The sequence below is a fragment of the Scyliorhinus torazame genome, chromosome 19 (genome assembly GCF_047496885.1).
Source record: "Scyliorhinus torazame isolate Kashiwa2021f chromosome 19, sScyTor2.1, whole genome shotgun sequence".
NCBI classification, from domain to species: domain Eukaryota; kingdom Metazoa; phylum Chordata; class Chondrichthyes; order Carcharhiniformes; family Scyliorhinidae; genus Scyliorhinus; species Scyliorhinus torazame.
The window spans coordinates 32,069,043-32,348,090 of NC_092725.1; the positions used below are offsets into that span (position 1 = coordinate 32,069,043).

The 279,048-nt window shown below is 56.0% G+C and overlaps 1 protein-coding gene across 1 annotated transcript; it reads left to right on the top strand.

Moving 5' to 3' along the window:
- Window positions 1-10,024: 10,024 nt before the first annotated feature.
- On the top strand, window positions 10,025-175,536 carry LOC140396077 (serine protease 33-like). The gene is made up of 6 exons (XM_072484179.1): window positions 10,025-10,490; window positions 38,425-38,451; window positions 45,166-45,328; window positions 78,809-79,077; window positions 172,536-172,699; window positions 174,104-175,536. Exons 1-6 carry the CDS (start codon window positions 10,457-10,459, stop codon window positions 174,401-174,403), a joined length of 957 nt encoding a protein of 318 aa, XP_072340280.1. The 5' UTR covers window positions 10,025-10,456; the 3' UTR covers window positions 174,404-175,536.
- The last annotated feature ends 103,512 nt before the right edge of the window (window positions 175,537-279,048 follow it).

The following is a 279,048-nucleotide window of genomic DNA, read 5'->3' on the forward strand; positions in this document are numbered from 1 at the left end:
TTGAGAGGGGGTTTGAGCGGGGGGGTTTGGGGTGTCGTTTGAGGGGTTGGTTGGGGGGTTGAGGGGGGGTTGAGGGGGGGTTGGGGGTGTTGAGGGGGGGGTGGGGGGGGTTGGGGGGGGGTTGAGGTTGGGGGGGTTGAGGGGGGGTTGAGGCGGGGGGTTGGGGGGGTTGAGGCGGGGGGTTGAGGGGGGGGTTGGGGGGGTTGCGGGGGGGTTGGGGGGGTTTGGGGGGGGTTGGGGGGTTGAGGGGGGGGGTTGGGGGGGGTTGAGGGGGGGGTTGAGGGGGGGTTGGGTGGTTGAGGGGGGGTTGGGGGGGGGTTGGGGGGGTTGAGGGGGGGGGGTTTGAAGGTGGGGTTGAGGGGGGTGAGTGGGGGTTTTGAGGGGGAGGGTTGAGGGGGTTGGGGGTGGAGGGTGGAGGGGGGGTTGAGGGGGGGTTGAGGGGTTGGTTGGGGGGTTGGTTGGGGGGTTGGTTGGGGGGGATGGAGGGGTTGGGGGGGTTGAGGGTTGGGGGGGGTTGAGGGTTGGGGGGGGTTGAGGGTTGGGGGGTTGAGGGGGTTGAGGGTTGGGGGGGTTGAGGGTTGGGGTTGAGTGGGGTGTTGAGTGGGGGGATGAGGGGGGTCTTGAGGGGGGAGGTTGAGGGGGGGCTTGAGGGGGATGGTTGGGGGGGGTTGAGGGGGGGTTGAGGGGGCGGGTTGAGGGGGGTTTGAGGGGTGCGGGTTGAGGGGGGTTTGAGGGGGTCGGGTTGAGAGGGGGGGTTGAGAGGGGGGGTTGAGAGGGGGGGTTGAGAGGGGGGTTTGAGAGGGGGGTTTGAGAGGGGGGGTTGAGAGGGTGGGGTTGAGAGGGGGGGGTTGAGAGGGGGGGGTTGAGAGGGGGGGTTTGAGAGGGGGGGTTGAGAGGGGGGGTTGAGAGGGGGGGTTGAGAGGGGGGTTGAGAGGGGGGTTGGGGGTTTGAGGAGGGAGTTGAGGGGGGTTGTGGGGGGGCTGAGGGGGAGGGCTGAGCAGGGGGTTGAGGGGGGGGGTTGAGGGGGGTTTGAGGAGGGGTTTGAGGAGGGGGTTGGGGGGGGTTGAGGGGAGGGTTGAGCGGAGGTCGAGGGGGGGTTTGAAGTTGAGGGGGGTTGAGGGAGGGTTGAGGAGGGAGGGTTGAGGAGGGGGGGGTTGAGGAGGGGGGGTTGAGGAGGGGGGGGTTGAGGAGGGGGGTTGAGGAGGGGGGGTTGAGGAGGGGGGGGTTGAGGAGGGAGGGTTGAGGAGGAGGGTTGAGGAGGGAGGGTTGAGGAGGGGGGTTGAGGAGGGGGGGTTGAGGAGGGGGGTTGAGGAGGGGGGTTGAGGAGGGGGTTGAGGAGGGGGGTTGAGGGAGGGGGGTTGAGGAGGGGGGTTGAGGAGGGGGGGTGAGGAGGGGGGTTGTGGAGGGGGGGGTTGAGGAGGGGGGGTTGAGGAGGGGGGGTTGAGAAGGGGGGGTTGAGGAGGGGGGGTTGAGGAGAGGGGGGTTGAGGAGGGGGGTGGTGTGAAGGGGGTTGTGAGGGTGGGGGGGAGGGGTGGGTGGGGGGGGGGGTTGGGGGGGGGTTGATGTGGGGTTTGAGGGGGGGTTTGAGGGGGGGGTGAGGTTTGGGGGGGGTTTGAGGGGGGGTGGTGAGGGGTGGTGTGAGGGGGGTGGGTGTGAGGGGGTGGTTGAGGCGGGTGCGTGAGGAGGGGGGGGTTTAGGGGGGGGTTTGTGGGGGGGGTTTGAGGGGGGGGTTGGAGGGGGGGTTGAGGGGGGGTAGGGGGGGTAGGGGGGGGTTTGAGGGGGGTTGTGTGGGGGGGGTGAGGGGGGCGGGGGGGTTGAGGGGGTTTGAGGGGGGGTGGGGGGTGAGGGGGTGGGGGGGGTGGGGTGGGGGGGGTGAGGGGGTGGGGGGAGGGGGCTTTGAGGGGGGGGCTTTGAGGGGGGGTTTGAGGGGGGTGGGGGGGTTTGAGGGGGCGGGTGGGTTTGAGGGGGGTGGGGGGGTTTGAGGGGGGTGGGGGGATTTGGGGGGGTGTGGGGGGGTTTGAGGGGGGTGGGGGGGTTTGAGGGGATGGGGGGGTTTGTGGGGGGGGTTGGGGGGGTTTGAGGGGGGGTTTGAGGGGGGGCTGAGGGGGGGGTTGTGGAGGGGGGGTTGAGGAGGGGGGGTTGAGGAGGGGGGGTTGAGAAGGGGGGGTTGAGGAGGGGGGGTTGAGGAGAGGGGGGTTGAGGAGGGGGGTGGTTGAAGGGGGTTGAGGGTGGGGGGGAGGGGTGGGTGGGGGGGGGTTGGGGGGTTGAGTGGGGTTTGAGGGGGGGGTTTGAGGGGGGGGGTTTGGGGAGGGTTTGAGGGGGGGTTTTGAGGGGGGGTTTGAGGGGGTAGGTTTGAGGGGGTGGGTTTGAGGGGGTGGGTTTGAGGAGGGGGCGTTGAGGAGGGGGGGTTGAGGAGGGGGGTTTGAGGGGGGGTTTGAGGGGGGGTTTGAGGGGGGGTTTGAGGGGGGGTTTAAGGGGGGGTTTAAGGGGGGGTTTGAGGGGGGGGTTTGAGGGGGGGTTTGAGGGGGGCGGGGGGGTTTGAGGGGGGTTTTGATTGGGGGGTTGAGGGGAGGGGGTTTGAGGGGGGGTTGGGGGGGGTTTGAGGGGGAGGGGGGTTTTGGGGAGGTTTGAGGGGGCTTTGAGGGGGGGGCTTTGAGGGGGGGTTTGAGGGGGGTGGGGGGGTTTGAGGGGGCGGGTGGGTTTGAGGGGGGTGGGGGGGTTTGAGGGGGGTGGGGGGATTTGGGGGGGTGTGGGGGGGTTTGAGGGGGGTGGGGGGGTTTGAGGGGATGGGGGGGTTTGTGGGGGGGGTTGGGGGGGTTTGAGGGGGGGTTTGAGGGGGGGCTGAGGGGGGGGTTGAGGGGGGGGTTTGAGGGGGGCTTTGGGGGGGTTTGAGGGGGGGTTTGGGGGGGTGTGAGGGGGGCGTTTGAGGGGGAGGGTTTGAGGGAGGGGGTTTGAGTGGGGGGGTTTGAGCGGGGGGGTTTGAGCGGGGGGGTTTGAGCGGGGGGGTTTGAGCGGGGGGGTTTGAGCGGGGGGGTTTGAGCGGGGGGGTTTGAGCGGGGGGGCTTGAGCGGGGGGGCTTGAGCGGGGGGGCTTGAGCGGGGGGGTTTGAGGGGGGGGTTTGAGGGGGTTGGGGGGGTTGAGGGGGGGGTTGGCGGGGTTGACGGGGGTGTTGGGGGGGTTGAGGGGGGGTGGTTGAGGTTGGGGGGGTTGAGGGGGGGGTTGGGGGGGTTGAGGCGGGGGGTTGAGGCGGGGGGTTGAGGGGGGGGTTGGGGGGGGTTGAGGCGGGGGGTTGAGGGGGGGGTTGGGGGGGTTGAGGGGGGGTTGGGGGGGTTGAGAGGGGGTTGGGGGGGTTGAGGGTGGGGGGGTTGGGGGGGTTGAGGGGGGTTGGGGGGTTGAGGGGAGTTGAAGCGGGGGTTGGGGGGTTGAGGGGGGGTTGGGGGGGTTGAGGGGGGGGTTGGGGGTTGAGGGGGGTGGGTTTGAAGGTGGGGTTGAGGGGGGTGAGTGGGGGTTTTGAGGGGGAGGGTTGAGGGGGGTAGAGGGTGAGGGGGGTTGAGGGGTGGTTGATGGGTTGGTTGGGGGGTTGGTTGGGGGGTTGGTTGGGGGGTTGGTTGGGGGGTTGGTTGGGGGGTTGGTTGGGGGGTTGGTTGGGGGGGGATGGAGGGGTTGGGGGGGGTTGAGGGTTGGGGGGGTTGAGGGTTGGGGGGGTTGAGGGTTGGGGGGGGTTGAGGGTTGGGGGGGTTGAGTGGGGGGATGAGGGGGTCTTGAGGGGGAGGTTGAGGGGGGGCTTGAGGGGGATGGGTTGGGGGGGAGTTGAGGGGGGGGTTGAGGGGGTGGGTTGAGGGGGGTTTGAGGGGGGCGGGTTGAGGGGGGTTTGAAGGGGTCGGGTTGAAGGGTGTTGAGGGGGGTGTTGAGGGGGGTTAAGAGGGGGGGTTAAGGGGGGGTTAAGAGGGGGGGGTTAAGAGGTGGGGTTAAGAGGTGGGGTTAAGAGGTGGGGTTAAGAAGGGGGGGTTAAGAAGGGGGGGTTAAGAGGGGGGGTTAAGAGGGGGGGTTAAGAGGGGGGTAAAAGAGGGGGGGTTAAGAGGGGGGGTAAAAGAGGGGGGGGTTAAGAGGGGGGGTTAAGAGGGGGGGTTAAGAGGGGGGGTTCAGAGGGGGGTTAAGAGGGGGGGTTAAGAGGGGGGGTTAAGAGGGGGGTAAGAGGGGGGGTTAAGAGGGGGGGGTTAAGAGGGGGGGGTTAAGAGGGGGGGTTAAGAGGGTGGGGGGTTGCGAGGCGGGGGGTTGTGAGGCGGGGGGTTGTGAGGCGGGGGGTTGTGAGGCGGGGGGTTGAGAGGGGGGGTTGAGAGGGGGGGTTGAGAAGGGGGTTTGAGAGGGGGGTTTGAGAGGGGGGGGTTGAGAGGGGGGGGTTGAGAGGGGGGGGGTTGAGAGGGGGGGGTTGAGAGGGGGGGGTTGAGAGGGGGGGGTTGAGAGGGGGGGGTTGAGAGGGGGGGGTTGAGAGGGGGGTTGGGGGTTTGAGGAGGGAGTTGAGGGGGGTTGTGGGGGGGCTGAGCTGGAGGGCTGAGCGGGGGGTTGAGGGGGGGGGTTGAGGGGGGTTTGAGGAGGGGTTTGAGGAGGGGGTTGGGGGGGGTTGAGGGGAGGGTTGAGCGGAGGTTGAGGGGGGGTTGAGGGGGGTTGAGGGAGGGTTGAGGAGGGAGGGTTGAGGAGGGAGGGTTGAGGAGGAGGGTTGAGGAGGGGGGTTGAGGAGGGGGGTTGAGGAGGGGGGTTGAGGAGGGGGGTTGAGGAGGGGGGTGTTGAGGAGGGGGGGGTTGAGGAGGGGGGGGTTGAGGGGGGGGGTTGAGGAGGCGGGGGTTGAGGAGGGGGGGGGTTGAGGAGGGGGGGGTTGAGGAGGGGGGTGTTGAGGAGGGGGGGTTGAGGAGGGGGTGTTGAGGAGGGGGGGTTGAGGAGGGGGGGTTGAGGAGGGGGGGTTGAGGAGGGGGGGTTGAGGAGGGGGGTTGAGGAGGGGGGTGTTGAGGAGGGGGGGGTTGAGGAGGGGGGGGAGTTGAGGAGGGGGGGTAGTTGAGGAGGGGGGGTTGAGGAGGGAGGGTTGAGGAGGGAGGGTTGAGGAGGGGGGGTTGAGGAGGGGGGGTTGAGGAGGGGGGGTTGAGGAGGGGGGTTGAGGAGGGGTGTTGAGGAGGGGGGTTGAGGAGGGGGGGTTGAGGAGGGGGGGTTGAGGAGGGGGGGTTGAGGAGGGGGGGTTGAGGAGGGGGGGTTGAGGAGGGGGGGTTGAGGAGGTTGGGTTGAGGAGGGGGGGTTGAGGAGAGGGGGGTTGAGGAGAGGGGGGTTGAGGAGAGGGGGTTGAGGAGGGGGGTGGTTGAAGGGGGTTGAGGGTGGAGGGGAGGGGTGGGTTGGGGGGGTTGAGTGGGGTTTGAGGGGGGGTTTGAGGGGGGGTTTGGGGGGGGTTTGAGGGGGGGGTTTTGAGGGGGATTTGAGGGGGTAGGTTTGAGGGGGTGGGTTTGAGGGGGTGGGTTTGAGGAGGGGGTGTTGAGGAGGGGGGGGTTTGAGGGGGGTTTGAGGGGGGGGGTTTGAGGGGGCGGGGGGTTTGAGGGGGGTTGAGAGGGGGGGTTTGAGGGGGTGGCTTGAGGGGGGTTGAGGGGAGGGGGTTTGAGGGGGGGTTGGGGGGGGTTGAGGGGGGGGTTTGAGGGGGAGGGGGGTTTTGGGGTTTTTTTTAGGGGGGCTTTGAGGGGGGGCTTTGAGGGGGGGTTTGAGGGGGGTGGGGGGGTTTGAGGGGGTGGGGGGGTTTGAGGGGGGTGGGGGGGTTTGGGGGGGTGGGGGGGTTTGAGGGGGGTGGGGGGGTTTGAGGGGGGTGGGGGGGTTTGTGGGGGGGGGTTGAGGGGGGTTGGGGGTGTTCGAGGGGGGCTGAGGGGGGGGTTGAGGGGGGGTTTGAGGGGGGATTTGGGGGGGTTTGAGGGGTGATTTGGGGGGCTTTGAGGGGGGATTTGGGGGGGTTTGAGGGGGGCGTTTGAGGGGGAGGGTTTGAGGGGGGGTTTGGGGGGTTTTGAGGGGGGGGTTGAGGGGGGGTGAGGGGGGGGTGAGGGGGGTTTGAGGGGGGGTTTGAGGGGGGGTTTGAGGGGGGGGTTTGAGGGGGGGTTTGAGGGGGGGGTTTGAGGGGGGGCATTTGAGGGGGGGTTTGAGGGGGCGGTTGAGGGGGGGGGGTTTGAGGGGGGGTTTGAGGGGGGGTTTGATGGGGGGGTTTGAGGGGGGGTTTGAGGGGGGGTTTGAGGGGGCGGGGTTTGAGGGGGCGGGGTTTGAGAGGGGGGGTTTGAGAGGGGGGTTGGGGGTTTGAGGAGGGAGTTGAGGGGGGTTGTGGGGGGGCTGAGCTGGAGGGCTGAGCGGGGGGTTGAGGGGGGGTTGAGGGGGGTTTGAGGAGGGGTTTGAGGAGGGGGTTGGGGGGGTTGAGCGGAGGTTGAGGGGGGTTTGAAGTTGAGGGGGGTTGAGGGAGGGTTGAGGAGGGAGGGTTGAGGAGGGGGGGTTGAGAAGGGGGGTTGAGGAGGGGGGGTTGAGGAGGGGGGGTTGAGGAGGGGGGGGTTGAGGAGGGGGGGTTGAGGAGGGGGGGTTGAGGAGGGGGGGTTGAGGAGGGGGGGTTGAGGAGGGGGGGGTTGAAGAGGGGGGGGTTGAGGAGGGGGGGTTGAGGAGGGGGGGAGTTGAGGAGGGGGGGTTGAGGAGGGAGGGTTGAGGAGGGAAGGTTGAGGAGGGGGGGTTGAGGAGGGGGGGTTGAGGAGGGGGGGGTTGAGGAGGGGGGGGTTGAGGAGGGGGGGTTGAGGAGGGGGGGTTGAGGAGGGGGGGTTGAGGAGGGGGGTTTGAGGAGGGGGGTTGAGGAGGGGGGGTTGAGGAGGGGGGGTTGTGGAGGGGGGGTTGTGGAGGGGGGGTTGAGGAGGGGGGGTTGAGGAGGGGGGGTTGAGGAGGGGGGGTTGAGGAGGGGGGGTTGAGGAGGGGGGGTTGAGGAGGGGGGGTTGTGGAGGGGGGGTTGTGGAGGGGGGGTTGAGGAGAGGGGGGTTGAGGAGGGGGGGGTTGAGGAGGGGGGGTTGTGGAGGGGGGGTTGTGGAGGGGGGGTTGTGGAGGGGGGGTTGAGGAGGGGGGTTGAGGAGGGGGGGTTGTGGAGGGGGGGTTGAGGAGAGGGGGGTTGAGGAGAGGGGGGTTGAGGAGGGGGGGGTTGAGGAGGGGGGGTTGAGGAGGGGGTGGTTGAAGGGGGTTGAGGGTGGGGGGGAGGGGTGAGTTGGGGGGGTTGAGTGGGGTTTGAGGGGGGGGTTTGAGGGTGGGGTTTTGAGGGGGGGTTTGAGGGGGTAGGTTTGAGGGGGTGGGTTTGAGGGGGTGGGTTTGAGGAGGGGGTGTTGAGGAGGGGGGGTTTGAGGGGGGGTTTGAGGGGGGTTTGAGGGGGGGTTTGAGGGGGCGGGGGGGTTTGAGGGGGGTTGAGAGGGGGGGTTTGAGGGGGTGGTTTGAGGGGGGGTTGAGGGGAGGGGGTTTGAGGGGGGGTTGGGGGGTGTTGAGGGGGGGGTTTGAGGGGGAGGGGGGTTTTGGGGGGGGTTTGAGGGGGGCTTTGAGGGGGGGGCTTTGAGGGGGGGTTTGAGGGGGGTGGGGGGGTTTGAGGGGGGTGGGGGGGTTTGAGGGGGGTGGGGGGGTTTGAGGGGGGTAGGGGGGTTTGGGGGGGTGGGGGGGTTTGGGGGGGTGGGGGGGTTTGAGGGGGGTGGGGGGTTTGAGGGGGGTGGGGGGGGGTTTGTGGGGGGGTTGAGGGGGGGTAGGGGGGGGTTTGAGGGGGGGTTTGAGGGGGGCTGAGGGGGGGGTTGAGGGGGGGTTTGAGGGGGGATTTGGGGGGGTTTGAGGGGGGATTTGGGGGGGCTTGGGGGGGTTTGAGGGGGGCGTTTGAGGGGGGCGTTTGAGGGGGAGGGTTTGAGGGGGTTTGAGGGGGGGGTGAGGGGGGGTTGAGGGGGGGGTTTGAGGGGGGGGTTTGAGGGGGGGGTTTGAGGGGGGGGGTTTGAGGGGGCGGTTGAGGGGGGGGTTTGAGGGGGGGTTTGAGGGGGCGGGGTTTGAGGGGGCGGGGTTTGAGGGGGGGTTTGAGGGGGGGGTTGAGGGGGGGTTTGAGGGGGGGTTTGAGGGGGGGTTTGAGGGGGGGTTTGAGGGGGGGGTTTGAGGGGGGGGTTTGAGGGGGGGTTTGAGCGGGGGGGTTTGAGCGGGGGGGTTTGAGCGGGGGGGTTTGAGCGGGGGGGTTTGAGCGGGAGGGTTTGAGCGGGGGGGTTTGAGCGGGGGGGTTTGAGCGGGGGGGTTTGAGCGGGGGGGTTTGAGCGGGGGGGTTTGAGCGGGGAGGTTTGAGCGGGGGGGTTTGAGCGGGGGGGTTTGAGCGGGGGGGTTTGAGCGGGGGGGTTTGGGGGGGTTTGAGGGGGTTGGTTGGGGGGGTTGAGGGGGGGGGTTGGGGGGGGTTGAGGGGGGGGGTTGGGGGGGGGGGGGTTGAGGTTGGGGGGGTTGAGGCGGGGGGTTGAGGGGGTTGAGGCGGGGGGTTGAGGCGGGGGGTTGAGGGGGGTTGGGGGGGTTGAGGGGGGGGTTGGGGGGGTTGAGGGGGGGGTTGGGGGGTTGAGGGGGGGTTGGGGGGTTTGAGGGGGGGTTGGGGGGGTTGAGGGGGGGGTTGGGGGGTTTGAGGGGGGGTTGAGGGGAGGTGTTGAGGGGGGGGTTGAGGGGGGGGGTTGAGGGAGGGGTTGGGGGGTTTGAGGGGGGGGTTGAGGGGGGGGGTTGAGGGGGGGGGTTGGGGGGGGTTGAGGGGGGGGGGGTTGAGGGGGGGGTTGAGGGGGGGGGGTTGAGGGGGGGGGGTTGAGGGGGGGGGTTGAGGGGGGTGGGGTTGGGGGTGTTGAGGGGGGTGGGGTTGAGGGGGGGGTTGAGGGGTTGTTGGTGGGGTTGAGGGGGGGGTTGGTGGGGTTGAGGGGGGGTTGGTGGGGGGGGTTGGTGGGGTTGAGGGGGGGGTTGGGGGGGTTGAGGGGGAGGTTGGGGGGGTTGAGGGGGGGTTGGGGGGGTGTTGAGGGGGTGTTGAGGGGGGGTTGAGGGGGGGTTGAGGGGGGGGTTGGGGGGGGTTGAGGGGGGGTTGGGGGGGGGTTGAGGGGGAGGGTTGGGGGGGGTTGGGGGGGTTGAGGGGGGGGTTGGGGGGGTTGAGGGGGGGTTGAGGGGGGGGTTGAGGGGGGGGGGGTTGAGGGGGGGAGGGGGGGGGTTGAGGGGGGGGGTTGGGGGGGTTGGGGGGGGGTTGGGGGGGTTGGGGGGGGGGTTGGGGGGGTTGAGGGGGGGGTTGGGGGGGTTGAGGGGGGGGGTTGGGGGGGTTGAGGGGGGGGGTTGGGGGGGTTGAGGGGGGGGGGTTGGGGGGGTTGAGGGGGGGGTTGAGGGGGTTTGAGGGGGGGTTCGGGGGGTTGGGGGGGGTTCGGGGGGTTGAGGGGGGGTTCGGGGGGTTGAGGGGTGGGTTCGGGGGGTTGAGGGGGGGGGTTCGGGGGGTTGAGGGGGGGGGTTCGGGGGGTTGAGGGGGGGGGTTCGGGGGGTTGAGGGGGGGGGTTCGGGGGGTTGAGGGTGGGTTCGGGGGGGTTCGGGGGGTTGAGGGGGGGGTTCGGGGGGTTGAGGGGGGGTTCGGGGGGTTGAGGGGGGGTTGGGGGGGGTTGGGGGGGTTGAGGGGGGGGGTTGAGGGGGTTGAGGGGGGGGGTTGAGGGGGTTGAGGGGGGGGTTGGGGGGGTTGAGGGGGGGGTTGGGGGGGTTGAGGGGGGGGGTTGGGGGGGGGGTTGGGGGGGGGGTTGAGGAGGATTGAAGGGAGCTGGAGAAGAATACAGAGATAGGGATGGTTGAAGGGACCTGGAGGAAATTATAGAGGCAGGGAAGGTTGTGGAGGTTACAGAGTGAGTGACGGGTGGGGGACGGGGGTTTGAGGGCTGCAGACAGATTTGGAATCGTGGGCTGGCTGAGAGCGGGGCCTCCGATGAGTTTAACTTCATTGTGGGCGCCAGGTGGAGGTGGGGAAGGGAGACGTAACCCGACACCTGGCTGCGTGGGCGGCTCTGACCCAAGTGCAGGTCGCAGAATTGGCAGTGTGAGGAGAGGGAATTTACTGAGGCGATTCATCGACCATACCCCACCTCACCTGGCATTGTGGCCTCTGAGGAAGTTTGCAAACAGTTGCGAGGAGGAAGTGCTCCCGAGACCTGTGTGTGCCTCATTGTTCTGGAATGCGTTCAGCAATCTCCACACAAACTTCAGTATCGTTCATGTGCTGAGGAAGTGGCACTCCCCCTTCTCCCGGCCCCAACTGCGCCAGGTTGTCGATACCGCAACAGGCTCATCCCGGGCTTCCCCTCTCCTACCTGCCCCTCTCTCCCCGCGTCCACCAGCAACTCCCATTCTCCCACCCCTACCTCCGGCTGTGACTTGGACAGGAGCTTCAGCGGATTAGCACCGCCACCCGGACGGGATGAAGGGGCTGCTGGCGATGTTCCTGGCGAGCTGTGAGTGTTCCCAACTCTTCTTTTGTTTATGTATAAATTTGCCTCCTTCGCCCATCCTCACCTCCCCTAACCCAGGGGTCTTACGTCGCCTGCCATTTTCAAACCTAGCTGCGGGCAAGGGTGGCTGAGAGAGGAAAGGTAGAGAAAGATAAGTGTGTGACTAAGAGAGAGTGATAGAGATGGAATTAGATTGGGAGGGGGGAAAATGATTGTGGAGGAGTGAGAGGGGGAAGGGGGAAATGATTGTGGAGGGGGAAGGGGGAAATTATTGTGGAGGAGTGAGAGGGGGAAGGGGAAATGATTGTGGAGGGGGAAGGGGGAAATGATTGTGGAGGAGTGAGAGGGGGAAGGGGGAAATGACTGAAGGAGTGAGTGGAAGGGGGAAATGATTGTGTGAAGGAGTGAGAGGGAGAAATGATTGTGGAGGAGTGAGAGGGAAAGGGGGAAATGACTGAAGGAGTGAGGGGAAGGGGAAATGATTGTGTGAAGGAGTGAGAGGGAGAAATGATTGTGGAGGAGTGAGAGGGAAAGGGGGAAATGACTGAAGGAGTGGGGGGAAGGGGAAATGATTGTGTGAAGGAGTGAGAGGGGGAAGGGGGAAATGATTGTGGAGGGGGGAAATTATTGTGGAGGAGTGAGAGGGGGAAGGGGGAAATGATTGTGGAGGGGGGAAATGATTGTGGAGGAGTGAGAGGGGGAAGGGGGAAATGATTGTGGAGGAGTGAGAGGGGGAAGGGGGAAATGATTGTGGAGGGGGAAATGATTGTGGAGGAGTGAGAGGGGGAAGGGGGTAATGATTGTGAAGGAGTGATAGGGGGAAGGGGGAAATGATTGTGGAGGGGGGAAGTGGGAAATGATTGTGGAGGAGAGAGGGGGAAGGGGGAAATGATTGTGGAGGAGTGAGGGGAAGGGGGAAATGACTGAAGGAGTGAGGGGAAGGGGAAATGATTGTGTGAAGGAGTGAGAGGGGGAAATGATTGTGGAGGAGTGAGAGGGAAAGGGGGAAATGACTGAAGGAGTGAGGGGAAGGGGAAATGATTGTGTGAAGGAGTGAGAGGGGGAAGGGGGAAATGATTGTGGAGGGGGGAAGGGGGAAATTATTGTGGAGGTGTGAGAGGGGGAAGGGGGAAATGATTGTGGAGGGGGGAAGGGGGAAATGATTGTGGAGGAGTGAGAGGGGGAAGGGGGTAATGATTGTGGAGGAGTGAGAGGGGGAAGGGAGAAATGACTGAAGGAGTGAGGGGAAGGTGAAATGATTGTGTGAGGGAGTGAGAGGGGGAAGGGGGAAATTATTGTGGAGGAGTGAGGGGGAAGGGGGAAATGACTGAAGGAGTGAGGGGAAGGGGAAATGATTGTGTGAAGGAGTGAGAGGGAGAAATGATTGTGGAGGAGTGAGAGGGAAAGGGGGAAATGACTGAAAGAGTGGGGGGAAGGGGAAATGATTGTGTGAAGGAGTGAGAGGGGGAAGGGGGAAATGATTGTGGAGGGGGGAAATTATTGTGGAGGAGTGAGAGGGGGAAGGGGGAAATGATTGTGGAGGAGTGAGAGGGGGAAGGGGGAAATGATTGTGGAGGGGGGAAATGATTGTGGAGGAGTGAGAGGGGGAAGGGGGAAATGATTGTGGAGGAGTGAGAGGGGGAAGGGGGAAATGATTGTGGAGGGGGGAAGGGGGAAATGATTGTGGAGGAGTGAGAGGGGGAAGGGGGTAATGATTGTGGAGGAGTGAGAGGGGGAAGGGAGAAATGACAGAAGGAGTGAGGGGAAGGTGAAATGATTGTGTGAGGGAGTGAGAGGGGGAAGGGGGAAATGATTGTGGAGGAGTGAGGGGGAAGGGGGAAATGACTGAAGGAGTGAGGGGAAGGGGAAATGATTGTGTGAAGGAGTGATAGGGGGAAGGGGGAAATGATTGTGGAGGGGGGAAGTGGGAAATGATTGTGGAGGAGAGAGGGGGAAGGGGGAAATGATTGTGGAGGAGTGAGGGGAAGGGGGAAACGACTGAAGGAGTGAGGGGAAGGGGAAATGATTGTGTGAAGGAGTGAGAGGGGGAAATGATTGTGGAGGAGTGAGAGGGAAAGGGGGAAATGACTGAAGGAGTGAGGGGAATGGGAAATGATTGTGTGAAGGAGTGAGAGGGGGAAGGGGGAAATGATTGTGGAGGGGGGAAGGGGGAAATTATTGTGGAGGTGTGAGAGGGGGAAGGGGGAAATGATTGTGGAGGGGGGAAGGGGGAAATGATTGTGGAGTAGTGAGAGGGGGAAGGGAGAAATGACTGAAGGAGTGAGGGGAAGGTGAAATGATTGTGTGAGGGAGTGAGAGGGGGAAGGGGGAAATGATTGTGGAGGAGTGAGGGGGAAGGGGGAAATGACTGAAGGAGTGAGGGGAAGGGGAAATGATTGTGTGAAGGAGTGATAGGGGGAAGGGGGAAATGATTGTGGAGGGGGGAAGTGGGAAATGATTGTGGAGGAGAGAGGGGGAAGGGGGAAATGATTGTGGAGGAGTGAGGGGAAGGGGGAAATGACTGAAGGAGTGAGGGGAAGGGGAAATGATTGTGTGAAGGAGTGAGAGGGGAAGGGGGAAATGATTGTGGAGGAGTGAGAGGGGGAAGGGGGAAATGATTGTGGAGGAGTGAGGGGGAAGGGGGAAATGACTGAAGGAGTGAGTGGAAGGGGAATGATTGTGTGAAGGAGTGAGGGGAAGGGGAAATGATTGTGTGAAGGAGTGAGAGGGGAAATGATTGTGAAGGAGTGAGGGGGGGATGGTGGCCAAGATTTTGTGAAGGACAGAGAGGAAGAGAAGGGGCGGTGGAAATGATTGGAGAGAGAGAGGGAGGGAAGGTGGAAATGTATAAATCAGAGAAGGGGGGGGGGGGAGGAGGTGGAAATGTATAAAGTATACAGAGAGAAAAAGTTAAACAACAGTTTAAACATAAGGTCGACACGAGATACATGAGGAGATGGGAGGGGCAGATTTGAAACTCGGATAAAGAGGTCAGTTTTATGCAACATCTTAAAAGAATGAGAGAGACAGAGACAGAGATACAGAAACCGAGAGAGGGAGACAGAAACAGAGTCAGAGAGAGAGAGAGACATATATAGAAAATAGAAGCAGAAGGCGGCCATTCAGCCTTTAGAGCCTACCCTGCCATTCATTATGATCATAGCTGATCAAGTTCAATACCTTGATCTCTCCCTCTTCCCGCCCCCCCCCTCCCCCTCCCCCCTCCCCCACCCCCTCCCCCACATATCACTTGATCCCTTTAGCTCCAAGAGCTATATCTCATTCCTTCTTGAAATTATACAACGTTTTGGTCGTGAATTCCACAGATTCATCACTGCCTGGGTGAATAAATTTCTCCTCACCTCAGTCCTAAAAGGTTTACGCCTTATCCTCAAACTATGACCCCTAGTTCTGGACCCACCCCCACCATCTGGAACATTCTGAATCTACCCGGCCGAATGCAGGTAGGGAATATACAGTGAATGGTAGAACCCTCAAGAGTATTGAGAGTCAGAGAGATCTCAATGTACAGGTCCACAGGTCACTGAAAGGGGCAACACAGGTGGAGAAGGTAGTCAAGAAGGCATACGGCATGCTTGCCTTCATTGGCCGGGGCATTCAGTATAAGAATTGGCAAGTCATGTTGTATAGAACCTTAGTTAGGCCACACTTGGAGTCTTGTGTTCAATTCTGGTCGCCACACGACCAGAAGGATGTGGAGGCTTTAGAGAGGGTGCAGAAGAGATTTACCAGAATGTTGCCTGGTATGGAGGGCATTAGCTATGAGGAGCGGTTGAATAAACTCGGTTTGTTCTCACTGGAACGACAGAGGTTGAAGGGCGACCTGATCGAGATTTACAAAATTATGAGGGGCATAGACAGAGTGGATAGTCAGAGGCTTTTCCCCAGGGTAGAGGGGTCAATTACTAGGGGGTTTAAGGTGTGAGGGGCAAGGTTTAGAGGAGATGTACGAGGCAAGTTTTTTTACACCGAGGGTATTGGGTGCCTGGAACTCGCTACCGGAGGAGGTGGTGGAAGCAGGGACGATAGTGAAATTTAAGGGGCATCTTGACAGCTACATGAATAGGATGGGAATAGAGGGATACGGACCCAGGAAGTGTAGAAGAATGTAGTTTAGTCGGGCAGCATGGTCGGCACAGGCTTGGAGAGCCGAAGGGCCTGTTCCTGTGCTGTACATTTCTTTGCTCTAATCCTGTAAGAATTTTATAAGAGATCCCCTCTCACTCTTCTAAACTCCAATGAATATCAACTTAGTGTCTCCTCTTATGACAATCCTGCCATCCTAGAAATCAGCCTAGTAAACCTTCGCTGCACTCTCTCCATAACAAGAACATCCTTCCTCAAACAAGGACACCAAAACTGCACACACTGCTCCAGGTGTGGCCTCACCAATGCCTTAAACAGTTGGAGTCAAAGATCCCTAGTCCTATACTCAAATCCTTTCGCTATGAAGGCCAGCATACCACTGGGGAGATACTTAGGAAATCAGAAGCACAAAGGGACTTGGGCGTCCTTGTTCATGATTCTCTTAAGGTTAAAGTGCAGGTTCAGTCGGCAGTTAGGAAGGCAAATGCAATATTGGCATTCATGTCGAGAGGGCTAGAATACAAGACCAGGGATGTACTTCTGAGGCTACATAAGGCTCTGATCAGACCCCATTTGGAGTATTGTGAGCAGTTTTGGGCCCCATATCTAAGGAAGGATATGCTGGCCTTGGAAAGGGTCCAGAGGAGGTTCACAAGAATGATCCCTTGAATGAAGAGTTTGTGGTCCGAGGAACGGTTGAGGACTTTGGGTCTGTATTCGTTGGAGTTTAGAAGGATGAGGGTGGATCTTATTGAAACTTACAGGACACTGCTAGGCCTGGATAAAGTGGACGTGGAGAGGGTATTTCCACTTGTAGGAAAAACTAGAACCAGAGGACACCATCTCAGACTAAAGGGACGATCTTTTAAAACAGAGAGGAGGAGGAATTTCTTCAGCCAGAGGGTGGTGAATCTGTGGAACTCTTTGCCCATGAAGGCTGTGGAGGCCAAATCACTGAGTGTCTTTTAGAAAGAGATAGATAGGTTCTTGATTAATAAGGGGACCAGAGGTTATGGGGAGAAGGCAGGAGAATGAGGATGAGAAAAATATCAGCCATGATTGAATGGAGGAGCAGACTCGATGGGCCGAGTGACCTAATTCTGCTCTTATGCCCTATCGTCTTATTTGCCTTCTTTACTGTCTGCCTGCGTGCTTACTTTCAGTGACTGATGCACAAGGACACCAAGGTCTCGCTGATGATCCACCTCTCTCAATTTACACCCATTCAGATAATAATCTGCCTTCCTATTTTTGCTACCGAAGCGGATAACCTCACATCTATCCACATTATACTGCATCTGCCATGCATATCTCCACTCACTCAGCCTGTCCAAATCCCATTGAAGCATCTCCGCATCCTCCTCATAGTTCACCCTCTCGCCCAAAATTATGTCATCTGCAATTTAGTTCCCTTGTCCAAATCATTAATATATAATGTGAACAGTTGAGGTTTAGCACAGCTCCCTGTACTAGTGACTGCCTGACAATCAGAAAAACCTATGTGCTTTAACTTTAGATAGTAATCTGCAATGTGAGCCCTTGTTAAAAGCCTTCTGAAGCCTAAACCACATTTACCGGTTCTCCCTGGTCAACTCTACGAGTTACATCTTCAAAGAATTCCAGTAGATTTGTAAAGCATGATTTCCCTTTCAGAGAACAATACAGCACAGGAACAGGCCCTTTGGCCATCCAAGCCTGCACCGGCCACGATACCAACCTTTGCCGAAACCCTCAGCACTTCCTTGTGCCATATCCCTCTGTATACATGTCCTATCCATGTATTTGTCAAGATGCGTTTTGAACGCCGTTAATGTATCTGCTTCCACAACCTCCCCTGGCAACGCATTCCAGGCACTCACCACTGTCTGCGTAAAAAAACCTGCCTCGCACATCTCCTCTAAACTTTGCCTCATCAACCTTATACCTATGCCCCCTGGTGACGGCCCCTCCACCCTGGGAAAGAGTACCTGCCCATCCGCTCTATCCATGCCTCAACCTCCGTCTTTCTAATGAAAACACTCCAAGTCTATTCAGTCTCTCCACATAGCTAACTCCCTCCACACCAGGCAACATCCTTGTAAACCTCCTCTGCACCCTCTCCAAAGCCTCCACATCCTTCTCGTAGTGTGGCGACCAGAATTGTGCGCAATATTCCAAATGCGGCCTTACCAAGGTTCTATACACCTGCAGCATGACTTGCCAGTTTTTATACTCGATGCCCCATCCAATGAAGACAAGCATTCTGTATGCTTTCTTGACTACCTTGTCCACTCGTGTTGCCACTTTCAAAGATCTGTGGACCCGCACGCCCAGATCTCTCTGACTTTCTATATTCCTAAGTATATAAATCATAAATCCATGCTGACTTTTGTACCACTGCTTTCCAAGTACTGTGCTATGAATTCCTTGATAATGTACTCGAACAATTTTCCTCCTACCCGATGCTAGGCTCACTGGTCTATAATTCCCTGTTTTCTCCCTAACTCCCTTTTTGAATAGTGGGGTTACATTCGCTACAATCCAAACTGTAGGAACCATTCCAGAGTCCAAAGAATTTTGGAAAATGACCACCAATGGATCTACTATTTCTCGGGCCATTTCCTTACGTGTTCTAGGATGAAGATTATAAGGCCCTGGAGGTTTGTCCACCTTCAATCAATTTATCTCCCCAAAACTCTCAGCGCCGAGGACCCGGGTTCGTTCCCAGCCTCAGGTCACTGCCCATGTGGAGTTTACACATTCTCCCCATGTCTGCGTGGGTCTCGCCCCCACAACCCAAAAAGATGTGCAGAGTAGGAGAATTGGCCACATTATATTGCCCCTTAATTGGGGAAAAAAAATAATTGGATACTCTAAATTTATATATAAAACAACATTTCCCCACACTATTCTTTTTACAAATACTAATTTCCTTCAGCTCCTCGCTGAAGCTTGTGTTTCTCGGAGCTTCCGGTACATTATTCATGTCTTGGTGAAGACAGAAGCAAAGTATGAATTTAGTTCCTCAGCCATTTCTTTGTCTCCGTTATGAATTTCCCCATTTCGGACTGTAAAGGGCCTACATTTGTTTTTTCCCATCTTTTACTCTTTTCATACATATGGAAACTTTAACAGTCAGTTTTTATGTTACCTGCCAGCTTACTTTTATATTGTATTTTCTTCTTCTTAATCAATCCCTTGGTCCACCTTTGCCGAATTTTAAACTGTTCCCAATCCTCAGATCTGCTGTTTTTTCTTTCTAATTTCAATGCCTCTTCTTTGAATCTAATACTATCTCTAATTTCCCTTGTAAGTCATGGATTGGTCACAATTCCCTTTCTACTCTTGCGCCAAATATGAATAAACAACTTTTGGAGGTCCCCTATTCGTTCCTTGAATTCCTTACATCGCCTGTACATCCTTTAATAATGTTTCCCAGTCCATCACAGCCAGATCATGCCTCATACAATCACAGTTACCTTTGGTGAGGTTCAAGACCCTGGTTTCACAATCAACTACCTCACTATCCACCTTGATAAAGAATTCTATCATATTATGGTCACTCATTCCCCAAGGGTCCTCTCGCAACTAGATTGCCAACGAATCCTTTCTCATTGCACAACACCCAGCCCGAGATGACCTGTTCCCTTGTTGATTCCTCAACGTATTGGTCCAGAAAACCATCCCATATACATCATAAATTCCTCAATTGTACGGAGACTAGTTTGAGTCATCCAATCTAAATGCAGATTAAAGTGAACCATAATCACAGATGTTCTTTTACCACATGCATCTCTGATTTCCTGATGAATGCTTTTCCCAACATTATCACTGCAGTTTATTGGTCTGTAAGCCACCTGTACAAATGTTTTTTGCCCCGTGGTGTTTCTTAACTTGCCCCAGATAAATTCCACATTGTCTGTGCCAATACCTTTCCTCAATATTGTATCAATATCTATTTCAATCAACAATGCAACACCATCACCACCTTTTCCTTTCTGACAGAGATAGACAGAGATAGACAGAGATAGACAGAGATAGACAGAGATAGACAGAGATAGACAGAGATAGACAGAGATAGACAGAGAGATAGAGAGAGAGAGACTGAGGCAGAGCGAGAGTGAAAGAGAAACAGAGAAAGGGACAGAGGGAGACCAACAGAAACAGGGAGAGACACAGAATGAGAGAGAGAGAGGGATTGCGAGAGAGACAGATGGAGTGAGACAGAAACCGAGGTGTAGAGAGAAGGGGATGGAGAGAGACAGACACAGTGACGGATGGATGGAGAGAGACAGAGAGGAGAGAGACAGAAAGAGGGAGCAATTCAGAGAGACAGAAACAGACAGAGAGAGAATGCAGCAGAGGAAGAGAGACCGACCGAGAGAGAGACTCAGAGAGGGAGAGATAGAAAAAGCGAAGGCAAGACAGAGATAGGGACGTGGACGGAATGAGTCAGAGAGAGACAGTGGGAGAGATATAGACAGATGGTGAGAAGCAGAGAAAGACTCAGTGAGCTGGAGACAGAGAGAGTGAGGCTGAGGTTTAGAGAGGCATTTCCAGAGATTCGGTCCTCCCATCTGAGACAGCTGCGGGCACAGCGACCAATTGAGGAACGATGGAAATCGGGGAATGCTCAAGATGCCGGAATAGGAGAGACACAGAAATATCGGAGGGCGGTAAGAGGTTACTGAGATAGGGAGTGTTGTAGGGGCTGGAGGAGGTTACAGAGGTAGGGAGTGTTGTAGGGGCTGGAGGAGGTTACAGAGGTAGGGAGTGTTGTAGGGGCTGGAGGAGGTTTACAGAGATAGGGAGGGTTGTCGGGGCTGGAGGAGGTTACTGAGATGGGGAGTGTTGTAGGGGCTGGAGGAGGTTACAGAGATGAGGAGGGTTGTAGGAACTGGAGGAGGTTACTGAGATGGGGAGGGTTGTAGGGGCTGGAGGAGGTTACTGAGATAGAGAGGGTTGTAGGGGCTGGAGGAGGTTACTGAGATAGGGAGGGTTGTAGGGGCTGGAGGAGGTTACTGAGCTAGGGAGGGTTGTAGGGGCTGGAGGAGGTTACAGAGATGAGGAGCGGATGGAGAAGGCTTTCGAGGGCCTTGAAGACAATGGTGTGAATTTAAAATGGAGGCGTTGCGGAACCGGGAATCAGTGTGGGACGTCGAGCCGGGAGGGTGATGCGTGAATGGGATTCGTGGAGAGCTCTGATGGAGCTCGATATAAATCAGTTGCTTTTACTTCAAAGAATGTCAGGTCACAGTGATCTGGTGCTGAGTGCTCTATAAAACCTGATAAACTGGTCAAACAACTCTCCTAACAAGACAAAAACAATGGGAGGCCTTCGAGAGAGGATTCACTTTAACAACACTGGGAGCACTGTGCACATTTCTGGCCTGGTTGAGCTCAGTTGGCTGAAGAACTGGCTCGTGATGCACAGTGAAGGTCAGCAGTGGGGGTTCAATTCCCCGGCCGGCTGAGGTTACTGATGAAGGCCCTGCCTTATCAACCCTGCCCTGCGCCTGAGGTTTGCAATCCTCAGGCTGTCAGTTAACTCCCTTCCCCCAAAGGTTATGGTTATCTGAGTGTATGCCGACTTTACGACTTTTCCAACTTGAGATTCACAGAATTTACAGTGCAGAAGGAGGCCATTCGGCCCATCAAGTCTGCACCGGCTCTTGGAAAGAGCACCCTACCCAAGCCCACACCTCCACCCTATCCCCATAACCCAGTAACCCCACCCAACACTAAGGGCAATTTTGGACACTAAGGCCAATTTATCATGGCCAATCCACCTAACCTGCACATCTTTGGACTGTGGGAGGAAACCGGAGCACCCGGAGGAAACCCACGCACACACGGGGAAGATGTGCAGACTCCGCACAGACAGTGACCCAAGCCGGAATCGAACCTGGGACCCTGGAGCTGTGAAGCAATTGTGCTATCCACAATGCTACCGTGCTGCCCCAAGTTGGACCAAGAGGTCGGAATAGGAGGGACCCAAAGATATTTGGATTTCATGTACTTAATGACCTGTTCAGCTGCTTGCAGAAAAAACCTTTTCACTGTACCTTGGTACAAGTGACAAACAAAAATCCAAATCCAATGGGTGGGGGTTAATGGGTTACTGGGATAGGGTGGAGGTGTGGGCTCAGGTAGGGTGCTCTTTCCAAGGGCCGGTGCAGACTCGGTGGACTGAATGGCCTCCTTCTGCACTGTAAATGCTATGACTTGATGGAGTCAATGGATGGGAGGTAGGTTCATGTGATGGACTGGACTGCGTTCACGACTCTCTGAAGTTTCTTGCGGTCCTGGGCCGAGCAGTCGCCATACCAGGCTGTGATGCAGCCCGATAGGATACTTTCCATGGTGCATCTGTTTGGGCCGGTTTAGCTCAGTGGGCTAGACAGCTGGTTTGTAATGCAGAACAAGGCCAGCAGCACGGGTTCAATTCCTGTACCGGCCTCCGCGAACTGGCGCCGGAATGTGGCGACGAGGATCTTTTCACAATAACTTCATACTTGTGACAATAAAAGATTATTATTATATTAAACGTTGGTAAGAGTTAATGTGGACATGCCGAATTTCCTTAGTTTCCTGAGGAAGTATAGGCGCTGTTGTGTTTTCCTGGTGGTAGCGTCAACGTGGGTGGACCGGGACAGATCTTTGGAGATGCGCACCCCTCAGAATTTGAAGCTGCTAACCATCTCCACCTCAGCCCCGTTGATGCTGGCAGGGGTGTGTACAGTACTTTGCTTCCTGAAGTCAATTACCAGCTCTTTAGTTTTGCTGGTATTGAGGGAGAGATTGTTGTCGCTGCATCACTCCACTAGATTCTCTATCTCCCTCCTGTATTCTGACTCATCGTTATTCGAGATCCGGCCCACTATGGTCGAATCGTCAGCAAACTTGTAGATGGAGTTGGAACCAAATTTTGCCATCCAGCCATGTGTGTACAGGGGGTATAGTAGGGGCTAAGTACACAGCCTTGCGGGGCCCCGGTATTGAGGATTAGGTTGGGGGAGGTGTTGTTTATTCTTACTGATTGTGGTCTGTGGGTCAGAGAGTCGAGGATCCAGTTGCAGAGTGAGGAGCCAAGTCCTAGGTTTTGGAGCTTTGAAACTAGCTAGGATGGGATTATGGGATTATTGGAGGGTGGTAGGAGGTTACAGAGAGAGGGAGGAAAATAGGGACTACAGAATGTTAAAGAGACAGGGAGGGTTGTAGACTGTGGAGGAAATCACGAGATTGGACCACACTGGGACCACTGTGCACAGCTCTGGTCTCCATATCCCTCAGTTAGACCACACTGGGAGCACTGTGCACAGTTCTGGTCTCCATATCCCTCGGTTAGACCACACTGGGAGCACTGTGCACAGTTCTGGTCTCCATATCCCTCGGTTAGACCACACTGGGAGCACTGGGCACCGTTCTGGTCTCCATATCCCTCGGTTAGACCACACTGGGAGCACTGTGCACAGTTCTGGTCTCCATATCCCTCGGTTAGACCACACTGGGAGCACTGGGCACCGTTCTGGTCTCCATATCCCTCGGTTAGACCACACTGGGAGCACTGTGCACAGTTCTGGTCTCCATATCCCTCGGTTAGACCACACTGGGAGCACTGTGCACAGTTCCTATTGGGACTATGCCCCCAGGCCATTGTAAAGACTGTGGACTTTTCCGCCAGAAAAGCAGCCGTGAAAGGGCCACATATTCCTAGTCCTGCAGGGGCCTAGCAGGGACCCGGCATAAATCTATAAGCTTTTGCTGCAGATACGGGACCCTGCTAACCACTGTGCTGCCTTTGCCACCCTTTTGACAGAGCTTTTGTTGGCATTTCCCTGATATCAGCTAGGGTTGGGGCCGGGAGGGTGGGCGGTTCAATGTTCTGTCAGGTGGCTGGGGGACTTTTCAGTCGGCTAGAGGAAGTACTTAAAGTTTTTGTAGTGGGATTTGTAAGAATGTGGGACTGGCTCCCACGGGGAGTGGTTGAGGTGAACACGATTAAGATATTTAAGCTGGAGAATGAGGAAACACCTTTGAGGAATGGAGCAGATTTGGTTTGGAAGGCCCATCTCCAGCATTTAGATTGAATTAGGTGTGCCTCTACTACTTGGTCACACCCAACAGGCCACAGTATGAAACTTAGATGCCTGGAATTTCATGTGTGGAAACTCTTGTGGGCAGCAGTTGGGCTCCGCAGTGTGGGTCAGAAGGTTCACTACGCAGTCTTCCCATGGAGAATCACAAAATGGTCATCGCACAGAAGGAGGCCATTTTGCCCTTGTCTACACCAGCTCTCGGAATGCTCAACTCAATGAGTGCCACACTTCCCGCCCCCACCCCCGAATTCTCCCGGTTAGCCCTGCGCAATCTTCCTCTTCAGATTACAATCCGATTCCCTTTTGAAAATGCCTCACACAAAGCTGCCTCCACCACTCCCTCGGGCAGAGACTTCCAGATCCTCAGTACTCGCTGTGTGAGAAAGGTTCCTCCTGATGTCTTCCTCGTTTTCTTTAACCAATCGGCTTCTATCTGTGCCCCAGCCCACCCATCGCTCTCCCAACCCCGCCTCTGGTTCCCAATCCCTCCCGCCGATAGGACCAGTTTCTCCCTCTCGAGTCTGTGCGGGGAGTCTCCCGAGTGATTTGGAATCTCCTTCCAAATCCCATCTACATTCCTCGATTTCTTCAACCGCTCCCCGTCAGTGAAGTTCCAACATCCCTGGAATCATTCTCGTTAATCTCTCCCGTTCTCCCGCTCTCTCGTTCTCCCGCTCACTCGCTCTACCGTTCTCTCGCTCTCCCATTCACTCCCGTTCGCCTGCTCTCCCGTTCTCTCGTTCACTCGCTGTCTTGCTCTCCCGCTCTCTCTCTCCCGCTCTCCGGCTCTCCCGTGCACTCCCAGCTCCCTCTGTTCCATCACCCCTGTAAGAATTATCCCTTTCTTTGACATTGCCTCTCCGTTTTCTTCCTATAAAATAAGGGTGAGCAAAATCATTGCCATGAATCCACATTGGATCAGGAAATGGGGTCAAAATGCACGAGGGCCATCCTTAAAAAAAGAGATCAAAACTGGAGTAGGCGAATGTTCTTGAACAACGCTATTTCCAAACTTCTGCCTGAGTTGAGGTAGGGAGACAGGAGTGGAAAACAGAGCAGAGAGATAGTGTATAATAGGCCTTGGTAGGTCGTTGGGTATAATGCTGCATATTATATAATAACACACCGTGCTTCACTGGGTGTAACCCTGTATATAACATATACTAACACACCGTGTGTCACTGTGTATAACGCTGTATATATTATATAATAACACGTGTCACTGGGTATAACGCTGTGTATATTATATAATAACACACCGTGTGTCACTGGGTGTAACCCTGTATATAACATATGCTAACGCACATTTATTATATACAGTAATCAAGACTTAGACATTAATTCTACTTCTAAGCTACTTCCTACAACTAACAGGCCAATACTTAACTTTGGAAATGGCCCACCAGGTCAGGGAAACAAATGGCCTTTCGTATGGGTTCTGAGCCTGCGGGATTCAAAGCTGGGTCAGGTCGATAGTCAAAAGTGCCTATCTCGTAGCGAGCGTTGGAGTAAGACTTACATTCTGGCGGCTGTTGTAGAAGGTCAGCAGAAGGGTCTCGACGAAGGGAAGAAGGGCAGAAGGGTCGATTTGAACTCGGCCCCTATTCTTATAGTCCCCAACGGCTTCCCGCCTCTCGGGGCGGACCTTGTACCTGGTTCCAAGTGATTGTACTTGGTCCCAATCACTTGGTTTGATATTCTCCAATGCTGGAGTGATTCCTTGATCGAGGGGTGGTCATTCACCTCTCTTTGTGTAAGCTCCTGCTGGCGCCGAAAAGTCTGGGTCGGCTTTGTGTTACTAATTTGTAGCATATTGTTCCCGGGATTGCTACTTATTATGCAGATGGCTGGGGTGTTGTTATGTTGATGGCTGCAGGTATCGATTCGGTCTGGCTTCCCCAGAGACGAATACACTGTTTTACTGCAGCTGTCTGTTTGAGTCCTGTTGGCTGATTTTCCCATCAGCCTCTTCCGTTCGCCATTTTAAATCGGGGTTTGGCCATTCTAATCGGGAGTTAGCCATTTTACATGGCTACAAACCCTCCTTGTGATCCTAATGCGAAGCGTGAAGGATCACATCATGATTGTTACTTTCCATTCCCTGACCCGGGGAGGACACCTCCTACATGGCCGCTGCACTGACCATAGCTACGCACAAAAATTTTTAAACTAATAATTCTAAGGGCGCTATGTCAGACTGGGACATGCATTACAAAACAACAAACTTGGAACCTCTAATTTATCCGTAATATACTACACTCGCTAAACATTCCATTATCCTACCTTCCTCAATCATACAACAAAATCACAGCATTTCATACAATCTTTCCTGGCTTGGCAGTCAAGCTCAGGATCATACAATTTTTGCTCATGAAAAAGTTTTTTAACATCTCTTTATTTACAACATCAACAATAACGCAAGTGAATGCACTTCATTATTTTATAATAGATCGCGGGGGTCTGGGGTCTGGTCGTAACTGAACATAGGGGATCTGATCCTATATACCGGGGTTCGAGCGTGGTAGGCTCTCCTTCTCCATTTACGTAGGTGCATAGTCTGCACTACACAGCAGAGTATCGCCAACGCTAATAGTGTTTCGATCACACAGGACAGGGAGTACCAGGTTATGAACCTGGCACACCAAGAACATGTAGTGTTGCTGGTGACTGGGCTCTGGGTACTGCGGGGCAGTGAAACATTAACGGCTGGGGGTGTTTGAAGTCATGGGGTTTGCGTTCACGCGCAACCAAATATCCAAAAACAGTATGTTGATCACGATGAAGGAAGTCCTCATGGCTGTTCTCTTTCCTTCTCTTTCTTCTCTTCTCTTTATTTTCTCCGGTCCTGGAGCTTCTGGAGTTTTATCATAGATTATCATAGAATTTACAGTGCAGAAGGAGGCCATTCGGCCCATCGAGTCTGCAATGGCTCTTGGAAAGAGCACCCTACCCAAGGTCAACACCTCCCCCTATCCCCATAACCCAGTAACCCCACCCAACACTAAGGGCAATTTTGGACACTATGGGCAATTTATCATGGCCAATCCACCTAACCTGCACATCTTTGGACTGTGGGAGGAAACCGGAGTACCCGGAGGAAACCCACGCACACACGGGGAGGATGTGCAGACTCTGCACAGACAGTGACCCAAGCCGGAATCGAACCTGGGACCCTGGAGCTGTGAAGCAATTGTGCTATCCACAATGCTACCGTGCTGCCCTTATTCTGTAGAAACAAGCATAGTGTCTGTAACTATCTTTGTTTAATATCTGGTATGCTAGTGTGTCTGTCCTTTGGTGCCAATTATTCCCTTTATAATTGGTCACTATGTGCGACTCCCTCATTTTTTTTCAAAAACAAATTTTGGGACACGGCACACTTCCCAATGCCGAACCAGTGCTGATTTACCATCCAAATGTTCCAGGATGTAAATAGCAGATGGCCGGCAACCTAAGGGTTACCTAAACAAACAAAACTTGTTGAAATGAAAAATGCCAAATGATGTGCGTATGGGCTGCGACGGGTAAGACTTGGATGGAGTCCCCGGGTACGACGGCTACCAATACCGTATCACCCCTACCCGAGCGTGATTGACCAACGGGGGGGCGGGGTGGGGTCCCCAGGCAGGGCGGGTCTCAAGCCGCTTCTCCACTGCCTGAGCAACCGACAAGAACGGGCAAAAATGTTGTCATCATGGTGGGGCTGCCGTAGTGGTTCTATCCTTCGAACCAGAAGGGCAGTTACGATTGGGTGTCTGATACCCGAACAAGTATCAGCTGAAAAGCTAGTTCCTCTGAACAAGCGTGTGGCAACGGTGGGTCTCTTGACCAGTCTCTGCAGACAAGCTAGTTCCGCTGAACAAGCGTGTGGCAAAGGTGAGTCTCTGAGGGCAAGTTCCCAGGGGTTTCGGGTGAGTGAGCGTGTGGCAGTGAGAAAATTCTCCTGTCGGACATACAACATTTAACAAACGTACAAACAACATAAAACATCCTGCAGGTTCCATCAGGATGGACAACACTTTTCCCAAGCGGTTCCTTTTCAAACATCATCTGGACACCTCAGTTCTCGGTTGCGAACAGGGTCGCAAAGGGGTTGACGGTTTGGGAGTCAGACCCAAGGTCGTCCTCTTCTCCCGGGTGCCAAACTCTGGAGTGGATTAGGGTTGAAAGGGCTGCATGGTGTGAGTTGGGGTTGCTATCGTCGTTGCGGACGAGTCGGTATGAGTTGTCACGGTGCCAATAATTGGTGTCTAGTTGGGTGGGAACAAAATCGGGGTCGTCAGTGTGGTTTGGTGGTCGGTGGTGGGGTTTGTTCAGCAAAGTGATCAGGAAGGGATCACTTGGATCGTAGTCGGATTCGCTGGATGTGGGTCCGGTTGCATGGGGATAGTAGGGAGGCGTGCTGTGGCTACCGTCACAGTCGCTGTCTCTGCTGCTGCAGTCTGTGGGCGTTCCGGGGCGGAGTGTATATTTCGGGGGTGGAGTCGAGGTTGAACCCGTGGCTCGGCTGGACGTGGTGGGGGTTGGTAGGGTTACGTTGGCTGTGGGCGGGGTGTGGTCTGCTGCGTCAAGCTTGACGTGGTGTGAGTGGTTCGACTGTGTTCCATAAACCTTCAGCTGGTTTATATGAAACCACGCAGTCTTACCATTGGGGTACTTTATTTTGTAAACGGATGGGCTTACTTTGTCCGCAATGGAGTACGGACCCGAGTATTTAGATGACAGGAATGTGCTGGGGTTATATACAGACAGCATCACTTGCTGTCCGATATCGCACTCAGTCACATGCACTGTCTTGTCGAAACAGGCCTTGCTCTGTTTCTTTTTGGTGCCCAATTTTACTGCGGCTGCTAACTGAGCCGTTTTTACATTTGCAACTAATTGCTGCACGGCTTTCTCGTGGGTGAGGGCCGTTACTTCGGGGATGGTCAGGTCTAAACCTAACAAGCTTTCTGTGCCTTTCATGGGGCGTCCGGTCATGAGGGTGTGTGGGGTGTAACCTGTGGATGTAGAAATAGTGTTACGCAAAAACATCAGCGCAAAAGGGAGGACTGAGTCCCAAGTGGTGGTGTTCTGCTAGACCATTTTTCTGAGGGTGGTTTTTAGGTTCCGATTCATGCGCTAAAGGATACCACTCGACTGTGGGTGGTACGCAATGTGGAATTTTTGGGTGATGCCAAATATCGTGAGGACGTTCTGCATGACACGTCCCGTAAAATGGGAACCTTGGTCCGATTCAATGCTGCGGGGGAGTCCCCATCTTGTAAAGATGTGGTGGGTTAGAATCTTGGCTGTGGTTTTTGCAGTGTTTGTGCGGTCTCGAAATACGTCCACCCATTTTGTAAATGTGTCTATGACCACAAGTACATATTTATAACCATTCCTGCAAGGGGGCAATGGACCTATAAAATCAATCTGGAGGTTAGTCCAGGGGCCATTAACGGGTCGGGTGTGGCTGAGTTGGGCCTTTTTGGCATATCTGTCGGGGTTATTCTGCGCACAGATAAGACAATTGTCTATGTAATGGCTTACATCTTCCTTTAAATTTGGCCACCAACAAAGCTGTTTGAGATGGGCTGTAGTGGGATCGATTCCCTGATGTCCATGACTGTCATGGAACAAACAAATCAAATGGTTCCTGTCCTGTTCAGGAACCACATAAAGGGTGTCCTTTAACACCACCCCATCATGTGTGGTCAGTGTATTTCTTAACCTCTCGTAGGAGGCGGGATACTTTCCTTTCACAATCTCCTTGAGATTGGTGTCCTGCTTCTGGGCCTCTACTAGATCCTCGATTCTAGTCTGTGTGACCTGAACTGCACTTACTGGCGCGCTTTCGGGGGGTTTCCAAAAATAACCATGTCTGGAACCTGCCTTAGCCAGTGCGTCGGCATTTACATTTCCAGGGGGGGAGGAACGATGGTGACTGTGAACTTTGATGATCCCAAAAGTCCTGTTCTGGGCTTTTTCTAAAATATGACGGAGCAATGGGGCTGAGGGGAGGGGTTTTCCGTCTGCGGAAACAAATCCTCTTGCTTCCCACAGGGGCAGAAAATCCGTGAGGCTGTTACAGACATAGAGGCTGTCCGAGTATATGTCTGCTGGGCTGGGGAAGGAATCTGGGTGTTCAACTATATATGCAATGGCCACAAGCTCTGCTGCCTGCGCGCCTAAGTGTCCGGGTAGTTTCAACGATATTTCCTCGAGGGCGACTCCCTGCGTGTCCCCGACATGTATACCGCAACCTGTTATGCGCTCCCCATCCAAGACTGTGGAAGATCCATCCACATAGGTCTTTATGGGCTCACACGTGTCCGTATGCTGTGGGCTCTGGGTTGAACTATCTATCTTTCTGAGGGGTGTTTTAGCTATAAAGGGACCTGTGTTATGGTGTGGAGAGAGGATCTCACATTCATGGGGGGTTCCGGGGTACTGTAAATTGTCGGCGAAATAGGTGTATGACTTTGTCCTTTTCACAGTGATGTCCCATCCCTGCAAGAGAAGGGTCCATCTGGCTGCTCTTATTTGGCTGACGGTACCGTCGTTGAGTCGTCCGTCCAGTAAAAGTTGGGTGGGGGTGTGTTCGGTCAGAATTGTGATGGGGTTAAGTCCGGTAATATATGAAAAGTACTGGACTGCCCAGAAAACTGCGAGCAGGTGCCTCTCACAGCTGAAAATCCCTGCTCCACAGCATCTAAAAGTCGGGAGGTGTAAGCTACGGGCCTTAACTGGTCGTGCCGTTCCTGGAGGAGCACAGCTGAAAGGGTGCGGTCTGTGGTCGCTACCTCTATGGCGTAGGGGGAAAGCGGGTCTGGAACTTGTAGTGCGGGGGCTGCTATGAGCGCCTGTTTTAAAGAGTCCACAGCATCCGTATGCTGCGGAAGCCATTCCCAGGGGGCTCCTTTCTTTAGGAGGTCTGAGAGGGGTGCTGCCTTGCTGGCGAAACCGTCAATGTGGTTTCGGCAGTAGCCAACCAGTCCTAAAAATGACCGGAGGGCTGAAACGTTCTGGGGAAGGGGCAATTTAGCAATCGAGCCAATCCTTTTATGCGCGATCTCGCGTTTACCGTGCGTGACAATTGTTCCCAAATGTATCTCTTTTTTCTTCCAAAATCTGGGCCTTTTTGGGGTTGACTTTACAACCAATTGAAGGTAATAGTTCCAGGAGTTCGGACAGAAGCTCAATGTGCTCTTCCTTGGTGTCTGTCTGCAGTAGTAGGTCGTCTACATACTGGATCAGACATTAGGGGCGAGAGAATTTTACTAATCCATTTGCCAGCAGTCGGTGGAAAATGGAGGGGGAGTTGTGGAATCCTTGTGGCAGGCATGTCCACGTGTACTGCTGTTCTTTAAAGGTGAAGGCAAATTTGTACTGGCACGCCTTTGCCAATGGAATGGCCCAGAATCCATTACTGATGTCCAAAACCGTGAAGTAGTGGGAATTGAGTTCCTGCTTGAGCATGGTCTCGGGACTTGTTGCTACGGTGGGGGCTGCTGCGGGGGTGAATTTATTGAGTTCCCGATAATCAGTGGTTAGTCGCCATGATCCATCGGGCTTTTTCACTGGCCAAATCGGGGTATTATTAGTTGAGGCTACCGATCTTAGTACGCCCTGCTCTGATAAGCTCTCTATTACTTTTAAGATTTCTCCCTCTGCCTCTTGGGGAACCCGCACTGTTTTGGGGGTCTAGGGTCAGGTCCTGTTACTTGTATGGAGTCAGTCATCCATCCACAGTCGTGCTTGTGGGTCGCGAATGCTGCCCTGTTCTTTTGCAGGACCTACTAACCTGCTTGTCCGTGCAAAGTGTGGATGGATTGAACCAAAACTCGCCTACGGCGCTAATTTTGTTCATATATTTGCCGATGTTGATTGTTGCGGGGGCTGTTGCGGATTTCGCCATCTTCCGGAGACACTGGTTGACTGGATCGAATGATAGGTTGTGGGAATTCATGAAATCAATTCGCAGAATGTGTTCTGCTGTGTGGGGCAGGTCTACTAAAACCACGGGGTGTTTGGTGGTAATGTTACCAATTTGAATGGGTACAGGGGCTGTGATGTGTCCCTGCTGTGAGTGGCCTGTAAGGCCGCTGAGGGTGATAGTGGCTGTAGTGGACCACGTGTCTTTTTGAAATAGGGTGGAGGAATTTATGGTGGTGCGGGACCCTCCTGTGTCCCAGAGAAATTCGACAGGCTGTCCCCGAATTTTCGCTGCAACTATGGGTCGTCCTGATCTATCCCAAAGGGTGTCGCAGTCCCAACTGGGGGAGCCTGTACATCGTTAGTCCGTTCCGGTCAAGTCCGTCTGATCCGAACTGGCGCTAACGCTATGGATGGGCTCTGTCTTTTTCTTACTCAGAGTGCCCTTCTGCTGTGGCTTTTTAGGGGCATTGCACTCTTTTGCGAAGTGTCCCAACTGTCCGCAGTTGTAACACTCCTGTGACTTGGGTGGGGGCTTTTTTTCCCTCATTTACCCATGCGGGGTTCTGGTGTGTTTTTACTGCCTGCAGTAAAGCAGGCTGCGGCCTGCTTTTCCTCGCTATTTTTAACGGTGGGTTTGCTCTGAACAGATTGCTCCCAAATGCGGGACAATCTTTTAACTATTCACTTCTCGTTATGATCCTCCTCTGAGGGATCATAACTAGTACAGGCATTCTGTCCTGCATCTGTGGCATGGGAGATAAGGGTGCGGGTCCATTTGGCCTTGTTGTCTGGGGACAAATGGGCACGGTCTAGGTCTCCAAAGACTGCTGCAAAGTGAATCCACAGGCATCCAGCAAACGCTGTGGCGTGCTCAGATTTCTTCTGCCTACATTTATTGAGGACATCTACAGGGTCACCCCGGTTATACCCGGTCACATCCAGGATCGCGGTATGCATTTCTGCAAGGGTGCCTCCTCCTGCATTCTGTGGGTCGGGAAGAGCTGCTGCTACCGACGGATCTAAACTTAAAACCATGAGCTTTACATGCCGTCTCTCATCCAGGCCGTACATGTTCACCTGATGTCTAACTGTGGCAAAGAAATGGTGGGGGTCTGAGGTGGGGAGGAACGGTGTGATCTTCTCGCACGCGTCCCGTAATTGGGTCACTGTTAAGGGGGTGGAATATAGATATTCCGCATCGTCCGATGTGGCTGTGCGGTGGGTGGTTACTGGGTTCATTGGAGCCTGAACTATCTGCTGTGTGGGGGGTTGGGGTGCTTTTCTCTTTTGGGGCTTTCCCTGTGCACATGTTCCCTGAACATATCTCTGCGCTGTTTCGTGTAACCCTTCCCAATCAGGGCCGTCTTCTGGTCTAACTTTTCCCCAAAGGTTTCCTGAAAGCCTTTCTGAACAGAAAGCAGCGATTGCAGCTCTGCAATCTGCTTCCGGCACTTTGCGTGATCTAAGGTGCTCTGTCTTTGTTCTGTGGTGGCAGCATGGAGTGCTCTTAATGCTGCTTTTAGATCGCTACACTGTCTCTGTAACGCTTCTACCTGCCTTTCTGTTTCTTCACGTACCAGGACTGCACGTTGCGTGTCCTGATAGGCCTTTTCATACGGCAACTGGAAACTGCTTAAATGCGCCAGACAAGACTGGTGACCCTGTTTGGCGTCAGCCACCTCTCCATCCTTTGCTGCCAATTTCATCCTTCATTCTAAATTCTGTTTTTCAACTTCGCTTACATCGACTTTACTCATCCGATGTATGCCCTCAACTTCTTTGAGGAGCGTCCTGACGACCTCCTCTGTGCCTCGCAATTCTACCAAACAGGACACGATTGCCATCGGCTTGCAAGCTTTTCCCAAGCTCTTTTTGTGTATCTCGCTCAGGTTCTCCCACTAAGTATGCCCTATATTTCCGGGACCTGATTCCTCGTTATTACAGAAATCATTCCAAAGGGGCCATCCTTTCCCCTCGAGATATTTCCTGATTTCCTCCTCCCAAATGGGACACTGTCCCACTCTACTGCTGCTGGTCGCTGCGACCGCAAATTCCTCAGGGTTCATGAGGCGCTGCATTGCCTGCATGGCCATCATTCCTATCCGACTGCTTCTTCTAAATTTGGAACAGGGGGCTAAGGCGGTGTTGTAAATGCGGGTACGGCTTTCGCTACTTTCCGAAAATACAGACTTCCGACAGTTTTGTCGCAACAAAAATCTGTCAGTTTTACCTATAGCCCTGTTAGTTACGCATGCATACACACACTTCCGAATTATGACTGTTGATCAGAACTGCTTGAACACTTGTGCTTTTCTGTTTCCAATTGGGTTTCTAATTCAAATTTCTTGGGTTCTGCCGGAGTGGTTTTCCACTTCTAGATCGGTCCCGTCAGGATGTCGCCAAAATGTTGCTCGTTTTAGCCTTAGTTTAATTGCTCTTGTTCTGTCACCTTTGCTCTTGAGTCGCCAGGTATCTTTCTGATACCGCCACGTGGTTCAAGTCCAAGTAATGATCCAACACACTGCTTAGTAAGAGTTAAATCAACGCACATTTATTATATACAGTAATCAAGACTTGTACATTAATTCTACTTCTAAGCTACTTCCTACAACTAACAGGCCAATACTTAACTTTGGAAATGGCCCACCAGGTCAGGGAAACAAATGGCCTTTTGTATGGGTTCTGAGCCTGCGGGATTCAAAGCTGGTACAGGTCGATAGTCAGGAGTGCCTATCTCGTAGCGCGCGTTGGAGTAAGACTTACGTTCTGGCGGCTGTTGTAGAAGGTCAACAGAAGGGTCTCGACGAAGGGCAGAAGGGTCGATTTGAACTAGGCCCCTATTCTTTTGTCCCCAGGGGCTTCCCGCCTCTCGGGGCGTACCTTGTACCTGGTTCCAAGTGATTGGACTTGGTCCCAATCACTTGGTTCGATATTCTTCAATGCTGGAGCGATTCCTTGATCGAGGGGTGGTCATTCACCTCTCTTTGTGTAAGCTCCTGCTGGCGCCGAAAAGTCTGGGTCGGCTTTGTGTTACTAATTTGTAGCATATTGTTCCCGGGATTGCTACTTACTATGCAGATGGCTGGGGTGTTGTGATGTTGTTGACTGCAGGTATCGATTCGGTTTGGGTTCCCCAGAGGCGAATACACTGTTTTACCTGCAGCTGTCTGTTTGAGTCCTGTTGGCTGGTTTTCCCATCAACCTCTTCCGTTCGCCATTTTAAATCGGGGTTTGGCCATTCTAATCGGGAGTTAGCCATTTTACATGGCCACAACACCATGTGTCACTGGGTATAACGCTGTGTATATTATATAATAGCACACCGTGTGTCACTGGGTATAATGCTCCATATGTTATATAATACGAAGTCTTACAACACCAGGTTAAAGTCCAACAGGTTTGTTTCGATGTCACTAGCTTTCGGAGCGCTGCTCCTTCCTCAGGTGAATGAAGAGGTATGTTCCAGAAACACATATATAGCCAGATTCCAAGATGCCAGACAATGCTTGGAATGCGACCATTAGCAGGTGATTAAATCTGTACAGATCCAGAGATGGGGTAACCCCAGGTTAAAGAGGTGTGAATTGTGTCAAGCCAGGACAGTTGGTAGGATTTCGCAGGCCAGATGGTGGGGGATGAATGTAATGCGACATGAATCCCAGGTCCCGGTTGAGGCCGCACTCATGTGTGCGGAGCTTGGTATAAGCTTCTGCTCGGCGATTCTGCATTGTAGCGCGTCCTGAAGGCCGCCTTGGAGAACGCTTACCCGGAGATCAGAGGCTGAATGCCCTTGACTGCTGAAGTGTTCCCCGACTGGAAGGGAACATTCCTGCCTGGTGATTGTTGCGCAATGTCCGTTCATTCGTTGTCGCAGCGCCTGCATGGTCTCGCCAATGTACCACGCTTCGGGATATCCTTTCCTGTATAACGCTGTATATATTATATAATAACTCATCGTGTGTCACTGGGTATAACGCTGTGTATATTATATAATAATACACGCTGTGTCACTGGGTATAAATCTGTAGATATTATATAATAACACACCATGTGTCACTGGGTATAACGCTGTGTACATTATATAATACACCGTGTGTCACTGGGTATAACAATGTGTATATTATATAATAACGCACAGTGCGTCACTGGGTATAACGCTGTGTATATTATATAATAACACAATGTCACTGTGTATATTATATAATAACACGCCGTGTGTCACTGGGTGTAACGCTGTAGATATTATAGAATAACGCATCGTGTGTCACTGGTTATAACGCCGTGTATATGATATAATAACACACCGTGTTTCACTGGGTATAACGCTGTGTGTATTATATAATAACACCGTGTGTCACTGGGTATAACGCTTCGTATATTATATAATAACACACCGTGTGTCACTGGGTATAACGCTGTGTATATTATATAATAACACCGTGTGTCACTGGGTATAACGCTGTATATATTATATAATATCACACTGCGTGTCACTGGGTATAACGCTGTGTATATTATATAATAACACACCGTGTGTCGCTGGGTGTAACACTGTGTATGTTATATAATAACACACCGTGTGTCGCTGGGTGTAACACTGTGTATGTTATATAATAACACAGTGTGTCACTGGGTATAACGCTGTGTATATTATATAATATCACACTGTGTGTCACTGGGTATAACGCTGTGTTTATTATATAATAACACACCGTGTGTCACTGGGTGTAACGCTGTGTATATTATATAATAACACACCGTGTATCACTGGGTATAACGCTGTGTATATTATGTAATAACGCACCGTGTGTCACTGGGTATAACGCTGTGTATATTATATAATAACACACCATGTGTCACTGGGTATAACGCTGTGTATATTATATAATATCACACTGCGTGTCACTGGATATAACGCTGTGTATATTATATAATAACACCGTGTGTCACTGGGTATAACGCTGTATATATTATATAATATCACACTGCGTGTCACTGGATAAAACGCTGTGTATATTATATAATAATACACAGTGCGTCACCTGGTATAATGCTGTGTATATTATATAATAACACACAGTGAGTCACTGGGTATAACGCTGTGTATATTATATAATAACACACAGTGTCACTGGGTATAACGCTGTGTATATTATATAATAACACACCGTGTGTCACTGGGTACAACGCTGTGTATATTATATAATAACACCGTGTGTCACTGGGTATAATGCTGTGTATATTATATAATAACACACCGTGTGTCACTGGGTATAACGCTGTGTATATTATATAATAACACACCGTGTGTCACTGGGTATAACGCTGTGTATATTATATAATAACACACCGTGTGTCACTGGGTATAACGCTGTGTATATTATATAATAACACACCGTGCGTCACTGGGTATAACGCTGTGTATATTATATAATAACACACAGTGTCACTGGGTATAACGCTGTGTATATTATATAATAACACACCGTGTGTCACTGGGTGGGGGTACCGTCTTGGGTGGCTGTCACTTTATGGGCTTGAGCGCACTGCCCATGTGTGTGGTGGGTAACATTGCCCTTGGGTTCGGGGTGTGGGCGAGCCTCCGTCTCCCTGAGATGGTGGGCGGTCTCTGAGGAAACCGGTCTGGCAGTGAATCTAGCTCCCTAGTGATGGAAAAAACAGTAAAGCAAAAGGTGCAGAGAATACTGGAAGTCTGCAGAGGGATTTGGATAGGCTAAGTGAATGGGCTAGGGTTGGCAGATGGAATACAATGTTGACAAATGTGAGGTTATCCATTTTGGTAGGAATAACATCAAAAGGGATTATTATTTAAATGATAAAATATTAAAACATGCTGCTGTGCAGAGAGACCTGGGTGTGCTAGTGCATGAGTTGCAAAAAGTTGGTTTTCAGGTGCAACATGTGATTAAGAAGGCAAATGGAATTTTGTTCTTCATTGCTAGAGGGATGGAGTTTAAGACTAGGGAGTTTATGCTGCAATTGTATAAGGTGTTAGTGAGGCCACACCTGGTGTATTGTGTTCAGTTTTGGTCTCACTTGAGAAAGGACGTACTGGCACTGGAGGGTGTGCAGAGGAGATTCACTAGGTTAATCCCAGAGCTGAAGGGGTTGGATTATGAGGAGAGGTTGAGTAGACTGGGACTGTACTCGTTGGAATTTAGATGGATGTTTTAGAAACATAAAATTATGAAGGGAACAGATAGGATAGATGCGGGCTGGTTGTCTCCACTGGCGGATGAAAGCAGAACTGGGGGGCATCGCCTCAAAATAAGGGGAAATAGATTTAGGACTGAGTTTACGCGGAACTTTTTCACCCAAAGGGTTGTGAATCTATGGAATTCCTTGCCCAGTGAAGCAGTAGAGGCTCCTTCATTAAATGTTTTTAAGATAGATAGTTTTATGAAGAATAAAGGGATTAAGGGTTATGGTGTAAGGGCCGGAAAGTGGAGTTGAGTCCACATAAGATTTTTTAAAAATAAAATAAATTTAGAGTACCCAATTCAATTTTTTCCATTTAAGGGGCAATTTGGACTGGCCAATCCACCTTTGGTTTGTGGGGGCGAAACCGATGCAAACACGGGGAGAATGTGCAAACTCCACACGGACAGTGACCCAGAGCCGGGATCGGACATGGGACCTCAGCGCGTGAAGCAACAGGGCTAACCCACTGTGCCACCGTGGTGCCGAGAGTCCACAAAAGATCAGCCATGATCTCATTGAATGGCGGAGCAGGCTTGAGGAGCCAGATGGCCTACTCCTGCTCCTAGTTCTTATGTTCTTATGAAAAAGTGTGGGCTTCACAGGAGAGATACTCCCCGGGCCGAAAAAATTGACTTTGGATTTGGTTCAACTAAGTGCCATAGCGAGTGAGTTTAGCTGCGTGCTTCCGGAGCTCATAGTTGTATCAGTAGCCTTAACGCCCTACGTGCAGCTGTGGCTGCAAAAAGCCCCGTTTTGTACAGTGGGGAGGTCCGCTAGCCGGAAGGGTCATTTAAAGGTGGTGCCCCGATCACCATGGTGATCCTCCAACCCCCAGCCGAATGCAGTATGGGAGGGTCCCAGGCAACCTCCCACCCCCACACCACTCCTGCCAACACCCACACAGGGCATCTCCGGCCAGATCATGCCCGTGCAGAAAATGCCAGCTTGACACCCTGTCAATGCCAGACTGGCACTCAGATGTCACTGCTCAGGTGCCAGGCTGGCACTGCTAGGGGCCCAGGTGGCACCAGCACTGCCAGCGCACCACCCTGCTCAAAGGGCAAGCAGCTTGGACCTCCGATCGCCTGAGAGACAAACCATGCTGAACGACACTCGGCCAAGGTCTCCAAGGCGAAGAGGATGAATCCCAAAGCCTCGGGTACATCGGGAATCTGTGAGGCTAACTGCCTCGCTCTAATGTGGGCCGGATTCACATCGCAACTTCTCGCCAGATCGTGTTGGACCTCGCGAGGCATTAAGAGGCGGGAAGATGCCAGGAGTGCGGTCTTCCGGCTTTTATCGGCCACTCTGCGCAGCGGCGTGCTGCTTTCCGGATCCAGAGTGGCCATTGGATTGCGGCCAAAGTGTGGTTCGATAGCAGTGGGAATTCGGCAACAGATGGTAGCTCCCAGCAAATCCCGCCTGAAATGACACTTAGAAACTTTTCCATTGTATTGCGCCCAAAATAATAACACTGTGTGTTAGTGTGTATAAAACCCCTTATTGTAATATAATTACAGACAATATGAGTTGTGCAAATATCAATATAAAAGTTGTCAATATTGTCAATCTTGATCTCGGTATTTATTGTATTGTTTTATCTCTTCCAGGTGTTCAGTGGGTCCAATGTCAAGACAGTAAGTAAAATATTTTCGCTGCTCAAAGCTTGTTTCCTCTATCGTCCGAGAATGAACTGTGGACTTTATCAACACACTCTGGGCATATCAAACTTTATTGCATCTGTTAGAAATTTCCCTGTCTCTGTGCTGGCTTCACATTGGAACACATTGTCTAATTAGATATCATAAAACCACAGAGGACTCATTAAAAAACAAAAGGTCACACTGTCACAGGGTCAGTGCTGAGGGAGCGCCGCACTGTCACAGGGTCAGTGCTGAGGGAGCGCCGCACTGTCACAGGGTCAGTGCTGAGGGAGCGCCGCACTGTCACAGGGTCAGTGCTGAGGGAGCGCCGCACTGTCACAGGGTCAGTGCTGAGGGAGCGCCGCACTGTCACAGGGTCAGTGCTGAGGGAGCGCCGCACTGTCACAGGGTCAGTGCTGAGGGAGCGCCGCACTGTCGGAGGGTCTGTGCTGAGGCAGCGTCGCAATGTCGGAGAGTCAGTACTGAGGCAGCGCCGCAATGTCGGAGGGTCAGTACTGAGTGAGCGCCGCACTGTTAGAGGGCCTGTGCTGAGGCAGCGCTGCACTGTCAGAGGGTCTGTGCTGAGGGAGGCAGCACACCAAAGAGAAGGAATTGGTGGATGTTGAGTCTGGAGAAGGGTGTGTAGATAGCCTGGGTCACATTGAGATCCAAAAAGACGAGGTGTTAGGCGTCTTGAAAAATATTAAGGTAGATGTCGCCAGGGCCTGAAGGGATCTACCCCAGAATACTGAAGGAGGCTAGAGAGGAAATTGCTGCGGCCTTGACAGAAATCGTTGGATCCTCACTCTTCAGGTTATGTCCCGGAGGACTGGAGAATAGCCAATGTTGTACCTTTATTTAAGAAGGGTAGCAAAGATAATGCAGGGAACTACAGGCCGGTGAGCCTTACATCGGTGGTAGGGAAATTACTGGAGAGAATTCTTTGAGACAGGATCTACTCCCATTTGGAAGCAAATGGACGTATTAGTGAGAGGCAGCACAGTTTTGCAAAGGGGAGGTCGTGTCTCACTAACTTGATCGAGTTTTTCAAAGAGGCCACAGAAATGATTGATGCAGGTAGGGCAGTGGATGTTGTCTGTATGGACTTCAGTAAGGCCTTTGACAAGGTCCCTCATGGTAGACTGGTACAAAAAGTGAAGTTACACGGGACCAGGGGTGAGCTGGCAAGATGGATACAGAACTGGCTAGGTCATAGAAGGCAGGGAGTAGCAATGGAAGGGTGCTTTTCTAATTGGAGGGCTGTGACTAGTGGTGTTCCGCAGGGATCAGTGATGGGACCTTTGCTGTTCGTAGTTTATATCAATGATTTGGAGAAAAATGTAACTGGTCTGATTAGTAAGTTTGCAGACGACAAAGGTTGGTGGAATTGCGGATAGCGATGAGGACTGTCAGCATACAGCAGGGTTTAGATCGTTTGGAGACTTGGGTGGAGAGATGGGAGATGGAGTTTAATCCAGACAAATGGGAGGTAATGCATTTTGGAAGGTCTAATGCAGGTAGGGAATATACAGTGAATGGTAGAACCCTCAAGAGTATTGAAAGTCAGAGAGATCTAGGTGTGCAGGTCCACAGGTCACTGAAAGGGGCAACACAGGTGGAGAAGGTAGTCAAGAAGGCATACGGCATGCTTGCCTTCATTGGCCGGGGCATTGAGTATAAGAATTGGCAAGTCATTTTGCAGCTGTATAGAACCTTAGTTAGGCCACACTTGGAGTATAGTGTTCAATTCTGCTCGCCACACTACCAGAAGGATGTGGAGCCTTTAGAGGGGTTGCAGAAGAGATTTACCAGGATGTCGCCTGGTATGGAGGGCATTAGCTATGAGGAGCGGTTGAATAAACTCGGTTTGTTCTCACTGGAACGACGGAGGTTGAGGGGCGACCTGATAGAGGTCTACAAAATTATGAGGGGCATAGACAGAGTGGATAGTCAGAGGCTTTTTTCCAGGGTAGAGGAGTCAATTACTAGGGGGCATAGGTTTAAGGTGCAAGGGGCAAGGTTTCGAGGAGATGTACGAGGCAAGTTTTTTTACACCGAGGGTAATGGGTGCCTTGAATTGCTGCCGGAGGAGGTGGTGGGAGCAGGGACGATAGTGACATTTAAGGGGCATCTTGACAAATACATGAATAGGATGGTAATAGAGGGATACGGACCCAGGAAGTGGAGAAGATTTTAGTTTTGATGGGCAGCATGGTCGGCATGGGCCTGGAGGGCCGAAGGCGCTGCACTGTCGGAAGATCAGTACTGAGGGAGTGCCGCACCTTCGGAGGGTCAGTACTGAGGGAGCGCCGCACTGTCGGAGGGTCAGTGCTGAGGGAGTCCCGCACTGTTGGAAGATCAGTACTGAGGGAGTGCCGCCCTGTCGGAGCGTCAGTACTGAGGGAGCACCGCACTGTCGGAGGGTCAGTACTGAGGGAGCGCCACCCTGTCGGAGGGTCAGTACTGAGGGAGCGCCGCCCTGTCGGAGGCTCAGTACTGAGGGAGCGCCACCCTGTCGGAGGGTCAGTACTGAGGGAGCGCCGCCCTGTCGGAGGGTCAGTACTGAGTGAGTGCCGCCCTGTCGGAGGGTCAGTACTGAGGGAGCGCCACCCTGTCGGAGGGTCAGTACTGAGGGAGCGCCGCCCTGTCGGAGGGTCAGTACTGAGTGAGTGCCGCCCTGTCGGAGGGTCAGTACTGAGGGAGCGCCGCACTTTTACAGGGTCAGTACTGAGGGAGCGCTGCACTTGCACAGGGTCAGTACTGAGGGAGTGCTGCACTGTCGGAGGGTCAGTACTGAGGGAGTGCTGCACTTGCACAGGGTCAGTACTGAGGGAGTGCTGCACTGTCGGAGGGTCAGTACTGAGGGAGTGCCGCACTGTCGGAGGGTCAGTAATGAGGGAGTGCCGCACTGTCGGAGGGTCAGTACTGAGGGAGTGCCTAAACAAGCAGCACGGACCATAAGAGAAGGACGTATTGGTGCAGGGCACAGTGTGAGAGTGATAACAACCCCCCCCACCCCCAGCAGAGGGCACAATTCAACCTGAAACAATTCCTTTAAACAAACACCAGCTGTACGGCCACCTCTTTTCACCCCCCTCCCCAAAGGCAGCCGCACATAGGTTTCAAGGTGCCTAACCGAGCGGCCCATACCACTGGAAAAGGACACACCAATACGGGGCACGGTGGAAGAGAGAGAGATAGAACATAGAAAATACAGCACAGAACAGGCCCTTCGGCCCACGATGTTGTGCCGAACCTTTGTCCTAGATTAATCATAGATTATCATTGAATTTACAGTGCAGAAGGAGGCCATTCGGCCCTTTGAGTCTGCACCGGCTCTTGGAAAGAGCACCCTACCCAAACTCAACACCTTCACCCAACACCAAGGGCAATTTGGACATTAAGGGCAATTTATCATTGGCCAATTCACCTAACCTGCACATCTTTGGATTGTGGGAGGAAACCGGAGCACCCGGAGGAAACCCACGCAGACACGGGGAGGACGTGCAGACTCCGCACAGTCAGTGACCCAAGCCGGAATCAAACCTGGGACCCTGGAGCTGTGAAGCAATTGTGCTATCCACAATGCTACCGTGCTGCCCTTGAGAACAAATAAATCTACACTATATCATTTAACCGTAATCCATGTACCTATCCAATAGCTGCTTGAAGGTCCCTAATGTTTCCGACTCAACTACTTCCACAGGCAGTGCATTCCATGCCCCCACTACTCTCTGGGTAAAGAACCTACCTCTGATATCCCTCCTATATCTTCCACCTTTCACCTTAAATTTATGTCCCCTTGTAATGGTTTGTTCCACCCGGGGAAAAAGTCTCTGACTGTCTACTCTATCTATTCCCCTGATCATCTTATAAACCTCTATCAAGTCGCCCCTCATCCTTCTCCGTTCTAATGAGAAAAGGCCTAGCACCCTCAACCTTTCCTCGTAAGACCTACTCTCCATTCCAGGCAACATCCTGGTAAATCTTCTTTGCACCTTTTCCAAAGCTTCCACATCCTTCCTAAAATGAGGCGACCAGAACTGTACACAGTACTCCAAATGTGGCCTTACCAAAGTTTTGTACAGCTGCATCATCACCTCACGGCTCTTAAATTCAATCCCTCTGTTAATGAACGTGAGCACACCATAGGCCTTCTTCACAGCTCTATCCACTTGAGTGGCAACTTTCAAAGATGTATGAACATAGACCCCAAGATCTCTCTGCTCCTCCACATTGCCAAGAACTCTACCGTTAACCCTGTATTCCGCATTCATATTTGTCCTTCCAAAATGGACAACCTCACACTTTTCAGGGTTAAACTCCATCTGCCACTTCTCAGCCCAGCTCTGCATCCTATCTATGTCTCTTTGCAGCCGACAACAGCCCTCCTTACTATCCACAACTCCACCAATCTTCGTATCATCTGCAAATTTACTGACCCACCCTTCAACTCCCTCATCCAAGTCATTAATGAAAATCACAAACAGCAGAGGACCCAGAACTGATCCCTGCGGTACGCCACTGGTAACTGGGATCCAGGCTGAATATTTGCCATCCACCACCACTCTCTGACTTCTATCGGTTAGCCAGTTCGTTATCCAACTGGCCAAATTTCCCACTATCCCATGCCTCCTTACTTTCTGCATAAGCCTACCATGGGGAACTTTATCAAATGCCTTACTAAAATCCATGTACACTACATCCACTGCTTTACCTTCATCCACATGCTTGGTCACCTCCTCAAAGAATTCAATAAGATTTGTAAGGCAAGACCTACCCCTCACAAATCCGTGCTGACTATCCCTAATCAAGCAGTGTCTTTCCAGATGCTCAGAAATCCTATCCTTCAGTACCCTTTCCATTACTTTGCCTACCACCGAAGTAAGACTAACTGGCCTGTAATTCCCAGGGTTATCCCTAGTCCCTTTTTTAAACAGGGGCACGACATTCGCCACTCTCCAATCCCCTGGTACCACCCCTGTTGACAGTGAGGACGAAAAGATCATTGCCAACGGCTCTGCAATTTCATCTCTTGCTTCCCATAGAATCCTTGGATATATCCCGTCAGGCCCGGGGGACTTGTCTATCCTCAAGTTTTTCAAAATGCCCAACACATCTTCCTTCCTAACAAGTATTTCCTCGAGCTTACCAATCTGTTTCACACTGTCCTCTCCAACAATATCGCCCCTCTCATTTGTAAATACAGAAGAAAAGTACTCGTTCAAGACCTCTCCTATCTCTTCAGACTCAATACACAATCTCCCGCTACTGTCCTTGATCGGACCTACCCTCGCTCTAGTCATTCTCATATTTCTCACATATGTGTAAAAGGCCTTGGGGTTTTCCTTGATCCTACCCGCCAAAGATTGTTCATGCCCTCTCTTAGCTCTCCTAATCCCTTTCTTCAGTTCCCTCCTGGCTATCTTGTATCCCAGAGATAAAACGGCCTTTACAAAAAACAAAGCAAGACAGAATACAGAGCATCCAGAAAAAAAACAGCAAACAATTCAGTACAAGACTGAAGCCAGCGCACGCTCCGCACCCTCCCTGCATCCTCCCCCCTGCTCCAGCAACAACCCCATGGAAAAGGACAGGCAGCGCACAGTTGACAAAAGAGAAAACATGAGCACCGAGAGGGACCAACACTCAGTGCACAGAAACAGGAGGCGCCGCAACTGGCGAGCACCCAGCCGCTAGGCACAGAAACCCCCCAGTAATCACCATACAATCCCCCAACAATAAAACCGGAAGAACCAACATCAGTACAAGCAGTACACATGGTCAACAGGGCCACCGCCCTGCTGCTGTCACAGTTCCGGCATCCTGTCTCCGGACACCATCCCAGTCCAAAACTGGAAAAGCAAGTCCGTTCCCCATCTCTGGCACCTAGCCAGCCAAGATCCACCCCGTGCTCCACTCCCAACGATAAGCAGGAAGGCAGTCTCGGGCGTGGCAATGGCAGGTAGGCAAGCTCTATCCTCCCTCTCCCCTGCAACCAATTGGCAGCAGCAACGGGCTCCTCTTGTCCTCCATCCAAACGGTTGTAGCACCATTCTCCCTTGCCCGAGTCCAGGCTTCAAATTCCGGAAAATGCAGCCAGCATGCAGAATAGCACACCAGGTCCGGAAACAGGGCAACAGCCAGAAACATCCGGAGCTCCGATACAGATTCCCCCTCCCACATCTCAGACTATGAGCTGCCCAGGTGATGAGGGGGTGGAGCGTCCTCCCAATTGGAGGAACTCCCCACACGATACAAACCTCGACCTGGAAGCATTCGAGCAAGGTGACCCCGTGGGGAGTGGAGAGGAGTGATTGCTGTATCTAATGTGAAAATAAAGGGAGTTGTTAAACTAGCCTCTTGTAGAGCCTTTGCTCCCATCTACAACATGCACAGTGGTTAGCACTGTTGCTTCACATTGCCAGGGTCCTGAGTTCGATAGCTGGCTTGGGTCACTGTCTGTGCGGAGTTTGCACGTTCTCCCCGTGTCTACGTGGCTTTCCTCCGGGTGCTCCGGTTTCCTCCCACGAATCCCGAAAGATGTGTAGGCAAGGTGAATTGGACATTCTGTATTCTCCCTCTGTGTACCCGAACAGGCGCCGGAATGTGGCGACTAGGGGCTTTGCACAGTAATTTCATTGAAATGTTAATGTGAGTCGACTTGTGACAATAAAGATTATTATTACCATCCTGTTTATCTTGCAGGCTGCGGCCGTCCTGTGATCTCGACCCGCATTGTCGGCGGGCAAGATTCTGAAGATGGGAGGTGGCCCTGGCAAGTTAGCATTCATGAGATATCTATGCACGTTTGCGGTGGGACCCTGATCTCCAATAATTGGGTTTTGACAGCAGCGCACTGCGTTTCCAAGTGAGTAAAGAGCATCGTGGACAATGTTTAATCCCTTGCTTATCATCCTGACCTGACGAGGGAGGCATGGGCCTGTGAACATAACCAATAAATAACATAACCAGGCTTCATTTTGGGCCTAGTTCTAGGTTAGCCGATATTGCATGCAATCTGGGACCGCGACCCCACTCTTAACCCTTCTGCCTGCCAATACTCACAGGTACATCATGCAGTGTTTTGAGAAACGCCTTTGTTATCTAGCTCTCAATCTGGCCTGTCAGACACATGTAACCGCAAAGGCTCTCTTGATGGTAAGCAACGCTTTCGGGCGGCAGATGTTAGATCCAGCACACTGGTCACAGTTTGCAGGATCATGAGACTGAATTTGAGTGGACCAGAGGAAGCCATTGAGATCTTCGAGTTTGCTCTGCTATTTAATAAGATCCTGGCTGATGTCACACACAATAAGCCCACTTTCCTGCCTTCTCTCCGTATACCCAACTGATTAAAAACTTTTGATCTCAGGTTTGTAAATGTTCAAGTACTCTGCCTCCACAGCTGCCAGGTGTAAAGAATTCGAAACATCTCCACTCTTTAAGAGCGGAAATCCTTCCTCCAAGGGCAGGGCCAACCTGTTTAACCTTCCAGCATATGGCGGTTCCTCTATATCCAGGACCATCCTCTGTACGTCCTCCAATAATAATAGACCTTTCCTGAAATAAGGGGGCCAGAACTGTACCCAGTGTTCTAAATGTGGTCTCACTAACGCATTGTACAGTGGCAATAACAGTTATATTTACATTTCTATATTCTAGCCTCTTTGTAATAAAAGCCGGCATTCCATTTGCCTTCCGTATAACCTTCGGCAGCTGTATTCTTGCTTTCTGGGTTTCATGAACAGGATTTTGTAATCCAGCTTACAGCAGTCACTCTCCACTGAGATCATCGCTGTACCTGTCCTGGGAGGGTTTGATGGGGACAGTGTAGAGGGAGCTTTCCTCTGTATCTAACCCCGTGCTGTACCAGTCCTGGGAGTGTTTGATGGGGACAGTGTAGAGGGAGCATTACTCTGTATCTAACCCCGTGCTGTACCTGTCCTGGAGTGTTTGATGGGGACAGTGTAGAGGGACCTTTACTCTTTATCTAACCCCATGCTGTACCTGTCCTGCGAGTGTTTGCAGGAGACAGTGTAGAGGGAGCTTTACTCTGTATCTAACACCGTGCTCTATCTGTCTTGGGAGTGTTTGATGGGGACCGTGTAGAGGGGGCTTTACTCTGTACCTAACCCCGTGCGGTACCAGTCCTGGGAGTGTTTGATGGGGACTGTGTAGAGGGAGTTTACTCTGTTTCTTCCCCCGTGCATTACCTGTCCTGGAAGTTGTTGATGGGGACCGTGTTGAGGGAGCTTTACTCTGTATCTACCCCCGTGCTTTACCTGTCCTGGAAGTTGTTGATGGGGACCGTGTAGAGGGAGCTTTACTCTGTATCTAACCCCATGCTGAACCTGTCCTGGGAGTGTTTGATGGGGGACCATGTAGAGGGAGCTTTACTCTGTATCTAACCCCGTGCTGTACCTGTCCAGGGAGTGTTTGATGGGGACCGTGTAGAGGGAGCTTTACTCTCTATCTAACCCCGTGCTGTACCTTTCCTGGGAGTGTTTGATGGGGACAGTGTAGAGGGAGCTTTACTCTGTATCTTACCCCGTGCTTTACCTGTCCTGGGAGTGTTTGATGGGGACAGTGTAGAGGGAGCTTTACTCTGTATCTTACCCCGTGCTTTACCTGTCCTGGGAGTGTTTGATGGGGACAGTGTAGAGGGAGCTTTACTCTGTATCTAACCCCGTGCTGTACCTGTAGTAGGAGTATTTGATGGGGACAGTATAGAGGGAGCTTTACTCTGTATCTAACCTCGTGCCATACCTGTCTTGGGAGTGTTTGATGGGGACAGGAGAGAGGGAGCTTTACGCTGTATCTAACCTCGTGCTGTAACTGTCCTGGAGTGTTTGATGTGGACAGTTTAGAGGGAGCTTTACTCTGTATCTAACCCCGTGCTGTACCTGTCCTGCGAGTGTTTGCAGGAGACAGTGGAGAGGGAGCTTTACTCTGTATCTAACGCCGTGCTCTATCTGTCTTGGGAGTGTTTGATGGGGACCGTGTAGAGGGAGCTTTACTCTGTACCTAACCCCGTGCTGTACCTCTCCTGGGAGTGTTTGATGGGGACAGTGTAGAGAGAGCTTTACTCGGTATCTAACCCCATGTTGTACCTGCCCCGGGATTGTTTGATGGGGACAGTGTAGGGGGAGCTTTACTCTGTATCTAACCCCATGCTTTACCTGTCCTGGAAATTCTTGATGGGGTCCGTGTAGAGGGAGCTTTACTCTGTATCTAACCCCGTGCCGTACCTGTAATGGCAGTGTTTGATGTGGACAGTGTAGAAGGAGCTTAAATATGTATCTAACCCCGTGCTGTACCTTTCCTGGGAGTGTTTGATGGGGACAGTGAAGAGGGGGCTTTACTCTTTATCTAACCTGATGCTGTACCTGTCCTGGCAGTGTTTGATGGTAACCGTGTAGAGGGAGCTTTACTCTGTACCTAACCCCGTGCTGTACCTGTCGTGGGAGTGTTTGATGGGGACAGTGTAGAGGGAGCTTTACTCTGTATCTAACCCCGTGCTGTACCTGTCCTGGGAGTGTTTGATGGGGACAGTGTAGAGGGAGCTTTACTCTGTATTAACCCCGTGCTGTACCTGTCCTGGGAGTGTTTGATGGGGACTGTGTAGAGGGAGCTTTACTCTGTTTCTAACCCTGTGTTGTACCTGTCTCGGGAGTTTCTGATGGGGACAGTGTAGAGGGAGCTTTACTCTGTATCTACCCCTGTGCTTTAACTGTCCTGGAAGTTCTTGATGGGGACCGTGTAGAGGGAGCTTTACTCTGTATCTAACCCCATGCTGTACCTGTCCTGCGAGTGTTTGCAGGAGACAGTGTAGAGGGAGCTTTACTCTGTATCTAACACCGTGCTCTATCTGTCTTGGGAGTGTTTGATGGGGACCGTGTAGAGGGGGCTTTACTCTGGACCTAACCCCGTGCGGTACCAGTCCTGGGAGTGTTTGATGGGGACTGTGTAGAGGGAGTTTACTCTGTTTCTTCCCCCGTGCATTACCTGTCCTGGAAGTTGTTGATGGGGACCGTGTTGAGGGAGCTTTACTCTGTATCTACCCCCGTGCTTTACCTGTCCTGGAAGTTGTTGATGGGGACCGTGTAGAGGGAGCTTTACTCTGTATCTAACCCCATGCTGAACCTGTCCTGGGAGTGTTTGATGGGGGACCATGTAGAGGGAGCTTTACTCTGTATCTAACCCCGTGCTGTACCTGTCCAGGGAGTGTTTGATGGGGACCGTGTAGAGGGAGCTTTACTCTGTATCTAACCCCGTGCTGTACCTTTCCTGGGAGTGTTTGATGTGGACAGTGTAGAGGGAGCTTTACTCAGTATCTTACCCCGTGCTTTACCTGTCCTGGGAGTGTTTGATGGGGACAGTGTAGAGGGAGCTTTACTCTGTATCTTACCCCGTGCTTTACCTGTCCTGGGAGTGTTTGATGGGGACAGTGTAGAGGGAGCTTTACTCTGTATCTAACCCCGTGCTGTACCTTTAGTAGGAGTATTTGATGGGGACAGTACAGAGGGAGCTTTACTCTGTATCTAACCTCGTGCCATACCTGTCTTGGGAGTGTTTGATGGGGACAGGAGAGAGGGAGCTTTACGCTATATCTAACCCCGTGCTGTACCTGTCCTGCGAGTGTTTGCAGGAGACAGTGGAGAGGGAGCTTTACTCTGTATCTAACGCCGTGCTCTATCTGTCCTGGAGTGTTTGATGTGGACAGTTTAGAGGGAGCTTTACTCTGTATCTAACCCTGTGCTGTACCTGTCCTGGGAGTGTTTGATGGGGACAGTGTAGAGGGAGCTTTACTCTGTATCTAACGCCGTGCTCTATCTGTCTTGGGAGTGTTTGATGGGGACCGTGTAGAGGGAGCTTTACTCTGTACCTAACCCCGTGCTGTACCTCTCCTGGGAGTGTTTGATGGGGACAGTGTAGAGAGAGCTTTACTCGGTATCTAACCCCATGTTGTACCTGCCCCAAGATTGTTTGATGGGGACAGTGTAGGGGGAGCTTTACTCTGTATCTAATCCCATGCTTTACCTGTCCTGGAAATTCTTGATGGGGTCCGTGTAGAGGGAGCTTTACTCTGTATCTAACCCCGTGCCGTACCTGTCCTGGCAGTGTTTGATGTGGACAGTGTTGAAGGAGCTTAAATATGTATCTAACCCCGTGCTGTACCTTTCCTGGGAGTGTTTGATGGGAACAGTGTAGAGGGGGCTTTACTCTTTATCTAACCTGATGCTGTACCTGTCCTGGCAGTGTTTGATGGTAACCGTGTAGAGGGAGCTTTACTCTGTACCTAACCCCGTGCTGTACCAGTCCTGGGAATGTTTGATGGGGACAGTGTAGAGGGAGCTTTACTCTGTATCTAACCCCATGCTGTACCTGTCGTGGGAGTGTTTGATGGGGACAGTGTAGAGGGAGCTTTACTCTGTATCTAACCCCGTGCTGTACCTGTCCTGGGAGTGTTTGATGGGGACAGTGTAGAGTGAGCTTTACTCTGTATTAACCCCGTGCTGTACCTGTCCTGGGAGTGTTTGATGGGGACTGTGTAGAGGGAGCTTTACTCTGTTTCTAACCCTGTGTTGTACCTGTCTCGGGAGTTTCTGATGGGGACAGTGTAGAGGGAGCTTTACTCTGTATCTACCCCTGTGCTTTAACTGTCCTGGAAGTTCTTGATGGGGACCGTGTAGAGGGAGCTTTACTCTGTATCTAACCCCGTGCCGTACCTGTCCTGGCAGTGTTTGATGAGGCCAGTGTAGAGGGAGCTTTACCTTGTATCTAACTCCGTGCTGTACCTGTCCTGGGAGTGTTTGATGGGGACAGTGTAGAGGGAGCTTTACTCTGTATCTAACCACGTGCTGTACCTATCCTGCGAGTGTTTGATGGGGGCAGTGTAGATGGAGCTTTACTCTGTATCTAACCCCGTGCTGTACCTGTCCTGGGAGTGTTGATGGGGACAGTGTAGAGGGAGCTTTACTCTGTATCTAACCCCGTGCTGTACCTATCCTGGGAGTGTTTGATGGGGACAGTGTAGAGGGAGCTTTACTCTGGATCTAACCCCGTGCTGTACCTGTAGTAGGAGTGTTTGATGGGGACCGTGTAGAGGGAGCTTTACTCTGTATCTAACCCCGTGCCGTACCTGTCCTTGGAGTATTTGATGGAGACAGTATAGAGGGAGCTTTACTCTGCGTCTAACCTCGTGCTGTACCTGTCCTGGAGTGTTTGATGGGGAGAGTGTAGGGGGAGCTTTACTCTGTATCTAACCTCGTGCCATACCTGTCTTGGGAGTGTTTGATGGGGACAGGAGAGAGGGAGCTTTACTCTGTATCTAACCTCGTGCTGTAACTGTCCTGGAGTGTTTGATGTGGCAGTTTAGAGGGAGCTTTACTCTGTATCTAACCCCGTGCTGTACCTGTCCTGCGAGTGTTTGCAGGAGACAGTGGAGAGGGAGCTTTACTCTGTATCTAACGCCGTGCTCTATCTGTCTTGGGAGTGTTTGATGGGGACCGTGTAGAGGGAGCTTTACTCTGTACCTAACCCCGTGCGGTACCTGTCCTGGGAGTGTTTGATGGGGACTGTGTAGAGGGAGCTTTACTCTGTATCTAAACCCATGCTGTACCTCTCCTGGGAGTGTTTGAGGGGGACAGTGTAGAGAGAGCTTTACTCGGTATCTAACCCCGTGTTGTACCTGCCCCGGGATTGTTTGATGGGGACAGTGTAGAGGGAGCTTTACTCTGTATCTAACCCCGTGCTGTACCTTTCCTGGGAGTGTTTGATGGGGACAATGTAGAGGGAGCTTTACTCTGTATCTACCCCCGTGCTTTACCTGTCCTGGAAGTTGTTGATGGGGACCGTGTAGAGGGAGCTTTACTCTGTATCTAACCCTGTGCCGTACCTGTCGTGGCAGTGTTTCATGGGGACAGTATAGAGGGAGCTTTACACTGTATCTAACCCCGTGCCGTACCTGTCCTGGCAGTGTTTGATGTGGACAGTGTAGAAGGAGCTTAACTATGTATCTAACCCTGTGCTGTACCTTTCCTGGGAGTGTTTGATGGGGACAGTGTAGAGGGAGCTTTACTCTTTATCTAACCCAATGTTGTACCTGTCCTGGAAGTGGTTGATGGGGACCGTGAAGAGGGAGCTTTACTCTGTAGCTTACCCTGTGCCCTACCTGTCGTGGCAGTGTTTGATGGGAACCGTGTAGAGGGAACTTTACTCTGTACCTAACCCCGTGCCGTACCTGTCCTGGCAGTGTTTGATGTGGACAGTGTAGAAGGAGCTTAACTATGTATCTAACCCTGTGCTGTACCTTTCCTGGGAGTGTTTGATGGGGACAGTGTAGAGGGAGCTTTACTCTTTTCGTAACCCAATGTTGTACCTGTCCTGGAAGTGGTTGATGGGGACCGTGAAGAGGGAGCTTTACTCTGTAGCTTACCCTGTGCCCTACCTATCCTGGCAGTGTTTGATGGGAACCGTGTAGAGGGAACTTTACTCTGTACCTAACCCCGTGCTGTACCAGTCCTGGGAGTGTTTCATGGGGACAGTGTAGAGGGAGCTTTACTCTGTATCTAACCCCATGCTGTACCTGTCGTGGGAGTGTTTGATGGGGACAGTGTAGAGGGAGCTTTACTCTGTATCTAACCCCGTGCCGTACCTGTCCTGGGAGTGTTTGATGGGGACAGTGCAGAGGGAGCTTTACTCTGTATCTAAACACGTGCTGTACCTGTCCTGCGAGTGTTTGATGGGGACAGTGTAGATGGAGCTTTACTCTGTATCTAACCCCGTGCTGTACCTGTCCTGGGAGTGTTGATGGGGACAGTGTAGAGGGAGCTTTACTCTGTATCGAACCCCGTGCTGTACCTATCCTGGGAGTGTTTGATGGGGACAGTGCAGAGGGAGCTTTACTCTGTATCTAACCCCGTGCTGTACCTGTCCTGGGAGTGTTTGATGGGGACAGTGTAGAGGGAGCTTTACCCTGTATCTAACCCCGTGCTGTACCTGTAGTAGGCGTGTTTGATGGGGACCGTGTAGGGGGAGCTTTACTCTGTACCTAACACCGTGCGGTACCTGTCCTGGGAGTGTTTGATGGGGACTGTGTAGAGGGAGCTTTACTCTGTATCTAACCCCATGCTGTACCTCTCCTGGGAGTGTTTGAGGGGGACAGTGCAGAGGGAGCTTTACTCTGTATCTAACCCTGTGCTGTACCTGTCCTGGGAGTGTTTGATGGGGACAGTGTAGAGAGAGCTTTCCTCGCTATCTAACCCCGTGTTGGACCTGCCCCGGGATTGTTTGATGGAGACAGTGTAGGCGGAGCTTTACTCTGTATCTAACCCCGTGCTGTACCTTTCCTGGGAGTGTTTGATGGGGACAGTGTAGTTAGAGCTTTACTCTGTATCTAAACACGTGCTGTACCTGTCCTGCGAGTGTTTGATGGGGACAGTGTAGATGGAGCTTTACTCTGTATCTAACCCCGTGCTGTACCTGTCCTGGGAGTGTTGATGGGGACAGTGTAGAGGGAGCTTTACTCTGTATCGACCCCCGTGCTGTACCTATCCTGGGAGTGTTTGATGGGGACAGTGTAGAGGGAGCTTTACTCTGTATCTAACCCCGTGCTGTACCTGTCCTGGGAGTGTTTGATGGGGACAGTGTAGAGGGAGCTTTACCCTGTATCTAACCCCGTGCTGTACCTGTAGTAGGCGTGTTTGATGGGGACCGTGTAGGGGGAGCTTTACTCTGTACCTAACACCGTGCGGTACCTGTCCTGGGAGTGTTTGATGGGGACTGTGTAGAGGGAGCTTTACTCTGTATCTAACCCCATGCTGTACCTCTCCTGGGAGTGTTTGAGGGGGACAGTGCAGAGGGAGCTTTACTCTGTATCTAACCCTGTGCTGTACCTGTCCTGGGAGTGTTTGATGGGGACAGTGTAGAGAGAGCTTTACTCGCTATCTAACCCCGTGTTGGACCTGCCCCGGGATTGTTTGATGGAGACAGTGTAGGCGGAGCTTTACTCTGTATCTAACCCCGTGCTGTACCTTTCCTGGGAGTGTTTGATGGGGACAGTGTAGTTAGAGCTTTACTCTGTATCTAACCCTGTGTTGTACCTGTCCCGGGAATGTTTGATGGGGACAGTGTAGAGGGAGCTTTACTCTGTATCTAACCCCGTGCTGTACCTTTCCTGGGAGTGTTTGATGGGGACAATGTAGAGGGAGCTTTACTCTTTATCTAACCCCGTGCCGTACCTGTCCTGGGAGTGTTTGATGGGGACTGTGTAGAGGGAGCTTTACTCTGGACCTAGCCCCGTGCTGTAACTGTCCTGGAGTGTTTGATGTGGCAGTTTAGAGGGAGCTTTACTCTGTATCTAACCCCGTGCTGTACCTGTCCTGCGAGTGTTTGCAGGAGACAGTGGAGAGGGAGCTTTACTCTGTATCTAACGCCGTGCTCTATCTGTCTTGGGAGTGTTTGATGGGGACCGTGTAGAGGGAGCTTTACTCTGTACCTAACCCCGTGCGGTACCTGTCCTGGGAGTGTTTGATGGGGACTGTGTAGAGGGAGCTTTACTCTGTATCTAAACCCATGCTGTACCTCTCCTGGGAGTGTTTGAGGGCGACAGTGTAGAGAGAGCTTTACTCGGTATCTAACCCCGTGTTGTACCTGCCCCGGGATTGTTTGATGGGGACAGTGTAGAGGGAGCTTTACTCTGTATCTAACCCCGTGCTGTACCTTTCCTGGGAGTGTTTGATGGGGACAGTGTAGAGGGAACTTTACTCTGTACCTAACCCCGTGCTGTACCAGTCCTGGGAATGTTTGATGGGGACAGTGTAGAGGGAGCTTTACTCTGTATCTAACCCCATGCTGTACCTGTCTTGGGAGTGTTTGATGGGGACAGTGTAGAGGGAGCTTTACTCTGTACCTAACCCCGTGCTGTACCAGTCCTGGGAGTGTTTCATGGGGACAGTGTAGAGGGAGCTTTACTCTGTATCTAACCCCATGCTGTACCTGTCGTGGGAGTGTTTCATGGGGACAGTGTAGAGGGAGCTTTACTCTGTATCTAACCCCGTGCCGTACCTGTCCTGGGAGTGTTTGATGGGGACAGTGCAGAGGGAGCTTTACTCTGTATCTAAACACGTGCTGTACCTGTCCTGCGAGTGTTTGATGGGGACAGTGTAGATGGAGCTTTACTCTGTATCTAACCCCGTGCTGTACCTGTCCTGGGAGTGTTGATGGGGACAGTGTAGAGGGAGCTTTACTCTGTATCGAACCCCGTGCTGTACCTATCCTGGGAGTGTTTGATGGGGACAGTGTAGAGGGAGCTTTACTCTGTATCTAACCCCGTGCTGTACCTGTCCTGGGAGTGTTTGATGGGGACAGTGTAGAGGGAGCTTTACCCTGTATCTAACCCCGTGCTGTACCTGTAGTAGGCGTGTTTGATGGGGACCGTGTAGGGGGAGCTTTACTCTGTACCTAACACCGTGCGGTACCTGTCCTGGGAGTGTTTGATGGGGACAGTGCAGAGGGAGCTTTACTCTGTATCTAACCCTGTGCTGTACCTGTCCTGGGAGTGTTTGATGGGGACAGTGTAGAGAGAGCTTTACTCGGTATCTAACCCCGTGTTGGACCTGCCCCGGGATTGTTTGATGGGGACAGTGTAGGCGGAGCTTTACTCTGTATCTAACCCCGTGCTGTACCTTTCCTGGGAGTGTTTGATGGGGACAGTGTAGTTAGAGCTTTACTCTGTATCTAACCCTGTGTTGTACCTGTCCCGGGAATGTTTGATGGGGACAGTGTAGAGGGAGCTTTACTCTGTATCTAACCCCGTGCTGTACCTTTCCTGGGAGTGTTTGATGGGGACAATGTAGAGGGAGCTTTACTCTTTATCTAACCCCGTGCCGTACCTGTCCTGCCAGTGTTTGATGGGAACCGTGTAGAGGGGGCTTTACTCTGTACCTAACCCCGTGCTCTACCAGTCCTGGGAGTGTTTCATGGGGACAGTGGAGAGGGAGCTTTACTCTGTATCTAACCCCATGCTGTACCTGTCGTGGGAGTGTTTGATGGGGACAGTGGAGAGGGAGCTTTACTCTGTCTCTAACCCCATGCTGTACCTGTCGTGGGAGTGTTTGATGGGGACAGTGTAGAGTGAGCTTTACTCTGTATCTAACCCTGTGTTGTACCTGTCCCGGGAATGTTTGATGGGGACATTGTAGAGGGAGCTTTACTCTGTATCTAACCCCGTGCTGTACCTTTCCTGGGAGTGTTTGATGGGGACAATGTAGAGGGAGCTTTACTCTTTATCTAACCCCGTGCCGTACCTGTCCTGGCAGTGTTTGATGGGAACCGTGTAGAGGGGGCTTTACTCTGTACCTAACCCCGTGCTCTACCAGTCCTGGGAGTGTTTCATGGGGACAGTGTAGAGGGAGCTTTACTCCGTATCTAACCCCATGCTGTACCTGTCGTGGGAGTGTTTGATGGGGACAGTGGAGAGGGAGCTTTACTCTGTCTCTAACCCCATGCTGTACCTGTCGTGGGAGTGTTTGATGGGGACAGTGTAGAGGGAGCTTTACTCTGTATCTAACCCCGTGCCGTACCTGTCCTGGGAGTGTTTGATGGGGACAGTGTAGAGGGAGCTTTACTCTGTATCTAACCACATGCTGTACCTGTCGTGGGAGTGTTTGATGGGCCAGTGTAGAGGGAGCTTTACTCTGTATCTAACCCCGTGCCGTACCTGTCCTGGGAGTGTTTGATGGGGACAGTGTAGAGGGAGCTTTACTCTGTATCTAACCCCGTGCTGTACCTGTCCTAGGAGTGTTGATGGGGACAGTGTAGAGGGAGCTTTACTCTGTATCTAACCCCGTGCTGTACCTATCCTGGGAGTGTTTGATGGGGACAGTGCAGAGGGAGCTTTACTCTGTATCTAACCCCGTGCTGTACCTGTCCTGGGAGTGTTTGATGGGGACAGTGTAGAGGGAGCTTTACTCTGTATCTAACCCCGTGCTGTACCTGTCCTGGGAGTGTTTGATGGGGACAGTGTAGAGGGAGCTTTACTCTGTATCTAACCCCGTGCTGTACCTATCCTGGGAGTGTTTGATGGGGACAGTGTAGAGGGAGCTTTACTCTGTATCTAACCCCGTGCTGTACCTGTCCTGGGAGTGTTTGATGGGGACAGTGTAGAGGGAGCTTTACTCTGTATCTAACCCCATGCTGTACCTGTCCTGGCAGTGTTTGATGGTAACCGTGTAGAGGGAGCTTTACTCTGTACCTAACCCCGTGCTGTACCAGTCCTGGGAATGTTTGATGGGGACAGTGTAGAGGGAGCTTTACTCTGTATCTAACCCCATGCTGTACCTGTCTTGGGAGTGTTTGATGGGGACAGTGTAGAGGGAGCTTTACTCTGTATCTAACCCCGTGCTGTACCTGTCCTGGGAGTGTTTGATGGGGACAGTGTAGAGTGAGCTTTACTCTGTATTAACCCCGTGCTGTACCTGTCCTGGGAGTGTTTGATGGGGACTGTGTAGAGGGAGCTTTACTCTGTTTCTAACCCTGTGTTGTACCTGTCTCGGGAGTTTCTGATGGGGACAGTGTAGAGGGAGCTTTACTCTGTATCTACCCCTGTGCTTTAACTGTCCTGGAAGTTCTTGATGGGGACCGTGTAGGGGGAGCTTTACTCTGTATCTAACCCCGTGCCGTACCTGTCCTGGCAGTGTTTGATGAGGCCAGTGTAGAGGGAGCTTTACCCTGTATCTAACTCCGTGCTGTACCTGTCCTGGGAGTGTTTGATGGGGACAGTGTAGAGGGAGCTTTACTCTGTATCTAACCACGTGCTGTACCTATCCTGCGAGTGTTTGATGGGGGCAGTGTAGATGGAGCTTTACTCTGTATCTAACCCCGTGCTGTACCTGTCCTGGGAGTGTTGATGGGGACAGTGTAGAGGGAGCTTTACTCTGTATCTAACCCCGTGCTGTACCTATCCTGGGAGTGTTTGATGGGGACAGTGTCGAGGGAGCTTTACTCTGGATCTAACCCCGTGCTGTACCTGTAGTAGGAGTGTTTGATGGGGACCGTGTAGAGGGAGCTTTACTCTGTATCTAACCCCGTGCCGTACCTGTCCTTGGAGTATTTGATGGAGACAGTATAGAGGGAGCTTTACTCTGCGTCTAACCTCGTGCTGTACCTGTCCTGGAGTGTTTGATGGGGAGAGTGTAGGGGGAGCTTTACTCTGTATCTAACCTCGTGCCATACCTGTCTTGGGAGTGTTTGATGTGGCAGTTTTGAGGGAGCTTTACTCTGTATCTAACCCCGTGCTGTACCTGTCCTGCGAGTGTTTGCAGGAGACAGTGGAGAGGGAGCTTTACTCTGTATCTAAACCCATGCTGTACCTCTCCTGGGAGTGTTTGATGGTTACAATGTAGAGGGAGCTTTACTCTTTATCTAACCCCATGCTGTACCTGCCCTGGAAGTGGTTGATGGGGACCGTGTAGAGGAAGCTTTACTCTGTATCTACCCCCGTGCTTTACCTGTCCTGGAAGTTGTTGATGGGGACCGTGTAGAGGGAGCTTTACTCTGTATCTAACCCTGTGCCGTACCTGTCGTGGCAGTGTTTGATGGGGACAGTATAGAGGGAGCTTTACACTGTATCTAACCCCGTGCCGTACTGTCCTGGCAGTGTTTGATGTGGACAGTGTAGAAGGAGCTTAACTATGTATCTAACCCTGTGCTGTACCTTTCCTGGGGGTGTTTGATGGGGACAGTGTAGAGGGAGCTTTACTCTTTATCTAACCCAATGTTGTACCTGTCCTGGAAGTGGTTGATGGGGACCGTGAAGAGGGAGCTTTACTCTGTAGCTTACCCTGTGCCCTACCTGTCCTGGCAGTGTTTGATGGGAACCGTGTAGAGGGAACTTTACTCTGTACCTAACCCCGTGCTGTACCAGTCCTGGGAGTGTTTCATGGGGACAGTGTAGAGGGAGCTTTACTCTGTATCTAACCCCATGCTGTACCTGTCGTGGGAGTGTTTGATGGGGACAGTGTAGAGGGAGCTTTACTCTGTATCTAACCCCGTGCCGTACCTGTCCTGGGAGTGTTTGATGGGGACAGTGCAGAGGGAGCTTTACTCTGTATCTAAACACGTGCTGTACCTGTCCTGCGAGTGTTTGATGGGGACAGTGTTGATGGAGCTTTACTCTGTATCTAACCCCATGCTGTACCTGTCCTGCGAGTGTTTGCAGGAGACAGTGTAGAGGGAGCTTTACTCTGTATCTAACACCGTGCTCTATCTGTCTTGGGAGTGTTTGATGGGGACCGTGTAGAGGGGGCTTTAATCTGGACCTAACCCCGTGCGGTACCAGTCCTGGGAGTGTTTGATGGGGACTGTGTAGAGGGAGTTTACTCTGTTTCTTCCCCCGTGCATTACCTGTCCTGGAAGTTGTTGATGGGGACCGTGTTGAGGGAGCTTTACTCTGTATCTACCCCCGTGCTTTACCTGTCCTGGAAGTTGTTGATGGGGACCGTGTAGAGGGAGCTTTACTCTGTATCTAACCCCATGCTGAACCTGTCCTGGGAGTGATTGATGGGGGACCATGTAGAGGGAGCTTTACTCTGTATCTAACCCCGTGCTGTACCTGTCCAGGGAGTGTTTGATGGGGACCGTGTAGAGGGAGCTTTACTCTCTATCGAACCCCGTGCTGTACCTTTCCTGGGAGTGTTTGATGTGGACAGTGTAGAGGGAGCTTTACTCAGTATCTTACCCCGTGCTTTACCTGTCCTGGGAGTGTTTGATGGGGACAGTGTAGAGGGAGCTTTACTCTGTATCTTACCCCGTGCTTTACCTGTCCTGGGAGTGTTTGATGGGGACAGTGTAGAGGGAGCTTTACTCTGTATCTAACCCCGTGCTGTACCTGTAGTAGGAGTATTTGACGGGGACAGTATAGAGGGAGCTTTACTCTGTATCTAACCTCGTGCCACACCTGTCTTGGGAGTGTTTGATGGGGACAGGAGTGAGGGAGCTTTACGCTGTATCTAACCCCGTGCTGTACCTGTCCTGCGAGTGTTTGCAGGAGACAGTGGAGAGGGAGCTTTACTCTGTATCTAACGCCGTGCTGTACCTCTCCTGGGAGTGTTTGATGGGGACAGTGTAGAGAGAGCTTTACTCGATATCTAACCCCATGTTGTACCTGCCCCGGGATTGTTTGATGGGGACAGTGTAGGGGGAGCTTTACTCTGTATCTAACCCCATGCTTTACCTGTCCTGGAAATTCTTGATGGGGTCCGTGTAGAGGGAGCTTTACTCTGTATCTAACCCCGTGCCGTACCTGTCCTGGCAGTGTTTGATGTGGACAGTGTAGAAGGAGCTTAAATATGTATCTAACCCCGTGCTGTACCTTTCCTGGGAGTGTTTGATGGGGACAGTGTAGAGGGGGCTTTACTCTTTATCTAACCTGATGCTATACCTGTCCTGGCAGTGTTTGATGGTAACCGTGTAGAGGGAGCTTTACTCTGTACCTAACCCCGTGCTGTACCAGTCCTGGGAATGTTTGATGGGGACAGTGTAGAGGCAGCTTTACTCTGTATCTAACCCCATGCTGTACCTGTCGTGGGAGTGTTTGATGGGGACAGTGTAGAGGGAGCTTTACTCTGTATCTAACCCCGTGCTGTACCTGTCCTGGGAGTGTTTGATGGGGACAGTGTAGAGTGAGCTTTACTCTGTATTAACCCCGTGCTGTACCTGTCCTGGGAGTGTTTGATGGGGACTGTGTAGAGGGAGCTTTACTCTGTTTCTAACCCTGTGTTGTACCTGTCTCGGGAGTTTCTGATGGGGACAGTGTAGAGGGAGCTTTACTCTGTATCTACCCCTGTGCTTTAACTGTCCTGGAAGTTCTTGATGGGGACCGTGTAGAGGGAGCTTTACTCTGTATCTAAACCCGTGCCGTACCTGTCCTGGCAGTGTTTGATGAGGCCAGTGTAGAGGGAGCTTTACCCTGTATCTAACTCCGTGCTGTACCTGTCCTGGGAGTGTTTGATGGGGACAGTGTAGAGGGAGCTTTACTCTATATCTAACCACGTGCTGTACCTATCCTGCGAGTGTTTGATGGGGGCAGTGTAGATGGAGCTTTACTCTGTATCTAACCCCGTGCTGTACCTGTCCTGGGAGTGTTGATGGGGACAGTGTAGAGGGAGCTTTACTCTGTATCTAACCCCGTGCTGTACCTGTAGTAGGAGTGTTTGATGGGGACCGTGTAGAGGGAGCTTTACTCTGTATCTAACCCCGTGCCGTACCTGTCCTTGGAGTATTTGATGGAGACAGTATAGAGGGAGCTTTACTCTGCGTCTAACCTCGTGCTGTACCTGTCCTGGAGTGTTTGATGGGGAGAGTGTAGGGGGAGCTTTACTCTGTATCTAACCTCGTGCCATACCTGTCTTGGGAGTGTTTGATGGGGACAGGAGAGAGGGAGCTTTACTCTGTATCTAACCTCGTGCTGTAACTGTCCTGGAGTGTTTGATGTGGCAGTTTAGAGGGAGCTTTACTCTGTATCTAACCCCGTGCTGTACCTGTCCTGCGAGTGTTTGCAGGAGACAGTGGAGAGGGAGCTTTACTCTGTATCTAACGCCGTGCTCTATCTGTCCTGGGAGTGTTTGATGGGGACTGTGTCGAGGGAGCTTTACTCTGTATCTAAACCCATGCTGTACCTCTCCTGGGAGTGTTTGAGGGGGACAGTGTAGAGAGAGCTTTACTCGGTATCTAACCCCGTGTTGTACCTGCCCCGGGATTGTTTGATGGGGACAGTGTAGAGGGAGCTTTACTCTTTATCTAACCCCATGCTGTACCTGCCCTGGAAGTGGTTGATGGGGACCGTGTAGAGGAAGCTTTACTCTGTATCTACCCCCGTGCTTTACCTGTCCTGGAAGTTGTTGATGGGGACCGTGTAGAGGGAGCTTTACTCTGTATCTAACCCTGTGCCGTACCTGTCGTGGCAGTGTTTGATGGGGACAGTATAGAGGGAGCTTTACACTGTATCTAACCCCGTGCCGTACCTGTCCTGGCAGTGTTTGATGTGGACAGTGTAGAAGGAGCTTAACTATGTATCTAACCCTGTGCTGTACCTTTCCTGGGAGTGTTTGATGGGGACAGTGTAGAGGGAGTTTTACTCTTTATCTAACCCAATGTTGTACCTGTCCTGGAAGTGGTTGATGGGGACCGTGAAGAGGGAGCTTTACTCTGTAGCTTACCCTGTGCCCTACCTTTCCTGGGAGTGTTTGATGGGGACAATGTAGAGGGAGCTTTACTCTTTATCTAACCCCATGCTGTACCTGCCCTGGAAGTGGTTGATGGGGACCGTGTAGAGGAAGCTTTACTCTGTATCTACCCCCGTGCTTTACCTGTCCTGGAAGTTGTTGATGGGGACCGTGTAGAGGGAGCTTTACTCTGTATCTAACCCTGTGCCGTACCTGTCGTGGCAGTGTTTGATGGGGACAGTATAGAGGGAGCTTTACACTGTATCTAACCCCGTGCCGTACCTGTCCTGGCAGTGTTTGATGTGGACAGTGTAGAAGGAGCTTAACTATGTATCTAACCCTGTGCTGTACCTTTCCTGGGAGTGTTTGATGGGGACAGTGTAGAGGGAGCTTTACTCTTTATCTAACCCAATGTTGTACCTGTCCTGGAAGTGGTTGATGGGGACCGTGAAGAGGGAGCTTTACTCTGTAGCTTACCCTGTGCCCTACCTGTCCTGGCAGTGTTTGATGGGAACCGTGTAGAGGGAACTTTACTCTGTACCTAACCCCGTGCTGTACCAGTCCTGGGAGTGTTTCATGGGGACAGTGTAGAGGGAGCTTTACTCTGTATCGAACCCCATGCTGTACCTGTCGTGGGAGTGTTTGATGGGGACAGTGTAGAGGGAGCTTTACTCTGTATCTAACCCAGTGCCGTACCTGTCCTGGGAGTGTTTGATGGGGACAGTGCAGAGGGAGCTTTACTCTGTATCTAAACACGTGCTGTACCTGTCCTGCGAGTGTTTGATGGGGACAGTGTAGATGGAGCTTTACTCTGTATCTAACCCCGTGCTGTACCTGTCCTGGGAGTGTTGATGGGGACAGTGTAGAGGGAGCTTTACTCTGTATCGAACCCCGTGCTGTACCTATCCTGGGAGTGTTTGATGGGGACAGTGTAGAGGGAGCTTTACTCTGTATCTAACCCCGTGCTGTACCTGTCCTGGGAGTGTTTGATGGGGACAGTGTAGAGGGAGCTTTACCCTGTATCTAACCCCGTGCTGTACCTGTAGTAGGCGTGTTTGATGGGGACCGTGTAGAGGGAGCTTTACTCTGTATCTAACGCCGTGCTCTATCTGTCTTGATAGTGTTTGATGGGGACAGTGTAGAGAGAGCTTTACTCGGTATCTAACCCCGTGTTGGACCTGCCCCGGGATTGTTTGATGGGGACAGTGTAAGCGGAGCTTTACTCTGTATCTAACCCCGTGCTGTACCTTTCCTGGGAGTGTTTGATGGGGACAGTGTAGTTAGAGCTTTACTCTGTATCTAACCCTGTGTTGTACCTGTCCCGGGAATGTTTGATGGGGACAGTGTAGAGGGAGCTTTACTCTGTATCTAACCCCGTGCTGTACCTTTCCTGGGAGTGTTTGATGGGGACAATGTAGAGGGAGCTTTACTCTTTATCTAATCCCATGCTGTACCTGTCCTGGAAGTGGTTGATGGGGAACGTGTAGAGGAAGCTTTACTCTGTATCTACCCCCGTGCTTTACCTGTCCTGGAAGTTATTGATGGGGACCGTGTAGAGGGAGCTTTACTCTGCATCTAACCCCGTGCCGTACCTGTCCTGGCAGTGTTTGATGGGAACCGTGTAGAGGGGGCTTTACTCTGTACCTAACCCCGTGCTCTACCAGTCCTGGGAGTGTTTCATGGGGACAGTGTAGAGGGAGCTTTACTCTGTATCTAACCCCATGCTGTACCTGTCGTGGGAGTGTTTGATGGGGACAGTGGAGAGGGAGCTTTACTCTGTCTCTAACCCCATGCTGTACCTGTCGTGGGAGTGTTTGATGGGGACAGTGTAGAGGGAGCTTTACTCTGTATCTAACCCCGTGCCGTACCTGTCCTGGGAGTGTTTGATGGGGACAGTGTAGGGGGAGCTTTACTCTGTACCTAACCCCGTGCGGTACCTGTCCTGGGAGTGTTTGATGGGGACTGTGTAGAGGGAGCTTTACTCTGTATCTAACCCCATGCTGTACCTCTCCTGGGAGTGTTTGAGGGGGACAGTGCAGAGGGAGCTTTACTCTGTATCTAACCCTGTGCTGTACCTGTCCTGGGAGTGTTTGATGGGGACAGTGTAGAGAGAGCTTTACTCGGTATCTAACCCCGTGTTGGACCTGCCCCGGGATTGTTTGATGGGGACAGTGTAGGCGGAGCTTTACTCTGTATCTAACCCTGTGTTGTACCTGTCCCGGGAATGTTTGATGGGGACAGTGTAGAGGGAGCTTTACTCTGTATCTAACCCCGTACTGTACCTTTCCTGGGAGTGTTTGATGGGGACAATGTAGAGGGAGCTTTACTCTTTATCTAATCCCATGCTGTACCTGTCCTGGAAGTGGTTGATGGGGAACGTGTAGAGGAAGCTTTACTCTGTATCTACCCCCGTGCTTTACCTGTCCTGGAAGTTATTGATGGGGACCGTGTAGAGGGAGCTTTACTCTGCATCTAACCCCGTGCCGTACCTGTCCTGGCAGTGTTTGATGGGAACCGTGTAGAGGGGGCTTTACTCTGTACCTAACCCCGTGCTCTACCAGTCCTGGGAGTGTTTCATGGGGACAGTGTAGAGGGAGCTTTACTCTGTATCTAACCCCATGCTGTACCTGTCGTGGGAGTGTTTGATGGGGACAGTGGAGAGGGAGCTTTACTCAGTCTCTAACCCCATGCTGTACCTGTCGTGGGAGTGTTTGATGGGGACAGTGTAGAGGGAGCTTTACTCTGTATCTAACCCCGTGCCGTAACTGTCCTGGGAGTGTTTGATGGGGACAGTGTAGAGGGAGCTTTACTCTGTATCTAACCCCGTGCTGTACCTGTCCTAGGAGTGTTGATGGGGACAGTGTAGAGGGAGCTTTACTCTGTATCTAACCCCGTGCTGTACCTATCCTGGGAGTGTTTGATGGGGACAGTGCAGAGGGAGCTTTACTCTGTATCTAACCCCGTGCTGTACCTGTCCTGGGAGTGTTTGATGGGGACAGTGTAGAGGGAGCTTTACTCTGTATCTAACCCCGTGCTGTACCTGTCCTGGGAGTGTTTGATGGGGACAGTGCAGAGGGAGCTTTACTCTGTATCTAACCCCGTGCTGTACCTATCCTGGGAGTGTTTGATGGGGACAGTGTAGAGGGAGCTTTACTCTGTATCTAACCCCGTGCTGTACCTGTAGTAGGAGTGTTTGATGGGGACCGTGTAGAGGGAGCTTTACTCTGTATCTAACCCCGTGCCGTACCTGTCCTTGGAGTATTTGATGGAGACAGTATAGAGGGAGCTTTACTCTGCGTCTAACCTCGTGCTGTACCTGTCCTGGAGTGTTTGATGGGGAGAGTGTAGGGGGAGCTTTACTCTGTATCTAACCTCGTGCCATACCTGTCTTGGGAGTGTTTGATGGGGACAGGAGAGAGGGAGCTTTACTCTGTATCTAACCTCGTGCTGTAACTGTCCTGGAGTGTTTGATGTGGCAGTTTAGAGGGAGCTTTACTCTGTATCTAACCCCGTGCTGTACCTGTCCTGCGAGTGTTTGCAGGAGACAGTGGAGAGGGAGCTTTACTCTGTATCTAACGCCGTGCTCTATCTGTCCTGGGAGTGTTTGATGGGGACTGTGTCGAGGGAGCTTTACTCTGTATCTAAACCCATGCTGTACCTCTCCTGGGAGTGTTTGAGGGGGACAGTGTAGAGAGAGCTTTACTCGGTATCTAACCCCGTGTTGTACCTGCCCCGGGATTGTTTGATGGGGACAGTGTAGAGGGAGCTTTACTCTTTATCTAACCCCATGCTGTACCTGCCCTGGAAGTGGTTGATGGGGACCGTGTAGAGGAAGCTTTACTCTGTATCTACCCCCGTGCTTTACCTGTCCTGGAAGTTGTTGATGGGGACCGTGTAGAGGGAGCTTTACTCTGTATCTAACCCTGTGCCGTACCTGTCGTGGCAGTGTTTGATGGGGACAGTATAGAGGGAGCTTTACACTGTATCTAACCCCGTGCCGTACCTGTCCTGGCAGTGTTTGATGTGGACAGTGTAGAAGGAGCTTAACTATGTATCTAACCCTGTGCTGTACCTTTCCTGGGAGTGTTTGATGGGGACAGTGTAGAGGGAGTTTTACTCTTTATCTAACCCAATGTTGTACCTGTCCTGGAAGTGGTTGATGGGGACCGTGAAGAGGGAGCTTTACTCTGTAGCTTACCCTGTGCCCTACCTTTCCTGGGAGTGTTTGATGGGGACAATGTAGAGGGAGCTTTACTCTTTATCTAACCCCATGCTGTACCTGCCCTGGAAGTGGTTGATGGGGACCGTGTAGAGGAAGCTTTACTCTGTATCTACCCCCGTGCTTTACCTGTCCTGGAAGTTGTTGATGGGGACCGTGTAGAGGGAGCTTTACTCTGTATCTAACCCTGTGCCGTACCTGTCGTGGCAGTGTTTGATGGGGACAGTATAGAGGGAGCTTTACACTGTATCTAACCCCGTGCCGTACCTGTCCTGGCAGTGTTTGATGTGGACAGTGTAGAAGGAGCTTAACTATGTATCTAACCCTGTGCTGTACCTTTCCTGGGAGTGTTTGATGGGGACAGTGTAGAGGGAGCTTTACTCTTTATCTAACCCAATGTTGTACCTGTCCTGGAAGTGGTTGATGGGGACCGTGAAGAGGGAGCTTTACTCTGTAGCTTACCCTGTGCCCTACCTGTCCTGGCAGTGTTTGATGGGAACCGTGTAGAGGGAACTTTACTCTGTACCTAACCCCGTGCTGTACCAGTCCTGGGAGTGTTTCATGGGGACAGTGTAGAGGGAGCTTTACTCTGTATCTAACCCCATGCTGTACCTGTCGTGGGAGTGTTTGATGGGGACAGTGTAGAGGGAGCTTTACTCTGTATCTAACCCAGTGCCGTACCTGTCCTGGGAGTGTTTGATGGGGACAGTGCAGAGGGAGCTTTACTCTGTATCTAAACACGTGCTGTACCTGTCCTGCGAGTGTTTGATGGGGACAGTGTAGATGGAGCTTTACTCTGTATCTAACCCCGTGCTGTACCTGTCCTGGGAGTGTTGATGGGGACAGTGTAGAGGGAGCTTTACTCTGTATCGAACCCCGTGCTGTACCTATCCTGGGAGTGTTTGATGGGGACAGTGTAGAGGGAGCTTTACTCTGTATCTAACCCCGTGCTGTACCTGTCCTGGGAGTGTTTGATGGGGACAGTGTAGAGGGAGCTTTACCCTGTATCTAACCCCGTGCTGTACCTGTAGTAGGCGTGTTTGATGGGGACCGTGTAGAGGGAGCTTTACTCTGTATCTAACGCCGTGCTCTATCTGTCTTGATAGTGTTTGATGGGGACAGTGTAGAGAGAGCTTTACTCGGTATCTAACCCCGTGTTGGACCTGCCCCGGGATTGTTTGATGGGGACAGTGTAAGCGGAGCTTTACTCTGTATCTAACCCCGTGCTGTACCTTTCCTGGGAGTGTTTGATGGGGACAGTGTAGTTAGAGCTTTACTCTGTATCTAACCCTGTGTTGTACCTGTCCCGGGAATGTTTGATGGGGACAGTGTAGAGGGAGCTTTACTCTGTATCTAACCCCGTGCTGTACCTTTCCTGGGAGTGTTTGATGGGGACAATGTAGAGGGAGCTTTACTCTTTATCTAATCCCATGCTGTACCTGTCCTGGAAGTGGTTGATGGGGAACGTGTAGAGGAAGCTTTACTCTGTATCTACCCCCGTGCTTTACCTGTCCTGGAAGTTATTGATGGGGACCGTGTAGAGGGAGCTTTACTCTGCATCTAACCCCGTGCCGTACCTGTCCTGGCAGTGTTTGATGGGAACCGTGTAGAGGGGGCTTTACTCTGTACCTAACCCCGTGCTCTACCAGTCCTGGGAGTGTTTCATGGGGACAGTGTAGAGGGAGCTTTACTCTGTATCTAACCCCATGCTGTACCTGTCGTGGGAGTGTTTGATGGGGACAGTGGAGAGGGAGCTTTACTCTGTCTCTAACCCCATGCTGTACCTGTCGTGGGAGTGTTTGATGGGGACAGTGTAGAGGGAGCTTTACTCTGTATCTAACCCCGTGCCGTACCTGTCCTGGGAGTGTTTGATGGGGACAGTGTAGAGGGAGCTTTACTCTGTATCTAACCACATGCTGTACCTGTCGTGGGAGTGTTTGATGGGGACAGTGTAGAGGGAGCTTTACTCTGTATCTAACCCCGTGCCGTACCTGTCCTGGGAGTGTTTGATGGGGACAGTGTAGGGGGAGCTTTACTCTGTACCTAACCCCGTGCGGTACCTGTCCTGGGAGTGTTTGATGGGGACTGTGTAGAGGGAGCTTTACTCTGTATCTAACCCCATGCTGTACCTCTCCTGGGAGTGTTTGAGGGGGACAGTGCAGAGGGAGCTTTACTCTGTATCTAACCCTGTGCTGTACCTGTCCTGGGAGTGTTTGATGGGGACAGTGTAGAGAGAGCTTTACTCGGTATCTAACCCCGTGTTGGACCTGCCCCGGGATTGTTTGATGGGGACAGTGTAGGCGGAGCTTTACTCTGTATGTAACCCCGTGCTGTACCTTTCCTGGGAGTGTTTGATGGGGACAGTGTAGTTAGAGCTTTACTCTGTATCTAACCCTGTGTTGTACCTGTCCCGGGAATGTTTGATGGGGACAGTGTAGAGGGAGCTTTACTCTGTATCTAACCCCGTACTGTACCTTTCCTGGGAGTGTTTGATGGGGACAATGTAGAGGGAGCTTTACTCTTTATCTAATCCCATGCTGTACCTGTCCTGGAAGTGGTTGATGGGGAACGTGTAGAGGAAGCTTTACTCTGTATCTACCCCCGTGCTTTACCTGTCCTGGAAGTTATTGATGGGGACCGTGTAGAGGGAGCTTTACTCTGCATCTAACCCCGTGCCGTACCTGTCCTGGCAGTGTTTGATGGGAACCGTGTAGAGGGGGCTTTACTCTGTACCTAACCCCGTGCTCTACCAGTCCTGGGAGTGTTTCATGGGGACAGTGTAGAGGGAGCTTTACTCTGTATCTAACCCCATGCTGTACCTGTCGTGGGAGTGTTTGATGGGGACAGTGGAGAGGGAGCTTTACTCAGTCTCTAACCCCATGCTGTACCTGTCGTGGGAGTGTTTGATGGGGACAGTGTAGAGGGAGCTTTACTCTGTATCTAACCCCGTGCCGTAACTGTCCTGGGAGTGTTTGATGGGGACAGTGTAGAGGGAGCTTTACTCTGTATCTAACCCCGTGCTGTACCTGTCCTAGGAGTGTTGATGGGGACAGTGTAGAGGGAGCTTTACTCTGTATCTAACCCCGTGCTGTACCTATCCTGGGAGTGTTTGATGGGGACAGTGTAGAGGGAGCTTTACTCTGTATCTAACCCCGTGCTGTACCTGTCCTGGGAGTGTTTGATGGGGACAGTGCAGAGGGAGCTTTACTCTGTATCTAACCCCGTGCTGTACCTATCCTGGGAGTGTTTGATGGGGACAGTGTAGAGGGAGCTTTACTCTGTATCTAACCCCGTGCTGTATCTGTCCTGGGAGTGTTTGATGGGGACAGTGTAGAGGGAGCTTTACTGTGTATCTAACCCCATGCTTTACCTGTCCTGGAAATTCTTGATGGGGTCCGTGTAGAGGGAGCTTTACTCTGTATCTAACCCCGTGCCGTACCTGTCCTGGCAGTGTTTGATGTGGACAGTGTAGAAGGAGCTTAAATATGTATCTAACCCCGTGCTGTACCTTTCCTGGGAGTGTTTGATGGGGACAGTGTAGAGGGGGCTTTACTCTTTATCTAACCTGATGCTGTACCTGTCCTGGCAGTGTTTGATGGTAACCGTGTAGAGGGAGCTTTACTCTGTACCTAACCCCGTGCTGTACCAGTCCTGGGAATGTTTGATGGGGACAGTGTAGAGGGAGCTTTACTCTGTATCTAACCCCTTGCTGTACCTGTCGTGGGAGTGTTTGATGGGGACAGTGTAGAGGGAGCTTTACTCTGTATCTAACCCCGTGCTGTACCTGTCCTGCGAGTGTTTGATGGGGACAGTGTAGAGTGAGCTTTACTCTGTATTAACCCCGTGCTGTACCTGTCCTGGGAGTGTTTGATGGGGACTGTGTAGAGGGAGCTTTACTCTGTATCTAACCCCATGCTGTACCTGTCGTGGGAGTGTTTGATGGGGACAGTGTAGAGGGAGCTTTACTCTGTATCTAACCCCGTGCCGTACCTGTCCTGGGAGTGTTTGATGGGGATAGTGCAGAGGGAGCTTTACTCTGTATCTAAACACGTGCTGTACCTGTCCTGCGAGTGTTTGATGGGGACAGTGTAGATGGAGCTTTACTCTGTATCTAACCCCGTGCTGTACCTGTCCTGGGAGTGTTGATGGGGACAGTGTAGAGGGAGCTTTACTCTGTATCGAACCCCGTGCTGTACCTATCCTGGGAGTGTTTGATGGGGACAGTGTAGAGGGAGCTTTACTCTGTATCTAACCCCGTGCTGTACCTGTCCTGGGAGTGTTTGATGGGGACAGTGTAGAGGGAGCTTTACTCTGTATCTAACCCCGTGCTGTACCTGTCCTAGGAGTGTTGATGGGGACAGTGTAGAGGGAGCTTTACTCTGTATCTAACCCCGTGCTGTACCTATCCTGGGAGTGTTTGATGGGGACAGTGCAGAGGGAGCTTTACTCTGTATCTAACCCCGTGCTGTACCTGTAGTAGGCGTGTTTGATGGGGACCGTGTAGAGGGAGCTTTACTCTGTATCTAACGCCGTGCTCTATCTGTCTTGATAGTGTTTGATGGGGACAGTGTAGAGAGAGCTTTACTCGGTATCTAACCCCGTGTTGGACCTGCCCCGGGATTGTTTGATGGGGACAGTGTAAGCGGAGCTTTACTCTGTATCTAACCCCGTGCTGTACCTTTCCTGGGAGTGTTTGATGGGGACAGTGTAGTTAGAGCTTTACTCTGTATCTAACCCTGTGTTGTACCTGTCCCGGGAATGTTTGATGGGGACAGTGTAGAGGGAGCTTTACTCTGTATCTAACCCCGTGCTGTACCTTTCCTGGGAGTGTTTGATGGGGACAATGTAGAGGGAGCTTTACTCTTTATCTAATCCCATGCTGTACCTGTCCTGGAAGTGGTTGATGGGGAACGTGTAGAGGAAGCTTTACTCTGTATCTACCCCCGTGCTTTACCTGTCCTGGAAGTTATTGATGGGGACCGTGTAGAGGGAGCTTTACTCTGCATCTAACCCCGTGCCGTACCTGTCCTGGCAGTGTTTGATGGGAACCGTGTAGAGGGGGCTTTACTCTGTACCTAACCCCGTGCTCTACCAGTCCTGGGAGTGTTTCATGGGGACAGTGTAGAGGGAGCTTTACTCTGTATCTAACCCCATGCTGTACCTGTCGTGGGAGTGTTTGATGGGGACAGTGGAGAGGGAGCTTTACTCTGTCTCTAACCCCATGCTGTACCTGTCGTGGGAGTGTTTGATGGGGACAGTGTAGAGGGAGCTTTACTCTGTATCTAACCCCGTGCCGTACCTGTCCTGGGAGTGTTTGATGGGGACAGTGTAGAGGGAGCTTTACTCTGTATCTAACCACATGCTGTACCTGTCGTGGGAGTGTTTGATGGGGACAGTGTAGAGGGAGCTTTACTCTGTATCTAACCCCGTGCCGTACCTGTCCTGGGAGTGTTTGATGGGGACAGTGTAGAGGGAGCTTTACTCTGTATCTAACCCCGTGCTGTACCTGTCCTAGGAGTGTTGATGGGGACAGTGTAGAGGGAGCTTTACTCTGTATCTAACCCCGTGCTGTACCTATCCTGGGAGTGTTTGATGGGGACAGTGCAGAGGGAGCTTTACTCTGTATCTAACCCCGTGCTGTACCTGTCCTGGGAGTGTTTGATGGGGACAGTGTAGAGGGAGCTTTACTCTGTATCTAACCCCGTGCTGTACCTGTCCTGGGAGTGTTTGATGGGGACAGTGTAGAGGGAGCTTTACTCTGTATCTAACCCCGTGCTGTACCTATCCTGGGAGTGTTTGATGGGGACAGTGTAGAGGGAGCTTTACTCTGTATCTAACCCCGTGCTGTACCTGTCCTGGGAGTGTTTGATGGGGACAGTGTGGAGGGAGCTTTACTCTGTATCTAACCCCTTGCTGTACCTGTCGTGGGAGTGTTTGATGGGGACAGTGTAGAGGGAGCTTTACTCTGTATCTAACCCCATGCTTTACCTGTCCTGGAAATTCTTGATGGGGTCCGTGTAGAGGGAGCTTTACTCTGTATCTAACCCCGTGCCGTACCTGTCCTGGCAGTGTTTGATGTGGACAGTGTAGAAGGAGCTTAAATATGTATCTAACCCCGTGCTGTACCTTTCCTGGGAGTGTTTGATGGGGACAGTGTAGAGGGGGCTTTACTCTTTATCTAACCTGATGCTGTACCTGTCCTGGCAGTGTTTGATGGTAACCGTGTAGAGGGAGCTTTACTCTGTACCTAACCCCGTGCTGTACCAGTCCTGGGAATGTTTGATGGGGACAGTGTAGAGGGAGCTTTACTCTGTATCTAACCCCTTGCTGTACCTGTCGTGGGAGTGTTTGATGGGGACAGTGTAGAGGGAGCTTTACTCTGTATCTAACCCCGTGCTGTACCTGTCCTGGGAGTGTTTGATGGGGACAGTGTAGAGTGAGCTTTACTCTGTATTAACCCCGTGCTGTACCTGTCCTGGGAGTGTTTGATGGGGACTGTGTAGAGGGAGCTTTTCTCTGTTTCTAACCCTGTGTTGTACCTGTCTCGGGAGTTTCTGATGGGGACAGTGTAGAGGGAGCTTTACTCTGTATCTACCCCTGTGCTTTAACTGTCCTGGAAGTTCTTGATGGGGACCGTGTAGGGGGAGCTTTACTCTGTATCTAACCCCGTGCCGTACCTGTCCTGGCAGTGTTTGATGAGGTCAGTGGAGAGGGAGCTTTACCCTGTATCTAACTCCGTGCTGTACCTGTCCTGGGAGTGTTTGATGGGGACAGTGTAGAGGGAGCTTTACTCTGTATCTAACCACGTGCTGTACCTATCCTGCGAGTGTTTGATGGGGGCAGTGTAGATGGAGCTTTACTCTGTATCTAACCCCGTGCTGTACCTGTCCTGGGAGTGTTGATGGGGACAGTGTAGAGGGAGCTTTACTCTGTATCTAACCCCGTGCTGTACCTATCCTGGGAGTGTTTGATGGGGACAGTGTAGAGGGAGCTTTACTCTGGATCTAACCCCGTGCTGTACCTGTAGTAGGAGTGTTTGATGGGGACCGTGTAGAGGGAGCTTTACTCTGTATCTAACCCCGTGCCGTACCTGTCCTTGGAGTATTTGATGGAGACAGTATAGAGGGAGCTTTACTCTGCGTCTAACCTCGTGCTGTACCTGTCCTGGAGTGTTTGATGGGGAGAGTGTAGGGGGAGCTTTACTCTGTATCTAACCTCGTGCCATACCTGTCTTGGGAGTGTTTGATGGGGACAGGAGAGAGGGAGCTTTACTCTGTATCTAACCCCGTGCTGTACCTGTCCTGCGAGTGTTTGCAGGAGACAGTGGAGAGGGAGCTTTACTCTGTATCTAACGCCGTGCTCTATCTGTCTTGGGAGTGTTTGATGGGGACCGTGTAGAGGGAGCTTTACTCTGTACCTAACCCCGTGCGGTACCTGTCCTGGGAGTGTTTGATGGGGACTGTGTAGAGGGAGCTTTACTCTGTATCTAAACCCATGCTGTACCTCTCCTGGGAGTGTTTGATGGGGACAATGTAGAGGGAGCTTTACTCTTTATCTAACCCCATGCTGTACCTGCCCTGGAAGTGGTTGATGGGGACCGTGTAGAGGAAGCTTTACTCTGTATCTACCCCCGTGCTTTACCTGTCCTGGAAGTTGTTGATGGGGACCGTGTAGAGGGAGCTTTACTCTGTATCTAACCCTGTGCCGTACCTGTCGTGGCAGTGTTTGATGGGGACAGTATAGAGGGAGCTTTACACTGTATCTAACCCCGTGCCGTACCTGTCCTGGCAGTGTTTGATGTGGACAGTGTAGAAGGAGCTTAACTATGTATCTAACCCTGTGCTGTACCTTTCCTGGGAGTGTTTGATGGGGACAGTGTAGACGGAGCTTTACTCTTTATCTAACCCAATGTTGTACCTGTCTTGGAAGTGGTTGATGGGGACCGTGAAGAGGGAGCTTTACTCTGTAGCTTCCCCGGTGCCCTACCTGTCCTGGCAGTGTTTGATGGGAACCGTGTAGAGGGAACTTTACTCTGTACCTAACCCCGTGCTGTACCAGTCCTGGGAGTGTTTCATGGGGACAGTGTAGAGGGAGCTTTACTCTGTATCTAACCCCATGCTGTACCTGTCGTGGGAGTGTTTGATGGGGACAGTGTAGAGGGAGCTTTACTCTGTATCTAACCCCATGCCGTACCTGTCCTGGGAGTGTTTGATGGGGACAGTGCAGAGGGAGCTTTACTCTGTATCTAAACACGTGCAGTACCTGTCCTGCGAGTGTTTGATGGGGACAGTGTAGATGGAGCTTTACTCTGTATCTAACCCCGTGCTGTACCTGTCCTGGGAGTGTTGATGGGGACAGTGTAGAGGGAGCTTTACTCTGTATCGAACCCCGTGCTGTACCTATCCTGGGAGTGTTTGATGGGGACAGTGTAGAGGGAGCTTTACTCTGTATCTAACCCCGTGCTGTACCTGTCCTGGGAGTGTTTGATGGGGACAGTGTAGAGGGAGCTTTACCCTGTATCTAACTCCGTGCTGTACCTGTAGTAGGCGTGTTTGATGGGGACCGTGTAGAGGGAGCTTTACTCTGTATCTAACGCCGTGCTCTATCTGTCTTGATATTGTTTGATGGGGACCGTGTAGGGGGAGCTTTACTCTGTACCTAACCCCGTGCGGTACCTGTCCTGGGAGTGTTTGATGGGGACTGTGTAGAGGGAGCTTTACTCTGTATCTAACCCCATGCTGTACCTCTCCTGGGAGTGTTTGAGGGGGACAGTGCAGAGGGAGCTTTACTCTGTATCTAACCCTGTGCTGTACCTGTCCTGGGAGTGTTTGATGGGGACAGTGTAGAGAGAGCTTTACTCGGTATCTAACCCCGTGTTGGACCTGCCCCGGGATTGTTTGATGGGGACAGTGTAGGCGGAGCTTTACTCTGTAACTAACCCCGTGCTGTACCTTTCCTGGGAGTGTTTGATGGGGACAGTGTAGTTAGAGCTTTACTCTGTATCTAACCCTGTGTTGTACCTGTCCCGGGAATGTTTGATGGGGACAGTGTAGAGGGAACTTTACTCTTTATCTAATCCCATGCTGTACCTGTCCTGGAAGTGGTTGATGGGGAACGTGTAGAGGAAGCTTTACTCTGTATCTACCCCCGTGCTTTACATGTCCTGGAAGTTATTGATGGAGACCGTGTAGAGGGAGCTTTACTCTGCATCTAACCCCGTGCCGTACCTGTCCTGGCAGTGTTTGATGGGAACCGTGTAGAGGGGGCTTTACTCTGTACCTAACCCCGTGCTCTACCAGTCCTGGGAGTGTTTGATGGGGACAGTGTAGAGAGAGCTTTACTCTTTATCTAATCCCATGCTGTACCTGTCCTGGAAGTTATTGATGGGGACCGTGTAGAGGGAGCTTTACTCTGCATCTAACCCCGTGCCGTACCTGTCCTGGCAGTGTTTGATGGGAACCGTGTAGAGGGGGCTTTACTCTGTACCTAACCCCGTGCTCTACCAGTCCTGGGAGTGTTTCATGGGGACAGTGTAGAGGGAGCTTTACTCTGTATCTAACCGCATGCTGTACCTGTCGTGGGAGTGTTTGATGGGGACAGTGGAGAGGGAGCTTTACTCTGTCTCTAACCCCATGCTGTACCTGTCGTGGGAGTGTTTGATGGGGACAGTGTAGAGGGAGCTTTACTCTGTATCTAACCCTGTGCTGTACCTGTCCTGGGAGTGTTTGATGGGGACAGTGTAGAGAGAGCTTTACTCGGTATCTAACCCCGTGTTGGACCTGCCCCGGGATTGTTTGATGGGGACAGTGTAGGCGGAGCTTTACTCTGTATCTAACCCCGTGCTGTACCTTTCCTGGGAGTGTTTGATGGGGACAGTGTAGTTAGAGCTTTACTCTGTATCTAACCCTGTGTTGTACCTGTCCCGGGAATGTTTGATGGGGACAGTGTAGAGGGAGCTTTACTCTGTATCTAATCCCGTGCTGTACCTTTCCTGGGAGTGTTTGATGGGGACAATGTAGAGGGAGCTTTACTCTTTATCTAATCCCATGCTGTACCTGTCCTGGAAGTTATTGATGGGGACCGTGTAGAGGGAGCTTTACTCTGCATCTAACCCCGTGCCGTACCTGTCCTGGCAGTGTTTGATGGGAACCGTGTAGAGGGGGCTTTACTCTGTACCTAACCCCGTGCTCTACCAGTCCTGGGAGTGTTTCATGGGGACAGTGTAGAGGGAGCTTTACTCTGTATCTAACCGCATGCTGTACCTGTCGTGGGAGTGTTTGATGGGGACAGTGGAGAGGGAGCTTTACTCTGTCTCTAACCCCATGCTGTACCTGTCGTGGGAGTGTTTGATGGGGACAGTGTAGAGGGAGCTTTACTCTGTATCTAACCCCGTGCCGTACCTGTCCTGGGAGTGTTTGATGGGGACAGTTTAGAGGGAGCTTTACTCTGTATCTAACCACATGCTGTACCTGTCGTGGGAGTGTTTGATGGGGACAGTGTAGAGGGAGCTTTACTCTGTATCTAACCCCGTGCCGTACCTGTCCTGGGAGTGTTTGATGGGGACAGTGTAGGGGGAGCTTTACTCTGTACCTAACCCCGTGCGGTACCTGTCCTGGGAGTGTTTGATGGGGACTGTGTAGAGGGAGCTTTACTCTGTATCTAACCCCATGCTGTACCTCTCCTGGGAGTGTTTGAGGGGGACAGTGCAGAGGGAGCTTTACTCTGTATCTAACCCTGTGCTGTACCTGTCCTGGGAGTGTTTGATGGGGACAGTGTAGAGAGAGCTTTACTCGGTATCTAACCCCGTGTTGGACCTGCCCCGGGATTGTTTGATGGGGACAGTGTAGGCGGAGCTTTACTCTGTATCTAACCCCGTGCTGTACCTTTCCTGGGAGTGTTTGATGGGGACAGTGTAGTTAGAGCTTTACTCTGTATCTAACCCTGTGTTGTACCTTTCCTGGGTGTGTTTGATGGGGACAATGTAGAGGGAGCTTTACTCTTTATCTAATCCCATGCTGTACCTGTCCTGGAAGTGGTTGATGGGGAACGTGTAGAGGAAGCTTTACTCTGTATCTACCCCCGTGCTTTACCTGTCCTGGAAGTTATTGATGGGGACCGTGTAGAGGGAGCTTTACTCTGCATCTAACCCCGTGCCGTACCTGTCCTGGCAGTGTTTGATGGGAACCGTGTAGAGGGGGCTTTACTCTGTACCTAACCCCGTGCTCTACCAGTCCTGGGAGTGTTTCATGGGGACAGTGTAGAGGGAGCTTTACTCTGTATCTAACCCCATGCTGTACCTGTCGTGGGAGTGTTTGATGGGGACAGTGGAGAGGGAGCTTTACTCTGTCTCTAACCCCATGCTGTACCTGTCGTGGGAGTGTTTGATGGGGACAGTGTAGAGGGAGCTTTACTCTGTATCTAACCCCGTGCCGTACCTGTCCTGGGAGTGTTTGATGGGGACAGTGTAGAGGGAGCTTTACTCTGTATCTAACCACATGCTGTACCTGTCGTGGGAGTGTTTGATGGGGACAGTGTAGAGGGAGCTTTACTCTGTATCTAACCCCGTGCCGTACCTGTCCTGGGAGTGTTTGATGGGGACAGTGTAGAGGGAGCTTTACTCTGTATCTAACCCCGTGCTGCACCTGTCCTAGGAGTGTTGATGGGGACAGTGTAGAGGGAGCTTTACTCTGTATCTAACCCCGTGCTGTACCTATCCCGGGAGTGTTTGATGGGGACAGTGCAGAGGGAGCTTTACTCTGTATCTAACCCCGTGCTGTACCTGTCCTGGGAGTGTTTGATGGGGACAGTGTAGAGGGAGCTTTACTCTGTATCTAACCCCGTGCTGTACCTGTCCTGGGAGTGTTTGATGGGGACAGTGTAGAGGGAGCTTTACTCTGTATCTAACCCCGTGTTGTACCTATCCTGGGAGTGTTTGATGGGGACAGTGTAGAGGGAGCTTTACTCTGTATCTACCCCCGTGCTTTACCTATCCTGGAAGTTCTTGATGGGGACCGTGTAGAGGGAGATTTACTCTGTATCTAACCCCGTGCTGTACTTGTCGTGGCAGTAGTTGATGTGGACCGTGTGGAGGGAACTTTACTCTGTATCTAACCCCGTGCTGTACCTGTCCTGGGAGTGTTTGATGGGGACAGTGTAGAGGGAGCTTTACTCTGTATCGAACCCCGTGCTGTACCAGTCCTCGGAGTGTTTGATGGGGACAGTGTGGAGGGAGCTTTACTCTGTATCTAACCCCGTGCCGTACATGTCCTGTGAGTGTTTGATGGGGACACTGTGGAGGGAGCTTTACTCTGTCCCTAACCCCGTGCTGTACCAGTCCTGGGAGTGTTTCATGGGGACAGTGTAGAGGGAGCTTTACTCTGTATTCACCCCGTGCCGTAGCTGTCCTGGCAGTGTTTGATGTGGACCGTGTAGAGGGAGCTTTACTCTGTATCTAACCCCGTGCCGTACCTGTCCTGGCAGTGTTTGATGTGGACCGTGTAGAGGGAGCTTTACTCTGTATCTAACCCCGTGCTGTACCTGTCCTGGGAGTGTTTGATGGGGATAGTGTAGAGGGAGCTTTACTCTGTATCTAACCCCATACTGTACCTGTCCTGGGAGTGTTTGATGCGGACAGTGTAGAGGGAGCTTTACTCTGTATCTAACCCCGTGCTGTACCTGTCCTGGGAGTGTTTGATGGGGACAGTGTAGAGGGAGCTTTACTCTGTATCTAACCCCGTGCCGTACCTGTCCTGGGAGTGTTTGATGGGGACAGTGTAGAGGGAGCTTTACTCTGTATCTAACCCCGTGCTGTACCTGTCCTGGGAGTGTTTGATGGTGATAGTGTAGAGGGAGCTTTACTCTGTATCAAACCCCGTGCCGTACTGACATGCGCCTCTTACTGCAGAGAGAAGATTCCACTTTACATATTATACTTTGGAAGATATCAGCAGCAATCAGTTAATTCCAATGAACAGCATTCAAAAGTCCTCCAAATTATCCGGCATGAAGATTACGTGAACGAGGAGAATGGGAATGATATTGCCTTGGTCAATTTAATGAGTCCAGTCGTGTCCTCCGATTTCATCCTGCCCATCTGTCTTCCACGCTCCGACCTCGAGATACCCTGCGGAGCGAACTGTTGGATCACTGGCTGGGGTCACATCAATGAGGGAGGTGAGTAATCACGTGGATCTTCTGCAAGATTCATAATTCTGTCTCCATCTCATTGCCACTCTCTGTCTGCCTCTCACTCTCTATATTTCTCACCCTCTTTGTGCCTGTTTTCAACTCTGTGTCTCTTCTCTTTCTGTGTCTGACTCTGTCCTTTGTATTTCTCTCTCTTTGTCTCTCTTTGTCTACAGATCTATCTCTCTTTTCCTCTCTCTCTCTGTCTCTCCCCCTCTTCCGTTCTCTCGCTGCCTCTGTTTCTATGTCTCACTATCTCTTCTCTCTCTGTTTGTTTCCTTCTCTCTCTGTTTTTCTTTCTCTCTTTGTTTCTCTCTCTCTGTTTTTCTCTCTCTTTCTTTCTCTCTCTCTGTTTGTCTCTCTCTCTGTTTGTCTCTCTCTCTGTCTCTCTCGCTGTCTGTCTCTCTCGCTGTCTGTCTCTCTCGCTCTCTGTCTCTCTCGCTCTCTGTCTCTCTCGCTCTCTGTCTCTCTCGCTCTCTGTCTCTCTCGCTCTCTGTCTCGCTGTCTGTCTCTCTCGCTCTCGGTCGCTCTCGGTCACTCTTGCTCTCTGTCCCTCTCGCTCTCTGTCCCTCTCGCTCTCTGTCCCTCTCGCTCCCTGTCCCTCTCGCTCCCTGTCCCTCTCGCTCCCTGTCCCTCTCGCTCCCTGTCCCTCTCGCTCCCTGTCCCTCTCGCTCCCTGTCCCTCTCGCTCTCTGTCTCTCTCGCTCTCTGTCTCTCTCTCTCGCTCTCTCTCTCTCTGTCTCTCTCGCTCTCTGTCTCTCTCGCTCTCGGTCACTCTCGCTCTCTGTCACTCTCGCTCTCTGTCACTCTCGCTCTCTGTCACTCTCGCTCTCTGTCACTCTCGCTCTCTGTCACTCTCGCTCTCGCTCTCTCTCTGTCTCCCTCGCGCGCTCTCTGTCTCCCTCGCACTCTCTCTCTCCCGCGCGCGGTCTCTCTCCCTCGCACGCTCTTTCTCTCCTTCGCGCGCTCTCTCTCCCTCGCGCGCTCTCTCTCTCCCTCGCGCGCTCTCTCTCTCCCTCGCGCGCTCTCTCTCTCCCTCGCGCGCTCTCTCTCTCCCTCGCGCGCTCTCTCTCTCCCTCGCGCGCTCTCTCTCCCTCGCGCGCTCTCTCTCCCTCGCGCGCTCTCTCTCCCCCTCGCGCGCTCTCTCTCCCCCTCGCGCGCTCTCTCTCCCTCGCGCGCTCTCTCTCTCCCTCGCGCGCTCTCTCTCTCCCTCGCGCGCTCTCTCTCTCCCTCGCGCGCGCTCTCTCTCCCTCATGCGCGCTCTCTCTCCCTCATGTGCGCTCTCTCTCCCTCACGCGCGCTCTCTCTCCCTCATGTGCGCTCTCTCTCCCTCACGCGCGCTCTCTCTCCCTCACGCGCGCTCTCTCTCCCTCACGCGCGCTCTCTCTCCCTCAGGCGCGCTCTCTCTCCCTCACGCGCGCTCTCTCTCCCTCACGCGCGCTCTCTCTCCCTCAGGCGCGCTCTCTCTCCCTCACGCGCGCTCTCTCTCCCTCGCGCGCTCTCTCTCCCTCGCGCGCTCTCTCTCCCTCGCGCGCTCACTCCCCCACGCGCGCTCTCTCCCCCTCGCGCGCTCTCTCTCTCCCTCGCGCGCTCTCTCTCTCCCTCGCGCGCTCTCTCTCTCCCTCGCGCGCGCTCTCTCTCCCTCATGCGCGCTCTCTCTCCCTCATGTGCGCTCTCTCTCCCTCACGCGCGCTCTCTCTCCCTCATGTGCGCTCTCTCTCCCTCACGCGCGCTCTCTCTCCCTCACGCGCGCTCTCTCTCCCTCACGCGCGCTCTCTCTCCCTCAGGCGCGCTCTCTCTCCCTCACGCGCGCTCTCTCTCCCTCACGCGCGCTCTCTCTCCCTCAGGCGCGCTCTCTCTCCCTCACGCGCGCTCTCTCTCCCTCGCGCGCTCTCTCTCCCTCGCGCGCTCTCTCTCCCTCGCGCGCTCACTCCCCCACGCGCGCTCTCTCCCCCTCGCGCGCTCTCTCTCTCCCTCGCGCTCTCTCTCTCCCTCGCGCTCTCTCACACTCCCTCGCGCTCTCTCACACTCCCTCGCGCTCTCTCACACTCCCTCGCGCTCTCTCACACTCCCTCGCGCTCTCTCACACTCCCTCGCGCTCTCTCACACTCCCTCGCGCTCTCTCACACTCCCTCCCACTCTCTCACTCTCGCTCTGGCGCTCTCTCTCTCTCGCCCTCGCGCTCTCTCTCGCCCTCGCGCTCTCTCCCTCGCGCGCTCTCTCTCTCCCTCGCGCGCTCTCTCTCTCCCTCGCGCGCTCTCTCTCTCCCTCGCGCGCTCTCTCTCTCCCTCGCGCGCTCTCTCTCTCCCTCGCGCGCGCTCTCTCTCACTCGCACGCTCTCTCTCTCCCTCGCGCGCTCTCTCTCTCCCTCGCGCGCTCTCTCTCTCCCTCGCGCGCTCTCTCTCTCCCTCGCGCGCTCTCTCTCTCCCTCGCGCGCTCTCTCTCTCACTCGCGCGCTCTCTCCCTCGCGCCCTCTCTTTCGCCCTCGCGCTCTCTCTTTCGCCCTCGCGCTCTCTCTCTCGCCCTCGCGCTCTCTCGCCCTCGCGCTCTCTCGCCCTCGCGCTCTCTCGCCCTCGCGCTCTCTCTCTCGCCCTCGCGCTCTCTCTCTCGCCCTCGCGCTCTCTCTCTCTCCCTCGCGCTCTCTCTCCCTCGCGCTCTCTCTCTCTCCCTCGCGCTCTCTCTCTCTCCCTCGCGCTCTCTCTCTCTCCCTCGCGCTCTGTCTCCCTCGCGCTCTCTCTCTCTCTGCCTCGTGCTCTCCCTCGTGTTCTCTCTCCCTCGCATTCTCTCTCCCTCGCGCTCTCTCTCCCTTGCGCTCTCTCTCCCTCGCGCTCTCTCTCCCTCGCGTTCTCTCTCCCTCGCGTTCTCTCTCCCTCGCGCTCTCTCTCCCTCGTGCTCTCGCTCCCTCGCGCTCTCGCACCCTCGCGACTCTCTCCCTCGCGCTCTCTCTCCCTCGCGCTCTCTCTCCCTCGCGCTCTCTATCCCTCGCGCTCTCTATCCCTCGCGCTCTCTCTCCCTCGCGTTCTCTCTCCCTCGCCCTCTCTCTCTCTCTCCCTCGCGCTCTATCTCTCTCTCCCTCGCGCTCTCTCTGTCTCGCGCTCTCTCTCTCTCTGTCTCGCCATCTCTCTCTCTCCCTCGCGCTCCCTCTGTCTCGCGCGCTCTCTCCTGCGCGCGCTCTCTCTCCCTCTCACGCTCTCTCTCTCCCTTGCGCTCTTCTCTCTCCTTTGCGCTCTCTCATCTCTCTCGGCACTCTCTCTCGCCCTCGTGCACTCTCTCTCGCCCTCGTGCACTCTCTCTCGCCCTCGTGCTCTCTCTCTCCCTCGCGCTCTCTCTCTCTCTCCCTCGAGCTCTCTCCCTCGCGCTCTCTCTCTCCCTGGCGCTCTCTCTCCCTCACGCTCACTCTCTCTCCCTCGCGCTCTCTCTCTCTCCCTCGCGCTCTCTCTCCCTCGCGCTCTCTCTCCCTCGCGCTCTCTCTCCCTCGCGCTCTCTCTCCCTCGCGCTCTCTCTCCCTCGCGCTCTCTCTCCCTTGCGCGCTCGCTCCCTCGCGCTCTCTCTCCCTCGTGCTCTTTCTCTCTCCCTCGTGCTCTTTCTCTCTCCCTCGTGCTCTTTCTCTCTCCCTCGTGCTCTCTCTCCCTTGTGCTCTCTCTCCCTCGTGCTCTCTCTCCCACGTGCTCTCTCTCCCACGTGCTCTCTCTCCCACGTGCTCTCTCTCCCACGTGCTCTCTCTCCCTCGCGCTCTCTCTCCCTCGCGCTCTCTCTCCCTCGCGCTCTCTCTCCCTCGCGCTCTCTCTCCCTCGCGCTCTCTCTCCCTTGCGCGCTCTCTCCCTCGCGCTCTCTCTCCCTCGTGCTCTTTCTCTCTCCCTCGTGCTCTTTCTCTCTCCCTCGTGCTCTTTCTCTCTCCCTCGTGCTCTCTCTCCCTCGTGCTCTCTCTCCCACGTGCTCTCTCTCCCACGTGCTCTCTCTCCCACGTGCTCTCTCTCCCACGTGCTCTCTCTCCCACGTGCTCTCTCTCCCTCGCGCTCTCTCTCCCTCGCGCTCTCTCTCCCTCGCGCTCTCTCTCCCTCGCGTGCGCGCTCTCTCCCTCGCGCGCGCTCTCTCTCCCTCGCGCGCGCTCTCTCTCCCTCGCGCGCTCTCTCTCCCTCACGCGCGCTCTCTCTCCCTCACGCGCGCTCTCTCTCCCTCACGCGCGCTCTCTCTCCCTCACGCGCGCTCTCTCTCCCTCACGCGCGCTCTCTCTCCCTCGCGCGCTCTCTCTCCCTCGCGCGCTCTTTTTTCCCCTTGCGCGCTCTCTCTCTCCCTCGCGCTCTCTCTCTCCCTCGCGCTCTCTCACTCTCCCTCGCGCTCTCTCACTCTCCCTCGCGCTCTCTCACTCTCCCTCGCGCTCTCTCACACTCCCTCGCGCTCTCTCACACTCCCTCGCGCTATCTCACACTCCCTCGCGCTCTCTCTCTCGCCCTGGCGCGCTCTCTCTCGCCCTCGCGCTCTCTCTCGCCCTCGCGCTCTCTCTCTCTCCGTCGCGCGCTTTCTCTGTCCCTCGTGCGCTCTCTCTCTCCCTCGCACTCTCTCTCTCTCTCGTGCGCTCTCTCTCTCCCTCGCGCGCTCTCTCTCCCTCGCGCGCTGTCTCTCTCCCTCGCGCGCTCTCTCTCTCCCTCTCGCACTCTCTCTCTCCCTCGCGCGCTCTCTCTCTCCCTCGCGCGCTCTCTCTCTCCCTCGCGCCCTCTCTCTCTCACTCGCGCGCTCTCTCTCTCCCTCGCACCCTCTCTTTCGCCCTCGCGCTCTCTCTCTCGCCCTCGCGCCCTCTCTCTCTCACTCGCGCGCTCTCTCTCCCTCGCACCTCTCTTTCGCCCTCGCGCTCTCTCTCTCGCCCTCGCGCTCTCTCTCTCGCCCTCACGCTCTCTCTCGCCCTCGCGCTCTCTCCCTCGCCCTCGCGCTCTCTCTCTTTCCCTCGCGCTCTCTCTCTCTCCCTCGCGCTCTGTCTCCCTCGCGCTCTGTCTCCCTCGCGCTCTCTCTCTCTCTGCCTCGTGCTCTCCCTCGCGTTCTCTCTCCCTCGCGTTCTCTCTCCCTCGCGCTCTCTCTCCCTCGTGCTCTCTCTCCCTCGCGTTCTCTCTCCCTCGCGTTCTCTCTCCCTCGCGTTCTCTCTCCCTCGCGCTCTCTCTCCCTCGCGCTCTCGCTCCCTCGTGCTCTCGCTCCCGCTCCCTCGTGCTCTCGCTCCCTCGCGCTCTCGCACCCTCGCGCTCTCGCACCCTCGCGCTCTCGCACCCTCGCGCTCTCGCACCCTCGCGCTCTCTCACACTCCCTCGCGCTCTCTCACACTCCCTCGCGCTCTCTCACACTCCCTCCCGCTCTCTCACACTCCCTCCCGCTCTCTCTCGCTCTGGCGCTCTCTCTCTCTCGCCCTCGCGCTCTCTCTCGCCCTCGCGCTCTCTCTCTCTCGCGCGCTCTCTCTCTCCCTCGCGCGCTCTCTCTCTCCCTCGCGCGCTCTCTCTCTCTCCCTCGCGCGCTCTCTCTCTCCCTCGCGCGCTCTCTCTCTCCCTCGCGCGCTCTCTCTCTCCCTCGCGCGCTCTCTCTCTCCCTCGCGCGCGCTCTCTCTCACTCGCACGCTCTCTCTCTCCCTCGCGCGCTCTCTCTCTCCCTCGCGCGCTCTCTCTCTCCCTCGCGCGCTCTCTCTCTCCCTCGCGCGCTCTCTCTCTCCCTCGCGCGCTCTCTCTCTCCCTCGCGCGCTCTCTCTCTCCCTCGCGCGCTCTCTCTCTCCCTCGCGCGCTCTCTCTCTCCCTCGCGCGCTCTCTCTCTCCCTCGCGCGCTCTCTCTCTCCCTCGCGCGCTCTCTCTCTCACTCGCGCGCTCTCTCCCTCGCGCCCTCTCTTTCGCCCTCGCGCTCTCTCTCTCGCCCTCGCGCTCTCTCTCTCGCCCTCGCGCTCTCTCGCCCTCGCGCTCTCTCGCCCTCGCGCTCTCTCGCCCTCGCGCTCTCTCGCCCTCGCGCTCTCTCTCTCGCCCTCGCGCTCTCTCTCTCGCCCTCGCGCTCTCTCTCTCTCCCTCGCGCTCTCTCTCCCTCGCGCTCTCTCTCTCTCCCTCGCGCTCTCTCTCTCTCCCTCGCGCTCTGTCTCCCTCGCGCTCTCTCTCTCTCTGCCTCGTGCTCTCCCTCGTGTTCTCTCTCCCTCGCATTCTCTCTCCCTTGCGCTCTCTCTCCCTCGCGCTCTCTCTCCCTCGCGCTCTCTCTCCCTCGCGCTCTCTCTCCCTCGCGTTCTCTCTCCCTCGCGCTCTCTCTCCCTCGTGCTCTCGCTCCCTCGTGCTCTCGCTCCCTCGCGCTCTCGCACCCTCGCGACTCTCTACCTCGCGACTCTCTCCCTCGCGCTCTCTCTCCCTCGCGCTCTCTCTCCCTCGCGCTCTCTCTGCCTCGCGCTCTCTCTGCCTCGCGCTCTCTCTGCCTCGCGCTCTCTCTGCCTCGCGCTCTCTCTCCCTCGCGCTCTCTATCCCTCGCGCTCTCTCTCCCTCGCGTTCTCTCTCCCTCGCCCTCTCTCTCTCTCCCTCGCGCTCTATCTCTCTCTCCCTCGCGCTCTCTCTGTCTCGCGCTCTCTCTCTCTCTGTCTCGCCATCTCTCTCTCTCCCTCGCGCTCCCTCTGTCTCGCACGCTCTCTCCTGCGCGCGCTCTCTCTCCCTCTCACGCTCTCTCTCTCCCTTGCGCTCTCTCTCTCTCCTTTGCGCTCTCTCATCTCTCTCTCTCGCGCACTCTCTCTCTCGCCCTCGTGCACTCTCTCTCGCCCTCGTGCACTCTCTCTCGCCCTCGTGCTCTCTCTCTCCCTCGCGCTCTCTCTCTCTCTCCCTCGAGCTCTCTCCCTCGCGCTCTCTCTCTCCCTCGCGCTCTCTCTCCCTCACGCTCACTCTCTCTCCCTCGCGCTCTCTCTCTCTCCCTCGCGCTCTCTCTTCCTCGCGCTCTCTCTCCCTCGCGCTCTCTCTCCCTCGCGCTCTCTCTCCCTCGCGCTCTCTCTCCCTCGCGCTCTCTCTCCCTTGCGCGCTCTCTCCCTCGCGCTCTCTCTCCCTCGCGCTCTCTCTCCCTCGTGCTCTTTCTCTCTCCCTCGTGCTCTTTCTCTCTCCCTCGTGCTCTCTCTCCCACGTGCTCTCTCTCCCACGTGCTCTCTCTCCCACGTGCTCTCTCTCCCTCGCGCTCTCTCTCCCTCGCGCTCTCTCTCCCTCGCGCTCTCTCTCCCTCGCGCTCTCTCTCCCTCGCGCGCACGCTCTCTCCCTCGCGCGCCCTCTCTCTCTCTCCCTCGCGCGCGCTCTCTCTCCCTCACGCGCGCTCTCTGTCCCTCGCGCGCGCTCTCTCTCCCTCGCGCGCTCTCTCTCCCTCACGCGCGCTCTCTCTCCCTCACGCGCGCTCTCTCTCCCTCACGCGCGCTCTCTCTCCCTCACGCGCGCTCTCTCTCCCTCACGCACGCTCTCTCCCTCACGCGCGCTCTCTCTCCCTCACGCGCGCTCTCTCTCCCTCACGCGCGCTCTCTCTCCCTCACGCGCGCTCTCTCTCCCTCATGCGTGCTCTCTCTCCCTCACGCGCGCTCTCTCTCACTCGCGCGCTCTCTCTCCCCCTTGCGCGCTCTCTCTCTCCCTCGCGCTCTCTCTCTCCCTCGCGCTCTCTCTCTCCCTCGCGCTCTCTCACTCTCCCTCGCGCTCTCTCACTCTCCCTCGCGCTCTCTCACTCTCCCTCGCGCTCTCTCACACTCCCTCGCGCTCTCTCACACTCCCTCGCGCTCTCTCACACTCCCTCGCGCTCTCTCTCTCGCCCTGGCGCGCTCTCTCTCGCCCTCGCGCTCTCTCTCGCCCTCGTGCTCTCTCTCGCCCTCGCGCTCTCTCTCTCTCCGTCGCGCGCTTTCTCTCTCCCTCACGCGCGCTCTCTCTCCCTCATGCGTGCTCTCTCTCCCTCACGCGCGCTCTCTCTCACTCGCGCGCTCTCTCTCCCCCTTGCGCGCTCTCTCTCTCCCTCGCGCTCTCTTTCTCCCTCGCGCTCTCTCACTCTCCCTCGCGCTCTCTCACTCTCCCTCGCGCTCTCTCACTCTCCCTCGCGCTCTCTCACACTCCCTCGCGCTCTCTCACACTCCCTCGCGCTCTCTCACACTCCCTCGCGCTCTCTCTCTCGCCCTGGCGCGCTCTCTCTCGCCCTCGCGCTCTCTCTCGCCCTCGTGCTCTCTCTCGCCCTCGCGCTCTCTCTCTCTCTGTCGCGCGCTTTCTCTCTCCCTCGTGCGCTCTCTCTCTCGCACTCTCTCTCTCTTGCGCTCTCTCTCTCCCTCGCGCGCTCTCTCTCCCTCGCGCGCTCTCTCTCTCCCTCGCGCGCTCTCTCTTTCCCTCGGGCGCTCTCTCTCTCCCTCGCGCGCTCTCTCTCTCCCTCGCGCCCTCTCTCTCTCACTCGCGCGCTCTCTTTCTCCCTCGCACCCTCTCTTTCGCCCTCGCGCTCTCTCTCTCGCCCTCGCGCTCTCTCTCTCGCCCTCACGCTCTCTCTCGCCCTCACGCTCTCTCTCGCCCTCACGCTCTCTCTCGCCCTCGCGCTCTCTCTCTCGCCCTCGCGCTCTCCTTCTTTCCCTCGCGCTCTCTCTCTCTCCCTCGCGCTCTGTCTCCCTCGCGCTCCATCTCCCTCGCGCTCTCTCTCTCTCTGCCTCGTGCTCTCCCTCGCGTTCTCTCTCCCTCGCGCTCTCTCTCCCTCGTGCTCTCTCTCCCTCGCGTTCTCTCTCCCTCGCGCTCTCTCTCTCTCGCGCCCTCGCTCCCTCGCGCTCTCGCACCCTCGCGCTCTCGCACCCTCGCGCTCTCTCTCCCTCGCTCTCTCTCCCTCGCGCTCTCTCCCTCGCGCTCTCTCTCGCTCGCGCTCTCTCCCCCTCGCGCTCTCTCCCCCTCGCGCTCTCTCTCCCCCTCGCGCTCTCTCTCCCTCACGCTCTCTATCCCTCGCGCTCTCTCTCCCTCGCGTTCTCTCTCTCTCGCCCTCTCTCTCTCTCTCTCCCTCGAGCTCTCTCTCTCTCTCCCTCGTGCTCTCTCTGTCTCGCGCGCTCTCTCCCGCGCGCGCTCTCTCTCCCTCTCACGCTCTCTCTCTCCCTTGCGCTCTCTCTCTCTCCTTTGCACTCTCTCATCTCTCTCCCTCGCGCACTCTCGTCCTCGTGCACTCTCTCTCGCCCTCGTGCACTCTCTCTCGCCCTCGTGCTCTCTCTCTCCCTCGCGCTCTCTCTCTCTCTCCCTCGAGCTCTCTCCCTCGCGCTCTCTCTCTCCCTTGCGCTCTCTCTCTCTCCCTTGCGCTCTCTCTCTCTCCCTCGTGCTCTCTCTCTCTCCCTCGTGCTCTCTCTCCCACGTGCTCTCTCTCCCACGTGCTCTCTCTCCCACGTGCTCTCTCTCCCTCGTGCTCTCTCTCCCTCGTGCTCTCTCTCCCACGTGCTCTCTCTCCCACGTGCTCTCTCTCCCACGTGCTCTCTCTCCCTCGCGCTCTCTCTCCCTCGCGCTCTCTCTCCCTCGCGTGCGCGCTCTCTCCCTCGCGCGCGCTCTCTCTCCCTCGCGCGCGCTCTCTCTCCCTCGCGCGCTCTCTCTCCCTCACGCGCGCTCTCTCTCCCTCACGCGCGCTCTCTCTCCCTCACGCGCGCTCTCTCTCCCTCACGCGCGCTCTCTCTCCCTCACGCGCGCTCTCTCTCCCTCGCGCGCTCTCTCTCCCTCGCGCGCTCTCTCTCCCTCGCGCGCTCTTTTTTCCCCTTGCGCGCTCTCTCTCTCCCTCGCGCTCTCTCTCTCCCTCGCGCTCTCTCACTCTCCCTCGCGCTCTCTCACTCTCCCTCGCGCTCTCTCACTCTCCCTCGCGCTCTCTCACACTCCCTCGCGCTCTCTCACACTCCCTCGCGCTATCTCACACTCCCTCGCGCTCTCTCTCTCGCCCTGGCGCGCTCTCTCTCGCCCTCGCGCTCTCTCTCGCCCTCGCGCTCTCTCTCTCTCCGTCGCGCGCTTTCTCTGTCCCTCGTGCGCTCTCTCTCTCCCTCGCACTCTCTCTCTCTCGTGCGCTCTCTCTCTCCCTCGCGCGCTCTCTCTCCCTCGCGCGCTGTCTCTCTCCCTCGCGCGCTCTCTCTCTCCCTCTCGCACTCTCTCTCTCCCTCGCGCGCTCTCTCTCTCCCTCGCGCGCTCTCTCTCTCCCTCGCGCCCTCTCTCTCTCACTCGCGCGCTCTCTCTCTCCCTCGCACCCTCTCTTTCGCCCTCGCGCTCTCTCTCTTGCCCTCGCGCCCTCTCTCTCTCACTCGCGCGCTCTCTCTCCCTCGCACCTCTCTTTCGCCCTCGCGCTCTCTCTCTCGCCCTCGCGCTCTCTCTCTCGCCCTCACGCTCTCTCTCGCCCTCGCGCTCTCTCCCTCGCCCTCGCGCTCTCTCTCTTTCCCTCGCGCTCTCTCTCTCTCCCTCGCGCTCTGTCTCCCTCGCGCTCTGTCTCCCTCGCGCTCTCTCTCTCTCTGCCTCGTGCTCTCCCTCGCGTTCTCTCTCCCTCGCGTTCTCTCTCCCTCGCGCTCTCTCTCCCTCGCGTTCTCTCTCCCTCGCGTTCTCTCTCCCTCGCGTTCTCTCTCCCTCGCGCTCTCTCTCCCTCGCGCTCTCGCTCCCTCGTGCTCTCGCTCCCGCTCCCTCGTGCTCTCGCTCCCTCGCGCTCTTGCTCCCTCGCGCTCTCGCACCCTCGCGCTCTCGCACCCTCGCGCTCTCGCACCCTCGCGCTCTCGCACCCTCGCGCTCTCTCACACTCCCTCGCACTCTCTCACACTCCCTCGCGCTCTCTCACACTCCCTCCCGCTCTCTCACACTCCCTCCCGCTCTCTCTCTCGCTCTGGCGCTCTCTCTCTCTCGCCCTCGTGCTCTCTCTCGCCCTCGCGCTCTCTCTCTCTCGCGCGCTCTCTCTCTCCCTCGCGCGCTCTCTCTCTCCCTCGCGCGCTCTCTCTCTCTCCCTCGCGCGCTCTCTCTCTCTCCCTCGCGCGCTCTCTCTCTCCCTCGCGCGCTCTCTCTCTCCCTCGCGCGCTCTCTCTCTCCCTCGCGCGCTCTCTCTCTCCCTCGCGCGCGCTCTCTCTCACTCGCACGCTCTCTCTCTCCCTCGCGCGCTCTCTCTCTCCCTCGCGCGCTCTCTCTCTCCCTCGCGCGCTCTCTCTCTCCCTCGCGCGCTCTCTCTCTCCCTCGCGCGCTCTCTCTCTCCCTCGCGCGCTCTCTCTCTCACTCGCGCGCTCTCTCCCTCGCGCCCTCTCTTTCGCCCTCGCGCTCTCTCTCTCGCCCTCGCGCTCTCTCTCTCGCCCTCGCGCTCTCTCGCCCTCGCGCTCTCTCGCCCTCGCGCTCTCTCGCCCTCGCGCTCTCTCTCTCGCCCTCGCGCTCTCTCTCTCGCCCTCGCGCTCTCTCTCTCTCCCTCGCGCTCTCTCTCCCTCGCGCTCTCTCTCTCTCCCTCGCGCTCTCTCTCTCTCCCTCGCGCTCTGTCTCTCTCCCTCGCGCTCTGTCTCCCTCGCGCTCTCTCTCTCTCTGCCTCGTGCTCTCCCTCGTGTTCTCTCTCCCTCGCATTCTCTCTCCCTTGCGCTCTCTCTCCCTCGCGCTCTCTCTCCCTCGCGCTCTCTCTCCCTCGCGCTCTCTCTCCCTCGCGTTCTCTCTCCCTCGCGCTCTCTCTCTCTCTGCCTCGTGCTCTCCCTCGCGTTCTCTCTCCCTCGCGTTCTCTCTCCCTCGCGCTCTCTCTCCCTCGCGTTCTCTCTCCCTCGCGTTCTCTCTCCCTCGCGTTCTCTCTCCCTCGCGCTCTCTCTCCCTCGCGCTCTCGCTCCCTCGTGCTCTCGCTCCCGCTCCCTCGTGCTCTCGCTCCCTCGCGCTCTTGCTCCCTCGCGCTCTCGCACCCTCGCGCTCTCGCACCCTCGCGCTCTCGCACCCTCGCGCTCTCGCACCCTCGCGCTCTCTCACACTCCCTCGCGCTCTCTCACACTCCCTCCCGCTCTCTCACACTCCCTCCCGCTCTCTCACACTCCCTCCCGCTCTCTCTCTCGCTCTGGCGCTCTCTCTCTCTCGCCCTCGCGCTCTCTCTCGCCCTCGCGCTCTCTCTCTCTCGCGCGCTCTCTCTCTCCCTCGCGCGCTCTCTCTCTCCCTCGCGCGCTCTCTCTCTCCCTCGCGCGCTCTCTCTCTCTCCCTCGCGCGCTCTCTCTCTCCCTCGCGCGCTCTCTCTCTCCCTCGCGCGCTCTCTCTCTCCCTCGCGCGCTCTCTCTCTCCCTCGCGCGCGCTCTCTCTCACTCGCACGCTCTCTCTCTCCCTCGCGCGCTCTCTCTCTCCCTCGCGCGCTCTCTCTCTCCCTCGCGCGCTCTCTCTCTCCCTCGCGCGCTCTCTCTCTCCCTCGCGCGCTCTCTCTCTCCCTCGCGCGCTCTCTCTCTCCCTCGCGCGCTCTCTCTCTCCCTCGCGCGCTCTCTCTCTCACTCGCGCGCTCTCTCCCTCGCGCCCTCTCTTTCGCCCTCGCGCTCTCTCTCTCGCCCTCGCGCTCTCTCTCTCGCCCTCGCGCTCTCTCGCCCTCGCGCTCTCTCGCCCTCGCGCTCTCTCGCCCTCGCGCTCTCTCGCCCTCGCGCTCTCTCTCTCGCCCTCGCGCTCTCTCTCTCGCCCTCGCGCTCTCTCTCTCCCTCGCGCTCTCTCTCCCTCGCGCTCTCTCTCTCTCCCTCGCGCTCTCTCTCTCTCCCTCGCGCTCTGTCTCCCTCGCGCTCTCTCTCTCTCTGCCTCGTGCTCTCCCTCGTGTTCTCTCTCCCTCGCATTCTCTCTCCCTTGCGCTCTCTCTCCCTCGCGCTCTCTCTCCCTCGCGCTCTCTCTCCCTCGCGCTCTCTCTCCCTCGCGTTCTCTCTCCCTCGCGCTCTCTCTCCCTCGTGCTCTCGCTCCCTCGTGCTCTCGCTCCCTCGCGCTCTCGCACCCTCGCGACTCTCTACCTCGCGACTCTCTCCCTCGCGCTCTCTCTCCCTCGCGCTCTCTCTCCCTCGCGCTCTCTCTGCCTCGCGCTCTCTCTGCCTCGCGCTCTCTCTGCCTCGCGCTCTCTCTCCCTCGCGCTCTCTATCCCTCGCGCTCTCTCTCCCTCGCGTTCTCTCTCCCTCGCCCTCTCTCTCTCTCCCTCGCGCTCTATCTCTCTCTGTCTCGCGCTCTCTCTGTCTCGCGCTCTCTCTCTCTCTGTCTCGCCATCTCTCTCTCTCCCTCGCGCTCCCTCTGTCTCGCGCGCTCTCTCCTGCGCGCGCTCTCTCTCCCTCTCACGCTCTCTCTCTCCCTTGCGCTCTCTCTCTCTCCTTTGCGCTCTCTCATCTCTCTCTCTCGCGCACTCTCTCTCTCGCCCTCGTGCACTCTCTCTCGCCCTCGTGCACTCTCTCTCGCCCTCGTGCTCTCTCTCTCCCTCGCGCTCTCTCTCTCTCTCCCTCGAGCTCTCTCCCTCGCGCTCTCTCTCTCCCTCGCGCTCTCTCTCCCTCACGCTCACTCTCTCTCCCTCGCGCTCTCTCTCTCTCCCTCGCGCTCTCTCTTCCTCGCGCTCTCTCTCCCTCGCGCTCTCTCTCCCTCGCGCTCTCTCTCCCTCGCGCTCTCTCTCCCTCGCGCTCTCTCTCCCTCGCGCTCTCTCTCCCTTGCGCGCTCTCTCCCTCGCGCTCTCTCTCCCTCGCGCTCTCTCTCCCTCGTGCTCTTTCTCTCTCCCTCGTGCTCTTTCTCTCTCCCTCGTGCTCTCTCTCCCTCGTGCTCTCTCTCCCACGTGCTCTCTCTCCCACGTGCTCTCTCTCCCACGTGCTCTCTCTCCCTCGCGCTCTCTCTCCCTCGCGCTCTCTCTCCCTCGCGCTCTCTCTCCCTCGCGCGCACGCTCTCTCCCTCGCGCGCCCTCTCTCTCTCTCCCTCGCGCGCGCTCTCTCTCCCTCACGCGCGCTCTCTGTCCCTCGCGCGCGCTCTCTCTCCCTCGCGCGCTCTCTCTCCCTCACGCGCGCTCTCTCTCCCTCACGCGCGCTCTCTCTCCCTCACGCGCGCTCTCTCTCCCTCACGCGCGCTCTCTCTCCCTCACGCGCGCTCTCTCTCCCTCACGCGCGCTCTCTCTCCCTCACGCGCGCTCTCTCTCCCTCACGCGCGCTCTCTCTCCCTCATGCGTGCTCTCTCTCCCTCACGCGCGCTCTCTCTCACTCGCGCGCTCTCTCTCCCCCTTGCGCGCTCTCTCTCTCCCTCGCGCTCTCTCTCTCCCTCGCGCTCTCTCTCTCCCTCGCGCTCTCTCACTCTCCCTCGCGCTCTCTCACTCTCCCTCGCGCTCTCTCACTCTCCCTCGCGCTCTCTCACACTCCCTCGCGCTCTCTCACACTCCCTCGCGCTCTCTCACACTCCCTCGCGCTCTCTCTCTCGCCCTGGCGCGCTCTCTCTCGCCCTCGCGCTCTCTCTCGCCCTCGTGCTCTCTCTCGCCCTCGCGCTCTCTCTCTCTCCGTCGCGCGCTTTCTCTCTCCCTCACGCGCGCTCTCTCTCCCTCATGCGTGCTCTCTCTCCCTCACGCGCGCTCTCTCTCACTCGCGCGCTCTCTCTCCCCCTTGCGCGCTCTCTCTCTCCCTCGCGCTCTCTTTCTCCCTCGCGCTCTCTCACTCTCCCTCGCGCTCTCTCACTCTCCCTCGCGCTCTCTCACACTCCCTCGCGCTCTCTCACACTCCCTCGCGCTCTCTCACACTCCCTCGCGCTCTCTCTCTCGCCCTGGCGCGCTCTCTCTCGCCCTCGCGCTCTCTCTCGCCCTCGTGCTCTCTCTCGCCCTCGCGCTCTCTCTCTCTCTGTCGCGCGCTTTCTCTCTCCCTCGTGCGCTCTCTCTCTCGCACTCTCTCTCTCTTGCGCTCTCTCTCTCCCTCGCGCGCTCTCTCTCCCTCGCGCGCTCTCTCTCTCCCTCGCGCGCTCTCTCTTTCCCTCGGGCGCTCTCTCTCTCCCTCGCGCGCTCTCTCTCTCCCTCGCGCCCTCTCTCTCTCACTCGCGCGCTCTCTTTCTCCCTCGCACCCTCTCTTTCGCCCTCGCGCTCTCTCTCTCGCCCTCGCGCTCTCTCTCTCGCCCTCACGCTCTCTCTCGCCCTCACGCTCTCTCTCGCCCTCGCGCTCTCTCTCTCGCCCTCGCGCTCTTCTTCTTTCCCTCGCGCTCTCTCTCTCTCCCTCGCGCTCTGTCTCCCTCGCGCTCCATCTCCCTCGCGCTCTCTCTCTCTCTGCCTCGTGCTCTCCCTCGCGTTCTCTCTCCCTCGCGCTCTCTCTCCCTCGTGCTCTCTCTCCCTCGCGTTCTCTCTCCCTCGCGCTCTCTCTCTCTCGCGCCCTCGCTCCCTCGCGCTCTCGCACCCTCGCGCTCTCGCACCCTCGCGCTCTCTCTCCCTCGCTCTCTCTCCCTCGCGCTCTCTCCCTCGCGCTCTCTCTCGCTCGCGCTCTCTCCCCCTCGCGCTCTCTCCCCCTCGCGCTCTCTCTCCCCCTCGCGCTCTCTCTCCCTCACGCTCTCTATCCCTCGCGCTCTCTCTCCCTCGCGTTCTCTCTCTCTCGCCCTCTCTCTCTCTCTCTCCCTCGAGCTCTCTCTCTCTCTCCCTCGTGCTCTCTCTGTCTCGCGCGCTCTCTCCCGCGCGCGCTCTCTCTCCCTCTCACGCTCTCTCTCTCCCTTGCGCTCTCTCTCTCTCCTTTGCACTCTCTCATCTCTCTCCCTCGCGCACTCTCGTCCTCGTGCACTCTCTCTCGCCCTCGTGCACTCTCTCTCGCCCTCGTGCTCTCTCTCCCTCGCGCTCTATCTCTCTCCCTCGAGCTCTCTCTCTCTCCCTCGCGCTCACTCTCTCTCCCTCGCGCTCTCTCTCTCTCCCTCGCGCTCTCTCTCCCTCGCACTCTCTCGCCCTCGCGCTCTCTCTCCCTCGCGCTCTCTCTCCCTCGCGCGCTCTCTCCCTCGTGCTCTTTCTCTCTCCCTCGTGCTCTTTCTCTCTCCCTCGTGCTCTTACTCTCTCCCTCGTGCTCTCTCTCTCTCCCTCGTGCTCTCTCTCCCACGTGCTCTCTCTCCCACGTGCTCTCTCTCCCACGTGCTCTCTCTCCCACGTGCTCTCTCTCCCATGTGCTCTCTCTCCCACGTGCTCTCTCTCCCTCGCGCTCTCTCTCCCTCGCGCTCTCTCTCCCTCGCGCTCTCTCTCCCTCGCGCTCTCTCTCCCTCGTGCTCTCCCTCCCTTGCGCTCTCTCTCTCTTTCCCTCGCCCTCTCTCTCCCTCGCCCTCTCTCTCCCTCGCGCTCTCTCTCCCTCGCGCTCTCTCTCCCTCGCGCTCTCTCTCCCTCGCCCTCTCTCTCCGTCGCCCTCTCTCTCCGTCGCCCTCTCTCTCCGTCGCCCTCTCTCTCCGTCGCCCTCTCTCTCTGTCGCCCTCTCTCTCCCGCGCCCTCTCTCTCCCGCGCCCTCTCTCTCCCGCGCCCTCTCTCTCCCGCCCCCTCTCTCTCCCGCCCCCTCTCTCTCCCTCGACCTCTCTCTCCCTCGCCCTCTGTCTCCCGCGCTCTCTCCCTCGTATGCTCTCTCCCTCGCGCGCTCTCTCTCTCCCTTGCGCTCTCTCTCTCTCCCTTGCGCTCTCTCTCTCTCCATCGTGCTCTCTCACTCCCGCGCTCTCTCTCCCGCGCTCTCTCTCAGCGCTCTCTCTCCCTCGCGCTCTCCCTCGCGCTCTCTCTCTCTCCCTCGCGCTCTCTCTCTCTCCCTCGCGCTCTCTCTCCCTCGCGCTCTCTCTCCCTCGCGCTCTCTCTCCCTCGCGCTCTCTCTCCCTCGCGCTCTCTCTCCCTCGTGCTCTCTCTCCCTCGCGCTCTCTCTCCCTCGCGCTCTCTCTCCCCCTCGCGCGCTCTCTCCCCCTCGCGCGCTCTATCCCTCGCGCTCTCTCTCTCCCTCGCGCTCTCTCTCTCCCTCGCGCTCTCTCTCTCCCTCGCGCGCTCTCTCCCTCTCGCTCACTCCCTCGCGCTCTATCTCCCTCGCGCTCTCTCCCTCTCGCTCTCTCTCCCTCGCGCTCTCTCTCTCCCTCGCGCTCTCTCTCTCCCTCGCGCTCACTCTCCCTCGCGTTCGCTCTCTCTCTCCCTCGCCCTCTCTCTCCCTCGCCCTCTCTGTCTCGCGCGCTCTCTCCCTCACGAGCTCTCTCTCTCTCCCTCGCTCTCTCTCTCCCTCGCGCTCTCTCTCCCTCGCGCTCTCTCTCCCTCGCGCTCTCTCTCCCTCGCGCTCTCTCTCCCTCGCGCTCTCTCTCCCTCGCGCTCTCTCTCCCTCGCGCTCTCACTCCCTCGCGCTCTCACTCCCTCGCGCTCTCACTCCCTCGCGCTCTCACTCCCTCGCGCTCTCGCTCCCTCGCGCTCTCTCTCCCTCGCGCTCTCTCACCCTCGCGCTGTCTCTCCCTCGCGCTCTCTCTCCCTCGCGCTGTCTCTCCCTCGCGCTGTCTCTCCCTCGCCCTCTCCCTCGCCCACTCTCTCCCTCGCCCTCTCTCTCCCTCGCCCTCTCTCTCCCTCGCCCTCTCTCTCCCTCGCCCTCTCTCTGCCTCGCCCTCTCTCTGCCTCGCCCTCTCTCTTCCTTGCCCTCTCTCTCCCCCTTGCCCTCTCTCTCCCCCTCGCCCTCTCTCTCCCTCGCGCGCTCTCTCTGTCTCACGCGCTTTCTCTCCCTTGTGCGCTCTCTCTCTCCCTCGCTCTCTCTCTCTCACTCCCTCGTGCTCTCTCCCTCACGCGCTCTCTTTCTCTCTCTCCTTCGCGGTCTCTCACCCTCGCCCTCTCTCACCCCCGCCCTCTCTCTGCCTCGCCCTCTCTCTCCCTCGCCCTCTCTCTCCCTCGCCCTCTCTCTCCCTCGCCCTCCCTCTCCCTCGCCCTCTCTCTCCCTCGCCCTCTCTCTCCCTCGCCCTCTCTCTCCCTCGCCCTCTCTCTCCCTCGCGCTCTCTCTGCCTCGCCCTCTCTCTGCCTCGCCCTCTCTCTCCCTTGCCCTCTCTCTACCTTGCCCTCTCTCTCCCCCTCGCCCCCTCTCTCCCTCGCGCGCTCTCTCTGTCTCACGCGCTTTCTCTCCCTTCTGCGCTCTCTCTCTCCCTCGCTCTCTCTCTCACTCCTTCGTGCTCTCTCCCTCACGCGCTCTCTCTCCCTCGCGCTCTCTCTCTCGCCCGCGCTCTCTCTCCCGCGCTCTCTCTCCCGCGCTCTCTCACTCCCTCGTGCTCTCTCTCCCACGCGCTCTCTCTCCCACGCGCTCTCTCTCCCTCGCGCTCTCTCTCCCTCGTGCTCACTCTCCCTCGTGCGCTCTCTCCCTCGCGTGCTCTCTCCCTCGCGTGCTCTCTCCCTCGCGCTCTCTCCCCCTCGCGCTCTCTCTCTCCCTCGCGCTCTCTCTCTCCCTCGCGCTCTCTCTCCCCCTCGCGCTCTCTCTCTCCCTCGCGCTCTCTCTCTCCCTCGCGCTCTCTCGCGCTCTCTCTCTCTCCCTTGGCTCTCTCTCCCTCACGCTCTCTCTCTCCCTCGCGCTCACTCTCCCTCGCGCTCACTCTCCCTCGCGCTCTCTCTCCCTCGCGCGCTCTCTCTCCCTCGCGCTCTGTCTCTCCCTCGCGCTCTCTCTCTCTCCCTCGCGCTCTCTCTCTCCCTCGCGCTCTCTCTCTCCCTCGCGCTCTCTCTCTCCCTCGCGCTCTCTCTCTCCCTCGCGCTCTCTCTCCCTTGCGCGCTCTCTCTCCCTCGCGCGCTGTCTCTCCCTCGCGCGCTCTCTCTCCCTCGCGCTCTCTCTCTCGCCCGCGCTCTCTCTCCCGCGCTCTCTCTCCCGCGATCTCTCTCCCTCGTGCTTTCTCTCCCACGCGCTCTCTCTCCCTCGCGCTCTCTCTCCCTCGCGCTCTCTCTCCCTCGCGCGCTCTCTCCCTCGCGTGCTCTCTCCCTCGCGCTCTCTCTCTCCCTCGCGCTCTCTCTCTCCCTCGCGCTCTCTCTCTCCCTCGCGCTCTCTCTCTCTCTCCCTTGCGCTCTCTCTCCCTCACGCTCTCTCTCTCCCTCACGCTCTCTCTCTCCCTCGCGCTCACTCTCCCTCGCGCTCTCTCTCCCTCGCGCTCTCTCTCCCTCGCGCGCGCTCTCTCCCTCGCGCTCTGTCTCTCCCTCGCGCTCTCTCTCTCCCTCGCGCTCTCTCTCTCCCTCACGCTCTCTCTCTCCCTCGCGCTCTCTCTCTCCCTCGCGCTCTCTCTCTCCCACGCGCTCTCTCTCTCCCTCGCGCGCTCTCTCTCCCTCGCGCGCTCTCTCTCCCTCGCGCGCTGTCTCTCCCTCGCGCGCTGTCTCTCCCTCGCGCGCTGTCTCTCCCTCGCGCGCTGTCTCACCCTCGCGCGCTCTCTCTCCCTCGCGCTCTCTCTCTCGCCCGCGCTCTCTCCCGCGCGCTCTCTCCCGTGCGCTCTCTCCCGCGCGCTCTCTCCCGCGCGCTCTCTCCCACGCTCTCTCCCGCGCGCTCTCTCCCGCGCGCTCTCTCCCGCGCGCTCTCTCCCGCGCTCTCTCTCCCTCGCGCTCTCTCTCCCTCGCGCTCTCTCTCCCTCGCGCTCTCTCTCTCCCTCGCGCTCTCTCTCTCCCTCGCGCTCTCTCTCCCTCGTGCTCTCTCTCCCCGTCGCGCTCTCTCTCTCCCTCGCGTTCGCGCTCTCTCCCTCCCGCTCTCTCTCTCCCTCGCGCTCTCTCTCCATTGGGCTCTCTCTCCCTCGCGCTCTCTCTCCCTCGCGCTCTCTCTCTCCCTCGCGCTCTCTCTCTCCCTCGCGCTCTCTCTCTCCCTCGCGCTCTCTCTCTCCCTCGCGCTCTCTCTCTCCCTCGCGTTCTCTCTCTCCCTCGCGCTCTCTCTCTCCCTCGCGTTCTCTCTCTCCCTCGCGTTCTCTCTCTCCCTCGCGCGCTCTCGCTCCCTCGCACGCTCTCTCTCCCTCGCGCTCTCTCTCTCCCTCGCGTTCTCTCTCTTCCTCGCGCGCTCTCTCTCCCTCGCGCGCTCTCTCTCCCTCGCGCTCTCTCTCCCTCGCGCTCTCTCTCCCTCGCGCTCTCTCTCCCTCGCGCTCTCTCTCCCTCGCTCTCTCTCTCCCTCGCGCTCTCTCTCTCCCTCGCTCTCCCTCGCGCTCTCTCTCTCTCCCTTGCGCTCTCTCTCCCTCACGCTCTCTCTCCCTCGCGCTCACTCTCCCTCGCGTGCTCTCTCCCTCGCGCTCTCTCTCCCTCGCGCTCTCTCTCCCTCGCGCTCTCTCTCTCCCTCGCGCTCTCTCTCTCCCTCGCGCTCTCTCTCTCCCTCGCGCTCTCTCTCTCCCTCGCGCTCTCTCTCTCTCCCTTGCGCTCTCTCTCCCTCACGCTCTCTCTCTCCCTCTCGCTCTCTCTCTCCCTCGCGCTCACTCTCCCTCGCGCTCTCTCTCCCTCGCGCGCGCTCTCTCCCTCGCGTGCTCTCTATCCCTCGCGCTCTCACTCTCCCTCGCTCTCTCTCTCTCCCTCGCGCTCTCTCTCTCCCTCGCGCTCTCTCTCCCTCGCACTCTCTCTCTCCCTCGCGCTCTCTCTCTCCCTCGCGCTCTCTCTCTCCCTCGCGCTCTCTCTCTCCCTCGCGCTCTCTCTCTCCCTCGCGCGCTCTCTCTCCCTCGCGCTCTCTCTCTCCCTCGCGCTCTCTCTCTCCCTCGCGCTCTCTCTCTCCCTCGCGCTCTCTCTCTCCCTCGCGCTCTCTCTCTCCCTCGCACGCTCTCCCTCCCTCGCGCGCTCTCTCTCCATCGCGCGCTCTCTCTCTCCCTCGCGCTCTCTCTCTCCCTCGCGCTCTCTCTCTCGCCCGCGCTCTCTCTCCCGCGCGCTCTCTCTCCCTCACGCTCTCTCTCCCGCGCTCTCTCTCCCGCGCTCTCTCTCCCTCGCGCTCTCTCTCCCTCGCGCTCTCTCTCTCCCTCGCGCTCTCTCTCTCCCTCGCGCTCTCTCTCTCCCTCGCGCTCTCTCTCTCCCTCGCGCTCTCTCGCTCCCTCGCGCTCTCTCTCTCCCTCGCGCTCTCTCTCTCCCTCGCGCTTTCTCTCTCCCTCGCGCTCTCTCTCTCTCTCTCCCTCGCGCTCTCTCTCCCTCGCGCTCTCTCTCCCTCACGCTCTCTCTCTCCCTCACGCTCTCTCTCTACCTCGCGCTCTCTCTCCCTCGCGCTCTCTCTCCCCCTCGCGCTCTGTCTCTCCCTCGTGCTCTGTCTCTCCCTCGTGCTCTGTCTCTCCCTCGCGCTCTCTCTCTCCGTCGCGCTCTCTCTCCGTCGCGCTCTCTCTCTCCGTCGCGCTCTCTCCTCGCGCTCTCTCTCTCCCTCGCGCTCTCTCTCTCCCCCCGCGCTCTCTCTCTCCCTCGCGCTCTCTCTCTCCCTCGCGCTCTCTCTCTCCCTCGCGCTCTCTCTCTCTCCCTCGCGCTCTCTCTCTCTCCCTCGCGCTCTCTCTCTCCCTCACGTTCTCTCTCTCCCTCGCGCGCTCTCTCTCCCTCGCGCGCTCTCTCCCCCTCGCGCTCTCTCTCTCCCTCGCGTTCTCTCTCTCCCTCGCGTTCTCTCTCTCCCTCGCGTTCTCTCTCTCCCTCGCGCGCTCTCTCTCCCTCGCGCGCTCTCTCTCCCTCGCGCGCTCTCTCCCTCGCGCTCTCTCTCTCCCTCGCGCTCTCTCTCTCCCTCGCGTTCTCTCTCTCCCTCGCGTTCTCTCTCTCCCTCGCGCGCTCTCTCTCCCTCGCGCGCTCTCTCTCCCTCGCGCTCTCTCTCTCCGTCGCGTTCTCTCTCTCCCTCGCGTTCTCTCTCTCCCTCGCGTTCTCACTCTCCCTCGCGCGCTCTCTCTCCCTCGCGCGCTCTCTCTCCCTCGCGCTCTCTCTCCCTCGCGCTCTCTCTCCCTCGCGCTCTCTCTCCCTCGCGCTCTCTCTCCCTCGCGCTCTCTCCCTCGCGCTCTCTCTCCCTCGCGCTCTCTCTCCCTCGCTCTCTCTCTCCCTCGCGCTCTCTCTCTCCCTCGCTCTCCCTCGCGCGCTCTCTCTCTCCATCGCGCGCTCTCTCTCCCTCGCGCGCTCTCTCCCTCGCGCTCTCTCTCTCCCTCGCGCTCTCTCTCTCCCTCGCGTTCTCTCTCTCCCTCGCGCGCTCTCTCTCCCTCGCGCGCTCTCTCTCCCTCGCGCGCTCTCTCTCCCTCGCGCGCTCTCTCTCCCTCGCGCTCTCTCTCTCCGTCGCGTTCTCTCTCTCCCTCGCGTTCTCTCTCTCCCTCGCGTTCTCACTCTCCCTCGCGCGCTCTCTCTCCCTCGCGCGCTCTCTCTCCCTCGCGCTCTCTCTCCCTCGCGCTCTCTCTCCCTCGCTCTCTCTCTCCCTCGCGCTCTCTCTCTCCCTCGCTCTCCCTCGCGCTCTCTCTCTCTCCCTCGCCCTCTCTCTCCCTCACGCTCTCTCTCCCTCGCGCTCACTCTCCCTCGCGTGCTCTCTCCCTCGCGCTCTCTCTCCCTCGCGCTCTCTCTCCCTCGCGCTCTCTCTCTCCCTCGCGCTCTCTCTCTCCCTCGCGCTCTCTCTCTCCCTCGCGCTCTCTCTCTCCCTCGCGCTCTCTCTCTCTCCCTTGCGCTCTCTCTCCCTCACGCTCTCTCTCTCCCTCTCGCACTCTCTCTCCCTCGCGCTCTCTCTCTCGCCCGCGCTCTCTCTCCCGCGCGCTCTCTCTCCCTCACGCTCTCTCTCCCGCGCTCTCTCTCCCGCGCTCTCTCTCCCTCGCGCTCTCTCTCCCTCGCGCTCTCTCTCTCCCTCGCGCTCTCTCTCTCCCTCGCGCTCTCTCTCTCCCTCGCGCTCTCTCTCTCCCTCGCGCTCTCTCGCTCCCTCGCGCTCTCTCTCTCCCTCGCGCTCTCTCTCTCCCTCGCGCTTTCTCTCTCCCTCGCGCTCTCTCTCTCTCTCTCCCTCGCGCTCTCTCTCCCTCGCGCTCTCTCTCCCTCACGCTCTCTCTCTCCCTCACGCTCTCTCTCTACATCGCGCTCTCTCTCCCTCGCGCTCTCTCTCTCCCTCGCGCTCTGTCTCTCCCTCGTGCTCTGTCTCTCCCTCGTGCTCTGTCTCTCCCTCGCGCTCTCTCTCTCCGTCGCGCTCTCTCTCCGTCGCGCTCTCTCTCTCCGTCGCGCTCTCTCCTCGCGCTCTCTCTCTCCCTCGCGCTCTCTCTCTCCCTCGCGCTCTCTCTCTCCCTCGCGCTCTCTCTCTCCCTCGCGCTCTCTCTCTCCCTCGCGCTCTCTCTCTCTCCCTCGCGCTCTCTCTCTCTCCCTCGCGCTCTCTCTCTCCCTCACGTTCTCTCTCTCCCTCGCGCGCTCTCTCTCCCTCGCGCGCTCTCTCTCCCTCGCGCGCTCTCTCCCCCTCGCGCTCTCTCTCTCCCTCGCGTTCTCTCTCTCCCTCGCGTTCTCTCTCTCCCTCGCGTTCTCTCTCTCCCTCGCGCGCTCTCTCTCCCTCGCGCGCTCTCTCTCCCTCGCGCGCTCTCTCTCCCTCGCGCGCTCTCTCCCTCGCGCTCTCTCTCTCCCTCGCGCTCTCTCTCTCCCTCGCGTTCTCTCTCTCCCTCGCGCGCTCTCTCTCCCTCGCGCGCTCTCTCTCCCTCGCGCGCTCTCTCTCCCTCGCGCTCTCTCTCTCCGTCGCGTTCTCTCTCTCCCTCGCGTTCTCTCTCTCCCTCGCGTTCTCACTCTCCCTCGCGCGCTCTCTCTCCCTCGCGCGCTCTCTCTCCCTCGCGCTCTCTCTCCCTCGCGCTCTCTCTCCCTCGCGCTCTCTCTCCCTCGCGCTCTCTCTCCCTCGCGCTCTCTCTCCCTCGCGCTCTCTCTCTTCCTCGCGCTCTCTCTCTCCCTCGCGCGCTCTCTCTCCCTCGCGCGCTCTCTCTCCCTCGCGCGCTCTCTCTCCCTCGCGCGCTCTCTCTCCCTCGCGCGCTCTCTCTCCCTCGCGCTCTCTCTCCCTCGCGCTCTCTCTCCCTCGCGCTCTCTCTCCCTCGCTCTCTCTCTCCCTCGCGCTCTCTCTCTCCCTCGCTCTCCCTCGCGCTCTCTCTCTCTCCCTTGCGCTCTCTCTCCCTCACGCTCTCTCTCCCTCGCGCTCACTCTCCCTCGCGTGCTCTCTCCCTCGCGCTCTCTCTCCCTCGCGCTCTCTCTCCCTCGCGCTCTCTCTCTCCCTCGCGCTCTCTCTCTCCCTCGCGCTCTCTCTCTCCCTCGCGCTCTCTCTCTCCCTCGCGCTCTCTCTCTCTCCCTTGCGCTCTCTCTCCCTCACGCTCTCTCTCTCCCTCTCGCTCTCTCTCTCCCTCGCGCTCACTCTCCCTCGCGCTCTCTCTCCCTCGCGCGCGCTCTCTCCCTCGCGTGCTCTCTATCCCTCGCGCTCTCACTCTCCCTCGCTCTCTCTCTCTCCCTCGCGCTCTCTCTCTCCCTCGCGCTCTCTCTCTCCCTCGCACTCTCTCTCTCCCTCGCGCTCTCTCTCTCCCTCGCGCTCTCTCTCTCCCTCGCGCTCTCTCTCTCCCTCGCGCTCTCTCTCTCCCTCGCGCTCTCTCTCTCCCTCGCGCTCTCTCTCTCCCTCGCGCTCTCTCTCTCCCTCGCGCTCTCTCTCTCCCTCGCGCTCTCTCTCTCCCTCGCGCTCTCTCTCTCCCTCGCACGCTCTCCCTCCCTCGCGCGCTCTCTCTCCATCGCGCGCTCTCTCTCTCCCTCGCGCTCTCTCTCTCCCTCGCGCTCTCTCTCTCGCCCGCGCTCTCTCTCCCGCGCGCTCTCTCTCCCTCACGCTCTCTCTCCCGCGCTCTCTCTCCCGCGCTCTCTCTCCCTCGCGCTCTCTCTCCCTCGCGCTCTCTCTCTCCCTCGCGCTCTCTCTCTCCCTCGCGCTCTCTCTCTCCCTCGCGCTCTCTCTCTCCCTCGCGCTCTCTCTCTCCCTCGCGCTCTCTCTCTCCCTCGCGCTTTCTCTCTCCCTCGCGCTCTCTCTCTCTCTCTCCCTCGCGCTCTCTCTCCCCTCGCGCTCTCTCTCCCTCACGCTCTCTCTCTCCCTCACGCTCTCTCTCTACCTCGCGCTCTCTCTCCCTCGCGCTCTCTCTCCCCCTCGCGCTCTGTCTCTCCCTCGTGCTCTGTCTCTCCCTCGTGCTCTGTCTCTCCCTCGCGCTCTCTCTCTCCGTCGCGCTCTCTCTCCGTCGCGCTCTCTCTCTCCGTCGCGCTCTCTCCTCGCGCTCTCTCTCTCCCTCGCGCTCTCTCTCTCCCTCGCGCTCTCTCTCTCCCTCGCGCTCTCTCTCTCCCTCGCGCTCTCTCTCTCCCTCGCGCTCTCTCTCTCTCCCTCGCGCTCTCTCTCTCTCCCTCGCGCTCTCTCTCTCCCTCACGTTCTCTCTCTCCCTCGCGCGCTCTCTCTCCCTCGCGCGCTCTCTCCCCCTCGCGCTCTCTCTCTCCCTCGCGTTCTCTCTCTCCCTCGCGTTCTCTCTCTCCCTCGCGTTCTCTCTCTCCCTCGCGCGCTCTCTCTCCCTCGCGCGCTCTCTCTCCCTCGCGCGCTCTCTCCCTCGCGCTCTCTCTCTCCCTCGCGCTCTCTCTCTCCCTCGCGTTCTCTCTCTCCCTCGCGTTCTCTCTCTCCCTCGCGCGCTCTCTCTCCCTCGCGCGCTCTCTCTCCCTCGCGCGCTCTCTCTCCCTCGCGCTCTCTCTCTCCGTCGCGTTCTCTCTCTCCCTCGCGTTCTCTCTCTCCCTCGCGTTCTCACTCTCCCTCGCGCGCTCTCTCTCCCTCGCGCGCTCTCTCTCCCTCGCGCTCTCTCTCCCTCGCGCTCTCTCTCCCTCGCGCTCTCTCTCCCTCGCGCTCTCTCTCCCTCGCGCTCTCTCCCTCGCGCTCTCTCTCCCTCGCGCTCTCTCTCCCTCGCTCTCTCTCTCCCTCGCGCTCTCTCTCTCCCTCGCTCTCCCTCGCGCGCTCTCTCTCTCCATCGCGCGCTCTCTCTCCCTCGCGCGCTCTCTCCCTCGCGCTCTCTCTCTCCCTCGCGCTCTCTCTCTCCCTCGCGTTCTCTCTCTCCCTCGCGCGCTCTCTCTCCCTCGCGCGCTCTCTCTCCCTCGCGCGCTCTCTCTCCCTCGCGCGCTCTCTCTCCCTCGCGCTCTCTCTCTCCGTCGCGTTCTCTCTCTCCCTCGCGTTCTCTCTCTCCCTCGCGTTCTCACTCTCCCTCGCGCGCTCTCTCTCCCTCGCGCGCTCTCTCTCCCTCGCGCTCTCTCTCCCTCGCGCTCTCTCTCCCTCGCTCTCTCTCTCCCTCGCGCTCTCTCTCTCCCTCGCTCTCCCTCGCGCTCTCTCTCTCTCCCTCGCGCTCTCTCTCCCTCACGCTCTCTCTCCCTCGCGCTCACTCTCCCTCGCGTGCTCTCTCCCTCGCGCTCTCTCTCCCTCGCGCTCTCTCTCCCTCGCGCTCTCTCTCTCCCTCGCGCTCTCTCTCTCCCTCGCGCTCTCTCTCTCCCTCGCGCTCTCTCTCTCCCTCGCGCTCTCTCTCTCTCCCTTGCGCTCTCTCTCCCTCACGCTCTCTCTCTCCCTCTCGCTCTCTCTCTCCCTCGCGCTCTCTCTCTCCCTCGCGCTCTCTCTCTCGCCCGCGCTCTCTCTCCCGCGCGCTCTCTCTCCCTCACGCTCTCTCTCCCGCGCTCTCTCTCCCGCGCTCTCTCTCCCTCGCGCTCTCTCTCCCTCGCGCTCTCTCTCTCCCTCGCGCTCTCTCTCTCCCTCGCGCTCTCTCTCTCCCTCGCGCTCTCTCTCTCCCTCGCGCTCTCTCGCTCCCCTCGCGCTCTCTCTCCCTCGCGCTCTCTCTCTCCCTCGCGCTTTCTCTCTCCCTCGCGCTCTCTCTCTCTCTCTCCCTCGCGCTCTCTCTCCCTCGCGCTCTCTCTCCCTCACGCTCTCTCTCTCCCTCACGCTCTCTCTCTACCTCGCGCTCTCTCTCCCTCGCGCTCTCTCTCTCCCTCGCGCTCTGTCTCTCCCTCGTGCTCTGTCTCTCCCTCGTGCTCTGTCTCTCCCTCGCGCTCTCTCTCTCCGTCGCGCTCTCTCTCCGTCGCGCTCTCTCTCTCCGTCGCGCTCTCTCCTCGCGCTCTCTCTCTCCCTCGCGCTCTCTCTCTCCCTCGCGCTCTCTCTCTCCCTCGCGCTCTCTCTCTCCCTCGCGCTCTCTCTCTCTCCCTCGCGCTCTCTCTCTCTCCCTCGCGCTCTCTCTCTCCCTCACGTTCTCTCTCTCCCTCGCGCGCTCTCTCTCCCTCGCGCGCTCTCTCTCCCTCGCGCGCTCTCTCCCCCTCGCGCTCTCTCTCTCCCTCGCGTTCTCTCTCTCCCTCGCGTTCTCTCTCTCCCTCGCGTTCTCTCTCTCCCTCGCGCGCTCTCTCTCCCTCGCGCGCTCTCTCTCCCTCGCGCGCTCTCTCTCCCTCGCGCGCTCTCTCCCTCGCGCTCTCTCTCTCCCTCGCGCGCTCTCTCTCCCTCGCGTTCTCTCTCTCCCTCGCGCGCTCTCTCTCCCTCGCGCGCTCTCTCTCCCTCGCGCGCTCTCTCTCCCTCGCGCTCTCTCTCTCCGTCGCGTTCTCTCTCTCCCTCGCGTTCTCTCTCTCCCTCGCGTTCTCACTCTCCCTCGCGCGCTCTCCCTCGCGCGCTCTCTCTCCCTCGCGCTCTCTCTCCCTCGCGCTCTCTCTCCCTCGCGCTCTCTCTCCCTCGCGCTCTCTCTCCCTCGCGCTCTCTCTCTTCCTCGCGCTCTCTCTCTCCCTCGCGCGCTCTCTCTCCCTCGCGCGCTCTCTCTCCCTCGCGCGCTCTCTCTCCCTCGCGCGCTCTCTCTCCCTCGCGCGCTCTCTCCCTCGTGCTCTCTCTCTCGCCCGCGCTCTCTCTCCCGCGCTCTCTCTCACGCGCTCTCTCTCCCGCGCTCTCTCTCCCGTGCTCTCTCTCCCTCGTGCTCTCTCTCCCACACGCTCTCTCTCCCTCGCGCTCTCTCTCCCTCGCGCTCTCTCTCCCTCGTGCGTTCCCTCGCGTGCTCTCTCCCTCGCGTGCTCTCTCCCTCGCGCTCTCTCCCCCTCGCGCTCTCTCTCTCCCTCGCGCTCTCTCTCTCCCTCGCGCTCTCTCTCTCCCTCGCGCTCTCTCTCTCTCTCCCTTGCGCTCTCTCTCCCTCACGCTCTCTCTCTCCCTCACGCTCTCTCTCTCCCTCGCGCTCACTCTCCCTCGCGCTCTCTCTCCCTCGCGCGCTCTCTCTCCCTCGCGCTCTCTCTCTCCCTCGCGCTCTCTCTCTCCCTCGCGCTCTCTCTCTCCCTCGCGCTCTATCTCTCCCTCGCGCTCTCTCTCTCCCTCGCGCTCTCTCTCTCCCTCGCGCTCTCTCTCTCCCTCGCGCTGTCTCTCTCCCTCGCGCTCTCTCTCTCCCTCGCGCGCTCTCTCTCCCTCGCGCGCTGTCTCTCCCTCGCGCGCTGTCTCTCCCTCGCGCGCTCTCTCTCCCTCGCGCGCTCTCTCTCCCTCGCGCTCTCTCTCTCGCCCGCGCTCTCTCTCCCGCGCTCTCTCTCCCGCGCTCTCTCTCCCGCGCTCTCTCTCCCTCGTGCTTTCTCTCCCACGCGCTCTCTCTCCCTCGCGCTCTCCCACCCTCGCGCTCTCTCTCCCTCGCGCTCTCTCTCCCTCGCGCGCTCTCTCCCTCGCGTGCTCTCTCCCTCACGCTCTCTCTCCCTCGCGCTCTCTCTCTCCTCGCACTCTCTCCCTCGCGCTCTCTCTCTCCCTAGCGCTCTCTCTCTCTCCCTTGCGCTCTCTCTCCCTCACGTTCTCTCTCTCCCTCACGCTCTCTCTCTCCCTCGCGCTTACTCTCCCTCGCGCTCTCTCTCCCTCGCGCGCTCTCTCTCCCTCGCGCGCTCTCTCTCCCTTGCGCTCTGTCTCTCCATCGCGCTCTCTCACTCCCTCGCGCTCTCTCTCGCGCTCTCTCTCCCTCGCGCTCTCTCTCTTCCTCGCCCTCTCTCTCTCCCTCGCGCGCTCTCTCTCCCTCGCGCGCTCTCTCTCCCTCGCGCGCTCTCTCTCCCTCGCGCTCTCTCTCCCTCGCGCTCTCTCTCTCGCCCGCGCTCTCTCGCCCGCGCTCTCTCGCCCGCGCTCTCTCTCCCGCGCTCTCTCTCCCGCGCTCTCTCTCCCTCGTGCTCTCTCTCCCACGCGCTCTCTCTCCCTCGCGCTCTCTCTCCCTCGCGCTCTCTCTCCCTCGTGCGCTCTCTCCCTCACGTGCTCTCTCCCTCGCGTGCTCTCTCCCTCGCGCTCTCTCCCCCTCGCGCTCTCTCTCTCCCTCGCGCTCTCTCTCCCTCGCGCGCTCTCTCTCTCCCTTGCGCTCTCTCTCCCTCACGCTCTCTCTCTCCCTCACGCTCTCTCTCCCTCGCGCTCACTCTCCCTCGCGCTCTCTCTCCCTCGCGCGCTCTCTCTCCCTCGCGCTCTGTCTCTCCCTCGCGCTCTCTCTCTCCCTCGCGCTCTCTCTCTCCCTCGCGCTCTCTCTCTCCCTCGCGCTCTCTCTCTCCCTCGCGCTCTCACTCTCCCTCGCGCTCTCTCTCTCCCTCGCGCGCTCTCTCTCCCTCGCGCGCTCTCTCTCCCTCGCGCGCTCTGTCTCCCTCGCGCGCTGTCTCTCCCTCGCGCGCTGTCTCTCCCTCGCGCGCTCTCTCTCCCTCGCGCTCTCTCTCTCGCCCGCGCTCTCTCGCCCGCGCTCTCTCCCGCACGCTCTCTCCCGCGCTCTCTCTCCCGCGCTCTCTCTCCTGCGCTCTCTCTCCCTCGCGCTCTCTCTCCCTCGCGCTCTCTCTCTCTCCCTCGCGCTCTCTGTCTCCCTCGCGCTCTCTCTCCCTCGTGCTCTCTCTCCCCCTCGCGCTCTCTCTCCCCCTCGCGCTCTCTCTCTCCCTCGCGCTCGCTCTCTCTCCCTCGCGCTCTCTCCCTCCCGCTTTCTCTCTCCCTCGCGCTCTCTCTCCATCGGGCTCTCTCTCCCTCGCGCTCTCTCTCCCTCGCGCTCTCTCTCTCCCTCGCGCTCTCTCTCTCCCTCGCGCTCTCTCTCTCCCTCGCGTTCTCTCTCTCCCTCGCGCGCTCTCGCTCCCTCGCGCGCTCTCTCTCTCCCTCGCGTTCTCTCTCTCCCTCGCGCGCTCTCTCTCCCTCGCGCGCTCTCTCTCCCTCGCGCTCTCTCTCCCTCGCGCTCTCTCTCCCTCGCGCTCTCTCTCCCTCGCGCTCTCTCTCCCTCGCGCTCTCTCTCCCTCGCGCTCTCGCTCCCTCGCGCTCTCTCTCTCGCCCGCGCTCTCTCGCCCGCGCTCTCTCTCCCGCGCTCTCTCTCCCGCGCTCTCTCTCCCGCGCTCTCTCTCTTCCGCGCTCTCTCTCTTCCGCGCTCTCTCTCTCCCACGCGCTCTCTCTCCCTCGCGCTCTCGCTCCCTCGCGCGCTCTCTCCCTCGCGTGCTCTCTCTCCCTCGCGCTCTCTCTCTCCCTCGCGCGCTCTCTCTCCCTCGCGCTCTCTCTCTCCCTCGCGCTCTCTCTCTCCCTCGCGCTCACTCTCTCCCTCGCGTTCTCTCTCTCCCTCGCGCTCTCTCTCTCTCCCTTGCGCTCTCTCTCCCTCACGCTCTCTCTCTCCCTCACGCTCTCTCTCTCCCTCGCGATCTCTCTCTCCCTCGCGCTCTCTCTCTCCCTCGCGCTCACTCTCCCTCGCGCTCTCTCTCCCTCGCGCGCTTCTCTCTCCCTCGCGCGCTCTCTCTCCCTCGCGCGCTCTCTCTCCCTCGCGCTCTCACTCTCCCTCGCTCTCTCTCTCTCCCTCGCGCTCTCTCTCTCCCTCGCGCACTCTCTCTCCCTCACGCTCTCTCTCTCCCTCGTGCTCTCTCTCTCCCTCGCGCTCTCTCTCTCCCTCGCGCGCTCTCTCTCCCTCGCGCTCTCTCTCTCCCTCGCGCTCTCTCTCTCCCTCGTGCTCTCTCTCTCCCTCGCGCTCTCTCTCTCCCTCGCGCTCTCTCTCGCCCTCGTGCTCTCTCTCGCCCTCGCGCTCTCTCTCTCTCCGTCGCGCGCTTTCTCTCTCCCTCACGCGCGCTCTCTCTCCCTCATGCGTGCTCTCTCTCCCTCACGCGCGCTCTCTCTCACTCGCGCGCTCTCTCTCCCCCTTGCGCGCTCTCTCTCTCCCTCGCGCTCTCTTTCTCCCTCGCGCTCTCTCACTCTCCCTCGCGCTCTCTCACTCTCCCTCGCGCTCTCTCACACTCCCTCGCGCTCTCTCACACTCCCTCGCGCTCTCTCTCTCGCCCTGGCGCGCTCTCTCTCGCCCTCGCGCTCTCTCTCGCCCTCGTGCTCTCTCTCGCCCTCGCGCTCTCTCTCTCTCTGTCGCGCGCTTTCTCTCTCCCTCGTGCGCTCTCTCTCTCGCACTCTCTCTCTCTTGCGCTCTCTCTCTCCCTCGCGCGCTCTCTCTCCCTCGCGCGCTCTCTCTCTCCCTCGCGCGCTCTCTCTTTCCCTCGGGCGCTCTCTCTCTCCCTCGCGCGCTCTCTCTCTCCCTCGCGCCCTCTCTCTCTCACTCGCGCGCTCTCTTTCTCCCTCGCACCCTCTCTTTCGCCCTCGCGCTCTCTCTCTCGCCCTCGCGCTCTCTCTCTCGCCCTCACGCTCTCTCTCGCCCTCACGCTCTCTCTCGCCCTCGCGCTCTCTCTCTCGCCCTCGCGCTCTCCTTCTTTCCCTCGCGCTCTCTCTCTCTCCCTCGCGCTCTGTCTCCCTCGCGCTCCATCTCCCTCGCGCTCTCTCTCTCTCTGCCTCGTGCTCTCCCTCGCGTTCTCTCTCCCTCGCGCTCTCTCTCCCTCGTGCTCTCTCTCCCTCGCGTTCTCTCTCCCTCGCGCTCTCTCTCTCTCGCGCCCTCGCTCCCTCGCGCTCTCGCACCCTCGCGCTCTCGCACCCTCGCGCTCTCTCTCCCTCGCTCTCTCTCCCTCGCGCTCTCTCCCTCGCGCTCTCTCTCGCTCGCGCTCTCTCCCCCTCGCGCTCTCTCCCCCTCGCGCTCTCTCTCCCCCTCGCGCTCTCTCTCCCTCACGCTCTCTATCCCTCGCGCTCTCTCTCCCTCGCGTTCTCTCTCTCTCGCCCTCTCTCTCTCTCTCTCCCTCGAGCTCTCTCTCTCTCTCCCTCGTGCTCTCTCTGTCTCGCGCGCTCTCTCCCGCGCGCGCTCTCTCTCCCTCTCACGCTCTCTCTCTCCCTTGCGCTCTCTCTCTCTCCTTTGCACTCTCTCATCTCTCTCCCTCGCGCACTCTCGTCCTCGTGCACTCTCTCTCGCCCTCGTGCACTCTCTCTCGCCCTCGTGCTCTCTCTCCCTCGCGCTCCATCTCTCTCCCTCGAGCTCTCTCTCTCTCCCTCGCGCTCACTCTCTCTCCCTCGCGCTCTCTCTCTCTCCCTCGCGCTCTCTCTCCCTCGCGCTCTCTCGCCCTCGCGCTCTCTCTCCCTCGCGCTCTCTCTCCCTCGCGCGCTCTCTCCCTCGTGCTCTTTCTCTCTCCCTCGTGCTCTTTCTCTCTCCCTCGTGCTCTTACTCTCTCCCTCGTGCTCTCTCTCCCTCGTGCTCTCTCTCCCACGTGCTCTCTCTCCCACGTGCTCTCTCTCCCACGTGCTCTCTCTCCCACGTGCTCTCTCTCCCATGTGCTCTCTCTCCCACGTGCTCTCTCTCCCTCGCGCTCTCTCTCCCTCGCGCTCTCTCTCCCTCGCGCTCTCTCTCCCTCGTGCTCTCCCTCGCGCTCGCTCTCCCTTGCGCTCTCTCTCTCTTTCCCTCGCCCTCTCTCTCCCTCGCCCTCTCTCTCCCTCGCGCTCTCTCTCCCTCGCGCTCTCTCTCCCTCGCGCTCTCTCTCCCTCGCGCTCTCTCTCCCTCGCGCTCTCTCTCCCTCGCCCTCTCTCTCCGTCGCCCTCTCTCTCCGTCGCCCTCTCTCTCCGTCGCCCTATCTCTCCGTCGCCCTCTCTCTCCGTCGCCCTCTCTCTCCCGCGCCCTCTCTCTCCCGCGCCCTCTCTCTCCCGCGCCCTCTCTCTCCCGCCCCCTCTCTCTCCCGCCCCCTCTCTCTCCCTCGACCTCTCTCTCCCTCGCCCTCTGTCTCCCGTGCTCTCTCCCTCGTATTCTCTCTCCCTCGCGCGCTCTCTCTCTCCCTTGCGCTCTCTCTCTCTCCCTTGCGCTCTCTCTCTCTCCATCGTGCTCTCTCACTCCCGCGCTCTCTCTCCCGCGCTGTCTCTCAGCGCTCTCTCTCCCTCGCGCTCTCCCTCGCGCTCTCTCTCTCTCCCTCGCGCTCTCTCTCTCTCCCTCGCGCTCTCTCTCCCTCGCGCTCTCTCTCCCTCGCGCTCTCTCTCCCTCGCGCTCTCTCTCCCTCGCGCTCTCTCTCCCTCGCGCTCTCTCTCCCTCGTGCTCTCTCTCCCTCGCGCTCTCTCTCCCTCGCGCTCTCTCTCCCCCTCGCGCGCTCTCTCCCCCTCGCGCGCTCTATCCCTCGCGCTCTCTCTCTCCCTCGCGCTCTCTCTCTCCCTCGCGCTCTCTCTCTCCCTCGCGCGCTCTCTCCCTCTCGCTCACTCCCTCGCGCTCTATCTCCCTCGCGCTCTCTCCCTCTCGCTCTCTCTCCCTCGCGCTCTCTCTCTCCCTCGCGCTCTCTCTCTCCCTCGCGCTCTCTCTCTCCCTCGCGCTCACTCTCCCTCGCGTTCGCTCTCTCTCTCCCTCGCCCTCTCTCTCCCTCGCCCTCTCTGTCTCGCGCGCTCTCTCCCTCACGAGCTCTCTCTCTCTCCCTCGCTCTCTCTTTCCCTCGCGCTCTCTCTCCCTCGCGCTCTCTCTCCCTCGCGCTCTCTCTCCCTCGTGCTCTCTCTCCCTCGCGCTCTCTCTCCCTCGCGCTCTCTCTCCCTCGCGCTCTCTCTCCCTCGCGCTCTCACTCCCTCGCGCTCTCACTCCCTCGCGCTCTCACTCCCTCGCGCTCTCACTCCCTCGCGCTCTCGCTCCCTCGCGCTCTCTCTCCCTCGCGCTCTCTCACCCTCGCGCTGTCTCTCCCTCGCGCTCTCTCTCCCTCGCGCTGTCTCTCCCTCGCGCTGTCTCTCCCTCGCCCTCTCCCTCGCCCACTCTCTCCCTCGCCCTCTCTCTCCCTCGCCCTCTCTCTCCCTCGCCCTCTCTCTCCCTCGCCCTCTCTCTGCCTCGCCCTCTCTCTGCCTCGCCCTCTCTCTTCCTTGCCCTCTCTCTCCCCCTTGCCCTCTCTCTCCCCCTCGCCCTCTCTCTCCCTCGCGCGCTCTCTCTGTCTCACGCGCTTTCTCTCCCTTGTGCGCTCTCTCTCTCCCTCGCTCTCTCTCTCTCACTCCCTCGTGCTCTCTCCCTCACGCGCTCTCTTTCTCTCTCTCCTTCGCGGTCTCTCACCCTCGCCCTCTCTCACCCCCGCCCTCTCTCTGCCTCGCCCTCTCTCTCCCTCGCCCTCTCTCTCCCTCGCCCTCTCTCTCCCTCGCCCTCCCTCTCCCTCGCCCTCTCTCTCCCTCGCCCTCTCTCTCCCTCGCCCTCTCTCTCCCTCGCCCTCTCTCTCCCTCGCCCTCTCTCTCGCTCGCGCTCTCTCTGCCTCGCCCTCTCTCTGCCTCGCCCTCTCTCTCCCTTGCCCTCTCTCTACCTTGCCCTCTCTCTCCCCCTCGCCCCCTCTCTCCCTCGCGCGCTCTCTCTGTCTCACGCGCTTTCTCTCCCTTCTGCGCTCTCTCTCTCCCTCGCTCTCTCTCTCTCTCACTCCTTCGTGCTCTCTCCCTCACGCGCTCTCTCCCTCGCGCTCTCTCTCTCGCCCGCGCTCTCTCTCCCGCGCTCTCTCTCCCGCGCTCTCTCACTCCCTCGTGCTCTCTCTCCCACGCGCTCTCTCTCCCACGCGCTCTCTCTCCCTCGCGCTCTCTCTCCCTCGTGCTCACTCTCCCTCGTGCGCTCTCTCCCTCGCGTGCTCTCTCCCTCGCGTGCTCTCTCCCTCGCGCTCTCTCCCCCTCGCGCTCTCTCTCTCCCTCGCGCTCTCTCTCTCCCTCGCGCTCTCTCTCCCCCTCGCGCTCTCTCTCTCCCTCGCGCTCTCTCTCTCCCTCGCGCTCTCTCGCGCTCTCTCTCTCTCCCTTGGCTCTCTCTCCCTCACGCTCTCTCTCTCCCTCGCGCTCACTCTCCCTCGCGCTCACTCTCCCTCGCGCTCACTCTCCCTCGCGCTCTCTCTCCCTCGCGCGCTCTCTCTCCCTCGCGCTCTCTCTCTCTCCCTCGCGCTCTCTCTCTCCCTCGCGCTCTCTCTCTCCCTCGCGCTCTCTCTCTCCCTCGCGCTCTCTCTCTCCCTCGCGCTCTCTCTCTCCCTCGCGCTCTCTCTCCCTCGCGCGCTCTCTCTCCCTCGCGCGCTGTCTCTCCCTCGCGCGCTCTCTCTCCCTCGCGCTCTCTCTCTCGCCCGCGCTCTCTCTCCCGCGCTCTCTCTCCCGCGATCTCTCTCCCTCGTGCTTTCTCTCCCACGCGCTCTCTCTCCCTCGCGCTCTCTCTCCCTCGCGCTCTCTCTCCCTCGCGCGCTCTCTCCCTCGCGTGCTCTCTCCCTCGCGCTCTCTCTCTCCCTCGCGCTCTCTCTCTCCCTCGCGCTCTCTCTCTCCCTCGCGCTCTCTCTCTCTCCCTTGCGCTCTCTCTCCCTCACGCTCTCTCTCTCCCTCACGCTCTCTCTCTCCCTCGCGCTCACTCTCCCTCGCGCTCTCTCTCCCTCGCGCTCTCTCTCCCTCGCGCGCGCTCTCTCCCTCGCGCTCTGTCTCTCCCTCGCGCTCTCTCTCTCCCTCGCGCTCTCTCTCTCCCTCACGCTCTCTCTCTCCCTCGCGCTCTCTCTCTCCCTCGCGCTCTCTCTCTCCCACGCGCTCTCTCTCTCCCTCGCGCGCTCTCTCTCCCTCGCGCGCTCTCTCTCCCTCGCGCGCTGTCTCTCCCTCGCGCGCTGTCTCTCCCTCGCGCGCTGTCTCTCCCTCGCGCGCTGTCTCACCCTCGCGCGCTCTCTCTCCCTCGCGCTCTCTCTCTCGCCCGCGCTCTCTCCCGCGCGCTCTCTCCCGCGCGCTCTCTCCCGCGCGCTCTCTCCCGCGCGCTCTCTCCCACGCTCTCTCCCGCGCGCTCTCTCCCGCGCGCTCTCTCCCGCGCGCTCTCTCCCGCGCTCTCTCTCCCTCGCGCTCTCTCTCCCTCGCGCTCTCTCTCCCTCGCGCTCTCTCTCTCCCTCGCGCTCTCTCTCTCCCTCGCGCTCTCTCTCCCTCGTGCTCTCTCTCCCCGTCGCGCTCTCTCTCTCCCGCTCTCTCTCTCCCTCGCGCTCTCTCTCCATTGGGCTCTCTCTCCCTCGCGCTCTCTCTCCCTCGCGCTCTCTCTCTCCCTCGCGCTCTCTCTCTCCCTCGCGCTCTCTCTCTCCCTCGCGCTCTCTCTCTCCCTCGCGCTCTCTCTCTCCCTCGCGCTCTCTCTCTCCCTCGCGCTCTCTCTCTCCCTCGCGTTCTCTCTCTCCCTCGCGTTCTCTCTCTCCCTCGCGCGCTCTCGCTCCCTCGCACGCTCTCTCTCCCTCGCGCTCTCTCTCTCCCTCGCGCGCTCTCTCTTCCTCGCGCGCTCTCTCTCCCTCGCGCGCTCTCTCTCCCTCGCGCTCTCTCTCCCTCGCGCTCTCTCTCCCTCGCGCTCTCTCTCCCTCGCTCTCTCTCTCCCTCGCGCTCTCTCTCTCCCTCGCTCTCCCTCGCGCTCTCTCTCTCTCCCTTGCGCTCTCTCTCCCTCACGCTCTCTCTCCCTCGCGCTCACTCTCCCTCGCGTGCTCTCTCCCTCGCGCTCTCTCTCCCTCGCGCTCTCTCTCCCTCGCGCTCTCTCTCTCCCTCGCGCTCTCTCTCTCCCTCGCGCTCTCTCTCTCCCTCGCGCTCTCTCTCTCCCTCGCGCTCTCTCTCTCCCTCGCGCTCTCTCTCTCTCCCTTGCGCTCTCTCTCCCTCACGCTCTCTCTCTCCCTCTCGCTCTCTCTCTCCCTCGCGCTCACTCTCCCTCGTGCTCTCTCTCCCTCGCGCGCGCTCTCTCCCTCGCGTGCTCTCTATCCCTCGCGCTCTCACTCTCCCTCGCTCTCTCTCTCTCCCTCGCCCTCTCTCTCTCCCTCGCGCTCTCTCTCTCCCTCGCACTCTCTCTCTCCCTCGCGCTCTCTCTCTCCCTCGCGCTCTCTCTCTCCCTCGCGCTCTCTCTCTCCCTCGCGCTCTCTCTCTCCCTCGCGCTCTCTCTCTCCCTCGCGCTCTCTCTCTCCCTCGCGCTCTCTCTCTCCCTCGCGCTCTCTCTCTCCCTCGCGCTCTCTCTCTCCCTCGCGCTCTCTCTCTCCCTCGCACGCTCTCCCTCCCTCGCGCGCTCTCTCTCCATCGCGCGCTCTCTCTCTCCCTCGCGCTCTCTCTCTCCCTCGCGCTCTCTCTCTCGCCCGCGCTCTCTCTCCCGCGCGCTCTCTCTCCCTCACGCTCTCTCTCCCGCGCTCTCTCTCCCGCGCTCTCTCTCCCTCGCGCTCTCTCTCCCTCGCGCTCTCTCTCTCCCTCGCGCTCTCTCTCTCCCTCGCGCTCTCTCTCTCCCTCGCGCTCTCTCTCTCCCTCGCGCTCTCTCGCTCCCTCGCGCTCTCTCTCTCCCTCGCGCTCTCTCTCTCCCTCGCGCTTTCTCTCTCCCTCGCGCTCTCTCTCTCTCTCTCCCTCGCGCTCTCTCTCCCTCGCGCTCTCTCTCCCTCACGCTCTCTCTCTCCCTCACGCTCTCTCTCTACCTCGCGCTCTCTCTCCCTCGCGCTCTCTCTCCCCCTCGCGCTCTGTCTCTCCCTCGTGCTCTGTCTCTCCCTCGTGCTCTGTCTCTCCCTCGCGCTCTCTCTCTCCGTCGCGCTCTCTCTCCGTCGCGCTCTCTCTCTCCGTCGCGCTCTCTCCTCGCGCTCTCTCTCTCCCTCGCGCTCTCTCTCTCCCTCGCGCTCTCTCTCTCCCTCGCGCTCTCTCTCTCCCTCGCGCTCTCTCTCTCCCTCGCGCTCTCTCTCTCTCCCTCGCGCTCTCTCTCTCTCCCTCGCGCTCTCTCTCTCCCTCACGTTCTCTCTCTCCCTCGCGCGCTCTCTCTCCCTCGCGCGCTCTCTCTCCCTCGCGCGCTCTCTCCCCCTCGCGCTCTCTCTCTCCCTCGCGTTCTCTCTCTCCCTCGCGTTCTCTCTCTCCCTCGCGTTCTCTCTCTCCCTCGCGCGCTCTCTCTCCCTCGCGCGCTCTCTCTCCCTCGCGCTCTCTCTCTCCCTCGCGCTCTCTCTCTCCCTCGCGTTCTCTCTCCCTCGCGTTCTCTCTCTCCCTCGCGCGCTCTCTCTCCCTCGCGCGCTCTCTCTCCCTCGCGCGCTCTCTCTCCCTCGCGCTCTCTCTCTCCGTCGCGTTCTCTCTCTCCCTCGCGTTCTCTCTCTCCCTCGCGTTCTCACTCTCCCTCGCGCGCTCTCTCTCCCTCGCGCGCTCTCTCTCCCTCGCGCTCTCTCTCCCTCGCGCTCTCTCTCCCTCGCGCTCTCTCTCCCTCGCGCTCTCTCCCTCGCGCTCTCTCTCCCTCGCGCTCTCTCTCCCTCGCTCTCTCTCTCCCTCGCGCTCTCTCTCTCCCTCGCTCTCCCTCGCGCGCTCTCTCTCTCCATCGCGCGCTCTCTCTCCCTCGCGCGCTCTCTCCCTCGCGCTCTCTCTCTCCCTCGCGCTCTCTCTCTCCCTCGCGTTCTCTCTCTCCCTCGCGCGCTCTCTCTCCCTCGCGCGCGCTCTCTCCCTCGCGCGCTCTCTCTCCCTCGCGCTCTCTCTCTCCGTCGCGTTCTCTCTCTCCCTCGCGTTCTCTCTCTCCCTCGCGTTCTCACTCTCCCTCGCGCGCTCTCTCTCCCTCGCGCGCTCTCTCTCTCTCGCGCTCTCTCTCCCTCGCGCTCTCTCTCCCTCGCTCTCTCTCTCCCTCGCGCTCTCTCTCTCCCTCGCTCTCCCTCGCGCTCTCTCTCTCTCCCTCGCGCTCTCTCTCCCTCACGCTCTCCCTCGCGCTCACTCTCCCTCGCGTGCTCTCTCCCTCGCGCTCTCTCTCCCTCGCGCTCTCTCTCCCTCGCGCTCTCTCTCTCCCTCGCGCTCTCTCTCTCCCTCGCGCTCTCTCTCTCCCTCGCGCTCTCTCTCTCCCTCGCGCTCTCTCTCTCTCCCTTGCGCTCTCTCTCCCTCACGCTCTCTCTCTCCCTCTCGCTCTCTCTCTCCCTCGCGCTCTCTCTCTCGCCCGCGCTCTCTCTCCCGCGCGCTCTCTCTCCCTCACGCTCTCTCTCCCGCGCTCTCTCTCCCGCGCTCTCTCTCCCTCGCGCTCTCTCTCCCTCGCGCTCTCTCTCTCCCTCGCGCTCTCTCTCTCCCTCGCGCTCTCTCTCTCCCTCGCGCTCTCTCTCTCCCTCGCGCTCTCTCGCTCCCTCGCGCTCTCTCTCTCCCTCGCGCTCTCTCTCTCCCTCGCGCTTTCTCTCTCCCTCGCGCTCTCTCTCTCTCTCTCCCTCGCGCTCTCTCTCCCTCGCGCTCTCTCTCTCCCTCACGCTCTCTCTCTACCTCGCGCTCTCTCTCCCTCGCGCTCTCTCTCTCCCTCGCGCTCTGTCTCTCCCTCGTGCTCTGTCTCTCCCTCGTGCTCTGTCTCTCCCTCGCGCTCTCTCTCTCCGTCGCGCTCTCTCTCCGTCGCGCTCTCTCTCTCCGTCGCGCTCTCTCCTCGCGCTCTCTCTCTCCCTCGCGCTCTCTCTCTCCCTCGCGCTCTCTCTCTCCCTCGCGCTCTCTCTCTCCCTCGCGCTCTCTCTCTCCCTCGCGCTCTCTCTCCCTCGCGCTCTCTCTCTCTCCCTCGCGCTCTCTCTCTCCCTCACGTTCTCTCTCTCCCTCGCGCGCTCTCTCTCCCTCGCGCGCTCTCTCTCCCTCGCGCGCTCTCTCCCCCTCGCGCTCTCTCTCTCCCTCGCGTTCTCTCTCTCCCTCGCGTTCTCTCTCTCCCTCGCGTTCTCTCTCTCCCTCGCGTTCTCTCTCTCCCTCGCGCGCTCTCTCTCCCTCGCGCGCTCTCTCTCCCTCGCGCGCTCTCTCTCCCTCGCGCGCTCTCTCCCTCGCGCTCTCTCTCTCCCTCGCGCTCTCTCTCTCCCTCGCGTTCTCTCTCTCCCTCGCGCGCTCTCTCTCCCTCGCGCGCTCTCTCTCCCTCGCGCGCTCTCTCTCCCTCGCGCTCTCTCTCTCCGTCGCGTTCTCTCTCTCCGTCGCGTTCTCTCTCTCCCTCGCGTTCTCTCTCTCCCTCGCGTTCTCACTCTCCCTCGCGCGCTCTCTCTCCCTCGCGCGCTCTCTCTCCCTCGCGCTCTCTCTCCCTCGCGCTCTCTCTCCCTCGCGCTCTCTCTCCCTCGCGCTCTCTCTCCCTCGCGCTCTCTCTCTTCCTCGCGCTCTCTCTCTCCCTCGCGCGCTCTCTCTCCCTCGCGCGCTCTCTCTCCCTCGCGCGCTCTCTCTCCCTCGCGCGCTCTCTCTCCCTCGCGCTCTCTCTCCCTCGTGCTCTCTCTCTCGCCCGCGCTCTCTCTCCCGCGCTCTCTCTCACGCGCTCTCTCTCCCGCGCTCTCTCTCCCGTGCTCTCTCTCCCTCGTGCTCTCTCTCCCACACGCTCTCTCTCCCTCGCGCTCTCTCTCCCTCGCGCTCTCTCTCCCTCGTGCGTTCCCTCGCGTGCTCTCTCCCTCGCGTGCTCTCCCCCTCGCGCGCTCTCTCTCCCTCGCGCTCTCTCTCTCCCTCGCGCTCTCTCTCTCCCTCGCGCTCTCTCTCTCTCTCCCTTGCGCTCTCTCTCCCTCACGCTCTCTCTCTCCCTCACGCTCTCTCTCTCCCTCGCGCTCACTCTCCCTCGCGCTCTCTCTCCCTCGCGCGCTCTCTCTCCCTCGCGCTCTCTCTCTCCCTCGCGCTCTCTCTCTCCCTCGCGCTCTCTCTCTCCCTCGCGCTCTATCTCTCCCTCGCGCTCTCTCTCTCCCTCGCGCTCTCTCTCTCCCTCGCGCTCTCTCTCTCCCTCGCGCTGTCTCTCTCCCTCGCGCTCTCTCTCTCCCTCGCGCGCTCTCTCTCCCTCGCGCGCTGTCTCTCCCTCGCGCGCTGTCTCTCCCTCGCGCGCTCTCTCTCCCTCGCGCGCTCTCTCTCCCTCGCGCTCTCTCTCTCGCCCGCGCTCTCTCTCCCGCGCTCTCTCTCCCGCGCTCTCTCTCCCGCGCTCTCTCTCCCTCGTGCTTTCTCTCCCACGCGCTCTCTCTCCCTCGCGCTCTCCCACCCTCGCGCTCTCTCTCCCTCGCGCTCTCTCTCCCTCGCGCGCTCTCTCCCTCGCGTGCTCTCTCCCTCACGCTCTCTCTCCCTCGCGCTCTCTCTCTCCCTCGCACTCTCTCCCTCGCGCTCTCTCTCTCCCTAGCGCTCTCTCTCTCTCCCTTGCGCTCTCTCTCCCTCACGTTCTCTCTCTCCCTCACGCTCTCTCTCTCCCTCGCGCTTACTCTCCCTCGCGCTTACTCTCCCTCGCGCTCTCTCTCCCTCGCGCGCTCTCTCTCCCTCGCGCGCTCTCTCTCCCTCGCGCGCTCTCTCTCCCTTGCGCTCTGTCTCTCCATCGCGCTCTCTCACTCCCTCGCGCTCTCTCTCGCGCTCTCTCTCCCTCGCGCTCTCTCTCTTCCTCGCCCTCTCTCTCTCCCTCGCGCGCTCTCTCTCCCTCGCGCTCTCTCTCTCCCTCGCGCGCTCTCTCTCCCTCGCGCTCTCTCTCCCTCGCGCTCTCTCTCTCGCCCGCGCTCTCTCGCCCGCGCTCTCTCGCCCGCGCTCTCTCTCCCGCGCTCTCTCTCCCGCGCTCTCTCTCCCTCGTGCTCTCTCTCCCACGCGCTCTCTCTCCCTCGCGCTCTCTCTCCCTCGCGCTCTCTCTCCCTCGTGCGCTCTCTCCCTCACGTGCTCTCTCCCTCGCGTGCTCTCTCCCTCGCGCTCTCTCCCCCTCGCGCTCTCTCTCTCCCTCGCGCTCTCTCTCCCTCGCGCGCTCTCTCTCTCCCTTGCGCTCTCTCTCCCTCACGCTCTCTCTCTCCCTCACGCTCTCTCTCCCTCGCGCTCACTCTCCCTCGCGCTCTCTCTCCCTCGCGCGCTCTCTCTCCCTCGCGCTCTGTCTCTCCCTCGCGCTCTCTCTCTCCCTCGCGCTCTCTCTCTCCCTCGCGCTCTCTCTCTCCCTCGCGCTCTCACTCTCCCTCGCGCTCTCTCTCTCCCTCGCGCGCTCTCTCTCCCTCGCGCGCTCTCTCTCCCTCGCGCGCTCTCTCTCCCTCGCGCGCTGTCTCTCCCTCGCGCGCTGTCTCTCCCTCGCGCGCTCTCTCTCCCTCGCGCTCTCTCTCTCGCCCGCGCTCTCTCGCCCGCGCTCTCTCCCGCACGCTCTCTCCCGCGCTCTCTCTCCCGCGCTCTCTCTCCTGCGCTCTCTCTCCCTCGCGCTCTCTCTCCCTCGCGCTCTCTCTCTCTCCCTCGCGCTCTCTGTCTCCCTCGCGCTCTCTCTCCCTCGTGCTCTCTCTCCCCCTCGCGCTCTCTCTCCCCCTCGCGCTCTCTCTCTCCCTCGCGCTCGCTCTCTCTCCCTCGCGCTCTCTCCCTCCCGCTTTCTCTCTCCCTCGCGCTCTCTCTCCATCGGGCTCTCTCTCCCTCGCGCTCTCTCTCCCTCGCGCTCTCTCTCTCCCTCGCGCTCTCTCTCTCCCTCGCGCTCTCTCTCTCCCTCGCGTTCTCTCTCTCCCTCGCGCGCTCTCGCTCCCTCGCGCGCTCTCTCTCTCCCTCGCGTTCTCTCTCTCCCTCGCGCGCTCTCTCTCCCTCGCGCGCTCTCTCTCCCTCGCGCTCTCTCTCCCTCGTGCTCTCTCTCCCTCGCGCTCTCTCTCCCTCGCGCTCTCGCTCCCTCGCGCTCTCTCTCTCGCCCGCGCTCTCTCGCCCGCGCTCTCTCTCCCGCGCTCTCTCTCCCGCGCTCTCTCTCCCGCGCTCTCTCTCTTCCGCGCTCTCTCTCTTCCGCGCTCTCTCTCTCCCACGCGCTCTCTCTCCCTCGCGCTCTCGCTCCCTCGCGCGCTCTCTCCCTCGCGTGCTCTCTCTCCCTCGCGCTCTCTCTCTCCCTCGCGCGCTCTCTCTCCCTCGCGCTCTCTCTCTCCCTCGCGCTCTCTCTCTCCCTCGCGCTCACTCTCTCCCTCGCGTTCTCTCTCTCCCTCGCGCTCTCTCTCTCTCCCTCACGCTCTCTCTCCCTCACGCTCTCTCTCTCCCTCGCGATCTCTCTCTCCCTCGCGCTCTCTCTCTCCCTCGCGCTCACTCTCCCTCGCGCTCTCTCTCCCTCGCGCGCTCTCTCTCCCTCGCGCGCTCTCTCTCCCTCGCGCTCTCACTCTCCCTCGCTCTCTCTCTCTCCCTCGCGCTCTCTCTCTCCCTCGCGCACTCTCTCTCCCTCACGCTCTCTCTCTCCCTCGTGCTCTCTCTCTCCCTCGCGCTCTCTCTCTCCCTCGCGCGCTCTCTCTCCCTCGCGCGCTCTCTCTCCCTCGCGCTCTCTCTCTCCCTCGCGCTCTCTCTCTCCCTCGTGCTCTCTCTCTCCCTCGCGCTCTCTCTCTCCCTCGCGCTCTCTCTCCCTCGCACGCTCTCCCTCCCTCGCGCGCTCTCTCTCCCTCGCGCGCTCTCTCTCCCTCGCGCGCTCTCTCTCCCTCGCGCGCTCTCTCTCCCTCGCGCGCTCTCTCTCCCTCGCGCTCTCTCTCTCGCCCGCGCTCTCTCTCCCGCGCGCTCTCTCTCCCGCGCGCTCTCTCTCCCTCGCGCTCTCTCTCCCTCGCGCTCTCTCTCCCTCGCGTTCGCTCTCCCTCGTCCCCTCTCACCCTCGCTCTCTCTCACCCTCGCTCTCTCTCTCACTCGCCCTCTCTCTCCCTCGCCCTCTCTCTCCCTCGCCCTCTCTCTCCCTCGCCCTCTCTCTCCCTCGCCCTCTCTCTCCCTCGCCCTCTCTCTCCCTCGCCCTCTCTCTCCCTCGCGCGCTCTCTCTGTCTCGCGCGCTTTCTCTCCCTTGTGCGCTCTCTCTCTCCCTCGCGCTCTCTCTCACTCCCTCGCGCTCTCTTTGTCTCGCGCGCTCTCTACCTCACGTGCTCTCTCTCTCCCTCGCGTTCTCTCTCGCCCGCGTTCTCTCTCGCCCGCGCTCTCTCTCCCGCGCGCTCTCTCTCGCGCGCTCTCTCTCCCTCGCGCTCTCTCTCCCTCGCGCTCTCTCTCCCTCGCGCTCTCTCTCCCTCGTGTTCGCTCTCCCTCGTCCCCTCTCACCCTCGCTCTCTCTCACCCTCGCTCTCTCTCTCCCTCGCCCTCTCTCTCCCTCGCCCTCTCTCTCCCTCGGGCGCTCTCTCTGTCTCGCGCGCTTTCTCTCCCTTGTGCGCTCTCTCTCTCCCTCGCGCTCTCTCTCACTCCCTCGCGCTCTCTTTGTCTCGCGCGCTCTCTTTGTCTCGCGCGCTCTCTACCTCACGCGCTCTCTCTCTCCCACGCGCTCTCTCTCCCTTGCGCTCTCTCTCCCTCGCGCTCTCTCTCCCTCGCGCTCTCTCTCCCTCGCGCGCTCTCTCCCTCGCGCGCTCTCTCCCTCGCGCGCTCTCTCCCTCGCGCGGTCTCACCCTCGCGCGCTCTCTCCCTCGCACGCTCTCTCCCTCGCGCTCTCTCTCCCTCGCGCGCTCTCACTCCCTCGCGCGCTCTCTCCCTCGCGCTCTCTCTCTCCCTCGCGCTCTCTCTCTCCCTCGCGCTCTCTCTCTCTCTCCCTTGCGCTCTCTCTCTCTCCCTTGCGCTCTCTCTCCCTCACGCGCTCTCTCCCTCGCGCTCTCTCTCCCTCGCGCTCTCTCTCCCTCGCGCTCTCTCTCCCTCGCGCTCTCTCTCCCTCGCGCTCTCTCTCCCTCGCGCTCTCTCTCCCTCGCGCTCTCTCTCCCTCGCGCTCTCTCTCCCTCGCGCTCTCTCTCCCTCGCGCTCTCTCTCCCTCGCGCTCTCTCTCCCTCGCGCTCTCTCTCCCTCGCGCGCTCTCTCCCTCGCGCGCTCTCTCCCTCGCTCTCTCTCACTCCCTCGCGCTCTATCTCTCCCTCGCGCTCTCTCTCTCCCTCGCGCTCTCTCTCTCTCGCGCTCTCTCTCTCTCTCTCGCGCGCGCTCTCTCTCCCTCGCGCTCTCTCTCCCGCGCTCTCTCTCCCGCGCTCTCTCTCCCGCGCTCTCTCTCCCGCGCTCTCTCTCCCGCGCTCTCTCTCCCGCGCTCTCTCTCCCGCGCTGTCTCTCCCGCGCTCTCTCTCCCGCGCTCTCTCTCCCGCGCTCTCTCTCCCGCGCTCTCTCTTCCTCGCGCTCTCTCCTTCACGCTCTCTCTCCCCCCTCTCTCTCTCCCTCGCGCTCTCTCTCCCTCGCGCTCTCCCTCGCGCTCTCTCCCTCACGCTCTCTCTCCCTCGCGCTCTCTCTCCCTCGCCCTCTCTCACCCTCGCCCTCTCTCACCCTCGCCCTCTCTCACCCTCGCCCTCTCTCTCCCTCGCCCTCTCTCTCCCTCGCCCTCTCTCTCCCTCGCTCCCTCTCTCTGTCTCGCGCGCTTTCTCTCCCTTGTGCGCTCTCTCTCTCCCTCGCGCTCTATATCTCCCTCGCGCTCTCTCTCTCTCTCACTCACTCGCGCTCTCTCCCTCACGCGCTCTCTCTCCCTCTCCCTCGCGCTCTCTCTCCCTCGCGCTCTCTCTCCCTCGCGCTCTCTCTCCCTCGCGCTCTCTCTCCCTCACGCGCTCTCTCCCTCGCTTCTCTCTCACTCACCCTCTCTCTCCCTCCCGCGCTCACTCCCTCGCACGCTCTCTCTCCCTCGCGCTCTCTCTCTCCCTCGCGCTCTCTCTCTCTCCCTCGCGCTCTCTCTCTCCCTCGCGCTCTCTCTCTCCCCCTCGCGCTCTCTCTCTCTCCCTCGCACTCTCTCTCTCTCCCTCGCGCTCTCACTCCCTCACGCTCTCTCTCCCTCGCGCTCTCTCTCCCTCGCGCTCTCTCTCCCTCGCGCTTTCTCTCCCTCGCGCTCTCTCTCCCTCGCGCTCTCTCTCCCTCGCGCTCTCTCTCCCTCGCGCTCTCTCTCCCTCGCCCTCTCTCTCCCTCGCCCTCTCTCTCCCTCGCGCGCTCTCTCTGTCTCGCGCGCTTTCTCTCCCTTGTGCGCTCTCTCTCTCCCTCGTGCTCTCTCTCTCTCTCACTCCCTCACGCTCTCTTTGTCTCGCGCGCTCTCTCCCTCACGCGCTCTCTCTCTCCCTCGCGCTCTCTCTCCCTCGCGCTCTCTCTCCCTCGCGCTCTCTCTCCCTCGCGCTCTCTCTCCCTCGCGCTCTCTCTCCCTCGCGCACTCTCTCCCTCGCGCACTCTCTCCCTCGCGCTCTCTCTCCCTCGCGCTCTCTCTCCCTCGCGCTCTCTCACCCTCGTGCTCGCTCTCCCTCTCCCTCGCCCTCTCTCACCCTCGCCCTCTCTCACCCTCGCCCTCTCTCTCCCTCGCCCTCTCTCTCCCTCGCCCTCTCTCTCCCTCGCCCTCTCTCTCCCTCGCCCTCTCTCTCCCTCGCCCTCTCTCTCCCTCGCCCTCTCTCTCCCTCGCCCTCTCTCTCCCTCGCCCTCTCTCTCCCTCGCCCTCTCTCTCCCTCGCCCTCTCTCTCCCTCGCCCTCTCTCTCCCTCGCCCTCTCTCTCCCTCGCCCTCTCTCTCCCTCGCCCTCTCTCTCCCTCGCCCTCTCTCTCCCTCGCCCTCTCTCTGTCTCGCGCGCTCTCTGTCTCGCGCGCTCTCTGTCTCGCGCGCTCTCTCTGTCTCGCGCGCTCTCTCTGTCTCGCGCGCTCTCTCTGTCTCGCGCGCTCTCTCTGTCTCGCGCGCTTTCTCTCCCTTGTGCGCACTCTCTCTCCCTCGCGCTCTCTCTCATTCCCTCGCGCTCTCTTTGTCTCGCGCGCTCTCTACCTCACGCGCTCTCTCTCTCTCTCCCTCGTGCTCTCTCTCCCACGCGCTCTCTCTCCCACGCGCTCTCTCTCCCACGCGCTCTCTCTCCCACGCGCTCTCTCTCCCACGCGCTCTCTCTCCCACGCGCTCTCTCTCCCTCGCGCTCTCTCTCCCTCGCGCGCTCTCTCCCTCGCGCGCTCTCTCCCTCGCGCGCTCTCTCCCTCGCGCTCTCTCTCCCTCGCCCTCTCTCTCATTCGCCCTCTCTCTCCCTCGCGCGCGCGCTCTCTCTCCCTCGCGTTCTCTCTCTCCCTCGCGCTCTCTCTCTCCCTCGCGCTCTCTTTCTCCCTCGCGCTCTCTCTCCCTTTCGCGCTCTCTCCCTCGCGCTCTCTCTCACTCGTCCTCTCTCCCTCGCGCGCTCACTCCCTCGCGCACTCTCTCTCCCTCGCGCGCTCTCTCTCGCGCTCTCACTCTCTCCCTTGCGCTCTCTCTCCCTCACGCTCTCTCCCTCACGCTCTCTCTCTCCCTCACGCTCTCTCTCTCACTCACGCTCTCTCTCCGTCGCGCTCTCTCTCCCTCACGCTCTCTCTCTCCCTCGCGCTCTCTCTCTCTCGCGCTCTCTCTCTCCCTCGCGCTCTCTCTCTCCCTCGCGCTCTCTCTCTCCCTCGCGCTCTCTCTCTCCCTCGCGCTCTCTCTCTCCCTTGCGCTCTCTCTCTCCCTCGCGCTCTCTCTCTCCCTCGCACTCTCTCTCTCCCTCGCGCTCTCTCTCCCTCGCGCTCTCTCTCTCCCTCGCGCTCTCTCTCGCCCTCGCGCGCTCTCTCTCCCTCGCGCTCTCTCTCCCGCGCTCTCTCTCCCGCGCTCTCTCTCCCGCACTCTCTCTCCCGCGCTCTCTCTCCAGCGCTCTCTCTCCAGCGCTCTCTCTCCAGCGCTCTCTCTCCCACGCTCTCACTCACATGCTCTCTCTCCCTCGCGCTCTCTCCTTCACGCTCTCTCTCCCCCCTCTCTCTCTCCCTCGCGCTCTCTCTCCCTCGCGCTCTCTCTCCCTCGCGCGCTCTCTCCCTCGCGCGCTCTCTCCCTCGCGCGCTCTCTCCCTCGCGCTCTCTCTCCCTCGCGCTCTCTCTCCCTCCCCCACTCTCTCCCTCGCCCTCTCTCTCCCTCGCCCTCTCTCTGTCTCGCGCGCTTTCTCTCCCTTGTGCGCTCTCTCTCTCCCTCGCGCTCTATATCTCCCTCGCGCTCTCTCTCTCTCTCTCACTCACTCGCGCTCTCTCCCTCACGCGCTCTCTCTCTCTCTCCCTTGTGCTCTCTCTTCCTCGCGCTCTCTCTCCCTCGCGCTCTCTCTCCCTCGCGCTCTCTCTCCCTCGCGCTCTCTCTCCCTCGCGCTCTCTCTCCCTCACGCGCTCCCTCCCTCGCGCTCTCTCTCACTCACCCTCTCTCTCCCTCGCGCGCTCACTCCCTCGCACGCTCTCTCCCTCGCGCTCTCTCTCTCCCTCGCGCTCTCTCTCTCCCTCGCGCTCTCTCTCTCCCTCGCGCTCTCTCTCTCTCCCTCGCGCTCTCTCTCCCTCGCCCCCTCCCTCCCTCGCGCTCTCACTCCCTCGCCCTCTCTCTCCCTCGCCCTCTCTCCCTCGCTCTCTCTCTCCCTCGCGCGCTCTCTCCCTCGCGCGCTCTCTCCCTCGCGCGCTTTCTCCCTCGCGCGCTCTCTCCCTCGCGCGCTCTCTCCCTCGCGCGCTCTCTCCCTCGCGCGCTCTCTCCCTCGCGCGCTCTCTCCCTCGCGCGCTCTCTCCCTCGCGCGCTCTCTCCCTCGCGCGCTCTCTCCCTCGCGCGCTCTCTCCCTCGCGCGCTCTCTCCCTCGCGCGCTCTCTCCCTCGCGCGCTCTCTCCCTCGCGCGCTCTCTCCCTCGCGCGCTCTCTCCCTCGCGCGCTCTCTCTCCCTCGCGCTCTCTCTCTCCCTCGCGCTCTCTCTCTCCCTCGCGCGCTCTCGCTCCCTCGCGCTCTCACTCTCTCCCTTGCGCTCTCTCTCCCTCACGCTCTCTCCCTCACGCTCTCTCTCTCCCTCACGCTCTCTCTCTCACTCACGCTCTCTCTCCGTCGCGCTCTCTCTCCCTCACGCTCTCTCTCTCCCTCGCGCTCTCTCTCTCTCGCGCTCTCTCTCTCCCTCGCGCTCTCTCTCTCCCTCGCGCTCTCTCTCTCCCTCGCGCTCTCTCTCTCCCTCGCGCTCTCTCTCTCCCTCGCGCTCTCTCTCTCCCTCGCACTCTCTCTCTCCCTCGCGCTCTCTCTCCCTCGCGCTCTCTCTCTCCCTCGCGCTCTCTCTCTCCCTCGCGCGCTCTCTCTCCCTCGCGCTCTCTCTCCCGCGCTCTCTCTCCCGCGCTCTCTCTCCCGCACTCTCTCTCCCGCGCTCTCTCTCCAGCGCTCTCTCTCCAGCGCTCTCTCTCCAGCGCTCTCTCTCCCACGCTCTCACTCACACGCTCTCTCTCCCTCGCGCTCTCTCCTTCACGCTCTCTCTCCCCCCTCTCTCTCTCCCTCGCGCTCTCTCTCCCTCGCGCTCTCTCTCCCTCGCGCGCTCTCTCCCTCGCGCGCTCTCTCCCTCGCGCGCTCTCTCCCTCGCGCTCTCTCTCCCTCGCGCTCTCTCTCCCTCGCCCTCTCTCTCCCTCGCCCTCTCTCTCCCTCGCTCCCTCTCTCTGTCTCGCGCGCTTTCTCTCCCTTGTGCGCTCTCTCTCTCCCTCGCGCTCTATATCTCCCTCGCGCTCTCTCTCTCTCTCTCTCACTCACTCGCGCTCTCTCCCTCACGCGCTCTCTCTCTCTCTCCCTTGTGCTCTCTCTCCCTCGCGCTCTCTCTCCCTCGCGCTCTCTCTCCCTCGCGCTCTCTCTCCCTCGCGCTCTCTCTCCCTCACGCGCTCTCTCCCTCGCGCTCTCTCTCACTCACCCTCTCTCTCCCTCGCGCGCTCACTCCCTCGCACGCTCTCTCCCTCGCGCTCTCTCTCTCCCTCGCGCTCTCTCTCTCTCCCTCGCGCTCTCTCTCTCCCTCGCGCTCTCTCTCCCTCGCCCCCTCCCTCCCTCGCGCTCTCACTCCCTCGCCCTCTCTCTCCCTCGCCCTCTCTCCCTCGCTCTCTCTCTCCCTCGCGCGCTCTCTCCCTCGCGCGCTCTCTCCCTCGCGCGCTCTCTCCCTCGCGCGCTCTCTCCCTCGCGCGCTCTCTCCCTCGCGCGCTCTCTCCCTCGCGCGCTCTCTCCCTCGCGCGCTCTCTCCCTCGCGCGCTCTCTCCCTCGCGCGCTCTCTCGCTCGCGCGCTCTCTCCCTCGCGCGCTCTCTCCCTCGCGCGCTCTCTCTCCCTCGCGCTCTCTCTCTCCCTCGCGCTCTCTCTCCCTCGCGCGCTCTCGCTCCCTCGCGCGCTCTCTCTCTCCCTCGCGTTCTCTCTCTCCCTCGCGCGCTCTCTCTCCCTCGCGCGCTCTCTCTCCCTCGCGTGCTCTCTCCCTCGCGCTCTCTCTCCCTCGCGCTCTCTCTCCCTCGCGCTCTCGCTCCCTCGCGCTCTCTCTCTCGCCCGCGCTCTCTCTCTCGCCCGCGCTCTCTCTCCCGCGCTCTCTCTCCCGCGCTCCCTCTCCCGCGCTCTCTCTCTTCCGCGCTCTCTCTCTCCCACGCGCTCTCTCTCCCTCGCGCTCTCTCTCCCTCGCGCTCTCTCTCCCTCGCGCTCTCTCTCTCACTCGCGCTCTCTCTCTCCCTCGCGCTCTCTCTCTCCCTCGCGCTCTCTCTCTCCCTCGCGTTCTCTCTCTCTCCCTCGCGCTCTCTCTCCCTCACGCTCTCTCTCTCCCTCACGCTCTCTCTCTCCCTCGCGCTCTCTCTCTCCCTCGCGCTCACTCTCCCTCGCGCTCTCTCTCCCTCGCGCGCTCTCTTTCCCTCGCGCGCTCTCTCTCCCTCGCGCTCTCACTCTCCCTCGCTCTCTCTCTCTCCCTCGCGCTCTCTCTCTCCCTCGCGCACTCTCTCTCCCTCGCGCTCTCTCTCTCCCTCGCGCTCTCTCTCTCCCTCGCGCTCTCTCTCTCCCTCGCGCTCTCTCTCTCCCTCGCGCTCTCTCTCTCCCTCGCGCTCTCTCTCTCCCTCGCGCGCTCTCTCTCCCTCGCGCGCTCTCCCTCCCTCGCGCGCTCTCTCTCCCTCGCGCGCTCTCTCTCCCTCGCGCGCTCTCTCTCCCTCGCGCGCTCTCTCTCCCTCGCGCGCTCTCTCTCCCTCGCGCGCTCTCTCTCCCTCGCGCGCTCTCTCTCCCTCGCGCGCTCTCTCTCCCTCGCGCGCTCTCTCTCCCTCGCGCGCTCTCTCTCCCTCGCGCGCTCTCTCTCCCTCGCGCGCTCTCTCTCCCTCGCGCGCTCTCTCTCCCTCACGCGCTCTCTCTCCCTCGCGCTCTCTCTCCCGCGCTCTCTCTCCCGCGCTCTCTCTCCCTCGCGCTCTCTCTCCCTCGCGCTCTCTCTCCCTCGTGCTCTCTCTCCCTCGCGCTCTCTCTCCCTCGCGCTCTCTCTCCCTCGCGCTCTCTCTCCCTCGCGCTCTCTCTCCCTCGCGCTCTCTCTCCCTCGCGCTCTCTCTCCCTCGCGCGCTCTCTCCCTCGCTCTCTCTCACTCCCTCGCGCTCTATCTCTCCCTCGCGCTCTCTCTCTCCCTCGCGCTCTCTCTCTCTCTCGCGCTCTCTCTCTCTCTCGCGCTCTCTCTCTCTCTCTCCCTCGCGCTCTCTCTCCCGCGCTCTCTCTCCCGCGCTCTCTCTCCCGCGCTCTCTCTCCCGCGCTCTCTCTCCCGCGCTGTCTCTCCCGCGCTGTCTCTCCCGCGCTCTCTCTCCCGCGCTCTCTCTCCCGCGCTCTCTCTTCCTCGCGCTCTCTCCTTCTCGCTCTCTCTCCCCCCTCTCTCCCTCGCGCTCTCTCTCCCTCGCGCTCTCCCTCGCGCTCTCTCCCTCGCGCGCTCTCTCCCTCACGCTCTCTCTCCCTCGCGCTCTCTCTCCCTCGCCCTCTCTCACCCTCGCCCTCTCTCACCCTCGCCCTCTCTCACCCTCGCCCTCTCTCTCCCTCGCCCTCTCTCTCCCTCGCCCTCTCTCTCCCTCGCTCCCTCTCTCTGTCTCACGCGCTTTCTCTCCCTTGTGCGCTCTCTCTCTCCCTCGCGCTCTATATCTCCCTCGCGCTCTCTCTCTCTCACTCACTCGCGCTCTCTCCCTCACGCGCTCTCTCTCCCTCTCCCTCGCGCTCTCTCTCCCTCGCGCTCTCTCTCCCTCACGCTCTCTCTCCCTCGCGCTCTCTCTCCCTCACGCGCTCTCTCCCTCGCTTCTCTCTCACTCACCCTCTCTCTCCCTCCCGCGCTCACTCCCTCGCACGCTCTCTCTCCCTCGCGCTCTCTCTCTCCCTCGCGCTCTCTCTCTCTCCCTCGCGCTCTCTCTCTCCCTCGCGCTCTCTCTCTCTCCCTCGCGCTCTCTCTCTCTCCCTCGCACTCTCTCTCTCTCCCTCGCGCTCTCACTCCCTGGCGCTCTCTCTCCCTCGCGCTCTCCCTCCCTCGCGCTCTCTCCCTCACGATCTCTCTCCCTCGCGATCTCTCTCCCTCGCGCTCTCTCTCCCTCGCGCTCTCTCTCCCTCGCGCTCTCTCTCCCTCGCGCTCTCTCTCCCTCGCGCTCTCTCTCCCTCGCGCTCTCTCTCCCTCGCGCTCTCTCTCCCTCGCGCTCTCTCTCCCTCGCGCTCTCTCTCCCTCGCGCTCTCTCTCCCTCGCCCTCTCTCTCCCTCGCCCTCTCTCTCTGTCTCGCGCGCTTTCTCTCCCTTGTGCGCTCTCTCTCTCCCTCGTGCTCTCTCTCTCTCTCTCACTCCCTCGCGCTCTCTTTGTCTCGCGCGCTCTCTTTGTCTCGCGCTCTCTCTCTCCCTCGCGCTCTCTCTCCCTCGCGCTCTCTCTCCCTCGCGCTCTCTCTCCCTCGCGCTCTCTCTCCCTCGCGCTCTCTCTCCCTCGCGCTCTCTCTCCCTCGCGCTCTCTCTCCCTCGCGCACTCTCTCCCTCGCGCACTCTCTCCCTCGCGCTCTCTCTCCCTCGCGCTCTCTCTCCCTCGCGCTCTCTCACCCTCGTGCTCGCTCTCCCTCTCCCTCGCCCTCTCTCACCCTCGCCCTCTTTCTCCCTCGCCCTCTCTCTCCCTCGCCCTCTCTCTCCCTCGCCCTCTCTCTCCCTCGCCCTCTCTCTCCCTCGCCCTCTCTCTCCCTCACCCTCTCTCTCCCTCGCCCTCTCTCTCCCTCGCCCTCTCTCTCCCTCGCCCTCTCTCTCCCTCGCCCTCTCTCTCCCTCGCCCTCTCTCTCCCTCGCCCTCTCTCTCCCTCGCCCTCTCTCTCCCTCGCCCTCTCTCTCCCTCGCCCTCTCTCTCCCTCGCCCTCTCTCTCCCTCGCCCTCTCTCTCCCTCGCCCTCTCTCTCCCTCGCCCTCTCTCTGTCTCGCGCGCTCTCTCTGTCTCGCGCGCGCTTTCTGTCTCGCGCGCTCTCTTTGTCTCGCACGCTCTCTACCTCACGCGCTCTCTCTCTCCCTCGTGCTCTCTCTCCCACGCGCTCTCTCTCCCACGCGCTCTCTCTCCCACGCGCTCTCTCTCCCTCGCGCTCTCTCTCACTCACCCTCACTCTCCCTCGCGCGCTCACTCCCTCGCACGCTCTCTCCCTCGCGCTCTCTCTCTCCCTCGCGCTCTCTCTCTCTCCCTCGCGCTCTCTCTCTCCCTCGCGCTCTCTCTCTCTCCCTCGCGCTCTCTCTCTCTCCCTCGCGCTCTCACTCCCTCGCCCTCTCTCTCCCTCGCCCTCTCTCCCTCGCTCTCTCTCTCCCTCGCGCGCTCTCTCCCTCGCGCGCTCTCTCCCTCGCGCGCTCTCTCCCTCGCGCGCTCTCTCTCCCTCGCGTTCTCTCTCTCCCTCGCGCGCTCTCGCTCCCTCGCGCGCTCTCTCTCTCCCTCGCGCGCTCTCTCTCTCCCTCGCGTTCTCTCTCTCCCTCGCGCGCTCTCTCTCCCCCTCGCGCGCTCTCTCTCCCTCGCGCGCTCTCTCCCTCGCGCGCTCTCTCCCTCGCGCTCTCTCTCCCTCGCGCTCTCTCTCCCTCGCGCTCTCTCTCCCTCGCGCTCTCTCTCCCTCGCGCTCTCGCTCCCTCGCGCTCTCTCTCTCGCCCGCGCTCTCTCTCCCGCGCTCTCTCTCCCGCGCTCTCTCTCCCGCGCTCTCTCTCCCGCGCTCTCTCTCCCGCGCTCTCTCTCCCGCGCTCTCTCTCCCGCGCTCTCTCTCTTCCGCGCTCTCTCTCCCACGCGCTCTCTCTCCCTCGCGCTCTCTCTCCCTCGCGCTCTCTCTCTCACTCGCGCTCTCTCTCTCCCTCGCGCTCTCTCTCTCCCTCGCGCTCTCTCTCTCCCTCGCGTTCTCTCTCTCCCTCGCGCTCTCTCTCTCTCCCTCGCGCTCTCTCTCTCTCTCCCTCACGCTCTCTCTCTCCCTCGCGCTCTCTCTCTCCCTCGCGCTCACTCTCCCTCGCGCTCTCTCTCCCTCGCGCGCTCTCTTTCCCTCGCGCGCTCTCTCTCCCTCGCGCTCTCACTCTCCCTCGCTCTCTCTCTCTCCCTCGCGCTCTCTCTCTCCCTCGCGCGCTCTCTCTCTCCCTCGCGCTCTCTCTCTCCCTCGCGCTCTCTCTCTCCCTCGCGCTCTCTCTCTCCCTCGCGCTCTCTCTCTCCCTCGCGCTCTCTCTCTCCCTCGCGCTCTCTCTCTCCCTCGCACGCTCTCTCTCCCTCGCGCGCTCTCTCTCCCTCGCGCGCTCTCTCTCCCTCGCGCGCTCTCTCTCCCTCGCGCGCTCTCTCTCCCTCGCGCGCTCTCTCTCCCTCGCGCGCTCTCTCTCCCTCGCGCGCTCTCTCTCCCTCGCGCGCTCTCTCTCCCTCGCGCGCTCTCTCTCCCTCGCGCGCTCTCTCTCCCTCGCGCGCTCTCTCTCCCGCGCGCTCTCTCTCCCGCGCTCTCTCTCCCTAGCACTATCTCTCCCTCACCCTCTCTCTCCCTCGCCCTCTCTCTCCCTCGCCCTCTCTCTCCCTCGCCCTCTCTCTCCCTCGCCCTCTCTCTCCCTCGCCCTCTCTCTCCCTCGCCCTCTCTCTCCCTCGCCCTCTCTCTCCCTCGCCCTCTCTCTCCCTCGCCCTCTCTCTGTCTCGCGCGCTCTCTGTCTCGCGCGCTCTCTCTGTCTCGCGCGCTCTCTCTGTCTCGCGCGCTCTCTTTGTCTCGCACGCTCTCTACCTCACGCGCTCTCTCTCTCTCTCCCTCGTGCTCTCTCTCCCACGCGCTCTCTCTCCCACGCGCTCTCTCTCCCACGCGCTCTCTCTCCCTCGCGCTCTCTCTCACTCACCCTCTCTCTCCCTCGCGCGCTCACTCCCTCGCACGCTCTCTCCCTCGCGCTCTCTCTCTCCCTCGCGCTCTCTCTCTCTCCCTCGCGCTCTCTCTCTCTCCCTCGCGCTCTCTCTCCCTCGTCCCCTCCCTCCCTCGCGCTCTCACTCCCTCGCCCTCTCTCTCCCTCGCCCTCTCTCCCTCGCTCTCTCTCTCCCTCGCGCGCTCTCTCCCTCGCGCGCTCTCTCCCTCGCGCGCTCTCTCCCTCGCGCGCTCTCTCTCCCTCGCGTTCTCTCTCTCCCTCGCGCGCTCTCGCTCCCTCGCGCGCTCTCTCTCTCCCTCGCGTTCTCTCTCTCCCTCGCGCGCTCTCTCTCCCTCGCGCGCTCTCTCCCTCGCGCTCTCTCTCCCTCGCGCTCTCTCTCCCTCGCGCTCTCTCTCCCTCGCGCTCTCTCTCCCTCGCGCTCTCGCTCCCTCGCGCTCTCTCTCTCGCCCGCGCTCTCTCTCCCGCGCTCTCTCTCCCTCGCGCTCTCTCTCTCCCTCGCGCTCACTCTCCCTCGCGCTCTCTCTCCCTCGCGCGCTCTCTTTCCCTCGCGCGCTCTCTCTCCCTCGCGCTCTCACTCTCCCTCGCTCTCTCTCTCTCCCTCGCGCTCTCTCTCTCCCTCGCGCGCTCTCTCTCTCCCTCGCGCTCTCTCTCTCCCTCGCGCTCTCTCTCTCCCTCGCGCTCTCTCTCTCCCTCGCGCTCTCTCTCTCCCTCGCGCTCTCTCTCTCCCTCGCGCTCTCTCTCTCCCTCGCGCTCTCTCTCTCCCTCGCGCTCTCTCTCTCCCTCGCACGCTCTCTCTCCCTCGCGCGCTCTCTCTCCCTCGCGCGCTCTCTCTCCCTCGCGCGCTCTCTCTCCCTCGCGCGCTCTCTCTCCCTCGCGCGCTCTCTCTCCCTCGCGCGCTCTCTCTCCCGCGCGCTCTCTCTCCCGCGCTCTCTCTCCCTCGCTCTCTCTCCCTCGCGCTCTCTCTCCCTCGCGCTCTCTCTCCCTCGCTCTCTCTCTCCCTCGCGCTCTCTCTCCCTCGCGCTCTCTCTCCCTCGCGCTCTCTCTCCCTCGCGCGCTCTCTCCCTCGCTCTCTCTCACTCCCTCGCGCTCTATCTCTCCCTCGCGCTCTCTCTCTCCCTCGCGCTCTCTCTCTCTCTCTCGCGCTCTCTCTCTCTCTCTCGCGCGCGCTCTCTCTCCCTCGCGCTCTCTCTCCCGCGCTCTCTCTCCCGCGCTCTCTCTCCCGCGCTCTCTCTCCCGCGCTCTCTCTCCCGCGCTCTCTCTCCCGCGCTCTCTCTCCCGCGCTCTCTCTCCCGCGCTGTCTCTCCCGCGCTGTCTCTCCCGCGCTGTCTCTCCCGCGCTGTCTCTCCCGCGCTGTCTCTCCCGCGCTCTCTCTCCCGCGCTCTCTCTCCCGCGCTCTCTCTCCCGCGCTCTCTCCTTCACGCTCTCTCTCCCCCCCTCTCTCTCTCCCTCGCGCTCTCCCTCGCGCTCTCTCCCTCGCGCGCTCTCTCCCTCACGCTCTCTCTCCCTCGCGCTCTCTCTCCCTCGCCCTGTCTCACCCTCGCCCTCTCTCACCCTCGCCCTCTCTCTCCCTCGCCCTCTCTCTCCCTCGCCCTCTCTCTCCCTCGCTCCCTCTCTCTGTCTCGCGCGCTTTCTCTCCCTTGTGCGCTCTCTCTCTCCCTCGCGCTCTATATCTCCCTCGCGCTCTCTCTCTCTCTCACTCACTCGCGCTCTCTCCCTCACGCGCTCTCTCTCCCTCTCCCTCGCGCTCTCTCTCCCTCGCGCTCTCTCTCCCTCGCGCTCTCTCTCCCTCGCGCGCTCTCTCCCTCGCTTCTCTCTCACTCACCCTCTCTCTCCCTCCCGCGCTCACTCCCTCGCACGCTCTCTCCCTCGCGCTCTCTCTCCCTCGCGCTCTCTCTCTCCCTCGCGCTCTCTCTCTCTCCCTCGCGCTCTCTCTCTCCCTCGCGCTCTCTCTCTCTCCCTCGCGCTCTCTCTCTCTCCCTCGCACTCTCTCTCTCTCCCTCGCGCTCTCACTCCCTCGCGCTCTCTCTCCCTCGCGCTCTCCCTCCCTCGCGCTCTCTCCCTCACGATCTCTCTCCCTCGCGCTCTCTCTCCCTCGCGCTCTCTCTCCCTCGCGCTCTCTCTCCCTCGCGCTCTCTCTCCCTCGCGCTCTCTCTCCCTCGCGCTCTCTCTCCCTCGCGCTCTCTCTCCCTCGCCCTCTCTCTCCCTCGCCCTCTCTCTCCCTCGCCCTCTCTCTCCCTCGCGCGCTCTCTCTGTCTCGCGCGCTTTCTCTCCCTTGTGCGCTCTCTCTCTCCCTCGTGCTCTCTCTCTCTCTCACTCCCTCGCGCTCTCTTTGTCTCGCGCGCTCTCTCCCTCACGCGCTCTCTCTCTCCCTCGCGCTCTCTCTCCCTCGCGCTCTCTCTCCCTCGCGCTCTCTCTCCCTCGCGCTCTCTCTCCCTCGCGCTCTCTCTCCCTCGCGCTCTCTCTCCCTCGCGCACTCTCTCCCTCGCGCACTCTCTCCCTCGCGCACTCTCTCCCTCGCGCACTCTCTCCCTCGCGCTCTCTCTCCCTCGCGCTCTCTCTCCCTCGCGCTCTCTCACCCTCGTGCTCGCTCTCCCTCTCCCTCGCCCTCTCTCACCCTCGCCCTCTCTCACCCTCGCCCTCTCTCTCCCTCGCCCTCTCTCTCCCTCGCCCTCTCTCTCCCTCGCCCTCTCTCTCCCTCGCCCTCTCTCTCCCTCGCCCTCTCTCTCCCTCGCCCTCTCTCTCCCTCGCCCTCTCTCTCCCTCGCCCTCTCTCTCCCTCGCCCTCTCTCTCCCTCGCCCTCTCTCTCCCTCGCCCTCTCTCTCCCTCGCCCTCTCTCTCCCTCGCCCTCTCTCTCCCTCGCCCTCTCTCTCCCTCGCGCGCTATCTGTCTCGCGCGCTCTCTCTGTCTCGCGCGCTCTCTCTGTCTCGCGCGCTTTCTCTCCCTTGTGCGCACTCTCTCTCCCTCGCGCTCTCTCTCATTCCCTCGCGCTCTCTTTGTCTCGCACGCTCTCTACCTCACGCGCTCTCTCCCTCTCTCCCTCGTGCTCTCTCTCCCACGCGCTCTCTCTCCCACGCGCTCTCTCTCCCACGCGCTCTCTCTCCCTCGCGCTCTCTCTCCCTCGCGCGCTCTCTCCCTCGCGCGCTCTCTCCCTCGCGCGCTCTCTCCCTTGCGCTCTCTCTCCCTCGCGCTCTCTCTCCCTCGCCCTCTCTCTCATTCGCCCTCTCTCTCCCTCGCGCGCGCGCTCTCTCTCCCTCGCGCTCTCTCTCTCCCTCGCGCTCTCTCTCTCCCTCGCGCTCTCTTTCTCCCTCGCGCTCTCTCTCCCTTTCGCGCTCTCTCCCTCGCGCTCTCTCTCACTCGTCCTCTCTCCCTCGCGCGCTCACTCCCTCGCGCACTCTCTCTCCCTCGCGCACTCTCTCTCGCGCTCTCACTCTCTCCCTTGCGCTCTCTCTCCCTCACGCTCTCTCCCTCACGCTCTCTCTCTCCCTCACGCTCTCTCTCTCACTCACGCTCTCTCTCCGTCGCGCTCTCTCTCCCTCACGCTCTCTCTCTCCCTCGCGCTCTCTCTCTCTCGCGCTCACTCTCTCTCTCGCGCTCTCTCTCTCCCTCGCGCTCTCTCTCTCCCTCGCGCTCTCTCTCTCCCTCGCGCTCTCTCTCTCCCTCGCGCTCTCTCTCTCCCTCGCGCTCTCTCTCTCCCTCGCGCTCTCTCTCTCCCTCGCGCTCTCTCTCCCTCGCGCTCTCTCTCTCCCTCGCGCTCTCTCTCTCCCTCGCGCTCTCTCTCTCCCTCGCGCGCTCTCTCTCCCTCGCGCTCTCTCTCCCGCGCTCTCTCTCCCGCGCTCTCTCTCCAGCGCTCTCTCTCCAGCGCTCTCTCTCCAGCGCTCTCTCTCCCGCGCTCTCACTCACACGCTCTCTCTCCCTCGCGCTCTCTCCTTCACGCTCTCTCTCCCCCCCTCTCTCTCTCCCTCGCGCTCTCTCTCCCTCGCGCTCTCTCTCCCTCGCGCGCTCTCTCCCTCGCGCGCTCTCTCCCTCGCGCGCTCTCTCCCTCGCCCGCTCTCTCCCTCGCGCTCTCTCTCCCTCGCGCTCTCTCTCCCTCGCGCTCTCTCTCCCTCCCCCACTCTCTCCCTCGCCCTCTCTCTCCCTCGCCCTCTCTCTCCCTCGCTCCCTCTCTCTGTCTCGCGCGCTTTCTCTCCCTTGTGCGCTCTCTCTCTCCCTCGCGCTCTATATCTCCCTCGCGCTCTCTCTCTCTCTCTCACTCACTCGCGCTCTCTCCCTCACGCGCTCTCTCTCTCTCTCCCTTGTGCTCTCTCTCCCTCGCGCTCTCTCTCCCTCGCGCTCTCTCCCTCGCGCTCTCTCTCCCTCGCGCTCTCTCTCCCTCGCGCTCTCTCTCCCTCGCGCTCTCTCTCCCTCACGCGCTCTCTCCCTCGCGCTCTCTCTCACTCACCCTCTCTCTCCCTCGCGCGCTCACTTCCCTCGCACGCTCTCTCCCTCGCGCTCTCTCTCTCCCTCGCGCTCTCTCTCTCTCCCTCGCGCTCTCTCTCTCTCCCTCGCGCTCTCTCTCCCTCGCCCCCTCCCTCCCTCGCGCTCTCACTCCCTCGCCCTCTCTCTCCCTCGCCCTCTCTCCCTCGCTCTCTCTCTCCCTCAGGCGCTCTCTCTGTCTCGCGCGCTTTCTCTCCCTTGTTCGTTCTCTCTCTCCCTCGTGCTCTCTCTCTCTCTCACTCCCTCGCGCTCTCTTTGTCTCGCGCGCTCTCTCCCTCACGCGCTCTCTCTCCCTCGCACTCTCTCTCCCTCGCACTCTCTCTGTCTCGCGCTCTCTCTCCCTCGCGCTCTCTCTCCATCGCGCTCTCTCTCCCTCGCGCTCTCTCTCCCTCGCGCTCTCTCTCCCTCGCGCTCTCTCTCCCTCGCGCTCTCTCTCTCTCGCGCTCGCTCTCCCTCTCCCTCGCCCTCTCTCACCCTCGCCCTCTCTCACCCTCGCCCTCTCTCACCCTCGCCCTCTCTCACCCTCGCCCTCTCTCTCCCTCGCCCTCTCCTTCCTCGCCCTCTCTCTCCCTCGCCCTCTCTCTCCCTCGCCCTCTCTCTCCCTCGCCCTCTCTCTCCCTCGCCCTCTCTCTCCCTCGCCCTCTCTCTCCCTCGCCCTCTCTCTCCCTCGCCCTCTCTCTCCCTCGCCCTCTCTCTCTGTCTCGCGCGCTTTCTCTCCCTTGTGCGCTCTCTCTCTCCCTCGCGCTCTCTCTCACTCCCTCGCGCTCTCTTTGTCTCGCGCGCTCTCTACCTCGCGCTCTCTCTCTCTCCCTCGCGCTCTCTCTCCCACGCTCTCTCTCTCCCACGCGCTCTCTCTCCCACGCGCTCTCTCTCCCACGCGCTCTCTCTCCCACGCGCTCTCTCTCCCTCGCGCTCTCTCTCCCTCGCGCTCTCTCTCCCTCGCGCTCTCTCTCCCTCGCGCTCTCTCTCCCTCGCGCGCTCTCTCCCTCGCGCGCTCTCTCCCTCGAGCGCTCTCTCCCTCGCGCGCTCTCTCCCTCGCGCGCTCTCTCCCTCGCGCGCTCTCTCCCTCGCGCGCTCTCTCCCTCGCGCGCTCTCTCCCTCGCGCGCTCTCTCCTCCCTCGCGCGCTCTCTCCCTCGCGCGCTCTCTCCCTCGCGCGCTCTCTCCCTCGCGCGCTCTCTCCCTCGCGCGCTCTCTCCCTCGCGCGCTCTCTCCCTCGCGCGCTCTCTCCCTCGCGCGCTCTCTCCCTCGCGCGCTCTCTCCCTCGCGCGCTCTCTCCCTCGCGCGCTCTCTCCCTCGCGCGCTCTCTCCCTCGCGCGCTCTCTCCCTCGCGCGCTCTCTCCCTCGCGCGGTCTCTCCCTCGCGCGCTCTCTCTCCCTCGCGCGGTCTCTCCCTCGCGCGCTCTCTCTCCCTCGCGCTCTCTCTCTCCCTCGCGTTCTCTCTCTCCCTCGCGCGCTCTCGCTCCCTCGCGCGCTCTCTCTCTCCCTCGCGTTCTCTCTCTCCCTCGCGCGCTCTCTCTCCCTCGCGCGCTCTCTCTCCCTCGCGCTCTCTCTCCCTCGCGCTCTCTCTCCCTCGCGCTCTCTCTCCCTCGCGCTCTCTCTCCCTCGCGCTCTCGCTCCCTCGCGCTCTCTCTCTCGCCCGCGCTCTCTCTCCCGCGCTCTCTCTCCCGCGCTCTCTCTCCCGCGCTCTCTCTCCCGCGCTCTCTCTCTTCCGCGCTCTCTCTCCCACGCGCTCTCTCTCCCTCGCGCTCTCTCTCCCTCGCGCTCTCTCTCCCTCGCGCTCTCTCTCCCTCGCGCTCTCTCACTCGCGCTCTCTCTCTCCCTCGCGCTCTCTCTCTCCCTCGCGCTCTCTCTCTCCCTCGCGTTCTCTCTCTCCCTCGCGCTCTCTCTCTCTCCCTCGCGCTCTCTCTCCCTCACGCTCTCTCTCTCCCTCACGCTCTCTCTCTCCCTCGCGCTCTCTCTCTCCCTCGCGCTCACTCTCCCTCGCGATCTCTCTCTCCCTCGCGCGCTCTCTTTCCCTCGCCGCTCTCTCTCCCTCGCGCTCTCACTCTCCCTCACTCTCTCTCTCTCCCTCGCGCTCTCTCTCTCCCTCGCGCACTCTCTCTCCCTCGCGCTCTCTCTCTCCCTCGCGCTCTCTCTCTCCCTCGCGCTCTCTCTCTCACTCGCGCTCTCTCTCTACCTCGCGCTCTCTCTCTCCCTCGCGCTCTCTCTCTCCCTCGCGCTCTCTCTCTCCCTCGCACGCTCTCTCTCCCTCGCGCTCTCTCTCTCCCTCGCACGCTCTCTCTCCCTCGCACGCTCTCCCTCCCTCGCGCGCTCTCTCTCCCTCGCGCGCTCTCTCTCCCTCGCGCGCTCTCTCTCCCTCGCGCGCTCTCTCTCCCTCGCGCGCTCTCTCTCCCTCGCGCGCTCTCTCTCCCTCGCGCGCTCTCTCTCCCTCGCGCGCTCTCTCTCCCTCGCGCTCTCTCTCTCGCCCGCGCTCTCTCTCCCGCGCGCTCTCTCGCCCGCGCTCTCTCTCCCTCGCGCTCTCTCTCCCTCGCGCTCTCTCTCCCTCGCATTCGCTCTCCCTCGTCCCCTCTCACCCTCGCTCTCTCTCACCCTCGCTCTCTCTCTCACTTGCCCTCTCTCTCCCTCGCCCTCTCTCTCCCTCGCCCTCTCTCTCCCTCGCCCTCTCTCTCCCTCGCCCTCTCTCTCCCTCGCCCTCTCTCTCCCTCGCCCTCTCTCTCCCTCGCCCTCTCTCTCCCTCGCCGTCTCTCTCCCTCGCGCGCTCTCTCTGTCTCGCGCGCTTTCTCTCCCTTGTGCGCTCTCTCTCTCCCTCGCGCTCTCTCTCACTCCCTCGCGCTCTCTTTGTCTCGCGCGCTCTCTTTGTCTCGCGCGCTCTCTACCTCACGCGCTCTCCTTCACGCTCTCTCTCCCCCCTCTCTCTCTCCCTCGCGCTCTCTCTCCCTCGCGCTCTCTCTCCCTCGCGCGCTCTCTCCCTCGCGCGCTCTCTCCCTCGCGCTCTCTCTCCCTCGCGCTCTCTCTCCCTCCCCCACTCTCTCCCTCGCCCTCTCTCTCCCTCGCCCTCTCTCTCCCTCGCTCCCTCTCTCTGTCTCGCGCGCTTTCTCTCCCTTGTGCGCTCTCTCTCTCCCTCGCGCTCTATATCTCCCTCGCGCTCTCTCTCTCTCTCTCTCACTCACTCGCGCTCTCTCCCTCACGCGCTCTCTCTCTCTCTCCCTTGTGCTCTCTCTCCCTCGCGCTCTCTCTCCCTCGCGCTCTCTCTCCCTCGCGCTCTCTCTCCCTCGCGCTCTCTCTCCCTCACGCGCTCTCTCCCTCGCGCTCTCTCTCACTCACCCTCTCTCTCCCTCGCGCGCTCACTCCCTCGCACGCTCTCTCCCTCGCGCTCTCTCTCTCCCTCGCGCTCTCTCTCTCTCCCTCGCGCTCTCTCTCTCTCCCTCGCGCTCTCTCTCCCTCGCCCCCTCCCTCCCTCGCGCTCTCACTCCCTCGCCCTCTCTCTCCCTCGCCCTCTCTCCCTCGCTCTCTCTCTCCCTCAGGCGCTCTCTCTGTCTCGCGCGCTTTCTCTCCCTTGTTCGTTCTCTCTCTCCCTCGTGCTCTCTCTCTCTCTCACTCCCTCGCGCTCTCTTTGTCTCGCGCGCTCTCTCCCTCACGCGCTCTCTCTCCCTCGCACTCTCTCTGTCTCGCACTCTCTCTGTCTCGCGCTCTCTCTCCCTTGCGCTCTCTCTCCATCGCGCTCTCTCTCCCTCGCGCTCTCTCTCCCTCGCGCTCTCTCTCCCTCGCGCTCTCTCTCCCTCGCGCTCTCTCTCCCTCGCGCTCTCTCTCCCTCGCGCTCTCTCTCTCTCGCGCTCGCTCTCCCTCTCCCTCGCCCTCTCTCACCCTCGCCCTCTCTCACCCTCGCCCTCTCTCACCCTCGCCCTCTCTCACCCTCGCCCTCTCTCTCCCTCGCCCTCTCCTTCCTCGCCCTCTCTCTCCCTCGCCCTCTCTCTCCCTCGCCCTCTCTCTCCCTCGCCCTCTCTCTCCCTCGCCCTCTCTCTCCCTCGCGCGCTCCCTCTGTCTCGCGCGCTTTCTCTCCCTTGTGCGCTCTCTCTCTCCCTCGCGCTCTCTCTCACTCCCTCGCGCTCTCTTTGTCTCGCGCGCTCTCTACCTCGCGCTCTCTCTCTCTCCCTCGCGCTCTCTCTCCCACGCGCTCTCTCTCCCACGCGCTCTCTCTCCCACGCGCTCTCTCTCCCACGCGCTCTCTCTCCCACGCGCTCTCTCTCCCACGCGCTCTCTCTCCCACGCGCTCTCTCTCCCACGCGCTCTCTCTCCCTCGCGCTCTCTCTCCCTCGCGCTCTCTCTCCCTCGCGCTCTCTCTCCCTCGCGCGCTCTCTCCCTCGCGCGCTCTCTCCCTCGCGCGCTCTCTCCCTCGCGCGCTCTCTCCCTCGCGCGCTCTCTCCCTCGCGCGCTCTCTCCCTCGCGCGCTCTCTCCCTCGCGCGCTCTCTCCCTCGCGCGCTCTCTCCCTCGCGCGCTCTCTCCCTCGCGCGCTCTCTCCCTCGCGCGCTCTCTCCCTCGCGCGCTCTCTCCCTCGCGCGCTCTCTCCCTCGCGCGCTCTCTCCCTCGCGCGCTCTCTCCCTCGCGCGCTCTCTCCCTCGCGCTGTCTCTCCCTCGCGCGCTCTCTCTCCCTCGCGCTCTCTCTCTCCCTCGCGTTCTCTCTCTCCCTCGCGCGCTCTCGCTCCCTCGCGCGCTCTCTCTCTCCCTCGCGTTCTCTCTCTCCCTCGCGCGCTCTCTCTCCCTCGCGCGCTCTCTCTCCCTCGCGCTCTCTCTCCCTCGCGCTCTCTCTCCCTCGCGCTCTCTCTCCCTCGCGCTCTCTCTCCCTCGCGCTCTCTCTCCCTCGCGCTCTTGCTCCCTCGCGCTCTCTCTCTCGCCCGCGCTCTCTCTCCCGCGCTCTCTCTCCCGCGCTCTCTCTCCCGCGCTCTCTCTCCCGCGCTCTCTCTCCCGCGCTCTCTCTCTTCCGCGCTCTCTCTCTCCCACGCGCTCTCTCTCCCTCGCGCTCTCTCTCCCTCGCGCTCTCTCTCCCTCGCGCTCTCTCTCCCTCGCGCTCTCTCTCACTCGCGCTCTCTCTCTCCCTCGCGCTCTCTCTCTCCCTCGCGCTCTCTCTCTCCCTCGCGTTCTCTCTCTCCCTCGCGCTCTCTCTCTCTCCCTCGCGCTCTCTCTCCCTCACGCTCTCTCTCCCTCACGCTCTCTCTCTCCCTCACGCTCTCTCTCTCCCTCGCGCTCTCTCTCTCCCTCGCGCTCACTCTCCCTCGCGATCTCTCTCTCCCTCGCGCGCTCTCTTTCCCTCGCCGCTCTCTCTCCCTCGCGCTCTCACTCTCCCTCGCTCTCTCTCTCTCCCTCGCGCTCTCTCTCTCCCTCGCGCACTCTCTCTCCCTCACGCTCTCTCTCTCCCTCGCGCTCTCTCTCTCCCTCGCGCTCTCTCTCTCACTCGCGCTCTCTCTCTCACTCGCGCTCTCTCTCTACCTCGCGCTCTCTCTCTCCCTCGCGCTCTCTCTCTCCCTCGCGCTCTCTCTCTCCCTCGCACGCTCTCTCTCCCTCGCACGCTCTCCCTCCCTCGCGCGCTCTCTCTCCCTCGCGCGCTCTCTCTCCCTCGCGCGCTCTCTCTCCCTCGCGCGCTCTCTCTCCCTCGCGCGCTCTCTCTCCCTCGCGCGCTCTCTCTCCCTCGCGCGCTCTCTCTCCCTCGCGCTCTCTCTCTCGCCCGCGCTCTCTCTCCCGCGCGCTCTCTCGCCCGCGCTCTCTCTCCCTCGCGCTCTCTCTCCCTCGCGCTCTCTCTCCCTCGCGTTCGCTCTCCCTCGCATTCGCTCTCCCTCGTCCCCTCTCACCCTCGCTCTCTCTCACCCTCGCTCTCTCTCTCACTAGCCCTCTCTCTCCCTCGCCCTCTCTCTCCCTCGCCCTCTCTCTCCCTCGCCCTCTCTCTCCCTCGCCCTCTCTCTCCCTCGCCCTCTCTCTCCCTCGCCCTCTCTCTCCCTCGCCCTCTCTCTCCCTCGCCCTCTCTCTCCCTCGCCCTCTCTCTCCCTCGCCCTCTCTCTCCCTCCGCGCTTTCTCTCCCTTGTGCGCTCTCTCTCTCCCTCGCGCTCTCTCTCACTCCCTCGCGCTCTCTTTGTCTCGCGCGCTCTCTTTGTCTCGCGCGCTCTCTACCTCACGCGCTCTCCTTCACGCTCTCTCTCCCCCCTCTCTCTCTCCCTCGCGCTCTCTCTCCCTCGCACGCTCTCTCCCTCGCGCGCTCTCTCCCTCGCGCTCTCTCTCCCTCGCGCTCTCTCTCCCTCCCCCACTCTCTCCCTCGCCCTCTCTCTCCCTCGCCCTCTCTCTCCCTCGCTCCCTCTCTCTGTCTCGCGCGCTTTCTCTCCCTTGTGCGCTCTCTCTCTCCCTCGCGCTCTATATCTCCCTCGCGCTCTCTCTCTCTCTCTCACTCACTCGCGCTCTCTCCCTCACGCGCTCTCTCTCTCTCTCCCTTGTGCTCTCTCTCCCTCGCGCTCTCTCTCCCTCGCGCTCTCTCTCCCTCGCGCTCTCTCTCCCTCGCGCTCTCTCTCCCTCGCGCTCTCTCTCCCTCACGCGCTCTCTCCCTCGCGCTCTCTCTCACTCACCCTCTCTCTCCCTCGCGCGCTCACTCCCTCGCACGCTCTCTCCCTCGCGCTCTCTCTCTCCCTCGCGCTCTCTCTCTCCCTCGCGCTCTCTCTCTCCCTCGCGCTCTCTCTCTCTCCCTCGCGCTCTCTCTCTCTCCCTCGCGCTCTCTCTCCCTCGCCCCCTCCCTCCCTCGCGCTCTCACTCCCTCGCCCTCTCTCTCCCTCGCCCTCTCTCCCTCGCTCTCTCTCTCCCTCGCGCGCTCTCTCTGTCTCGCGCGCTTTCTCTCCCTTGTTCGTTCTCTCTCTCCCTCGTGCTCTCTCTCTCTCTCACTCCCTCGCGCTCTCTTTGTCTCGCGCGCTCTCTCCCTCACGCGCTCTCTCTCCCTCGCACTCTCTCTGTCTCGCACTCTCTCTGTCTCGCGCTCTCTCTCCCTCGCGCTCTCTCTCCCTCGCGCTCTCTCTCCCTCGCGCTCTCTCTCCCTCGCGCTCTCTCTCCCTCGCGCTCTCTCTCCCTCGCGCTCTCTCTCCCTCGCGCTCTCTCTCCCTCGCGCTCTCTCTCCCTCGCGCTCTCTCTCCCTCGCGCTCTCTCTCTCTCGCGCTCGCTCTCCCTCTCCCTCACCCTCTCTCACCCTCGCCCTCTCTCACCCTCGCCCTCTCTCACCCTCGCCTTCTCTCACCCTCGCCCTCTATCTCCCTCGCCCTCTCTCTCCCTCGCCCTCTCTCTCCCTCGCCCTCTCTCTCCCTCGCCCTCTCTCTCCCTCGCCCTCTCTCTCCCTCGCCCTCTCTCTCCCTCGCCCTCTCTCTCCCTCGCCCTCTCTCTCCCTCGCCCTCTCTCTCCCTCGCCCTCTCTCTCCCTCGCGCGCTCTCTCTGTCTCGCGCGCTTTCTCTCCCTTGTGCGCTCTCTCTCTCCCTCGCGCTCTCTCTCACTCCCTCGAGCTCTCTTTGTCTCGCGCGCTCTCTACCTCGCGCTCTCTCTCTCTCCCTCGCGCTCTCTCTCCCACGCTCTCTCTCTCCCACGCGCTCTCTCTCCCACGCGCTCTCTCTCCCACGCTCTCTCTCTCCCACGCGCTCTCTCTCCCACGCGCTCTCTCTCCCACGCGCTCTCTCTCCCACGCGCTCTCTCTCCCTCGCGCTCTCTCTCCCTCGCGCTCTCTCTCCCTCGCGCGCTCTCTCCCTCGCGCGCTCTCTCCCTCGCGCGCTCTCTCCCTCGCGCGCTCTCTCCCTCGCGCGCTCTCTCCCTCGCGCGCTCTCTCCCTCGCGCGCTCTCTCCCTCGCGCGCTCTCTCCCTCGCGCGCTCTCTCCCTCGCGCGCTCTCTCTCCCTCGCGCTCTCGCTCTCCCTCGCGCTCTCTCTCTCCCTCGCGCTCTCTCTCTCCCTCGCGTTCTCTCTCTCCCTCGCGCGCTCTCGCTCCCTCGCGCGCTCTCTCTCTCCCTCGCGTTCTCTCTCTCCCTCGCGCGTTCGCTCTCCCTCGCATTCGCTCTCCCTCGTCCCCTCTCACCCTCGCTCTCTCTCTCACTCGCCCTCTCTCTCCCTCGCCCTCTCTCTCCCTCGCCCTCTCTCTCCCTCGCCCTCTCTCTCCCTCGCCCTCTCTCTCCCTCGCCCTCTGTCTCCCTCGCCCTCTCTCTCCCTCGCCCTCTCTCTCCCTCGCCGTCTCTCTCCCTCGCGCGCTCTCTCTGTCTCGCGCGCTTTCTCTCCCTTGTGCGCTCTCTGTCTCCCTCGCGCTCTCTCTCACTCCCTCGCGCTCTCTCTCACTCCCTCGCGCTCTCTTTGTCTCGCGCGCTCTCTTTGTCTCGCGCGCTCTCTACCTCACGCGCTCTCTCTCTCCCTCGCGTTCTCTCTCGCCCGCGCTCTCTCTCCCGCGCGCTCTCTCTCCCGCGCTCTCTCTCCCTCGCGCTCTCTCTCCCTCGCGCTCTCTCTCCCTCGCGCTCTCTCTCCCTCACGCGCTCCCTCCCTCGCGCTCTCTCTCACTCACCCTCTCTCTCCCTCGCGCGCTCACTCCCTCGCACGCTCTCTCCCTCGCGCTCTCTCTCTCCCTCGCGCTCTCTCTCTCTCCCTCGCGCTCTCTCTCTCTCCCTCGCGCTCTCTCTCCCTCGCCCCCTCCCTCCCTAGCGCTCTCACTCCCTCGCCCTCTCTCTCCCTCGCCCTCTCTCCCTCGCTCTCTCTCTCCCTCGCGCGCTCTCTCTGTCTCGCGCGCTTTCTCTCCCTTGTTCGTTCTCAATCTCCCTCGTGCTCTCTCTCTCTCTCACTCCCTCGCGCTCTCTTTGTCTCGCGCGCTCTCTCCCTCACGCGCTCTCTCTCCCTCGCACTCTCTCTGTCTCGCGCTCTCTCTCCCTCGCGCTCTCTCTCTCTCGCGCTCGCTCTCCCTCTCCCTCGCCCTCTCTCACCCTCGCCCTCTCTCACCCTCGCCCTCTCTCACCCTCGCCCTCTCTCACCCTCGCCCTCTCTCTCCCTCGCCCTCTCTCTCCCTCGCCCTCTCTCTCCCTCGCCCTCTCTCTCCCTCGCCCTCTCTCTCCCTCGCCCTCTCTCTCCCTCGCCCTCTCTCTCCCTCGCGCGCGCTCTCTGTCTCGCGCGCTTTCTCTCCCTTGTGCGCTCTCTCTCTCCCTCGCGCTCTCTCTCACTCCCTCGCGCTCTCTGTGTCTCACGCGCTCTCTACCTCGCGCTCTCTCTCTCTCCCTCGCGCTCTCTCTCTCTCCCTCGCGCTCTCTCTCTCTCCCTCGCGCTCTCTCTCCCACGCGCTCTCTCTCCCACGCGCTCTCTCTCCCACGCGCTCTCTCTCCCACGCGCTCTCTCTCCCACGCGCTCTCTCTCCCACGCGCTCTCTCTCCCTCGCGCTCTCTCCCCCTCGCGCTCTCTCTCCCTCGCGCTCTCTCTCCCTCGCGCTCTCTCTCCCTCGCGCGCTCTCTCCCTCGCGCGCTCTCTCCCTCGCGCGCTCTCTCCCTCGCGCGCTCTCTCCCTCGCGCTCTCTCTCCCTCGCGCTCTCTCTCCCTCCCCCACTCTCTCCCTCGCCCTCTCTCTCCCTCGCCCTCTCTCTCCCTCGCTCCCTCTCTCTGTCTCGCGCGCTTTCTCTCCCTTGTGCGCTCTCTCTCTCCCTCGCGCTCTCTCTCCCTCGCGCTCTCTCTCCCTCGCGTTCGCTCTCCCTCGCATTCGCTCTCCCTCGTCCCCTCTCACCCTCGCTCTCTCTCACCCTCGCTCTCTCTCTCACTAGCCCTCTCTCTCCCTCGCCCTCTCTCTCCCTCGCCCTCTCTCTCCCTCGCCCTCTCTCTCCCTCGCCCTCTCTCTCCCTCGCCCTCTCTCTCCCTCGCCCTCTCTCTCCCTCGCCCTCTCTCTCCCTCGCCCTCTCTCTCCCTCGCCCTCTCTCTCCCTCGCCCTCTCTCTCCCTCGCCGTCTCTCTCCCTCGCGCGCTCTCTCTGTCTCGCGCGCTTTCTCTCCCTTGTGCGCTCTCTCTCTCCCTCGCGCTCTCTCTCACTCCCTCGCGCTCTCTTTGTCTCGCGCGCTCTCTTTGTCTCGCGCGCTCTCTACCTCACGCGCTCTCCTTCACGCTCTCTCTCCCCCCTCTCTCTCTCCCTCGCGCTCTCTCTCCCTCGCACGCTCTCTCCCTCGCGCGCTCTCTCCCTCGCGCTCTCTCTCCCTCGCGCTCTCTCTCCCTCCCCCACTCTCTCCCTCGCCCTCTCTCTCCCTCGCCCTCTCTCTCCCTCGCTCCCTCTCTCTGTCTCGCGCGCTTTCTCTCCCTTGTGCGCTCTCTCTCTCCCTCGCGCTCTATATCTCCCTCGCGCTCTCTCTCTCTCTCTCACTCACTCGCGCTCTCTCCCTCACGCGCTCTCTCTCTCTCTCCCTTGTGCTCTCTCTCCCTCGCGCTCTCTCTCCCTCGCGCTCTCTCTCCCTCGCGCTCTCTCTCCCTCGCGCTCTCTCTCCCTCGCGCTCTCTCTCCCTCACGCGCTCTCTCCCTCGCGCTCTCTCTCACTCACCCTCTCTCTCCCTCGCGCGCTCACTCCCTCGCACGCTCTCTCCCTCGCGCTCTCTCTCTCCCTCGCGCTCTCTCTCTCCCTCGCGCTCTCTCTCTCCCTCGCGCTCTCTCTCTCTCCCTCGCGCTCTCTCTCTCTCCCTCGCGCTCTCTCTCCCTCGCCCCCTCCCTCCCTCGCGCTCTCACTCCCTCGCCCTCTCTCTCCCTCGCCCTCTCTCCCTCGCTCTCTCTCTCCCTCGCGCGCTCTCTCTGTCTCGCGCGCTTTCTCTCCCTTGTTCGTTCTCTCTCTCCCTCGTGCTCTCTCTCTCTCTCACTCCCTCGCGCTCTCTTTGTCTCGCGCGCTCTCTCCCTCACGCGCTCTCTCTCCCTCGCACTCTCTCTCCCTCGCACTCTCTCTGTCTCGCGCTCTCTCTCCCTCGCGCTCTCTCTCCCTCGCGCTCTCTCTCCCTCGCGCTCTCTCTCCCTCGCGCTCTCTCTCCCTCGCGCTCTCTCTCCCTCGCGCTCTCTCTCCCTCGCGCTCTCTCTCCCTCGCGCTCTCTCTCCCTCGCGCTCTCTCTCCCTCGCGCTCTCTCTCTCTCGCGCTCGCTCTCCCTCTCCCTCACCCTCTCTCACCCTCGCCCTCTCTCACCCTCGCCCTCTCTCACCCTCGCCTTCTCTCACCCTCGCCCTCTATCTCCCTCGCCCTCTCTCTCCCTCGCCCTCTCTCTCCCTCGCCCTCTCTCTCCCTCGCCCTCTCTCTCCCTCGCCCTCTCTCTCCCTCGCCCTCTCTCTCCCTCGCCCTCTCTCTCCCTCGCCCTCTCTCTCCCTCGCCCTCTCTCTCCCTCGCCCTCTCTCTCCCTCGCCCTCTCTCTCCCTCGCGCGCTCTCTCTGTCTCGCGCGCTTTCTCTCCCTTGTGCGCTCTCTCTCTCCCTCGCGCTCTCTCTCACTCCCTCGAGCTCTCTTTGTCTCGCGCGCTCTCTACCTCGCGCTCTCTCTCTCTCCCTCGCGCTCTCTCTCCCACGCTCTCTCTCTCCCACGCGCTCTCTCTCCCACGCGCTCTCTCTCCCACGCTCTCTCTCTCCCACGCGCTCTCTCTCCCACGCGCTCTCTCTCCCACGCGCTCTCTCTCCCACGCGCTCTCTCTCCCTCGCGCTCTCTCTCCCTCGCGCTCTCTCTCCCTCGCGCGCTCTCTCCCTCGCGCGCTCTCTCCCTCGCGCGCTCTCTCCCTCGCGCGCTCTCTCCCTCGCGCGCTCTCTCCCTCGCGCGCTCTCTCCCTCGCGCGCTCTCTCCCTCGCGCGCTCTCTCCCTCGCGCGCTCTCTCCCTCGCGCGCTCTCTCTCCCTCGCGCTCTCGCTCTCCCTCGCGCTCTCTCTCTCCCTCGCGCTCTCTCTCTCCCTCGCGTTCTCTCTCTCCCTCGCGCGCTCTCGCTCCCTCGCGCGCTCTCTCTCTCCCTCGCGTTCTCTCTCTCCCTCGCGCGTTCGCTCTCCCTCGCATTCGCTCTCCCTCGTCCCCTCTCACCCTCGCTCTCTCTCTCACTCGCCCTCTCTCTCCCTCGCCCTCTCTCTCCCTCGCCCTCTCTCTCCCTCGCCCTCTCTCTCCCTCGCCCTCTCTCTCCCTCGCCGTCTCTCTCCCTCGCGCGCTCTCTCTGTCTCGCGCGCTTTCTCTCCCTTGTGCGCTCTCTGTCTCCCTCGCGCTCTCTCTCACTCCCTCGCGCTCTCTCTCACTCCCTCGCGCTCTCTTTGTCTCGCGCGCTCTCTTTGTCTCGCGCGCTCTCTACCTCACGCGCTCTCTCTCTCCCTCGCGTTCTCTCTCGCCCGCGCTCTCTCTCCCGCGCGCTCTCTCTCCCGCGCTCTCTCTCCCTCGCGCTCTCTCTCCCTCGCGCTCTCTCTCCCTCGCGCTCTCTCTCCCTCACGCGCTCCCTCCCTCGCGCTCTCTCTCACTCACCCTCTCTCTCCCTCGCGCGCTCACTCCCTCGCACGCTCTCTCCCTCGCGCTCTCTCTCTCCCTCGCGCTCTCTCTCTCTCCCTCGCGCTCTCTCTCTCTCCCTCGCGCTCTCTCTCCCTCGCCCCCTCCCTCCCTAGCGCTCTCACTCCCTCGCCCTCTCTCTCCCTCGCCCTCTCTCCCTCGCTCTCTCTCTCCCTCGCGCGCTCTCTCTGTCTCGCGCGCTTTCTCTCCCTTGTTCGTTCTCAATCTCCCTCGTGCTCTCTCTGTCTCTCACTCCCTCGCGCTCTCTTTGTCTCGCGCGCTCTCTCCCTCACGCGCTCTCTCTCCCTCGCACTCTCTCTGTCTCGCGCTCTCTCTCCCTCGCGCTCTCTCTCTCTCGCGCTCGCTCTCCCTCTCCCTCGCCCTCTCTCACCCTCGCCCTCTCTCACCCTCGCCCTCTCTCACCCTCGCCCTCTCTCACCCTCGCCCTCTCTCTCCCTCGCCCTCTCTCTCCCTCGCCCTCTCTCTCCCTCGCCCTCTCTCTCCCTCGCCCTCTCTCTCCCTCGCCCTCTCTCTCCCTCGCCCTCTCTCTCCCTCGCGCGCGCTCTCTGTCTCGCGCGCTTTCTCTCCCTTGTGCGCTCTCTCTCTCCCTCGCGCTCTCTCTCACTCCCTCGCGCTCTCTGTGTCTCACGCGCTCTCTACCTCGCGCTCTCTCTCTCTCCCTCGCGCTCTCTCTCTCTCCCTCGCGCTCTCTCTCTCTCCCTCGCGCTCTCTCTCCCACGCGCTCTCTCTCCCACGCGCTCTCTCTCCCACGCGCTCTCTCTCCCACGCGCTCTCTCTCCCACGCGCTCTCTCTCCCTCGCGCTCTCTCCCCCTCGCGCTCTCTCTCCCTCGCGCTCTCTCTCCCTCGCGCTCTCTCTCCCTCGCGCGCTCTCTCCCTCGCGCGCTCTCTCCCTCGCGCGCTCTCTCCCTCGCGCGCTCTCTCCCTCGCGCGCTCTCTCCCTCGCGCGCTCTCTCCCTCGCGCGCTCTCTCCCTCGCGCGCTCTCTCCCTCGCGCGCTCTCTCCCTCGCGCGCTCTCTCCCTCTCGCGCTCTCTCCCTCGCGCGCTCTCTCCCTCGCGCGCTCTCTCCCTCGCGCGCTCTCTCCCTCGCGCGCTCTCTCTCCCTCGCGCTCTCTCTCTCCCTCGCGTTCTCTCTCTCCCTCGCGCGCTCTCGCTCCCTCGCGCGCTCTCTCTCTCCCTCGCGTTCTCTCTCTCCCTCGCGTTCTCTCTCTCCCTCGCGCGCTCTCTCTGCCTCGCGCGCTCTCTCTGCCTCGCGCGCTCTCTCTCCCTCGCGCTCTCTCTCCCTCGCGCTCTCTCTCCCTCGCGCTCTTTCTCCCTCGCGCTCTCGCTCCCTCGCGCTCTCGCTCCCTCGCGCTCTCGCTCCCTCGCGCTCTCTCTCCCTCGCGCTCTCGCTCCCTCCCGCGCTCTCTCTCTCGCCCGCGCTCTCTCTCTCGCCCGCGCTCTCTCTCCCGCGCTCTCTCTCCCGCGCTCTCTCTCCCGCGCTCTCTCTCTTCCGCGCTCTCTCTCTCCCACGCGCTCTCTCTCCCTCGCGCTCTCTCTCCCTCGCGCTCTCTCTCCCTCGCGCTCTCTCTCCGTCGCGCTCTCTCTCTCCCTCGCGCTCTCTCTCTCCCTCGCGCTCTCTTTCTCCCTCGCGCTCTCTTTCTCCCTCGCGCTCTCTCTCTCCCTCGCGTTCTCTCTCTCCCTCGCGCTCTCTCTCTCCCTCGCGCTCTCTCTCTCTCCCTCGCGCTCTCTCTCCCTCACGCTCTCTCTCTCCCTCACGCTCTCTCGCTCCCTCGCGCTCTCTCTCTCCCTCGCGCTCACTCTCCCTCGCGCTCTCTCTCCCTCGCGCGCTCTCTTTCCCTCGCGCGCTCTCTCTCCCTCGCGCTCTCACTCTCCCTCGCTCTCTCTCTCTCCCTCGCGCTCTCTCTCTCCCTCGCGCACTCTCTCTCCCTCACGCTCTCTCTCTCCCTCGCGCTCTCTCTCTCCCTCGCGCTCTCTCTCTCCCTCGCGCTCTCTCTCTCCCTCGCGCTCTCTCTCTCCCTCGCGCTCTCTCTCTCCCTCGCGCTCTCTCTCTCCCTCGCACGCTCTCTCTCCCTCGCACGCTCTCCCTCCCTCGCGCGCTCTCTCTCCCTCGCGCGCTCTCTCTCCCTCGCGCGCTCTCTCTCCCTCGCGCGCTCTCTCTCCCTCGCGCGCTCTCTCTCCCTCGCGCGCTCTCTCTCCCTCGCGCGCTCTCTCTCCCTCGCGCGCTCTCTCTCCCTCGCGCTCTCTCTCTCGCCCGCGCTCTCTCTCCCGCGCGCTCTCTCGCCCGCGCTCTCTCTCCCTCGCGCTCTCTCTCCCTCGCGCTCTCTCTCCCTCGCGCTCTCTCTCCCTCGCGCTCTCTCTCCCTCGCGTTCGCTCTCCCTCGCATTCGCTCTCCCTCGTCCCCTCTCACCCTCGCTCTCTCTCACCCTCGCTCTCTCTCTCACTCGCCCTCTCTCTCCCTCGCCCTCTCTCTCCCTCGCCCTCTCTCTCCCTGGCCCTCTCTCTCCCTGGCCCTCTCTCTCCCTCGCCCTCTCTCTCCCTCGCCCTCTCTCTCCCTCGCCCTCTCTCTCCCTCGCCCTCTCTCTCCCTCGCCCTCTCTCTCCCTCGCCCTCTCTCTCCCTCGCCGTCTCTCTCCCTCGCGCGCTCTCTCTGTCTCGCGCGCTTTCTCTCCCTTGTGCGCTCTCTCTCTCCCTCGCGCTCTCACTCCCTCGCGCTCTCTTTGTCTCGCGCGCTCTCTACCTCACGCGCTCTCTCTCTCCCTCGCGTTCTCTCTCGCCCGCGCTCTCTCTCCCTCGCGCTCTCTCTCTCCCTCGCGCTCTCTCTCTCCCTCGCGCTCTCTCTCTCCCTCGCGCTCTCTCTCTCCCTCGCGCTCTCTCTCTCCCTCGCGCTCTCTCTCTCCCTCGCGCGCTCTCTCTCCCTCGCGCGCTGTCCCTCCCTCGCGCGCTCTCTCTCCCTCGCGCGCTCTCTCTCCCTCGCGCGCTCTCTCTCCCTCGCGCGCTCTCTCTCCCTCGCGCGCTCTCTCTCCCTCGCGGGCTCTCTCTCCCTCGCGCTCTCTCTCTCGCCCGCGCTCTCTCTCCCGCGCGCTCTCTCGCCCGCGCTCTCTCTCCCTCGCGCTCTCTCTCCCTCGCGCTCTCTCTCCCTCGCGCTCTCTCTCCCTCGCGTTCGCTCTCCCTCGCATTCGCTCTCCCTCGTCCCCTCTCACCCTCGCTCTCTCTCACCCTCGCTCTCTCTCTCACTCGCCCTCTCTCTCCCTCGCCCTCTCTCTCCCTCGCCCTCTCTCTCCCTCGCCCTCTCTCTCCCTCGCCCTCTCTCTCCCTCGCCCTCTCTCTCCCTCGCCCTCTCTCTCCCTCGCCCTCTCTCTCCCTCGCCGTCTCTCTCCCTCGCGCGCTCTCTCTGTCTCGCGCGCTTTCTCTCCCTTGTGCGCTCTCTCTCTCTCCCTCGCGCTCTCTCTCACTCCCTCGCGCTCTCTTTGTCTCGCGCGCTCTCTTTGTCTCGCGCGCTCTCTTTGTCTCGCGCGCTCTCTACCTCACGCGCTCTCTCTCTCCCTCGCGTTCTCTCTCGCCCGCGCTCTCTCTCCCTCGCGCTCTCTCTCCCTCGCGCTCTCTCTCCCTCGCGCTCTCTCTCCCTCGCGTTCGCTCTCCCTCGTCCCCTCTCACCCTCGCTCTCTCTCACCCTCGCTCTCTCTCTCCCTCGCCCTCTCTCTCCCTCGCCCTCTCTCTCCCTCGTCCTCTCTCTCCCTCGCCCTCTCTCTCCCTCGCCCTCTCTCTCCCTCGCCCTCTCTCTCCCTCGGGCGCTCTCTCTGTCTCGCGCGCTTTCTCTCCCTTGTGCGCTCTCTCTCTCCCTCGCACTCTCTCTCACTCCCTCGCGCTCTCTTTGTCTCGCGCGCTCTCTTTGTCTCGCGCGCTCTCTACCTCACGCGCTCTCTCTCTCCCACACGCTCTCTCTCCCTCGCGCTCTCTCTCCCTCGCGCTCTCTCTCCCTCGCGCGCTCTCTCCCTCGCGCGCTCTCTCCCTCGCGCGCTCTCTCCCTCGCGCGCTCTCTCCCTCGCACCACGCTCTCTCCCTCGCGCGCTCTCTCCCTCGCACGCTCTCTCCCTCGCGCGCTCTCTCCCTCGCGCGCTCTCTCCCTCGCGCTCTCTCTCCCTCGCGCTCTCTCTCCCTCGCGCTGTCACTCCCTCGCGCGCTCTCTCCCTCGCACTCTCTCTCTCCCTCGCGCTCTCTCTCTCCCTCGCGCTCTCTCTCTCTCTCCCTTGCGCTGTCTCTCTCTCCCTTGCGCTCTCTCTCCCTCACGCGCTCTCTCCCTCGCGCTCTCTCTCCCTCACGCGCTCTCTCCCTCGCGCTCTCTCTCCCTCGCGCTCTCTCTCACTCGCGCTCTCTCTCCCTCGCGCTCTCTCTCCCTCGCGCTCTCTCTCCCTCGCGCTCTCTCTCCCTCGCGCTCTCTCTCCCTCGCGCGCTCTCTCCCTCGCTCTCTCTCACTCCCTCGCGCTCTCTCACTCCCTCGCGCTCTATCTCTCCCTCGCGCTCTCTCTCCCTCGCGCTCTCTCTCTCTCTCTCTCGCGCTCTCTCTCTCTCTCTCGCGCGCGCTCTCTCTCCCTCGCGCTCTCTCTCCCGCGCTCTCTCTCCCGCGCTCTCTCTCCCGCGCTCTCTCTCCCGCGCTCTCTCTCCCGCGCTCTCTCTCCCGCGCTCTCTCTCCCTCGCTCTCTCTTCCTCGCGCTCTCTCCTTCACGCTCTCTCTCCCCCCTCTCTCTCTCCCTCGCGCTCTCTCTCCCTCGCGCTCTCCCTCCCTCGCGCTCTCCCTCGCGCTCTCTCCCTCGCGCGCTCTCTCCCTCGCGCGCTCTCTCCCTCACGCTCTCTCTCCCACGCGCTCTCTCACCCTCGCCCTCTCTCACCCTCGCCCTCTCTCACCCTCGCCCTCTCTCACCCTCGCCCTCTCTCTCCCTCGCCCTCTCTCTCCCTCGCCCTCTCTCTCCCTCGCTCCCTCTCTCTGTCTCGCGCGCTTTCTCTCCCTTGTGCGCTCTCTCTCTCCCTCGCGCTCTATATCTCCCTCGCGCTCTCTCTCTCTCTCACTCACTCGCGCTCTCTCCCTCACGCGCTCTCTCTCCCTCTCCCTTGTGCTCTCTCTCCCTCGCGCTCTCTCTCCCTCACACGCTCTCTCCCTCGCTTCTCTCTCACTCACCCTCTCTCTCCCTCCCGCGCTCACTCCCTCGCACGCTCTCTCTCCCTCGCGCTCTCTCTCTCCCTCGCGCTCTCTCTCTCTCCCTCGCGCTCTCTCTCTCCCTCGCGCTCTCTCTCTCTCCCTCGCGCTCTCTCTCTCTCCCTCGCACTCTCTCTCCCTCGCGCTCTCACTCCCTCGCGCTCTCACTCCCTCGCGCTCTCTCTCTCTCGCGCTCTCCCTCCCTCGCGCTCTCTCCCTCACGATCTCTCTCCCTCGCGCTCTCTCTCCCTCGCGCTCTCTCTCCCTCGCGCTCTCTCTCCCTCGCGCTCTCTCTCCCTCGCGCTCTCTCTCCCTCGCGCTCTCTCTCCCTCGCGCTCTCTCTCCCTCGCGCTCTCTCTCCCTCGCCCTCTCTCTCCCTCGCCCTCTCTCTGTCTCGCGCGCTTTCTCTCCCTTGTGCGCTCTCTCTCTCCCTCGTGCTCTCTCTCTCTCTCACTCCCTCGCGCTCTCTTTGTCTCGCGCGCTCTCTCCCTCACGCGCTCTCTCTCTCCATCGCGCTCTCTCTCCCTCGTGCTCTCTCTCCCTCGCGCTCTCTCTCCCTCGCGCTCTCTCTCCCTCGCGCTCTCTCTCCCTCGCGCTCTCTCTCCCTCGCGCACTCTCTCCCTCGCGCACTCTCTCCCTCGCGCTCTCTCTCCCTCGCGCTCTCTCACCCTCGTGCTCGCTCTCCCTCTCCCTCGCCCTCTCTCACCCTCGCCCTCTCTCTCCCTCGCCCTCTCTCTCCCTCGCCCTCTCTCTCCCTCGCCCTCTCTCTCCCTCGCCCTCTCTCTCCCTCGCCCTCTCTCTCCCTCGCCCTCTCTCTCCCTCGCCCTCTCTCTCCCTCGCCCTCTCTCTGTCTCGCCCTCTCTCTGTCTCGCGCGCTCTCTCTCTCTCGCGCTCTCCCTCCCTCGCGCTCTCTCCCTCACGATCTCTCTCCCTCGCGCTCTCTCTCCCTCGCGCTCTCTCTCCCTCGCGCTCTCTCTCCCTCGCGCTCACTCTCCCTCGCGCTCTCTCTCCCTCGCGCTCTCTCTCCCTCGCCCTCTCTCTCCCTCGCCCTCTCTCTGTCTCGCGCGCTTTCTCTCCCTTGTGCGCTCTCTCTCTCCCTCGTGCTCTCTCTCTCTCTCACTCCCTCGCGCTCTCTTTGTCTCGCGCGCTCTCTCCCTCACGCGCTCTCTCTCTCCATCGCGCTCTCTCTCCCTCGTGCTCTCTCTCCCTCGCGCTCTCTCTCCCTCGCGCTCTCTCTCCCTCGCGCTCTCTCTCCCTCGCGCACTCTCTCCCTCGCGCTCTCTCTCCCTCGCGCTCTCTCACCCTCGTGCTCGCTCTCCCTCTCCCTCGCCCTCTCTCTCCCTCGCCCTCTCTCTCCCTCGCCCTCTCTCTCCCTCGCCCTCTCTCTCCCTCGCCCTCTCTCTCCCTCGCCCTCTCTCTCCCTCGCCCTCTCTCTCCCTCGCCCTCTCTCTCCCTCGCCCTCTCTCTCCCTCGCCCTCTCTCTCCCTCGCCCTCTCTCTCCCTCGCCCTCTCTCTGTCTCGCCCTCTCTCTGTCTCGCCCTCTCTCTGTCTCGCCCTCTCTCTGTCTCGCGCGCTCTCTGTCTCGCGCGCTCTCTCTGTCTCGCGCGCTCTCTCTGTCTCGCGCGCTTTCTCTCCCTTGTGCGCTCTCTCTCTCCCTCGCGCTCTCTCTCACTCCCTCGCGCTCTCTTTGTCTCGCGCGCTCTCTACCTCACGCGCTCTCTCTCTCTCTCCCTCGTGCTCTCTCTCCCACGCGCTCTCTCTCCCACACGCTCTCTCTCCCACGCGCTCTCTCTCCCTCGCGCTCTCTCTCCCTCGCGCGCTCTCTCCCTCGCGCGCTCTCTCCCTCGCGCGCTCTCTCCCTCGCGCTCTCTCTCCCTCGCGCTCTCTCTCCCTCGCGCTCTCTCTCCCTCGCCCTCTCTCTCATTCGCCCTCTCTCTCCCTCGCGCGCGCGCTCTCTCTCCCTCGCGCTCTCTCTCTCCCTCGCGCTCTCTCTCTCCCTCGCGCTCTCTCTCTCCCTCGCGCTCTCTTTCTCCCTCGCGCTCTCTCTCCCTTTCGCGCTCTCTCCCTCGCGCTCTCTCTCACTCGTCCTCTCTCCCTCGCGCGCTCTCTCTCGCGCTCTCACTCTCTCCCTTGCGCTCTCTCTCCCTCACGCTCTCTCTCTCCCTCACGCTCTCTCTCTCCCTCACGCTCTCTCTCTCCCTCACGCTCTCTCTCTCACTCACGCTCTCTCTCCGTCGCGCTCTCTCTCCCTCACGCTCTCTCTCTCCCTCGCGCTCTCTCTCTCTCGCGCTCACTCTCTCTCTCGCGCTCTCTCTCTCCCTCGCGCTCTCTCTCTCCCTCGCGCTCTCTCTCTCCCTCGCGCTCTCTCTCTCCCTCGCGCTCTCTCTCTCCCTCGCGCTCTCTCTCTCCCTCGCGCTCTCTCTCTCCCTCGCGCTCTCTCTCTCCCTCGCGCTCTCTCTCCCTCGCGCTCTCTCTCCCTCGCGCGCTCTCTCCCTCGCGCGCTCTCTCCCTCGCGCGCTCTCTCCCTCGCACCACGCTCTCTCCCTCGCGCGCTCTCTCCCTCGCACGCTCTCTCCCTCGCGCGCTCTCTCCCTCGCACGCTCTCTCCCTCGCGCTCTCTCTCCCTCGCGCTCTCTCTCCCTCGCGCGCTCTCACTCCCTCGCGCGCTCTCTCCCTCGCGCTCTCTCTCTCCCTCGCGCTCTCTCTCTCCCTCGCGCTCTCTCTCTCTCTCCCTTGCGCTGTCTCTCTCTCCCTTGCGCTCTCTCTCCCTCACGCGCTCTCTCCCTCGCGCTCTCTCTCCCTCGCGCTCTCTCTCCCTCGCGCTCTCTCTCCCTCGCGCTCTCTCTCCCTCGCGCTCTCTCTCCCTCGCGCTCTCTCTCCCTCGCGCTCTCTCTCCCTCGCGCTCTCTCTCCCTCGCGCTCTCTCTCCCTCGCGCGCTCTCTCCCTCGCTCTCTCTCACTCCCTCGCGCTCTATCTCTCCCTCGCGCTCTCTCTCTCCCTCGCGCTCTCTCTCTCTCTCTCTCTCGCGCTCTCTCTCTCTCTCTCGCGCGCGCTCTCTCTCCCTCGCGCTCTCTCTCCCGCGCTCTCTCTCCCGCGCTCTCTCTCCCGCGCTCTCTCTCCCGCGCTCTCTCTCCCGCGCTCTCTCTCCCGCGCTCTCTCTCCCGCGCTCTCTCTCCCGCGCTCTCTCTCCCGCGCTCTCTCTCCCTCGCTCTCTCTTCCTCGCGCTCTCTCCTTCACGCTCTCTCTCCCCCTCTCTCTCTCCCTCGCGCTCTCTCTCCCTCGCGCTCTCCCTCGCGCTCTCTCCCTCGCGCGCTCTCTCCCTCGCGCGCTCTCTCCCTCACGCTCTCTCTCCCTCGCGCTCTCTCACCCTCGCCCTCTCTCACCCTCGCCCTCTCTCACCCTCGCCCTCTCTCTCCCTCGCCCTCTCTCTCCCTCGCCCTCTCTCTCCCTCGCTCCCTCTCTCTGTCTCGCGCGCTTTCTCTCCCTTGTGCGCTCTCTCTCTCCCTCGCGCTCTATATCTCCCTCGCGCTCTCTCTCTCTCTCACTCACTCGCGCTCTCTCCCTCACGCGCTCTCTCTCCCTCTCCCTTGTGCTCTCTCTCCCTCTCCCTTGTGCTCTCTCTCCCTCGCGCTCTCTCTCCCTCACACGCTCTCTCCCTCGCTTCTCTCTCACTCACCCTCTCTCTCCCTCCCGCGCTCACTCCCTCGCACGCTCTCTCTCCCTCGCGCTCTCTCTCTCCCTCGCGCTCTCTCTCTCTCCCTCGCGCTCTCTCTCTCCCTCGCGCTCTCTCTCTCTCCCTCGCGCTCTCTCTCTCCCTCGCACTCTCTCTCCCTCGCGCTCTCACTCCCTCGCGCTCTCACTCCCTCGCGCTCTCTCTCTCTCGCGCTCTCCCTCCCTCGCGCTCTCTCCCTCACGATCTCTCTCCCTCGCGCTCTCTCTCCCTCGCGCTCTCTCTCCCTCGCGCTCTCTCTCCCTCGCGCTCTCTCTCCCTCGCGCTCTCTCTCCCTCGCGCTCTCTCTCCCTCGCCCTCTCTCTCCCTCGCCCTCTCTCTGTCTCGCGCGCTTTCTCTCCCTTGTGCGCTCTCTCTCTCCCTCGTGCTCTCTCTCTCTCTCACTCCCTCGCGCTCTCTTTGTCTCGCGCGCGCTCTCCCTCACGCGCTCTCTCTCTCCATCGCGCTCTCTCTCCCTCGTGCTCTCTCTCCCTCGCGCTCTCTCTCCCTCGCGCTCTCTCTCCCTCGCGCTCTCTCTCCCTCGCGCTCTCTCTCCCTCGCGCTCTCTCTCCCTCGCGCACTCTCTCCCTCGCGCACTCTCTCCCTCGCGCTCTCTCTCCCTCGCGCTCTCTCACCCTCGTGCTCGCTCTCCCTCTCCCTCGCCCTCTCTCACCCTCGCCCTCTCTCTCCCTCGCCCTCTCTCTCCCTCGCCCTCTCTCTCCCTCGCCCTCTCTCTCCCTCGCCCTCTCTCTCCCTCGCCCTCTCTCTCCCTCGCCCTCTCTCTGTCTCGCCCTCTCTCTGTCTCGCCCTCTCTCTGTCTCGCCCTCTCTCTGTCTCGCCCTCTCTCTGTCTCGCGCGCTCTTTCTCTCTCGCGCTCTCCCTCCCTCGCGCTCTCTCCCTCACGATCTCTCTCCCTCGCGCTCTCTCTCCCTCGCGCTCTCTCTCCCTCGCGCTCTCTCTCCCTCGCGCTCTCTCTCCCTCGCGCTCTCTCTCCCTCGCCCTCTCTCTCCCTCGCCCTCTCTCTCCCTCGCCCTCTCTCTCCCTCGCCCTCTCTCTGTCTCGCGCGCTTTCTCTCCCTTGTGCGCTCTCTCTCTCCCTCGTGCTCTCTCTCTCTCTCACTCCCTCGCGCTCTCTTTGTCTCGCGCGCTCTCTCCCTCACGCGCTCTCTCTCTCCATCGCGCTCTCTCTCCCTCGTGCTCTCTCTCCCTCGCGCTCTCTCTCCCTCGCGCTCTCTCTCCCTCGCGCTCTCTCTCCCTCGCGCACTCTCTCCCTCGCGCACTCTCTCCCTCGCGCTCTCTCTCCCTCGCGCTCTATCACCCTCGTGCTCGCTCTCCCTCTCCCTCGCCCTCTCTCACCCTCGCCCTCTCTCTCCCTCGCCCTCTCTCTCCCTCGCCCTCTCTCTCCCTCGCCCTCTCTCACCCTCGCCCTCTCTCTCCCTCGCCCTCTCTCTCCCTCGCCCTCTCTCTGTCTCGCCCTCTCTCTGTCTCGCCCTCTCTCTGTCTCGCCCTCTCTCTGTCTCGCGCGCTCTCTGTCTCGCGCGCTCTCTCTGTCTCGCGCGCTTTCTCTCCCTTGTGCGCTCTCTCTCTCCCTCGCGCTCTCTCTCACTCCCTCGCGCTCTCTTTGTCTCGCGCGCTCTCTACCTCACGCGCTCTCTCTCTCTCTCCCTCGTGCTCTCTCTCCCACGCGCTCTCTCTCCCACACGCTCTCTCTCCCACGCGCTCTCTCTCCCTCGCGCTCTCTCTCCCTCGCGCTCTCTCTCCCTCGCGCGCTCTCTCCCTCGCGCGCTCTCTCCCTCGCGCGCTCTCTCCCTCGCGCTCTCTCTCCCTCGCGCTCTCTCTCCCTCGCGCTCTCTCTCCCTCGCCCTCTCTCTCATTCGCCCTCTCTCTCCCTCGCGCGCGCGCTCTCTCTCCCTCGCGCTCTCTCTCTCCCTCGCGCTCTCTCTCTCCCTCGCGCTCTCTTTCTCCCTCGCGCTCTCTCTCCCTTTCGCGCTCTCTCCCTCGCGCTCTCTCTCACTCGTCCTCTCTCCCTCGCGCGCTCTCTCTCGCGCTCTCACTCTCTCCCTTGCGCTCTCTCTCCCTCACGCTCTCTCTCTCCCTCACGCTCTCTCTCTCCCTCACGCTCTCTCTCTCCCTCACGCTCTCTCTCTCACTCACGCTCTCTCTCCGTCGCGCTCTCTCTCCCTCACGCTCTCTCTCTCCCTCGCGCTCTCTCTCTCTCGCGCTCACTCTCTCTCTCGCGCTCTCTCTCTCCCTCGCGCTCTCTCTCTCCCTCGCGCTCTCTCTCTCCCTCGCGCTCTCTCTCTCCCTCGCGCTCTCTCTCTCCCTCGCGCTCTCTCTCTCCCTCGCGCTCTCTCTCTCCCTCGCGCTCTCTCTCTCACTCACGCTCTCTCTCCGTCGCGCTCTCTCTCCCTCACGCTCTCTCTCCCTCGCGCTCTCTCTCTCTCGCGCTCACTCTCTCTCTCGCGCTCTCTCTCTCCCTCGCGCTCTCTCTCTCCCTCGCGCTCTCTCTCTCCCTCGCGCTCTCTCTCTCCCTCGCGCTCTCTCTCCCTCGCGCTCTCTCTCCCTCGCGCTCTCTCTCTCCCTCGCGCTCTCTCTCTCCCTCGCGCTCTCTCTCTCACTCACGCTCTCTCTCCGTCGCGCTCTCTCTCCCTCACGCTCTCTCTCTCCCTCACGCTCTCTCTCTCACTCACGCTCTCTCTCCGTCGCGCTCTCTCTCCCTCACGCTCTCTCTCTCCCTCGCGCTCTCTCTCTCTCGCGCTCACTCTCTCTCTCGCGCTCTCTCTCTCCCTCGCGCTCTCTCTCTCCCTCGCGCTCTCTCTCTCCCTCGCGCTCTCTCTCTCCCTCGCGCTCTCTCTCTCCCTCGCGCTCTCTCTCTCCCTCGCGCTCTCTCTCTCCCTCACGCTCTCTCTCTCACTCACGCTCTCTCTCCGTCGCGCTCTCTCTCCCTCACGCTCTCTCTCTCCCTCGCGCTCTCTCTCTCTCGCGCTCACTCTCTCTCTCGCGCTCTCTCTCTCCCTCGCGCTCTCTCTCTCCCTCGCGCTCTCTCTCTCCCTCGCGCTCTCTCTCTCCCTCGCGCTCTCTCTCTCCCTCGCGCTCTCTCTCTCCCTCGCGCTCTCTCTCCCTCGCGCTCTCTCTCCCTCGCGCTCTCTCTCTCCCTCGCGCTCTCTCTCTCCCTCGCGCGCTCTCTCTCCCTCGCGCGCTCTCTCTCCCTCGCGCGCTCTCTCTCCCTCGCGCTCTCTCTCCCGCGTTCTCTCTCCCGCGCTCTCTCTCCCGCGCTCTCTATCCCGCGCTCTCTCTCCTGCGCTCTCTCTCTCCAGCGCTCTCTCTCCAGCGCTCTCTCTCCCGCGCTCTCACTCACACGCTCTCTCTCCCTCGCGCTCTCTCCTTCACGCTCTCTCTCCCCCCTCTCTCTCTCCCTCGCGCTCTCTCTCCCTCGCGCTCTCTCTCCCTCGCGCGCTCTCTCCCTCGCGCGCTCTCTCCCTCGCGCTCTCTCTCCCTCGCGCTCTCTCTCCCTCCCCCTCTCTCTCCCTCGCCCTCTCTCTCCCTCGCCCTCTCTCTCCCTCGCTCCCTCTCTCTGTCTCGCGCGCTTTCTCTCCCTTGTGCGCTCTCTCTCTCCCTCGCGCTCTCTCTCTCCCTCGCGCTCTATATCTCCCTCGCGCTCTCTCTCTCTCTCTCACTCACTCGCGCTCTCTCCCTCACGCGCTCTCTCTCTCTCTCCCTTGTGCTCTCTCTCCCTCGCGCTCTCTCTCCCTCGCGCTCTCTCTCCCTCGCGCTCTCTCTCCCTCACGCGCTCTCTCCCTCGCGCTCTCTCTCACTCACCCTCTCTCTCCCTCGCGCGCTCACTCCCTCGCACGCTCTCTCCCTCGCGCTCTCTCTCTCCCTCGCGCTCTCTCTCTCTCCCTCGCGCTCTCTCTCTCTCCCTCGCGCTCTCTCTCCCTCGCCCTCTCCCTCCATCGCGCTCTCACTCCCTCGCCCTCTCACTCCCTCGCCCTCTCTCTCCCTCGCCCTCTCTCCCTCGCTCTCTCTCTCCCTCGCGCGCTCTCTCTGTCTCGCGCGCTTTCTCTCCCTTGTTCATTCTCTCTCTCCCTCGTGCTCTCTCTCTCTCTCACTCCCTCGCGCTCTCTTTGTCTCGCGCGCTCTCTCCCTCACGCGCTCTCTCTCCCTCGCACTCTCTCTGTCTCGCACTCTCTCTGTCTCGCGCTCTCTCACCCTCGCGCTCTCTCTCCCTCGCGCTCTCTCTCCCTCGCGCTCTCTCCCTCTCGCGCTCGCTCTCCCTCTCCCTCGCCCTCTCACACCCTCGCCCTCTCTCACCCTCGCCCTCTCTCTCCCTCGCCCTCTCTCTCCCTCGCCCTCTCTCTCCCTCGCCCTCTCTCTCCCTCGCCCTCTCTCTCCCTCGCCCTCTCTCTCCCTCGCCCTCTCTCTCCCTCGCCCTCTCTCTCCCTCGCCCTCTCTCTCCCTCGCCCTCTCTCTCCCTCGCGCGCTCTCTCTGTCTCGCGCGCTTTCTCTCCCTTGTGCGCTCTCTCTCTCCCTCGCGCTCTCTCTCACTCCCTCGCGCTCTCTTTGTCTCGCGCGCTCTCTACCTCACGCTCTCTCTCTCTCCCTCGCGCTCTCTCTCCCACGCGCTCTCTCTCCCACGCGCTCTCTCTCCCACGCGCTCTCTCTCCCACGCGCTCTCTCTCCCACGCGCTCTCTCTCCCACGCGCTCTCTCTCCCACGCGCTCTCTCTCCCACGCGCTCTCTCTCCCACGCGCTCTCTCTCCCTCGCGCTCTCTCTCCCTCGCGCTCTCTCTCCCTCGCGCTCTCTCTCCCTCGCGCTCTCTCTCCCTCGCGCGCTCTCTCCCTCGCGCGCTCTCTCCCTCGCGCGCTCTCTCCCTCGCGCGCTCTCTCCCTCGCGCGCTCTCTCCCTCGCGCGCTCTCTCCCTCGCGCGCTCTCTCCCTCGCGCGCTCTCTCCCTCGCGCGCTCTCTCCCTCGCGCGCTCTCTCCCTCGCGCGCTCTCTCCCTCGCGCGCTCTCTCCCTCGCGCGCTCTCTCCCTCGCGCGCTCTCTCCCTCGCGCGCTCTCTCCCTCGCGCGCTCTCTCCCTCGCGCGCTCTCTCCCTCGCGCTCTCTCTCCCTCGCGCTCTCTCTCACTCACCCTCTCTCTCCCTCGCGCGCGCGCTCTCTCTCCCTTGCGCTCTCTCTCTCCCTCGCGCTCTCTCTCTCCCTCGCGCTCTCTCTCTCCCTCGCGCTCTCTCTCTCTCCCGCGCTCTCTCTCCCGCGCTCTCTCTCCCGCGCTCTCTCTCCCGCGCTCTCTCCCCCGCGCTCTCTCTCCCGCGCTCTCTCTCCCGCGCTCTCTCTCCCGCGCTCTCTCTCCCGCGCTCTCTCTCCCGCGCTCTCTCTCCCGCGCTCTCTCTCCCGCGCTCTCTCCCCCTCGCGCTCTCTCTACCATGCGCTCTCTCTCCCTCGCGCGCTCTCTCACTCGCGCTCTCTCTCCCTCGCGCTCTCTCTCCCTCACCCTCTCTCTCACTCGCCCTCTCTCTCCCTCGCGCGCTCTCTCTCCCTCGCGCGCTCTCTCTCCCTCGCGCGCTCTCTCTCCCTCGTGCGCTCTTTCTCCCTCGCGCGCTCTCTCTCCCTCGCGCGCTCTCTCTCCCTCGCGCGCTCTCTCTCCCTCGCGCGCTCTCTCTCCCTCGCGCGCTCTCTCTCCCTCGCGCGCTCTCTCTCCCTCGCGCGCTCTCTCTCCCTCGCGCGCTCTCTCTCCCTCGCGCGCTCTCTCTCCCTCGCGCGCTCTCTCTCCCTCGCGCTCTCTCTCTCTCCCTCACGCTCTCTCTCCCTCACGCTCTCTCTCCCTCACGCTCTCTCTCTCCCTCACGCTCTCTCTCTCCCTCACGCGCTCTCTCTCCCGCGCTCTCTCTCCCGCGCTCTCTCTCCCGCGCTCTCTCTCCCGCGCTCTCTCTCCCGCGCTCTCTCTCCCGCGCTCTCTCTCCCGCGCTCTCTCTCCCGCGCTCTCTCTCCCGCGCTCTCTCTCCCGCGCTCTCTCTCCCGCGCTCTCTCTCCCGCGCTCTCTCTCCCGCGCTCTCTCTCCCGCGCTCTCTCTCCCGCGCTCTCTCTCCCGCGCTCTCTCTCCCGCGCTCTCTCTCTCTTGCGCCCTCTCTCTCGCGCTCTCTCGCGCCCTCTCTCTCTCTCGCACACGCTCTCTCGCGCTCTCTCTCTGTCGCGCTATCTCTCGCGCTCTCGCTCTCTCTCGTGCTCTCTCCCACGCTCTCTCTCCCGCGCTCTCTCTCCCGCGCTCTCTCTCCCGCGCTCTCTCTCCCGCGCTCTCTCTCCCGCGCTCTCTCTCCCGCGCTCTCTCTCCCGCGCTCTCTCTCCCGCGCTCTCTCTCCCGCGCTCTCTCTCCCGCGCTCTCTCTCCCGCGCTCTCTCTCTCTTGCGCCCTCTCTCTCGCGCTCTCTCGCGCCCTCTCTCTCTCGCACTCGCTCTCTCGCGCTCTCTCTCTGTCGCGCTATCTCTCGCGCTCTCGCTCTCTCTCGTGCTCTCTCCCACGCTCTCTCTCCCGCGCTCTCTCTCCCGCGCTCTATCTCCCGCGCTCTCTCTCCCGCGCTCTCTCTCCCGCGCTCTCTCTCCCGCGCTCTCTCTCCCGCGCTCTCTCTCCCGCGCTCTCTCTCCCGCGCTCTCTCTCCCGCGCTCTCTCTCCCGCGCTCCCTCTCCCGCGCTCCCTCTCCCGCGCTCTCTCTCTCGCGCGCTCTCTCTCTCTCCGCGCTCTCTCTCTCTCTCGCTCTCTCTCTCTCTCTCTCTCTCTCTCCCGCGCTCTCTCTCTCGCGCGCGCTCTCTCTCGCAAACATATGGACATGGTTCGCCGGGCTCCCTGAGCACCTTCCACATCTATCCTCTACCCCAAAGAACCTACTCAACCTCGCCCCCGTCAAGTGCGCTCTGTGGACCACCTTAAATTGTATCAGACTGAGCCTGGCACACGAGGAGGAGGTATTAACCCTACCCAGGGCATCCGCCCATAGCCCCTCCTCAATCTCCTCCCCCAGCTCCTCCTCCCATTTACCTTTCAACTCTTCTACCAGCGCTTCCCCCTCTTCTTTCATCTCTTGGTATATTTCCGACACCTTGCCCTCCCCGACCCATGCCCCCGAGATCACCCTATCTTGAACTTCTTGTGCCGGGAGCAACGGAAATTCACTCACCTGTCACCTCACAAAAGCCCTCACCTGCATATATCTAAAGGCATTTCCCGGGGGTAACTCAAACTTCTCCTCCAGTGCCCCTAGCCTCGCAAATGTCCCGTCAATGAACAGGTCCCCCATTCTTCTTATCCCCGCCCGATGCCAGCCTTGGAACCCCCCGTCCATCTTCCCCGGGACAAACGGGTGGTTACCCCTGATCGGGGACCACACCGATGCTCCCATTGCACCCCTGTGTCTTCTCCACTGGCCCCAGATCCTTAGTGTTGCCACCACCACCGGGCTTGTGGTGTATTTTGTCGGCGAGAGCGGCAGCGGTGCCATTACCAACGCCCCCAGGCTCGTTCCTTTACAGGACGCCATCTCCATCCTCTTCCATGCCGCCCCCTCTCCTTCCATGACCCACTTGCAGATCATCGCCACGTTTGCTGCCCAGTAGTAACTCTCTAGGTTTGGCAAAGCCAACCCTCCTAGGTCCCTGTTGCGTTCCAAGAACCCTCTCCTAACCCTCGGGGTCTCATTTGCCCACACATACCCCATAATACTCCTACCTACTCTCTTGAAAAAGCCCTTGGTGATCACGATGGGGAGGCACTGAAACACGAACAAAAACCTCGGAAGGACCACCATTTTGACCGACTGCACCCTACCCGCCAACGAGAGGGGGAGCATGTCCCATCTTTAAAAATCCTTCTCCATTTGCTCCACCGCCCTCGTCAAATTCAGTTTATGTAGGGCCCCCCAACGTCTGGCTATCTGGATCCCCAGATACCGAAAACTCCTCTCCGCCCTCCTCAACGGTAGGTCTCCTATCCCTCTTTCTTGGTCCCCTGCCTGTAATACAAAAAGCTCACTCTTCTCTACATTAAGCTTGTAGCCCGAGAACTCTCCAAACTCCTTCAGAGTCTGCATGACCTCCACCGTCCCCTCCATTGGGTCCGCCACATATAGCAGCAGGTCATCTGCATATAGCGATACCCGATGCTCCTCTCCCCCGCGGACTATCCCCCTCCATTTCTGAGACTCCCTAAGTGATATGGCCAAGGGTTCGATCGCCAATGCAAACAACAGGGGGGACAGGGGGCACCCCTGTCTCGTCCCTCGGTACAACCGAAAGTACTCCGACCTCCGCCGGTTCGTCACTACGCTCGCCACCGGGGCGCTGTAAAGGAGCTTAACCCATCTAATAAACCCTCCCCCGAACCCAAACCTGCGCAATACCTCCCAGAGGTACTCCCACTCTACTCGGTCAAAGGCTTTTTCCGTGTCCATAGCTGCCACTATCTCCGCCTCTCCCTCCTCCGATGTCATCGTTATCACGTTTAAGAGCCGCCGCACATTGATATTTAACTGCCTGCCCTTTACGAATCCCGTTTGGTCCTCGTGAATCACCCCCGGGACACAGTCCTCAATCCTAGTGGCCAGTACCTTCGCCAATAGCTTAGCATCCACATTGAGGAGCGAAATCGGCCTGTACGATCCACATTGCAGTGGATCCTTGTCTCGCTTTAGAATCAAGGAGGTTGTTGCCTCCGACATTGTCTGGGGCAGGGTTCCCTATTCTCTTGCCTCGTTGAAGGTCCTCACTAGCAGCGGGGCCAGCAGGTCCACATATTTTCTGTAGAATTTCACCGGGAACCCGTCGGGCCCCGGGGCCTTCCCCGCCTGCATGCTCCCCAAACCCTTACTCAACTCCTCCAACCCAATTGGTGCTCCCAAACCAACCGCCTCCTGCTCCTCCACCCTCGGGAACCCCAGCTGGTCCAGGAATTGTCTCATCCCCCCTTCCCCCCCTGGGGGCTGGGATCTGTACAGCTCTTCATAGAAGTCCTTGAATACCTTATTTATTTTCGTTGCACTTCGAACCGTGGCTCCCCTTCCATCTTTGATTCCACCTATTTCCCTCGCTGCCACCCTCTTACAGAGCTGGTGCGCCAGCATCCGACTAGCCTTTTCCCCGTACTCGTAAGTCGCCCTTGCGCCTTCCTCCACTGTGCCTCCGCCTTGCCCATGGTCAGCAGGTCAAACTCCGCCTGGAGCCGTCGCCTTTCCCCAAGTAATCTTTCCTCCGGGGCCTCTGCGTATCTCCTGTCCACTCGCAAGATCTCCCCCATTAACCTCTCCCTTTCTATTCCCTCTATCTTCCCCCTATGAGCCCTGATGGAGATCAGCTCTCCCCTGATCACCGCCTTCAATGCCTCCCATACCACCCCCTCTCGCACCTCCCCGTTGTCGTTGGCCTCCAGGTACCTTTCAATACACCCCCTCACCTTCCCACACACCACCTCATCGGCCAGCAGTCCCACATCCAGCCGCCAGAGGGCGTTGGTCCCTCTCCTCTCCCAGCTCCAGTTCCACCCAGTGCGGGGCATGGTCCGAAACGGCTATGGCCGAATACTCCGTCCCCTCCACTCTCGGGATGAGCGCCCTGCCCAGAACAAATAAATTTATCCGGGAGTAAGCCTTATGCACGTGGGAGAAAAAAGAAAATTCCCTGGCCTGCGGTCTTGCAAACCTCCATGGGTCCACTCCCCCCATCTGATCCATAAACCCCCTAAGTACCTTGGCCGCCGCCGGCCTCCTTCCCGTCCTTGATCTGGAGCGGTCCAGTGCTGGGTCCAGCACCGTATTGAAGTCCCCTCCCATTATCAGTCCTCCTACCTCCAGGTCCGGAATGCGTCCCAACGTGCGCTTCATGAATCCAGCATCATCCCAGTTTGGGGCGTATACATTTACCAACACCACCCACGTCCCTTGCAACCTACCACTCACCATCACATATCTCCCTCCATCTACCACTCACCATCACATATCTCCCTCCATTATCCGCTACGATAGTCTTGGCCTCAAATGACACATGCTTTCCCACCAAAATTGCCACCCCTCTATTTTCTGCGTCCAATCCCGAGTGAAATACCTGTCCTACCCATCCCTTTCTTAACCTGACCTGGTCCGCCACCTTCAGGTGTGTCTCTTGGAGCATTGCCACGTCTGCCTTCAGTCCCTTCAGGTGCGCAAACACTCGAGCCCGCTTCACCGGCCCATTCAGGCCCCTCACGTTATCAGCCGGATTGGAGGGACTCTCACCCCCCCCGCCCCCCCCCGCTAGATCCCCGTCTAGCTCTTTTGCTCCCCCCATATCCCTCCCGTAAGTCAGCTGACACCTGCTGACCCCGGCTTCCCCCGCCATCCCTTTAACCCCCCCGTGTGGGAATCTCCCAATCAATGTACATTCCTTTGTTCCCCTTCCCGCCTTTTTTGCCGCGCGCGGGAAAGAACCCCGCGCTTCCCAAAGCCTGCCCCGCCCCCCCATGGCGCAGCTCCTGTCATGGCCTTGTCCCTCTCCCCCAGCCCATATAGCATTTCCTGCGCGTGGTTGACCCCCTATATACAACAACATCATACTTCAACCCACAAACACCCCCCTCCCACACAAACCCTCAATTAGAGTCCAATTTTTCAGCTAGCATAAAGGTCCACGCCTCTTTGGGCGTTTCGAAGTAGTGGTGTTGGCCATTATGTGTAACCCACAGTCGCGCTGGCTGCAACATTCCAAATTTCACTCCTTTCCGATGCAGCACCGCTTTGGCCCGGTTGAAACCCACTCTCCGCTTAGCGACCTCCGCGCTCCAGTCCGGGTATATTCTGATCTCCGCATTGTCCCACTTGCTGCTCCGTTCCTTCTTGGCCCATTTCAGGACCCTCTCTCTGTCCGTAAACCGGTGAAATCTCACCACCATCGCCCTTGGCGGCTCTTTTGCCTTGGGCTTCCTCGCTAGCACTCGGTGCGCCCCATCCAGCTCCAGCAATCCCGGGGGGGTCCTCCGCACCCATCAGCGTCCCAATCATTGTGCCCACATATGCCGTGGCATCGGCCCCCTCCATTCCTTCTGGGAGACCCAGGATCCTCAAGTTGTTTCTCCTTGATCTGTTCTCCAGGTCTTCGAGTCTTCCCCCCCACGTCTTGTGCAGCGCCTCGTGCCGCTCCACTCTCTCCGCCAGGCCCATGAGCTCGTCGTCGTTCTCACTCACTTTTTCCTGGATCTCCTGGATCTTCACCTCTTGGGCTTTCTGGGTTGCTCCAAGTCTTTCAACCATTGCCAGTATAGGCGCCACCATCTCCTTACGCAGCTCCTCGAAGCAGCACTTGATGAACTCTTTCATCTCCTCTCTGTCTGTGGGTGCCGCCATTTTGTTTTTTCCTTCTTTTTCTTCTTTCTTCTCCCGCTGCTCCAGGGCCGCTTTTTTCGCCATTTCGCTGCGGGTCCGATCCATGCAGGTCTTTAGGGGACTTTCTCCTTCCTTCCCCACGGGTTGGTTTTTTTTTTTAAAAAGCCGTTGGGGCTCCGTTAGCGGGCCCAAAAGTCCGTTTGCGCGGGAGCTGCCGAATCGCGCGGCTTAGCTCCGCATCGCCGCAACCCGGAAGTCCGTCTCTCACTCTCTGTCTCGCTCACTCTCTGTCTCTCACTCTCTGCCTCTGTCTCTCACTCTCTGTCTCGCTCACTCTCTGTCTCGCTCACTCTCTGTCTCGCTCACTCTCTGTCTCGCTCACTCTCTGTCTCGCTCACTCTCTGTCTCGCTCACTCTCTGTCTCGCTCACTCTCTGTCTCGCTCACTCTCTGTCTCGCTCACTCTCTGTCTCGCTCACTCTCTGTCTCGCTCACTCTCTGTCTCTCTCACTCTCTGTCTCGCTCACTCTCTTTCTCTCACTCTCTGTCTCTCACTCTCTGTCTCGCTCACTCTCTGTCTCTCACTCTCTGTCTCGCTCACTCTCTGTCTCGCTCACTCTCTGTCTCGCTCACTCTCTGTCTCGCTCACTCTCTGTCTCGCTCACTCTCTGTCTCGCTCACTCTCTGTCTCGCTCACTCTCTGTCTCGCTCACTCTCTGTCTCGCTCACTCTCTGTCTCGCTCACTCTCTGTCTCGCTCACTCTCTGTCTCGCTCACTCTCTGTCTCGCTCACTCTCTGTCTCGCTCACTCTCTGTCTCGCTCACTCTCTGTCTCGCTCACTCTCTGTCTCGCTCACTCTCTGTCTCTCTCACTCTCTGTCTCGCTCGCTCTCTGTCTCGCTCGCTCTCTGTCTCGCTCGCTCTCTGTCTCGCTCGCTCTCTGTCTCGCTCGCTCTCTGTCTCGCTCGCTCTCTGTCTCGCTCGCTCTCTGTCTCGCTCGCTCTCTGTCTCGCTCACTCTCTGTCTCGCTCACTCTCTGCCTCTGTCTCTCACTCTCTGCCTCTGTCTCTCACTCTCTGTCTCTGTCTCTCACTCTCTGTCTCTGTCTCTCACTCTCTGTCTCGCTCACTCTCTGTCTCGCTCACTCTCTGCCTCTGTCTCTCACTCTCTGCCTCTGTCTCTCACTCTCTGCCTCTGTCTCTCACTCTCTGTCTCTGTCTCTCACTCTCTGTCTCTGTCTCTCACTCTCTGTCTCTGTCTCTCACTCTCTGTCTCTGTCTCTCACTCTCTGTCTCTGTCTCTCACTCTCACTCTCTGTTTAATAATGTATTAACAGTAACCACATCTACCCTTCTGACACAGTCAGCCTCCAAAGCCCTGGAACACTGCAGGAGGTAGAGGTGAATCTGATTGGCCGAGGGACTTGCAGCAGTTTGATGCAGATCGGGGCATCCTCGTCCGTAACGACCATCACCAACAAGATGCTGTGTGCCGGTGTTCCTGGAGGGAAGAAAGATGCCTGTCAGGTAAGGAGAGGCAGGGAGAGAGTGGATGTCTCAAAAGATAAAATGCAAGAGGTTCCCCGAGGGAGCTTTATTCAGTATCTAACCCCGTGCAGAGCTTTACTCTGTATCTAACCCCGTGCTGTACCTGTCCTGGGAGTGTTTGATGGGGACAGTGTCGAGGGAGCTTTACTCTGTATCTAACCCCGTGCTGTACCTGTCCTGGGAGTGTTTGATGGGGACAGTGTAGAGGGAGCTTTACTCTGTATCTAACCCCGTGCTGTACCTGTCCTGGGAGTGTTTGATGGGGACAGTGTAGAGGGAGCTTTACTCTGTATCTAACCCCGTGCTGTAACTGTCTTGGGAGTGTTTGATGGGGACAGTGTAGAGGGAGCTTTACTCTGTATCTAACCCCGTGCTGTACCTGTCCTGGGAGTGTTTGATGGGGACAGTGTCGAGGGAGCTTTCCTCTGTATCTAACCCCGTGCTGTAACTGTCCTGGGAGGGTTTGATGGGGACAGTGTAGAGGGAGCTTAACTCTGTATCTAGCGCCGTGCTGTACCTGTTCTGGGAGTGTTTGATGGGGACAGTGTAGAGTGAGATTCACTCTGTATCTAACCCCGTGCAGTACCTGTCCTGGGAGTGATTGATGGGGACAGTGTAGAGGTAGCTTTACTCTGTATCTAACCCCGTGCTGTACCTGTCCTGGGTGTGTTTGATGGGGACAGTGTAGAGGGAGCTTTACTCTGTATCTAACCCCGTGCTGTACCTGTCCTGGGTGTGTTTGATGGGGACAGTGTCGAGGGAGCTTTACTCTGCATCTAACCCCGTGCTGTACCTGTCCTGGGTGTGTTTGATGGGGACAGTGCAGAGGGAGCTTTACTCTGTATCTAACGCCGTGCTGTACCTGTTCTGGGAGTGTTTGTTGGGGACAGTGTAGTGGGAGCTTTACTCTGTATCTAACCCCAGGCTGTACCTGTCCTGGGAGTGTTTGATGGGGATAGTGTAGAGGGAGCTTTACTCTGTAACCAATGCTGTACCTGTCCTGGGAGTGTTTAATGCGGACAGTGTAGAGGGAGCTTTACTCTGTATCTAACCCCGTGCTGTACCTGTCCTGGAGTGTTTGATGGTGTCAGTGTCGGGGGAGCTTTACTCTGTATCTAACCCCGTGCTGTACCTGTCCTGGGAGTGTTTGATGGGGACAGTGTAGATTGAGCTTTACTCTGTATCTAACCCGCTGCTGTACCTGTCCTGGGAGTGTTTGATGGGGACAGTGTAGAGGGAGCTTTACTCTGTATCTAACCCGCTGCTGTACCTGTCCTGGAGTGTTTGATGGGGACAGTGTCGAGGGAGCTTTACTCTGTGTCGAAGGGAGTGTGCTAGTGGAGTGTTTCTGGACTCAGTCGCTGTTCTCTGTTTGTCCCACAGGGCGATTCGGGTGGACCACTCGTTTACTTCGACAATGGTGCCTGGATGCAAGTTGGCATCGTGAGCTTTGGCGAGGGCTGTGGCCGTGCCAATCGCCCCGGCATTTACACGGACGTGGCCGCCTTCCAGAGCTGGATCACTAGAAGAGTCAGTGGGCTCCAGCTTGTTTCTCCGGCAGTGCCAGCCTTGCCCTCGCCAGAGGGTTGCCGGAGCGGCGCAACCGTTTCCATGGGTGTCCTTTGCCATACTCTGGGCAGCCTGTTCTCTCTGCTGCTCTGCATTCTGATTCTGACTGACTGATCGCTGGGGTGAGGGTGTGGGGGGGGGAGCGCAAGGGGGATTGATCTGGTGGTGGGTTTGGGTGGCATGCGATGGTGGCTCCCTCTGGGATGCAAAGAGTGGTGCTCAAGCAACGGGGGTCGTCGGCGTCTGGGCTGGAAGGGCATGAGGATGGTGGCCTACCTCAAATTGTGGACAAGCCTCTCCTGGCCTGGCGTCTCCTGGCCGAGTGCTGGTTGGAAAAACAAAATCGATACACGGCGCGATGCAGGAATTGACACCGCGGAACCTTGTGCTGTCCAGAGCCAGAATATCTGAAGGCTCCTCGAGTGTGGTGTCGCTGAGAAGGAGCAGCTACTGATGTTTCCTGGGACCTGTTCCCTGACCACCGGACAGAGGTGGATATAAAAGGAGGGGCACAGCCACACGGGAGGCCATTCGGCCACTCAAACCTGTTCTACCATTCAAAACAATAATGCCAAACAACCCTCTTCAACTCCGCACTCACCCGCCCTCTTTCCCCCACCTCCATACCCTCTCAGTGCCTACCCTGTCCAATCCCTTCAGAATTGTGAAAACTTTAATAAAATCACGTCTCATTCTTCTGAGCTCCAGAGAATATGGAATTCACTCGTCCTCTCGTCATAGGACCAGGCCCCTCCTCATCCCTGGGAGCAGTTGAAGTCTCTTTGTCGCCTCCTCGCAGCTTACATTCCAGCCTAGCTCTAAACATACAAGCAAACCTGGACTCAATGACCGTCTGATTGATGAGTAAGAGACAGGCTCGAGGGGCTGAATGGGCCCTTGGTTACTGTCCCTCCCCGACTCTACCCAGGCATAATGCATTGTCCTGTCCCAATTTACTGTGGCGAACCTCTACCTGTGAGAAAGATACAGCACAGAAGTGGACCATTCTGCCCTTCACTGCTCTGCTGGCCCTCTGGGAGAACAACCTAATTGATCCCTCTCTCCCATCCTCACCCGTGCTCCCATCCCCCACCCCCATTTCCCTGTGCATTTTCCCCATGAATTCTTTCTCCAATTCTTTTATTGTGGGATGTTAATATCAAATGTGACTATGATTTAAATCCAGAAAATATCTATTATCCAGAAGAAATTATTATTGATTATTTTGATTAAACTTTTTTTTTAAATCTGCGCATTCCGATGTCTCCCTCCTGCACCGCGTGATCTTTCTTTCCCCCCCCTCTCTCTCTGTTGCGATGGAGTCATGCCGGCAGTGGGCAGCCAGCCCAGGCACAGGAGGATCCCACAACATGATGGTGGCTGGGTGACAACTGGGTTCTTTCCCGTCCCTTCATGGGAGGTGGGGCATCGCTGGCAGGGTCCAGCGGTTTCCTTTGCCATCCCTAATTACCCGTTTGAGAAGGTGGTGGGTGAGCCGCCATCTTGAGCCGCTGCAGCCCCATGTGTTGTAGGTACACCCGCCGTGCTGTTAGGGAGGAAGTTGTAGGATTTTGACCCAGCGACAGTGATGGAACGGCTGATAGATTTCCAAGTCAGGAAGGAGCGTATGGGGTTTGTAGGGGAACAAAGAACAGTACAGCACAGGAACAGGCCCTTCGCCCTCCAAACCTGTACCGGTCATGATACCACCCTTGGCCAAAACCCTCAGCGTTTCCCAGTGCCGTCTCCCTCTATACCCATCCTATCCATGTATTTAACACATGGGGAACTAGCAGGCGGTGGGTGTTTCCCATGTGTCTACTGCACCTGTCCCTCTGGATGGTAGAGGTGGCGGATTTGGACGGTGCTGTCGAAGGAGCCTCGGTGAGTTCCTGCCGATCCTGCACACTCACTCTGTGACCTGTCCTACCCTGTTTGGAAAAACATCATTATCTCTTCATTGTTGATGGGTCAGAGTTGCTGCAAGTCCCTCCCTGGCAGCTTCCTTTCACAAAGTCACCTCACCAACATCTCCTCGGGAAACCAGAGCTGGCCATCACATCCTGGCCTTTCCCTAAATACCTCCCCGTCGAACAAAGATCGCCAAATCCCAGATTTTGAGTGTTTATGTGTCTGCCTGTGTAATATATACATATATTCTTCACAGAATTAAGATCTGCTGAGTATTTGAGAGGATGAAATGAATTACTACCGGATGGTACCCGGACACACAGTAGTGAAGAGTTTGTATTTCCAGTCCACCGGCAGCAAGCTGTTGGTTCCTGATCAAGGGGCAGCTCACACGCCTCGTACCTTTCTGCAGTATTGCCAGGCAGGATGGTGACTGGTGGGCAGGGCGGGGTCCCCGTCAGAGGCCAATATTTAATAGACCGACAAGGGCTTCAATTGAGAAATGGTCAACCCATTTTGGCCCGATGGTTAAGGCAGAGTTTGGAGAGAGAGAGACAAGAGGAGATGAGCCTGACCGGAAAGGGGAGCGGGGGGGGGGGGGGGGGGGGAGGAGGATAGGAAGGATACACCCAAACCGTGAAACTCACAGTAACAGAGATAGATGAAGACAATTATCGAGAATCAGAGTGAGATCGAGGACACAGACGGAGAGAGAGGCAAATAGAGTGAGGGAGAGAGTGAGATGGAGTGAAAGATCAGGAGAGAGAGCAGAAGGGAGTGGAAAGAAGGATGGGAAATGAGAGACAGACTGTTCGAGAACATCTTGCCAACACATCACCACATGATCCCTCTGGAATAAACCATTGCTGATCGAGGCTTTGACCCGCTGCATGTGGATTGCTGGGTTTTTACAGAAATGATCCAGGATATCGCCCATTTGCATCCTCACAGACCACCCAAAGTTATGCCAATGACATGGTTATCACACACACTTCAGCCGCAATCTTTATTCCTAGCGTTGACGAGAGGGTGTCTATATTGCTTTGAGCAATTACATGAATCTGCCTTTCTCAGTCCCAGGACCACAGGATCTGCTGCAGAGATCCAGAGCAAATGGAGTACTTTGGAAATGCTAGTCACTGTTTTAGGAAACTGTCTGGCGAATACATTTATTTTAAGAAATCAATCACCTTCAAACTACTCGCTGTTGTAAGTATCAAAGGTCCAGGCAAGAGTTTGAAATTGAAATGTGGCTACTGGCAGCGTTTCCCCAATTCTTTGTTCTTCACTGACTCTCATTGTGTGGAACCTTGGTAAGGCCGCACTTGGAACAGTGCGCACAATTCTGGTTGCCACATTACCAGAAGGATGTGGAGGCTTTGGAAAGGGTGCAGAGGAGGTTTACCAGGATGTTGTCTGGTCTGGAGGCTGTTAGCTATTTGGAGAGGCTGAATAGATTCGGACTGTTTTCATTACAAAGATGGAGGTTGAGGGGTGATCTGATAGAGGTCTACAAGATTATGAGGGGCATGGATAGAGTGGATGGGCAGGCACTCTTTCCCAGGGTGGAGTGGTCAGTCACCAGGGGGCATAGGTTTAAGGTCCATGAGGCAAGGTTTAGAGGAGATGTGTGAGGCAGGATTTTTACGCAGAGGGTGGTGAGTGCCTGGAACGTGTTGCCAGGGGAAGTTGTGGAAGCGGATACATTAATGGGGTTCATAGAAGATCATAGAATGTACAGTGCAGAAGGAGGCCATTTGGCCCATTGAGTCTGCACCGGCCCTTGGAAAGAGCACCCCAGCTCAACCCTATCCCAGTAACCCCATCCAACCTTTTTGTTTGGACACTAAGGGCGAATTTAACATGACCAATCCACCTAACCTGTACATCTTTGGACTGTGGGAGGAAACTGGCGCACCTGGAGGAAACCCAAGCAGACACGGGGAGAACGTGCAGACTCCTCACAGACAGTGACCCAGCCGGAAATCGAACCTGGGACCCTGGCGCAGGGACTCAGCAGTGCTAACCACTGTGCTACCGTACCGTCAAATGTTTAAGCAGCCATGAGTGTTGTCATTATCTCAACATCACCGTCTCTCCCGTTTCCTCATTTCAAAAAAGGCAGTGGAAACATGTCCAGAGAGAGAAACGTGTGTGTGTGATTCTTTTTAAAATATATATCTGGAGTACACAATTCATTTTTCCAATTAAGGGGCAATTTAGCGTGGCCAATCCACCTACCCTGCACATCTTTGGGACGTGGGGGCGAAACACATGCAAACACAGGGAGAATGTGCAAACTCCACACGGACAGTGACCCAGAGTCGGGATCGAAACTGGGACCACAGCGCTGTGAGACTGCAGTGCTACTACTGCGCCACCGTGCTGCCCTGTGTGTGTGATTCTGACAGTATCCAGGTTGGTAAATTGGTCTCCGAGTTTCTTCTCTCTGAATGAATCAAAGTCTCAAACCTATCTCACTGTCCTTGTGGGGAGTGCAGTGTGTATCTGTGGGGGGTGCAGTGCGTATCTGCGGCTGTGCAGCGTGTATCTGCCACTGGGGAGTGCAGTATGTATCTGGGGAGTGAAGTGTGTATCTGCGGCTGTGGGGGGTGCAGTGTGTATCTGGGGAGTGCAGTGTGTATCTGCGGCTGTGGGCAGTGCAGTGTGTATCTGCGGCTGCAGGGAGTGCAGTGTGTATCTGCTGCTGTGGAGAGTGCAGTGAGTATCTGCAGCTGGGGGGTGTGCAGTGTGTATCTGTTGGGAGTGTAGTGTATCTGGCTGTGCGGAGTGCAGTGTGTATTTGCGGCTGTGGGGAGTGCAGTGTGTAACTGCGGCTGTGGGTAGTGCAGTGTGTATATGCGGCTGTGCGGAGTGCTGTGTGTATCTATCTGTGGCTCTGTGGAGTGCAGTGCGTATCCGGCTGTGGGGAGTGGAGTGTGTATCTGCGGCTGTGCGGAGTGTAGTGTGTACCTGAGGGGGTTGCAGTGTGTATCTGTGGCTGTGGGGAGTGCAGTGTGTATCTGCGGCTGTGGGGAGTGCAGTGTGTATCTGCGACTGTGGGGAGTGCAGTGTGTATCTGTGGGGAGTGCAGCATGCATCTGCGGTGGCTCTGGGGAGTGCAGTGTGTATCTGCGGCTGTGGGGAGCGCAGTGTGTATCTCCAGCTCTGGGGAGTGCAGTGTGTATCTGCGCCTGTGCGGAGTGTCATGTGTACCTGAGGGGAGTGCAGTGTGTATCTGTGGAGAGTGCAGTGTGTACCTGTGGAGAGTGCAGTGTGTACCTGTGGAGAGTGCAGTGTGTACCTGTGGGGAGTGCAGTGTGTACCTGTGGGGAGTGCAGTGTGTACCTGTGGGGAGTGCAGTGTGTACCTGTGTGGAGTGCAGTGTGTATCTGTGGGGAGTGCAGTGTGTATCTGTGAGGAGTGCAGTGTGCACCTGTGGGGAGTGCAGTGTGCACCTGTGGGGAGTGCAGTGTGTACCTGTGGGGAGTGCAGTGTGTACCTGTGGGGAGTGCAGTGTGCACCTGTGGGGAGTGCAGTGTGCACCTGTGGGGAGTGCAGTGTGCACCTGTGGGGAGTGCAGTGTGCACCTGTGGGGAGTGCAGTGTGCACCTGTGGGGAGTGCAGTGTGCACCTGTGGGGAGTGCAGTGTGCACCTGTGGGGAGTGCAGTGTGCACCTGTGGGGAGTGCAGTGTGCACCTGTGGGGAGTGCAGTGTGCACCTGTGGGGAGTGCAGTGTGCACCTGTGGGGAGTGCAGTGTGCACCTGTGGGGAGTGCAGTGTGCACCTGTGGGGAGTGCAGTGTGCACCTGTGGGGAGTGCAGTGTGCACCTGTGGGGAGTGCAGTGCGCACCTGTGGGGAGTGCACTGCGCACCTGTGGGAGTGCAGTGTGTACCTGTGGGGAGTGCACTGTGTACCTGTGGGGAATGCAGTGTGTACGTGTCAGGAGTGAAGTGTGTACATGTGGGGAGCGCAGAGTGTATCTGTGGGGAGTGCAGTGTGTATCTGTGGCTGTGGGAAGTGCAGTGTGTACCTGTGAGGAGTGCAGAGTGTATCTATGGCTCTGGGAAGTGTAGTGTGTATCTGTGGGGAGTACTGCATGTATCTCCGGCTGTGGGGAGTGCATTGCGTATCTTTGGCATTGTGGAGTGCAGTGTGTATCTGTTGTGAGTGCAGTGTGTATCTGTTGTGAGTGCAGTGTGTATCTGTGGCTGTGGGCAGTGCAGTGTGTATCTGTGGGGAGTGCAGTGTGTATCTGCGGCTGTGGGGAGTGCAGTGTGTATCTGTGGCTGTGGGGAGTGCAGTGTGTATCTGTGGGGAGTACAGTGTGTATCTGCGGCTGTGGGGAGTGCAGTGTGTATCTGCAGCTGTGGGGAGTGCAGTGTGTATCTGCAGCTGTGGGGAGTGCCGTGTGTATCTGCAGCTGTGGGGAGTGCAGTGTGTATCTGCGGCTGTGGGGAGTGCAGTGTGTATCTGCGGCTGTGGGGAATGCAGTGTGTATCTGTGGCTGTGGGAAGTGCAGTGTGAATCTGTGGCTGTGGGGAGTGCAGTGTGTATCTGTGGCTGTGGGGAGTGCAGTGTGTATCTGTGGCTGTGGGCAGTGCAGTGTGTATCTGTGGCTGTGGGGAGTGCAGTGGGTATCTGTGGCTGTGGGGAGTGCAGTGTGTATCTGCGGCTGTGGGGGTTGCAGTGTGTATCTGCGGCTGTGGGGAGTGCAGTGTGTATCTGCGGCTGTGGGGAGCGCAGTGTGTATCTGAGGCTGTGGGGAGTGCAGTGTGTATCTGCGGCTGTGGGGAGTGCAGTGTGTATCTGCGGCTGTGGGGATTGCAGTGTGTATCTGAGGCTGTGGGGAGTGCAGTGTGTATCTGCGGCTGTGGGGAGTGCAGTGTGTATCTGCGGCTGTGGGGATTGCAGTGTGTATCTGAGGCTGTGTGGAGCGCAGAGTTTATCTCTGGCTGTGGGGAGTGCAGTGTGTATCTGTGGCTGTGGGGAGAGCAGTGTGTATCTGTGGCTGTGGGGAGTGCAATGTGTATCTGTGGCTGTGGGGAGTGCAGTGTATATCTGTGGCTGTGGGGAGTGCAGTGTGTATCTGGCTGTGGGGAGTGCAGTGTGTATCAGCGGCTGTGGGGAGTGCAGTGTGTATCTGCGGCTGTGGGGAGTGCAGTGTTTACCTGCGGCTGTGGGGAGTGCAGTGTGTATCTGTGGGGAGTGCAGTGTGTACCTGTGGGGAGTGCAGTGTTTACCTGTGGGGAGTGCAGTGTGTACCTGTGGGGAGTGCAGTGTGTATCTGTGAGGAGTGCAGTGTGCACCTGTGGGGAGTGCAGTGTGTACCTGTGGGGAGTGCAGTGTGCGCCTGTGGGGAGTGCAGTGTGCACCTGTGGGGAGTGCAGTGTGCACCTGTGGGGAGTGCAGTGTGCACCTGTGGGGAGTGCAGTGTGCACCTGTGGGGAGTGCAGTGTGCACCTGTGGGAAGTGCAGTGTGTAACTGTGGGGAGTGCAGTGTGTACCTGTGGGGACTGCAGTGTGTACCTGTGGCTGTGGGGAGTGATGTGCACATCTGTGGATGTGTGGGGAGTGCAATGCGTACCTGTGGGGAGTGCAGTGTGTATCTGTGGGGAGTACAGTGTGTATCTGTGGCTGTGGTGAGTGCAGTGTGTATCTGTGGGGAGTGCAGTATGTATCTGCAGCTGTGGGGAGTGCAGTGTGTAGCTGCGGCTGTGGGAAGTGCAGTGTGTACTTGTGGGGAGTGCAGTGTGTACCTGTGGGGAATGCAGTGTGTACCTGTGGGGAGTGTAGTGTTCACCTGTGGGGAGTGCAGTATGTATCTGTGGGGAGTGCAGTGTGTATCTGCGGCTGTGGGGAGTGCAGTGTGTATCCGTGGGGAATGCAGTGTGCATCTGTGGGGAGTGCAGTGTGTATCTGCAGCTGTGGGGAGTGCAGTGTGTATCAGCGGCTGTGGGGAGTGCAGTGTGTATCTGTGGCTGTGGAGAGTGCCGTGTGTACCTGTGGGGAGTGCAGTGTGTATCCGTGGGGAGTGCAGTGTGTATCCGTGGGGAATGCAGTGTGTATCTGTGGGGAGTGCAGTGTGTATCTGCAGCTGTGGGGAGTGCAGTGTGTATCCGCGGCTGTTGGGAGTGCAGTGTGTAACTGCGGCTGTGGGGAGTGCAGTGTGTATCTGTGGGGAGTGCAGTGTGTATCTGTGGGGAGTGCAGTGTGTATCTGTGGGGAGTGCAGTGTGTATCCGTAGGGAATGCAGTGTGTATCTGGGAGGAGTGCAGTGTGTATCTGCAGCTGTGGGGAGTGCAGTGTGTATCAGCGGCTGTGGGGAGTGCAGTGTGTATCTGTGGCTGTGGAGAGTGCAGTGTGTATCTGTGGGGAGTGCAGTGTGTATCTATGGGGAGTGCAGTGTGTATCTGTGGGGAGTGCAGTATGTATCTGCAGCTGTGGGGAGTGCAGTGTGTATCAGCAGCTGTGGGGAGTGCAGTGTGTATCTGTGGCTGTGGGGAGTGCAGTGTGTACCTGTGGGGAGTGCAGTGTGTACCTGTGGGGAGTGCAGTGTATACCTGTGGGGAGTGTAGTGTGTATCTGTATCTGTGGGGAGTGCAGTGTGTATCTGTATCTGTGGGGAGTGCAGTGTGTATCAGCAGCTGTGGGGAGTGCAGTGTGTATCTGCAGCTGTGGGGAGTGCAGTGCAAATCTGCGGCTGTGGGGAGTGCACTGTGTATCTGTGGGACTGTGGGGAGTGCAGTGTCTATCTGAGGGGAGTGCAGTGTGTATCTGTGGGACTGTGGGGAGTACAGTGTGTATCTGTGGGGCGTGCAGTGTGTATCTGTGGGGCGTGCGGTGTGTATCTGTGGGGAGTGCAGTGTGTATCTCCAGCTGTGGGGAGTGCAGTTTGTATCTGCGGCTGTTGGGATTGCAGTGTGTAACTGCGGCTGTGGGGAGCGCAGTGTGTATCTGCGGGACTGTGGGGAATGCTGTGTGTATCTGAGGGCAGTGCAGTGTGCATCTGTGGCTGTGGGGAGAGCAGTGTGTATCTGAGCGGAGTGCGGTGCGTATCTACGGCTGTAGGGAGTGCAGTGTGTATCTGCGGCTGTGTGTAGTGCAGTGTGTATCTGCGGCTGCGGGGAGTTCAGTGTGTATCTGTGGGGAGTGCAGTGTGTATCTGTGGCTGTGGGGAATGCAGGGTGTATCTGAGGGGAGTTCAGTGTGTATCTGTGGCTGTGGGGAGTGCAGTTTGTATCTGCGGTGAGTGCAGGGTGTATCTGCGGGGAGTTCAGTGTGTATCTGCGGGGAGTTCAGTGTGTATCTGCGGCTGTGTGGAGTGCAGTGTGTATCTGCGGCTGTGTGGTGTGCCGTATGTATCTGCGGCTGTGGGTGTGCAGTGTGTATCTGTGGCTGTGGGGAGTGCAGTGTGTATCTGCGGCTGTGGGGAGTGCAGTGTGTATCTGCGGCTGTGGGGAGTGCAGTGTGTATCTATGGGGAGTGCAGTGTGTATCTGTCGCTGTGGGGAGTGCAGTGTGTATCTGTGGCTGTGGGGAGTGCAGGGTGTATCTGAGGGGAGTTCAGTGTGTATCTGTGGCTGTGGGGAGTGCACTTTGTATCCGCGGGGAGTGCAGGGTGTATCTGTGGGGAGTGCAGTGTGTATCCGTGGGGAATGCAGTGTGTATCTGTGGGGAGTGCAGTGTGTATCTGTCGCTGTGGGGAGTGCAGTGTGTATCTGTGGCTGTGGGGAGTGCAGTGTGTATCTGTGGCTGTGGGGAGTGCAGTGTGTATCTGAGGCTGTGGGGAGCGCAGTGTGTATCTGTGGCTGTGGGGAGTGCAGTGTGTATCTGCAGCCATGGGGAGTGCAGTGTGTATCTGTGGCTGTGGAGAGTGCCGTGTGTACCTGTGGGGAGTGCAGTGTGTATCCGTGGGGAGTGCAGTGTGTATCCGTGGGGAATGCAGTGTGTATCTGTGGGGAGTGCAGTGTGTATCTGTGGGGAGTGCAGTGTGTATCTGCAGCTGTGGGGAGTGCAGTGTGTATCCGCGGCTGTTGGGAGTGCAGTGTGTAACTGCGGCTGTGGGGTGTGCAGTGTGTATCCGTGGGGAATGCAGTGCGTATCTGTGGGGAGTGCAGTGTGTATCTGCAGCTGTGGGGAGTGCAGTGTGTATCAGCGGCTGTGGGGAGTGCAGTGTGTATCTGTGGCTGTGGAGAGTGCAGTGTGTATCTGTGGGGAGTGCAGTGTGTATCTGTGGGGAGTGCAGTGTGTATCTGTGGGGAGTGCAGTGTGTATCTGCAGCTGTGGGGAGTGCAGTGTGTATCAGCGGCTGTGGGGAGTGCAGTGTGTATCTGTGGCTGTGGGGAGTGCAGTGTGTACCTGTGGGGAGTGCAGTGTGTACCTGTGGGGAGTACAGTGTGTACCTGTGGGGAGTGCAGTGTGCATCCGTGGGGAATGCAGTGTCTATCTGTGGGGAGTGCAGTGTGTATCTGCAGCTTTGGGGAGTGCAGTGTGTATCTGCGGCTGTTGGGAGTGCAGTGTGTAACTGCGGCTGTGGGGCGTGCAGTGCAAATCTGCGGCTGTGGGGAGAGCAGTGTGTATCTGTGGGACTGTGGGGAGTGCAGTGTGTATCTGAGGGGAGTGCAGTGTGTATCTGTGGGACTGTGGGGAGTGCAGTGTGTATCTGTGGAGCGTGCAGTGTGTACCTGTGGGGCGTGCAGTGTGTATCTGTGGGGAGTGCAGTGTGTATCCGTGGGGAATGCAGTGTGTATCTGCAGCTGTGGGGAGTGCAGTGTGTATCTGCGGCTGTTGGGATTGCAGTGTGTAACTGCGGCTGTGGGGAGCGCAGTGTGTATCTGTGGGACTGTGGGGAGTGCTGTGTGTATCTGAGGGCAGTGCAGTGTGCATCTGTGGCTGTGGGGAGAGCAGTGTGTATCTGAGCGGAGTGCGGTGCGTATCTGCGGCTGTGGGGAGTGCAGTGTGTATCTGCGGCTGTGTGTAGTGCAGTGTGTATCTGCGGCTGCGGGGAGTTCAGTGTGTATCTGAGGGGAGTTCAGTGTGTATCTGTGGCTGTGGGGAGTGCAGTTTGTATCTGCGGTGAGTGCAGGGTGTATCTGCGGGGAGTTCAGTGTGTATCTGCGGGGGGTTCAGTGTGTATCTGCGACTGTGTGGAGTGCAGTGTGTATCTGCGGCTGTGTGGTGTGCCGTATGTATCTGCGGCTGTGGGTGTGCAGTGTGTATCTGTGGCTGTGGGGAGTGCAGTGTGTATCTGCGGCTGTGGGGAGCGCAGTGTGTATCTGCGGCTGTGGGGAGTGCAGTGTGTATCTATGGGGAGTGCAGTGTGTATCTGTCGCTGTGGGGAGTGCAGTGTGTATCTGTGGCTGTGGGGAGTGCAGGGTGTATCTGAGGGGAGTTCAGTGTGTATCTGTGGGTGTGGGGAGTGCAGTTTGTATCTGCGGGGAGTGCAGGGTGTATCTGTGGGGAGTGCAGGGTATATCTGCGGGGAGTTCAGTGTGTATCTGCGGCTGTGGGGAGTGCAGTGTGTATCTGTGGCTGTGGGGAGTGCAGTGTGTATCTGTCACTGTGGGGAGTGCAGTGTGTATCTGTGGCTGTGGGGAGTGCAGTGTGTATCTTTGGCTGTGGGGAGTGCAGTGTGTATCTGAGGCTGTGGGGAGCGCAGTGTGTATCTGTGGCTGTGGGGAGTGCAGTGTGTATCTGCAGCCATGGGGAGTGCAGTGTGTATCTGTGGCTGTGGAGAGTGCCGTGTGTACCTGTGGGGAGTGCAGTGTGTATCCGTGGGGAATGCAGTGTGTATCTGTGGGGAGTGCAGTGTGTATCTGCAGCTGTGGGGAGTGCAGTGTGTATCCGCGGCTGTTGGGAGTGCAGTGTGTAACTGCGGCTGTGGGGAGTGCAGTGTGTATCTGTGGGGAGTGCAGTTTGTATCTGTGGGGAGTGCAGTGTGTATCCGTGGGGAATGCAGTGTGTATCTGCAGCTGTGGGGAGTGCAGTGTGTATCTGCGGCTGTGGAGAGTGCAGTGTGTATCTGTGGCTGTGGAGAGTGCAGTGTGTATCTGTGGGGAGTGCAGTGTGCATCCGTGGGGAATGCAGTGTTTATCTGTGGGGAGTGCAGTGTGTATCTGCAGCTGTGGGGAGTGCAGTGTGTATCTGCAGCTGTTGGGAGTGCAGTGTGTAACTGCGGCTGTGGGGCGTGCAGTGCAAATTTGCGGCTGTGGGGAGAGCAGTGTGTATCTGTGGGACTGTGGGGAGTGCAGTGTGTATCTGAGGGGAGTGCAGTGTGTATCTGTGGGACTGTGGGGAGTGCAGTGTGTATCTGTGGGGCGTGCAGTGTGTACCTGTGGGGCGTGCAGTGTGTATCTGTGGGGAGTGCAGTGTGTATCCGTGGGGAATGCAGTGTGCATCTGCAGCTGTGGGGAGTGCAGTGTGTATCTGCGGCTGTTGGGATTGCAGTGTGTAACTGCGGCTGTGGGGAGCGCAGTGTGTATCTGTGGGACTGTGGGGAGTGCTGTGTGTATCTCAGGGCAGTGCAGTGTGCATCTGTGGCTGTGGGGAGAGCAGTCTGTATCTGAGCGGAGCGCGGTGCGTATCTGCGGCTGTGGGGAGTGCAGTGTGTATCTGCGGCTGTGTGTAGTGCAGTGTGTATCTGCGGCTGCGGGGAGTTCAGTGTGTATCTGAGGGGAGTTCAGTGTGTATCTGTGGCTGTGGGGAGTGCAGTTTGTATCTGCGGTGAGTGCAGGGTGTATCTGCGGGGAGTTTAGTGTGTATCTGCGGGGAGTTCAGTGTGTATCTGCGGCTGTGTGGAGTGCAGTGTGTATCTGCGGCTGTGTGGTGTGCCGTATGTATCTGCGGCTGTGGGTGTGCAGTGTGTATCTGTGGCTGTGGGGAGTGCGCTGTGTATCTGCAGCTGTGGGGAGTGCAGTGTGTATCTGCGGCTGTGGGGAGTGCAGTGTGTATCTATGGGGAGTGAAGTGTGTATCTGTCGCTGTGGGGAGTGCAGTGTGTATCTGTGGCTGTGGGGAGTGCAGGGTGTATCTGAGGGGAGTTCAGTGTGTATCTGTGGCTGTGGGGAGTGCAGTTTGTATCTGCGGGGAGTGCAGGGTGTATCTGTGGCGAGTGCAGGGTGTATCTGCGGGGAGTTCAGTGTGTATCTGCGGCTGTGGGGAGTGCAGTGTGTATCTGTGGCTGTGGGGAGAGCAGTGTGTATCTGTGGCTGTGGGGAGTGCAGTGTGTATCTGTCGCTGTGGGGAGTGCAGTGTGTATCTGTGGCTGTGGGGAGTGCAGTGTGTATCTGTGGCTGTGGGGAGTGCAGTGTGTATCTGAGGCTGTGGGGAGCGCAGTGTGTATCTGTGGCTGTGGGGAGTGCAGTGAGTATCTGCAGCCATGGGGAGTGCAGTGTGTATCTGCGGCTGCAGGGAGTGCAGCGTGTATCTGCTGCTGTGGAGAGTGCCGTGTGTATCTGCAGCTGTGGGGTGTGCAGTGTGTATCTGTTGGGAGTGTAGTGTATCTGCGGCTGTGGGGAGTGCAGTGTGTATTTGCGGCTGTGGGGAGTGCAGTGTGTACCTGCGGCTGTGGGGAGTGCAGTGTGTACCTGCGGCTGTGGGGAGTGCAGTGTGTATCTGTGGCTGTGTGTAGTGCAGTGTGTATCTGCGGCTGCGGGGAGTGCAGTGTGTATCTGTGGCTGTGGGGAGTGCAGTTTGTATCTGCGGTGAGTGCAGGGTGTATCTTCGGCTGTGTGGAGTGCAGTGTGTTTCTGCGGCTGTGTGGTGTGCCGTATGTATCTGCGGCTGTGGGGAGTGCAGTGTGTATCTGTGGCTGTGGGGAATGCAGTTTGTATCTGCGGGGAGTGCAGGGTGTATCTGCGGGGATTTCAGTGTGTATCTGCGGGGAGTTCAGTGTGTATCTGCGGCTGCGTGGAGTGCAGTGTGTATCTGCGGCTGTGGGGAGTGCAGTGTGTATCTGCGGCTGTGGGGAGTGCAGTGTGTATCTGTGGGGAGTGCAGGTTGTATCTGTGGCTGTGGGGAATGCAGTGTGTATCTGTGGCTGTGGGGAGTGCAGGGTGTATCTGAGGGGAGTTCAGTGTGTATCTGTGGCTGTGGGGAGTGCAGTTTGTATCTGCGGGGAGTGCAAGGTGTATCTGTGGGGAGTGCAGGGTGTATCTGTGGGGAGTGCAGGGTGTATCTGCGGGGAGTTCAGTGTGTATCTGCGGCTGTGGGGAGTGCAGTGTGTATCTGTGGCTTTGGGGAGTGCAGTGTGTATCTGTGGCTGTGGGGAGTGCAGTGTGTATCTGATGGGAGTTCAGTGTGTATCTGTGGCTGTGGGGAGTGCAGTTTGTATCTGCGGGGAGTGCAGGGTGTATCTGTGGGGAGTGCAGAGTGTATCTGCAGCTGTGTGGAGTGCAGTGTGTATCTGAGGGGAGTGCAGGGTGTATCTGTGGGGAGTGCAGAGTGTATCTGCAGCTGTGTGGAGTGCAGTGTGTATCTGAGGGGAGTTCAGTGTGTATCTGTGGTGAGTGCAGAGTGTATCTGCAGCTGTGTGGAGTGCAGTGTGTATCTGAGGGGAGTGCAGTGTGTATCTGTGGGGAGTTCAGTGTGTATCTGTGGGGAGTGCAGAGTGTATCTGCAGCTGTGTGGAGTGCAGTGTGTATCTGAGGGGAGTGCAGTGTGTATCTGTGGCTTTGGGGAGTGCAGAGTGTATCTGCAGCTGTGTGGAGTGCAGTGTGTATCTGAGGGGAGTTCAGTGTGTATCTGTGGGGAGTGCAGAGTGTATCTGCAGCTGTGTGGAGTGCAGTGTGTATCTGAGGGGAGTGCAGTGTGTATCTGAGGGGAGTGCAGTGTGTATCTGAGGGGAGTTCAGTGTGTATCTGTGGGGAGTGCAGAGTGTATCTGCAGCTGTGTGGAGTGCAGTGTGTATCTGAGGGGAGTGCAGTGTGTATCTGTGGCTTTGGGGAGTGCAGTGTGTATCTGTGGCTGTGGGGAGTGCAGTGTGTATCTGTGGGGAGTTCAGGGTGTATCTGTGGCTGTGGGGAGTGCAGTTTGTCTCTGCGGGGAGTGCAGGGTGTATCTGCGGGGAGTTCAGTGTGTATCTGCGGCTGTGGGGAGTGCAGTGTGTACTTCCGGGGAGTACAGTGTGTATCTGCGGCTGCAGTTTGTCAGCCTCCTGAGTGATCATCTCCGAACCGGTGAATCCGGCACCATTTCCCATTGGAAGCGATCGTGTTCCACGTGGCATTGGTGCCCCTCCACAGTCGCTGATCCTGGTGCGGCACCAGTGTTTGCTGTGATGAAACTCCACGAATTGTGCCCGGCTGCAACATGAAAATCCAACTGTCTCTCTCTGTCTGTCTCTCTGTTGGTCTCTCGATGTCTCTCTTTGTCTGACTCCATCTCTGTATCTCTGTCTTTCCTTCTCTCTCTATTGGTGTATCTCTCTCTGTCTTTCTTTGTCTCTTTATTTGTCTCTCTCTCTCTCTCTCTGTGACTATCTCTCTTTTTGTCACTGTCTCTCTGTCTCGCTTTCTGTCTATGTGTCTGTCTCTCTATTTCTATGTCTCTCTGTCTGCCTGTGTCTCATCCTCTCTGTCACTTACTCTCTGTCTGTCTCTGTTTGTCTCTCTCTGTCTCTTGCTCTCTCTGCCTCTCTCTCTGCATCTGTCTGTCTCTGACTCTCCCTTTCTCTCTATCTCTCTCTGTGTCTCACTGCATTTCTCTGTCTCCCTCTATCTGTCTCTCTCTGTCTGTCTGTGTCTCTCTGTCTCTATTTCTCGGTCTCTCTCTCTCGGTCCCTCTCTCTCTCTCTCTCTGTCTCTGCTGTTGTTAACTTGTTCCTTGTCTTGTTCTCCAATATAGCCAGATGTGTAGTGTTGACAAAAAATATAAAATGAAAAAGTTTAAATCAAAACTAATTTATTTTACAGTACTATCTTAAAAAAAAAATCTAGTGTACCCAATTCATTTTGTCCAATGAAGGGGCAATCCACCTACCTTGCACATCTTTGAGTTATGCGGGCTAAAGCCATGCGACCACGGGGAGAATGTGCAAACTCCGCAGGGACAGTGACCCAGAGCCGGGATCGAACCTGGGAACTTTGCGCAATGAGGCAGCAGTGCTAACCCACTGCACCACCCTGCTATCCTTACACTATCCACATCATGACTATTTAACTTGATTAGGTTGGCACTCTTTACTGAGTAACAGTTAATAAAATAATAGTACTGAATTTGTGATCCAGTAATTAATAATCTCTCTAATTTGTAAACTACACACTAACTCAACCTCACACTATCCTTCTACATCGAAATCTCCATCGACTTCCCCCAGCATGCCTAGAGACGCAGCGTTTTATATGATCACGCTGTGACGCCATCTAGTGCTGACATATATGTAATCTCTCTTGTTAACCCTTTCCTATACTTGTACTATACATATCATTACATCTGCCTCCCTCTCTCTCTGTCTTTCTATCCCACACTCTCTCTCTGTCTCTCTTTCTGTCTGTTTCCCTCTCTGTCTCTTTGTCTCTCTCTCTCTCTCTCTCCATCTATCTGCCTGTCTCTGTCTCTCCCTTTCTCTCTCTGTCTCCCTCTCTGTCACTGTCTCTCTCGAGGGCAGGTTGGTAAATTATTCTCAGAGTTTCTTCTATGACTGTTGCATCAAAGGCTCAAACCTGGGGCTGGTTTAGGTCACAGGGCTAAATCGTTGGCTTTTAAAGCAGACCAAGGTAGGCCAGCAGCACGGTTCAATTACCGTACCAGCCTCCCCGAACAGGCCCCAGAATGTGGCGACTAGGGGCTTTTCACAGTAACTTAATTGAAGCCTACTCGTGACAGTAAGCGATTTTCATTCATTTTCATTTCAAACCTGTCTCCATGTCCTTGTGTTTAAAGCGGTGCAATGCTACCATCTGCTGGCAGGCCACAGCTACTGCCAGCGCTGGTCTTTCTGAGCCATGTGGAGCCTGTTGCTGGAGTGTGAACGCAGGACAATATCAATCAGGGGTCTTTTCAAATCGCCAGACACTGTACATGAACCTTGTTCCTCATTTCCACCATGGGAGAGATTATCTGGAGATTGTAATTGGGGATTATCTGTAGGCTGTAAACTTGTCATTTTGATGTAGTTATCAAATAATAATCCCATTGAGAATGGGAGCGGCTGGATTATGCCCGAATCTGTTATTCCTCAGTCAGACATTGTCAATGTTTAATCCTGCATTGGGGATCTTGCTATATTAAAATTAATGTTTGTAAGATAATTGTCTCAATTTCTCACACACTGATTCTTTGAACACTGTAAACACAAACATTTTATGGCATAGATTTTGTTCTTTTTTCCACATCTTTACAGCCTTATTCCTATTTCGCCCCGCGCTGGACCGGAAAGCAGATGTAAGCAAGCTCTGCCTATTTTATAGATCTTGTCCAATGATACAGCTCAGGGTGATACACAGAAAGCAGATGAATCTTCCCCATTCAAAGTCCAATCATCTCGTCAACTCGCCTTCAAAGGGCTGATTAGATTTCACCAACTTTCCCCTGTACAACTGGCCACTAACAAAATAAAAAATGTTCCACGTCCAGCTGCATTCTTTTGCAGAGGTTGACACTGAGCATCCCTGACTCCAGACATTCAATACAATATTGGAAAGAATCATTGTCTCATTTGATGCAGATTCTCACCAATCATCATAGAATCTACAGTGCAGAAGGAGGCCATTCGGCCCATCGGGTTGGCACCGGCCGTTACAAAGAGCACCCCACTCAAGCCCACCCATCTACCACACTTAAACTTTTTTTTGGACACTAAGGGCAATTTAGCATGTCCCATTTACCTAACCCGCACACCTCTGGACTTGTGGGAGGACACCGGAGCACCCGGAGGAAACCCACGCAGACACGGGGAGAACGTGCAAACTCCAGACAGACTCCAGCCGGGAATCGAACATGGGACCCTGGAGTTGTGAAACAATTGTGCTAACCACTATGCTACCGTGCTGCCCTTGCTAAACCTGTCTTGCAAAAGTTGACCTGTTCTAAAGGTGTTTTCTGAACTGGACATATTCAGATCAGTAAATAGAACAGGTGAATAATGGTGCGGTTTTATTGAACAAAGGGAAGAGGCAATATATCCCCTCTGCAGTGACAAAGTCGAGGAGGCTCAGAAATGGAGCTGATGTGGAGATGCCGGTCTTGGACTGGGGTGGGCACAGTAATATCTGGTTACTCATTTGCTTACTGCCAGAATGGTCACATGCGTGATGTTCAGTAACACTCGGAGACTTCAAATAAAACAAATACTGCTTATTGAGTAACAATGTCAAAGAACAAAGAACAAAGAACAAAGAAATGTACAGCACAGGAACAGGCCCTTCGGCCCTCCAAGTCCGTGCCGACCATGCTGCCCGACTAAACTACAATCTTCTACACTTCCTGGGTCCGTATCCTTCTATTCCCATCCTATTCATATATTTGTCAAGATGCCCCTTAAATGCCCCTATCATCCCTGCTTCCACTACCTCCTCCAGTAGCGAGTTCCAGGCACCCACTACCCTCTGCGTAAAAAACTTGCCTCGTACATCTACTCTAAACCTTGCCCCTCTCACCTTAAACCTATGCTCCTAGTAATTGACCCCTCTACCCTGGGGAAAAGCCTCTGACTATCCACTCTGTCTATGCCCCTCATAATTTTGTATACCTCTATCAGGTCTCCCCTCAACCTCCTTCGTTCCAGTGAGAACAAACCGAGTTTATTCAATCGCTCCTCATAGCTAATGCCCTTCATACCAGGCAACATTCTGGTAAATCTCTTCTGCACCCTCTCTAAAGCCTCCACATCCATGCCATCATGGCAGTGTTGCTTTAAGAAGTGTTTTTGTCTGAACACCTGGCTTCAGTGATGTCATAGTGTGGTTGGAGCTGGGCTGTGGCTCTGAGTTTTACTTTCGCTTTGAGTTTGAACTGGTTTGTACAGCACAGGTTGAAAAAAGAAGTGTTTCTCTACCTTTAGTTTAAAAGCTGTTTCTAGACTGCCTGATAAGTTGAAAATAAATCATTCTTTTCTGGAATAAATCCAAAACTGCTGTTTTGGAAAGGAGACGAGGGCATCTTGACCTGGTCTTGAGTGCTGTGTGGAGCCCACACCTTTGAAAAGGGTTTTCTGGTTTACGGGATCTTGTTATTAAATTGGAACAGCTTAAGGGGAAATGTATTAAGGGTTATACACAGAGTACAGTAGCTGTGTGGGGTATTTATGTTGGTAGTTGATGAAAATGCTAACTGTGTGTTTATAAAAATGTTAACTAAATTCGTAGAATAAACTTTGTATTTGTTTAAAGCCGCCTAAGGCCTCTGTTGAATAACACCTGAAAGGCAGACCCTTGTCATCATCGTAACCAAAATCAATAAACAGTTGAGGTCAGGTGAACTCCAACACTTGGAATTTTCTAAACCCTGGCCCATAATAACGATTATAAATCAACTATGAGTTTGTTCACTCTTCAATAACTCTAAATCTAGATTAGATTGATAAGGTTAAATCGATATATAATGATTAAACTCCACCTGCACACCAAGCTATCTCTCTCTAACCCTGTCACTAGTCACTCCTGATACAAAGAGGCGGGAATTTTCTCTGAGTTTACCTTCTATACATATATCTGGTGCTGCCATCTAATGGTTATCTAGCACTTATTTACAGATGTTAACCCTTTACATACCTTCAGATATACAGATCACAGGGCAGCATGGTGGAGCAGTGGGTTAGCCCTGTTGCCTCACGGTGCCGAGGTCCCAGGTTCGATCCTAGCTCTGGGTCGCTGTCTGTGCAAAGTTTGCACATTCTCCCCGTGTTTGCGTGGGTTTCACCCCCACAACCCAAAGATGTGCAGGGTAGGTGGATTGGCCGCTCTAAATTGCCCCTTAATGGGAAAAAATGAATTGTGTACACTAAATTTATTTTTAAAAAGATATACAGATCACTACACCTTTTTAACACATTTTCTATACTATAAAGAAATTGTATAACAAATAAGCATTATAGTGTTATGTTTATCTGTACAAACATAAATGGAATGATGACTATGCTCAGTAGAATTATGTTTATAAGTCTAGTATTTATAAGTTCAGCCTGTTAGGTTTTGGTTGCCTTTGTGTTGACCTTCTCAACTGACGGTGTGGTGAGTATGAAACAGTGACACTTGTGTGCAGGTCTTCTGGTTTCTTGGTGTTTAAGTACCAAAAAGTCACCATGAGGTGTTCGAATGGTTGAATCATTCACCTCGTGGTGAATTTTCACACCATTTTCACGGGTTTTATATTCTAGGTACTCATTACATTGATTCTTAGATTGTTCATGTATCTTTCTACAGCGATTTTTTAACATAAGATCTTGCTGTCTTAATAATTTCTCTCTTAAACTCTCATCACTGATGCCATACACAATTTGATCACGGATCAGCTAGTCATGAAATGCTGCATAATTACAAGATAGTGCTAGTAATTATAAATCAGTGACAAAGCTGGTAAAATAATCCCCATTTTTCTGCAAACATTTGTTGAATCTGAATCTTTCAAAGATTTCATTCGTCTGAATTTTGCAGTTGTCGTCAAACTTGTTTAATATAACGTCGAATTTGCTTTTGTCCTGTCCTTCAGAGTAGAGAAAGGAATTGTAAATTTCTATTCGGGGCAGCACGGTAGCATTGTGGATAGCACAGTTGCTTCACAGCTCCAGGGTCCCAGGTTCGATTCTGGCTTGGGTCACTGCCTGTGCGGAGTCTGCACATCCTCCCCGTGCGTGCGTGGGTTTCCTCCGGGTGCTCCGGTTTCCTCCCACAGTCCAAAGATGTGCAGGTTAGGTGGATTGGCCATGATAAATTGCCCTTAGTGTTGGGTGGGGTTACTGGGATGGGGTGCAGGTGTTGACCTTGGGTAGGGTGCTCTTTCTAAGAGCCGGTGCAGACTCGATGGGCCGAATGGCCTCCTTCTGCACTGTAAATTCTATGGTAATCTATTGCATGCTGTCCATCGAGGTGGTTTTTCTGCGAATGATCCGATAGCTGCGAAGCTTCCCCAGTTGAATAGTTGCTGAAAATGTGTTCTTTTCTTGCATTTTCTGATCTAACTAATTAGTTTATCTGAAGCCAAGACCTTGTACCATGTTATATTACGTTTAATAATATGTTGTTACTCATTTGCTTACTGCCAGAATGGTTGTATGCTTGATGTTCAATAACACTCGAAGTCTTCAAATATAACAAATACTGTTTATTGAGTAACGATTATAAATTAACTCTGAGTTTGTTCACTCTTGTGTAACTGTAGATTAGGGATTAAATAGATATATAATGATTAACTACACCTGCACACTAAGCTATCTCTCTCTAACTCTGTTCACACGTCACTCCTGATACGACGAGGCAGGGACTCACTCTGAGTGTAGCTTATATACGTAGATCTTGTGCTGCCATCGAGTGATTATCTAGCACTTATTACTAGATATTAACCCTTTGCATACATTTAGATCAGATCACTATATCTATCTGTCTATTTCTCCATCCGTCTCTCTCTCTATCTTGCTCTGTCTTTGCCTCGCTCCATCTGTCTCTCTCTGTCTCTCATTCTCTGTTTCTTTCTCTCTCTCTCTCTGTCTGTCTATCTCTTTCTCTGTCTGTCTCCCCCCCACTCTCTCTCTCTCTGTCTCTCTGTCTCCATCTCTGTGCCTCCCCCTCCCACTTTCTGTTCCAGGTGTCTCGCCAACAGCACATCTGCCAGTTACCACATTTTGTCCTGATCTTGGTTCAATTTTTACTAAATCAAGGAGATTCCAATGAGTTTCTTAGAAGCATTTCTATTCAGCAACCAGATTACCTACACGAAGCCCGGTTACTCCTCACTGGGTCATTTGTCCTTTCTGATCGGGTGTACAGTGGCCGAACTTTTAATAGTAACTGTAATAATCTTTACTATTGTCACAAGTAGGCTTACATTAACACTGCAATGAAGTTACTGTGGAAAAGCCCCTAGTCGCCACATTCCGGCGCCTGTTCGGGTACAATGAAGGAGAATTCAGAATGTCCAATCCATCTAACAGCACATCTTTCAGGACTTGTGGGAGGAAACCGGAGCACCCAGAGGAAACCCACACAGACACGGGGAGAACGTGCAGACTCTGCACAGACAGTGGTCCAAGCCGGGAATTGGACCTGGGACCCAGGTGCTGTGAAGCAGCCGTGCTAACCATTGTGTTACCATGTTGCCAACAGTACTGGGTAAACTACCCCGCCGACAGCAGGAAAGCTCGCGTCCCAGACAGCCCGTGGCAATAATCATCCCAGCTGGTTGGGACCCGTGCAGGTGATCACACCCCTCCCCCTCACAGTCCGAAAACCCTCTCAACGACGCCCAAGGAGGAGGTGACAGGAATAAAAAATACATGGAAACAGAAGAGGATGAAAACCGGGGCTAATCTGCAGCAGCCTTCAAGACACTACCAAACGGGCGGAATAGGAGGGGCGACGTGTCCTCCACCGATCATTACTACTGGGCCAGGGGCAGCATGGTGGCACAGTGGTTAGCATTACTGCTTCACGCCTCGACGTCCCAGGTTCGGTCCCGGCTCTGGGACACTGTCCGTGTGGAGTTTGCACATTCTCCCTGTGTTTGCGTGGGTTTCACCCCCACAACCCAAAGATGTTCAGCGTAGGTGGATTGGTCACACTAAATTGCCACTTAATTGGAAAAAAAGAATTGGGTACTCTGAATTTATGAAAAGAAAATTACTTCTGGGCCGACACCCCGACTAGCCACACAGGAGGTGACGTCACCAGCGGCTGAACCCGGGGACAGCACGCAACATGGCGTCCTACCCATCAAGCCAAGGCCCAATCTGCACGGTGGTCCGTTGACCCACAGACCGACCAGGTGGAGGCTGGCAACAGCCAACATCCAGATCTACATCCCTGCATGGCAGCAACTTGGGAAAAAAGCGCTCTCCGAAATGCCAAGGGAGCTGTCGGACCAAGGTTCTTCCTGTACATTTCACAGAGTTACGTAAAACCACATTGAAAATAAACCCGCAGGGTCCCTCGCACGTCACCACAGGACCTGCATTCCCGCCTGGAACGCCCGGCCAGCAAGCGCAACAGCTCCGGGATTCAACTATGCACGCATCCTCAAACCGCGCCTGCATCCGCGGCCTGCAACCCTCCAGGGTCTCTAGTCGTCAACTACCTGCCTAGCAACCGTCAACTCTCAGGTAGAATCACTGCAGCACATCCCTCCGACCACCAGGTCACAGAGCAGTCCTGGCCACACACACACTCACACTCCAAACCAATCCCAACATGGCGGAATCAAACTGGAGAACGGACTCCGCGGTGGATCAGTCTGTCGCAGGAAATCACATGGCGGAACGGCAGCAAACGGGAACGAACCGAAACGCTATGCGACTCTCAGTGAATGTCGGTCAAACAATGCTGAAAGCGAAGAGCGCGAGATACTGTATATTGGCCGGGAAGAAACAAAGACATACAGAAGATGGTTGGAAAGTGTACCACTTGTCAACTATATCAATATCGACAAGCAAAGGAACCGATGAAAATAAGTGAAATTGTGTCAGTTCCTTGGCAGAAGGTTGGGATTGATTTATTCTACCTTGATGGTAAAGAATATTTGTTAGTGGTAGATTATTACTCAAATTATCCAGCGATAGCACAATTATCTAGCTCTGTGGCAAATTGTGTAATCATGCATACAAAAGCAACGTTTGCATGGCATGGAATACCTAGTGAGCAATGCGCGATAATGGAAAATGCTTTAACAGTAAAGAATGCCAGCAATTCGGGGCAATATGATTTCAAGCATGTAACGTCAAGTCCATTATACCCGTAATCAAATGACATATCAGGAAAAGGGGTTCAGATAGTCAAGCCTGAAGGAGGCTATGGACTGTAAAGATGATCCATATTTAGCACTGCTACGTTATCGAACATCTCCATTCAGTTGTGGTTCATCACCAGCAGCAATGTTGATGAATTGGAAACTGTGAACAACTCTGCCCTTCGACACCAAGCAAAGAGTGAATGAGAAGATAAGAGATCAAATGGAATCTCAGAAGAAGGAACAAAAGGAATATTATGACAAATTTACCAAAAGTCTGAAACCTTTGAAACCAAATGACGTGGTGAGAGTGGAGGATCCTGATGGCTACTCACAACGTGCTGAGGTATTGCCGCAAACAGGTCCAAGGTCCTATACTGTGACAGCTGAGCAAGGACAGGTTTTAAGGAGGAATAGACGAACACTCCTTCAAGTGAAATAACCTGTTGCTGAACAGCAAGGTGAGGATGTAGATGAAGGTTTGTCTTCATCAAAACTGACACAAATAGTGGACGAGTTAAATGTTAATGTACAAACTGATGTTCAGAACAATGATGCAATCATAATAGATGTACCTAAAGAAGTTCAGAAATATCGCACAGATTCATCACATTTACCTAAGTTAAGACGATCAACGAGAAACAGAAAGAAACCGGAATGATTGAATCTGTGAATGGACAATATAACTGTACATGATGTAAATACATTGTTACGCATGCCATATGTAATATTTACTGAAATTATGTATTGTATGTTTTCTTCAAAATCTCAAGGAAAGGGGATGTTGTGATATGCATTAACAAGTGTATGTGTAAATACGTATAGCCTCTGACCAGCAGGTGTCAGCCAAGTGGTAGCAGGTGACAGTGTAGCCTAGGGGGAGTCTTGAGGAGAAACCATTGTGGTCAGTTGGGTATGTACTAGCTCCGGTTTGATAGCATTAGTTTCCTACCCACAGTTTATTGTACTATAATAAAATTAACTAGTCTTGAACTCGATGTTCTTTAGTACGCCGACTGATTAATTGTCTCTGCACAAGAACATAACAGGATGTCACCAGTTTGGAATACTGGCTGCTGGGACAGGAAGCTTTGTGCACGATCAGGGAGAGAGGACACATCCACATCCAGAGTAAGACACAGCCAGAGGGGGTGTGGGTATCGGGAATTCAGTTCAGAGAGGAAAGAGGTGTGTTTTCTCCTTAGCTTCTACCTGTTACATTTTCAGAGAGGGGTCTTGACTCGCAGAGGCTACAGGGGAGGCAGGAGATTAGTACGTACTGGGAAAGGTTGGGTCACCGTCTACTACTTTTATCACTTATAGTTTGAAAGGGCTTTTTCTGCTTTATAGTTTGTGAGGGCTATATTTGGTAGTAATGAGGGCCACGTATCGAGAGGTGGTCACACCACCAGGTGCAGACTCCACAGGTAGGAAAGGAATGGGTGATTACCAGGCAGAGTAAGAGAGCTAGGCAGACAGTGCAGGAATCTCCTGTGGCCTTTACCCTGCAAAACAAATATACTGCTTTGGATGCTGTTGAGGGGAATGGCCTCTCAGGGGTGGGCAGCAACAGCCAAATTCGTTGCAGCGTAGTTGGTTCTGCGGCAGAAGGGAAGAATAAAAAGTGTGAGAATGCTATTGTTAGGGGATAGGAAAGGTTAAAAAATAATGGGGATTAAGAGGTACGAGAGATTTGAGGACCTTTGCTGCCGAGCTTGAGGTCCTTGTAGACGGTGATCTCTTCAGAATGTGAGGTGTTGAAAACTCAGTGATTTCGAACTTTTTAAGGACTACCATCCATTGTAGGTCTACCTCTGGGGAATCACACTCACACAGGAGATTCAGGTCTGTGCAATTCTATCATGTGACCACCAGAAGGACTCTCAGTCTCCTTGAGGCATTACTGGAGTCTTCTACCTGAGAGTTTGCAGCAGGTTTTATATCTAGATAGAGCAGCTAAACACATGGCTAAACAGCTGGTGTAGGAGGGAGGGTTTCCGTTATCTGGACCACTGGGAGCTCTTCCGCGGCAGATTTGACCTGTAGAAGAAGGACGGGTTGCATCCAAACTGGAGAGGCATAAATATCCTGGCCGCGAGGTTTGCTAGTGTCACACAGGAGGGTTTAAACTAGTATGGCAGTGGGGTGGGTACCGGAGCAATAGGACAGAAGGTGATACAATTGAGGGAGAACTAGGCAATAGGGCCAATATGGCTCTGAGGAAGAGCAGACAGGGAGAAGTTGCTGAAAACAGCGGGATTGGTGGCCTGAAGTGCATATGTTTTAATGCAAGAAGTATAACAGGTAAGGCAGATGAACTTAGAGCTTGGATTAGTACTTGGAACTATGATGTTGTTGCCATTACAGAGACCTGGTTGAGGGAAGGACAGGATTGGCAGCTAAACGTTCCAGGATTTAGATGTTTCAGGCAGGATAGAGGGCGATGTAAAAGGTGTGGAGGAGTTGCGCTCCTGGTTAGGGAGAATATCACCGCTGTACTGCGGGAGGACACCTCATAGGGCAGCGAGGCTACATGGGTAGAGATCAGGAATAAGAAGGGTGCAGTCACAATGTTGGGGGTTTACTCCAGGCCACCCAACAGCCAGCAGATAGGTAGACCGATTTTGGAAAGGAGTAAAAGCAACAGGGTTGTTGTGATGGGAGACTTTAACTTTCCCAATATTGACTGGGACTCACTTAGTACTAGGGGCTTGGACAGGGCAGAGTTTGTAAGGAGCATCGAGGATGGCTTCTTAAAACAATATGTAGATAGTCCAACTAGGGAAGGGGCTATACTGGACCTAGTATTGGGGATTGAGCCCGGCCAGGTGGTAGAAGTTTCAGTAGGGGAGCATTTCGAGAACAGTGACCACAATTCAGCGAGTTTTAAAGTGCTGGTGGACAAGAATAAGAGTGGTCTTAGGGTGAATGTGCTAAATTGGAGAAGGGTAATTATAACAATATTAGGCAGGAACTGAAGAACCTAGATTGGGGGCGGATGTTTGAGGGTCAATAAACATCTGACATGTGGGAGACTTTCAAATGTCAGTTGAAAGGAATTCAGGACCGGCTGTAGAAGCCAGGTATTTCAAATACAACTAGTATCGGTAAAAGATAGCTGTTTTTAGTACTCATTTTTAAAAATGAGAATTTCAGCACACATAAATTCAGGACTTCAATATGATACAGGAAACAGCATAAAATTCCATGATAAGATTATAGCAGCACAGTTGCAAGACAATTTGACACTGCTTGTGCTAATTGTCAAGGCCAAGGACCGAGTTCCATGGCAACTAGATGGCAAGAATCCAATGCAGTTTGTAAGAGCATTGAATTATATATATATTCTCGATTCCCATAAATTTAAGATTCCTTCATTTTGGCGAGCCAGCCAGGAGTCGAACCTAGAATCTTCTGATCCCATAAATTATAAATTCCTATAATTGGCGTAGTCAGGCAGAAGGGGGGAGTACTGAGGACGACCTTCGGAGGCCCAGGTGATGACGGAAAGCTTTGAAGATAATCGGAGGAGGTCGGGAAGCTTCGGAGATAATCGGAGGAGGCCCAGAAGACAGCCGGAACCCACGGCTAGACTAGGGTAAGAAATATCTTTTTCACCCATTAAAAGTCTTCAAGCCGCATCAATCAGTATTTCGACCCTTGAAAAGAACATTTTTTATAGACTGTGTTAAATAAATCAAGTGCCAGTCGTTCAGACTATCAGACGTGACTGGAAGATTAGTCACTGCAGTAACTAAAATAAAACGGCAGTCAGCGATCAAGAAAAGTTATGGCTGATCCAAATCAAAGTGTAGATTCAGAGCCTTCAGCAGACAGAAAATTACTCCCCACTACATCCAAGGGGGGTGCTGGAATACCAGATGTTTCTGTTGAAGATATGTTGGGGGATTGTAGATCTTTCACTCGTAGACAATTTGGACTGTCTGAAGTTGCTACAAAAATTGAATCAAAATATGATATCCCCAAAGGACAGTGGTCCCTTGATAATATCAAGAAGACCACACGGTTAAATGGTGGAAGACGTATGAAATGGTCTTTTGCACTAATGGCACAGCTCCAAAAACATCAAGAGACAATTGCAAAAATTAAATTTGATCATGAGTATAGGTCTACTAAAAAGCAACTAATTGCAGTTGTTGAAGAATTGCAAGATGCAAAATCCAAACTTGAGTATTATGATGAAATTAAAACAGAATTGCAAGATGCAAAATCCAAACTTGAGTATTATGATGAAATTAAAACAGATTTGCAAGTTGCAAAATCCAAACTTGAGCATTATGATGAAATTAGAACAGATTTGCAAAACAAAACCTCTGAACTCCAGCAATTTCAAATCCAAGTTTTTAAAGTGGAGTCAAAATACCAACAGTTGCAATTCAATACTGAGCGAAGTGATGATGAGTATAGGTCCACTAAAAAGCAACTAATTGCAGTTGTTGAAGAATTGCAAGATGCAAAATCCAAACTTGAGTATTATGATGAAATTAAAACAGAATTGCGAGATGCAAAATCCAAACTTGAGAATTATGATGAAATTAAAACAGATTTGCAAAACAAAACCTCTGAACTCCAGCAGTTATCTTTTCAAATAACAGAATTCCAAAATCAAGTCTTTGAAGTGGAGTCAAAATACCGACAATTGCAATTAAAAACTGAGCAAATTGAACTTGAAAATTGCAAGTTAATCGAAGAAAGATGTGTTTTAGCTGAACACTGCAAAATTTCTGTGCAGAAATTTGAACAAACAGCACAAACTCAGAAAGCAGCCCAAGCGCCCCACCTAGTGGCACAATCGGCAATTGCACAGCCAAGAACAAATGTCACGAATAAATCAGTTCCTTTGTCAGATGAATCAGATGAAGATAGTGTTCAAATCCAGCCCATGTTACCTGCTGCTCCAGCGGCGGCTGTTGCAGCACCTGCAGGAATATCAGCAGTAACTACAATTTCACCACCAGCGCCAGAGCACACGTGTACCCTTGCTTCATTAAAATCATGTAAGAAAATACCACAATGTCTTTTCTGTGGTAGAGTAGGACACTGGATGGCAAAATGCTATCAAAAACAACGGATGGATTCGAGAGATGATAATGAAGTAGACAATGTTCACTACAATACATCTCCACCTCGTGGTCAACCATGTAACACGTACCAACAAGACACACCCAGTTTGGCTTCTGGTCAGCAACACTGGCTAAGCAACTACAACCATGGTTTGCTTTTACAGTTAATCAACAACAGTATCATAATAGCCCAACTGTTTACCACATGGCTTTACAGAATCATCTCAGGCAACTGCCTGTTCGGCCTTCCACCATTATCCAATATGAAGATGATGTTCTGATAACCTCCATCAATAAAGATGATCATGACAAAGACTTACGGGTGGTCTTGAACCACCTCAGTACTAACAGTCACAAAGCTAGCTTTCACAAAGCACAAATTGCCCAGAAAGATGTTTACTTGGGACAGAAAATTTCCAAACGAGAAAGGGAACTTACTCAGAAGAGAACGGCTGCCATCAAAGCAGCTAAAGAACCCTCAATGTATCCCTAAAAAGTTGCCAAGAACTGTCAACTTAAGAAAACTGTCATTATTCTGAACGTTGCTTTATTAATTTAAAGAAATTAACATATCTCGTTAGCTGTGTTTCCTTTAACAGAATCGACAAATTCATCTACAGAAAATCAAGATACAGCACAAGATTGGTTCAGTTATATATTTAATAAGTTATTGTATTTGATATTTTAAAATAAATGTTTGGAATTAGCCTGGAAATTAAAACTTCAAACAATGTGGAAGCTGGTTTAAAAAAAAAAGCCCCAACAATCTTTGATTAAAAGCCAAAAGAACAGGTTGTTCAAAAAAATTTGATAACGGGAATTTGGCAGCAATCCAACTTTTACTCCCAGTCCATTTGAGTGACAAAAAAAAAGTTTAAAGATGCGAATGGCATCATTCCAAGCTATACGCCTCTTTTTGTCTCTGTAAGAAAATTAACCCTTTCAACAAGCTTTTGTGTATTATCCAGAAGATGTCAAAGACTTGACATCAATTTTGATAATCATTTTACCATTTATTACTAGATCATATGTTCAACTTTTATTGTATAATAATTTTACATGAAGTTATTATTAATTACCAATGTGATCAAATTTGATTAATTTATTAATTATAATAATTATTTTGAAATGCCTGTAGCATTTTAAGTGTCAATTTTATTGTTTAAAACTGCAATGATTCTTTGCGCTTTTACCTATCCTATCGCATTAATGATGTATTTTAATCTTTCCTGATATATCTCAATTTTTCGATTTATCAAAGGGCCGACTGTAGAAGCCAGGTATTTCGAATACAACTAGTATCGGTAAAAGATAGCTGTTTTTAGTACTCATTTTTAACAATGAGAATTTCAGCACACATAAATTCAGGACTTCAATATGATACAGGAAACAGCATAAAATTCCATGATAAGATTATAGCAGCACAGTTGCAAGACAATTTGACACTGCTTGTGCTAATTGTCAAGGCCAAGGACCGAGTTCCATGGCAACTAGGTGGCAAGAATCCAGTGCAGTTTGTAAGAGCATTGAATCATATATATATTCTCGATATGAAGTCTCAATTGTTACATTAGCCAAGCCAGCTCAAAGATTAGTAAAATATCACATTCCATAACATGTAGACATGAAACAATTAAAAAGCTGATGTTGCACATTGAAGATGGACGGCTTGCCATCAAATCAAATGTGTTTGAGTCTAACCCAAACCAATTAGGATTATATTGGGGTGTAATTAGATGACTTAAGACAGATATGAAAGTGTATAACTGAAAAGTTTCCGTCCGCCATTTTTGTGTATTGTCTTTGTGTGTTGTCTGTGGTGTATTGTCTTTGGGGGGGGTGTGTGTTGAGGAGATGTCTTTGTGTTGTCTTTCTGTTAGTTTAGTCAGTGTTTGCCTTTGTTTCTAGTCTCCATTTTAGTTTGTCTTTTGGGGGTTCTGTCAGTTTAACAGTCTGTGTCAGTGATGTTCGTCCACTTTTGACTTTGAGTTTGAGTTTAGCTGAAGATTAGCTTTCTCTCTCTTTTCATGTTTCATTGCCAGACTTTGACCTTTTAAAAGTTACTTTCGAGCTGTCTGCCTAAGCAAAGAAAGATAATGTCTGTAATCCTCTGAAAGCTTCGAATTGTCTACAAATTGCCTTTTAAATGACTTTCAAATTGTAATCAAGCGACTACAAATAAAACAATTCTTTTTGGCACCTGAGAAGTTTATACTGCAAATTTCTGCTGAGTTCCAGTATTCGCAAAGTGCTACTGGTAACCGAATAGCAGAGATGATATAAATTCCTTCAACTATACACAGTCGAATAATACAAGGAATCGAACAACTTAACACAGTCTACAAATATTACAAATCTTACAACTTGTCGTATTGCGCCAAGACTTGATTCATCAACTAAGCTTCCCCCAAACTTGGCGTAGTTCGACAGGTTAAGATCCCATAAATTAAAATTCCTTTACCGGCATGTTCCTGTGCGGAAGGACAAATTTCGGGAACCTTGGATAACGAAAGATATTGTCGGCCTTATCAAAAAGAAAAAGGAGGCATTTGTCAGGGCTTGAAGGCTGGGAACAGACGAAGCCTGTGCGGAATATAAGGAAAGTAGGAAGGAACTTAAGCAACGAGTCAGGAGGGCTAAAAAGGGGTCACGAAAAGTCATTGGCAAATAGGGTTAAGGAAAGTCCTAAGGCGTTTTACACGTACATAAAAAGCAAGAGGGTAGCCAGGGAAAGGGTGGGCCCACTGAAGGACAGGCAAGGGAGTCTATGTGTGGAGCCGGACGAAATGGGCGAGGTACTAAATGAATACTTTGCATCAGTGTTCACCAAAGAGAAGGAATTGCTGGATGTTGAGTCTGGAGAAGGGTGTGTAGATAGGCTGGGTCACATTGAGATCCAAAAAGACGAGGTGTTGGGCGTCTTGAAAAATATTAAGGTAGATAAGTCCCCAGAGCCTGATGGGATCGACCCCAGAATACTGAAGGAGGCTAGAGAGGAAATTGCTGAGGCCTTGACAGAAATCTTTGGATCTTCACTGTCTTCAGGTGATGTCGGAGGACTGGCGAATAGCTAATGTTGTTCCTTTGTTTAAGAAAGGTAGCAAGAATAATCCAGGGAACTACAGGTCAGTGGTAGGGAAATTACTTGAGAGAATTCTTGAGACAGGATCTTCTCCCACGTGGAAGCAAATGGACGTATTAGCGAGAGGCGGTATGGTATTGTGAAGGGGAGGTCGTGTCTCACGAACTTGGTAGCGTTCTTCCAGGAGGTCACAAAGATGATTGCTGCAAGTAGGGCAGTGGATGTTGTCTATATGGACTTCAGTAAGCCTTTGACAAGGTCCCTCATGGCAGATTGGTACAAAAGATGAAGTCACATGGGATCAGGGGTGAGCTGGCAAGATGGATACAGAACTGGCTAGGTCAAAGAAGGCAGAGAGTAGCAATGGAAGGGTGCTTTTCTGATTGGAGGGGTGTGGCTAGTTGTGTTCCACAGGGATCAGTGCTGGGACCTTCGCTGTTCACAGTATATATAAATGATTTGGAGGAAAATGTAACTGGTCTGATTAGGAAGTTTGCAGACGACACAATGTTTGGTGAAATTGGAGATAGCGATGAGGACTTTCAGAGGATACAGCAGGATTTAGATCGTTTGGAGACTTGGGTGGAGAGATGGCAGATGGAGTTTAATCCGGACAAATGTGAGGTAATGCATTTTGGAAGGTCTAATGCAGGTAGGGAATATACAGTGAATGGTAGAACCCTCAAGAGTATTGACAGTCAGAGAGATCTAGGTGTACAGGTCCACAGGTCACTGAAAGGGGCAACACAGGTGGAGAAGGTAAGCAAGAAGGCATACGGCATGCTTGCCTTCATTGGCCGGGGCATTGAGTATAAAAATTGGCATGTCATGTTGCAGCTGTATAGAACCTTAGTTAGGCCACACATAGATAGCTTTCATAGAATTTACAGTGCAGAAGGAGGCCATTCGGCCCATCGAGTCTGCACCGGCTCTTGGAAAGAGCACCCTACCCAAGGTCAACACTCCACCCTATCCCCATAACCCAGTAACCCCACCCAACACTAAGGGCAATTTATCATGGCCAATCCACCTAACTTGCACATCTTTGGACTGTGGGAGGAAACCGGAGCACCCGGAGGAAACCCACGCACACACGGGGAGGATGTGCAGACTCCGCACAGACAGTGACCCAAGCTGGAATCGAACCTGGGACCCTGGAGCTGTGAAGCAATTTTGCTATCCACAAGGCTACCGTGCTGCCACTATACCACACTTGGGGTATAGTGTTCAATTCTGGTTGCCACACTACCAGACGGATGTGGAGGCTTTAGAGAGGGTGCAGAAGAGATTTACCAGGATGTTGCCTGGTATGGAGGGCATTAGCTATGAGGAGCGGTGGAATAAACTTGGTTTGTTCTCACTGGAAAGAAGGAGGTTGAGGGGAGACCTGACAGAGGTCTACAAAATTATGAGGGACATAGTCAGAGTGGATAGTCAGAGGCTTTTCTCCAGGGTAGAGGGGTCAATTACTAGGGGGCAAAAGTTTAAAGTGTGAGGGTGTAGAAGCCAAGTATTTCAAATACAACTAGTATAGGTAAAAGATAGCTGTTTAAGCATAAATGTTGAGCCCCAGTTTTAAATACCCATTTATACAGCATAATTCACTTTTACTGAAGTCCGTTGTTCTGGCAAATGCATATTTTCAAGACAATTTGACATTGCTTGTGCTAATTGTCAAGGACAGGGACTGAATACACAGCAACATTGTTCACAATGCAGATAACAGCTGGGTCAGAAAAGCTGATGTTGCACTTTGAAGATGGACGGCTTGCCATCAAATCAAATGTGTTTGAGTCTAACCCAAACCAATTAGGATTATATTGGGGTGTAATTAGACGACTTAAGACAGATATGAAAGTGTATAACTGAAAAGTTTCTCCCCGCCATTTTGGGTTTTGTTGTCTTTGTGAGTATTGTCTTTGTAGGTTAGGTTTAGTTTTTAGTGTGTTGTCTGTAGTGTATTGTCTTTGGGGGTGTGTTGTGCTGTGTTGCCTTTCTGTTAGTTTAGTCAGTTTTGTCCTTTATAGTCTCCATTTTAGGTTAGGTTTGGGGGTTCTGTCAGTCTAACAGTCTGTGTCAATGATGTTAGTCCACTTTTGACTTTGAGTTTGAGTTTAGCTGAAGATTAGCTTTCTCTCTCTTTTCATGTTTCATTGCCAGACTTTGACCTTTTAAAAGTTACTTTCGAGCTGTCTGCCTAAGCAAAGAAAGATAATGTCTGTAATTCTCTGAAAGCTTCGAATTGTCTATGAATTGCCTTTTAAATGACTTTCAAATTGTAATCAAGCGACTACAAATAAAACAATTCTTTTTGGCACCTGAGGAGTTTATACTGCAAATTTCTGCTGAGTTCCAGTATTCGCAAAGTGCTACTGATAACCGAATAGCAGAGATGATATAAATTCCTTCAACTATACACAGTCGAATAATACAAGGAATCGAACAACTTAACACAGTCTACAAATATTATAAATCTTACAACTTGTCGTATTGCGCCAGGACTTGATTCATCAACTAAGCTTCCCCCAAACTTGGCGTAGTTCGACAGGTTAAGATCCTATAATTTAAAGTTTCCTTTAGAGGGACAAGGTTTAGAGGAGATGTACAAGGCAAGTTTTTTTACACAGAGAATAGTGGGTGCCTGGAAATCGCTGCCGGAGGAGGTGGTGGAAGCAGGGACGATAGTGACTTTTAAGGGGCATCTTGACAAATACATGAATAGGTTGGGAATAGAGGGATACAGAGCCTGGAAGTGCAGAAGGTTTTATTTAGACGGCCAGCATGGTCGGCACAGGCTTGGAGCACCGAAGGGCCTATTCCTGTGCTGCACTTTTCTTTGTTGTTTGTTCTTTGTTCTATTCTGTCTTTCAACTGACCTAGGTGCAGAGATTCTGGCTGAATCGTGAAGAGAGTTCTCAGATTGGGCTTTTCCCAGCCGTTCAGACAGGGGATTAAATTGTTACCGGCCAGCATGGAGAACCTTCTTGAAGCCTTTCAAATCAGTAGTTCCCTTCCCTTCACGCAGCCTTTTAAATAGGAGTGCTTTCCAAAGGTCTGCCTGGGAGCCTCTTAAATTACCTGGCAGAGAGACATCTGAGAGAGAGTGCCTTAAAGCTGCTTCGTGTTTGGATCTTTCACAGAGCTGACAAAATGGGGCATGCTTCCCCTATTACAGAAATTTCTGAAAAGTTCTACCTTTCCCAATCGAGAATCTGTCCAAGGCCTGGATTTTAAATGAGATGATCAGCTGCTTGCCAAGGCCATCAACATGACAACACGGGCTATGCCACAGAGCATTCTGAATCAAAGGGGATCTGCTGGATCAGTCCACATAGCAACATGCAGTGGGGTGGGAGGGAGCTTCAGTTGAAAACCAGAAGTCTGTGATTTTTAAAACCAGCCAGCTAGACAGGCATTCAACGGAAAACACGAAACAGACCAGGATTGAACAAGTTCCTTACAATACCCCAAAATAGATGTAAACAGGTATAATATAGTCGGGATTACGCTCGCATAGCTGAAGGGTGATCAGGGCTGCGATTTTAACATGTAGGGGTATTCAGTATTTAGGGAGGACACAAAAAGGAAAGATGGTGGAGTTTCATTGCTGATTAAAGAGGAAATTAACGCAATTGGGAGGAAAGATGTTAGCTCCCACATTGTGGAATCTGTATGTGTGGAGCTGAGAAACACCAAGGGGCAAAAAATATTAGTGGGGGTTGTGTATAAACACACAAACCGTAGTGGTGAAGTAGGGAATGATATTAAACAGTAAACTTGAGACAAATGCGATGAAGGAACATCTGTAATTATGGGTGATTTTAAACTGAATATAGATTGGGCAGATCAAATTCGTCACAATTCCATATGGGAAGAATTCCTGGAATGTGTATGGGATGGTTTTCTGGACCAATACGATGAAGAACCAATAAGAGTCCATCCGAGGGTACTGTGGAATGAGAAAGGAATCATGGAATACTTGACAATCTAGTTGTGCGAGGCCTCTCTGGGTGCGTAACCTATTATATGATGGAATTTTTCATTAAGATGGAGAGTGACATAGCTGATTCTAAGACCAGAGTCCTGACAGTTAAAGGAATCTAGGATGATATGAGGCGCTTGTCGGCTGTGACAGATTGGTAAACGTGACTTAAACTAATGACGCAGGCGAGGCAGCACTGAAGTATAAGGAGAGCTTGAGTGAGTTAGGACTTTATTCGCTCGAGTTCAGATGAATGAGGTTTCATGGAAATATTCAAATTCTAAGATGACTAGCCAGGGTAGATGCTGGAGGTTTTTCCACGTGATGGGGTGTAGCAGTTTTTGGATTTTGCTGAGAGATTGAGAGAGGGTGGGAAGGAGCCATGGGAGCCTTGGATGAACTAGTTCATGGAAGATTATGGGGTGCCCTGAAATTTGAAACCCTGGACTTAAAATAGCCAAGCCTTCCAATTAGTTACAAACTCGTTAACTCTTTAGTGGTTTACAACGTACAAAGAACAAAACAGCACAGGAACAAGCCCTTCAGCCCTCCAAGCATGTACCGGTCATGTTACCAACCTTTGCCGAAACCCTCAGCACTTCCTTGTGCCGTATCCCTCTGTACCCATCCTATCCATGTATTTGTCGAGATGCCTTTTGAATGCCGTTAATGTATCTGTTTCCACAACCTCCCCTGGCAGCGCGTTCCAGGCACTCACCACCCTCGGTGTAAAAAACCTGCCTCGCACATCTCCTCTAAACTTTGCCCCACGGACCTTAAACCTATGCACCCTGGAGACTGACCACTCTATTCTGGGAAAGAGTGCCTGCCCACCCCCTTGATCCATACCCCTCATAGACTTGTAGACCTCTATCAGGTCACCACTCAACCGTTATCTTTGTAATCATAGGATCATTGAATTTACAGTGCAGAAGGAAGCCATTTGGCCCATCGAGTCTGCACCGCACTTGGAAAGGGCACCCTACTTAAGCCCACACCTCAACCCTGTCCCCGGAACCCAGTAACCCCTCCTAACCTTTTAGTTTTTGGACACTAAGGGCAATTTACCATGGCCAATCCACCTAACCTGCACATCTTTGGACTGTGGGAGGAAACCGGAGCACCCGAAGGAAACCCACGCAGACACGGGGAGAACGTGCAAACTCCACACAGTCACCGAGGTGGGAATCAAACCTGGGACCCAGGTGCTGTGAAGCCACAGTGCTAACCACCGTGCTACCGTGCTGCCCTTCTGGTATAGCATGTGTGTGTGTGTGTGTGGGGGGGGGGGCAGAGGATAGGGTAGAAGGGCAGAAGGAAAGAGAGAGAGGAAGGGAAGAGTGAGAGATAGAATGGGGAAGGTCGGGGAAATACGGTAAGCCATCTCCACAGAACGGAGAATTCACACACAGAGTTGGGGGTGGGGGGGGCTTCACTGCAGATGTTAAGACATGGAAGGGTATGGAAGGGAGAAGGAGAGAGATGGGGAGAAAAGGGTGGGTCCAATTTCCCACTCATTTTCCTACAATCCTCAAACTAAGCAGTTTTTCTCTGGCTGTGACCAGGTTGTACCTGGGATCTTGCTGTGTACACACGTGGTCTGCCCCCCAATTCCTTGCACTGCAGCAGATTGATGGAAGAAAGGGTTGGGTAAGGGGTATAGGCGTAGAGAGAAATTGAGTGTGTGGGAGCTAAATCACTGAAGGGGCTGGGGTGTGAGGGGCACAGCAGTGGGGGGGGGGGGAGAATAGAAAGAGACACGGTCTGGGGCTGTCCTCCATTGTGGGACGGCCAGTGGGATCCCGCTGTGCAGAAGTGCCTTCTTTGGAAATGTAATCATTAATTCTTTGCCTGGGTGGCGGGGGTGTTTTTTTTTTTTTTTCGGATTTCGGCGGCAGCGGTGCGCAGGGGCCTTCTTGGAGGTGAGTAGTGTATTTAAAAAGCCTTACCTTTACAGGAGCAGCCCTTTGGATTTCGGCGGCAGCGGTGCGCAGGGGCCTTCTGGGAGGTGAGTACTTACTTTAAAAAGCCTTACCTTTACAGGAGCAGCCCTTTGGATTTCAGCGGCAGCGGTGCGCAGGGGCCTTCTTGGGGGTGAGTAGTGTATTTAAAAGCCTTACCTTTACAGGAGCAGCCCTTTGGATTTCGGCGGCAGCGGTGCGCAGGGGCCTTCTTGGAGGTGAGTAGTGTATTTAAAAGCCTTGCCTGGTCCCGTGTCTGTTCTTCTTTTCTGTTTTATTTGTTTTTATATAAGGCGGGAACCGGAAGTTCGACCCGCGGACCTCTGGCAAGTCCCCCCCCCCAACCAATAAATTCTGGTGGAGAGGAAACCCGAGACACTACACGTGTAGTGTCTCCCACCCGCCCTCCTCCCCTAACCTAATAATAAGACCCATTGGTGTTAGGTAAGTGCCATATTATATTATTATTATATTATTAGCATTGTGCAGGTCAAGGTTCGGAGGTGGAGGAGCAGTCTCTGTCAGCGAGAGAACCTGAGAACATCTAAGACACTCAGAAGGTAAGTAAGTGATTTTTACTTATTTTACTTTTATACCTTTTTTCAAATTGTGTGTGTCGGGGGGAAACTGAAGTGACATCACAGAAAAGCTGTGAACTGAGTGGCTGGTTGGGATTCTAACCTAAATTTAAAAAAAATTTGAGTATTTGGGAAAAAATTAAACATAATAACTTAATTATAATTTAGAGGATATCTAAGCCAGAGATCGGAGAGTATTATAGTTAGCTATCGCATTTCTATTAGAAATCTAGTGCTAGGAAACAGATAGTTGACAGTAACTTTGAAATTTAAAAAAAAAGTATTTAAAAAAAAAAAAGACAAATTTTAATTTTAATTAATTGACGCAATGTCAGTTAGAGGGGTGCTGTGCTCTGACTGTGAGATGTGGCAGGTCCGGAAGGCTTCCAGCGTCCCGGATGGCTTCATCTGCAGAAAGTGCACCCAACTGGAGCTCCTCACAGACCGCATGGTTCGGTTGGAGCAGCAATTGGATGCACTTAGGAGCATGCAGGTGGCGGAAAGCGTCATAGATCGCAGTTATGTAAATGTGGTCACACCCAAGGTGCAGGCAGAGAAATGGGTGACCACCAGAAAGGGCAGGCAGTCAGTGCAGGAATCCCCTGTGGTTGTCCCCCTCTCAAACAGATATACCCCTTTGGATACTGTCGGGGGGGATAGCCTATCAGGGGAAAACAGCAGCAGCCAGAGCAGTGGCACCACGGCTGGCTCTGATGTTCAGAAGGGAGGGTCAAAGCGCAGAAGAGTAATAGTAATAGGGGACTCTATAGTCAGGGGCACAGATAGGCGCTTCTGTGGACGTGAAAGAGACTCCAGGATGGTATGTTGCCTCCCTGGTGCCAGGGTCCAGGATGTCTCCGAACGGGTAGAGGGAATCCTGAAGGGGGAGGGCAAACAGGCAGAGGTCGTTGTACATATTGGTACTAACGACATAGGCAGGAAGGGGCATGAGGTCCTGCAGCAGGAGTTCAGGGACCTAGGCAGAAAGTTAAAAGACAGGACCTCGAGGGTTGTAATCTCGGGATTACTCCCTGTGCCACGTGCCAGTGAGGCTAGAAATAGGAAGATAGAGCAGATAAACACGTGGCTAAACAGCTGGTGTAGGAGGGAGGGTTTCCGTTATCTGGACCACTGGGAGCTCTTCCGGGGCAGGTGTGACCTGTATAAGATGGACGGGTTGCATCTAAACCGGAGAGGCATAAATATCCTGGCCGCGAGGTTTGCTAGTGTCACACGGTCATACTTAAACTAGTATGGCAGGGGGGTGGGCACGGGAGCAATAGGTCAGAAGGTGAGAGCATTGAGGGAGAACTAGGGAATAGGGACAGTGTGGCTCTGAGGCAGAGCAGACGGGGAGAAGTTGCTGAACACAGCGGGTCTGGTGGCCTGAAGTGCATATGTTTTAATGCAAGGAGCATTACGGGTAAGGCAGATGAACTTAGAGCTTGGATTACTACTTGGAACTATGATGTTGTTGCCATTACAGAGACCTGGTTGAGGGAAGGGCAGGATTGGCAGCTAAACGTTCCAGGATTTAGATGTTTCAGGCGGGATAGAGGGGGATGTAAAAGGGGAGGCGGAGTTGCGCTACTTGTTCGGGAGAATATCACAGCTATACTGCGAGAGGACACCTCAGAGGGCAGTGAGGCTATATGGGTAGAGATCAGGAATAAGAAGGGTGCAGTCACAATGTTGGGGGTATACTACAGGCCTCCCAACAGCCAGCGGGAGATAGAGGAGCAGATAGGTAGACAGATTTTGGAAAAGAGTAAAAACAACAGGGTTGTGGTGATGGGAGACTTCAACTTCCCCAATATTGACTGGGACTCACTTAGTGCCAGGGGCTTAGACGGGGCGGAGTTTGTAAGGAGCATCCAGGAGGGCTTCTTAAAACAATATGTAAACAGTCCAACTAGGGAAGGGGCAGTACTGGACCTGGTATTGGGGAATGAGCCCGGCCAGGTGGTAGATGTTTCAGTAGGGGAGCATTTCGGTAACAGTGACCACAATTCAGTAAGTTTTAAAGTACTGGTGGACAAGGATAAGAGTGGTCCGAGGATGAATGTGCTAAATTGGGGGAAGGCTAATTATAACAATATTAGGCGGGAACTGAAGAACATAGATTGGGGGCGGATGTTTGAGGGCAAATCAACATCTGACATGTGGGAGGCTTTCAAGTGGCAGTTGAAAGGAATATAGGACCGGCATGTTCCTGTGAGGAAGAAAGATAAATACGGCAATTTTCGGGAACCTTGGATGACGAGTGATATTGTAGGCCTCGTCAAAAAGAAAAAGGAGGCATTTGTCAGGGCTAAAAGGCTGGGAACAGACGAAGCCTGTGTGGCATATAAGGAAAGTAGGAAGGAACTTAAGCAAGGAGTCAGGAGGGCTAGAAGGGGTCACGAAAAGTCATTGGCAAATAGGGTTAAGGAAAATCCCAAGGCTTTTTACACGTACATAAAAAGCAAGAGGGTAGCCAGGGAAAGGGTTGGCCCACTGAAGGATAGGCAAGGGAATCTATGTGTGGAGCCAGAGGAAATGGGCGAGGTACTAAATGAATACTTTGCATCAGTATTCACCAAAGAGAAGGAATTGGTAGATGTTGAGTCTGGATAAGGGGGTGTAGATAGCCTGGGTCACATTGTGATCCAAAAAGACGAGGTGTTGGGTGTCTTAAAAAATATTAAGGTAGATAAGTCCCCAGGGCCTGATGGGATCTACCCCAGAATACTGAAGGAGGCTGGAGAGGAAATTGCTGAGGCCTTGACAGAAATCTTTGGATCCTCGCTGTCTTCAGGGGATGTCCCGGAGGACTGGAGAATAGCCAATGTTGTTCCTCTGTTTAAGAAGGGTAGCAAGGATAATCCCGGGAACTACAGGCCGGTGAGCCTTACTTCAGAGGTAGGGAAATTACTGGAGAGAATTCTTCGAGACAGGATCTACTCCCATTTGGAAGCAAATGGACGTATCAGTGAGAGGCAGCACGGTTTTGTGAAGGGGAGGTCGTGTCTCACTAACTTGATAGAGTTTTTCGAGGAGGTCACTAAGATGATTGATGCAGGTAGGGCAGTAGATGTTGTCTATATGGACTTCAGTAAGGCCTTTGACAAGGTCCCTCATGGTAGACTAGTATAAAAGGTGAAGTCACACGGGATCAGGGGTGAACTGGCAAGGTGGATTCAGAACTGGCTAGGCCATAGAAGGCAGAGGGTAGCAATGGAGGGATACTTTTCTAATTGGAGGGCTGTGACCAGTGGTGTTCCACAGGGATCAGTGCTGGGACCTTTGCTCTTTGTAGTATATATAAATGATTTGGAGGAAAATGTAACTGGTCTGATGAGTAAGTTTGCAGACGACACAAAGGTTGGTGGAATTGCGGATAGCGATGAGGACTGTCTGAGGATACAGCAGGATTTAGATTGTCTGGAGACTTGGGCGGAGAGATGGCAGATGGAGTTTAATCCGGACAAATGTGAGGTAATGCATTTTGGAAGGGCTAATGCAGGTAGGGAATATACAGTGAATGGCAGAACCCTCAAGAGTATTGAAAGTCAAAGAGATCCAAGAGTACAGGTCCACAGGTCATTGAAAGGGGCAACACAGGTGGAGAAGGTAGTCAAGAAGGTATACGGCATGCTTGCCTTCATTGGCCGGGGCATTGAGTATAAGAATTGGCAAGTCATGTTGCAGCTGTATAGAACCTTAGTTAGGCCACACTTGGAGTATAGTGTTCAATTCTGGTCGCCACACTACCAGAAGGATGTGGAGGCTTTAGAGAGGGTGCAGAAGAGATTTACCAGAATGTTGCCTGGTATGGAGGGCATAAGCTATGAGGAGCGATTGAATAAACTCGGTTTGTTCTCACTGGAACGAAGGAGGTTGAGGGGCGACCTGATAGAGGTATACAAAATTATGAGGGGCATAGACCGAGTGGATAGTCAGAGGCTTTTCCCCAGGGTCGAGGGGTCAATTACTAGGGGGCATAGGTTTAAGGCGAGAGGGGCAAGGTTTAGAGTAGATGTACGAGGCAAGTTTTTTACGCAGAGGGTAGTGGGTGCCTGGAACTCACTACCGGAGGAGGTAGTGGAAGCAGGGACGGTAGGGACATTTAAGGGTCATCTTGACAAATATATGAATAGGATGGGACTTTGGCGCCAGTCGGCGGACATCCCGCCGTTGGGGGAGAATTTCGCCCAAGGTTTGAGGTTCCTGCTACCCTACCTCCTGGATCCCTCTACCTGCCTCACTCACAGCCACACCCTCCTGCCCCTGACCACTGGCAGAACTCAAGGTGGTTAATCTAAGGGGGGTGACTACATCCTGAAACACAGCGTCCCGCTAACTCTGTCCCTCCCGGATGTGTCGCAGCATCTGCAACTCAGAATCCAGCTCAAGAACTCTGAGCCAAAGTTCCTGAATAACTTTTCCCCCTCCCTGTGAACACATTGCTCACAGGGTGGTCGAATTATTCAGTGTAGTGACTGCTCACAGGGAGGGGAATTATTCAGTGTAGTGACTGGTCACAGGGAGGTGAATTATTCAGTGTAGTGACTGCTCACAGGGAGGGGGAGTTATTCAGTGTAGTGACTGCTCACAGGGAGGGGGAATTATTCAGTGTAGCGACTGCTCACAGGGAGGGGGAATTATTCAGTGTAGAGACCACTCACAGGGAGGGGGAATTATTCAGTGTAGTGACTGCTCACAGGGAGGGGGAATTATTCAGTGTAGTGACTGCTCACAGGGAGGGGGAATTATTCAGTGTAGTGACTGTTCACAGGGAGGGGGAATTATTCAGTGTAGTGACTGCTCACAGGGAGGGGGAATTATTCAGTGTAGTGACTGCTCACAGGGAGGGGGAATTATACAGTGTCGTGACTGCTCACAGGGAGGGAGAATTATTCAGTGTAGTGACTGCTCACAGGGAGGGGGAATTATTCAGTGTAGTGACTGCTCACAGGGAGGGGGAATTATTCAGTGTAGTGACTGCTCACAGGGAGGGGGAATTATTCAGTGTAGTGACTGCTCACAGGGAGGGGGAATTATTCAGTGTAGTGACTGCTCACAGGGAGGGGGAGTTATTCAGTGTAGTGACTGCTCACAGGGAGGGGGAATTATTCAGTGTAGTGACTGCTCACAGGGAGGGGGAATTATTCAGTGTAGTGACTCCTCACAGGGAGGGGGAGTTATTCAGTGTAGTGACTGCTCACAGGGAGGGGGAATTATTCAGTGTAGTGACTGCTCACAGGAAGGGGGAATTATTCAGTGTAGTGACTGCTCACAGGGAGGGGGAATTATTCAGTGTAGTGACTCCTCACAGGGAGGGGGAATTATTCAGTGTAGTGACTGCTCACAGGGAGGGGGGATTATTCAGTGTAGTGACTGCTCACAGGGAGGGGGAATTATTCAGTGTAGTGTCTGCTCACAGGGAGGGGGAATTATTCAGTGTAGTGACTGCTCACAGGGAGGGGGAATTATTCAGTGTAGTGACTGCTCACAGGGAGGGGGAATTATTCAGTGTAGTGACTGCTCACAGGGAGGGGGAATTATTCAGTGTAGTGACTGCTCACAGGGAGGGGGAATTATTCAGTGTAGTGACTGCTCACAGGGAGGGGGAATTATTCAGTGTAGTGACTGCTCACAGGGAGGGGGAATTATTCAGTGTAGTGACTGCTCACAGGGAGGGGGAATTATTCAGTGTAGTGACTGCTCACAGGGAGGGAGAATTATTCAGTGTAGTGACTCTTCACAGGGAGGGAGTAATATTCAGTGTAGTGACTGCTCACAGGGAGGGGGAATTATTCAGTGTAGTGACTGCTCACAGGGAGGGGGAATTATTCAGTGTAGTGACTGCTCACAGGGAGGGAGAATTATTCAGTGTAGTGACTGCTCACAGGGATGGGGAATTATTCAGTGTAGTGACTGCTCACAGGGAGGTGGGGTTATTCAGTGTAGTGACTCCTCACAGGGAGGGGGAATTATTCAGTGTAGTGACTGCTCACAGGGAGGGGGAATTATTCAGTGTAGTGACTGCTCACAGGGAGGGGGAATTATTCAGTGTAGTGACTGCTCACAGGGAGGGGGAATTATTCAGTGTAGTGACTGCTCACAGGGAGGGAGAATTATTCAGTGTAGTGACTCTTCACAGGGAGGGAGTAATATTCAGTGTAGTGACTGCTCACAGGGAGGGGGAATTATTCAGTGTAGTGACTGCTCACAGGGAGGGGGAATTATTCAGTGTAGTGACTGCTCACAGGGAGGGAGAATTATTCAGTGTAGTGACTCTTCACAGGGAGGGAGAAATATTCAGTGTAGTGACTGCTCACAGGGATGGGGAATTATTCAGTGTAGTGACTGCTCACAGGGAGGTGGGGTTATTCAGTGTAGTGACTCCTCACAGGGAGGGGGAATTATTCAGTGTAGTGACTGCTCACAGGGAGGGAGAATTATTCAGTGTAGTGACTGCTCACAGGGAGGGGGAATTATTCAGTGTAGTGACTGTGGTAGTATGTATTGGGGGTCATGTGGGACTGGAAGCCCTAATGTCATTGGCTGACAGATCCCGGGTCCTGGTTGGCCGTTGACCTCATACTCCGCCCTGAAGGCGAAGTATAAGAAGCCGGTGCCTTCCCCAGCAGGCCAGTTTACTATCGGGCTGCTGGGGAACAGACACGCTTAATAAAGACTCATCGACTTCACTCTATTCGTCTCACGGAGTCTTTGTGCGCCACAGTGACTGCTCACAGTGAGGGGGAATTATTCAGTGTAGTGACTGCTCACAGGGAGGGAGTAATATTCAGTGTAGAGACCGCTCACAGGGAGGGGGAATTATTCAGTGTAGAGACTTCTCACAGGGAGGGGAATTATTCAGTGTAGAGACCGCTCACAGGGAGGGGGAATTATTCAGTGCAGTGACTGCTCACAGGGAGGGGAATTATTCAGTTTAGAGACCGCTCACAGGGAGGGGGAATTATTCAGTGTAGTGACTGCTCAGAGGGAGGGGGAATTATCAGTGTAGAGACTGCTCACAGGGAGGGGGAATTATTCAGTGTAGAGACCGCTCACAGGGAGTGGGAATTATTCAGTGTAGTGACTGCTCACAGGGAGGGGGAATTATTCAGTGTAGTGACTGCTCACAGGGAGTGGGAATTATTCAGTGTAGTGACTGCTCAGAGGGAGGGGGAATTATCAGTGTAGAGACTGCTCACAGGGAGGGGGAATTATTCAGTTTAGAGACCGCTCAGAGGGAGGGGGAGTTATTCAGTGTAGTGACTGCTCACAGGGAGGGGGAATTATTCAGTGTAGTGACTGCTCACAGGAAGGGGGAATTATTCAGTGTAGTGACTGCTCACAGGGAGGGGGAATTATTCAGTGTAGTGACTCCTCACAGGGAGGGGGAATTATTCAGTGTAGTGACTGCTCACAGGGAGGGGGGATTATTCAGTGTAGTGACTGCTCACAGGGAGGGGGAATTATTCAGTGTAGTGTCTGCTCACAGGGAGGGGGAATTATTCAGTGTAGTGACTGCTCACAGGGAGGGGGAATTATTCAGTGTAGAGACCGTTCACTGGGAGGGGGAGTTATTCAGTGTCGTGACTGCTCACAGGGAGGGGGAATTATTCAGTGTAGAGACCGCTCACAGCGAGGGGGAATTATTCAGTGTAGTGACTGCTCACAGGGAGGGGGAATTATTCAGTGTAGTGACTGCTCACAGGGAGGGGGAATTATTCAGTGTAGTGACTGCTCACAGGGAGGGGGGATTATTCAGTGTAGTGACTGCTCACAGGGAGGGGGTATTATTCAGTGTAGTGACTGCTCACAGGGAGGGGGAATTATTCAGTGTAGTGACTGCTCACAGGGAGGGGGAATTATTCAGTGTAGTGACTGCTAACAGGGAGGGGGAATTATACAGTGTAGTGACTGCTCACAGGGAGGGGGGATTATTCAGTGTAGTGACTGCGCACAGGGAGGGGGAATTATTCAGTGTCGTGACTGCGCACAGGGAGGGGGAATTATTCAGTGTAGTGACTGCTCACAGGGAGGGGGGATTATTCAGTGTAGCGACCTCACAGGGATGGGGAATTATTCAGTGTAGTGACTGCTCACAGGGAAGGGGAGTTATTCAGTGTAGTGACTGCTCACAGGGAGGGGGAATTATTCAGTGTAGTGACTGCTCACCGGGTGGGGGAATTATTCAGTGTAGTGACTGCTCAAAGGGAGGGAGAATTATTCAGTGTAGTGACTGCTCACAGGGAGGGGGAATTATTCAGTGTAGTGACTGCTCACAGGGAGGGGGGATTATTCAGTGTAGTGACTGCTCACAGGGAGGGGGAATTATTCAGTGTAGTGACTGCTCACAGGGAGGGGGGATTATTCAGTGTAGTGACTGCTCACAGGGAGGGGGAATTATTCAGTGTAGTGACTGCTCACAGGGAGGGGGGATTATTCAGTGTAGTGACTGCTCACAGGGAGGGGGAATTATTCAGTGTAGTTACTGCTCACAGGGAGGGAGAATTATTCAGTGTAGAGACTGCTCACAGGGAGGGGGAATTATTCAGTGTAGTGACTGCTCACAGGGAGGGGGAATTATTCTGTGTAGTGACTGCTCACAGGGAGGGAGAATTATTCAGTGTAGTGACTGCTCACAGGGAGGGGGAATTATTCAGTGTAGTGACTGCTCACAGGGAGGGGGAATTATTCAGTGTAGTGACTGCTCACAGGGAGGGGGGATTATTCAGTGTAGTGACTGCTAACAGGGAGGGAGAATTATTCAGTGTAGTGACTGCTCACAGGGAGGGGGAATTATTCAGTGTAGTGACTCCTCACAGGGAGGGAGAATTATTCAGTGTAGTGACTGCTCACAGGGAGGGGGGATTATTCAGTGTAGTGACTGCTCACAGGGAGGGGGAATTATTCAGTGTAGTGACTGCTCACAGCGAGGGGGTATTATTCAGTGTGGTGACTGCTCACAGGGAGGGGGAATTATTCAGTGCAGTGACTGCTCACAGGGAGGGGGAATTATTCAGTGTAGTGACTGCTAACAGGGGGCGAAATTCTCCATTATCGGCGGAAAGTCCGCCGATCGGCGCAAAAAACGGCGCAAATCCCACTTGCGTCACGTCATAAAAATGGGCCGATAGTCTCCGGCCCGAAATGGGCTAGCAGCGACGTAACGGGATCCGCGCTTGCGCAGTGGTTCACGCCGTGCAGCGTCATACGCGCTGCACGGCGTGACGGCTCATAAGGCCGCGCAGCTCCCCCCCACCCGACCGGAACAGCTGACCGCAACACCCGACTTGATGGCTGGCCGTCGCTCAGCCCCGAGGTTCGAGTCACGCGATGTGGAGGCGCTCCTGGATGCGGTGGAGCAGAGGAGGGACGCCCTGTATCCCGGGCACGGCCGCAGAGTTGCCCCACGCCACAGCCGGCGTCTGTGGATGGAGGTGGCAGAGGCCGTCACCGCTGTGGCCCTAACACCACGGACAGGCACCCAGTGCCACAAGAAGGTGAACGACCTCGTCAGAGCAGTCAGGGTGAGCCTCCCCCATATCCCCCCTCCCCCAAATCCCCCCCTCCCCCATATCCCCCCTCCCCCATATCCCCCATATTCCCCCCTCCCCCATATCCCCCCCTCCCCCATATCCCCCCCCTCCCCCATATCCCCCATATCCCCCCTCCCCCATATCCCCCCTCCCCCATATCCCCCCTCCCCCATATCCCCCCTCCCCATATCCCCCATATTCCCCCCTCCCCCATATCCCCCCTCCCCCATATCCCCCATAACCCCCCTCCCCCATATCCCCCGTCCCCCATATCCCCCATATCCCCCCCTCCCCCCATATCCCCCCTCCCCATATCCCCCATATCCCCCCTCCCCCATATCCCCCATATTCCCCCCTCCCCCTTATCCCCCCATATCCCCCCTCCCCCATATCCCCCCTCCCCCACATATCCCCCCTCCCCCATATCCCCCCTCCCCCATATCCCCCATATCCCCCCTCCCCCATATCCCCCATATCCCCCCTCCCCCATATCCCCCCTCCCCCATATCCCCCCTCCCCCATATCCCCCATATCCCCCCTCCCCATATCCCCCATATTCCCCCCTCCCCCTTATTCCCCATATCCCCCCCTCCCCCATATCCCCCCTCCCCCATATCTCCCATATCCCCCCTCCCCCATATCCCCCCTCCCCCATATCCCCCATATCCCCCCTCCCCCATATCCCCCCTCCCCCATATCCCCCCTCCCCCATATCCCCCCTCCCCCATATCCCCCATATCCCCCCTCCTCCATATCCCCCCTCCCCATATCCCCCATATCCCCCCTCCCCCATATCCCCCATATTCCCCCTCCCCCATATCCCCCTCCCCCATATCCCCCTCCCCCATATCCCCCTCCCCCATATCCCCCCTCCCCCATATCCCCCTCCCCATATCCCCCATATCCCCCCTCCCCATATCCCCCTCCCCCATATCCCCCATATCCCCCCTCCCCCATATCCCCCATATCCCCCCTCCCCATATCCCTCCCTCCCCCATATCCCCCATATCCCCCCTCCCCCATATCCCCCATATCCCCCCTCCCCATATCCCCCCTCCCCCATATCCCCATGTCCCCCCTCCCCCCATATCCCCCATATTCCCCCCTCCCCATATCCCCCATATCCCCCCTCCCCCATATCCCCCCTCCCCCATATCCCCCATATCCCCCTCCCCCATATCCCCCCTCCCCCATATCCCCCCTCCCCCATATCCCCCCTCCCCATATCCCCCCTCCCCATATCCCCCATATCCCCCCTCCCCCATGTCCCCCATATCCCGCCTCCCCATATCCCCCCTCCCCCATATCCCCCATATACCCCCCTCCCCCATATCCCCCATATTCCCCCTCCCCATATCCCCCATATCCCCCCTCCCCATATCCCCCCTCCCCCATATCCCCCCTCCCCATAGCCCCCATATCCCCCCTCCCCATATCCCCCCTCCCCCATATCCCCCATATCCCCCCTCCCCCATATCCCCCATATCCCCAAGTGAATCCAGCCCTAACCTTAACCTCTGCAATGCACGCGCAACCGATGGCGTGCATTCATATACCTGCCTAACACTGTTGCCTTTTACCCCTGCCACCACCCCCCCCCCCCCAGGAGAAGCGCGCACACAACATAGGAGCATGTGAGGACTGGAGGAGGGCCCGCTGATGAGAGGCCACTGACCGTACACGAGGAAAGGGCCCTGGAACTGGCTGGCGGACCTGAGGACCGGGAGGTTGCTGATGCAGAGGTCGGGGCCCCACGAGCAAGTGAGCCACCAACAGCCCGTCCCCATATCCCCCCTCCCCTATATCCCCCTCCCCGTATCACCTGATCACTGCCTGATGTCTAACCATGCATGCTTCATTGTGTATCGCAGGACCAAACGTCCAGGCACCCATCCCCGCAGATGCAGACCGCCCGCAGGATGCCCCTCGGAGACCACGGGAGACGGAGAGACCTGGAGCAACAGGGAGACGACACCCCCGTCACATGCGGGAGCGACCACCCAGCGATGAGGGGGGCAGCCACAGGCCCCCGTCACATCCGAGCCAGGACACCACTACCCAGGACCCATAGCCGCATGCAGGGATGGTCCGGGTGGATGGTGGTACTGTGGCCATGGGTCAGACATAGTCCAACGATGTAGAGCCAGGAGCTCATCGGAGGCGGGTTGTCATCATTCTCCATGGCCTGCGATAGACACGCGTCCACCTGCAACTGGGTGAGCCCGGCCCGTTGTGCCGCCGGTGGATCGGCAATTGGGGGTGGGGGGGTGGTGTGCATGCGGGTGGGGTGTGTGGGGTTGGGGAGGGGGGTGAGGGTGCTGGGTGGGTGGATGGGTGGGGGGTGTGGGTGGTCGGCTGTTGTCATGGTGTGCGGTCTGTGGCCATACTACCCGATTCCCACGCCCATCTAGTCAGTGAAGCGGGCGTCTATCAGTCTGTCCCGTGCCCGCTGGGCCAGCCGGTAACGGTGGACAGCCACCCGTCTGTGTCTACCCCGTCTGCCCTGACCATTGCCCCCATCCCCCTCATCTGGGAGGACTGGGCCTCTTCCTGCTGCTCCTCCACTCCGCCCTCCTCTGCCTGCGGCACATCGCCCCTCTGCTGGGCTATGTTGTGCAGGACGCAGCACACCACAATGATGCGGCCGACCCTATCTGACCGATACTGGAGGGCGCCCCCAGAGAGGTCCAGGCACCTGAAACGCATCTTCAGCACGCCAAAGCACCTCTCGATCACTCCCCTTGTCGCTACATGGGCATCATTGTAGCGGTTCTCCGCCTCATTGCGTGGCCTCCGTATAGGCGTCATCAGCCACGATCGCAATGGGTAGCCCCTGTCGCCCAGCAACCAGCCCCTCAGCCGGGGATGGCGTCCCTCGTACATGCCGGGGATGGATGACCGCGACAACACGAATGAGTCGTGTACACTGCCTGGGTGACGGGCGCAGACGTGCAGGATCATCATGCGGTGGTCGCAGACCACCTGTACGTTCATTGAATAGGTCCCCTTCCTATTAGTGAACACGGCCCTGTTCTCTGCAGGTGGCCGCACGGCGACGTGCATCCCATCGATCGCGCCCTGGACCATGGGGAACCCGGCAACGGCAGAGAAGCCCACGGCCCGGGCATCTTGGCTGGCCCGGTCCACGGGGAAGCGGATGTAGCGGTGCGCCATGGCATAAAGGGCATCTGTCACTGCCCGGATGCACCGATGCACCGATGTCTGCGATATGCCGGACAGGTCCCCACTCGGTGCCTGGAATGACCCCGTTGCATAAAAGTTCAGGGCCACCGTAACCTTGACGGACACGGGGAGAGGGTGTCCCCCGCCAGTGCCACGCGGTGACAGGTGTGCCAGCAGGTGGCAGATGTGTGCCACGGTTTCCCGGCTCATCCGGAGTCTCCTCCTGCATTCCCGGTCCGTGAGGTCCTGGTATGACTGCCGGGGCCGGTACACACGGGGCGCCCTCGGGTGCCTCCGTTGCCGTGGGGCCGCGACGTCCTCCTCCCCCTCCTCGTCCTGTCGGTCAGGTGTCCCTCCAGCCTGGGCGGCTGCCGCCTGCCCCTCTGCGGCAGCCTGCGCCGCCTCTCTGGCACGCTCCTCCTCCTCCTCCTCCTCCTCCACCTCATCCAGGGCAACATAGACATGAGCGGCTGCCACCACGGCGGCCAACATCGCTGGATGGTCTGAAAACATGACGGCCTGGTGGGGGGGAGGGGAACGACGACATGTCATCATTGCCCATATCCCCTCCTCCCCCCAGCCAGGTGGCATGGACCGCATGGGTCCAACTGTTGGAGGCTGGCACCTGGCCAGGTGGACCAACTCATTTGCCCTCCCATCACCCACCCCAGCACGGACCCCCCCCCAACCCCCAACCTCCACCCCGGCACGGACCATCCCCCCCAGCCTCCACCCCGGCACGGACCCCCCCCCCCAACCTCCACCCCGGCACGGACCCCACCCCCCAACCTCCACCCCGGCACGGAATCCCCCCCCAACCTCCAGCCCGGCACGGACCCCCTCCCCAACCTCCACCCCGGCACGGACCCCCTCCCCAACCTCCACCCCGGCACAGACCCCCTCCCCAACCTCCACCCCGGCACGGACCCCCTCCCCAACCTCCACCCCGGCACGGACCCCCTCCCCAACCTCCACCCCAGCACGGACCCCCCCAAACCCCCAACCTCCACCCCGGCACGGACCCCCCCCTCCAACCTCCACCCCGGCACGGACCACCCCCCCCCCCCAACCTCCACCCCGGCACGGACCCCCTCCCCAACCTCCACCCCGACACGGACCCCCTCCCCAACCTCCACCCCGGCACGGACCCCCTCCCCAATCTCCACCCCGGCACGGAACGCCTCCGCAACCTCCACCCCAGCACGGACCCCCCCCAACCCCCAACCTCCATCCCGGCACGGACCCCCCCCCCCCCAACCTCCACCCCGGCACGGACCCCCCCCAACCCCCAACCTCCAACCTCCACCCCGGCACGGACCCCCAACCCCCAACCTCCACCCCGGCACGGACCCCCTCCCGGCACTCCCCCGGAGCCCAACCTACTCTAACCACCCCCCCCCCCCCCCCCCCGGCCGCACACACACACACAAGCCGAGACACACCTCTCCTCATGCAATCAGTCTGCGGCCACGCCATTTCCTGCCCAGAGCCAACCCCCCAGGCCGTCACTCACCTCCTCGCTGGTCAGCGTGAGCCTGGAGCACCGGGTCACGCCGATGAAAAGAAGGTTTGATTCACGTCGACGTGAACGGTCATCACGTCGACGGGACTTCGGCCCATCCGGAAGGGAGAATATCGGCAGGCCGAAAATCGGCTGCCTTGCGCAGACCCGTGACATTCTCCGCGGCAGCGGCGCCATTAACGCCCCGCCGACTTTTCTCCCTTCGGAGACTTCGGCGGGGGCGGGGGCGGGATTCACGGCGGCCAACGGCCATTCTCCGACCCGGCGGGGGGTCGGAGAATGACGCCCAGGGAGGGGGAATTATTCAGTGTAGTGACTGCTCACAGGGAGGGGGGATTATTCAGTGTAGTGACTGCGCACAGGGAGGGGGAATTATTCAGTGTAGTGACTGCTCACAGGGAGGGGGGATTATTCAGTGTAGCGACCTCACAGGGAGGGGGAATTATTCAGTGTAGTGACTGCTCACAGGGAAGGGGAGTTATTCAGTGTAGTGACTGCTCACAGGGAGGGGGAATTATTCAGTGTAGTGACTGCTCACAGGGTGGGGGAATTATTCAGTGTAGTGACTGCTCACAGGGAGGGAGAATTATTCAGTGTAGTGACTGCACACAGGGAGGGGGAATTATTCAGTGTAGTGACTGCTCACAGGGAGGGGGAATTATTCAGTGTAGTGACTGCTCACAGGGAGGGGGAATTATTCAGTGTAGAGACCGCTCACAGGGAGGGGGAATTATTCAGTGTAGTCACTGCTCACAGGGAGGGGGAATTATTCAGTGTAGTGACTCCTCACAGGGGGGGGAATTATTCAGTGTAGTGACTGCTCACAGGGAGGGAGAATTTTTCAGTGTAGTGACTGTTCACAGGGAGGGGTAGTTATTCAGTGTAGTGACTGCTCACAGGGAGGAGGAATTATTCAGTGTAGTGACTGCTCACAGGGAGGGGGAATTATTCAGTGTAGTGACTGCTCACATGGAGGGGGAATTATTCAGTGTAGTGACTGCTCACAGGGAGGGGGGATTATTCAGTGTAGCGACCTCACAGGGAGAGGGGATTATTCAGTGTATTGACTGCTCACAGGGAGGGGGGATTATTCAGTGTAGTGACGGCTCACAGGGAGGGGGGATTATTCAGTGTAGTGACTGCTCACAGGGAGGGGGAATTATTCAGTGTAGTGACTGCTCACAGGAAGGGGGAATTATTCAGTGTAGTGACTGCTCACAGGAAGGGGGATTATTCAGTGTAGTGACTGCTCACAGGGAGGGGGATTATTCAGTGTAGTGACTGCTCACAGGGAGGGGGAATTATTCAGTGTAGTGACTGCTCACAGGGAGGGGGATTATTCAGTGTAGTGACTGCTCACAGGGAGGGGGATTATTCAGTGTAGTGACTGTTCACAGGGAGGGGGAATTATTCAGTGTCGTGACTCCTCACAGGGAGGGGGAATTATTCAGTGTAGTGACTGCTCACAGGGAGGGGGGATTATTCAGTGTAGTGACTCCTCACAGGGAGGGGGAATTATTCAGAGTAGTGACTGCTCACAGGGAGGGGGAATTATTCAGTGTAGTGACTCCTCACAGGGAGGGGGAATTATTCAGTGTAGTGACTGCTCACAGGGAGGGGGAATTATTCAGTGTAGTGACTCCTCACAGGGAGGGGGAATTATTCAGTGTAGTGACTCCTCACAGGGAGGGGGAATTATTCAGTGTAGTGACTGCTCACAGGGAGGGGGAATTATTCAGTGTAGTGACTCCTCACAGGGAGGGGGAATTATTCAGTGTTGTGAATGCTCACAGGGACGGGGAATTATTCAGTGTAGTGACTGCTCTCAGGGAGGGGGAATTATTCAGTGTAGTGACTGCTCACAGGGAGGGGGAATTATTCAGTGTAGTGACTGCTCACAGGGAGGGGGAATTATTAAGTGTAGTGACTGCTCACAGGGAGGGAGAATTATTCAGTGTAGTGACTGCTCACAGGGAGGGGGAATTATTCAGTGTAGCGACTGCTCATAGGGAGGGGGAATTATTCAATGTAGTGACTGCTCACAGGGAGGGGGAATTATTCAGTGTAGAGATCGCTCACAGGGAAGGAGAATTATTTAGTGTAGTGACCGCTCACAGGGTGGGGGAGTTATTCAGTGTCGTGACTGCTCACAGGGAGGGGGAATTATTCAGAGTAGTGACTGCACACAGGGAGGGGGAATTATTCAGTGTAGTGACTGCTCACAGGGAGGGGGAATTATTCAGTGTAGTGACTCCTCACAGGGGGGGGAATTATTCAGTGTAGTGACTGCTCACAGGGAGGGAGAATTTTTCAGTGTAGTGACTGCTCACAGGGAGGGGTAGCTATTCATTGTAGTGACTGCTCACAGGGAGGGGTAGTTATTCAGTGTAGTGACTGCTCACAGGGAGGAGGAATTATTCAGTGTAGTGACTGCTCACAGGGAGGGGGAATTATTCAGTCTAGTGACTGCTCACATGGAGGGGGAATTATTCAGTGTAGTGACTGCTCACAGGGAGGGGGGATTATTCAGTGTAGCGACCTCACAGGGAGGGGGGATTATTCAGTATAGTGACTGCTCACAGGGAGGGGGGATTATTCAGTGTAGTGACTGCTCACAGGGAGGGGGGATTATTCAGTGTAGTGACTGCTCACAGGGAGGGGGAATTATTCAGTGTAGTGACTGCTCACAGGAAGGGGGAGTTATTCAGTGTAGTGACTGCTCACAGGAAGGGGGATTATTCAGTGTAGTAACTGCTCACAGGGAGGGGGATTATTCAGTGTAGTGACTGCTCACAGGGAGGGGGAATTATTCAGTGTCGTGACTCCTCACAGGGAGGGGGAATTATTCAGTGTAGTGACTGCTCACAGGGAGGGGGGATTATTCAGTGTAGTGACTGCTCACAGGGAGGGGGATTATTCATTGTAGTGACTGCTCACAGGGAGGGGGAATTATTCAGTGTAGTGACTGCTCACAAGGAGGGGGAATTATTCAGTGTTGTGAATGCTCACAGGGACGGGGAATTATTCAGTGTAGTGACTGCTCTCAGGGAGGGGGAATTATTCAGTGTAGTGACTGCTCACAGGGAGGGGGAATTATTAAGTGTAGTGACTGCTCACAGGGAGGGAGAATTATTCAGTGTAGTGACTGCTCACAGGGAGGGGGAATTATTCAGTGTAGCGACTGCTCACAGGGAGGGGGAATTATTCAGTGTAGTGACTGCTCACAGGGAGGGGGAATTATTCAGTGTAGAGATCGCTCACAGGGAAGGAGAATTATTTAGTGTAGTGACCGCTCACAGGGTGGGGGAGTTATTCAGTGTCGTGACTGCTCACAGGGAGGGGGAATTATTCAGAGTAGTGACTGCTCACAGGGAGGGGGAATTATTCCGTGTAGTGACTGCTCACAGGGAGGGGGAATTGTTCTGTGCACAGACTGCTCATAGGGAGGTGGAATTATTCAGTGTAGAGACCGCTCACAGGGAGGGGGAATTATTCAGTGTAGAGGCTGCTCACAGGGAGGGGAATTATTCAGTGTAGTGACTGCTCACAGGGAGGGGGAATTATTCAGTGTAGTGACTGATCACAGGGAGGGGGAATTATTCAGTGTAGTGTCTGATCACAGCGAGGGGGAATTATTCAGTGTAGAGGCTGCTCATAGGGAGGGGAATTATTCAGTGTAGTGACTGCTCACAGGGAGGGGGAATTATTCAGTGTAGTGACTGCTCACAGGGAGGGGGAATTATTCAGTGTAGTGACTGCTCACAGGGAGGGGGAATTATTCAGTGTAGAGACCGCTCACAGGGAGGGGGAATTATTCAGTGTAGTGACTGCTCACAGGGAGGGGGAATAATTCTGTGTAGTGACTGATCACAGGGAGGGGGAATTATTCAGAGCAGTGACTGCTCACAGGGAGGGGGAACTATTCAGTGTAGTGACTGCTCACAGGGAGGGGAATTATGCAGTGTAGTGACTGCTCACAGCGAGGCGGAATTATTCAGTGTAGTGACTGCTCACAGGGAGGGAGAATTATTCAGTGTAGTGACTGCTCACCGGGAGGGGGAATTATTCAGTGTAGTGACTGCTCACAGGGAGGGGGAATTATTCAGTGTAGTGACTGCTCACAGGGAGGGAGAATTATTCAGTGTAGTGACTGCTCACAGGGAGGGGGAATTATTCAGTGTAGTGACTGCTCACAGGGAGGGAGAATTATTCAATGTAGTGACTGCTCACAGGGAGGGGGAATTATTCAGTGTAGTTACTGCTCACAGGGAGGGGGAATTATTCAGTGCAGTGACTGCTCACAGGGAGGCAGAATTATCCAGTGTAGTGACTGCTCACAGGGAGGGGGAATTATTCAGTGTAGTTACTGCTCACAGGGAGAGGGAATTATTCAGTGCAGTGACTGCTCACAGGGATGGGGAATTGTTCAGTGTAGTGACTGCTCACAGGGAGGTGGAATTATTCAGTGTAGTGACTGCTCACAGGAATGGGGAATTATTCAGTGTAGTGACTGCTCACAGGGAGGGGGAATTATTCAGTGTAGTTACTGCTCACAGGGAGGGGGAATTATTCAGTGCAGTGACTGCTCACAGGGATGGGGAATTATTCAGTGTAGTGACTGCTCACAGGGAGGGGGAATTATTCAGTGTAGTGACTGCTCACAGGGAGGGGGAATTATTCAGTGTAGTGACTGCTCACAGGGAGGGGGAAATATTCAGTGTAGTGACTGCTCACAGGGTGGGGGTATTATTCAGTATAGTGACTGTTCACAGGGAGGGGGAATTATTCAGTGTAGTGACTGCTCACAGGGAGTGGGAATTATTCAGTGTAGTGACTGCTCACAGGGAGGGGGAATTATTCTGTGTAGTGACTGCTCACAGGGAGGGGGAATTATTCAGTGTAGTGACTGCTCACAGGGAGGGGAATTATTCAGTGTAGTGACTGCTCACAGGGAGGGGGGATTATTCAGTGTAGTGACTGCTCACAGGGAGGGGGAATTATTCAGTGTAGTGACTGCTCACAAGGAGGGGGAATTATTCAGTGTCGTGACTGCTCACAGGGAGGGTGAATTATTCAGTGTTGTGACTGCTCACAGGGAGGGGGAATTATTCAGTGTAGTGACTGCTCACAGGGAGGGAGAATTATGCAGTGTAGTGACTGCTTACAGCGAGGGGGAATTATTCACTGTAGTGACTGCTCACAGGGAGGGGGAATTATTCAGTGTAGTTACTGCTCTCAGGGAGGCGGAATTATTCAGTGCAGTGACTGCTCACAGGGATGGGGAATTATTCAGTGTAGTGACTGCTCACAGGGAGGGGGAATTATTCAGTGTAGTGACTGCTCGCAGGGAGGGGGAATTATTCAGTGTAGTGACTGCTCACAGGGAGGGGGAATTATTCAGTGTAGTGACTACTCACAGGGAGGGGGAATTATTCAGTGTAGTGACTGCTCACAGCGAGGGGGAATTATTCAGTGTAGTGACTGCTCACAGGGAGGGGGAATTATTCAGTGTAGTGACTGCTCACAGGGAGGGGGAATTATTCAGTGTAGTGACTGCTCACAGGGAGGGGGAATTATTCAGTGTAGTGACTGCTCACAGGGAGGGAGAATTATTCAGTGTAGTGACTGCTCACAGGGAGGGAGAATTATTCAGTGTAGTGACCGCTCACAGGGAGGGGAATTATTCAGTGTAGTGACTGCTCACAGGGAGGGGCAATTATTCAGTGTAGTGACTGCTCACAGGGAGGGGGAATTATTCAGTGTAGTGACTGCTCACAGGGAGGGGGTTTTATTCAGTGTAGCGACTGCTCACAGGGAGGGGGAATTATTCAATGTAGTGACTGCTCACAGAGAGGAGGAATTATTCCGTGTAGTGACTGCTCACAGGCAGGGGGAATTATTCAGTGTAGTGACTGCTCACAGGGAGGGAGAATTATTCAGTGCACAGACTGCTCTCAGGGAGGGAGAATCATTCAGTGTAGTGACTGCTTACAGGGAGGGGAATTATTAAGTGCAGTGTCTGTTCACAGGGAGGGGGGATTATTCAGTGCACAGACTGCTCTCAGCGAGGGGGAATTATTCAGTGTAGTGACTGCTTACAGGGAGGGGGAATTATTAAGTGCAGTGTCTGCTCACAGGGAGGAGGGATTATTCAGTGAAGTGACTGCTCACAGGGAGGGGAATTATTCAGTGTAGTGACTGCTCACAGGGAGGGGGAATTATTAATTGCAGTGTCTGCTCACAGGGAGGGGGGATTATTCAGTGTAGTGACTGCTCACAGGGAGGGGAATTATTCAGTGTAGTGACTGCTCACAGGGAGGGGAATTGTTCAGTGTAGTGACTGCTCTCAGGGAGGGAGAATTATTCAGTGCAGTGGCTGCTCACAGGGAGGGGGGATTATTCAGTGTAGTGACTGTTCACAGGGAGGGGGAATTATTCAGTGTAGTGACTGCTCACAGGAAGGGGGAATTATTCAGTGTAGTGACTGCTCACAGGGAGGGGGAATTATTCAGTGTAGTGACTGCTCACAGGGAGGGGGGATTATTTAGTGTAGTGACTGCTCACAGGGAGGGGGAATTATTCAGTGTAGTGTCTGCTCACAGGGAGGGGGAATTATTCAGTGTAGTGACTGCTCACAGGGAGGGGGAATTATTCAGTGTAGTGACTGCTCACAGGGATGGGGAATTATTCAGTGTAGTGACTGCTCACAGGGAGGGGGAATTATTCAGTGTAGTGACTGCTCACAGGGAGGGGGAATTATTCAGTGTAGTGACTGCTCACAGGGAGGGGGAAATATTCAGTGTAGTGACTGCTCACAGGGTGGGGGTATTATTCAGTATAGTGACTGCTCACAGGGAGGGGGAATTATTCAGTGCAGTGACTGCTCACAGGGAGTGGGAATTATTCAGTGTAGTGACTGCTCACAGGGAGGGGGAATTATTCTGTGTAGTGACTGCTCACAGGGAGGGGGAATTAATCAGTGTAGTGACTGCTCACAGGGAGGGGAATTATTCAGTGTAGTGACTGCTCACAGGGAGGGGGGATTATTCAGTGTAGTGACTGCTCACAGGGAGGGGGAATTATTCAGTGTAGTGACTGCTCACAAGGAGGGGGAATTATTCAGTGTTGTGACTGCTCACAGGGAGGGGGAATTATTCAGTGTTGTGACTGCTCACAGGGAGGGGGAATTATTCAGTGTAGTGACTGCTCACAGGGAGGGAGAATTATGCAGTGTAGTGACTGCTTACAGCGAGGGGGAATTATTCACTGTAGTGACTGCTCACAGGGAGGGGGAATTATTCAGTGTAGTTACTGCTCTCAGGGAGGCGGAATTATTCAGTGCAGTGACTGCTCACAGGGATGGGGAATTATTCAGTGTAGTGACTGCTCACAGGGAGGGGGAATTATTCAGTGTAGTGACTGCTCGCAGGGAGGGGGAATTATTCAGTGTAGTGACTGCTCACAGGGAGGGGGAATTATTCAGTGTAGTGACTACTCACAGGGAGGGGGAATTATTCAGTGTAGTGACTGCTCACAGCGAGGGGGAATTATTCAGTGTAGTGACTGCTCACAGGGAGGGGGAATTATTCAGTGTAGTGACTGCTCACAGGGAGGGGGAATTATTCAGTGTAGTGACTGCTCACAGGGAGGGGGAATTATTCAGTGTAGTGACTGCTCACAGGGAGGGAGAATTATTCAGTGTAGTGACTGCTCACAGGGAGGGAGAATTATTCAGTGTAGTGACCGCTCACAGGGAGGGGAATTATTCAGTGTAGTGACTGCTCACAGGGAGGGGCAATTATTCAGTGTAGTGACTGCTCACAGGGAGGGGGAATTATTCAGTGAAGTGACTACTCACAGGGAGGGGGTTTTATTCAGTGTAGCGACTGCTCACAGGGAGGGGGAATTATTCAATGTAGTGACTGCTCACAGAGAGGGGGAATTATTCCGTGTAGTGACTGCTCACAGGCAGGGGGAATTATTCAGTGTAGTGACTGCTCACAGGGAGGGATAATTATTCAGTGCACAGACTGCTCTCAGGGAGGGAGAATCATTCAGTGTAGTGACTGCTTACAGGGAGGGGAATTATTAAGTGCAGTGTCTGTTCACAGGGAGGGGGGATTATTCAGTGCACAGACTGCTCTCAGGGAGGGGGAATTATTCAGTGTAGTGACTGCTTACAGGGAGGGGGAATTATTAAGTGCAGTGTCTGCTCACAGGGAGGAGGGATTATTCAGTGTAGTGACTGCTCACAGGGAGGGGAATTATTCAGTGTAGTGACTGCTCACCGGGAGGGGGAATTATTAATTGCAGTGTCTGCTCACAGGGAGGGGGGATTATTCAGTGTAGTGACTGCTCACAGGGAGGGGAATTATTCAGTGTAGTGACTGCTCACAGGGAGGGGAATTGTTCAGTGTAGTGACTGCTCTCAGGGAGGGAGAATTATTCAGTGCAGTGGCTGCTCACAGGGAGTGGGGATTATTCAGTGTAGTGACTGTTCACAGGGAGGGGGAATTATTCAGTGTAGTGACTGCTCACAGGAAGGGGGAATTATTCAGTGTAGTGACTGCTCACAGGGAGGGGGAATTATTCAGTGTAGTGACTCCTCACAGGGAGGGGGAATTTTCAGTGTAGTGACTGCTCACAGGGAGGGGGGATTATTTAGTGTAGTGACTGCTCACAGGGAGGGGGAATTATTTAGTGTAGTGTCTGCTCACAGGGAGGGGGAATTATTCAGTGTAGTGACTGCTCACAGGGAGGGGGAATTATTCAGTGTTGTGACTGCTCACAGGGAGGGGGAATTATTCAGTGTAGTGACTGCTCACAGGGAGGGGGATTATTCATTGTAGTGACTCCTCACAGGGAGGGGGAATTATTCAGTGTTGTGAATGCTCACAGGGACGGGGAATTATTCAGTGTAGTGACTGCTCTCAGGGAGGGGGAATTATTCAGTGTAGTGACTGCTCACAGGGAGGGGGAATTATTCAGTGTAGTGACTGCTCACAGGGAGGGGGAATTATTAAGTGTAGTGACTGCTCACAGGGAGGGAGAATTATTCAGTGTAGTGACTGCTCACAGGGAGGGGGAATTATTCAGTGTAGCGACTGCTCACAGGTAGGGGGAATTATTCAATGTAGTGACTGCTCACAGGGAGGGGGAATTATTCAGTGTAGAGATCGCTCACAGGGAAGGAGAATTATTTAGTTTAGTGACCGCTCACAGGGTGGGGGAGTTATTCAGTGTCGTGACTGCTCACAGGGAGGGGGAATTATTCAGAGTAGTGACTGCACACAGGGAGGGGGAATTATTCAGTGTAGTGACTGCTCACAGGGAGGGGGAATTATTCAGTGTAGTGACTGCTCACAGGGAGGGGGAATTATTCAGTGTAGAGACCGCTCACAGGGAGGGGGAATTATTCAGTGTAGTCACTGCTCACAGGGAGGGGGAATTATTCAGTGTAGTGACTCCTCACAGGGGGGGGAATTATTCAGTGTAGTGACTGCTCACAGGGAGGGAGAATTTTTCATTGTAGTGACTGCTCACAGGGAGGGGTAGTTATTCAGTGTAGTGACTGCTCACAGGGAAGAGGAATTATTCAGTGTAGTGACTGCTCACAGGGAGGGGGAATTATTCAGTGTAGTGACTGCTCACATGGAGGGGGAATTATTCAGTGTAGTGACTGCTCACAGGGAGGGGGGATTATTCAGTGTAGCGACCTCACAGGGAGGGGGGATTATTCAGTGTAGTGACTGCTCACAGGGACGGGGGATTATTCAGTGTAGTGACTGCTCACAGGGAGGGGGGATTATTCAGTGTAGTGACTGCTCACAGGGAGGGGGAATTATTCAGTGTAGTGACTGCTCACAGGAAGGGGGAATTATTCAGTGTAGTGACTGCTCACAGGAAGGGGGATTATTCAGTGTAGTGACTGCTCACAGGGAGGGGGATTATTCAGTGTAGTGACTGCTCACAGGGAGGGGGAATTATTCAGTGTAGTGACTCTTCACAGGGAGGGGGAATTATTCAGTGTCGTGACTGCTCACAGGGAGGGGGGATTATTCAGTGTAGTGACTGCTCACAGGGAGGGGGGATTATTCAGTGTAGTGACTGCTCACAGGGAGGGGGATTATTCATTGTAGTGACTCCTCACAGGGAGGGGGAATTATTCAGTGTTGTGAATGCTCACAGGGACGGGGAATTATTCAGTGAAGTGACTGCTCTCAGGGAGGGGGAATTATTCAGTTTATTGACTGCTCACAGGGAGGGGGAATTATTCAGTGTAGTGACTGCTCACAGGGAGGGGGAATTATTAAGTGTAGTGACTGCTCACAGGGAGGGAGAATTATTCAGTGTAGTGACTGCTCACAGGGAGTGGGAATTATTCAGTGTAGCGACTGCTCACAGGGAGTGGGAATTATTCAGTGTAGTGACTGTTCACAGGGAGGGGGAATTATTCAGTGTAGAGATCGCTCACAGGGAAGGAGAATTATTTAGTGTAGTGACCGCTCACAGGGTGGGGGAGTTATTCAGTGTCGTGACTGCTCACAGGGAGGGGGAATTATTCAGAGTAGTGACTGCTCACAGGGAGGGGGAATTATTCCGTGTAGTGACTGCTCACAGGGAGGGGGAATTGTTCTGTGCACAGACTGCTCATAGGGAGGGGGAATTATTCAGTGTAGTGACTGCTCACAGGGAGGTGGAATTATTCAGTGTAGAGACCGCTCACAGGGAGGGGGAATTATTCAGTGTAGAGGCTGCTCACAGGGAGGGGAATTATTCAGTGTAGTGACTGCTCACAGGGAGGGGGAATTATTCAGTGTAGTGACTGATCACAGGGAGGGGGAATTATTCAGTGTAGTGTCTGATCACAGCGAGGGGGAATTATTCAGTGTAGAGGCTGCTCATAGGGAGGGGAATTATTCAGTGTAGTGACTGCTCACAGGGAGGGGGAATTATTCAGTGTAGTGACTGCTCACAGGGAGGGGGAATTATTCAGTGTAGTGACTGATCACAGGGAGGGGGAATTATTCAGTGTAGTGACTGCTCACAGGGAGGGGGAATTATTCAGTGTAGAGACCGCTCACAGGGAGGGGGAATTATTCAGTGTAGTGACTGCTCACAGGGAGGGGGAATAATTCTGTGTAGTGACTGATCACAGGGAGGGGGAATTATTCAGAGCAGTGACTGCTCACAGGGAGGGGGAATTATTCAGTGTAGTGACTGCTCACAGGGAGGGGAATTATGCAGTGTAGTGACTGCTCACAGCGAGGCGGAATTATTCAGTGTAGTGACTGCTCACAGGGAGGGAGAATTATTCAGTGTAGTGACTGCTCACAGGGAGGGGGAATTATTCAGTGTAGTGACTGCTCACAGGGAGGGGGAATTATTCAGTGTAGTGACTGCTCACAGGGAGGGAGAATTATTCAGTGCAGTGTCTGCTCACAGGGAGGGGGAATTATTCAGTGTAGTGACTGCTCACAGGGAGGGAGAATTATTCAATGTAGTGACTGCTCACAGGGAGGGGGAAATATTCAGTGTAGTTACTGCTCACAGGGAGGGGGAATTATTCAGTGCAGTGACTGCTCACAGGGAGGCAGAATTATTCAGTGTAGTGACTGCTCACAGGGAGGGGGAATTATTCAGTGTAGTTACTGCTCACAGGGAGAGGGAATTATTCAGTGCTGTGACTGCTCACAGGGATGGGGAATTGTTCAGTGTAGTGACTGCTCACAGGGAGCTGGAATTATTCAGTGTAGTGACTGCTCACAGGAATGGAGAATTATTCAGTGTAGTGACTGCTCACAGGGAGGGGGAATTATTCAGTGTAGTTACTGCTCACAGGGAGGGGGAATTATTCAGTGCAGTGACTGCTCACAGGGATGGGGAATTATTCAGTGTAGTGACTGCTCACAGGGAGGGGCAATTATTCAGTGTAGTGACTGCTCACAGGGAGGGGGAATTATTCAGTGTAGTGACTGCTCACAGGGAGGGGGAAATATTCAGTGTAGTGACTGCTCACAGGGTGGGGGTATTATTCAGTATAGTGACTGCTCAGAGGGAGGGGGATTTATTCAGTGTAGTGACTGCTCACAGGGAGTGGGAATTATTCAGTGTAGTGACTGCTCACAGGGAGGGGGAATTATTCTGTGTAGTGACTGCTCACAGGGAGGGGGAATTATTCAGTGTAGTGACTGCTCACAGGGAGGGGAATTATTCAGTGTAGTGACTGCTCACAGGGGGGGGGGATTATTCAGTGTAGTGACTGCTCACAGGGAGGGGGAATTATTCAGTGTAGTGACTGCTCACAAGGAGGGGGAATTATTCAGTGTAGTGACTGCTCACAGGGAGGGGGAATTATTCAGTGCAGTGACTGCTCACAGGGAGGCAGAATTATTCAGTGTAGTGACTGCTCACAGGGAGGGGGAATTATTCAGTGTAGTTACTGCTCACAGGGAGAGGGAATTATTCAGTGCTGTGACTGCTCACAGGGATGGGGAATTGTTCAGTGTAGTTACTGCTCACAGGGAGGGGGAATTATTCAGTGCAGTGACTGCTCACAGGGATGGGGAATTATTCAGTGTAGTGACTGCTCACAGGGAGGGGGATTTATTCAGTGTAGTGACTGCTCGCAGGGAGGGGGAATTATTCAGTGTAGTGACTGCTCACAGGGAGGGAGATTATTATTCAGTGTAGTGACTACTCACAGGGAGGGGGAATTATTCAGTGTAGTGACTGCTCACAGGGAGGGGGAATTATTCAGTGTAGTGACTGCTCACAGGGAGGGGGAATTATTCAGTGTAGTGACTGCTCACAGGGAGGGGGAATTATTCAGTGTAGTGACTGCTCACAGGGAGGGGGAAATATTCAGTGTAGTGACTGCTCACAGGGAGGGAGAATTATTCAGTGTAGTGACTGCTCACAGGGAGGGAGAATTATTCAGTGTAGTGACCGCTCACAGGGAGGGGAATTATTCAGTGCAGTGACTGCTCACAGGGAGGGGCAATTATTCAGTGTAGTGACTGCTCACAGGGAGGGGGAATTATTCAGTGTAGTGACTGCTCACAGGGAGGGGGTTTTATTCAGTGTAGCGACTGCTCACAGGGAGGGGGAATTATTCAATGTAGTGACTGCTCACAGAGAGGGGGAATTATTCCGTGTAGTGACTGCTCACAGGCAGGAGGAATTATTCAGTGTCGTGACTGCTCACAGGGAGGGAGAATTATTCAGTGCACAGACTGCTCTCAGGGAGGGAGAATCATTCAGTGTAGTGACTGCTTACAGGGAGGGGGAATTATTAAGTGCAGTGTCTGCTCACAGGGAGGGGGGATTATTCAGTGTAGTGACTGCTCACAGGGAGGGGAATTATTCAGTGTAGTGACTGCTCACAGGGAGGGGGAATTATTAATTGCAGTGTCTGCTCACAGGGAGGGGGGATTATTCAGTGTTGTGACTGCTCACAGGGAGGGGAATTATTCAGTGTAGTGACTGCTCTCAGGGAGGGAGAATTATTCAGTGCAGTGGCTGCTCACAGGGAGGGGGGATTATTCAGTGTAGTGACTGTTCACAGGGAGGGGGAATTATTCAGTGTAGTGACTGCCCACAGGAAGGTGGAATTATTCAGTGTAGTGACTGCTCACAGGGAGGGGGAATTATTCAGTGTAGTGACTGCTCACAGGGAGGGGGAATTATTCAGTGTAGTTACTGCTCACAGGGAGGGGGAATTATTCAGTGCAGTGACTGCTCACAGGGATGGGGAATTATTCAGTGTAGTGACTGCTCACAGGGAGGGGGAATTATTCAGTGTAGTGACTGCTCGCAGGGAGGGGGAATTATTCAGTGTAGTGACTGCTCACAGGGAGGGGGAATTATTCAGTGTAGTGACTACTCACAGGGAGGGGGAATTATTCAGTGTAGTGACCGCTCACAGTGAGGGGAATTATTCAGTGTAGTGACTGCTCACAGGGAGGGAGAATTATTCAGTGTAGTGACTGCTCACAGGGAGGCAGAATTATTCAGTGTAGTGACCGCTCACAGTGAGGGGAATTATTCAGTGTAGTGACTGCTCACAGGGAGGGGGAATTATTCAGTGTAGCGACTGCTCACAGGGAGGGGGAATTATTCAATGTAGTGACTGCTCACAGAGAGGGGGAATTATTCCGTTAAGTGACTGCTCACAGGCAGGGGGAATTATTCAGTGCACAGACTGCTCTCAGGGAGGGAGAATTATTCAGTGTAGTGACTGCTTACAGGGAGGGGAATTATTCAGTGCAGTGTCTGCTCACAGGGAGGGGGGATTATTCAGTGTAGTGACTGCTCACAGGGAGGGGAATTATTCAGTGTAGTGACTGCTCACAGGGAGGGGAATTATTCAGTGTAGTGACTGCTCTCAGGGAGGGAGAATTATTCAGTGCAGTGACTGCTCACAGGGAGGGGGGATTATTCAGTGTAGTGACTGTTCACAGGGAGGCGGCATTATTCAGTGTAGTGACTGCTCACAGGGAGCGAGAATTATTCCGTGTAGTGACTGCTCACAGGGAGGGGGAATTATTCAGTGTAGCGACTGCTCACAGGGAGGGGGAATTATTCAGTGTAGTGACTGCTCACAGGGAGGGGGAATTATTCAGTGGAGAGATCGCTCACAGGGAAGGAGAATTATTTAGTGTAGTGACCGCTCACAGGGTGGGGGAGTTATTCAGTGTCGTGACTGCTCACAGGGAGGGGGCATTATTCAGAGTAGTGACTGCTCACAGGGAGGGGGAATTATTCCGTGTAGTGACTGCTCACAGGGAGGGGGAATTGTTCTGTGCACAGACTGCTCAAAGGGAGGGGGAATTATTCAGTGTAGTGACTGCTCACAGGGAGGTGGAATTATTCAGTGTAGAGACCGCTCACAGGGAGGGGAAATTATTCAGTGTATAGGCTGCTCACAGGGAGGTGAATTATTCAGTGTAGTGACTGCTCACAGGGAGGGGGAATTATTCAGTGTAGTGACTGCTCACAGGGAGGGGGAATTATTCAGTGTAGTGACTGATCACAGGGAGGGGGAATTATTCAGTGTAGTGACTGCTCACAGGGAGGTGGAATTATTCAGTGTAGAGACCGCTCACAGGGAGGGGGAATTATTCAGTGTAGTGACTGCTCACAGGGAGGGGGAATTATTAATTGCAGTGTCTGCTCACAGGGAGGGGGGATTATTCAGTGTAGTGACTGCTCACAGGGAGGGGAATTATTCAGTGTAGTGACTGCTCTCAGGGAGGGAGAATTATTCAGTGCAGTGGCTGCTCACAGGGAGGGGGGATTATTCAGTGTAGTGACTGTTCACAGGGAGGGGGAATTATTCAGTGTGGTGACTGCTCACAGGAAGGGGGAATTATTCAGTGTAGTGACTGCTCACAGGGAGGGGGAATTATTCAGTGTAGTGACTCCTCACAGGGAGGGGGAATTATTCAGTGTAGTGACTGCTCACAGGGAGGGGGGATTATTTAGTGTAGTGACTGCTCACAGGGAGGGGGAATTATTCAGTGTAGTGTCTGCTCACAGGGAGGGGGAATTATTCAGTGTAGTGACTGCTCACAGGGAGGGGGAATTATTCAGTGTAGTGACTGCTCACAGTGAGGGGGAATTATTCAGTGTTGTGACTGCTCACAGGGAGGGGGAATTATTCAGTGTAGTGACTGCTCACAGGGAGGGAGAATTATGCAGTGTAGTGACTGCTTACCGCGAGGGGGAATTATTCAGTGTAGTGACTGCTCACAGGGAGGGGGAATTATTCAGTGTAGTTACTGCTCACAGGGAGGGGGAATTATTCAGTGCAGTGACTGCTCACAGGGATGGGGAATTATTCAGTGTAGTGACTGCTCACAGGGAGGGGGAATTATTCAGTATAGTGACTGCTTGCAGGGAGGGGGAATTATTCAGTGTAGTGACTGCTCACAGGGAGGGGGAATTATTCAGTGTAGTGACTACTCACAGGGAGGGGGAATTATTCAGTGTAGTGACTGCTCACAGGGAGGGGGAATTATTCAGTGTAGTGACTGCTCACAGGGAGGGGGAATTATTCAGTGTAGTGACTGCTCACAGGGAGGGGGAATTATTCAGTGTAGTGACTGCTCACAGGGAGGGGGAATTATTCAGTGTAGTGACTGCTCACAGGGAGGGAGAATTATTCAGTGTAGTGACTGCTCACAGGGAGGGAGAATTATTCAGTGTAGTGACCGCTCACAGTGAGGGGAATTATTCAGTGTCGTGACTGCTCACAGGGAGGGGGAATTATTCAGTGTAGTGACTGCTCACAGGGAGGGGGAATTATTCAGTGTAGTGACTGCTCACAGGGAGGGGGAATTATTCAGTGTAGCGACTGCTCACAGGGAGGGGGAATTATTCAATGTAGTGACTGCTCACAGAGCGGGGGAATTATTCCGTTTAGTGACTGCTCACAGGCAGGGAGAATTATTCAGTGCACAGACTGCTCTCAGGGAGGGAGAATTATTCAGTGTAGTGACTGCTTACAGGGAGGGGAATTATTCAGTGCAGTGTCTGCTCACAGGGAGGGGGGATTATTCAGTGTAGTGACTGCTCACAGGGAGGGGAATTATTCAGTGTAGTGACTGCTCACAGGGAGGGGGAATTATTCAGTGTAGTGACTGCTCTCAGGGAGGGAGAATTATTCAGTGCAGTGACTGTTCACAGGGAGGCGGAATTATTCAATGTAGTGACTGCTCACAGGGAGGGGGAATTATTCAGTGTAGAGACCGCTCACAGGGAGGGGGAATTATTCAGTGTAGAGACCGCTCACAGGGAGGGGGAATTATTCAGTGTAGAGACCGCTCACAGGGAGGGGGAATTATTCAGTGTAGTGACTGCTCTCAGGGAGGGAGAATTATTCAGTGTAGTGACTGCTCACAGGGAGGCGGAATTATTCAGTGTAGAGACCGCTCACAGGGAGGGGGAATTATTCAGTGTAGAGACCGCTCACAGGGAGGGGGAGTTATTCAGTGTAGTGACTGCTCACAGGGAGGGAGAATTATTCAGTGTAGTGACTGCTCACAGGGAGGGAGAATTATTCAGTGTAGAGACCGCTCACAGGGAGGGGGAATTATTCAGTGTAGAGACCGCTCACAGGGAGGGGGAATTATTCAGTGTAGAGATCGCTCACAGGGAAGGAGAATTATTTAGTTTAGTGACCGCTCACAGGGTGGGGGAGTTATTCAGTGTAGTGACTGCTCACAGGGAGGGGGAATAATTCAGTGTAGTGACTGCTCACAGGGAGGGGGAATTATTCAATGTAGTGACTGCTCACAGGGAGGGAGCATTATTCCGTGTAGTGACTGCTCACAGGGAGGGGGAGTTATTCAGTGTAGTGTCTGCTCACAGCGAGGGAGAATTATTCAGTGTAGTGACTGCTCACAGGGAGGGGGAGTTATTCAGTGTAGTGTCTGCTCACAGCGAGGGAGAATTATTCAGTGTAGTGACTGCTCACAGGGAGGGGGAATTATTCAGTGTAGTGACTGCTCACAGGGAGGAAGCATTATTCCGTGTAGTGACTGCTCACAGGGAGGGGGAATTATTCAGTGTAGCGACTGCTCACAGGGAGGGGGAATTATTCAGTGTAGTGACTGCTCACAGGGAGGGGGAATTATTCAGTGTAGAGATCGCTCACAGGGAAGGAGAATTATTTAGTGTAGTGACCGCTCACAGGGTGGGGGAGTTATTCAGTGTCGTGACTGCTCACAGGGAGGGGGAATTATTCAGAGTAGTGACTGCTCACAGGGAGGGGGAATTATTCGGTGTAGTGACTGCTCACAGGGAGGGGGAATTGTTCTGTGCACAGACTGCTCAAAGGGAGGGGGAATTATTCAGTGTAGTGACTGCTCACAGGGAGGTGGAATTATTCAGTGTAGAGACCGCTCAAAGGGAGGGGGAATTATTCAGTGTAGAGGCTGCTCACAGGGAGGGGAATTATTCAGTGTAGTGACTGCTCACAGGGAGGGGGAATTATTCAGTGTAGTGACTGATCACAGGGAGGGGGAATTATTCAGTGTAGTGACTGATCACAGCGAGGGGGAATTATTCAGTGTAGAGGCTGCTCATAGGGAGGGGAATTATTCAGTGTCGTGACTGCTCACAGGGAGGGGGAATTATTCAGTGTAGTGACTGCTCACAGGGAGGGGGAATTATTCAGTGTAGTTACTGCTCACAGGGAGGGGGAATTATTCAGTGCAGTGACTGCTCACAGGGATGGGGAATTATTCAGTGTAGTGACTGCTCACAGGGAGGGGGAATTATTCAGTGCACAGACTGCTCGCAGGGAGGGGGAATTATTCAGTGTAGTGACTGCTCACAGGGAGGGGGAATTATTCAGTGTAGTGACTACTCACAGGGAGGGGGAATTATTCAGTGTAGTGACTGCTCACAGGGAGGGGGAATTATTCAGTGTAGTGACTGCTCACAGGGAGGGGGAATTATTCAGTGTAGTGACTGCTCACAGGGAGGGGGAATTATTCAGTGTAGTGACTGCTCACAGGGAGGGGGAATTATTCAGTGTAGTGACTGCTCACAGGGAGGGAGAATTATTCAGTGTAGTGACTGCTCACAGGGAGGGGGAATTATTCAGTGTAGTGACTGCTCACAGGGAGGGGGAATTATTCAGTGTAGTGACTGCTCACAGGGAGGGGGAATTATTCAGTGTAGCGACTGCTCACAGGGAGGGGGAATTATTCAATGTAGTGACTGCTCACAGAGAGGGGGAATTATTCCGTTTAATGACTGCTCACAGGCAGGGGGAATTATTCAGTGCACCTACTGCTCTCAGGGAGGGAGAATTATTCAGTGTAGTGACTGCTTACAGGGAGGGGAATTATTCAGTGCAGTGTCTGCTCACAGGGAGGGGGGATTATTCAGTGTAGTGACTGCTCACAGGGAGGGGAATTATTCAGTGTAGTGACTGCTCACAGGGAGGGGAATTATTCAGTGTAGTGACTGCTCTCAGGGAGGGAGAATTATTCAGTGCAGTGACTGCTCACAGGGAGGGGGGATTATTCAGTGTAGTGACTGCTCACAGGGAGGGGGAATTATTCAGTGTAGTGACTGCTCACAGGGAGGGGGAATTATTCAGTGTAGTGACTGCTCACAGGGAGGGGGGATTATTCAGTGTAGAGACTGCTCACAGGGAGGGGGAATTATTCAGTGTAGTGACTGCTCACAGTGAGGGGGAATTATTCAGTGTAGTGACTGCTCACAGGGAGGGAGAATTATTCCGTGTAGTGACTGCTCACAGGGAGGGGGAATTATTCAGTGTAGCGACTGCTCACAGGGAGGGGGAATTATTCCGTGTAGTGACTGCTCACAGGGAGGGGGAATTGTTCTGTGCACAGACTGCTCAAAGGGAGGGGGAATTATTCAGTGTAGTGACTGCTCACAGGGAGATGGAATTATTCAGTGTAGAGACCGCTCACAGGGAGGGGGAATTATTCAGTGTAGAGGCTGCTCACAGGGAGGGGGAATTATTCAGTGTAGTGACTGCTCACAGGGAGGGGGAATTATTCAGTGTAGTGACTGCTCACAGGGAGGGGGAATTAATCAGTGTTGTGACTGCTTACAGCGAGGGGGAATTATTCAGTGTAGTGACTGGTCACAGGGAGGGGGAATTATTCAGTGTAGTTACTGCTCACAGGGAGGGGGAATTATTCAGTGCAGTGACTGCTCACAGGGATGGGGAATTATTCAGTGTAGTGACTGCTCACAGGGAGGGGGAATTATTCAGCGTAGTGACTGCTCGCAGGGAGGGAGAATTATTCAGTGTAGTGACTGCTCACAGGGAGGGGGAATTATTCAGTGTAGTGACTGCTCACAGGGAGGGGGAATTATTCAGTGTAGTGACTGCTCACAGGGAGGGGGGATTATTCAGTGTAGTGACTGCTCACAGGGAGGGGGAATTATTCAGTGTAGTGACTGCTCACAGGGAGGGGGAATTATTCAGTGTAGTGACTGCTCACAGGGAGGGAGAATTATTCAGTGTAGTGACTGCTCACAGGGAGGGAGAATTATTCAGTGTAGTGACCGCTCACAGTGAGGGGAATTATTCAGTGTCGTGACTGCTCACAGGGAGGGGGAATTATTCAGTGTAGTGACTGCTCACAGGGAGGGGGAATTATTCAGTGTAGTGACTGCTCACAGGGAGGGGGAATTATTCAGTGTAGCGACTGCTCACAGGGAGGGGGAATTATTCAATGTAGTGACTGCTCACAGAGCGGGGGAATTATTCCGTTTAGTGACTGCTCACAGGCAGGGAGAATTATTCAGTGCACAGACTGCTCTCAGGGAGGGAGAATTATTCAGTGTAGTGACTGCTTACAGGGAGGGGAATTATTCAGTGCAGTGTCTGCACACAGGGAGGGGGGATTATTCAGTGTAGTGACTGCTCACAGGGAGGGGAATTATTCAGTGTAGTGACTGCTCACAGGGAGGGGGAATTATTCAGTGTAGTGACTGCTCTCAGGGAGGGAGAATTATTCAGTGCAGTGACTGTTCACAGGGAGGCGGAATTATTCAATGTAGTGACTGCTCACAGGGAGGGGGAATTATTCAGTGTAGAGACCGCTCACAGGGAGGGGGAATTATTCAGTGTAGAGACCGCTCACAGGGAGGGGGAATTATTCAGTGTAGAGACCGCTCACAGGGAGGGGGAATTATTCAGTGTAGTGACTGCTCTCAGGGAGGGAGAATTATTCAGTGTAGTAACTGCTCACAGGGAGGCGGAATTATTCAGTGTAGAGACCGCTCACAGGGAGGGGGAATTATTCAGTGTAGAGACCGCTCACAGGGAGGGGGAGTTATTCAGTGTAGTGACTGCTCACAGGGAGGGAGAATTATTCAGTGTAGTGACTGCTCACAGGGAGGGAGAATTATTCAGTGTAGAGACCGCTCACAGGGAGGGGGAATTATTCAGTGTAGAGACCGCTCACAGGGAGGGGGAATTATTCAGTGTAGAGATCGCTCACAGGGAAGGAGAATTATTTAGTTTAGTGACCGCTCACAGGGTGGGGGAGTTATTCAGTGTAGTGACTGCTCACAGGGAGGGGGAATAATTCAGTGTAGTGACTGCTCACAGGGAGGGGGAATTATTCAATGTAGTGACTGCTCACAGGGAGGGAGCATTATTCCGTGTAGTGACTGCTCACAGGGAGGGGGAGTTATTCAGTGTAGTGTCTGCTCACAGCGAGGGAGAATTATTCAGTGTAGTGACTGCTCACAGGGAGGGGGAGTTATTCAGTGTAGTGTCTGCTCACAGCGAGGGAGAATTATTCAGTGTAGTGACTGCTCACAGGGAGGGGGAATTATTCAGTGTAGTGACTGCTCACAGGGAGGGAGCATTACTCCGTGTAGTGACTGCTCACAGGGAGGGGGAATTATTCAGTGTAGCGACTGCTCACAGGGAGGGGGAATTATTCAGTGTAGTGACTGCTCACAGGGAGGGGGAATTATTCAGTGTCGTGACTGCTCACAGGGAGGGGGAATTATTCAGAGTAGTGACTGCTCACAGGGAGGGGGAATTATTCCGTGTAGTGACTGCTCACAGGGAGGGGGAATTGTTCTGTGCACAGACTGCTCAAAGGGAGGGGGAATTATTCAGTGTAGTGACTGCTCACAGGGAGGTGGAATTATTCAGTGTAGAGACCGCTCACAGGGAGGGGGAATTATTCAGTGTAGAGGCTGCTCACAGGGAGGGGAATTATTCAGTGTAGTGACTGCTCACAGGGAGGGGGAATTATTCAGTGTAGTGACTGATCACAGGGAGGGGGAATTATTCAGTGTAGTGACTGATCACAGCGAGGGGGAATTATTCAGTGTAGAGGCTGCTCATAGGGAGGGGAATTATTCAGTGTAGTGACTGCTCACAGGGAGGGGGAATTATTCAGTGTAGTGACTGCTCACAGGGAGGGGGAATTATTCAGTGTAGTTACTGCTCACAGGGAGGGGGAATTATTCAGTGTAGTGACTGCTCACAGGGAGGGGGAATTATTCAGTGTAGTGACTGCTCACAGGGAGGGGGAATTATTCAGTGTAGTGACTGCTCACAGGGAGGGAGAATTATTCAGTGTAGTGACTGCTCACAGGGAGGGGGAATTATTCAGTGTAGTGACTGCTCACAGGGAGGGGGAATTATTCAGTGTAGTGACTGCTCACAGGGAGGGGGAATTATTCAGTGTAGCGACTGCTCACAGGGAGGGGGAATTATTCAATGTAGTGACTGCTCACAGAGAGGGGGAATTATTCCGTTTAATGACTGCTCACAGGCAGGGGGAATTATTCAGTGCACCTACTGCTCTCAGGGAGGGAGAATTATTCAGTGTAGTGACTGCTTACAGGGAGGGGAATTATTCAGTGCAGTGTCTGCTCACAGGGAGGGGGGATTATTCAGTGTAGTGACTGCTCACAGGGAGGGGAATTATTCAGTGTAGTGACTGCTCACAGGGAGGGGAATTATTCAGTGTAGTGACTGCTCTCAGGGAGGGAGAATTATTCAGTGCAGTGACTGCTCACAGGGAGGGGGGATTATTCAGTGTAGTGACTGCTCACAGGGAGGGGGAATTATTCAGTGTAGTGACTGCTCACAGGGAGGGGGAATTATTCAGTGTAGTGACTGCTCACAGGGAGGGGGGATTATTCAGTGTAGAGACTGCTCACAGGGAGGGGGAATTATTCAGTGTAGTGACTGCTCACAGGGAGGGGGAATTATTCAGTGTAGTGACTGCTCACAGGGAGGGAGAATTATTCCGTGTAGTGACTGCTCACAGGGAGGGGGAATTATTCAGTGTAGCGACTGCTCACAGGGAGGGGGAATTATTCCGTGTAGTGACTGCTCACAGGGAGGGGGAATTGTTCTGTGCACAGACTGCTCAAAGGGAGGGGGAATTATTCAGTGTAGTGACTGCTCACAGGGAGATGGAATTATTCAGTGTAGAGACCGCTCACAGGGAGGGGGAATTATTCAGTGTAGAGGCTGCTCACAGGGAGGGGGAATTATTCAGTGTAGTGACTGCTCACAGGGAGGGGACATTATTCAGTGTAGTGACTGCTCACAGGGAGGGGGAATTAATCAGTGTTGTGACTGCTTACAGCGAGGGGGAATTATTCAGTGTAGTGACTGGTCACAGGGAGGGGGAATTATTCAGTGTAGTTACTGCTCACAGGGAGGGGGAATTATTCAGTGCAGTGACTGCTCACAGGGATGGGGAATTATTCAGTGTAGTGACTGCTCACAGGGAGGGGGAATTATTCAGCGTAGTGACTGCTCGCAGGGAGGGAGAATTATTCAGTGTAGTGACTGCTCACAGGGAGGGGGAATTATTCAGTGTAGAGACCGCTCACAGGGAGGGGGAATTATTCAGTGTAGAGATCGCTCACAGGGAAGGAGAATTATTTAGTTTAGTGACCGCTCACAGGGTGGGGGAGTTATTCAGTGTAGTGACTGCTCACAGGGAGGGGGAATAATTCAGTGTAGTGACTGCTCACAGGGAGGGGGAATTATTCAATGTAGTGACTGCTCACAGGGAGGGAGCATTATTCCGTGTAGTGACTGCTCACAGGGAGGGGGAGTTATTCAGTGTAGTGTCTGCTCACAGCGAGGGAGAATTATTCAGTGTAGTGACTGCTCACAGGGAGGGGGAGTTATTCAGTGTAGTGTCTGCTCACAGCGAGGGAGAATTATTCAGTGTAGTGACTGCTCACAGGGAGGGGGAATTATTCAGTGTAGTGACTGCTCACAGGGAGGGAGCATTACTCCGTGTAGTGACTGCTCACAGGGAGGGGGAATTATTCAGTGTAGCGACTGCTCACAGGGAGGGGGAATTATTCAGTGTAGTGACTGCTCACAGGGAGGGGGAATTATTCAGTGTCGTGACTGCTCACAGGGAGGGGGAATTATTCAGAGTAGTGACTGCTCACAGGGAGGGGGAATTATTCCGTGTAGTGACTGCTCACAGGGAGGGGGAATTGTTCTGTGCACAGACTGCTCAAAGGGAGGGGGAATTATTCAGTGTAGTGACTGCTCACAGGGAGGTGGAATTATTCAGTGTAGAGACCGCTCACAGGGAGGGGGAATTATTCAGTGTAGAGGCTGCTCACAGGGAGGGGAATTATTCAGTGTAGTGACTGCTCACAGGGAGGGGGAATTATTCAGTGTAGTGACTGATCACAGGGAGGGGGAATTATTCAGTGTAGTGACTGATCACAGCGAGGGGGAATTATTCAGTGTAGAGGCTGCTCATAGGGAGGGGAATTATTCAGTGTAGTGACTGCTCACAGGGAGGGGGAATTATTCAGTGTAGTGACTGCTCACAGGGAGGGGGAATTATTCAGTGTAGTTACTGCTCACAGGGAGGGGGAATTATTCAGTGCAGTGACTGCTCACAGGGATGGGGAATTATTCAGTGTAGTGACTGCTCACAGGGAGGGGGAATTATTCAGTGCACAGACTGCTCGCAGGGAGGGGGAATTATTCAGTGTAGTGACTGCTCACAGGGAGGGGGAATTATTCAGTGTAGTGACTACTCACAGGGAGGGGGAATTATTCAGTGTAGTGACTGCTCACAGGGAGGGGGAATTATTCAGTGTAGTGACTGCTCACAGGGAGGGGGAATTATTCAGTGTAGTGACTGCTCACAGGGAGGGGGAATTATTCAGTGTAGTGACTGCTCACAGGGAGGGGGAATTATTCAGTGTAGTGACTGCTCACAGGGAGGGAGAATTATTCAGTGTAGTGACTGCTCACAGGGAGGGGGAATTATTCAGTGTAGTGACTGCTCACAGGGAGGGGGAATTATTCAGTGTAGTGACTGCTCACAGGGAGGGGGAATTATTCAGTGTAGCGACTGCTCACAGGGAGGGGGAATTATTCAATGTAGTGACTGCTCACAGAGAGGGGGAATTATTCCGTTTAATGACTGCTCACAGGCAGGGGGAATTATTCAGTGCACCTACTGCTCTCAGGGAGGGAGAATTATTCAGTGTAGTGACTGCTTACAGGGAGGGGAATTATTCAGTGCAGTGTCTGCTCACAGGGAGGGGGGATTATTCAGTGTAGTGACTGCTCACAGGGAGGGGAATTATTCAGTGTAGTGACTGCTCACAGGGAGGGGAATTATTCAGTGTAGTGACTGCTCTCAGGGAGGGAGAATTATTCAGTGCAGTGACTGCTCACAGGGAGGGGGGATTATTCAGTGTAGTGACTGCTCACAGGGAGGGGGAATTATTCAGTGTAGTGACTGCTCACAGGGAGGGGGAATTATTCAGTGTAGTGACTGCTCACAGGGAGGGGGGATTATTCAGTGTAGAGACTGCTCACAGGGAGGGGGAATTATTCAGTGTAGTGACTGCTCACAGGGAGGGGGAATTATTCAGTGTAGTGACTGCTCACAGGGAGGGAGAATTATTCCGTGTAGTGACTGCTCACAGGGAGGGGGAATTATTCAGTGTAGCGACTGCTCACAGGGAGGGGGAATTATTCCGTGTAGTGACTGCTCACAGGGAGGGGGAATTGTTCTGTGCACAGACTGCTCAAAGGGAGGGGGAATTATTCAGTGTAGTGACTGCTCACAGGGAGATGGAATTATTCAGTGTAGAGACCGCTCACAGGGAGGGGGAATTATTCAGTGTAGAGGCTGCTCACAGGGAGGGGGAATTATTCAGTGTAGTGACTGCTCACAGGGAGGGGACATTATTCAGTGTAGTGACTGCTCACAGGGAGGGGGAATTAATCAGTGTTGTGACTGCTTACAGCGAGGGGGAATTATTCAGTGTAGTGACTGGTCACAGGGAGGGGGAATTATTCAGTGTAGTTACTGCTCACAGGGAGGGGGAATTATTCAGTGCAGTGACTGCTCACAGGGATGGGGAATTATTCAGTGTAGTGACTGCTCACAGGGAGGGGGAATTATTCAGCGTAGTGACTGCTCGCAGGGAGGGAGAATTATTCAGTGTAGTGACTGCTCACAGGGAGGGGGAATTATTCAGTGTAGTGACTGCTCACAGGGAGGGGGAATTATTCAGTGTAGTGACTGCTCACAGGGAGGGGGGATTATTCAGTGTAGTGACTGCTCACAGGGAGGGGGAATTATTCAGTGTAGTGACTGCTCACAGGGAGGGGGAATTATTCAGTGTAGTGACTGCTCACAGGGAGGGGGAATTATTCAGTGTAGTGACTGCTCACAGGGAGGGAGAATTATTCAGTGTAGTGACTGCTCACAGGGAGGGAGAATTATTCAGTGTAGTGACCGCTCACAGTGAGGGGAATTATTCAGTGTAGTGACTGCTCACAGGGAGGGGTAATTATTCAGTGTAGTGACTGCTCACAGGGAGGGAGAATTATGCAGTGTAGTGACTGCTTACAGCGAGGGGGAATTATTCAGTGTAGTGACTGGTCACAGGGAGGGGGAATTATTCAGTGTAGTTACTGCTCACAGGGAGGGGGAATTATTCAGTGCAGTGACTGCTCACAGGGATGGGGAATTATTCAGTGTAGTGACTGCTCACAGGGAGGGGGAATTATTCAGTGTAGTGACTGCTCGCAGGGAGGGGGAATTATTCAGTGTAGTGACTGCTCACAATGAGGGGGAATTATTCAGTGTAGTGACTACTCACAGGGAGGGGGAATTATTCAGTGTAGTGACTGCTCACAGGGAGGGGGAATTATTCAGTGTAGTGACTGCTCACAGGGAGGGGGAATTATTCAGTGTAGTGACTGCTCACAGGGAGGGGGAATTATTCAGTGTAGTGACTGCTCACAGGGAGGGGGAATTATTCAGTGTAGTGACTGCTCACAGGGAGGGAGAATTATTCAGTGTAGTGACTGCTCACAGGGAGGGAGAATTATTCAGTGTAGTGACCGCTCACAGGGAGGGGAATTATTCAGTGTAGTGACTGCTCACAGGGAGGGGGAATTATTCAGTGTAGTGAATGCTCACAGGGAGGGGGAATTATTCAGTGTAGTGACTGCTCACAGGGAGGGGGAATTATTCAGTGTAGCGACTGCTCACAGGGAGGGGGGATTATTCAATGTAGTGACTGCTCACAGGCAGGGGGAATTATTCAGTGCACAGACTGCTCTCAGGGAGGGAGAATTATTCAGTGTAGTGACTGCTTACAGGGAGGGGAATTATTCAGTGCAGTGTCTGCTCACAGGGAGGGGGGATTATTCAGTGTAGTGACTGCTCACAGGGAGGGGAATTATTCAGTGTAGTGACTGCTCTCAGGGAGGGAGAATTATTCAGTGCAGTGACTGCTCACAGGGAGGGGGGATTATTCAGTGTAGTGACTGCTCACAGGGAGGGGGAATTATTCAGTGTAGTGACTGCTCACAGGGAGGGGGAATTATTCAGTGTAGTGACTGCTCAAAGGGAGGGGGGATTATTCAGTGTAGAGACTGCTCACAGGGAGGGGGAATTATTCAGTGTAGTGACTGCTCACAGGGAGGGGGAATTATTCAGTGTAGTGACTGCTCACAGGGAGGGAGAATTATTCCGTGTAGTGACTGCTCACAGGGAGGGGGAATTATTCAGTGTAGCGACTGCTCACAGGGAGGGGGAATTATTCAGTGTAGTGACTGCTCACAGGGAGGGGGAATTATTCAGTGTAGTGACTACTCACAGGGAGGGGGAATTATTCAGTGTAGTGACTGCTCACAGGGAGGGGGAATTATTCAGTGTAGTGACTGCTCACAGGGAGGGGGAATTATTCAGTGTAGTGACTGCTCACAGGGAGGGGGAATTATTCAGTGTAGTGACTGCTCACAGGGAGGGGGAATTATTCAGTGTAGTGACTGCTCACAGGGAGGGAGAATTATTCAGTGTAGTGACTGCTCACAGGGAGGGAGAATTATTCAGTGTAGTGACCGCTCACAGTGAGGGGAATTATTCAGTGTAGTGACTGCTCACAGGGAGGGGTAATTATTCAGTGTAGTGACTGCTCACAGGGAGGGGGAATTATTCAGTGTAGTGACTGCTCACAGGGAGGGGGAATTATTCAGTGTAGCGACTGCTCACAGGGAGGGGGGATTATTCAATGTAGTGACTGCTCACAGGCAGGGGGAATTATTCAGTGCACAGACTGCTCTCAGGGAGGGAGAATCATTCAGTGTAGTGACTGCTTACAGGGAGGGGAATTATTCAGTGCAGTGTCTGCTCACAGGGAGGGGGGATTATTCAGTGTAGTGACTGCTCACAGGGAGGGGAATTATTCAGTGTAGTGACTGCTCACAGGGAGGGGAATTATTCAGTGTAGTGACTGCTCTCAGGGAGGGAGAATTATTCAGTGCAGTGACTGCTCACAGGGAGGGGGAATTATTCAGTGTAGTGACTGCTCACAGGGAGGGAGAATTATTCAGTGTAGTGACTGCTCACAGGGAGGGGGAATTATTCAGTGTCGCGACTGCTCACAGGGAGGGGAAATTATTCAGTCTAGTGACTGCTCACAGGGAGGGGGAATTATTCAGTGTAGAGATCGCTCACAGGGAAGGAGAATTATTTAGTGTAGTGACCGCTCACAGGGTGGGGGAGTTATTCAGTGTCGTGACTGCTCACAGGGAGGGGGAATTATTCAGAGTAGTGACTGCTCACAGGGAGGGGGAATTATTCCGTGTAGTGACTGCTCACAGGGAGGGGGAATTGTTCTGTGCACAGACTGCTCAAAGGGAGGGGGAATTATTCAGTGTAGTGACTGCTCACAGGGAGGTGGAATTATTCAGTGTTGAGACCGATCACAGGGAGGGGGAATTATTCAGTAAGAGGCTGCTCACAGGGAGGGGAATTATTCAGTGTAGTGACTGCTCACAGGGAGGGGGAATTATTCAGTGTAGTGACTGATCACAGGGAGGGGGAATTATTCAGTGTAGTGACTGATCACAGCGAGGGGGAATTATTCAGTGTAGAGGCTGCTCATAGGGAGGGGAATTATTCAGTGTAGTGACTGCTCACAGGGAGGGGGAATTATTCAGTGTAGTGACTGCTCACAGGGAGGGGGAATTATTCAGTGTAGTGACTGATCACAGCGAGGGGGAATTATTCAGTGTAGTGACTGCTCACAGGGAGGGGGAATTATTCAGTGTAGAGACCGCTCACAGGGAGGGGGAATTATTCAGTGTAGTGACTGCTCACAGGGAGGGGGAATAATTCTGTGTAGTGACTGATCACAGGGAGGGGGAATTATTCAGAGCAGTGACTGCTCACAGGGAGGGGGAATTATTCAGTGTAGTGACTGCTCACAGGGAGGGGAATTTTGCAGTGTAGTGACTGCTCACAGCGAGGGGGAATTATTCAGTGTAGTGACTGCTCACAGGGAGGGAGAATTATTCAGTGTAGTGACTGCTCACAGGGAGGGGGAATTATTCAGTGTAGTGACTGCTCACAGGGAGGTAGAATTATTCAGTGTAGTGACTGCTCACAGAGAGGGAGAATTCTTCAGTGTAGTGACTGCTCACAGGGAGGGGGAATTATTCAGTGTAGTGACTGCTCACAGGGAGGGAGAATTATTCAATGTAGTGACTGCTCACAGGGAGGGGGAATTATTCAGTGTAGTTACTGCTCACAGGGAGGGGGAATTATTCAGTGCAGTGACTGCTCACAGGGAGGCAGAATTATTCAGTGTAGTGACTGCTCACAGGGAGGGGGAATTATTATGTGTAGTTACTGCTCACAGGGAGAGGGAATTATTCAGTGCAGTGACTGCTCACAGGGATGGGGAATTATTCAGTGTAGTGACTGCTCACAGGGAGGTGGAATTATTCAGTGTAGTGACTGCTCACAGGAATGGGGAATTATTCAGTGTAGTGACTGCTCACAGGGAGGGGGAATTATTCAGTGTAGTTACTGCTCACAGGGAGGGGGAATTATTCAGTGCAGTGACTGCTCACAGGGATGGGGAATTATTCAGTGTAGTGACTGCTCACAGGGAGGGGGAATTATTCAGTGTAGTGACTGCTCACAGGGAGGGGGAATTATTCAGTGTAGTGACTGCTCACAGGGAGGGGGAATTATTCAGTGCAGTGACTGCTCACAGGGTGGGGGTATTATTCAGTGTAGTGACTGCTCACAGGGAGGGGGAATTATTCAGTGTAGTGACTGCTCACAGGGAGTGGGAATTATTCAGTGTAGTGACTGCTCACAGGGAGGGGGGAATTATTCTGTGTAGTGACTGCTCACAGGGAGGGGGAATTATTCAGTGTAGTGACTGCTCACAGGGAGGGGAATTATTCAGTGTAGTGACTGCTCACAGGGAGTGGGGATTATTCAGTGTAGTGACTGCTCACAGGGAGGGGGAATTATTCAGTGTAGTGACTGCTCACAAGGAGGGGGAATTATTCAGTGTAGTGACTGCTCACAGGGAGGGGGAATTATTCAGTGTTGTGACTGCTCACAGGGAGGGGGAATTATTCAGTGTAGTGACTGCTCACAGGGAGGGAGAATTATGCAGTGTAGTGACTGCTTACAGCGAGGGGGAATTATTCAGTGTAGTGACTGCTCACAGGGAGGGGGAATTATTCAGTGTAGTGTCTGCTCACAGGGAGGGGGAATTATTCAGTGCAGTGACTGCTCACAGGGATGGGGAATTATTCAGTGTAGTGACTGCTCACAGGGAGGGGGAATTATTCAGTGTAGTGACTGCTCGCAGGGAGGGGGAATTATTCAGTGTAGTGACTGCTCACAGGGAGGGGGAATTATTCAGTGTAGTGACTGCTCACAGGGAGGGGCAATTATTCAGTGTAGTGACTGCTCACAGGGAGGGGGAATTATTCAGTGTAGTGACTGCTCACAGGGAGGGAGAATTATTCAGTGTAGTGACTGCTCACAGGGAGGGAGAATTATTCAGTGTAGTGACCGCTCACAGGGAGGGGAATTATTCAGTGCAGTGACTGCTCACAGTGAGGGGCAATTATTCAGTGTAGTGACTGCTCACAGGGAGGGGGAATTATTCAGTGTAGCGACTGCTCACAGGGAGGGGGAATTATTCAGTGTAGCGACTGCTCACAGGGAGGGGGAATTATTCAATGTAGTGACTGCTCACAGAGAGGGGGAATTATTCCGTGTAGTGACTGCTCACAGGCAGGGGGAATTATTCAGTGCACAGACTGCTCTCAGGGAGGGAGAATTATTCAGTGTAGTGACTGCTTACAGGGAGGGGAATTATTCAGTGCAGTGTCTGCTCACAGGGAGGGGAATTATTCAGTGTAGTGACTGCTCGCAGGGAGGGGGAATTATTCAGTGTAGTGACTGCTCACAGGGAGGGGGAATTAATCAGTGTAGCGACTGCTCACAGGGAGGGGGAATTATTCAATGTAGTGACTGCTCACAGGGAGGGGAATTATTCAGTGTAGTGACTGCTCGCAGGGAGGGGGAATTATTCAGTGTAGTGACTGCTCACAGGGAGGGGGAATTATTCAGTGTAGCGACTGCTCACAGGGAGGGGGAATTATTCAATGTAGTGACTGCTCACAGAGAGGGGGAATTATTCCGTGTAGTGACTGCTCACAGGCAGGGGGAATTATTCAGTGCACAGACTGCTCTCAGGGAGGGAGAATTATTCAGTGTAGTGACTGCTTACAGGGAGGGGAATTATTCAGTGCAGTCTCTGCTCACAGGGAGGGGAATTATTCAGTGTAGTGACTGCTCGCAGGGAGGGGGAATTATTCAGTGTAGTGACTGCTCACAGGGAGGGGGAATTATTCAGTGGAGTGACTGCTCACAGGGAGGGGGTATTATTCAGTGTAGTGACTGCTCACAGGGAGGGGGAATTATTCCGTGTAGTGACTGCTCACAGGGAGGGGGAATTATTCAGTGTAGTGACTGCTCACAGGGAGGGAGAATTATTCAGTGTAGTGACTGCTCACAGGGAGGGAGAATTATTCAGTGTAGTGACCGCTCACAGGGAGGGGAATTATTCAGTGTAGTGACTGCTCACAGGGAGGGGGAATTATTCAGTGTAGTGACTGCTCACAGGGAGGGGGAATTATTCAGTGTAGTGACTGCTCACAGGGAGGGGGAATTATTCAGTGTAGCGACTGCTCACAGGGAGGGGGAATTATTCAATGTAGTGACTGCTCACAGAGAGAGGGAATTATTCCGTGTAGTGACTGCTCACAGGCAGGGGGAATTATTCAGTGCACAGACTGCTCTCAGGGAGGGAGAATTATTCAGTGTAGTGACTGCTTACAGGGAGGGGAATTATTCAGTGTAGTGACTACTCACAGGGAGGGGGAATTATTCCGTGTAGTGACTGCTCACAGGCAGGGGGAATTATTCAGTGCACAGACTGCTCTCAGGGAGGGAGAAGTATTCAGTGTAGTGACTGCTCACAGGGAGGGGGATTATTCAGTGCAGTGTCTGCTCACAGGGAGGGGGGATTATTCAGTGTAGTGACTGCTCACAGGGAGGGGATTTATTCAGTGTAGTGACTGCTCACAGGGAGGGGAATTATTCAGTGTAGTGACTGCTCTCAGGGAGGGAGAATTATTCAGTGCAGTGACTGCTCACAGGGAGGGGGGATTATTCAGTGTAGTGACTGCTCACAGGGAGGGGGAATTATTCAGTGTAGTGACTGCTCACAGGGAGGGAGAATTATTCAGTGTAGTGACTGCTCACAGGGAGGGAGAATTATTCAGTGCAGTGACTGCTCCCAGGGAGGGGGAATTATTCAGTGTAGTGACTGCTCACAGAGAGGGGGAATTATTCAGTGTAGTGACTGCTCACAGGGAGGGGGAATTATTCAGTGTAGTGACTGCTCACAGGGAGGGGGAATTATTCAGTGTCGTGACTGCTCACAGGGAGGGGGAATTATTCAGTATAGTGACTGCTCACAGGGAGGGAGAATTATGCAGTGTAGTGACTGCTCACAGGGTGGGGGGAATTATTCAGTGTAGTTACTGCTCACAGGGAGGGGGAATTATTCAGTGCAGTGAATGCTCACAGGGATGGGGAATTATTCAGTGTCGTGACTGCTCACAGGGAGGGAGAATTATTCAGTGTAGTGACTCCTCACAGGGAGGGGGAATTATTCTGTGTAGTGACTGCTCACAGGGAGGGGGAATTATTCAGTGTAGTGACTGCTCACAGGGAGGGGGAATTATTCAGTGTAGTGACTGCTCACAGGGAGGGGGAATTATTCAGTGTAGTGGCTGCTCACAGGGAGGGGGAATTATTCAGTGTAGTGACTGCTCACAGGGAGGGGGAATTATTCAGTGTAGTGACTGCTCACAGGGAGGGGGAATTATTCAGTGTAGTGACTGCTAACAGGGAGGGGGAATTATTCAGTGTAGTGACTGCTCACAGGGAGGGAGAATTATTCAATGTAGTGACTGCTCACAGGGAGGGAGAATTATTCAGTGCAGTGACTGCTCACAGGGAGGGGAATTATTCAGTGTAGTGACTGCTCACAGGGAGGGGATTTATTCAGTGTAGTGACTGCTCACAGGGAGGGGAATTATTCAGTGTAGTGACTGCTCTCAGGGAGGGAGAATTATTCAGTGCAGTGACTGCTCACAGGGAGGGGGAATTATTCAGTGTAGTGACTGCTCACAGGGAGGGAGAATTATTCAGTGCAGTGACTGCTCCCAGGGAGGGGGAATTATTCAGTGTAGTGACTGCTCACAGAGAGGGGGAATTATTCAGTGTAGTGACTGCTCACAGGGAGGGGGAATTATTCAGTGTAGTGACTGCTCACAGGGAGGGGGAATTATTCAGTGTCGTGACTGCTCACAGGGAGGGGGAATTATTCAGTGTAGTGACTGCTCACAGGGAGGGAGAATTATGCAGTGTAGTGACTGCTCACAGGGTGGGGGGAATTATTCAGTGTAGTTACTGCTCACAGGGAGGGGGAATTATTCAGTGCAGTGAATGCTCACAGGGATGGGGAATTATTCAGTGTCCTGACTGCTCACAGGGAGGGAGAATTATTCAGTGTAGTGACTCCTCACAGGGAGGGGGAATTATTCTGTGTAGTGACTGCTCACAGGGAGGGGGAATTATTCAGTGTAGTGACTGCTCACAGGGAGGGGGAATTATTCAGTGTAGTGACTGCTCACAGGGAGGGGGAATTATTCAGTGTAGTGGCTGCTCACAGGGAGGGGGAATTATTCAGTGTAGTGACTGCTCACAGGGAGGGGGAATTATTCAGTGTAGTGACTGCTCACAGGGAGGGGGAATTATTCAGTGTAGTGACTGCTAACAGGGAGGGGGAATTATTCAGTGTAGTGACTGCTCACAGGGAGGGAGAATTATTCAATGTAGTGACTGCTCACAGGGAGGGAGAATTATTCAGTGCAGTGACTGCTCACAGGGAGGGGAATTATTCAGTGTAGTGACTGCTCACAGGGAGGGGGAATTATTCAGTGTCGTGACTGCTCACAGGGAGGGGGAATTATTCAGTGCAGTGACTGCTCACAGGGAGGGAGAGTTATTCAGTGTAGTGACTGCTCACAGGGAGGGGGAATTATTCAGTGTAGTGACTGCTCACAGGGAGGGGGAATTATTCAGTGTCGTGACTGCTCACAGGGAGGGGGAATTATTCAGTGTAGTGACTGCTCACAGGGAGGGGGAATTATTCAGTGTCGTGACTGCTCACAGGGATGGAGAATTATTCAGTGTAATGACTGCTCACAGGGATGGGAATTATTCAGTGTCGTGACTGCTCACAGGGAGGGGGAATTATTCAGTGTAGTGACTGATCACAGGGAGGGGGAATTATTCACTGTAGTGACCTCACAGGGAGGGGGAATTATTCAGTGTAGTGACTCCTCACAGGGAGGGGGAATTATTCAGTGTAGTGACTGCTCACATGGAGGGGGGATTATTCAGTGTAGTGTCTGCTCACAGGGAGGGAGAATGATTCAGTGTAGTGCCTGCTCACAAGGAGGGGGATTATTCAGTGTAGTGTCTGCTCACAGGGAGGGAGAATTATTCAGTGTAGTGACTGCTCACAGGGAGGGGGAATTATTCAGTGTAGTGACTGCTCACAGGGAGGGGGGATTATTCAGTGTAGTGACTGCTCACAGGGAGGGAGAATTATTCAGTGTTGTGACTGCTCACAGGGAGGGGAATTATTCAGTGTAGTGACCGCTCACAGGGAGGGGGAATTATTCAGTGTAGTGACTCCTCACAGGGATGGGGAATTATTCAGTGTAGTGACTGCTCACAGAGAGGGGGAATTATTCAGTGTCGTGACTCCTCACAGGGAGGTGGAGTTATTCAGTGTAGTGACTGCTCACAGGGAGGGGGAATTATTCAGTGTAGTGACTGCTCACAGGGAGGGGGAATTATTCAGTGTAGTGGCTGTTCACAGGGAGGGGGAATTATTCAGTGTCGTGACTCCTCACAGGGAGGGGGAATTATTCAGTGTAGTGACTGCTCACAGGGAGGGGGGATTATTCAGTGTAGTGACTGCTCACAGGGAGGGGGAATTATTCAGTGTAGTGACTGCTCACAGGGAGGGGGAATTATTCAGTGTAGTGACTGCTCACAGGGAGGGGGAATTATTCAGTGTAGTGACTGCTCACAGGGAGGGGGAATTATTCAGTGTAGTGACTGCTCACAGGGAGGGGGAATTATTCAGTGTAGTGACTGCTCACAGGGAGGGGGAATTATTCAGTGTAGTGACTGCTCACAGGGAGGGGGAATTATTCAGTGTAGTGACTGCTCACAGGGAGGGGGAATTATTCAGTGTAGTGACTGCTCACAGAGAGGGGGAATTATTCAGTGTTGTGACTGCTCACAGGGAGGGGGAGTTATTCAGTGTAGTGACTGCTCACAGGGAGGGGGAATTATTCAGTGTAGTGACTGCTCACAGGGAGGGAGAATTATTCAGTGTAGTGACTGCTCATTGGGAGGGGGAATTATTCAGTGTAGTGGCTGTTCACAGGGAGGGGGGATTATTCAGTGTAGTGACTCCTCACAGGGAGGGGGAATTATTCAGTGTAGTGGCTGTTCACAGGGAGGGGGTATTATTCAGTGTCGTGACTGCTCACAGGGAGGGCGAATTATTCAGTGTAGTGACTCCTCACAGGGAGGGGGAATTATTCAGTGTAGTGACTGCTCACAGGGAGGGAGAATTATTCAGTGTAGTGACTGCTCACAGGGAGGGGGAATTATTCAGTGTAGTGACTGCTCACAGGGAGGGGGAATTATTCAGTGTAGTGACTCCTCACAGGGAGGGGGAATTATTCAGTGTAGTGACTGCTCACATGGAGGGGGGATTATTCAGTGTAGTGACTGCTCACAGGGAGGGGGGATTATTCAGTGTCGTGACTGCTCACAGGGAGGGGAATTATTCAGTGTAGTGACTGCTCACAGGGAGGGGGGATTATTCAGTGTCGTGACTGCTCACAGGGAGGGGGAATTATTCAGTGTAGTGACTGCTCACAGGGAGGGGGAATTATTCAGTGTAGTGACTGTTCACAGGGAGGGGGGATTATTCAGTGTCGTGACTGCTCACAGGGAGGGGGAATTTGTTCTTGTCAGGGCAATTGACAGTGAGCTGGAATGTGGCAGGGTTACGTGTTTTTTACGGGGGGGGGGATGTTTGGGAGCAATTGAGAGAGTTATTTAGGAGTGACAGGCAAGGATGTAATGATAGCGTTGGAGCAGGATCAATTTTAAGGGAGAGAGGAAGTTAAATGCAAGGGGGGGGAGGTGGGCTGGCAGCAGCGTAATTAGAGTGGGAGTGAAAGAGCAATTCAAAAGAGATTGGAAATGATAGAGGGGCTCTGGACATCTGAGGGAATGCTGAGGGTTGTGGCTGTTAGAGGGCAACAGGGATTAGATTCTGGGAGTTAGGAGGCAGTGGGAATTAGTAGGGGAGTTTCAAATGGGTGAGGCAATTGTAGATGGGATAAGAATGAGAGGGATTTAGATTGGGAGCGGGAGTTCGAGGGAAATGCTGGTTGAGGTGTGAGGGGAGTTCAGAATAAGGGGGAGTTAGAGGGAGGGGTTTTGTGAGTTATTTAGGTGTTGTTAGAGTGATTTAAGGGGTTGGGCAGTCAGAGGAAGTGGGGTTACATGTAGACGGTGACTTGGGGGAATTTAGCAAAGGGCGTTGGTGTTCGAGAAGGAGTTGGTGTGATTTAAAGGAATACGAGTTAGAGGGGAGTTAGGGAGAGTAGGTGAAAAGTTAATTAAAATTTAGGAAACGTTCAGTGAGAAGTTAGGGAAAACCTTGTGGACAAGGTGACGCCTGGGACGGGGGGAAATATGCTCAGGGTTGGGGGACCAAATATGCTCGGCTGGAAGCCTGCTGTGGGAGGAATCTGATAATGGAGCAATTTGGAGGAGGAGGAAATGACCTGGGGTGTTGGGGTGTAATCTGAGTGGGCAGGGGAAGAAATAGGCCGAGAATAGACAAAGAGAGAAAACGGGATTGAGGGAAAATGATTGAGGGAGAAAGGATTGGGAGAAAAAGAGGAGTGGGATAAAGAAAGAGAAGTACAGAGGGGAAGCGTAGAAGCATATATAGAAAAATAGAGGGAAAGAGGGACCAAAGGGAAGAGAAAGAGAGAAGAGAGCGAGAAGAATAGACAGAAAATGAGATAAAGAGAGAAGTGTTTGAACTTTTAATCTTCTGTGGTTGAGGAGACGATGGAGATTCTTTGCCACAGCGCAGTAGTTATTCAGAATTCCATCTCATGTTGAATTCTCTGTCAGAATGTGGAAATGGACAGAGATGGAAGAAGACAGACTCTGCCTGCAAGACCACCCTTCAGGGAATAAATAGCGAAATGAGCGAAAATACTTCTGCGGACTTGATCCATGTGCTGTGTGTTGATTAGTTTGTGAAATAAGAGAATGCACCAACTCGTTACCCCTGCAGTTTGCAAAAAAAATGCTCTCCCACAGCTTTGCTGGAGGCAAGACTGACCAGAAACCACAATCCACCTTAAACAGGACAGCCCCTTCAGCTACCATGGAGAAAAGAAAATGTCTCTGACCGACTGCGATTCTGCCTGGCATTTCTTCTGGAATCACCCAGTGTATCTGCCGGAACCATTTATGCCTCACGGACAAGCCAAGGGCTGATTCCTATATACATATATTTTAATATTCATTGGAATGTTAGCATTTCAATTCATATCTACGTGTATTAGTGTTCACTTTTTAATTATTTTTCTTGAGTTTTAGTAACTAATAAACTTACTCTTTCCCTGAATCAGGAAAGGCTGGTTTAATTGGCTCTTTCTAAAGAAAAAAGATGGATTTTCAAAAGTTAGGCACAGCGGATGTGGTCCCTTTTAAATTAAACCAAACAAGGATGTTGAATAAGAAGTGGAGACAGCTCATTCCTCCTCACCCCAGACCAAAAACAAAATTAGCTCCTGTTTGGGAATTTAACAATTTACCAGGCCGGACATAACAGTAAGGCGTACAGGTAGAAAATGTATTAAATAAAGGTTACATCAATAAAACTAGCGAGATCATAAAGATTGTTGTTGGATGAAGTGGGACATTTTGAGTGAATATTGAATCCAATATCATACAAATGGTTTTATTAAAAGGGGAATATAATACAAGAGATAAAATGTTACGTTGAACTTGTAAAAGTCTGGGCTGGAGCATTATATCCAGTTCCAGGCACCACAGTTCAGGAAGGATTTGAAGGTATGGTATAGAGTACAGAAAGGAATCACCAGAATGTTCTCAGTGTGAGGGACTGTAGGAGTTTTGAGAGATGCAGGTTAGGTGGGTTTTCCTTGCAGAGAGGAGTTGGTGAGGCGATGTTATGGAGCTGTCCAGAAACTTGGGTGATCTGGAGGAGATGGGGGGAAATGTTGAGATTAAGCAGCTCTGATTTAAATGAATGAGTAAATGAAGCATGATGATATACACAATGACTTTTTAACACTGTGAGTTGCGACGATGAGGAATCCACTGCATGTGTGTGGTGAAAAGATGATGAATTAAACAGGAATTAGACAGATGTGAAAGTGAATCAAGTGCACAGTTATGACAGGGTACACATCCATCAGACTTTAGGGAATCTCTTTTTCCCCCGGCAGCTGTGCCTTCAAGACCCGAGCGATGATTGGATCACAATCCTTGGTCGGGCATTAGCTGGACACGGCTGATTGGACGAGGATTCAGACGGAGATTGATGATTGGCTCATGAGACTGTGTGACCGGGCTCACGCCCCCTGGTAGGTTGAAGAGTTTCTCGGTCACAGATTGAATGACCTGATTGGTTGTGGGTCTGTCAGTCAGCGGCTGAAGCTCCTGATTGGCTGAAGAGCTGTCCATCAGCGGCTGAAGCCCCTGATTGGCCGAGGAGTGGCTGGTCAGTTTTGTTCATTGATTAATTTAATCATTGATGTCACTGGATATTTCACCGCGATCTTGATCTGCTTTCTGAACCTGGACTGAGTCACCACATAAATAAACGTGTTTGTGCAGCAATTTAGATCCCGCAGCATAAATCCGACTTGTTGTAAATTATATTGAGAACGGGTGATGTACAGAGAATCTGCCAAATCCAAATAGAAGAATTTTATTACATTTACTGACCAGAGGAGAATGAAAGCTCCAGAGATGCTAAAGAGTAAAATCATTGACTTCCTCCTGCTGTCCATCTCTGGGTCTGCACGATTGTCTCCCTGACTTTGAGCCCTCAGTCCCTTCCGGACTCGACTGGTCAGTAAAATGTGTCTGACTGTCATTGCATTGATCAACAGGATTGCAGCGAATGGGAGCAATGGGACTAAAACCTGATCAAACCAGTTATATATAACCCATCCGGGGTCAGTGTAATAGCTATTCTTTTTCTGACACTGCCATTGTACATTATCGATGATATCTCCAGGTTCATGTGTAAAATACTGGGGGATGTTTTTTGCACAGATCAGGATGCCGGTTGTTGACAGAACCACAGCCGCAGTTTTCCCGGTGCAATATTTAGTTTTCAGTTTCTGGCAGCGAATAGCCACAAATCGATCAAAGGAGAAAGTGACAGTGAACCAGACAGAGCAGTCTGTAGTTGCGGTCATCAGGACATAATTAACTCGACACACAGCAGTGAGATCCAGGGGATTCCAGGGGAAATAATAAACATTGATGTTGTTCATTATGGGGTTAGTGATAATAAACAATAGATCCGCCATTGCCATGACCACCAGGTAGCGAGTGGTGCAGGTAGAGAGGCCACACTTTCCCTGACACAGAATCAGAATTCCCAGTAAATTAACTGTCAGAGAGAGAAGGATAAAGATCCTAAGAATTACTGATTAAATATTATCCATATCTAAATCATCTGTAAGGACAGGATTTCAGCATGACTAAAATTGGCAGTGGGCGGGTGGATGTGGGAAGGTTGGTCAGGGAGTGGGTAAAGAAATAAAAATTGCAGAGAGGGGAGTATCAAACATAACCCAAGTGTTTAAGAAGGGGGAGGGGGGAACTGAGAATTGCAACCCTGTCAGTTTGATGAAAAATGTTCATAATCCAAATATCTTGGGAGAGCTTACATTTCTCATTTAGTCTGATTTACAACATTAACTCAGACTGGCCTGGTTTCCAAAACCGGATAAAGATGTACCCTTCCCTTCTCACACCCAATTATTGGACCGGACCCTGGATTTGTCTGTTCCCTGGACTGGACTCCTGATGGATTATTGGAATCCTCCATGATCAATGGAAAAAGGAAACAGGTGCAGGTCCAGTTTAAAATCAATGGATGAGTAGAGGAGTTTAAACTAATTCAGCAGGGGGAGGGGGATACAGACTGTTAGCAGAATAGGGACACTGCATAACACAGAAAATAAATCAGGTCGGAGAGAATACAGCCATAGTAAGTTTCAAAGGAGTAACACAAGGCTGGACGGCTTCTACTTTAATGTAGGAGTATAAAAGGTGAAAAGGATGAGATAAGCGCAAGGATGACACATGGATTTGTGACATAGTAGCCATCACAGAGACATGGTTGAGGGAGGGGCAGAATTGGCAGCTCAACTTCCCGGGGTATAGAGTCTTCAGGCGAGACAGAGGGGAGGGTAAAGAGGTGGGGGCATTGCAGTATTAGTTAAGGGTCAGTTGCTGCAGAAAGGAGAGATTATATCTTGGAGGGGCATCAAATTATGCTTTGTGGGTAGAGTTTATGAATAAAAAAGGGACAACCACATTACTAGGTGTTCATTATAGACCCCCAGATAGTCAACAGAAAACAGAGGAGCAAATATGCACGCAATTCACAGAGGTGCGTAAAGATAATAATAGGGTATTTATATTAGTTGATTTCAACTTTCCCAACATTAATTGGGATAGTCATAGTGCCAAGGGCTTAGATGGAGTGGAGCTCTTAAAATGTATACAGGAGAAACTTTTAACTCAATACGTTGAGGGTCCACAAGGGGCGTTGCAGTGCTGGACCTAATTCTGGGGAATGAAACGAGGCAGGTGGTTGATGTGTTGGTGGGGGAGAATGTTGCTGATGGCACCCACAACAAAGTATAATTTAAGTTTGTTATGGACAATAAATAGACAAGTTACAAATCAAGGTTTTGGAATGGGAGAAAGCGGATTTTAGTCAAATAATGCAGGATCTGGCCAAGGAAGACTGGAAAGAGTTACTTGTGGGGAAATCTACAGAAGAGAAGTGGGGGGCATTTAAAAATGAAATGAGGAGGGTACAGGCCTGACATGTGCCCGACAGGGTGATAGGAACGAGTATTAAGCCCAGAGACCCATGGACGACCGGAGATATTATGGATGGAATGAGAAGGAAAAGAGAGGTTTTTAGCAAGTACAAGTGGAGCAATTCAGTGGAGGCATTAGAGGAGTACTGAAAGCGCAGGGCGCAGCTTAAGAAAGCAATTGAGAGACGAATGAGGGGATATGAGAAAGCTTTGACTGATAAAAGTAGGGAAAATCCCAAGATATTCTCAAAGGGAAGAGGATAACCAGGGAAAGAGTAGGGCTCATTCGGGAACAAGGAGGACATCTGTGGGTGGTGCCAGAAGTCATTGGTAGGGTGTTGAACGAATACTTCACTATCTTCAACCAAGTGATTGAAGAGGTAGAACTGGAACTCGGGAGGGGGGGGGGGAGACTGTGAACTTCTTGAGCAGGTTGACACAGGACTGACAACGTATTGGAGGCTTTAAAGTGGACAAATCACCTGTTCTGGATGAATAGTGACCCAGGCTGCTTTGGGAGGCAAGGGCCGAAATTGCAGAGTCTCTGACCCAAATTTTTAATTCCTCTCTGGCCATGGGGGTGGTGCCGGAGGACTGGAGAACAGCTAATGTGGTCTCACTATTTAACAAAAGGCTGTAGAGACTGTCTGTGTGGAATCTGCACATTCTCCCTGTGTCTGCGTGGGTTTGCTCCGGATGCTCCAGTTTCCTCCCACAAGTCCCCAAAAGACGTGCTTGTTAGGTGAATTGGATATTCTGAATTCTCCCACAGTGTACCCGAACAGGCGCCGGTATGTGGCGACTAGGGACGTTTCACAGTAACTTCATTGCAGTGTTAATGTAAGTCTACTTGTGACAATAAAGGTAAAGATTATTGTAAGCCAGGGAACTAGAGATCAGTGGGTCTCGTGTCAGTGGTAGGGAAACTATTGGAGAAAATACTGAAGGAGAGAATCTATCTCCAATTGGAGATTCAAGGCTTGATCAGAAATAGTCAGCATGGCTTTTTCAGACGGAGGGCATGCCGAACAAATTTGACTGCATTTTCTGAGCATGTGACCAGGAGGTTTTTCATGAAGGCTCGCCTTCTTAACCTTGCCTCTCGCCTGAGGTGCAGTGATCCTCAGGTTACATCACCACCTAGTCAGCTCTCCCCCTCAAAGAGCAAAGCAGCCGATGGTCATCTAGGACTATGGTGTCTTTATCTTTACCCAGATGACGGTAGTGCAGTTGACGTAGTTTTCATAGATTTCAGCAAAGCCTTTGACAGGGTCCCATATGGGAGACTTATAAAGAAGGAAAATGGACAAGGGATACAGGGTAACTTGAAAAGGTGGATTCCAAATTGGCTTAGCTGTAGGAGACAGAGGGTGATGACAGACGGCTGCTTTGTGTCTGGAAGCCAGTGACCAGTGACGGCCACAGGGAACTGTGCTGGGCCCCCTATTATTTGCCATTTATGTAAATGTCTTAGATGACTATGTGGGGGGTAGGAACAGTAGGTTTGCAAATGACACAAAGATAGGGCGGGTGATTAACAGTGAGGTTGACTGTCTTGGGTTACAGGAAGATATAGACGGGCTGATCAAATGGGCAGAAAAGTGGAAGATGGAATTTAACCCTGAAAAGTGTGAATTGATGTACTTTGGAAGGAGTAATTTGACAAAGAAGTATTCAATGAATGGTATGACACGAGGAAGTTCTGAGGAACAAAGGAGACTTGGCGTGTTTGGTCATATATCTCTGAAGGCGGGAGGGAAGATTAATAGGGTGGGGAAAAGGGCACGTGGGACACTTGCCTTTATCAATCGAGGCATAGATTACAAAAGCAGATAGGACATGTGGGTTTGGACAGAACTTTGATGAAGCCACAGCTGGAGTCCTGTGTGCAATTCTGGTCGCCACATTATAGGAAGGATGTGATAGCACTGGAGCGGGTGCAGAGGCGATTCACCATGATGTTGCCTGGGATGGAACATGTAATTTATAAAGAGAGTTGGATAGGCTTGGGTTGTTTCCGCTGGAGCAGGGAAGACTGAGGGGTGACCTGATCGAGATGTAAAAGATTATGAGGCGCATAGACAGGGTGGATCGGGAGCAGCTGTTCCCCATAGTTTAAAAATAAATAAATTTAAAATACCCAAATGTTATTTTTTTTTTCCAATTAAGGGGCAATTTAGCGCGGCCAATCCACCTAACCAGCACATCGTTGGTATGTGGGGGTGAAACCCACGCAGACACGGGAAGAATGTGCAAACTCCACACGGACAGTGACCCAGGACCGGGATTCGAACCCGGGTCCTTAGCGCCGTAGTCTCAGTGGCAACCACTGCACCACCGTGCTGCCCCTGTTCCCCTCAGTTGAAGGGCCAATCACAAGATGGCACAAGTTCAAGTTCAGGGGCAGGAGATTTAGCGGCGATTTGAGGAAAGCCATTTTTACCCAAAGGGTGGTGACGGTCTGGAGTGCACTGCCTGGGTGGGTGGTAGAGGTGGGTTGTCTCACATCCTTTAGTGTTAATGTATCCTACTTGTGACAATAATAAAGATTATTATTAAGCACTTTGATGAGTTCTTGGCACGTATTAACATTCGAGGCTATGGGCTCGGTGCTGGGAAATAGGACGAGGCAGGCAGGTTAGGTGTTTTTAATGCTTTAGTGCAGACTCAATGAGCCAAAGGGCTCTTCTGCGCTCTATTGTTCTGTGATTCTGTGATCTGTGATTCTGTCCAGTCTCCAGAACATTCCCAGGGATCACCCTTCCCAGGTTGAGTCGTTCAGAAGGCAACCCTCTCCCCGGAATACTCATGTTCCGAACATTCCCGGATCACACTATTTCCAGGAATGCATCATCTCGCATGTTGGGAACACCCCCTGACATGCCTTTATTAGTAATATTCCCTCTCCAGATTCAGACCCTTTGCATTAAATTTAAAAAATGAGATGTGTCAAAACAGGGATGTTAAGAAAGTTCCCAGTCTATAGTTGTTAAACAGGAGCTGAGTCCTGAGGGTTGTAACATGCCTCATAGGGAGATGGGATGCTGATCCTCCAGCTTGCATTGGGCTTCACTGGATCATTGCAGCAGGTCAAGGACAGATATGTGGGCATCAGAGCAAGGCGCTGTGACAAAATGGCACATTTCAGGAAGGTTGGTCTCAGGCTTGCGGGCTGAGTGAAAGTGAAATGTGGCTTCACCTGAAGGGAGAATTTGCTGCCTAGAATCATGAGACGGAAGGAGGTAAAGCGTCAGTTGTTGCACCGTCTGCGATTGCAAGGGACAATGCCATGGGAAGGGGAAGAGGTGTTGGAGTGATGGAGGGAGCGGTACCTGGAGAAACACGGTGGTGCAGTGGTTAGCACTGCTGCTTCACGGCGCTAAGGTCCAGGGTTCGATCCCAGCTCCGGGTCACTGTCCATGTGGAGTTTCCATATTCTCCCCGCGTCTGTGTGTGTCTCACCCCCACAACCCAAAACGATGTGTAGTGTAAGTTGATTAGCCACGCTAAAGTACCCCTTAATTGGAAAAAAAGAATTAGGTACACTAAATTCAAGAAGGAAAGGAGGGAGCGGAACATGAAGAATGCAAAAATTGTGCGGGTGGTTGGGAGGTGGCGATGTGTTTCCTGGTGGCATCATGCTGGAGATGGTGGAAATGGGGGAGGACGATGCTTTCAAAGCGTAGGCTGGTGGTGTGGAAGGCGAGGATTGGGGACCTTATCATGTTTCCGGGAGGGAGGGGAATGTGTGAGGGCAGAGGTGTCGGAAATGAATTGAGCACGGTTGAGAACCCTGTCAAACAAAGGAAGGTGGTGGGGGGCAACCTCAGTCAAAGAAAAGGGAGACTTGTCAGAAGAGCCATTTTCGAAGGTGTCATCATCAGAACAGAGGCGAAGGAGGTGGAGAAACTGGGAGAATGGGATTCAGTCCTTGAAGGAAGTAGGGTGTGAGGATCTGCACACGGTGACCTTTGATCAAGGAAGATGTTGCGAGCCCTTAGTCCCTCCTGTTGAGGGGCGGCGATGTAGAGGGATTGGTCATCCATAGTAAAGATTAGGCTGTTAGGACTAGAGAAGTGGATATTGTTTGTATGACCTACGAGATCAGAAGAATCAGGAATGTCAGTAGGAAGTCAGCAATGTACGTGAAAGTACTGGGAACAATATCATGATGTTTGGTGGTGGGGTCCTGATCCAGGGGGAGGTAGAAGGATATGCCTCAGAATTGCCGTTCAGCCTCTGCGAGGCAGAGGTCCGTATGCCAGGCAACAGTTATACCATCCTTCTGAGCAGCTTTGATCACCTGGTCAAGGTTGGACATTAGAGAGAGGAGTGGAGCAAATACAAAGGGAGACAGGGTACAGTGGATGAGAGGGGCCGAGAAATTGAGACAGTTGATGTTGCACTCAAAGATCTCAGTAAAAGGATCAAAATCAAATCAGAGGCCAGAGGGTGGATTCCAGATAGAGGGAGATTACGAGGGACATATGGGTTTAAATCACAAATATTCATAAAATTGACAGTGAGAAACAGCAGAGGCACTATTATCTATTCATTACTAATCATCAGAATATTACCAAAACATAGAAAGCCGGCAGTCGGTTTCTGTTATTCGTGAATTTAAAATAGAAAATAAAACAATTGCAGACACAATTGTCCAGTCACAACGTCAATATTGTGAAAAAAGGGAATTAAAATTATAAGATAAACAATATCCAGGAACACATTAGTCCAAAATCACCATCATTGTTGACAGATTTTATTAAATTATTTCAATAACTAACAGAAATTAGAGATTTGATTAGTATGATAAATGTTAAACAATTTGATATTCTAAAGGTCTTCCGTAAGATCCGACATAATAGACTCATATGTAATCTCAGAGCTAGTGGAGTTACGGGACACAGCAGTAGAATGGACAATAAGCTGGAGACACACACAGAAAACAGGAAGAGGAGTTAAAGACATTTACTCTGATTGTTGGAAGGTGGGAAATGGTGTTCCACAAGGATTAGGGCTGGGGTCACTGTCCTTCACCATTTGTATCAACAATATGGAATTGGGATGCAGAATGATAACTAGACATTTTACAGACAAAAGCAAATTGGGAGTGACAGTGAATACAGATGAAGAGTAGAACACATGAGTCATAAATAATAATCTTGCAAAGTGGGTATTTTAAGGTGAAATTAATTCCCCGAAAGCTCAGTATGCGGTTCTGCATTTTGACCAGAACAATAACAAGTGTTTAATTGGCTGGAGGGGTTCTGGGTTCAGGTGAACAGATTCACAAATCCTTTGAAGCAGCAAGACAGTTTTTAAAGACAATAAAAATTGAACCAACACTGCAGTTCATTTCTAGATTAATAGAAATGAGAAAAATGACAAAACCTATTAGAATATTGGACAGTTGTTTTTTTTAAGTGCCACTTTGTAGGTGATACTATATCTATTGGAGCAGTTCAATAGAAAACAGAGATATCGAGACATTTCACTTCATACATTAAGTATCTGCTACTGTTGAGGGGCTAGCACCGGTGGCGCGAGGAACACATTCGATTCCAATGGTGCTGGGTTCGCCGGTCAATGATTGTCGCTCAGGAGGCTGACAAGCTGCAGCCGCATATACACACCACACCCCACACACACCATCCCAGCCAACAAGGTGGCACTGGTTGAGCTGAAGCGTGATGGGGCAGCTGGAGCCAGAGGGCACTCAGAGAAGTGGTCTGGGGGGATACCTATATGACCCATGGCATTCATTTCAAAGTGGGCTGTTAGTGGTGTGCGCTGCTGCATGGCTGCCTTGCTGGCTGTGGCAATGGTGTTCTATGCCCATCCACACCGACCCCACAGCACACCTCCTTTTTTCAGCAAATAAACACTCCGGGAACCATACTTCCCAGCAATCAATTATACAGTCTGTACAGATGTTTCCCCTATTACACTCACCTCCTTCCCCCATGCCCCGCCCTGCGACGATCAGCTCCTCAAACACCGTCACAAACATCCCCCACCTTTTCTCAGACCCCCCCCTGCAGAGCCCTTTGACTCATACTTTATTTTCTCCAATCGCAAGAAGTCGTACAGGTGACCCAACCATGCCGATACCCCCGGTGGCGATGCCAACCGCCACTCCAGTAAAATTCGCCGCCATGCAATCAAAGAGCCGAAGGCCGCAAGATCGGCCTTCCTCGTCTCCATGAGTTCCGGCTTCTCTGAAATCCCAAATATTGCCACAAAATGGTCCGGAAACACCTCCTTTTCCACTATCCTGGCTAAGACCGCGAACACTCCCGCTCAGAATATTCCCAATTTTTGGCAACCCCAAAACATGTGCATGTGATTCGCTGGCCCCTGCCCACACCTCTCACACTCATCTGCTACCCCATGAAAGAACCCACTCATTCTCGCCCGAGTCATATGCACCCTGGGCACGACCTTAAACTGTATCAGGCTCATCCGTGCAGAAGAGGTCCCGTTTACCCTACGCAGTGCCTCACTCCATACTCCCCAGTTGATCTCCCTCCCAACTCTGCTTCCCATTTCTCCTTGATCTTCACCACCCGCTCGTGTCCCTGCTCCCCTAGCCATGTGCATATATCCCCCATTCTTCTCTCCTATTACACATCAGGAAGCAGCAGCTGCTCCAGCAGGGTGTATTCCAGCAACCTAGGGAACCCCCTCCAGACCATTCACGCAAAGTCCCTAACCTGCAGATACCTGAACTCACCCCCCTCAGCAGCTCTACTCTCTCCCTTAGCTCTGCCAGAGTAGCAAACCCTTCCTCCAAATACAGATCCCTCCCCTTGACCAGCCCCACTTCCCTCCACCTCCTGTATACACTACCCCCCCCCCCCACCGCCGCTCAAACCCATGATTCTCGCACAGCGGCGTTAGCACCAATATCCCTCCCACCCTAAAATGCCTCCTCAACTGATTCCATATCTTCACCCTGGACTGCACCACTGAGCTCCTTGAATACCTACTCGGAGCCATTGGCAATGCTGCCATCACCATATACATCAAACTAGACCCCTCACAAAATTCCACCTCCATCCTACCCCACTTTACCCCTGCTCCTTCCCACCACCACCGCACCCTGTCCACATTCGCTGCCCAATAATAATGAAAAAGTTCAGCCAGGCCAACTCCCCCTGCTGCCTCTGTCTCTGGAGCAGGGTCCTCCCCACCGTCGCACCTTTCACGCCCATATAAAGTCTGAAATGATCGTGCACAGTTTCCGGAAAAGGGCCTTTGGTACATACAGCCCACCTCCTGGCCACACCCTGCTACTCCCCCCGGCCCTGGCAGAAGCCCCCGGCCATCGGCAAAACTGTCAGCAAACTATGGCGATCTTGGTCACTTTCCATGCCCTCTCCCTCTTCCTCAGCAACCGCTACAACGGTTTCACGATTTTTAAAAGCACAAGTGAACCTCGCCATCGGGAACCCGGCCCATCGGAGGCGGAGAATTGCGGAGGCCCCAGAGAATACCGGGTTGGGCCCGCTAATGATATGCAAATGGTGTCTACTGTCCCCACGTTCCGGAACGCATTGATGCCCCTGTTTTGGCGTCAAGTTGGCGCCTGCTGCAATTTAGGCATCAGAACCGATTCTCCACCCAGTCGCCTTTCCCGATTTACGGAAAATCCCGCCCAGCAATTTAATTGATCAGAGATCCAGTGAGTTATAACAGAGCATTTTGTTGCCAGTGGCCATATTTAAAGAGATTTGACTGAAGTGAATGATATCGTTGATCAGATGTCTGTATAACAGTGAGCACGAGATCAGCATTAAACATTTTCAGTCACAGTTTAAAATCTGAGAGCTGCTCACACATAGATTTACACAACTTGAATGGTGATAGTCACTTACCAGGAACACCAATAATAGCAAGGATTGGGTAGAATATTTTCTGAACAATATCAATTGGATGATAATTCATTTTCAGTGTAAAATGATGTTTCCCGCCGTGCTGCTGGACGTCTCTCTGTCTTAAACTCTGGAGTTACATATTCCCAAAGCCTTTAATTTATATTCTCTGGAAACACCTCAGGGATATTGAGGTTGCAACATCATTTCACTTATTTTTTTAAAGATATAAACAAACAGATTACGACATTGGGTTCATTGATAGAAAGTATTACTTTTTTGAGTGAGTGTCCTCTTTCCAAACACTGGACTGAGTTGATCACATTGATCAACTAATAATAACAGAAAGGATGCTTTCCACTCAAACACCATCAGTCCCAACTCTAGATCTCATATTGTTTCAATGATGTCCATCACTCAACTATGACCATTCAGTGATTCAGTTTTAATTGTTAGTGTGTTTCTCTAGATGCTTCTCCTACCTCTAGGGTGCAGCTGCCTCTGTTTCCTTGTGTGTATTTGTGTGTCACACTCTCTCGTACTCTCCCAGATAATCAGGCCCTCAAGATTTGTCCACCTTCAATCCCGTTAATTTCCCTAAAACCATTTGTCTACTAATACTAATTTCCATCAGCTCCTCACTAAACCTTGTGTTTCGCAGAACATCTAGTACATTATTCGTGTCTTCCTTTGTGAAGATAGAAGCAAAGTTTGAATTTAGTTCCGTTGCACAATGGGTAGCACTGTTCCGTCACAGCTATGGGGTCCCAGGTTCAATTCCCGGCTTGGGATACTGTCTGAGTGGAGTCTGCACGTTCTTCCCGTTCGACATCCGAGCCATTATGGTCATATCATCAGCCAACCTATAGATGGAGTTGGAACCAAATTTGGCCACGCAGTCATATGTGTGCAGGGAGTTTACTGGGGGCTACGTACGCAGCCTTGTGGGGCCCTGGTATTGAGGACTATCCTGGAGGAGGTGTTGTTGTTTATTCTTACTGATCGTGGTCTGTGGGTCAGAAAGTCGAAGATCCAATTGCAGAGTAGGAGCCAAGTCCTAGGTTTTGGAGCTTTGATATGAACTTGGCTGGGATTAGGGTGTTGAAGGCGGAGCTGTTGTCAATAAATAGGAGTCTGATGTAGGAGTCTTTGTTGTCGAGATTCTCCACGGATGATTGTAGGGAAATGGAGATGCCGTCTGCAGTGGACCAGCTCGGCGGTATGCAAATTACATTGGCCGAGGCATTCTGGGACTATGGAGGTGATGTGCTTCATGACCAACCTCTCCAATCACTTCATTATGATCGATGTCAGGGCCACTGGACGGTAGTCATTGAAGTACGTTGCCTGGTTCTTCTTTGGCACCGGTATGATGTTGGTCTTCTTGAAGCAGGTGAGGACCTTGGACCGAATTACGGACAGGTTGAAGACATCTGCCAGTTGGTCCGTGGAGGCTCTAAGTGCACGGCAAGGGACCCCGTCCAGACCCGTCGCCACAGTCACACATCAGGGGCTGTTTAGCAAAGGGCTAAATCGCTGGCTTTGAAAGCAGACCAAGGCAGGCCAGCAGCACGGTTCGATTCCCGTAACAGCCTCCCCAAACAGGCGCCGGAATGTGGCGACTAGGGGCTTTTCACAGTAACTTCATTTGAAGCCTACTTGTGACAATAAGCGATTTTCATTTCATTTCAGATGGCTCTCATCCATAAGACAACAGAATAGGCTTGTTTGACCGCATGTAGCCTGCAAAATCAGGTTAAATCATCCCCTCTCCCTCAATGATAATACAGACGATGAAAATGCCAGGAAGCAGCAGTTTAAAAGGCTGCAGGGCCAACAGGAATTGTGGCAAGGGACAGGGGCGGCGAGAAAGCGGGACAGCGGACGCATGAGCCAGGGGTTCACGCCCAACCCCGAGAGAGGGAGACCGGTGACCCGGAACTCCCCAGCCCCCCCCCCCCCCCCCCCGAACCAGGCAATGGATGGAAGACGTTCCTCACCAGAGAACTGAGAGCGATGAAGGATGATTTCAAGGCCGAGATCAAGGTTGCAGTGAGCCTACAGGAGGGAATCGAGGGCAGGGATCCAACCGACTATGTGGCCCAACTGCTGGCAACCTAGTGGGGAGGCAGGGCGGTAGTAAAAGATGGGGATATGGGGGGGGGGATATGGCTGCGAGAGGGTGGTGGGGAAACAACACCACGGGAGTAACACAACAACAATGGGAAGAAAGGCTCTAGATTGGCTTCAGCAGGTGACACTCGGAAAAGTGGAACAAAATGGCACCACAAGCAGCCACTTGGAGGGTCCCGAAACAAAGGGAAACCCCGGAGTGCAGGGGCGCATCGACAAGGTAAGTATGGTTGATTCCACAAGAGGGGTGGGGACAAAACCCCTCATTAGGATCGTCACCTGGAATGTCAGGGGCCTTTCCGGCCCAGTGAAAAGATCCAGAGTCTTTGCCCACCAGAAAAGTAGGAAAGCCGACATGCCTTCCTCCAAGAGACGCACTTGAGG

Excerpts from the sequence above, each read along its gene's own strand:
- LOC140396077 (XM_072484179.1), top strand. The coding sequence starts at position 10,457 with ATGAAGGGGCTGCTGGCGATGTTCCTGGCGAGCT. Across the intron at positions 38,452-45,165 it reads GTGGGTCCAATGTCAAGACA|GCTGCGGCCGTCCTGTGATC; the intron begins GTAAGTAAAATA and ends TTTATCTTGCAG. Across the intron at positions 79,078-172,535 it reads GGGTCACATCAATGAGGGAG|TCAGCCTCCAAAGCCCTGGA; the intron begins GTGAGTAATCAC and ends CTTCTGACACAG.